Source organism: Pan troglodytes, chromosome 4 (genome assembly GCF_028858775.2).
Source record: "Pan troglodytes isolate AG18354 chromosome 4, NHGRI_mPanTro3-v2.0_pri, whole genome shotgun sequence".
In the NCBI taxonomy this organism is placed as follows: Eukaryota; Metazoa; Chordata; class Mammalia; order Primates; family Hominidae; genus Pan; species Pan troglodytes.
Genome location: NC_072402.2, coordinates 7,652,905 through 7,941,262, shown reverse-complemented (window position 1 = coordinate 7,941,262; position 288,358 = coordinate 7,652,905). Strand labels below are relative to the sequence as shown.

General features: G+C 39.7%; 1 long non-coding RNA gene across 1 annotated transcript; it reads right to left on the bottom strand.

Moving 5' to 3' along the window:
• Positions 1-90,094: 90,094 nt before the first annotated feature.
• LOC107974611 (uncharacterized) lies at positions 90,095-231,833 on the bottom strand. Its single transcript, XR_001717457.3, has 4 exons — positions 231,747-231,833; positions 120,401-120,447; positions 118,188-118,412; positions 90,095-90,199 (listed from the first exon to the last, which is right to left on the bottom strand). It is a non-coding gene; the product is annotated as an uncharacterized LOC107974611 (long non-coding RNA).
• Positions 231,834-288,358: the final 56,525 nt, after the last annotated feature.

Below are 288,358 nucleotides of genomic sequence, written 5' to 3'. Positions count from 1 at the left end.
TATATGTGTGTGTCCACATGTTCTTCTTAGAAGGACATTGGTCATGTTACATTAAGGCCCATTTTAATGGTTCTATTCTTAACTTTATGACAACTGCAAAGAAGTCACATTGACAGGCACTGGGGCTTAGGTCTTTGACACATCTTTTTGAGGGGACATAATTCAATCCGTAACAGAGGGCAACAAAGGGAACTCTGCTTTGCCAAGCAGAACTGTGGGTGATGGACCTGAGACCTTTCATCTTGCTAAGGTACCAATGAGTGACTCCTTTAGCCGATATATTTCCACAATGGAAAGTAAAGCTGTCTCAGGAGAAACCTGCCTCTGTAAGTCTGATAAGTTCTGCAGTCTTTCTTCTGTCTCCTAGTTTGCCATGAAATGGCCTAAGAATCTCCCTTGCTACTTTGCATGATCAATAAATGTGATTTTATGAGGAGAATGTACAAAACTACAGCCTCTTTTCTCCTGGGACTTTTCTTCCTTCCTTCATTATTCTTGTCTAATTGTATCACTAGGATACAGACAAGATCTTTAGCTTTTGACTCAGCTATGACCAGCCAATTCTGTCTGCTGCTACCCCAGCAACTGTGGTCTCTGCCTCTAAATCTGCCAAGTCAAACAGCAGCCAGTGCAGCCTTCATCTGGGCTCGGTGTTTTATGGGTGTGAGAACACCATAAGGAAGCTGAGCCGCAGCCAGAAGAGGAATTATCGCCGGATTGACATTTTATCTGTGGGGCATTGAGTTATTCTAATGGATGTCATTAAATTTCCCTTCTCTTCATGCCTAATTTTTCAGGGAAGAGCACCTTCGGATCTGAGAATTGTTTCTTCAAGCCATGTGGTTGAAAAGAGAGCAGACATATTATTTTTACCGCCCTGACACCCAGCCCCCAACAACTGAAACTGGAAATATGCAAAATGCCTTGGACTCACCCATTGAATTGCTTGGTGGGGCGACGGGGACTTGCTATCCTAGTGCTGGGAGACGGGATGCAGTTGTCATGCCTGATACACTGTACACACATCTTATGGTTCAGGCTTTTGGTGGAAAGCACATCAACTAAGGTAGTCATTTAAATATCAACTAATTTACTTTTTAATATTTCTCTGAGAAAAATCCTCTATAATAATATGAGGAAAACATCTTTGTTTAAAAAAACACCCTCACTAAATTGTTTTGGCAGAAAGAAAAAAAGTACATTATAAAGCATTTAAGCAGTGAACAAAAGTACCAAAATGGCAAAAGAAAATATGACTCTAAACCCCATCATCAGGGAAAACAAATCATTAATATTAAGTAAACATTACTTCATGTTTTTGTGCATATATACAAATGCTAGATAGGGGATGTATGAATAGTTAGACAAACAGGTAGAAATAAATACACTTTTATAATTATTTCTCTATGACTTTACCCATATTATACTTTATTGAATTAATATAATTTTATAGTATGTCTTAACACTTGTTGTCAATTTCATCTCATTGTTTAAATTTTTCAAAATGCCCATTGTTATTCTGGGATGTTTATTCTTCTGTAAGAATTTTATAATTTTACTTTTGGAGTTAATGACTGCATATCATTGAGATTTCCCATTTATTAATGTTACTTGTCCTATGTTCGGTTCTTTTATCCTTTGGCAAAATGTTGTAGTATCATCCATTAAGTGCTTGTACATATTTTGTTTGTTCGGTTCATTCTTAAATATATTATCGTTGCTATTGTGAATATTTGTTCCTAGTATAATTTTAACAAATAATTTATGCTGTTATTGATGTTTATATGTTCATCTTATAAATGCATCTTGCTCTTTAATTTATCTGTTAGCTCTCTCAGTTGTAGACTATTTTCAACAGTCTACAATTATGACACATTGGGTCCTTCTGTTTCACTCCTTACATACTCTTTTTCAGTCATATTATATATTATATCACATATTACTCAAATATTTAATACTAGTGAAGATAGAAAATATAATATTCTTTACTTAATGGGAATTCTCCCATTTACAAATGGTTTTTGCATGTGTTTTGATTAAATACTTCTCATCTTCTACTTTACTAAAGTTCTACATTTGTTAAAAATCAAAAGTGAGTTTTGAATTTTATTCCAATATTTACAATCAATATGTTCATTTGGTTGTTCTTTCGCTCATTGTTGTGGTGAATTATAATTGATAGACTTCCCACTGTTATGCCACTCTTTGTTTTTAGGAGACAAATCCTAGTGTGTCTTGAAGAAATTTTTCATAATTATACTGCTGAATCCAATTTCCCCATTTAAATTTAGACTTTTTGTATCTACTTCATGGTATATACGGTATGTAATTTTCTTACTCAGTTCTTATTCAGAAATGTTATCAAGGTTATATTAGCCTCATAAAGAGAAATTTTACTCTACTTTGTGGAACAGTTAGCATAAGGGAGGACTCATGCAATGAATGATTTACTCCCACACAGCCAGAAGCCTTCTGGCCCTGGTATCATTTTGGGGTGAAAGATAAGGTTAAGATAAAATGTTTTGCTCTCTATTCCAAATGTTTTTTTAACGATGGTTAGGTTATCTAGGTAATCGCATCTTCTGGAATCTATTTAGCTATTTTTTAGCTTTCTAGAAAATTATCCATTTAGTCTGTAGTTATCTATATTGTACGATTCTATTTTCTATGCTTTCAGATGTATTGGCATCATGTTATTAAGTTATGGTTTTCATACTCTCCCCTCCAGGTGCAGCTGTGACCTTCCATGCATTCCTAACATTATTCATTTGTTAATGTAGGAGAAAGCCTAATACCTGGTCTGAATGCCAAAACATGACTCTCATCTTTAAGCTTACTCCACCTTCTACAAAGAAACAGTCTCTTTAAAGTCATCAGGCACCCAAGCAAAGATAAGGAAGTGATAAGTTGAAGGTGGGCGCCTGTGTTCAAAAATGGACTCCCGTAACTGTGCTGCCATGACAACAGCAACAACAATCATTATCCTCTCACAGTTTTTGTCTTTTTCTTGATTACCTTTGTTAGTGTGTGTCCATTTTATAGTATTTTCAAAACACTAGATTTTGGTTTTAAATATTTCTGTTTTCTACTCCTGTTCTTTGTATGTTACTGATTCTGTTTACATCATTTCTTTCCTTCTATCATCTTTGGATTTAATTTGCTGTGCTTTTTCTTATTTCTTCAGTGGGAATGTTGAAGGGAGGTCCCCCGATCCGAGTCACGGCACCAAATTTCATGCGTGTCCGTGTGAAGAGACCACCAAACAGGCTTTGTGTGAGCAATAAAGCTTTTAATCACCTGGGTGCAGGTGGGCTGAGTCCGAAAAGAGAGTCAGCAAAGGGAGATAAGGGTGGGGCCATTTTATAGGATTTGGGTAGGTAAAGGAAAATTACAGTCAAAGGGGGTTTGTTCTCTGGCAAGCAGGAGTGGGGGTCGCAAGGTGCTCAGTGGGGGTGTTTTTGAGCCAGGATGAGCCAGGAAAAGGACTTTCACAAGGTAATATCATCAGTTAAGGCAAGGACTGGCCATTTACACTTCTTTTGTGGTGGAATGTCATCAGTTAAGGTGGGGCAGGGCATATTCACTTCTTTTGTGATTCTTCAGTTACTTCCGGCCATCTGGGAGTATACGTGCAAGTCACAGGGGATGCGATGGCTTGGCTTGGGCTCAGAGGCCTGATATTCCTGCCTTCTTATATTAATAAGAAAAATAAAACAAAATAGTGTTGAAGTGTTGGGGTGGCGAACATTTTTGGGGGGTGGTATGGAGAGAGAATGGGCGATGTTTCTCAGGGCCGCTTCAAGCGGGATTAGGGGCAGCGCGGGAACCTAGAGTGGGAGAGATTAAGCTGAAGGGAGGTCTTGTGGTAAGGGGTGATATTGTGGGGATGTTAGAAGAAACATTTGTCGTATAGAATGATTGGTGATGGCCTGGATACGGTTTTGGATGAATTGAGAAACTAAATGGAATAACAGAAGGAGAAAAACAGGTGTAAAAGGTCTAAGAATTGGGATGACTCAGGATATCTGATTAGAGTGCCTAAGGAGATTCAGCATAGTCCTGCCAGCAAAGATTATTTATTTACTTCAAGAGTTAAGAGTGGCAGTTTGGGGATAGCACCAGGAGATATCAGCTGTGATGGCTTGGAAAAACAGTGTAAACCGGCAGTGTAAACAAGAGCAGGGCGTGTATGAGTAGTTGAGAATGGTGAATAGGAGTATGACTAGACAGAAGATAGTAGGGATGACAAGTTTTTGGGGGCACAGTCTAAGTTGGTCTGGTGTCTGGAATGAGACTGGGGCCTAATAAAAAGAAGCATCTATACAGGAGCTTAAATGGGCTGTACCCTGTAGCATTCTGAGGACAGGCCTGAATTCTGAGAAGGGAAAGTGGTAAAAGTATTGTCCAGTCCTTTTTAAGTTGGTGGCTGAGCTTGGGGAGATGTGTTTTTAAAAGACCTTTAGTCCGTTCTACTTTTCCTGAAGGCGGAGGACCGTAAGGGATATAAAGGTTTCACTGAATACTAAGAGCCTGAAAAACTGCTTGGCTGATTTGACTTATAAAGGCTGGTCTGTTATCAGACTGTATAGAGGTGGGAAGGCTAAACTGAGGAATTATGTCTGACAGAAGGGAAGAAATGACTGTGGTGGCCTTCTCAGACCCTGTAGGAAAGGCCTCTACCTATCCAGTGAAAGTATCTACCTAGACTAAGAGGTATTTTAGTTATCTGACTCAGGGCATGTTGAGTAAAGCTAATTTGCCAGTCCTGGGTGGGGAAAATCTTTGAGCTTGATGTGTAGGGAAGGCAGGGGGCCTGAATAATCCCTGAGGAGTAGTGGAATAGCAGATGGAACACAGAGAAGTTATTTCCTTGAGGATAGATTTCCACGATGGAAAGGAAATGAGAGGTTCTAAGAGGTGAGCTAGTGGCTTGTACTATAGTATAACCTGCCTTTGCTGGTGTGTGGCAATTAGGCCTGGTGGAACGGCCATCAATAAATCAAGCGTGATCAGGGTGAGGAACAGGAAGGAAGGAAATTTGGGGAAATGGGGTGAATATCAGGTGGATCAGAGAGATATAGTCATGGGGGTCAGGTGTGGTATCAGGAATAATGCGGGAGGCCAGATTGAAGTCTGGGCCAGGAACAATGGTAATTGTGGGAGACTCAACAAAGAGTGAGTATAGCTGAAGGAGCCAGGGAGCAGAAAGTATATGCATCAGGTATGAGGAAGAAAATAGATTTTGGAAGTTATGAGAACTGTAGAGAGTTAAGCATAGTTTGTGATTTTGAGGGCCTGTAAAATATTAAAGCAGCGGCAGCTGCTGCATGCAGACATGAGGGCTAGGCTAAAACAGTAAGGTCAAGTTGTTTGGACAGAAAGGCTACAGGGTGTGGTCCTGGCTCTTGTGTAAGAATTCTGACCGCACTAACCATGCCTAGGAAGGAAAGGAGTTGTTTTGTAGAAGGTGTTTGGGTTTGAGAGATCAGTCATACACGATTGGCAGGGAGAGCACGTGTGTTTTTACGAGAATTATGCCGAGATAAGTAACAGATGAGGAAGAAATTTGGGCTTGATTGAAGTAATGGGGGCTGTCTGTGAAGCTTGGCGGCAGTACAGCCTAGGTAATTTGCTGAGCTTGACGGGTGTCAGGGTCAGTCCAAGTGAAAGCAAAGAGAGGCTGGGAATAAGGGTGCAAAGGAATAGTAAATAATGGGTTGTAGAGGCAGGTATTGAGGATAGGAGAGTATATGGGTTTGGCACCACAGGGTGGATAGGCAAAACAATTTGGTTGATAAGGCGCAGATCCTGAACTTAACTTGTAAGGCTTGTCTGGTTTTAAGACAGGTAAAATGGGGGAATTGTAAGGAGAGTTTGTAGGCTTTAAAAGACCATGCTGTAGCAGGCAAGTGATAACAGGCTTTAATCTTTTTAAAGCGTGCTGCGGGATGGGATATTGGCGTTGAGTTGGGTAAGGGTGATTAGGTTTTAATGAGATGGTAAGGGGTGCATGATCGGTCGCCAAGGAGGGAGTAGAGGTATCTTATACTTGTGGGTTAAGGTGGGGGGATACAAGAGGAGGACGCAAAGGAGGCTTTGGATTGGAAAGAAGGGCGGCAATGAGATGCAGCTGTAATCCAGGAATAGTCAGGGAAGCAGATAATTTAGTTAAAGTGTCTCGGCCTAATAAGGGAACTGGGCAGGTGGGGATAACTAAAAAGGAGTGCTTAAAAGAGTATTGTCTAAGTTGGCACAGAGCTGGGGAGTTTTAAGAGGTTTAGAAGCCAGGCCGTCAATACCCACAACAGTTATGGAGGCAAGGGAAACAGGCCCTTGAAAAGAAGGTAATGTGGAGTGGGTAGCCTCCGTATTGATTAAGAAGGGGACGGGCTCACCTTCCACTGTGAGAGTTACCCGAAGCTCGGCGTCCGTGATGGTCTAGGGGGCTTCCGAGGAGATCGGGCAGTGTCAGTCTTCAGCCGCTAAGCCGAGAAGATCTGGGAAGGAGTCAGTCAGAGAGCCTTGGGCCAGAGTTCCAGGGTCTCTGGGAGTGGCTTCCAGGTGAGTTGAACAGTCTGATTTTCAGTGGGGTCCCACACAGATGGGACACGGCTTAGGAGGAATCCTGTGCTGTGGGCATTCGTTGGCCCAGTGGCCAGATTTCCGGCAGGTGTAGCAAGCTCCTGTGGGAGGAGGTTCTGGAGGAACGCCTGGCCGCTGCAGTTCAGGCGTTTGGAAGTTCTTGTGTGCTGGAGATGTGGCTGGGGTTTGTCTCACAGTGGAGGCAAGGAATTGCAACTTTTTTCTGTAATTGTACACCTTGAAGGTGAGGTTAATTAAATCCTGTTGTGGGGTTTGAGGGCCGGAATTTAATTTTTGGAGTTTTATTTAATGTCGGGAGCAGATTGGGAAATAAAATGTATATTGAGAATAAGACGGCCTTTTGACCTTTTAGGGTCTAGGGCTGTAAAGTGTCTCAGGGTTGCTGCCGAACAAGTCATGAACTGGGCTGGATTTTTATATTTGATGAGAAAGAGCCTAAACACTATCTGATTTGGGATAAAGAAAAAGAAGCATTAACGTTGACTATGCCTTTGGCTCCAGCCACCTTTTTAAGAGTAAATTGCTGGGCAGGTGGAGGAGGGCTAGTCATGGAAAGAAACTGTAAGCCCGACCAGGTGTGAGGAGGGGAGGTGATAAAAAGATTATAGGGTGGAGGAGCGGAGGCTGAGGAAGAATTGGGACCTAGCTTGGCCTGGCAAGGGGGGAAGAGGTCAGATGGGTCTGTAGAAAAGGAAGATTAGAAAGACTCAGCGACGCTTGGGGTTGGTACTGAGGGCACAGGCGGGAGGGAAAGAAGGAAGATTTGGGAAGAGTTGCACTGGGCACAGAGACTAGGAAGGGACTGATGTGTAAAAGAATGCCTGGATGTCAGGCAACTCAGACCATTTGCCTATTTTATGACAAGAATTATTTAGATCTTGCAGGATGGAAAAATTCAAAGTGCCATTTTCTGGCTATTTGGAACAACTGTTGAGTTTGTATTGGGGTCAAGTGGCATTGCAGAAGAAAATAAGTCCTGTAGGTTTTAGGTCACGTGTGAGTTGAAGAGGTTTTAAGTTTTTGTGAACACAGGCCAAGGGAGTAGAAGGAGGAATGGAGGGTGGAAGGTTGCCTATAGTGAAGGAAGCAAGCCTAGAGAAAAGAGAGAATAGAGAAACAGAGGGGAGGGGTTCGGGGGTTCTTACCTTCCAGAAAAGTGGGAAAAGGGGTTGGGGTGCAGAGATAAGAGGTCAGGGCATGGAAATAAGGGATTGGGGCGCAGAGATAAGAGGTTGGGGTGTGGAAATTAGGGATTGGGGCACAGAGATAAGAGGTTGGGGCATGGAAATAAGGGATTGGGGGTTCTTGCCCCGTAGAAAAGTGGGACTTGCCGCTAAGGGTGAAGGAGAAGGGGTTGAGGGGTACTTGCCCCTCTCCCAGAAAAGCAAAGAAGGGGTAGAGACAAGGAGAGAAGGGGTTGTGGTACTTGCCCCTTCCCCAGAAAAGCGGGACTTGCCGCTAAGGGTGAAGGACCAAGGCAGGCGTCCCTGCATGGTCTGACACCCTTGAAACATGGGTGTATAATCAGAGAGGCTTCCCTGCAATGATTAAACACCAAGGGGAGGCTGCCTTCCCAGTCCGTGACCGGCGCCGGAGTTTTGGGTCCACGAATAAAACGTGTCTCCTTTGTCTCTCCCAGAAAATGAAAGGAATTGAAATTAAGAGAAGGGAGAGATTGAAGAGTGGAAAGGAGAAAGTGGTTGAGGGACAGTGAGAGAGGTTGGAGAAGAGAGTAAGAAGAGGCCGCTTACCTGATTTAAAATTGGTGAGATGTTCCTTGGGCTGGTTGGTCTGAGGACCTGAGGTCATAGGTGGATCTTTCTCACGGAGCAAAGAACAGGAGTACAGGGGATTGATCTCCCAAGGGAGGTCCCCCGATCTGAGTCACGGTACCAAATTTCACGCACGTCCAGGTGAAGAGACCACCAAACAGGCTTTGTGTGAACAATAAAGCTTTTAATCACCTGGGTGCAGGTGGGCTGAGTCCAAAAAGAGAGTCAGCGAAGGGAGATAAGGGTGGGGCCATTTTATAGGATTTGGGTAGGTAAAGGAAAATTACAGTCAAAGGGGGTTTGTTCTCTGGCAAGCAGGAGTGGGGGTCGCAAGGTGCTCAGTGGGGATGATTTTTGAGCCAGGATGAGCCAGGAAAAGGACTTTCACAAGGTAATATCATCAGTTAAGGCAAGGACTGGCCATTTACACTTCTTTTGTGGTGGAATGTCATCAGTTAAGGTGGGGCAGGGCATGTTCACTTCTTTTGTGATTCTTCAGTTACTTCCGGCCATCTGGGAGTATACGTGCAAGTCACAGGGGATGCGATGGCTTGGCTTGGGCTCAGAGGCCTGACACACTGATTTACAGCCTTTCTTGTTTCATAATCTTGCAATATTTAAGTCTTTAAATTCCCCTCTAACCATGCCTTCAATTTCAAGCCACATTTTGGTATGTACTGGCTTACTGTCATTCAGTTTAAAATGCTTCTTTAACCTTCTATTGTAATTTTGGTGGGGACATTAGATATTTAGAAGTATAGTGCTTAATTTCCAACTGTGAAGATACCCTAGTTATCTTTTTTGTTATATTTAATTTAACTTCAATGGCATTAAATAACATGGTTCTAGATTATTTCACTTAAGTCTGAAAACACGAATTCAATCCTTAAAAATTTACTAATGCTTCCTTTATGGCTCAGCATATGCACAGTTTTGGCAAATCGTTTGCATGCACATGAAAAGGTTATATTCTAAAGTTGTTGAGTAAAAGTCTATATACATTGTCTTCAGATCAAATTTGTTAATCTTGTTCAAAATTTTAATATGTTAATTTTTTCTGCTTATTTGGGTGTGTTAAAAGCATTTTTCTTCTTATTCTATCAGGCGTTTTGCTTATCTTTTTAGTTCTGGTAAATTTTGCTTATGTTTTCGAGATATAAGCCTATACAATTCTTATGTATTCTTAAGTTTTGAACTTTTATTATTGTGAAATATCTCCCTTTATTTCTAGTAAGGCTTGTTGTTTTAAAGTCCATTGTGTTTCACGAGTGGAGCTACACCATCTTGCTGTATGTGAACTGTATCTTTTTTCATCATTTTTCTGAGTTTCTTTTGTTGTGTTTCTATAAATTGCATTTAATTGGCATGCTTTTTTTCTAATGTGTGTATCATATTTTCAAGTTGTAACTTTCATGCGCGTCCGTGTGAAGAGACCATCAAACAGGCTTTGTGTGAGCAATAAAGCTTTTAATCACCTGGGTGCAGGCAGGCTGAGTCCGAAAAGAGTCAGCGAAGGGAGATAGGGGTGGGGCCATTTTATAGGATGTGAGTAGATAAAGGAAAATTATAGTCAAAGGGGGTTGTTCTCTGGCAGGCAGAGTGGGGGTCACAAGGTGCTCAGTAGGGGAGCTTTTGAGCCAGGATGAGCCAGGAGAAGGAATTTCACAAGACAATGTCATCAGTTAAGGCAGGAACAGGCCATTTTCACTTCTTTTGTGGTGGAATGTCATCAGTTAAGGCAGGAACCGGCCATCTGGATGTGTACGTGCAGGTCACAGGGGATATGATGGCTTAGCTTGGGCTCAGAGGCCTGACAGTAACATGTACCACAACTTCATTCTTTTTTACTGTCAAATATTTCATTTTATTTATCCATTCATCAGTTGATTACTATTATTACTATTTGCATAATATATATTTTCCATGATTTTGCTTTCATCCTATTTGTATACTTGAATTAAAATATGGCTACCCTAGACAGCATTAATAGGATCTTACTTTTTTTATCCAATCTGACATAATCCCTGCCTTTTGATTTGCTTATTTTATCCATTCACATTTAATGTTATTATTAATATTGTTGGATTTATGCCTGCCATTTTGCATTTTGTTTTCTATACATCAAGTCTTTTTTTTTCTCTAGTTTACCCTTACTACCGTCTTTTGAATTAAGTGACTATTTTAAGGCAATAATGTAATTCTTTTGACAATCTTTTCACTATATTTTTTGAGTTAATTTCTTCCTGGTTGTTCTAGGGATGATAATATGCATATTAACTTGTCAAAATTAACTTCAGATTTATACTAAATTAATTGCAGGAAAATACATAAATGCTATTTATATGCCTATTTCTTTTCTTTTTCTGTGTTATTATTATAATGTCTATTATATCTATAGGTGTTACAATTGTGACAGAACACTATTACAGCTCCTGCTGCATAATTTTATGTCTTTTAAAGAAGATTAGGGAAGAAAAAAAGAGAAAAGCTGTACTTAAAGAGTTGTTAAATAAATGAGCCAAAGACAGCTCTTGTATGTTGGCCCTGTTGTGTTTACTTCATCATGGCAGCCTGAGACATTTAGTGGAAAATTTCTTTTACACAGGTTTTAATTATAGCCCAAGGAAGCAAAAATGTGGGCATTTAGAGCCTTCCTTTTCTGAATAACCCACAAAACTATGCCCAACACCTACTTGTAATAGGTAAGGTAAGCCCTGGGCAATAAAAACCCCAAGCCACTGCTGCCTTGGATTTCTCTGACCCGGAGACCCTCCCTCTCATCATCCTGCTGAGCAATAGCCTCTAGATAAGTGAGCACTCTCCCCAGTTCCCCCACTCCTGCAGGAATCCCTGTGTACCCCTCCCCTCTTGGGCTGTGGCTCCCTGGCATTGTCTTTAGAAGGTCTCAGGCTCTGAGGAATTTTCCTCTCCCAGGCAATCCTCTCAAAGCGGCACTGAAATAAAGCTTGTTGTGCTTTACTGCCACCTCGTGTTCATATATTTTTCCTTGCTAGGCCCCAAATCCCTCAAACTCTCTGCAAGAGTTTTCATGTTAGACTTTGTATTTACGTTTGTGGCTTTCTCCATTGTTTTCTTTCGATTTCAAGTTACCATTTGGTATCATTTCTTCACCCCAATATAGCTTTGGTCCCAAACACATCCTTGATCAAATATATTTCTATAGGTTATAAGCCCACTAATACAATTACATAAATGTTAGTTTATAGTATTGCTTTTTTATGTTAGTTAAGAGAAGAAAGGAGAAAAAATATGCAATCATGCCACCTTTTATAAGTACATGATGGCCTTTGCTGATGATCTGTGTTTTTATGTTGAGGGGAGGGATTTGAATTGCTAAGGTTACTTACTTTCAGTCTGAAGCTCAAATGCCATAGAATCTCACTATCCTTGGTGAGAATTAATAGATTTTCTTGAATAAGTGTTCCTTCATTTGTTACATGCCCTTAGGACAATTCCCAAGGGCATTCCAAAGAGATATATATATATATATATATATATATATATATACACACACACACACACACACACATACACACATTATATATAAAACTATACATATCAAAATTTTAACCAGTGGTGGTTGGTTGTTTCTACAGATCTCTTTACACTGCCATTCCAGAAGTCATTCTCTCATCTTTGTCTAATTTTAAAGTTAGTCTTATTGTTTTATTTTTTTACCTGATAAACCCTTTGCACCTAAGTGCGGTTTTCGTTGCATTTGTCCTCTGTGAGGTTCATGTATTCCTTTTCTGCTTTTTCCTCCCTGGGCTTTGCATCCACTGTCTCTCCATCTTCAGCCTAGATAATTTATAATTTGTCTTCAAGTTCACTAATTCTCTCCTCAACTAAATCTACTCTTGCTTTAACATTATCTGTTGAGTTCTTTTTAGTCATTCTATTTTTTAACTTTAGAATTTTCATTTTTTTGTATTTCCAAATTATCTCTAATTCTGTTTTGTTTTTAAAAATTCATTTGTTAACACTGTGATTTTAACATCTGCATGTAGCCAAATTAACTGGATTTCTTTTTTTTTTTCTATTTTCTCTCTTTGTCCCTTGGTTTTCATTAATTTTGTTTTTTGGATATCTGATTTTCTGCGATTGAGTGTCACATAATTTTTTTGATTAGTTGTATAGACAATTTTAAGCTTTAGATTATCTTATATTTCTCCAAAGCATTTTGCAACCGGCAGGCAACTAGGCGACTATCATTATCAGTCTCAGAACACTTAACCCCAACTAAATACTGGTATGAAAAAAATGTGAGCTTCAGTCCACACAAGAGCTGACCTTTTCCCATTTAATCCTTGATCCCACACGGCAAACCTCAAGACCCTAAGCCAAAGCTAGTGTGTTTTCTGGGACTTCTACTTCTTGGTAGTCTTACCCCTCTTGTGTGTGTCTTTTCATGGGTCTTGGGCCTGAAATTTCTCTGTACTTGGTAGCTCTTCAGTGCCTTCAGACAGATTTTTGTTTTCTTTTGTTCAATTTTCCCTTTTTCTTTTCCAGTGGAAGAATTAGTCCAAAACCCTTTCTGGTGTGCCATTACTAAAAATTAAACTTCATAAGTGTTTTTGGTGATCACCACTTAAATATATCTTAAGTCCACAGGGATAATACTAAAGTATAACTCATTAAGTATTTTTAGTAAGGTATTATTTAACGAATTCTAGGCATAGTATTTTCAGATTAAATAAATATAGGACTAGAGCCTAAAATTCTAAAGATATTGATATCTCACATTTCTCCTAGATAACCACTCCCTAATAGGTTACTTATACTTTTGTTAAAAGTACTTTTAAGAATCTGCAAAGTGCCAATTCAAAATTTACCACTGTAGTATACTTGGAATACAGATAAATTCTTTGTAGATACCTCAAGATTTTATAGCATGAAGAAATTATTTTGTCTGGAAACTTCATGATTATTTGTTCCTAATCAGAGGCATTAACTTTATAAATTACATGAACAGTTCTCATCATTCTGATAAGTGTACATTACAAATGCAGATATCTGCCCTGCAGAAATGAACTCTGTTATGTGAGTGCAGATAACAAAGAATCATAACCTGGTAGGACAGCATATCAGCAATGACTTATCCAAAGGACAAAATACAGGAATTAAGTGAGCACCAAGCCAAACACATCAGGAGCAATAATGCGTGTGAATGCCTGGTGACATTGAAGACGTGACACATTTTTTGATGAGCTGAATGAAGACCTATGTGGAAGGTACCCAGAGGGAAAGTAATAAGATCTGAGGCTGCAGATGTGTGCAGAGAGTAGATCATCCAGTACTTGTAGGCCATGCTGAAATCCTTGGCTGATACCGCACAACAGCCGTGAGTGAAATATTTGTGTGATTTAAGCAGAGAGATAACATCCCATTTTCATAGGAAAATAATTCTTCTGGTTTTCGTGGGGAGATTTAAATTGGAAGAGAAGCAATAATCATAGGTTATTAACTGCTCTGAAAGACAAAGTGAGAGTAGTATATTCTGTGATTACAGGATATAAAATCCATGCAGATGGAAAAAAACCATTTTGGATATTGTAGTCATACATAAAATTTAGAACCTTTGAAGGTCTTGGTTAGAATACCTCCGTTTCAGGAAACAAGGCTGTTTTAAGGAATTACGGTGATATATATTGGAGATTGTCAATATTTACACATTAAGATCAAAGGCCACAGAAATAAAACATTGTTAAACCTGAATCAGTGTTACAGTTGAAGGAATTTTAACTTTGGTTTTCTACTTCATTTTCATTTTGAGTGTTGTGCTGGATGGGGGCGTGGTCCCCCAACATCTGCTTGGCAAGAGTCCTTCAAGAAGCAATTTTCTCTCAGCCACAGCTTGATAGGCTGCCTATCTTCCTTTTTAGAAATCTACCCTTTGGCATCATATTATTAACTGCCCTCCACTACCACTGGTAGGAATCAGGATAGATTGAACAGGTGAAGAATTCCTAGTAGTTGTGAGCACTCAAGAACAGCACGTGTTGTTAAGTTTCATGTCATTGCAGAGAAGTGAAAAACCCTCTCTAGAAACAGACAAAGTGTAATTCCTAATGACATTTTGAGCCAGATAATTCTTGGTCATGGGGGCTTTCCTGCGCATTGCCCGATGGTTAGCAGCATCCAGAATCCCAGCCTCTAGGTTCAGCAGCACCCTTCTAGTTGTGGCAACCAAAACTGTCTTCAGACACAGCCAAATGCCCCCCCTTAGATCAAAACTGTCCCTCTTATTTAGATTTCAGAGTTAGGGTTTTACTGTTTTGTTTTGATTATTATGATTGTTATTGAAAATTTTTATAATGGAGACTGTTAGTTTTGTGTTTAATTATTTTAAATATACGATTAACTTCCTCCAATCAACAATTTCAGTTTTGGAACTTGAATGGAGGAATATTTGTTTCCATCATAGCAAAAATGAAACTTTCCAAAATAAGAAATTGGTTAAACAAATGTGCTATGTACTTAGGAAAAATTTCAAAATATGTATTATAAATATATAAGAAAAAGACCAATTTACATAGAAAAATACTCCTGATACGTTGCAAAGTGAGTGAAAAAAGCTTCAAAGCAACATGTAGAGTGTGATATTAAACTATATATGTGTCTATATTTGTATACGCTGCAAAGATACATAGCACACTATTGAGATGGCATTTTATATAATTTTTGTCATTTTTATTTCCTTTGAGCATCTCTGCGTTCTTTATCTTTATGCTTTAGAAGCGTATTACATTGGCAGTGGCAAAAAAAGTAAACCACAAATGCTGTTCCATAAAATGATCACATGTGCAGAACTTTGTGTATTTTGTATTTAATATCTACTTACTTCTGAAATAGTATGACTGAAATCAGCATTATATTCCTACAAATCACAACAAACCTGCACACACCTCAAAGGATTTTCATTTTGAGAAAGATATGCGTCAACCTAATCACCCAATAACTCAGAACTACTAATTTAAAGTAACTAATTCTTAGCTTTTGTATTATGAGACTACCAAATTTCCATGTGATTAAGAGAAAAAAAAACACAGTTATTAAATTGACTAGGAAAAAAAAAACCCTGCTACGGTTCCCTCCCTGACTATAAAGGCAACAGATAATTACGAAGAAAATCACATTAAAATACAGAGAGAAAATGGACAAGTTTTAACAGTACTATTTCCTGAAAATGGAACTTTGCAATATATATTATTTTTCTGCTTTGATAATGTTGCTTGAACATTGTTTACAAAGGAAGTTCAATAACAATGACATAATGGACTGTTTGCTACTAAGAAAATAGAGATACAATGATATCTCCAAAACAATATAACTAGAGAGTATTTGAACTATTTGCAGGCTGTTATCATTTTACACCATCCAAGTTGCATCAAAAGATGAATTATTGTTTAATAGCTCTATGCTATTACAATATATGACTAATATGCTAACTCTAGTGACCATAAAATTTATCGTTAATAATTAAAACCTTCTTAGAATTCTGAAGTTCATTTTAGAATTATTTGAATAGTGCTAACCTTAAAAACATGTCCAAAGAAGTATATTTGTTTTCTTTCAATGTATTCCAAAGAATATCCAATAGAGACGTAGTATAATTCTGCTGTCCTTAGACATTTTCTCAAAGTACCATAAAGAAAAACACTAAAGGTTGGTACTATGATTTAAATGTCTGTTTCCTCCAAAATTCATATTAAAGTTTAATTGCCTTTGTTACAGTACTGAGAGGCAGGATTGGTGGGAATGTAAATTAGTGCAACAATTGTGGAAAAGAGTATGGAAATTTCTCAAAAAACTAAAAATAGAACTACCATACAATCCAGCAATCCCACTAACTAGGTATTTATCCAGAGGAAAGGAAATCAGTATGTCAAAGGGATATCTGTACTCCCATGTTTATTGAAGCACTACTCACAATAGCCAACATATAGAATCAACCTACATTTTCATCAACAGATGAATAAAGAAAATGTGACATATACACACAGTGGAACCTAGCATTCTACTTCATTTCAATTAAAAATTTCAAAATTCACCTATCCAACAAATCCAACACTTATACTATTCTATCATCAAAAATAATAGAATCCTGTTATTTGAGGCAACATGGATTAGTCTGGAGGACATTATATTGAGAGAAATAACTCAGGCACAGAAAGATAAATATCACATGTTCTTAGTCATCTGTAGGAGCTAGAAAAAGTAAAGAGTAGAATAGTTGTTAGTAGAGGCTGAGAAGTGCATGGGAGGAGGGGAGAATAAGGAAAGGTTTGTTAATGAACACAAAATTACAGCTAAATGTGAGAAATGTGTTCCAGTGTCCTACAGCACTGTAGGATGAATATAGTTAACAATAATTTATTGTATTTTTTCAAAAAAGTAGAAGAGAGTGTTTTGAATATTCTCAACGTAAAGAAATGATAGATGTTTGAGGTCTAATTATTCTGATTTGACTATTACACATTTGTATACATGTAGTGAAATATCACTCTGTATCCCATAAATATACACAACTATTGTGTGTCAACTAATAATAAAAGAAAATTTTAAAAGGAAGTGAGACCTTTAAGAAGTTATTAAGTCATAAGGGATCTGCCCTTACAGGTGGAATTAATACCATTATTAAATAACAAATTTGGCTTCCTCTTGCTCTCTCACTCTTGTGCTTTTCACTATGTGATGACACAGCAAGAAAGCCCTCACCAGATGCCAGCACTTGATGCTGAACTTCCCAGCCTCTAGAACCGTGAACCAATAAATGTCTGCTCATTATAAATCACCCTATCCTCTGATAGCAGCACAAAACAGACTATGACAGTTGATATTTAGAAGGGATCATCTAATTAATCTGTTCAACTCAGGTATTAGGAAAATAAATGCAAATGTAAGACAGGAGTGTATTTTAGTTTTATACGAAAACAATTTCCATGTTTACTCAGGGATTAGAATAGTGTGGCTGGTTATGTCTTCCATCATGATTAAACGAAAACCATATATATTACAAGCATATAAATATATCTTAAAGACATTTATGTAATTGGAATCCCAGAAAAGAGACTAGAGAGAATGGAGTGGAAGCAGTATTTGAAGACAGAAGGAAATAAATTATGAAAAACTATTAAAAGGACTTTATATATTAAAAATGAATACCAAAAAAATACCCTCACTGAGGTGCATTATAGACAAACATAAAAAAATTGAGAGAAAACCTTAAAAGGAGAAAAAAACCACATCACTCTCAAGGAAACAACAATCAGAGTGATAGATGAATTTTCAACAGAAACTGGAAGTTGGGAAGCATCACTAAAACTTATGAAAGGCATCTACATTTTCTCTTGAGAAAATGTCCTTAGATATGAAAGTAAAATAAAGACATTATCAGATTAATCAAAGCTGAGAGACATTGTCACTGGCAGGCCAACACTCTAAAGAATAATAAAGAAAATCCTACAAACTGAAAGAAACACAGAATCTCAGAAAGGAATGAAGAGCATTGGAAAATGTCCATATGTGTCTCTATAAGAGAAAATGTCTCCTCATGTCCCCTTGTAATTTTTTATAGTCCTTATTATTAACTACTAATTTATTTTTGTTGTCACCAAAGAATGTATTTTGTATGACTTGGATTTTTAAAAATCTATTAAGTCTTGTTTTCTGGTCAAGAATATGGTCTATCCTGGCAAATGTTCATGTTTAACTGAGAAGAATGTACGTTCTATTATTGTTATTGTTCTGTAAATATAAATTAAGTCTACTTGGTTCATAGTGGTGTTCAAAACTATCCTAAGAATACATAAAAAATCTACATATTCCTATATTTACATTGCTTCTATAATTTTAAAAAAATGCTTAGAAAGAAAGCTATAGGCACAGATGGCTTCCCTGCGCATTCTAACAGACACTTAAGGAATAAATCATACCAATTTTAAATAAAAATTTTCAGAAAACAGAAAAATATAAACCATTTCCCATTTTCTTTCTAAATGCAAGGTTAATTTTCATACCAAAATCTGACAAGAATATTACAAGTCAAGAAGATTCTAGACCAATGTCTTATTAACAGATGCAAAAATTCTTAATAAAATATTAGCAAATCAAAGCCTAGGCTATATTAAAAGGATGATATTCTGTCACCCAGTAGTTTATTTCATGAACAGGAGGTTGATCTCACATTTGAAATCCAGTCAATGTAATTCACCCCATGGATAGATAAGGCAGAATACTCATATATTCATCATCTCAACAGATATAGAAAAAGAAGTTGATAAAATTCAGTACGCAACCATAATAAAAGCTCTCAAAATGTAGTAATAGACAATTTGTCAATCTGATAAAGGGCATGTCCAAGAAATCTAGAACTAACATCATAGTTAATGAGGAAATATTCAATAATTTATCTTGAAATTGTGGAAAAGACAAGGATATTCACTATCATCAAGGTTTTAACGAGTACAATTAAACGTGAAAAAATTAATAAAACATATAAATATTTAAAAAGTAATACTCTTTTATTTTCAGATGACATGAGTGTGCTCTCAGAAATCCAAAAACAATCTAAAACCGAGTGGAATTAACAAGTGAATTTAGAAAACTCATAGGATTCAAAGTCAATATGCAAAAATAAGATATATTTTGAGGTTATTGCAGTAAACAGTTGAAAAACTAATAATAGTGTTAAATTTCAAGTATTTTCAATAACATCAAAAACTTAGAAATTAATTTAACAAGGATGTGCCAGATCTCTGGAAACTACAAAATATTATCTAGAGAAATTAAAGGAGACCTAAATAAATGAGTGAATAAATAAAAAGAAAAGGTGCTCAGCTTCCATACTCATTAAGGAAATGCAGATGAAAGGCATGATGGGATATCACACACACCCTCTGGAAGGCCATGATTACAAACACAAGTGTCAGCAAGGTTGTGGTGCACACAAGTTCTTGCCAGTGCCCTGGAAGTGAGAAATACATAAGCACTTTGGAAGACCCTGTTTGACTGTTTCCACTAAAAATAATATTAAAATTAATTGACCCCACAATCTTACCCTTAAATATATAAATGAATGTAAATATATTCTAAAGAAACATTTTCTGGAATGTTTATAGAAGCTCTATCCATAACTGTCAAAAAGTGGAAAAAACTCAGATACAACAGGTGAGTGGATAAAAAATAATACCCAGTGGAATAGTACACATCAATGAAAATACACTATTGGTCAATGCAACAATCGGAAAAGCTCTTGGATATATTAGTTGAGTGAAAAAAGCCTGATGTACAAAATCACATATTCTGTGATTTCATTTCTATAAACTCAAAACAAACAAATTCAACACAAAAACAAACAAAGCTAGAATGAATAGATGCTCACAGAAGTCAGAATCTGTAGTTATTTTGGGGGGCATAGAACTGAAAGGTACCCAAGGAGATCTTAACGAGTTCTGAAAATATATCTTTTTAATATTAAGGGCTTCACACTTAAAATTATTGCAGTTACTTTATATATCTCAATAAAATGTTTAAAAGACCTCTGAAATATTCAATAATTTTTCATTAAACTGTGGAAAAGACAAGGATATTCATTACCATCAAGCTGCTTCAACATTGTATTGAAGCTTTTAATGAGTACAATGAAACATTGTTGAAGTTTATTTTAATCTAGAATTGCATCGGAACAACAAACAATTCATTGAGAAAAGCAGGTGTTCAGATTAAACTACAGTTTACAACTGTAGATAATCTGACATTTTTAACATGGTGAAGAGGTGACTGCAGTATGGCTAGAGGTTGATCTCTCTTCCCTAGATGTCTATTGAGGCTCTTTAACCAGCGCTGTCCTTTAGAAATATAACATGAATTATACATGTCGTTTTAAAATTCCAGTAATCACATTAAGAAATTAAAAAGAAATAGGTGAAATTAATTATAAAAAGATACTTTTATTTAACCTAATATCTTAAAATATTACCATTTCAACATGTAATCAAAAATTTTAACTACATTTTATATTCTGTTGGACTCAGTCTGTGAAATATGGGGTGTATTTTTTACCTGCAGCACATCTCAGTTTGGACCAGCCGTGTTTCAAGTACTCAATTGCCTTATGCAGCTAGTGACAACTGCGTAGAGCAGTTGAATCTTAGACAGGAGGCAAAGGGAAGTCTCCATTCTAGTTTTGTTAATTTTTCCGAGTGGGTTGGAGGAGGTAGCATGGGAGGAGAGTGGTGGCGGGAGGCACAGAACCCAAATGCACGTCTTTTAATTTGCACGTGTTGATCAACAGTCTTTTCTCAGCAGTTTCAGCTCATCTTACATACGTTTTGAACCTGCGTATATTTCTCAATTTTTGTGTATACAACGGAAGACTTTTAAATATATATACCTAATGTATTTTAAAATATAGTATATACCTACATATATATTAAATATATATGTAGTATATATATTTAGTATATATATTTAATATAGTAGGTATATATGATATATGTATTCTATATTTTTTTTCTTTCATTACAAAAAGGGGTGGGGGTCCTGTTTACTCATTTCTAGCACTCTAGGATTTTTCACATTCCCTGTGATTTCTCAGAGATTGTTGAGTTTCTGACTTCATATCTGCAAAACTTGCACTCACAAAGAAGTGAGGTACCTTCTTCCCGTTTTCTCTCTCACTAGGACGTCTTCGCCTCTTGTGTTTCTGTCTGTTATGCTCTTTGAGGGAAAAGTAGAACTTGTTGTTAAATAATTCTACCTCCTTTCTTGCCATCTGTTGAAATTACATAATATTGCACTAACTATGCTGTCATCTCCATTTCCTCTTATTTTACCGCAAATACAGAGAGAAACTAGGCTTATTATCTTAATATGTTTCACCAAGCCTTTTATCATGTTGAGAATTAACCTTCATGGAAGATAAGCTATAATCTTTTATCCTTGTTCTTGCATCTTTGTAGCTTCTTTAATCTTTTCTATTTATTCCATGAAAACTGAAGCTGAACAGAGATCTCCTAGTAAAGTAATGTTTACTCCACAGAATCAGAGAAACAGAAATTAACCAGCAACAATTCTGTGCTCAATAACATGGCAGATTCAACAATGAATACTTTTTAAAATCAAACAGCTGACGTGTAGAGGCAGAATATCATCAGCTCCAGAGTCCTGTCTTTAACTTTTATTATTATCGGTGTTGTTGTTTAAAATATTATGTCTATTAGGTCATATGCTCTGTGGTTTAGCTTTAGCCTATGCTAGAAGTTCTTCCTCAGTCCCTTAAAAATAAATCCTTCCTGTTTTGCAAGATAAATTCTGGGCAGTCAAGGGCAGATCTGTTGATGCAAATCCAGAATGAGAGAAAATTCTAAGCGGCAAAACCATTTAAGGAGACTTTATTTTAAAAGATGTCATCGGGAAATATTATAAGAAGGTAATCCTTTTTTGTATTTAATAACCACAAAAATTCTTTTCTGCCTATAATAATTTTGTAAGATTGTTTGTAAAAGTCCATTTTGGATATTTGGATTTCAGAGATTTAATGTATTTCTTGTGGAATGACTGTATTTAATCTCTTAAGCCTCTTATTCAAATTGGTCACCATAGGTAACAATATTAAATTGGTGTCTTTAACTCTCAAAAGAGGATAAAGGGTCCATTTTTTTTTTGTATATTAGAAAGAAGAGTCTTAGATCACCATGTTCTCTTCTGCCTTATTCTTCAAACTAACTGTATCAAGGACTCTGGTAGGTTTCTCAGCTTAAAATCATGTACACAGAAATTTCATTGTGTCCACTTGGCATCTGCACGCAGTTGGCTGGAGCCAACTGGCAGACAGAAAAAATGGTGGGTGTGTGGCATGACCAGCAGCACTCAGCCCAGAGGAGCTGCTCCTTGGTCTCCATCAGCACATCGCTGTCTCTGTGCAAGTCTCTAAGCCATGGATGAAACTGCAGTGACGAAATACCTGCAGGGTCTGTACCATTGTAGAAATGGAGCTAAGAAAATATAAACATCCATACAAGTATTTTCTTTTGGTGATGTATTCATCACTTTAACAGTAATCTTGCTGAACTTTTATTCTTGTTTTCTTTGGTGCAAATAATTTTTCATGAATTTGAAAATTTGATGAGACACAAGTACCTTTTTTCTTCTTTAAACTGAAGAATACATTTCCCAGTGATGGGAAGAGGTGGTTTTTCAATAACTAATAAGCTAAATAGAATGCTGACGTCTGTAGGACCAAAACCATCACAATCTCAATGTCAAATTATCTCTTCCGACAACTATCTAATCTTTCAGCTCACTACTTTCAGTACCCCAGCAACAGCAATGCTTCTACCTGCCAGGAGTCTCATTCCATTCCATTGTCTATCACCACTGTTGTGGATTTTTTTCCCCTTATCACTTTAAAACTCAGCTTAATCCCACAGTCAGTCATTCGCTCTTAATTTCAATTCCATTTTCTTGCTTTTTTTTCTGTGCTAAGCTAAAATGCAACATAGCTAAAATTCAGTTCTCCCTCTATTTGCGTGTACTTACTCAGCAGTACGTGGCTGGGAAAAAACACACAACAGGCAGGTTCTTCTCATTTCAATTCATGATCACTAATCTCAAGACAGCAGATCAACCTCCAGCCTGGTTGTCTTCTGACATTTTTCAACTTGTGTCTCCTACACTCCTATATTTCCTGACTTTCTCTAGTTATCTTTCCCACGATCTTAGAAGATGGTTTTACTCCTCCCAACCCCAATCTTCTCCAAACTCTAGCAGTTTCTCCCCACATCCATGAGAGTCTTCCCTCTCATATGATCACCTGCTTTCCTGTTACACCAAGAAAATAACCCCTACACATTCCCCTTCACCGCACAGGCCAGCTTCTTGCATCTTTGCCCATATACCACCTTCACCTTGCTGCTAGTGGTGAACTGTCCTTGCTCCTGGCTGAGCCCAGCTCGCAACCTGTGCACTGGCCTCCACCACCACTCACTCCCAAAACACAGTTCTCCAGCTGCCTTCTCCTCTGCCTTTTGCTCATTGATTTACCTGTCTCCTCAATCATTCCCACCAGCACACAAATAGGCTATTTTTCTCCCATGTTAACTAGGCATTGAGCAGACATGGACATAAATATGGGAATAATAGACACTGTGAACTACTGGAAGGTGAGGGGGGCTGGGTTAAAAAACTCACCTCTTGGGCACTATGCTCACTACAAGGGTGATGGGATCCATACTGCAAACCTCTGGATCATGCAATATTCCCATGTAACAAATCTGCACATGTACCCCCATCTCTAAAGGTTGATTTTAAAAAAATTCTCTTTTGTCTTTTCTCTCCAGTTAGTATCCTATTTATTTCCTTCTCCTTAGGCCAAAACTCCTTAGAGAACCATCCATGCTGGTTATTTCCAGTTGTCTCTATGCATCTCCTCTATCCTTTCTCAGACTCACTACAGTCAGGCTTCCCTGCTCCACCGCACTTCCCACCAAACTGGGTCTTGTCTGTCGACCAACGAACTCCATGTTTCTACATCCAGTGGCCGGTTCTCCATCTTAGGCCACATCTGACATATTTATCCACATGTTTTCTTCTTGAAACACTTTTCACTCATTTTCTAGGATGCCATTCCTTTTTCCTCTTACTTGTCTGAACCCTGCTTCTCAGTCTCTTCTTAATGCTCCTGCCTCAACCACCAAATCTCCAAATGGTCGAGTATCTGGGGCTCAGGTCTTGGCCTTCTGCTATTTTTCTGCATATGCTCACTGTCTAGGTCATCTTATCTATTTGTATGACTTCAGATCTGTCCACATGCTGATTATTCACAATAAAGCTTCCAGCCTAGAACCCTCCTTTACTCAAAACCCCTACGCCCAATTGTCTACTTGGCCCCTCCATTTGGACATGTGATAGACATCTAACGCAAACTCCTCATGTACTCTTGCTGACAAACTCCTCCCACATTCTCCCCCATCACAGTTAATGGAAACCCACAACTTGAACCACATTTGTCATTTCTCCCTTCAAGTATTAGGTCTGCTCAAATCTCCATTCACTCTACCTTCAAAATGTACCCAAAACCGACAGCTCCTCATCACTGCTCTCAGCATTGGCCGTTACAATTGCTTTCTAACTGGTGTCCCTGCTCCTAGGCCTGTCTGCCTATCAGCAGCCCAGGATCCACAGTGACCTTTTTTTTTATGGAAGTTGGTGTTGGTCACTGGTCTGCTCACAGTTCTCCTGTGTCTCCCAGTGTCACTGGGCATGAAAGTCAGAGACCCCCACTGTGGCCCCTCCCCAGGCTCATTGTCTTCCTCAAGTTGTCATCGGCTCTACTTCTCCTGTTCACCCTCTCCACCCACCACAGCGTCCTCATTCTCCCTTCTTGGTGTCAGCTGCTTTCCCTTCTTCCTAGATATCTAGGTGGCCGCTCCCTCCACATTCCTCAGATATTTACTCAAAAGCTACCTTATCATGAGGGCTTCCTGGATCATCTTATTTCAAATTCCAATTCCTCCCTGAATGCTTCTACCCCCTCCATACCTTCCATTTTACCCTTAGCACTTAGCACTATCTAGTATAGTACATATTTAACTTATTTACATCATTTCTTGTCTATCTTCTGCAATGGAATATCTGTTTGCTCCCCGTCCAGGGCACGGACAGTGCCTCACAAGGAGTAGGGGCTCCAGGAGAATAGGTTGAATGAATACATGAGAAGCACACAATCAAGATGCAAGCACACGCTGTTCTAAGTGCCATAACCCAGGAAGGAAGTGGTATGAGAAATAAAGAGAAAGACTTATTTATTTGAGAAATCAGGAGGGGTATCCTGGAGCCCAGCCTGTTTACATGGTGGCCTCAAGTGAAACAGATGTTGATGGACAGAAAGAGCATCCTGCCTGGCATGGCGGCTCATGCCTGTAATTCCAGCACACTGAGAGACCTGGGAAGGAGGACTGCTTGAGGCTGGGAGTTGGATACCAGCCCATGCAGACCTCATTTCTACTAAAAATTAATTTTATTATCAGAATTTTCATTTTACATCTTCTCTACCATTTTGAGCTATAGTCAATGTTAGGTTGACTCTAGGGAAGGATTCCAATTCCTTCTCTCAATTGTTTGAAATAAACACTTTTTAATTTCTTTCCTGTTTTTCTCTTTGCCTTTCTTTAGTTGGAGAACAAGGCAGTATCTGACGCTTCTCCAAATAACACAGGGATTTTATTGCTTTGCATCTGTGGCTCTCTCTGCCTTGGCTGGTGGCCCCCTACTCAGCTCTATCTAGCTGAGGCCTCAGCTTCTTTATGGAGCGTCTCTCCATATGAAATGGCTTGTGGCCTTCCTCCTTCTCCTACCCTTCTGATCTCCATTAAGGAACTGGTAAAATGTTATCAAATTGTTTGTTCACATGACCTACCTTCTCCCCCTTCCATGGGGGTCAGGGATCATGTCTTGTTTCTTTGTGTTCTCAACATTTTTCCCAGTGCCAAAGAAATCAATAGACATTATCTGAAGGATCAGATACTTGAGCTGACCCTTCCATTGACAGAATTCAATGATGTAGGTCACACTTTCTCTAACGCCGAAGAATTTTTCTGCATCACCAACCACTTTGCCATGCATGACTGATTCATAGTAGCTCATAGTAGTTGGTGACCCTAAGGTGTAGGTGAGTCTTGTTTAAGGTTCTTGAGCAACCAGTGATTTGCACAATAAAAAGGGCCTCACACTTTCCCCCTTTCAACCATTGAATTTTTTTATTTTCATTTTCATTTTTATTATTTATTTATTTATTTTAATTTTACTTTAAGTTCTGGGATACATGTGCAGAATGTGCAGGTTTGTTACACAGGTATACATGTGCCACGGTGGTTTGCTGCAGCCATCAACCTGTCATCTTTACAAATAAAAATGTCAAATGTCACAGGACTAAAGAATCAGGACAAACACAGTGCTAGTCTGAACAGCCACATGACCCTCTTAGCAGATAGTTTCTCTTCATTTCCTTTCATTCTTCCATTTGAACCATTCCTTCTTTCTCATCCAAGAGATACAGCAATAGAGCACTCCATTGTGAGATGTCATTTTAATTTTATTGGTTTGGGGAAACAATTAAAGCCCTTAGAAAGTTATAGCATGGGTCTGTGCTCATTTTTGAAATAAAAACCCAAGTTTTTGTAACATATGGGAGTCATCATTTATTATATCATAAGCTCATTTTTATACAAAATAAGTAGAAATTTAGAAAATGTCAAAAATTTGCAATAAGGGAAATATGAAATATAAATACTTCTTTTAATTTTAAATTTTAAAACGCAATTGATGGCTGATTCTTCTCATTCCTGTCTTCTTTGGATATTCCGTGGGAGAGTGCCCAGCCGTTGTGGTGTAGGATGGTTGTGTTTCATTTAATTACCAGAGCTGGGGCTTTGAGGAGACTTCCCATGACATCGGAGCAGCTCTGTAGGTGGAAAAGTAGTTACCAGGGAGGAGGCCAACATATCCCTTCCAAACCACCCACTGACACTTTTATAGAAATCATTTCATGTTGGAGAGAGGGCCCCAGGGTAATGTTAAAGCAGTTTTAATCATAGCTTCTAATTATAAACAGTAAGTCACTTCAACAATTTCTTGTGTCTCAAATACAATACAAAGAATAATTAACAGCCAGCAATAATTCTCAGGCTGGCAGAGTTACACAGCAAGGAATTTGAATTTTGTGTCTCAGTAAAGTAAAATGCTTTCTAGAATGTCTATCTACCTGATTTATTACAAGAGACAATTGACCTCTGGCCATACCAACAGCAGGTATTCCTGCAAGCACTCAGGATGTTACCCACCAACTGTGGAGGTAATTAACGCTCCTGTACACTCATGCCATTACTCACAGACAGTTAGGTTTGCAAAGCAGGTTATTGCAAACCACCCCAGGAGAGCTCCCAGTGCTCATGTATGTTTGAAGCAAATACTACCAAATCTTAGTAGTGGCTATTCAGTAATGATCTTATCAATTCTTTCATTTTTCTTCTTTATATCTTTATTGTCTTCCAAATCCTGTGTGATGAATTGGTATTCCTTTTACAATCAGAAAGCAATTAATGTTTCGTACAAAAAAATCCCTGAGAGGCACTTAACCTTTCCCACACCCTTCAAGCTGCAATCCCAGCTGATTTTCCCTCCTCTGAGACTTTCCAACCTGCCCATGCTCTCCAGCCTCTGTCCCTGGATCCCCCAGCCTCCCCCTGCTCCTTGCCTCTGGGCTTGCTGTCCTTAACTTTAACTTTCAGCATTGGCAGAACAGTTAATGAAAAATGCATGATTTTACCTGTTGTAAAAAATAACTGTAACTCAGCCATCCCGCTTCTTGTGCTCCTTTGAAATATTGGACTTCTTGACTTCCAGCTATGCAAATGGGGAGAGGCAAAGAGGATATCTGGGAAATGGGGCCTATGGTCACACCTAAAATTGGCTTCTATTACATCTATTCAGATTCTGTTGTCCAGAAGTCAATCACACAGCCCCAGCAGAGCTGCAGGGGAAACTGAGAATTGCCTTATTTGTCTGCCCGGAGAAGGAAGTGGGGTTGGAAATGGGACATCATCAGGTTTTGTAGCACAAGATCAGAGTCCAGAGATCAGGTCTTGCTGCAGCGCAAGACCACAGGAGGAGTCCACAGCGCAGTGCCCAGTGTTCCCCATGGGCCCATTGACTGTGCTCCGGTCCCCTGACCTCAGCTGATGTGGGATCCACTTCCAGCACACTACATTAGATAGGCCATTATTCCTCCTGGAAACTCAAATAGCCAGGCACTTAATAAACAGCTCAATCCCATTCTTACTTCAAGCCATAAGGATATCTATGTAGAGTCCCCAAAGTAAACACACAAACTAATGACCGTGGGTTGCAATAGACATTTTTTATTCCCAATATTTCAAAAAACATCCTTTCTCCCACACTCTGCTAGAATTCAGCTTATCAGAAATTTATTTATTTTTCTTCTTCTGTGGAAGTAAAGAGAGAGATCTGCTTGGAACCATCCTCAGAAAATATGAAACAGCTTTGAGTGCAAATATATGATGCCTGCTCTCATGCCTCTCACTTATGAAGTAGGGTAAGATGTTCCTTATTGTTGTTTGCTGCAGGTCTTGTCTGAGTTTGTGTTTGTAGAGTGCTCACTTAGTCTGAGATGTTCTTCAGAGCATCTGTGTCATGATTCTTCTGCGGCTTCCACCTGCACTGGGTGACACTAGCCTGGGACTAAAGCTTCCTCCTGCTGCCTCACTCACTGTGCCCCCAGCCAACGGCCTCACCCCTCCATGCTCTGCAGTCCTCAGGCTCCAGCTCGATGATACCCTTGCATCTTCCACTGTCTTTGTGGGAGTGGAGGGGGATCTTGTCTAATCTGCCCTGTCCTTGAACCACCTTCCCTTACTCCCTGTGGATGCGTCTCATCTCTTGTTTCCTTTTCTGCTTGAAAGAAGACACTGTAATATCTGCCTCTTGTACTCAGCTTTCACTCACTCTTCAATAAATGCCTTCTCCTTATACCAGAGATTGCCAATAGTCTGTCTGCAGTGAAGATCACCTTCTGAGCTCCTGGCTCATGTGGAAGGGTCTCATGTTTATGTCTTTCCATGTGCATTTCCCACATGCACCTCAAAGACATTGTTTCCTAAAACAAATTCAGATATCCTGGGTGGCCATCTGGCTGTCCTGCTCGTGTGTGACCTTAGGTCATTTGCCTATCCTCTTTGTCTTCAGTTTTCTCTTTTGCAAAATGGAGATGCTGTGGGGTTGTAGGGAGACAACACATACCAACTGCTCAGAAAAAAAAAAAAAATGCTTCCAGGTAGGTCTTACCTGATTTGCTTGTTATTTCCAGTATTACTGTTATTTTCTTTCCTGCCCCAAACTGCTCCTTTTTCAGCCATCTCTTTTGCAGAGAATGGCACCCCTAGCTGCTCAGGCTCCGTACCCAGAAATCTCTCCCACCCTCTCACGTGCATTGCTAAGATTTACCAATCATCTCCAAAGTCTACCTTCAACATACGAAGTTGCCTCTCTCTCTGGCATTCTCTCATCTTGCCTGGATTGCTGTGAGCATCCTGGGTGCCCCCCTTCCATTCTTGCGCACCCCAGTCCACTGGAGTGACCTGGATCACACCAGCCCTAGCAACAAAGCACTCAGTGGCCCATGTGGCTCAAATGAGACCCCTCACTATCACCTTCTGTGGCCTCTGGCTCTTCTCCTTAATTACCCCTCGCAGATCCTGTCATCTGCCTCAACCACCAAACTACAAGGTTCCGGAAGGCAGAGCAGAAGGGCTCGCTGTCTCTACTCTATCCCAGCGATTAACATGCAATGGGCGCTCAAGAAACATATGTTGGAGTAAAAATTGAAAACTTCTACTTATTGAATTAATGTGGGCCCTCACTTCTCCTTGGAGCTATTCCTCAAAGTGGCTGAATCCAGTGCCTTTTCTTATGGTTCGTTTTCACAGCACAGTTCTCCTGGCTCTCAGCCCGCTAATGGCTTTATCTCTGCTGGAGCTATTATTGAAGATTCCTTCTTCCTTTTTTTTTTTCTTTAAGCGGCCAGGACCTACTGCTTTATCTGCCAAAACACATTCAGAATTGGGTGAACATGCCTCTTCTTCCATTAGACTCTTCCTGCCCCTCCTCAATCACTGGTAGCCTCTGCTTCCCATGAGTGCCCTGCCACGTCGTGCTTGTCCTTTGGAACTTGGCAACTTCTGCCTTGTTTGGTACAGACATTATGCATGTTTGTCTGACCCCAATGGCTACTTGTTCCCACCAATCCAGGATGGCTCTGTGCAAACCATAGGCATTTAATATCTTCTATTATTTGTATTTGTACTCTGGGGGCGAGAAAAGCAAAAGTGATGGCAACATGCTGGCCGTGAGGGACTCACGATGCTAATGCAAAGAAACAGCTCATCCTGCCCAGCTATCCCCGCTGACTTCATTCCAAAACATGTGCTGTGGTGTGGATACAGCTCCAGGCTAAGTTTTCACTGTTTACCTAAAAAGATTCATCCTATATTTAAAATGCTTACTTGATATGTGGTCACAAGTTTTTTCTTAAGATATATAGAAGATTGAGTCTGTCATATCTGAATAATAGTAACTAGTTAATAATCTGTTATAAAAGAATCTGTTTTCAGCCATCTAAATATATGAGTTCTCTAGGAAAACAATGTTCTGTCTGTTTCTCAGCTTAATATAATCTAGCTTTAATATTGTCTAGCTTTTTAATATATTCTAACTTTAAATCTGGAAACACACACACACACACACACACACACACACAGAGTTAATTGTGGCCAATTACATTTTTTCAAAACTCAGTCCATTTCCTAAAGAATCAAGAAGTTTAGGAGAGGTGACTTAGTAACAGAAAATTAACAGTTCACTTATTTTAAACCTTAAAAATCATTTCCTACTTGTATTGCTTACAACAATAGTTATGGGAGCATTTTCTGGAATATTGCATCACTGCAAATTATAAAATGTATGGCATTGGAATAATATGAATGAGAATATATATTTTTTATCCTGGATGATGGAAAATTTACTCAGCAAAAATGTATTTTCAGGCTACTGTATTATGCTTTCTCTTCCTCTCATTTCCACTGGGTTTTAAGGAATACAGATATATATTTATTATACTTTTCTCTATTTCTTTGCAGCTAACTTTCAATTGCTGCATGTGTTATTAATCTTTAGGGTCAAACTTGGTTTCTGTTTCATAAAATCTCTGCCAGGGTGCAAGAGATTATGGTCATCAGGAATAGAATATATAACATGAAAAAGTCCATTTATATTATTTCTAAGTAAGCTTATGTTGCTTAAAATATAGTCTTATCTGAGTGTGTCACTTACTAAATAAAGGTGCTGTGAACAACTAAATATTTGAATTAAAAATGTCATTTCTATCATGTTCAAAATCTTGACTCATAGGAGTCTTCCTATGAATTCAAAGACCCTAAGCATTGACTTAGCTAAGGTCACTGCTGTCAAACTTAGAGGCGAATGCCCTTTAGTTTCCAATTAAGTGAATGTTTTTGAAGAATGTGCACATGAGGTATAAAACAAGGAAGCAAGATAATAGCAGTTACAGAAGACAAAGACATGTAGTGTGAATTACACCCTCATGTATCCTGAGCCACTGATTAAAATGCTTTAGTTAAAAATAGACAGGGCTCACGAGCGATAGATAGACCAACAGATAAATCAATTGATTGTCACACAGGAAGGCAAGGTCCTAGAACAGCTACAACTATTTTGAAAAAGCAAACTGAAGTGAATATTTTACCCGATAACTAGGTAAAATATTATTTAGCCATTCAAAGAATGATATCCTGTCATTTGCAACATGGATGGAACTGAGGGCCATTACGTTAAGTGAAATAAACCAAGCACAGAAAAACAAATATTGCATGTTCTCACTCATACATGGGAGCTAAAACATGGATCTCATGAAGATAGAGAGTAGATTGGTGGTTACCAGAGGCTGGGAAGGGGAGGAGGATGAAAGGGGTAAAACGAATATAAATCTATTTATTACCTACAACTGAACTGTACATTTAAAAATGGTAAAGATGGTAAAACACATGTGCATGTTTTACCTCAATTAAAAAAGAGCTTTTTTTTTTTTTTTTTTTTTGGTGTTCAGATGAAACGGTTCTGAATCTTGACTGGTGGTGGATATGTGAACCTGCACATCTAATAACATTATATACAACTACACACACGCACGTGTGAGCACACACACATGCAGAGAAAACTGGGAGACCTAAGATGGGTGGATCATGTCAATGTCAACATCTTTTTTATTATTACTATTTTTGAGACGGAGTTTCACTCTTGTCCAGGCTGGAGTGCAATGGCGTGAACTTGGCTCATGGCAACCTCCGCCTCCCGGGTTCAAGCAATTCTCCTGCCTCAGCTTCCCGGGTAGCTGGGATTATAGGCGCCTGCCACCACGCCCAGCTAATTTTTGTACTTTCAGTAGAGACGGAGTTTCACCATGTTGGTCAGGCTGGTCTCGAACTCCTGACCTCAAGTGATCCACCCGAATAGCTGGGATTACAGGCGCCTGCCACGACATCCAGCTAATTTTTGTATTTTTAGTAGAGACGGAGTTTCACCATGTTGGTCAGGCTGGTCTCGAACTCCTGACCTCAAGTGATCCACCCGCCTCGGCCTCCCAAAGTGCTGGGATTACAGGCGTGAGACACCACGCCCAGCAATGTTAACATCTTGACCATGAAAGTGTAGTGTAGTTTTTCAAGATGTTCCCATTGGGAGAAGCTGGGTAAAGGATACGTGGGATCTCTGTGTTATTTTCTACAATTGCATGTGGATCTGTAATTACCTCAAAATGTTTAACTAAAAAATAAATGGTAGTTAGGTCCAGTTTTTATAAGCTAACTCCTTCATATATTGTATTGGGGTCAGCTATCTATGAGAGAAAAATCACACACAGAAGGCAAAATTAAAGTGAATCACTCCAGTAAAACAAGTATAAAATGATGTAAAATATGCTGAAGTTCTTTATCATGGCCAGCTCAATAAAACTAAATTAACGAAAAGATACAGTTTAGGTAGCTTGAAAAGCCTCTTGTTTAACAACAAAAAAAAAAACCTCACATCATCTTGATTGTGAACATTTTAGTTGCTGTGATTTTCTAAGTTCCTTTTTAATTCCCTATCATAATGGTTTGGCATTCCTGATCTCTTGCTGAATCACACATAAAATATTCATTCATTGGTTTTGTACTATTCATGTTCTGGCTTAATAAGAATTTATGCAGCAAGACCCTGCATTGAATTGTGAACAATTAATTAATATTTCTGAAGTTTCTGCCACAACTTCCATATTTAGGACTTATTATATAATTCTCATTTTTCCGAAAAACAAGAACATCACACATGCATATTACATATTTAGGAAAAAAATGTAGAATAGGGTGGAACTTGTTAATCTTATGATTGCTATGCATTCCACACGTGGCCCAAGCAATGCTGTTTCTTCAATTTTTAGAGTTTTAGCCAACAAAGGCACAAGGAAGGAGACCAGGAAGACAAAAGACAAGAGATAGGCAAGATATTTAAGTAAGAAAAGCCCCCAGCATTTCTTACCTCCTTCCAATTCCTAAACAGACACCTTGGGCCTTCTGCACTCCCATCCTCCATTCCCCACAGATCAGCCCAGTGTTCCCTTAAAATATACAGCAGGCCGGGCCCAGTGGCTCACGCCTGTAATCCTAGCACTTTGGGAAGCCAAGGCGGGTGGATCACGAGGTCAGGAGATTGAGACCATCCTGGCCAACATGGTGAAACCCTGTCTCTACTAAAAATACAAAAATTAGCCGGGCGTGGTGGCATGTGCCTGTAGTCTCAGCTACTCGGGGGGCTGAGGCAGGAGAATTGCTTGAACCCGGGAGGCAGAGGTTGCAGTGAGCTGAGATCGTGCCACTGCACTCCAGCCTGGGCGACACAGCGAGACTCACTGTCAAAAAAACAAACAAACAAATAAACAAACAAACACCATACAGTAAATTATTTCAGTGTCTCCTTAAAACCCACTGTGATGTTTTATTATGCTTTGAGTAATATCCACCTGCCCTATCAAGGCCAGCCGCTCACCCATCTCTCAGATGCTATCTTGGATGGCTAGACCAGCAGCTGTCTCAGCTTCAGCTGAGAGTCTCTGTTCTCTGCCTGACTGCTCCATCTGCAGGTTTCCATGGCTGTCTCCTTCCTGTTATTAAGTCTTGGATCAGATGCTAGCTTCTCGGAGAGTCCTTCCTTGGCTATTCATTTAAAGGCAGGCCCCCTGGTCCCTTCTCTGTCACACTGCTCTGTGTGTCTGCTGTGTGTTTCCCCATTTTGCCCATTCATCTTTTCTTATGTATAATTTGTTTCCCACCTCTGTGATCTCAATGAATTTAGCCCCCGTGAGAAAGGCCATCTACTTTTTTAGAAATATATTTACAGTAGCTAGAAAAGTGCCTGATATGTGGTGTGGTAATACACAATTGCTGACCATCCAATAAATGAATAGGGCACCCTGGTGGATTTCCATATGCATCTTGAGGTGAATTACTATGAACAGTTAATAAGCAATTTACATGCAAATGATTCCTTATGAAAAGATGCCTTTCCACTTCTGAGGTGCAGCTCCTGGAGAACCAGGGCTCAAGAAGCCAAAGACAAGTCTACGGTTCCAGGTGCAGCAGGGCTCTGACCATTGGTTGGGACAGGGCACAGTGGCTGCTTCCCTGTTCCACTGTCTGGGATTCCAAACTACCCTACCCACTGCACCCAGGGGGTTGAGGCTGGCAGGCAAACACTCTCTGTCTCCCTCCTACACATCTGTGCACAGCTTTGCTCCTGTTTGCACCTCGTTCTCTGCTACTCTGAGGCAGGAGTAGTTCTCTCCATTCCCAAGCCTTCTGGCTTTAGTACAGACAGCATCTCCTCCTCTCTGCTGGGCTCATGAGAGCCATCAGCGATCTTCCTTCTGCCTCTCAGCCCTCCCTTCATCTTGAAATTGTTGAGCTCTCATCGTGAATAAAAAGGTCCCATCACAGCTCTGTTGTCTGAGTTCCAATCTACTTTCCTTCCTTAGTGATTGCTTCACTGCCTCACTTCCTGACGATCGTCTCTTCTCAGCATCCTCATTGCCACTTCCACCCCCTCAAACCTCAACATTCTACCTTCTGTCCGTAAACTCCACTGAAAGGGTTTCAGCAATGTCACCTTTTCATGTCAAGTCCATTGGCTTTCCTTGCAAATTCTGATTGCATTTGAATTCAATGAGCAAGTGGAATTACATAAATGCCTCTTTTATCCACAGATATCCAGGTATTCCAGCATCATTTATTCAAAATCATTAATTCCCCCATTAAGTTGCTATGACACCTTTATGAGAAATCAGTTGATCTTATAAGTGAACGTCTATTTCTGGACTTTTTATTTCTTTTGTTGATCTTTCTTGTCTTATACCAACACCATACTCTCTTGATTACTATAGGTTTTTAGTAACTTTTGAAGTCAACAATTTTAAATCTTTCAACTTTTTTCTTTCTCAAAATTATTTTGGTTATTCTAGATCCTTTACATTTCCATATAACTTTAGAGTCAACTTGCTAATTTCCAAAGAAAATGTTCTGGCAGTTATGATTAAGATCGCCTTGAATGTATGCTCGATTTGGGGAGAACTGACTTCTTTTTTTTTTTTTTTAGGGAACTATAAGAAGTTTTATTTATTTATTTATTTTTTATTTTTTATCTTATTCTTATTATACTTTAAGTTTTAGGATACATGTGCACAATGTGCAGGTAAGTTACATATGTATACATGTGCCATGGTGTGCTGCACCCATTAACTCGTCATTTAGCATTAGGTATATCTCCTAATGCTAGCCCTCCCCCCTCCCCCCACCCCACAACAGTCCCCAGAGTGTGATGTTCCCCTTCCTGTGTCCATGTGTTCTCATTGTTCAATTCCCACCTATGAGTGAGAATATGCGGTGTTTGGTTTTTTGTCTTTGCGATAGTTTACTGAGAATGATGATTTCCAGTTTCATCCATGTGCCTACAAAGGACATGAACCCATCATTTTTTATGGCTGCATAGTATTCCATGGTGTATATGTGCCACATTTTCTTAATCCAGTCTATCATTGTTGGACATTTGGGTTGGTTCCAAGTCTTTGCTATTGTGAATAGTGCCGCAATAAACATATGTGTGCATGTGTCTTTATACCAGCAAGATTTATAGTCCTTTGGGTATATACTCAGTAATGGGATGGCTGGGTCAAATGGTATTTCTAGTTCTAGATCCCTGAGGAATCACCACACTGACTTCCACAATGGTTGAACTAGTTTACAGTCCCAACAACAGTGTGAAAGTGTTCCTATTTCTCCACATCTTCTCCAGCACCTGTTGTTTCCTGACTTTTTAATGATTGCCATTCTAACTGGTGTGAGATGATATCTCATTGTGGTTTTGATTTGGATTTCTCTGATGGCCAGTGATGATGAGCATTTTTTCATGTGTCTTTTGGCTGCATAAATATCTTCTTTTGAGAAGTGTCTGTTCATATCCTTTGCCCACTTTTTGATAGGGTTGTTTCTCTTTTTCTTGTAAATTTGTTTGAGTTCATTGTAGATTCTGGATATTAGCCCTTTGTCAGATGAGTAGGTTGTGAAAATTTTCTCCCATTTTGTAGGTTGCCTTTTCACTCTGATGGTAGTTTCTTTTGCTGTGCAGAAGCTCTGTAGTTTAATTAGATCCCATTTGTCAATTTTGGCTTTTGTTGCCATTGCTTTTGGTGTTTTAGACATGAAGTCCTTGCCATGCTTATGTCCTGAATGGTAATGCCTAGGTTTTCTTCTAGGGTTTTTATGGTTTTAGGTCTAATGTTTAAGTCTTTAATCCATCTTAATTTTTGTATAAGGTGTAAGGAAGGGATCCAGTTTCAGCTTTCTACATATGGCTAGCCAGTTTTCCCAGCACCATTTATTAAATAGGGAATCCTTTCCCCATTGCTTGTTTTTCTCAGGTTTGTCAAAGATCAGATACTTGTAGATATGTGGCGTTATTTCTGAGGGATCTGTTCTATTCCATTGATCTATATCTCTGTTTTGGTACCAGCACCATGCTGTTTTGGTTACTGTAGCCTTGTAGTATAGTTTGAAGTCAGGTAGTGTGATGCCTCCAGCTTTGTTCTTTTGGCTTAGGATTGACTTGGCGATGCGGGCTCTTTTTTCGTTCCATATGAACTTTAAAGTAGTTTTTCCCAATTCCGTGAAGAAAGTCATTGGTAACTTGATGGGGATGGCACTGAATCTATAAATTACCTTGGGCAGTATGGCCATTTTCACGATATTGATTCTTCGCACCCATGAACATGGAATGTTCTTCCATTTGTTTGTATCCTCTTTTATTTCATTGAGCAGTGGTTTGTAGTTCTCCTTGAAGAGGTCCTTCACGTCCCCTGTAAGTTGGATTCCTAAGTATTTTATTCTCTTTGAAGCAATTGTGAATGGGAGTTCACTCATGATTTGGCTGTTTGTCTGTTATTGGTGTATAAGAATGCTTGTGATTTTTGTACATTGATTTTGTATCCTGAGACTTTGCTGAAGTTGCTTATCAGCTTAAGGAGATTTTGGGTTGATACAATGGGGTTTTCTAGATACACAATCATGTTGTCTGCAAACAGGGACAATTTGACTTCCTCTTTTCCTAATTGAATACCCTTTATTTCCTTCTCCTGCCTAATTGCCCTGGCCAGAACTTCCAACACTATGTTGAATAGGAGTGGTGAGAGAGGGCATCCCTGTCTTGTGCCAGTTTTCAAAGGGAATGCTTCCAGTTTTTGCCCATTCAGTATGATATTGGCTGTGGGTTTGTCATAGATAGCTCTTATTATTTTGAGATATGTCCCATCAATACCTAATTTATTGAGAGTTTTTAGCATGAAGGGTTGTTGAATTTTGTCAAAGGCCTTTTCTTCATCTATTGAGATAATCATGTGGTTTTTGTCTTTGGTTCTGTTTATATGCTGGATTACATTTATTGATTTGCGTATATTGAACCAGCCTTGCATCCCAGGGATGAAGCCCACTTGATCATGGTGGATAAGCTTTTTGATGTGCTGCTGGATTCGTTTTGCCAGTATTTTTTTGAGGATTTTTGCATCAATGTTCATCAAGGATATTGGTCTAAAATTGTCTTTTTTGGTTGTGTCTCTGCCCCGCTTTGGTATCAGGATGCTGGCCTCATAAAATGAGTTAGGGAGGATTCCCTCTTTTTCTATTGATTGGAATAGTTTCAGAAGGAATGGTACCAGTTCCTCCTTGTACCTCTGGTAGAATTCGGCTGTGAACCCATCTGGCCCTGGACTCTTTTTTGGTTGGTAAGCTATTGATTATTGCCACAATTTCAGAGCCTGTTATTGGTCTATTCAGAGATTCAACTTCTTCTTGGTTTAGTCTTGGGAGAGTGTATGTGTTGAGGAATTTATTCATTTCTTCTAGATTTTCTAGTTGATTTGTGTAGAGTTGTTTGTAGTATTCTGTGATGGTAGTTTGTATTTCTGTGGGATCGGTGGTGATATCCCCTTTATCATTTTTCATTGCGTCTGTTTGATTCTTCTCTCTCTTTTTCTTTATTAGTCTTGCTAGCGGTCTGTCAATTTTGTTGATCCTTTCAAAAAACCAGCTCCTGGATTCATTAATTTTTTGAAGGGTTTTTTGTGTCTCTATTTCCTTCAGTTCTGCTCTGATTTTAGTTATTTCTTGCCTTCTGCTAGCTTTTGAATGTGTTTGCTCTTGCTTTTCTAATTCTTTTAATTGTGATGTTAGTGTGTCAATTTTGGATCCTTCCTGCTTTCTCTTGTGGGCATTTAGTGCTATAAATCTCCCTCTACACACTGCTTTGAATGTGTCCCAGAGAGTCTGGTATGTTGTGTCTTTGTTCTCGTTGGTTTCAAAGAACATCTTTATTTCTGCTTTCATTTTATTATATACCCAGTAGTCATTCAGGAGCAGGTTGTTCAGTTTCCATGTAGTTGAGCGGTTTTGAGTGAGTTTCTTAATCATGAGTTCTAGTTTGATTGCACTGTGGTCTGAGAGACAGTTTGTTATAATTTCTATTCTTTTACACTTGCTGAGGAGAGCTTTACTTCCAACTATGTGGTCAATTTTGGAATAGGTGTGGTGTGGTGCTAAAAAAATGTATATTCTGTTAATTTGGGGTGCAGAGTTCTGTAGATGTCTATTGGGTCTGCTTGGTGCAGAGCGGAGTTCAATTCCTGGGTATCCTTATTAACTTTCTGTCTTGTTGATCTGTCTAATGTTGACAGTGGGGTGTTAAAGTCTCCCATTATTATTGTGTGGGAGTCTGAGTCTCCTTGTAGGTCACTCAGGACTTGCTTCATGAAACTGGGTGCTCCTGTATTGGGTGCATATATATTTAGGATAGTTAGCTCTTCTTGTTGAATTGATCCCCTTACCATTATGTAATGGACTTCTTTGTCTCTTTTGATCTTTGTTGGTTTAAAGTCTGTTTTATCAGAGAGTAGAATTGCAACCCCTGCCTTTTTTTGTTTTCCATTTGCTTGGTAGATCTTCCTCCATCCTTTTATTTTGAGCCTGTGTGTGTGTGTGCACGTGAGATGGGTTTCCTGAATAGAGCACACTGATGGGTCTTGACTCTTTATCCAATTTGCCAGTCTGTGTCTTTTAATTCCAGCATTTAGTCCATTTACATTTAAAGTTAATATTGTTATGTGTGAATCTGATCCTGTCATTATGATGTTAGCTGGTTATTTTGCTCGTTAGTTGCAGTTTCTTCCTAGTCTCGATGGCCTTTACAATTTGGCATGATTTTGCAGTGGCTGGTACCAGTTGTTCCTTTCCATGTTTAGTGCTTCCTTCAGGAGCTCTTTTAGGGCAGGCCTGGTGGTGACAAAATCTCTCAGCATTTGCTTGTCTGTAAAGTATTTTATTTCTCCTTCACTTATGAAGCTTAGTTTGGCTGGATATGAAATTCTGGGTTGAAAATTCTTTTCTTTAAGAATGTTGAATATTGGCCCCCACTCTCTTCTGGCTTGTAGAGTTTCTGCCGAGAGATCCACTGTTAGTCTGATGGGCTTCCCTTTGTGGGTAACCCAACCTTTCTCTCTGGCTGCCCTTAATATTTTTTCCTTCATTTCAACTTTGGTGAACCTGATAATTATGTGTCTTGGAGTTGCTCTTCTCGAGGAGTATCTTTGTGGCATCCTCTGTATTTCCTGAATCTGAATGTTGGCCTGCCTTGCTAGATTGGGGAAGTTCTCCTGGATAGTATCCTGCAGAGTGTTTTCCAACTTGGTTCCATTATCCTCATCACTTTCAGGTACATCAATCAGACGTAGATTTGGTCTTTTCACATAGTCCCATATTTCTTGGAGGCTTTGTTCATTTCTTTTTATTCTTTTTTCTCTAAACTTCCCTTCTCACTTCATTTCATTCATTTCATTTTCCATCACTGATACCCTTTCTTCCAGTTGATCACATCGGCTCCTGAGGCTTCTACATTCTTCACATAGTTCTTAAGCCCTGGCTTTCAGCTCCATCAGCTCCTTTAAGCACTTCTCTGTATTGGTTATTCTAGTTATACATTCGTCTAAATTTTTTCAAAGTTTTTAACTTCTTTGCCTTTGGTTTGAATTTCCTCCTGTAGCTTGGAGTAGTTTGATCGTCTGAAGCCTTCTTCTCTCAACTTGTCAAAGTCATTCTCAGTCCAGCTTTGTTCTGTTGCTGGTGAGGAACTGTGTTCCTTTGGAGGAGGAGAGGCACTCTGCTTTTTAGAGTTTCCAGTTTTTCTGCTCTGTTTTTTCCCCATCTTTGTGGTTGTATCTACTTTTGGTCTTTGATGATGGTGATGTACAGATGGGTTTTTGGTGTGGATGTCCTTTCTGTTTGTTAGTTTTCCTTCTAACAGACAGGACCCTCAGCTGCAGGTCTGTTGGAGTTTGCTAGAGGTCCATTCCAGACCCTGTTTCCCTGGGTATCAGCAGCGGTGGCTGCAGACCAGCAGATTTTTGTGAACTGCGAATGCCGCTGTCTGATCGTTCCTCTGGAAGTTTTGTCTCAGAGGAGTACCCAGACGTGTGAGGAGTCAGTCTGCCCCTACTGGGGAGTGCCTCCCAGTTAGGCTGCTCAGGGGTCAGGGGTCAGGTACCCACTTGAGGAGGCAGTCTGCCCGTTCTCAGATCTCCAGCTGCATGCTGGGAGAACAGCTGTTCTCTTCAAAGCTGTCAGACAGGGACATTTAAGTCTGCAGAGGTTACTGCTGTCTTTTTGTTTGTTTGTGCCCTGCCCCCAGAGGTGGAGCCTACAGAGGCAGTCAGGCCTCCTTGAGCTGTGGTGGGCTCCACCTAGTTCGAGCTTCCCAGCTGCTTTGTTTACCTAAGCAAGCCTGGGCAATGGTGGGCGCCCCTCCCCCAGCCTCGCTGCCGCCTTGCTGTTCGATCTCAGACTGCTGTGCTAGCAATCAGTGAGACTCTGTGGGCATAGGACCCTCCAAGCCATGTGCAGGATATAATCCCCTGGTGTGCTGTTTTTTAAGCCCATCGGAAAAGCGCAGTATTATGGTGGGAGTGACCCGATTCTCCAGGTGCTGTCACCCCCTTCTCTGACTAGGAAAGGGAACTCCCTGACCCCTTGTGCTTCCCGAGTGAGGTAGTGCCTCAACCTGCTTCGGCTCACGCACGGTGCGCTGCACCCACTGTCCTGCGCCCACTGTCTGGCACTCCCTGGTGAGATGAACCTGGTACCTCAGATGGAAATGCAGAAATCACCCATCTTCTGCATCGCTCATGCTGGGAGCTGTAGACCGGAGCTGTTCCTATTTGGCCATCTTGGCTGCCCTCCCCTGACTTCTTTATAGTACTGAGATTTCTAATACATTAACATGTATCTATTTTCAACTTTGCTTTTCCTAAACTAGAGGTGGTGACAGTTTCCCATTGTTATTACACTCTGGGTTACCGCCCCATCCTGTCTGCCTTTTCACTTCTTCCATCACCACTTGTATAACCAAATACCTATATTAAGATAGATGTGAAAGAATTCTGAATTATTTTGGAATTGTAAGATTCTACATGAGCCACACTGGAGTCTCCTCCGATCCCTTCCTCAGAAACCGTGTGGTACACCTGGTCAGCTTCTTCCAGATTCGTGGTGTCCTTTGTACTTCCCTGCTTACCTACGTGGCAGGTAATGGCAAATTCATACCTGGCTACTGCCTTTGCTCTTGCCCCACCCTCATTTTAGCATGAAAGTATCAGGAAAATTGAAGAAATCATGTCACAATATGTGATATTTAAAACAAATACAAACCAGCAAAGAAGTGTGTGTGAGTTGCCATGAAAGGAAATCCTGAAACGACCTCTGAAGGAAGAGAATGCTAGACGTGTGCTCCAGCTGCTACTTCATCAGCACAATTGCACAATTGCAAGGCCTCCTGCTATCCAGGCCTTGGTGAAATCTCATTATCCCACCTTCCCATAGGGCAACACTTACAGATGCCACTGTCTCCGTACCCCAACTCCAGTGTGATTTTCTACACTCACGAGCAGGTTTTAAAAGGAAACTCCCATTTTCATGTTTCTCCTGGGGAAATGATTTTGATGTTGAAAATATAGCCCTGTTAGAATGTGACAAGGTGATGATTTCTCCAGTCATTCTTCCACTGGAAGCTGCAAACCAAGGTCTCTGTGTCCAACACCAATCAAAATTGATTACGGGGAGTGAAGATGTTACTGTGTGTGGTTGCCAGCCTCTGAGTAAAGCACATGCCACAGTGAGTGCTGAGAATGCAGGGGAGTTGGGAAACCTTCATTAACATAAAAGCCACTAGCAGAAACCACACAGGCATCTGATTTTTAGTTTTCTTTTTTTATGATACAACAGCGAAGCATGCTTACGTCAAAACCTTTTGAATATACACAAAACACAAGCGTACAATGAAAAGTACTTATAATCTCATCACCCAGAAGCAATTGCTACTAACATTTTGGTGTTTTTCTAACCAATATTTTCAGAGAACTTTTTAAAAAGTGGGTGCATATAAAATTTTGTATGTTCATTTTTACCTTTTTGCACTACAGCAGCACCGCTGCTAAAATTCTTCAGCATTTGCGAACGTTACTTGAAGTCTCACGTTTTATCCTATGCTCTCTTCCATCATTGAGCCTCAATAGGCTATTTACAATATTTAACTTTATATATAACACTGTTGGGACCACCTTTGTCAAGACATTGAAGTATTTCCTCAACTGTCTTACATATTATGTCTTCAGGAATTGAAATTACTGTTCAAACAAAAATAATTCTAGAGGTTCTAGCTACATATTTCCAAGTAATTTTCCAAAAAGTAAGTACCAATTTCTGCTGCCACAGTGTGTCCATCTCACTATAGCTCTGCCAGTATAAAGCACCATTAGTCCTGAAGTATGTTAAATGCTGTCTAATTTTACCTTATTATTATTTTGAACTGCGTATCTCTGTTCAGTAGTGTGGATAAAGTTTTTCACCTCTTTTTATAACTACATTTTAATTTTTGTGTTGTCTTTTTATATTCTTTGCTTTCCTGTGCCCCTTAAAATGGGTCCTGAATGAGTTTTTAATTATAATCTGTAAATATTTAGCATGTTAATTTTGTAATCATATTTTCCCAGATATTGCTTAGACTATTTTTTGAAAAATTTATGTTTTAAATTTTTATGAAGGGAAAATAAGTTTCCTTTGTTACTCAGACACTTTAAAAACAAAACTGACACTACATTCTAAAGTACATATTTCTCATGAAAATATTTCAGCTCAATGTTACCATTTTGCTACGTGGGATTTTCTCAAAAATATCTCTTCTGGTAACACAGAGTTTTGACATAAAAATAAAGCAATATGCTTATAGACTATCCAAGGGGTTTTGCTTCCTTTTGTTTTTCTTACTTTCCAGTAGACCTCTGTGGCCCTAAATTCTCTGGGGTCTGGCCCATGAACTCTTATGTGATTTTACCCAGACTTAGGCTTAGAATGATGTGAAAGTGGCATGGTTATTGTGTTTTAAGAATCACTATTAAAAATAAAATTTATAAGATAGATGCAGGTATTCTTAAAAATGCTTTAAACAATATGTACCAAAAAAAAATCCTTTATTTAAGAAGTAGAGCATCCCGTATGAGTTGGCATTATTCCAATATCACTGCCAACACAGGAGACCTGGCTGACCTGCATGCTCTATGCCACCACATCGGGAACTTTGCTGCTGCCTGGACAAGTATAAAATGTTATAGCAGTAATCTAAAGTGTGATCTTTAATACACCCTGCACACACACTCCACGCAAGTCCTGCTCTGTAATCTCTTACCCCCATCAAAGTGAGACTTATGGAAGTTCCAGGGCAGCCCCCTGCCCAGGGCAGAGCTTTCTGGGAGCCCCTTTATTCCCCTCCCTATATCTTGGCTTAGCTACACCCCACCCTATGTGAGGTTTGCAGGACCTGGAGAGCGGAGGGTAGGCATTATTGCAAAAATATATAGAAACTCAGACTAGACAGGAGATCTGGGCTCTCATCCACTTTCTCAGTAACTTCACACTAAGACCTCATGCAGTCCTAAACCTCTCTTGGCTTCTGTTTTCTGGTCAAAAGGGAACATGAGATACTCTTATGAAGCGCATTAAAAATACAGTTAAAAAGAGACTAAGAGTTATTAACTCGTAAGTATTCTTATTCATCAACTTTCAAACTCAAACCTCCTTTCCTTACCTTTTTTCAAGTGTCAGCTTATTTCTAAGTCATTGCCATTTTCAGCCTGTATTCCTTAAACCATGGCTTACATAAGGAAATTGTTTTAATCCTTTCAGAGACAGATGTATCTGTCTGATTTTTCTGTCTGGCTTCCTTATTTATAGATTAGGTGGATGAAAGCCACAGCACTGCACTGATTACCACATAGTAGAGATTTCTTTGCTTTCATATGGGGCCAAATTGAGAAGCAACATTCTCCAAAAGTCACCAGGACAATAGCCATCACATCTCTGCATCATGTGGGAACATGCTGGACATGCCAAGCTGCAGAGCCAAAGCTGCAGGCTACAACATCACAACCTCTTCCTGACAGTGCTGCTCTTCGCACAGGAAGAATATGAAATCTACAGAGGTACTGGCAACTTAAAAATATTTCACACCTAAGCCAAAATACCTCATGCACAAAGCTACATCATTGTCCTGGTTATGAGCCATTCCTGCACCTGGAGAAAGAATCCGAACATCATCCCTGGATAGTGTCGGCTGAGCAGGCAGGACCTTGAGTAGGTCTCAGCAGGGACATACAGACTTGGGCCAACATGATCACTGTCATCCAGGTCCCTGGCGCTACAAAAGGCCAGGGCCAGCGAGCATGAGACTGAGCAGAAGTGGATTTCCTAGTGGGCGAGCGGCCATCTCTGGGATGCCTGGGGAAGCTTCCCTAGGCAGAATACAAAGTTATCGCCAGGCCTCTGAGCATCAGGAGACAGGGTGGCATGCACCCAGAAGGGCAGGCATCCAGTGTCTGGAGAATGAGACACCTAAGCAGGGCCTTGGCTGATGGAGCATCAGTAGGGGTGGGATATGAATGAGGCAGGGAGAATGAGGGAACGTCACATCCAAAATCTGGCTAGGTCAGATATTTCTTAGGGAAGATTTTTAGATCCTAAGAAGCTGAGTAGAGAACCTCAAAGAGAATGGCAGCGAAACATCTCCATCAGGTGTGCAATTGTTTAAGATTTCATCTTTAAGAGGCCAGGAGATGGATGGTTATTCAAGAGATTGAAATGTAACATTTTTATTTAAAACATCACAAAAGTAGATGTCTAGGGGCCAAATGGGCAAGTGCTACTCAGTTGAAGGAATGTAGGAACTCAACATTTCAGAATCGTCCCTGCTGGACTTTGACCATCTGATGGAATTTTTAGACAGCATGATGCGACCGTTCTAGGGTTAAAAAGACGCACTTTAATGTCACCTGAACATAACACTTCAGAAGGTGATAAACTTTTACACCCACCCAGGCTGAAGCTGGAGGGGAGTGGAGTTTCTGAAGCTGTGGCACATGGTGCACAGGTCCAGCAAGTTCTCGGGCATCAGCAGTGCCCACGGTGGAAGACAGGCAGGACAGACGAGGGTAGAGGAAGGAGTTCAGGGCAAAGCCAGGACAAAGCTTGCTGGACAGTGTCACTCATGGAGTGCCCCTAGCTTCACCCCATCTGTGACAAATATTTTCAAGATTTCCATTAAAAAAAAATTTACTGAAATAATGAGTGTGTGCTTTTCTGTCTTTAAGTGAGGTTAAATTTCCAAGAAAGATTTATAGACAGCCAGGCCCAGAAGCAAAGTGGAGCTGAGAGCCAGAGGCACCGTCCTGAGAGGCAGCAGCCACTCTAATGGTGTGTTGCCTGCACAGTGGATGAGCTTGCAGTTCAAAGCCCATGTATAATACTGCAACTCTTAGAGGGCTGCAAAGCCAGAGAAAGAGAGACAGACACGTTCTGCCTCCTCCTAGGACAGGGAACAACTCGGGCCTGCCTTGCCTCTGAGAAAATATCTTCAAGGAGAAATTAAAATTCCAGACCACAATCTCACCTGAGTAGAAAGTTCACATTTATGCTACACAGGTAGCATGGGAAAATCTAATTAGAAGGATTAATATAAAAAGTGGTCCTAGGAGACTGACGATACTGAGTCGTCTCAAATAATTAAACCAAAACCCAAAATTAAATGCAGGAATATTTTATCCATTGAGGCTTTGTGGGATTGAGACACACAAAACAAGCATGACTTGAAAATTATAAAACACATATGGAAAAATCCTATATGAAAATCTTACAGAAAGTACAACTAGGAGTACTAATACCAGAGAAACTTAAAATTGTAAAATACTGAGTTCAAAACCTTTAGCATATATACGCTTTAAATTATGTAAAATACAAATGTAAGTTATATAACCTATTTTTAAAAACACAGTAAAAAAAGAAAAAAAATATGTGATAAGAAAGTTAGCCATAAGGAAAAACAGTAACATCAGATATCTAATTCACACAATATCAACAAAATTCTGGATAATTAAACATCTAATTGTAAACATGAAATGTTAAAAATTTGAGAGTTCTGTTTTCTACTCAGGGATGTGAAGAGTTGGAAGAAATACTGCTCACACTGTTACAGCAAGAACAAAATTAGGCAAATTGCAAGTTCCTGATGATTGAGTTGCACCCATCAGAGAGCTGAGGTCACAGAGCAACTAAAGAACCCAAACTCTAGAGAGGAACCAGTGTCCACAGAAAGAGATGAGACTCCAGCACCTGCTGCCCTGGCTCAGATGCATCTGGACCCAGTTAGTAGAGTTCTGTAGAAATAGTCAATGAATCTTGGTGAAGGCCAAATGCAGGCTGGTGAGAGCCTGTGCTGCTCCTGGGGGATGCAAATAATTGGTGTTGGGGTGGGGAGTTGCATCTTCATGAAGATCTTTCACCACAAACTCCACCAGATGCTCCAGGGAAGACTGTGGAGTCCTGACAAAGATGCTGGGGGGCATAGAAAGGTGATGCAAAAATCAACCTGGATCCCTCTGCCCCATTTTCCCATCACAATAAAGTTGTCATCTGCTGGGAGGTAAGATGGGCAACAGAACTGTCTTGCAGCTGAGGGAAGGGAAGAGAATAAAGACTGTCAGCCCTGGAGGAGGGGTGAGAATACATATCAGATCCAAACCTCCAGCTGGAGAAGAGGCATGGTTCTTGTGGAGGCCATGAGACCCAGGGATACAAGCTGTAAGACCAAAGGATAATCAGGACATCAGAACTCCGTCCATCCCAGGGCAGCAAATAAGCATCAGTTAAAAGTAATATTGAAACATTACTAGGAAGCATGCATGAGACAGGCTCTCCCTGAGGATCAGGGAAAAGGGATACGTAAAGCTGAAGATGGGGCAGACTTTGAGAAGAAACCTCTAGAAACCCAGACTCCATACCAAACCCAAGGTATTGCTAGGAGAGTTTGAAGCCTGCAATACTCTGAAGGTAAACACAGCAACAAGAAACCTCAAGCCCAGCACAATTGCTGACTGGATCAAGGATCAGCAAAACATGGCTCACAAGGCAAATGCCTACCCTGCCTACTTGATAAATAAAGTTTCACTGGGGCACGGCCGTACCCACATTTTATGTATTGTCTGAGGCCACTTTCATGAGACAATGGCAGAGCTGTGGTGATCCGATGGCCCATAACCCTAAAATATTTACTAGTTGTCTCTTTACAAAAAAAAAAAAAAAAAAAAAAAAAAAAATCCCGATCTTTTGACTAGATTAACAAAACCCACCACAGGAATGAATGAGCAAAAGGAAAGGTGTACATAGAACTGTTTACTCAGTGTTGAAGTATTCTAGATGTCTTTCAGGCCAAAAAAAAAAAAAAGCAATAAATTCCCCAAGATACTAAACAGTAAACAAAACCAGACTCAGATATGACAGATAGTAACTGACCAAAAATTTTAAATAACTATTATTAATATGTTGAATTTTCCAATAGAAAAAGTATATACCATGAAAGATCGATGAATAATATTAGCAAAGAGGTGGAAACTGTAAGAAAAACTCAAATAGAAATGTGACAAATGGAAAACACTGTAACAGAGATGCAGAATGCTTTCAATGGGCCCATAACACAGCTAAGAGGTGGATCAGTATAACTGACAATATGTCAATAAAATTACTCAACTGAAACACAGAGAAAAAGACTGAAAAGTAAAAAGAAAGGGGCATCCAAAAGCTATAAAAAATATCATTGGTTATGTGCATCACTGGAAACTCAGAAGGAAAAGAGAAAATAATTGTAAGAAATATTTTAGGAAACAATGTCTGACAATTTTCCTAAGTGATTTTCAGACATCAAACCACAGACCCATGAAACTCAGAAACCTTCTGCAGAATATATGCTAAAATATAAAACAAACACAAAACGTCTAGACACATTTTCAAATTGTTGTAAACAAAAGATAAAGAGAAAGGCATGAAAATGACATATAAAGGAATAAAGATAAGAATTTCAGCAGAATTCTTGTCAGAAACCATGAAAGTAAAAAAAAAAAATGCATTGATGACTTCAAAGTGCTGAAAGAAAATAAGGTTTGTCAATACAGAATTTAATGCTCTGTGAAAATATCCCTCAAAAATGTAAGATAAATACTTTCTTAGACAAAAACTCAAGAGAATTCATTGCCAGCAGACCCACTTTACAAGAAGTGGTAACGTCAGTTCTGCAAGGCAGAAGAAATACAATACTGGGTGAAAACTTGAATCTACAACATAAAAGAATGTGGAAAATGTAATCAATGTGTTATGAAATTCATGTTTTTTTATTTTCTTTTTCCTCTGAATTGCTCTGAATAATAACTGTGTAAAGCAAAAATTGTAGCACTGTATGATGTGTTCATAGTATATGTAAAAGTGAACTGTAAGGCAACAACATCACAAATGGTAAGAAGGAAGGATTTGGAATATACACTTTTATGGTTTTTATACTACACATAAAGACATGTAATATTAATTGAATATAGACTCTTATTATGTAAGGATCTACATTTTAAACCCTAAGCTAACTATCAAAAACATGAAGAGTTATAAATAATAACTCAATAATAGAAATAAAAATGGAACCATAAAAATTGCTCAAAAAACCCAAGAGAGGGCAGGAAAAGATAAAGGAAGTAGGAGATGGAACAAATAGAAAACAGCTAACAATATGGTGTGTTTTAATGAAAATATCAGTAATTACATTAAATGTACGTTGTCTTAACAAGCTAAGTAAAAATACTGTCAGATAGAATAAAAACAAGACTCAATTATGTGCTATACAAGAAACTCACTCTAAGTATAAACACATGGGTAAGTGAAAATTTAAATATAGGAAAAAATACACCACATAAGCACCAATCAAAAGAAACTTGGAGCAGCTATATTGATTTCATACAAAGTTCTCTTCAGAACAAAAGTCTTGTCAGGGATAAAAAGAGACATTACACAATAATAAAGGATTTAATCTTCTAAGAAGGCAGAATGATAATATATGTGTACGCCCGTAACACAAGCACTTCAAAGTAGGTGAAACAAAAACTGATAACACTGAAAGGAAAACAAATCAACAATTAGAATTGGAGTCTTCAATACTTGTCTCCCTATAATTAATAGAATAAGTTAGGACTTAGAATCACTGAAGAACAACTTGATAAACCGGCACTTCATTTGAAAACAGAAGTATATACATTTTTAAAACTGCATATGGAATATGTATCAAGATTAACCATACTCTGGGCCATAAATAAAATTAACAAAGTTAAAAGAATAAAAAATATAAAACATATTTGCTCAAGTCTAGAATTAAAACTAGAAATTAATAACAGAAAGATGTGGAAAAATCTACAAATCTTTGGAAGTTAAACAGTATATAATAACCCATAGGCCAAAGAGGAAGTATACAGGCAATTTAAAAATGTTTTGAACTGAATGAAAATTATGGAGATACCACACATCAAAATTTGTGGCAGCCAACTAAAGAGGTGCTTGGAGGGATAGTTACGTAAAAAAAAAAAATGCTCATTTTAGAAAAGAAGAAAGGGCTCAAATCTGTAATCTAAGCTTCCACCTTAAGAATCTAGGAAAAGAAGAGAAAATTAAATACTTTACTCCGATTAGTACTTTGGTTTCTCACAAGCTATAGATTAGCAATTCTGAACAAAGAAACCCAAATTGAGGGAAATTCTCCAAAAATAAAACTAACCAACGCTCTTCAAGGGTGTCAACTTCATGAAAGGCAAAGAAATACTGAGAACCCGTAAAACACAGAAGCAGATATGACAACCAGATGCAATGTGGGATCCTGCATCAGATTCTGGAACAGAAAAGGGACATAAGTTTTAAAATCTGGTGAAATCCAAAGTCTGTAAATTCAAAGTCTATCATGTCATTTCTGTTGATAAGTGTAGCTGTAGTTTATTCATTTTCTTTACTACTTTGATTCTATTATTTGCAGATTTCATAAATTATCAGGGTGTAGTCACATAGAAAAAGAAAAGTATTTAAAATCATGGGTATCTTTTTTTTTTTTCATCCAGCCCAAAATGTCAATATGGTATATCTTAATGGGAAAATTATTTCAACAAGACACAAAAATCACTATCATGGAAAAGATTGATACATTTGACCATATTATAATTAAAACTAGATATTACAAATAACACTGGACATGCAGGTAAAGGGACATTCCACAGACCAAGAGAAAACACCATTTACGCATTTAACTTTAAAGAAAAAGATTGTCTAGCCTGTTCAATCACTCCTGCTTAGATGTATACAAAAGGGCAAATAGTGTATTTGGGGACCAAAAATAATTGTGAACAAATTAGTTACAGAAAAAGGTACTGAATGACCAAAAAGGAGGAAAGATGCTTATTATGAATCAAGGGACTGCTATTTAAAATGATAGTTCTGTTTCATACCCATCAGATTGACAAAAATCAACTTGACTTGCACACCCCAAAAGGATGTGAGAGACAGGAAATCTATACCTTGCCTAGGTGAGTATGAATTAGGCCAACCACTCTGGGGAGAAGCTTGTCTGTACCTGATGTATTAGTCAGGATTTCCCAGAGAAAGAGAGTCAAATGGATGTGTATATGGAGAAGCAGATATTTTACAAGGAATTGGCTCATGCAATTATTGAGGCTGGCACGTCCAAATCTGACGTGTGGGCTGGCAGGCTGGAGATCCGGGAGAGGCGATAGCACAGTTCCAGTCTGGAGTTCATCTGCTGGAGAATTTCCTTTTGCTAGAGGAAGCTGGTCTTTTGGTTTTATTCAGGCCTTTAACTGATTGGATGAGGCCCAACTGCATTATTAAGGGCAATCTCTTTTACCAAAGTTGACCAATTTAAATGTTAATCTCATCCAAAAACACCCTCCAAATTGACACTTAAAATTAACCATAATACCTAGTGAAAATATCCATAAAATCCACCCATCATATCCATCAAACCTTGTTGCACAAGAAAAAAACTACATGTACACACATACATACATATAAATAAATGCATACATATAAATAAATCTCAAAAAATGCCATGTAAAAACTGAACATCAGAAGTATGTATTCTATGCATTATATATGTATATATAGTCACATGTACATGTCATAGATATAATCAAATACAGACAATCCCTGACTTACAATAGCCCAACTTTTTCAACCCTTATTATAAAATATGCTTTGTGTTAAGAGAATTTTGCCTAACTGTAGGGTAATGTAAGTGTTTTGAGCACAATTTAAGGTATGCTAGGCTAAGCTATGATGTTTGATAGATTAGACATATTAAATGCATTTTTCTTTTTTTTTTCCTTATATTGAAGCAACAATATGTTTATATATATATATTTAAAATTATTATTATACTTTAAGTTTTAGGGTACATGTGCACAATGTGCAGGTTAGTTACATATGTATACATGTTTGTAGGGGCATTTTCAATCTGTAGTATTTTCAACTTAAAATGGGTTTTTCAGCATGGAAACTAATCGTAAGTCAAGGAGTATCTATATATATAACTCATGCAAACATGCATGGAAATGGTGTCTCTTAACCTCAGAAGAACAATTAACTACCTATGGGAAGGAAGGGGGTTAGATTTTAATTGGCTTTTTAACTCTTTACTTCTTTTAAGAAAACTCAGGAATCTAACATTAATTTTCTAAATTTTAAGCCTTATTAAATCTGAGCATCTGAGTTTGTCGGTGATTATTATGTTCTATACTTGAAATATTTCACAATTTAGAAAGAAAAATACAAAGATCAATTTGCAGCAGCTTGGTGAGTACATTGAAGAGAAGTTAAGGTGGATGGGGTATGGTCATTTAGAAAACTACTTAACCAGTTCGAGGGGTGGCTTCAAGGCTTCCATTTGGCATGCTATATTAATTTTTGAGAGTATACCAATTCAGATTTTCAAAATTATTATTTTTTCTTTTTATCAGTCTCTACTTGGTGTAAGGGAACACCAGTATGTGCACAAGGAAATCTCTGGCCCCAGGCAAACACTCAGCTGGCAGTCCAATTTGAGTTGTTATGCTGTAATTACCAGGCAAATAAACAGATAGAACTAGAATCTGAGTTAGACCATTCCTTATTAAATTATTCAATTTTCCATATGAAGGATGTGGCCAGTTCATACCCCATAAGGGAAGTCAACCTCAAGAAGACTGGGTTTTCTTTCCTAGTGCTGGTCCTTTTGCAGCTCCAGACCTGTGTGTCCTTGGATGGTCAGTTACGATGGAGTAGACATTAGAAGGCAGCTGGCCAGCTGTCATCTTTCACAATGAGACAGTATAGTGTCCCCACACTGGAACACCTACAAGTAAGATGACAGAATGATAGCCTGGAACATCCTTCGTCCTTCTTCTAAGAAAATTAGATGTGGACTGGAAAACTGCTTGTCAATATTTCAACGTGAATTTATCCCTTTGATTTTTGCATTTCCACTCAAATAATTTTAAACTTAGCTTTGTACAAGACTCCTACATTCAGGTTAAAAATTCCAGCATAACAACTCAAATTGGACTGCCAGCTGAGCGTTATTTATATCAAAATTCTATAATTAGTAGGAGCAATGACACTTGGTCTTAGTGGTTTGTGTGGCTGTAAAATAGAAGAACCTGGGATGTGTTCACAGAAGCAAAGCACCTTCTGGGTTGTTTTTGTTCTCATGACCTCTGAACCCCTTTCGGTCCTCATGCATCACTGTCCCAGCCACAGTCATTGCCCACATGACTGGTCAAGGGGAACTTTGCTGTACTTGCATCCTAGGAGCACCCACTTTCAGCTGATTTCTCTCCTACTGAGGGGAATAAGCAGAGTGACTCCCTTGAAAGGGATAAATGTATTATAGGATGAATGATGATAGTGATACTCGTCCAGCTAAAGCTGAACTGTGCTTTACTCCCCACTCCTCCATACAATCATCATAATGAGGAACGGGCATAATCATTGAATTCAAAGGCTGTCTTTGTTCATGCATCTGTCCACAGCTCACCGAGTGCTCCTTGTATGTCAGAGGTTTTGGCAGGTGCTGGGGCTCCATGGGGAAACACAGCCCCTGGCCATGAGGAGTTATTCACTCAATTGAGGTCACAGACAACTCAGCAAGAGGATTTCAGGAGCCAGGTCTCAGAGAAGAAGGGCTGTGGGAGCATGAGGAAGGAGGGTCTCTGCCTCAGTGGGGAGGCACCCAGAGATGCTGCAGCCTGGCTTGGTCTCTGAGGCTGTGGAAAAAGCAACAAAAATGGTGAGGAAGGGGGAGAAACAGAGTTCAGACCGAGGAAGCAGCCAAGGTACAGAGGTGGTGAAGAAGAGCCTTGTGCTCAGAGCAGTTTATAACTGGAATGGGAGATTAGAGGCCAGGGATGAAGCCTGGGCGAGGATCCACAGCAGAACTTAGGGGCCAACCCGCTGGAGAGTGATGGATTCTAAGTTGCTGGAGGAGAGATATATCTTTTGCAGTAACCTGTCTCGATGTTTCTGGTTTGTCAGTCTTATTATATCACAATGTCACATGCATCCACCTGAGACCTATTGTACAAAATGTATGAGACACAGCAGTGAACATGGTTCACTGATTCTTGCACTCCTGGATTTTCTGCTATTCATCTCTGGCAGTTACCTAAGCCCTTCAGCAGTCAGGGCATTCATGTGTATGAACGTTGCTTTGGTATTTTCTTCTAGGCATTAGAGCTTGAAAATGTGCTATCATTACATTCTCTCTTTTTAAATTTTATTTATTATTATTATACTTTAAGTTTTAGGGTACATGTGCACAATGTGCAGGTTAGTTACATATGTATACATGTGCCATGCTGGTGCGCTGCACCCACTAACTCGTCATCTAGCATTAGGTATATCTCCCAATGTTATCCCTCCCCCCTCCCCCAACCCCACAACAGTCCCCAGAGTGTGATGTTCCCCTTCCTGTGTCCATGTGTTCTCATTGTTCAATTCCCACCTATGAGTGAGAATATACGGTGTTTGGTTTTTTGTTCTTGCAATAGTTTACTGAGAATGATGATTTCCAATTTCATCCATGTCCCCACAAAGGACATGAACTCATCATTTTTTATGGCTGCATAGTATTCCATGGTGTATATGTGCCACATTTTCTTAATCCAGTCTATCATTGTTGGACATTTGGGTTGGTTCCAAGTCTTTGCTATTGTGAATAATGCCGCAATAAACATACGTGCGCATGTGTCTTTATAGCAGCATGATTTATAGTCCTTTGGGTATATACCCAGTAATGGGATGGCTGGGTCAAATGGTATTTCTAGTTCTAGATCCCTGAGAAATCACCACACTGACTTCCACAATGGTTGAACTAGTTTACAGTCCCAAGAACAGTGTAAAAGTGTTCCTATTTCTCCACATCCTCTCCAGAACCTGTTGTTTCCTGACTTTTTAATGATTGCCATTCTAACTGGTGTGAGATGGTATCTCATTGTGGTTTTGATTTGCATTTCTCTGATGGCCAGTGATGGTGAGCATTTTTTCATGTGTTTTTTGGCTGCATAAATGTCTTCTTTTGAGAAGTGTCTGTTCATGTCCTTCACCCACTTTTTGATGGGGCTGTTTGTTTTTTTCTTGTAAATTTGTTTGAGTTCATTATAGATTCTGGATATTAGCCCTTTGTCAGATGAGTAGGTTGCAAAAATTTTCTCCCATTTTGTAGGTGGCCTGTTCACTCTGATGGTAGTTTCTTTTGCTGTGCAGAAGCTCTGTAGTTTAATTAGATCCCATTTGTCAATTTTGGTTTTTGCTGCCATTGCTTTTGGTGTTTTAGACATGAAGTCCTTGACCATGCCTATGTCCTGAATGGTAATGCCTAGGTTTTCTTCTAGGGTTTTTATGGTTTTAGGTCTAACGTTTAAGTCTTTAATCCATCTTGAATTGATTTTTGTGTAAGGTGTAAGGAAGGGATCCAGTTTCAGCTTTCTACATATGGCTAGCCAGTTTTCCCAGCACCATTTATTAAATAGGGAATCCTTTCCCCATTGCTTGTTTTTCTCAGGTTTGTCAAAGATCAGATAGTTGTAGATATGCAGCGTTATTTCTGAGGGCTCTCTTCTATTCCATTGATCTATATCTCTGTTTTGGTACCAGTACCATGCTGTTTTGGTTACTGTAGCCTTGTAGTATAGTTTGAAGTCAGGTAGTGTGATGCCTCCAGCTTTGTTCTTTTGGCTTAGGATTGACTTGGCGATGTGGGCTCTTTTTTGGTTCCATATGAACTTTAAAGTAGTTTTTTCCAATTCTGTGAAGAAATTCATTGTTGGCTTGATGGGGATGGCATTGAATCTATAAACTACCTTGGGCAGTATGGCCATTTTCATGATATTGATTCTTCCTACCCATGAGCATGGAATGTTCTTCCATTTGTTTGTATCCTCTTTTATTTCCTTGAGCAGTGGTTTGTAGTTCTCCTTGAAGAGGTCCTTCACATCCCTTGTGAGTTGGATTCCTAGGTATTTTATTCTCTTTGAAGCAATTGTGAGTGGGAGTTCACTCATGATTTGGCTCTCTGTCTGTTGCTGGTGTATAAGAATGCTTGTGATTTTTGTACATTGATTTTGTATCCTGAGACTTTGCTGAAGTTGTTTATCAGCTTAAGGAGATTTTGGTCTGAGACAATGGGGTTTTCTAGATATACAATCATGTCATCTGCAAACAGGGACAATTTGACTTCCTCTTTTCCTAATTGAATACCCTTTATTTCCTTCTCCTGCCTAATTGCCCTGGCCAGAACTTTCAACACTATGTTGAATAGGAGTGGTGAGAGAGGGCATCCCTGTCTTGTGCCAGTTTTCAAAGGGAATGCTTCCAGTTTTTGCCCATTCAGTATGATATTGGCTGTGGGTTTGTCATAGATAGCTCTTATTATTTTGAGATATGTCCCATCAATACCTAATTTATTGAGAGTTTTCAGCATGAAGGGTTGTTGAATTTTGTCAAAGGCCTTTTCTGCATCTATTGAGATAATCATGTGGTTTTTGTCTTTGGTGTGTTTATATGCTGGATTACATTTATTGATTTGCGTATATTGAACCAGCCTTGCATCCCAGGGATGAAGCCCACTTGATCATGGTGGATAAGCTTTTTGATGTGCTGCTGGATTCGGTTTGCCAGTATTTTATTGAGGATTTTTGCATCAATGTTCATCAAGGGTATTGGTCTAAAATTCTCTTTTTTGGTTGTGTCTCTGCCCGGCTTTGGTATCAGGATGATGCTGGCCTCATAAAATGAGTTAGGGAGGATTCCCTCTTTTTCTATTGATTGGAATAGTTTCAGAAGGAATGGTACCAGCTCTTCTTTGTACCTGTGGTAGAATTCGGCTGTGAATCTATCTGGTCCTGGACTCTTTTTTGTTGGTAAGCTATTGATTATTGCCACAATTTCAGAGCCTGTTATTGGTCTATTCAGAGATTCAACTTCTTCCTGGTTTAGTCTTGGGAGAGTGTATGTGTCAAGGAATTTATCCATTTCTTCTAGATTTTCTAGTTTATTTGCGTAGAGGTGTTTGTAGTATTCTCTGATGGTAGTTTGTATTTCTGTGGGATCGGTGGTGATATCCCCTTTATCATTTTTTATTGCGTCTATTTGATTCTTCTCTCTTTTTTTCTTTATTAGTCTTGCTAGCGGTCTATCAGTTTTGTTGATCCTTTCAAAAAACCAGCTCCTGGATTCATTAATTTTTTGAAGGGTCATTACATTCTCTTGTAGGAATTTGTTTCGAAGACATAATATTTAAGTGCCTAAATGCAGGAAGATCCTTTCTTCCACAGGAGTTTTAGATAAACTCTTGTTTCTGAACAAAAATGATAAAATTTAAAACAGTACACCAGTAGACTTTATAGGTATGTTCAAGAGCTGGGTAGTTGAAAAAACAGTATCACAACACCTGAGATTATCTAATCAAGAAGAGAGAATACACCCAGAAATGGGGACACATCATCTTGGAGGCTTAGGAGATAGTAAATACTTATTCAAATCATGGTGACCACTGCCAGCGACATCCCCTGCATCACTTTCACCCCCCTTCATTTCCTGTGGCCACCCACCCCTCCAGAACTCATTCCTGATGGAAGTATACTATAAAGATGCATGGTTCCATCCTTGTACTGCTAAAATAAACAGAAGGAAGTTCAGAATATTTTGGGGGAAGGGGAAAATGTGGAGCTTGGAACTTCATGCTGTAACATGGGTCTGTGGACTGGGGCAAGTCCCCTTCCTCATACCTCAGTGTTACTTGCTGTTGTCAAGATTACTAGAAAGACAATTCACAGATCAGTGCTTGGTCTTAAGTCTATATTCCAAACATCAGCAACTTGGAGTGGAAGGGAGAAACACAAGATACCTCCCTCTCCTCCTCTTGTAGGCTGGAGACTAAGAAGGAAAGAGGAACTCTCTTTGTTTCATTTTCTGTTTTTCTGGTTGACCCAGATTGGCATTGGATGCCATCTTTATGGCCAGCATCTGCATGCTTGCTCCCATGTGGCACAGTGTGTTTTGCTTCTGGAGACCATGCAGGAAGCCCCACTGCACATTTTCCTAACCTGGGAGATGGTACCTGACTTGCTTCTTCCAGTGACCCTCGGCTCTGGTTCCCCTGGCTTTCTGCAAATTGTCTTCTTAGGTGTAAAAACAATCTAAGTCAGTTTATTTGCCGCTGGGGCCACTAGACCCAAATGAAACCCAATCACCCCTGTGCCATGAAGTGGTGGGAGTGCAGCCTGATTTACTACCACTGGCCCCTTCCCTGACATCCCCCTCCACCCCATGCCCACTCTTGCTTAAATAAGCAGAGGGGTGAATTGACAAGTCAAACTGCAGACTGAGGAGAAATGAGATGTCAGCCTCCCCTTTCTGAATATACCTCCAGTTTTTACAAAGTAAATCTCTTAACACTGTCTTCAGCAAGTTTGAAGAAGCCTTTCATTGTGGAAAGGAACATAAGCCCTAGACGTCTCCACTAGCCCCATGCGTAAGTCCTGACTCAATTGTTCTTATTGTCTCGTCGCCATTGCATCACCTCCTCAAATGGGCTGAGATGATGGTTGTGCATGGCAGAGATGGCTCTCAAACCTCCTAATAGGACTTCAGGAACTGTCTGTTTCCCTTCCACTAGGACTACTTATATTATGTCTTACATTTCTTAATGAAAATAAATTAATGAAACCGGGTTGAAAATTTTATTTTAGAGAGATAATATTGAAATCAATCTGAAATATGTTCTTGTACATGCAGGCTATCCAAGTTGAATGTCCTATTGACAAGTGGAAAAGATTAGAAATACGTATTCTTAACTAACTAGTTCATAAAAATCTAAGATTGAGGAAATTGTTGAGGGAAAGAGTGGAAAGGAAGAAGAGAATATAAGGTCAAAATGCATTTGTTGAATGACCACTGCTTGAAGTGATGCCAGAGGTGCTTTGGAGGCGTTGAGGATGGGTAGGCAGAAAGGTAGGCATCGTATGGCATTGTTGAAAAAAAGAAGAACATCTTTTTGAGTCAGAAAAAAAATCCTGACAAAGACTAGATGGTGATATGATAGTAGTAATATCCTGAATTAAGACCCAGAAAGAGAAAAAAACTACATGATAATAACAATAATAATGGTGATAATGATGATGATGATGGTGACAATGAAGGTGATGTGATGGTGATTATGGTGGTGTTGGTGGTGTTGGTCATGATATGATCATGATGATGATGATGCTTATGATGATATGATAATGATGTTGATGGTGATGACAAAGGAGATGATGATGGTAACGATGATGATGTTGATAATTATGGTGATGGTGACGATTAAATGATCACGATGGTGATGATGTTTATGATGATAGGATGATAATGATGTTGATGATGATGATGATGATGCTTATGATGGTATGATGATGTTGATGGTGATGACAAAGGAGATGATGATGGTGACGATGATGATGTTGATAATTATGGTGATGGTGACGATTAAATGATCACGATGGTGATGATGTTTATGATGATAGGATGATAATGATGTTGATGGTGATGATGAAGGAGATGATGATGGTGACGATGATGACGATGATGTTGATGGTGATGATGATGATGATAGTGATGGTGATGGTTATGATGCTGATAAGAGAAGCAGCTAATATTTAGGTAGCAGGTGCTCTGAACTAATACATAATCCACATTTATTGAACTTCACAACCACTCAATGAGGTAAGTAGTATTTTTCTCAACATAATACAGACGAGAAAAGTAAGGTAAACTCTACATTTGGATTTTATAAGAGCTACTTTATGGAGAATTGTTGCCTTTTCTGGTCTCAGTATTCTTCAATAATAACTCACGAACATGCTCTGAGCATGTCTGTAAACAGCCCTCCAGAGCCATTCAAGACTTTGAAGCTATGATCAAATGCAAAGGGAAAAGTAATCTCTTTCCCTCAAAGTACTAAAGAACACAGGCCTGATAATCTGAGGCTCCCAGATATAATATGTTTTTGAAGCTGAGAATGCCTCAAACACTACAGTTGAAAGTAACTTTTGCCTTCAGAAAGGTAACTACATTTGTCTTTGCCATCTCTCCAGCTATCAAAGAAATAATAGTAATAGCTAATGTTTATTATGTGGTCATCCCTATGAGCATGGGAACTTCAAGTCTCACAGCCGGGTTATGGTGGCAGGATTTGAGCTCTGGTGCCAGGGTTTATAAATTTAACTTTTTACCACACCTGTTTCATATAAAAGCCAATGTCTATGTTTCATCAGAAATCACTGAAGTGGCTGAGATGCCTAAAAAACATCTTTAGTAGATTCCAATTAGCATCTCCAATAGTTTTTCCCATTCAAGTTGAAGCTGTAAATCTCTCAGAAAAAAATGCTTACATTCAAAACCACCCAGAAATGAGAGGTTTATACCATTTAAATAACATAATGAGCTTGCAGTATCATGATAGAAGTCTTTCTTATACTTAATATCACTGCTGCAGATAATAGAATTTTATTGATGTCAATACAAGTTGGGAGGTCATCTGCCCTTTAGAACAGGACTTCAGGTAATTTTTCAGTTGTCCGTACCAAACGCTACCAAATTTAAAAAGTAATACCTTTCTGGCCGGGCGCGGTGGCTCACACCTGTAATCCCCAGACTTTGGGAAGCCGAGGTGGGCAGATCATGAGGTCAAGAAATCAAGACCATCCTGGCCAACATGGTGAAACCCCATCTCTACTAAAACAAACAAACAAACAAAAAAAACATTAGCTTGGTGTGGTGTCGCACATCTATAGTCCCAGCTACTAGGGAGGCTGAGGCAGGGGAATTGCTTGAATCCTGGAGGTGGAGGTTGAAGTGAGCCAAGATTGCGCCACTGCACTCCAGCATGGTGACAGAGAGAGACTGCGTCTCAAAAAATAAATAAATAAATACATAAATAAATTTCTATATAAGCTGCCAAGTTAGTTGTAATGTATTCAACAGCAATAGGAAACTAATACATTAGTGAATTGGAAAATAGTTTCTTTAACTACTGTCCTTCATTTTAGTTTCATGGCTTAAATTTTTCTCAGGAAAAATTTAAACCTAATGATGTCCCAAAGTCCTACCTCCAAATATTATCACATGGTGGGTTACGGCTTCAACATATGAATTTTTCAGGAAACAAACATTCAGCCCATAACCCCATGACCATGCTTCCTGAAGAAATTATTTTAAATCTTTTTCATCTTTTTTTCCCACAAATATCAGAACACTCATTCTATAGTAGGTACTCAAGAAATACTTAAATATGGTACCAAGTCTCTCTCTCTATGGTACTGTATTAACTTGTGTTGTGGCTACACAGGAACGAACACTAATTATTCCAAATGGTTTCTGGAAATCTTTCATATCCTGGCATATCTGTTAAAAAATGGCACTTAGGAAGCAAGGCACTCGGTCATGTGCCCAGGGAAATGGTACATTTTCTGAGAGACATATATGATTTTATGGTTTGGTTCCTTACAGGTCTAAAAGAAAACTATGATTCTGTAAGTCTATATCACTACTGTTTACCAGTTGTTCAAACTCACAGGAAGATGGGAGTAAACAGGAAACATTTTTAAATGGATTGAATTTAGTTTACAGGTAGATTTCATGCCAACGTCTCTGAATGAATATTGTGGATAACACAAAATTTGATCGAATAATATTATTTAACAAGAAAGTTATAATGTAGGTATGATTTAAGAAATAATTTTCTCCAATCATATTGAATAAGTTAGTGCTAGGGAAAGATTGAGAAGTTTAGCAAAAAAATAGAAAATAAAAGCTTTTTGAGCCTCTTGAGACAATGGCAGTAATTTGAAAGATTCTGTAAAAATCTAATGTACAGGTCAGATATCAGTATGAAGACAGGAGCGGAGGACTGGAGGTTGAATATTAATGTGGTTTCTGCAATTGGCAAGCCCTGTAATCTTGTACAATCACCACTTAACCCTCCAGGGCAACAGTTTTCTCAACTGTAAACCAAGGAGACTAAAGTCAGTATCTTTAAAATTATTTTATTTTCAAGATCCTATAACTCTGATATTAAAGGTATTGTATTGGGAATTTTTATATTTTATAAAGATAGTAATAAACATGAAATCTTGCTTAGTTAATGAAATATTGGTTTAGCTGCTCATTTTTTTTCAAACTCTTATTTTTAAAGAGAATCAACTTATAGTAAAAGAACAAATAAGAAACATTTGATTCTGGCCAGGCGCCGTGGCTCACACCTGTAATCCTAGCACTTTGGGAGGCTGAGGCGGGCGGGTCATGAGGTCAGGAGATCGAGACCATCCTGGCTAACATGGTGAAACCCGGTCTCTCTAAAAATACAAAAAAAAATTAGCCGGGCATAGTGGTGGGCACCTGTAGTCCCAGCTACTCAGGAGGCTGAGGCAGGAGAATGGTGTGAACCCAGAAGGCGGAGCTTACTGTGAGCAGAGATCGCACCACTGCACTCCAGCCTGGGTGACAGAGCGAGACTATCTCAAAAAAAAAAATTTTTTTTTGATTCTTATGATTTGTTCCAAAAACAGTTTGAAAACAAGGTATCTTTTGAAAGTGATGGTAGCGCATCACAGATCCCAGGATTTGAGTTGTCTCGAAACCTCCTCAAGGATCTGAACCTGATAATGACATTCGCACTAAGTAGAAACCTGTCCAGCAAGCCAGGTGGCCTGCAGAGAGGTGTGAAAGAATATTTTGTACTATTAAAGTCACAGCAGTAGGTCATTAACACTTTAATAATGATGAAAATCTAAGTTTTATATTTCTTAAGAAGAAAAAACAAATATTTTAGTAGGTATTTGTAGGCTTTAAATGCATTGAGACTATCTGGGGATTTTAAGCAGGAATAACCCCATGTCCTTCCAAAAATGTTATAGCAACTTAGGGTGTTAGAGTGGATTAAATAGTGTCCCACCAAAATTCATATCAGCCTGGAATCTCAGAATGTGACCTTATTTGGAAATTGGGTCTTTGTAGATGCAATCGGTTACGTTACGATGAGGTCACACTGCTCAGACTGGGTCTTAAATCCCATGAATGGTGTCCTTCTAAGAAGGGAAAAAACACACACAGACATACATAAGGAAGAGGCGATGTGAAGACAGAGGTAGAGACTGGAGAGTTGCAGCCACAAGTCAGGGAAAACAGGATTGCTGCAACACCAGGAGCTAGGAAGAGGCAGGGAAGAATTCTCCCCCATACCTGTCAGAGAGAGCATGGCCCTGCTGACATTTCACTTTGGACTTTTAGCCTCTAGAATATGAGAGAACAAATTTCTCTTGTTTTATGCCACCAAGTTTGTGGTAATTCGTTACAGTAGCTCTAGGGACTCACACAAGCGTTAATTGGATAAAGTGATAGAAAATGGGGGAAGGAGACTACATATGCTGAAGCCTGGGTGTAACTGTGCACTTTTCACACTTTATCCACTTTAATTCTTATAATAACGTTGTAAATATTATTACCCCCGTTTTACAAAATGAATAAATATATGTTCATGATAATATAGCTGGTAACTGGTGGATAAGGATGAAAACCAGATCCAAGTATCAAAGTTGTGCTTTTCCTACTATTGTCATTAAGAGGAGCAGAGGGCTTGGTCAAATATCTCAATATATGGCAAGTGGAGGAAAGCAACCCAGCTTTGGTTATTCAAGAGGAAAAACAGGAAGATGGGTGGTCCTTAGAGGCAAAAGATGCTGAACATGAGTCTTCATTGGAGGGAGGAAGTGTGGACACCCATGTTCATTGGAGGCAGCAGGTGTGAACCACCATGTTCATTGGAGGCAACAGGTGTGGACACGTGCTCATTTGAGGCAGGGGTCACGGACACATGTGTGTTTTCAAGGCAGCAGGTGGCCAATATGAAGCTAGTTGCCCCGGACAGTGGAAGTTGCAGAGGGACAACCTGAAGGCAGCCTGAGCCCCCATTCTCCACAAGGGTTTTCCCAGGCACTGTCCGCTGGAATGATCAATCTGTGTGAAGGAGGCATACATAGAAAATGGAACTGTATGGTCACATAAAAGCAGAAGTGGAAGATTCTGTGTGTCAAACTTGCCTATTCCGATTGCATTATGCCTTCATTATAACTGGCACTGCAGGTATCACAAAGATGGGTACAATTTTTAATCCAGTTCTGTAGTGTAATGGAGGATAAGTCACACATAGACACAGGCAACTCATTCATTATCACCCTCACCGCCGTGCACAATGATGGTGTGCGTGTTGATGCACCCTCCTGGTATGAATATTCAAGGCCCAGCTCTGTGACAATGGTGTGTTTTCTAGATTTACTGGAAATCTATGTCCCTGTGTCAAAAATCAAATGTGGATGGCCCCTGAGTTGCCCTTTTTAATGCATGGCTCACTTTATGAAATAGCCACTCAAAAAATCTGCCAGGGAAGTGTATTATCTATGGATTAAACGATTTTCCCGTTTGATTATCTGATGAAATCAGAATGCTGGAGTACTAAGATTGAAAAAGATTACATTTCAAAATATAAAACCTTGGATCTATTCTTGAAGAGGAAAGAAACATTTTCTGGTCTTGATTATACTGAACATGTGACATCAGAACTGCTAAGGGAAGTTGTTCCCCAGACTCCTACAAGATCTGGCAGGCCCTGTGGTTGCCTCTGCGCTCCAGTCCTTTCTGTCTGTGTTTTCTGTCTTGTGGTTCCTGAACACCATGGATCAGGTCTCTGAATCTCCATAATTCCTGGCACACAGAGAGCACTGAGCAGTATTAATTAACCCTGCCTCACCCAGCCTTATTTCAACATTATCCAAAGCTGGATAATGGCAAAGATGATGAGCATATACCTGGTGATCAAAGGTCAAGTCCACCTACTCAGTCTTAACCATAAATTCTATTATAAAAATACAAACTGCCTACTATTCTAGACAGTCTCCCTGTAAAATTGAGTACCATCACATAAGGGCCAATTTTAGAAACTGTCTGTATTCATAACTTCTAAAATCAACAAAAACCAGGTATATGACCCTGAAAAAAAAAACCTGCCTTCTATATTCAAGAGGAAACTGTTAGTGAAAATGTTTTGAAAATGGTGATAATGTCCAAAGCTTTGTCTGCTGGTGGAGTAACTGAAATTTCAGCCACTTCAGTCTCCACCGCCTGTTAAATGTATTCCCCCATCCCCAACTCAAGTGGCTGATAATGGCCTTAATTATAGTACATTTAGGCTCCAAAAGTGGGGGCAAAGGAGAAGAAAACACTGCTTGGTTCCAGCTTACTGGTCAAAGCCAATTTAAAGTGATTTATTTTGTCTAAGAAATAGCAGTCTCATGCAGTGAGTGAAGATCAAATAACTTCATGTTTGTCAGAGAAAGGAAAGGACACCGAGTTCCAGAAATCTCATCTGGAACAGGAAGCTGAGGGGGCTCCTCTGGGATTTGTCAGCCACTGGCAGACATGGGCGTGCTCAGTGGAGCAGGGACAGGTGCCAGCAGGGGCTAGACCGAGGCTGCTTACCTGGACATGGGCCCTTCAATAAGGCAATCAATCTGAAATCAGGCTGGGAGAGGAACCGGGCTCTGGATGTTTTGTTTTCCATTCTCCTTTCCTGTCTACTGCCATTCAGGCCTTCACTCCTATAAATCTCTCCGTTTTCCTCTAAAAAGCATGCTTCCTCTGCCCTGTGGTCAGAATGACTAGGTGGGAGGGTTTTTGCGGGTGTCTTATGGGACCTCCACCTCTCAGACTGAAGGGCCTGTGGGTCTGTGGGAAGGCTGCTCAGGAGCCCTGGATTGGGGGTACCCACAGGAAGACCCCCACTTCAGAGGGCTATAGAGGATCCAAGTCTGACTGCTTGTGGTGGGCTGGTCCCTCTCTCTCAATCAATGGGATGGGAGTCAACTCTGAGACTGAATATGAAGGAATCAGTACCTCCTGGGCCCATGGGGGTGAGCTGGATCTGCACACACAGGGGTGAGCTGGATCTGCACACACAGGGGTGAGCTGAGTCTGGGCCCACAAGGGTGAGCTGAGTCTGGGCCCACAAGGGTGAGCTGAGTCTGGGCCCACAAGGGTGAGCTGGGTTTGAACCCACGGGGGTGAACTGGGTCTGAACCCACGGGGGTGAACTGGGTCTGAACTGGGTCTGAATCCACAGGGGTGAGCTGGATCTGAACCCACAGGGGTGAAATGGGTTTGAATCCACAGGGGTGAGCTGGGTCTGGGCCTATGAGGGTGAGCTGGGTCTGGGCCTACGAGGGTGAGCTGGTTCTGAAACCACAGGTGTGAGCTGGGTCTGGGCCCACAGGGGTGAGCTGGGTCTGGGCCCACAGGGGTGAGCTAGGTCTGAACCCACAGGGGTGAGCTAGGTCTGAACCCACAGGGGTGAGCTAGGTCTGAACCCACAGGGGTGAGCTAGGTCTGGGCCTATGAGGGTGAGCTGGTTCTGAACCCACAAGTGTGAGCTGGGTCTGGGTCCACAAGTGTGAGCTGGGTCTGGGCCCACAGGGGTGAGCTGGGTCTGGGCCCACAGGGGTGAGCTGGGTCTGGGCCCACAGGGGTGAGCTGGGTCTGGACAGAGGGGTGAGCTGGGTCTGCACACATGGAGGTGAGCTGGATGGGCTGGGTCTGCACACAGCCTGGAGACCTTGGCTGGAGAGGCTAGTGAGGAGCCACAGGCATTTCAACACATTTTTATGTTTGGTTTGGACCAGAGAGACCTGGGTTGAATTACCTGCCACTCAGTAGCTGTGTGACTTGCGGTACCTGAACCACTTGTCACTTCCATTTCCTCATCTATAGAATGAAAGGAAATGGCTCCTATGGCCCATTGCAGTGGCCCTCTGAAGCCACTCCCCTCATACTCATGGTCAGTCCTAGAACTACCATTGCCAGTGATTGGAACACAGCCCATACCTCATCCTAAACCCCTCAATTCTCAGACAGTGGTTTCCAAACTTCACAGCTCACATTCTCTTGGGGTGGATGGTCAAATTAAACACAAGATGCCCAGTTAAATTTGAATTTTATATAAATAATTTCAGATACTTTTTAAAGACTGTGTCCATACAACCCTTGGGGAACACCTATTCCAAAATATTATTCATTTTATCCATAGCATGAATTTCAATGGTGAGAACCTCTGGTCCTATAGTTGGTTGTTAGAGAAAGGCACTGAAGGCTGCGAGCCACCCTGCAGCCCCTTAGATCACGTGACATTTCCAGTTATCTCTGTACAAGGGACTCAGTGGACCAGAAGAAAAAGTGTCATTACCAAAATTAGATACATATAGCACACCACTCGCCGAGGGTTACAGATATCTTGTTCTTGTCATGTACCGATATCCAAAACTTGAGCTTGGTGCTACATCAGGGTAAGAACATGGAGGACTTCGGTCTCTAGGTAGTTATGTATGTGTTATAGTTGTTGAATCCTAAATGCTTTGGTTTAATTACAACCAAGGAGCCAGAAGTGATTATTTGGACCTGAGCTGCTCCTGAGCACCACTGTCTAATGACATTGGGAAAAATGCAGTTGGACTTGCTTAGAACACAAGCCCTGACCATTGTCTACTGACAAGACACAATGTAAGGTAAGGAAGGAAGAAAGGAAGGAAGGAAGGAAGAAAGGAAGAAAGGAAGGAAGGAAGGAAGAAAGGAAGGAAGGGAGGAAGGAAGGAAGGGAAGGAAAAAGAGAAACGAAAGTCTATGGCAAAAAGTATATTATAAAAATTCGATTATTTGTAACTTCCACCTCTAAAGAATAAATAATAAGTAAGTAACTCTTTTTTCATTTATATCTCATAATCATCCTTTCCATTAAAATCTAGGTTGGATTTATTTATGTATTTATTTATTTTTGACATAGGATCTTGTTCTGTCACTCAGTCTGAAGTACAGTGGTGCAATTATAGCTCACTGCAGCCTCAAATTCCTAGGCTCAACGAATCCTCCCACCTCGGCCTCCCAAAGTGCTGGGATTACAGATGTGTGAGCCACTGCACCTGGTCTAGGTTGGAATTTAATAGGCAATGCAATGAGGGCTTTAAGCATGGCATCTAGGATTCCCAGAATTCAACCTGCACCTTCCCCTGGGCTTTGCCCACAGTAGTGGGGGTGTCCAGAGCACCACATATTCTCGGTAAACTTCTCTGCTCACTGCCTTTATGCCCCTGTCCCCCTCTTCCAACAGGATGTCATTCCTCCTAGAACTCACACCACAAACCACCTGAGAGATCAACCCATAAAAAAACAGATTACCTCTGTGTGACTAACGGACCACTGGCAGCAGCCCCCAGCCTTGCATCATCCCCATTTACTTCAGCTGAGATGCCAGCCACCCATCAGCACCACCCCTGCTGCCATCCACACTTGACTTCGACATCCCCAGATTTCCCACCCTTCCCTATTCTCTACCCCACCCCAGCTTCACCATGTGCCTTCATGGCATGTCAACTACAGAGGCATCTGTACTTTTATTTATTCATTTATTTTTTTAATTTTTATTTTTTTTGAGACAGAGTCTCACTCTGTCACCCAGGCTGGAGTGCAATGGTATGATCTCAGCTCACCGCAGTCTTCGTCTCCTGGGTTCAAGCAATTCTCCTGCCTCAGCCTCCCAAGTACCTGCGATTACAGGCTTGCACCACCACACCCAGCTAATTTTTGTAGTTTTAGTAGAGACGGGGTTTCACCATGTTGGCCAGAATGATCTCGAACTCTTGGTCTCAAGTGATCCACCTACCTTGGCTTCCCAAAGTGCTGAGATTACAGGCCTGAGGCACTGAGCCCAGCTCATCAGTACTTTTAAAGGCTTCTCTCAAGTTCAACGCCACGATTAACTGAAACCTATCTTTACTTCAGGACCCTGCTTCTCCTGCCAGCCTCTCAAACGGAGCCCTCATTTTCTCTTTCCCAATCCCACATACATCTGGATGGGAGGAAGGTATCCTCCTTGTTCCTCATTGCATCCAGGTAGCTATGTCTTCTTTGTCCTTCTCTCTTAAAAACCCAGGTTCCATTAACATGGGTGCCATCAGAGTGTCATTGACCACCTCTCCTTGGAGGCTGCCTTTCCATGTGGCAGCTGTATACAATACATCCAGTCTTTTCCCACTATTTGCTGGGGATTTCGGCACATGACTCACTGGCTCACCCTCTTCATCACTATTCTTGTTTTCTTTCTTCACAAATTTAGTATCTGTCAAGAAGAAGATGATCCCTTCACAGCCTTGAATTTTTACCACCTTGGTCACTCCTTCCAGCCCTCTGAAGCCACTCCCCTCATGCTCACGGTCATTCCTAGACCTCCCATTGCCAGCAGTGATGGTTAATATTGAGTGTCAACTTGATTGAATTGAAAGATGCAAAGTATTGTTTCTGAGTGTGTGTGGAAGGGTTTTGCCAAAGGAGATTAACATTTGAGTCAGTGGACTGGGAGAGGCAGACTCATCCTCCATCTGAGTGGGCACAATCTAATCAGCTGCCAGTGCAGCTAGAATAAAGCAGTCAGGAGAAAATGGAAGACCAGATTTGCTGAGTCTTCCGGTCTTCAGCTTTCCCGTGCTGGATGCTTCTTGCCCTCGAACATCAGACTCCAAGTTCTTCAGCTTTTGGACTCTTGAACTTACAACAGTGATCTGCCAGGGGCTCTTAGGGCCCTCAGCCACAGACTGAAGGCTGCTCTGTTGGCTTCCATACTTTTGAGGTTTTGGGATTTTGACTGTCTTTCTTGCTCCTCAGCTTGCATATGACCTATTGTGGGACTTCACCTTGTGATCATGTGAGTCAATACTCCTTAATAAACTTCCCTTAATATACACATCTATCCCATTACTTCTGTCCCTCTAGAGAACCCTAACTAATACACCAGCAATTGGAACACTGCCTATATGTCACCCTAAAGTCCTCAATTCTCAGACAGTGGCCTCTAAACTTCACAGCTCACTTTCTCCAGGGATGGGTGGCCAGATAAAACACAAGATGCCCAGTTAAATTTGAAGTTCAGATAAACAATTTCAGATAATTTTTTTAAGATTAAGCATGTCCATAAAACACTTGAGGCATGCTTATACCAAAATATTCATTTTTATTCTAAAATTAAAACGTAACCGGGATTCCTGTATTATTGGTTAAATCTGGGAATCCTACCCTGCACCTTAATCCCAACAGTCTCTGACTGCACTAGGAGCTTCAAGCCTTTGTCCTGACCTTTTTCTGGGGCCAACTTTTTTAAAATCTCTTCCTCCCATTACTTAGATTCCACAGTCCCTCCTTACTCACTACTTCCATATTTGCGCGGCAAAGCCCCAATGTTGGTTAAATCCAATTCTCTTCCCACTTTGTGACTGCACCTGGATAGCTTCATATGGATTCATAAAAATATGTAATTATGCTCAGTGATCTTTATTTTTAATCTATGACCATGAATCTTAAGTAGATCCTTAACACTGTCCAATAATTCTACTACATTTCTTTTGCAAATTGTGTTTATGTTCCTAGAGAAGCTGGTTCAAATATCCTGATTTTTCTATAACCTCTAAATACCAACTTCCTTGCTTATTCTCATTTAATGAATCTGTTTTCTATTTCACTGAGAAAACAGGGGAAAAATGAGAGTGACTCTATCTTCCATCACAAATGAACCAACTCTCCCTGCAATGAGGCCATGTGTTCTGTCTTCCCTCCTGTTTCTATTTGGGCCCATCCCTCCACTTGTATCCAGGATTCCTTGTCTGTTTTCCCCCTTTAGGTCACTGCTTTTGCTATTACCTAATTTTTTCTATTGTCATTAAATATTTCCATCTTTTTTTAATTTCAATTTTTATTTCAGATACAGGGGATACATGTGCAGGTGTGTTACATAGGTATATTGCATCTGGGTAGTAAGTATAGTACCCAATAGGCAGTTTGTCAACCCATACCCCCTTCCTCCGTCCCCACTGTAGTAGATTGCAGTGTCTATTGTTCCCATATTTATGTCCATGTCTGCTCAATGTTCAGCTCCCACTTATAAGTGAGAACATGCAATGTTTGGTTTTCTGTTTCTGTATTAATTTGCTTAGAATTAAGGCCTTTGGCTCTATCCATGTTGCTACAAAGGACATTATTTTATTCCAAAGGAAAACAGATCCTTATGCCAAAAAAACACATGTTCTCATTTGTTCACCACTGTGCTATTCACAATAGCTAAGATCTAGAATCAACCTAGGTACCCACCATGGTATAACATGGAATACTATGTGGCCATAAAAAATGTTTCCTTCTTTAAGAGATCATCCAAATCAGCATGAATATGCATTGTATTAGGTCCTACTTTAAAAAATAATCCTTTACCCAACATCTCCCTTTGCTATCATGGAGGATGGCCTTGTTTCTCTCTACTCATGTATGCAGCAAAACTCCTCAGTAGAGTTGCTGACCAACACTTCTTGAAAGTGCATACAAATAATCTAGACACTTTTCTGAAATTCAGGCTCTGATTCAGTAAGTCTCCAGCATTCCCATACTCTCAGCTACTTGAGAGGCTGAGGCAGGAGGATCTCTGGAGCCCAGGAGCTTGGGGTTGTAGTGTGCTATGATTGTGCCCTTGAATAGCCACTGCACTCCAGCCTGGGCAACACAGTGAAACCCCATCTCTAAAATAAATAAATAAATAAATAAATAAATAAAGAGAGAGAGAGATTCTGAATACTTAACAAGTTTAATAAGCTCTCAGGTGATGCCAATGGTTCTCCACCAAGGACCACGCCTTGAGGAGCAAAGGTCTGTAGATACTTCCTATTCTCTTTTTGAGCCCCTCCAACCAGGCTTTACCTCTCTCCATTGCCCCCTTGGGTTGCTACAAACTGCTCTGGCCCATTTTAATGTCAGTGCTCAATTCTTCTTGACTGTAGAATTTGACTCTCTTGAGAGGCTTTCTCCTCTTGTCTTCTAGGACCCCTCCTACCTCACTGATTTTGCCTCCTTTGTGGATCCTCTCCATCTTTCCAGAGTCTACACAATGGAGGTTCCAGGGTGGAGATATCCCTTCTCTATCCACAGTCTCTCCTTCTGTCTGTGTGATTGCATCCAGATGCATGACTTCAAATCCTCCGAAAGCTGATAATTCCTGTGTTTGTGCATCCATCTCTAACATCTCCCCTGAGCATCCAAATGTTTCCTTAATATTTCTACTTGGAGATCTCAGGAGTCTCAAACATGTCATGTGCAAAACAGGATTTTTAAATTCTCCCCCATACAATCCCCTCCTCTCAGGAATTAGTACCATAATTTACCCAATTTCCTAGACTAGAAATGCAGGATTCATCTTTGTCTTCACTCTTTCCCTCACCTTCCTCATACGGTTCATTAGCAAATTGGACTCTCAAAATATATCTCAATTCTGAGACAACCTTCCAAGATACTACAACCCTTATCCAATCCTTTATCCTCCCTTTTTGAAATGACTGTACTAATCCCTAACAGGGATTTCTGCCTCTACTGTGATAAGGTATGGGTCCACCATAAAAAACTATTTTCAAAGACATCTTTGACATACAGAAGCTAAAATGCCTTAAAGTATCCTTAAAAATGTTCAGAATGATATTGGTAAATATCCAGCAGGCCCACCTTCAAGTCATTCCTTTTGTATTGTATCTATTAATTTTAGGTGAGCTTGAATAATTATATGTGATACTCCCAAATGAGCTATCAGCAACACCACCCTAAGAAGAAAGAATACTATATTTTCCCTTTTATCCACTGACTAAAAATATTGTGTCTTCACTTCTGAAATATTATCTTCTAGAACAAGGCAATTATTTTCAGTTCCAAGTGTTTTCTGAGAACACAGTCTCATAAACTGTTACATGGAGGAGCATATGAAGGAAAGGTGTAACTTGGGAAGCTGACATTCTCAATACTTCTCAGTCCACTTTAAAAATATCAACTCTGAAACCATAAAGTCAGGGAAAACTAAATTTTGTCCTGAGACCTTTGAGGTCAACAAACTCCAATTCATATCCCTGCCCTTAAAAGTACTTAAGTTAAGCTGTTAAAAATGGAAGTCAGATCCAAGGTACTATATTGATTTTAAGGCTATATTATTGTAAACTTAAATTTCCCCATAGCTAAGTTTTCTTTTTTTGATGTTGCTGTTGTTCTTCTTCTTTTCTTTTTTCTTTTAAGAGAAGATAGATGTCCAATAGCACACCAAACCTGTCATTTGGGGATCAGCAATCTATGGCCTGCTGCCAGTTTTTGCATAGCCCACAGGCCAAGAATGGCTTTTACATTTTTAAAATGGTTTCATATTAAGTGTCTATGTGAGTAGCTATATAATATCCTTGATTGTACCTTTCGGTCCATGAAGGCTAAAATACTTAGTATCTAGACCAGTGTTTTTGTTTTTGTTTTTGTTTAGACAGAGTCTCACTCTGTTGCCCAGGCTGGAGTGCAGTGGTGCAATCTCGGTTAACTGCAACTCCACCAGCCAGGTTCAAGCGATTCTTCTGCCTCAGCCTCCTGAGTAGCTGGGATTACAGGCGTGTGCCACCACGCCTGGCTAATTTTTTTGTATTTTTAGTAGAGACGGAGTTTCACAATGTTGGTCAGGCTGGTCTGAAACTCCTGACCTCGTGATCTGCCCGCCACGGCCTCCCAAAGTGCTGGGATTACAGGCCTGAGCCACCGTGCCCAGTCTACTATCTAGACCTTTAAGGAGAAATTTGGTGAACCTTATACTCTAAGCTCCCCTGAGAGTACTTACTTGAACAGAAAATCAAGTAAGCTTTCTGTATATTTCAGATCTTTCATTCTCCCAAATGTTGTTGCTCTCTTTTTTTTTTTTTTTCAGCTTTTCACTTTTTCTCTGATAAGTTACAATGAGTTGCTGGTCTCCCCAGTGCTTCATCTACAGATGCGGCTTCACCCGCAGCTGGGTGTCTCCTTCTCAGCACTCTGAGGGCTCCCACCCCTTGATCTCCCAAGAAAGAAGCGTATTGACAAGCATCCAGCAAATGTCAGGTTAAAGAACATTTTCTGAATCAGGGCACCTGGAGGTGGAAATTCTGGCATGACAGTTGGGGAAGTTAAAGATGGAGTAGTCCTATTTTCAAATGGCAAATGGCTCTCTACTTCCGGTCATCTGAGGCAGAAGTAATGAGGGAAGTGCCTTCGTGTTTTCCATGTGGGTTTCCATCCATGATGGATGACTCCATCATGGCGTGAGGTGACTCCAACATGGCGTGAGATGGCTTCATCATGGCATGAGATGGCTCCATCATAGCATGACAGGACTCCATCATGGCATGAGATGACTCCTTCATGGCATGAGATGACTCTGTCATGGCATGACATGACTCCATCATGCCATGAGATGGCTCCATCATGGCATGAGATGACTCCTTCATGGCATGAGATGGCTCTATCATGACATGAGATGACTCCATTATGGCATAAGATGGCTCCATCATGGAATGATATGACTCCACCATGGAATCAGATGGCTCCATCATGGCATGAGATGAGTCCATCATGGCACGAGAGGGTTGGTTGGAACCATTTGGATGGTTCTCAGCCAAATACTAACACAGAGGCACAATGCACAAGACAGAGGAGAGTGGGTTCTGCTGAGTAGGAGTGTCTGAGTCTAAGCTGCTCTGCCTGCCACCCTTTCCTCTAGAGTTGCTGGTTAGTAGTTCTTCTTTCCAGGGTTGCTGGTTAGTATTTCTTCTCCTCTGGGGTTGTAGTTAGTACTTCTTCTCTCTAGATTGAACTAATAATAGAGCCCTTTTACACTTATTTGCCACTCCCCAAAATGCTCAGTGATAATATACACCCCCACCTCTTCTTGAATGCACTGTTGATGCCTAAAATGTATTCATTTTTGTTATGGAGCTATGCTGCACCCTTGGTGCCAAGGTTCTTTATAGTTCACATGAGGTTGCTAGACATTATATGATGCCAAGAGCTCTGGAGACAAACATCTTTGATTAGTGATGATTCAAAAGAATGCCCACAGTTATAGTGATGGACAATGGCTGGAATTCAGAAAGAATCATAAAACATTGTAATGAGAGAAGAGTTATTTTATTTCCCTGTAAGTTATATGCTTTTTTTTCAAAATACACCATTGTGAAATAGTTATTCTATCTTCTTGGTCTATGAGTTAAATATTATAACATCAACAAAATTTTCCAAGAAGTTCTAATACAGACAGACCAACCAAAAAGAGATTCTCAGATGGATAATAGAAATACCATCAACTTCTCAAACCTGTGTGGCCTAAGTAGCTAGCAATGCTACTACTAAGTGGCATTGGCTACTAATATTGTACTAATGTTGGCTAAGGACCCATCTGTGTGCAACTCAGAACTTTTAAAAAGAAAGAACTTTTATTGAAGAATATAAATGGTGGTTCTGTATTTCTAAAAGTGCTAAAATTTTCAAGAAAAAATATACTTTAAAATTTTATTTTTATTTAAATATAAATTCAGTCACATTTGTGACATTGGTCTTCTGACATTGGATGCCAGGAAACCTTGTTGTTCAGTATTAGTGCTGTAGACACATGGCTGGGAGAAGGTGAGGCGAATGATATCTACACCCTGACTCTACCTTTTGGAAATAAAACGACAGCAGTAAATTTTCCAGCATCATATACGTGTTCATGATATGCCTGCCCCTCCTCACTTTCTCCTAAAACATAGTTGGGAAACATCATGTAAGGACTGTTTGGGAAATCCAGCAGAGATATAGTAGCACTTGCTTGCTCTGTGCTGGGCACCTCCTCCAACCTTTAACTTATTCAACAACAGTAAAGTCCCTATTCATTCTTTAGCATGTTCTAGGCACTCTCATAAGCATGAAGGATACAGGACAGAATTAGGCAGACAAGGTCTCTGTTCTCATGCATCTTCAATTATATGAGCTGCTCATTTAAGGGGAGTCTCATGGGCTGAATTGTGTCAGCCCTCAATTCATATGTTGAAGCCCTCTCCTCCAATACCTCAGCATGTGGCTGTATTTGGAAACACAGTAGCATCTTTAAAGAGGTAATTAAATTAAAATAAGGTCATTAGGGTGGACCCTAATCCAACATGACTGGTGTCCTTATAGGAAGAGATTAGGGTAGACTCACGGACGGAAGACCATGTGAAGACACAGGGAGAAGATGGCTACTCCACGCATGCCAAATGGAAGTCTCTTTATTCTTCAGAATGCTTCGATAAGCCATCCTGTGCAAATTTGGGATGAGATCTTTGTTCTGAATAAGTGAAAGAATGAAAGAAAGGAATCTTCATAGAGCCTGAAAGGAGATCTGAGGAGCTGGGAGAGGTGGATGAGAAAGAAGCCAGCTGGGCTGAGGAAAGCTGCCCCACTGCACTGTGACCCTCTCCCAAAGTCCAAGACATTTCCCAAGCTCACTAAACTCGAAATCAATGGCATACGTGGATTTCTTATGAAAACTGGTGAAGGGACTGTGGTTATATCTAAACTGATATGGACTAAAACAGAGAGAGTGGACAAAAGCTGGGAGGAGTTGGAATTTTGAGAATCTAGATCTTCTAGCTTTGCAGATGCTGTGGAGAGGATCGTGAAATGTCCAGGCAATGAAATGAGAGTATAAACCCAGTTTAACTAGTTTTTTTGGCCTCTCTTTTCTGCCATATGATTATACTTAGAAGCACATAAAAAGAGCAATATACCATCTTGACAAACATGATGAAACCTCGTCTCTACTAAAAATACAAAAATTAGCCAGGAGTGGTGGCAGGTGCCTGTAATCCCAGCTACTTGGGAGGCTGAGGCAGGAGAATTGCTTGAACCCAGGAGGCGGAGGTTGCAGTGAGCTGAGATCGCACCACTGCACTCCAGCCTGGCGACAGAGTAAGACTCTGTCTCAAAAAAAAAGAAAAAAAAAAAAGCAATATATGTCATTAAATCCAAAATGAGTTTTGGATTTTAGATCATTGAACACGAGTTATGATGTGTGTGTGTGTGTGTGTGCCTGTGTGTGTGTTTACAAAAAGAGTAATGAACACATTCCACACATCATCCCACATCTATAATGGCAGCAGCTGTGATGATGGACTGTCATGGAGGTGAGGCAGAGCAGGTTGAAGAATACCAACACAGTAAGTCTACGTTTTGAGAAAGGAAGACCATGTTCAATCTTGATGGACCCAGCATTATAAAACTAAGCACAACATTTTCTTCCTTTGATCAATAGCAATATTTGGCAAAAATCCAAACATAAAGAGAGTTGAAAAAAAAATCAGGAGTTATGGGATAGTACCTCAAAGGAAACAGAATTCTTAACTCCAGCTGCCATTCAAAAAACATGGGTGAGTGTGATATCTAAAGTATTTTAAAAACGATCAAGATGAGCTTTATAGGAAGTTTCTGGAGCTTGGCATTTCTTGGCACCGAATAAAAGGAAGCCGTTTTAAAATTTCTGGAATGATTATGTGACCTTGAATCTCTCTACTGAATCTCAAGAGAACAAATTTTCTTGTTGTGTTGATGCCAGGTTTCTAATGCACTTGAGTATTAAACAAAAAGCATCTTATTTTACAAGTTTATGACAAACTATTACTGGCTATTAAAAGGCTCATGCTGGTTCTATGTGTGCTGGGCAAATCACAGAAATGTGCTTAAAAGATACTTGCCATGTCACAGCTGAGTCCTCACAGTGAGCAAAACGGCTGGAACGTAGAGAGGGAGGGGCTGCCTTTGCTCACTTGGCCCAAATTCAAAGCCATCCATCTACTGTCTTAATGGTAGTAAGAATTACAACCACTTGTGTCTATGCAAGATTTGCCAATATTAATGGCCTGAAAAAAAAAAAAACAACAGCCAACATTTTACCCTAAGCAAGCAGGACATGGCAAATACAATTTTCTGCATAACAAGCAAATGTGGGTTGGATTTGTAGTTCACACATGGAGAATTTTTATTTTTCAAAGCCTTGAGTTGACCTACTGGCATCTGATCATCTTACATCGGACTTTACAGTGGCTCAGGGAAGAGCTAATTCATGAATGATAAAACACTAAAAGAAGCCTTGTTTATCCTTCACAAATACAGAAAACAACTAAATGCAGAAACTCTGCACAGAGAGTCACCCCGGGGATGGTGAGGGACACACGTGCTCTATGTAAGGCACGTCAATTAGGTTTTCAACTATGATGTCAGAATCTGAGTAGACTCTGGAGCTGCTTTTGTCTCACTGTCTGGCTTCTTAGACTCGGGGCTGGGAGGAAGTATTTATCTCTGTGCTGTGAGATTTCCCAAGAAGCGCTCTCCTGCCCTCAGCTTGTTCCCTTTCATTGGGTGTCCTCTTATCAAGGAATGTGGCTCTGAGAAGGTCAGAAACTCTCAAGTGGTGTCACTACTTACTGACCATGTGACCTTGGGCAAGTCACTTCTCCTGGCCTCATTTCCTTATCCTAAAATGAGAATGGAAGGCTGGGCACAGAGGCTCACACCTGTAATCCTAGCACTTTGGGAGGCCAAGGTGGGTGGATCACCTGAGGTCAGGAGTTCCAGACCAGCCTGGCCAACATGGTGAAACTCCATCTCTACTACAAATACAAAAATTAGCCAGGCGTGGTGGCAGATGCCTATAATCCCAGCTACTCGGGAGGCTGAGGCAGGAGAATCACTTGAACCCGGGAGGCGGAGGTTGTGGTGAGCCAAGATCATGCCATTGCACTCCAGCCTGGGCAACAGAGTGAGACTCCCTCACAAAAAAGAAAGAAAGAAAGAAAGAATGAAAACAGTGGCTGCCACATAGGATTTTTATGGGGATTAAGTAAAACCATGCTTAGAAAGCACTTGGCAGAGGCTGATACGTAGCACATTTTTTCAGCAAGTCGTTGCCTTATCTTTTAATTTATCATCACTGCAGTTGTCTTTTCTCAATTCGGCAACCATTTACTGAAAGGCAGCTTTCTATCATACAGCAGGCTAGCTTTTATTTCTTTAGCACATGTGATACCTGTCTAGTTGGTTTCTTCTCTGAGTCTCACAATTAATCCGCAGAGTCCTGCAAACCTTCAGAACAGGCAGGATATAACGTTTATTAGCACATTATCTTAACATTCATTTCAGCGTTATCCTTACCAACATTCATCCCTGGAGATTTGAAACCCCAAATGCATTATCAGTGCCTAAAAGTTATGAAGAGCTTACAACCAGGGGCCACTGAACGTGGGACTAGGTCTTTCACTTAGTAATTTCCCACTAAAGCACAATAGCATTAAAGGCATTTTATAATAAAAGGGGAAAAAGGCATTAAAAGCCCAGGTGTTATCTTTGGATTGATAATAGCTGTGAAGTATTAATTGATGTTTATTTCTATGCATCTATTATTATCCTAACGCATTTGAAAAGAGAAGGGCCACATCTGCTGTATCCACTTGCTGAAGCTCTATTGGAAATGTGTCTCTATGGAGCCAATTTGCCTCTGTTTTATGTTTTCTGTGGATTCTGAAAGAGTTAATGTAACTTCTTCAGTAAAGCACAGTATGAACATTGGGAAAAATTGGAGCTACTCAATCCATCACTCAGTTCAAACTGTATGTTTCACTGATGAGAAAGCTATGTGTCAAGTGAAAAGCATGAGACAAATACAAATTGAGGCACATTCTGCAAAATACCTGACCAGTATTATGAAGGTCACCAAAACAAGGAAAGTCTGAAAACTTGTCACAACCAAGAAAATCCTGAGTAGCCATGATGACTAAGTGTAATGTGGTACCCTGAAGGGATCCAAGAACAGGAAAAGAAAGTCAGATAAAAAACTAAGGAATATGCATAAAGTGTAGACTCAAGTTAATAATGATGTATCAATATTGTTCCATTAATTGTGGCAAACAGATACCACACTAAAATAAGCTATTAATAATAAGAGAAACTTGGCCAGGTGCGGTGGCTCACGCCTGTAATCCCAGCACTTTGGGAGGCCGAGGCGGGTGGATCCATGAGGTCAGGAGTTTGAGACTAGCCTGGCCAACATAGTGAAACCCTGTCTCTACTAAAAATATGAAAAAAAAAAAAAGGCCAGGTGCGCTGGCTTATGCCTGTAATCCCAGTACTTTGGGAGGCCGAGGCGGGTGGATCACGAGGTCAGGAGATCAAGACCATCCTGGCTAACATGATGAAACCTCGCCTCTACTAAAAATACAAAAAATTAGCCGGGCTCGGTGGCCAGCGCCTGTAGTCCCAGCTACTCGGGAGGCTGAGGCATGAGAATGGCCTGAACCCAGGAGGTGGAGCTTGCAGTGAGCCGAGATGTCACCACTGTACTCCAGCCTGGGCAACAAAGTGAGACTCCGTCCCCCCCTGCCAAAAAAAAAACAAAAATTAGCCAGGCATGGTGGCACATGTTTGTAGTCCCAGCTACTCAGGAGGCTGAGGCAGGAGAATTGCTTGAACCCAGGAGGCAGAGGTTGCAGTGAGCCGAGATCACGCCACTGCACTCCAGCCTGGGCAACAGAGCAAGACTCTGTCTCAAATAATAATGATAATAATAATAGAAACTCTATATCACCTTCGTTATTTTCCTATAAAGCTAAAGCTATTCAGAAATAAAATGTTTATTTAAAAAAAATATATAAAATGTTCATGATGGAAATACCAAAAGCAATGGCAACAAAAGTCAAAATTGACAAATGGGATCTAATTAAACTAAAGAGCTTCTGCACAGAAAAAGAAACTATCATCAGAGTGAACAGACAACCTACAGAATGGAAGAAAATTTTTGCAATCTATCTCTCTGACAATGGTCTAATATCCAGAGTCTACAAAGAACTTAGACAAATTTACAAGAAAAAACAACCCCATTAAAAAGTAGGCAAAGGACATGAGCAGACACTTCTCAAAAGAAGACACTCTTGCAGCCAACAAACATATGAAAAAAACCTCAACATCACTGATCATTAGAGAAATGCAAAGCAAAACCATAATGAGATACCATCTCACTCCAGTCAGAATGACTATTGCAAAGTCAAGAAACAACAGATGCTGGCGAGGTTGTGGAGAAAAAAGGAACGCTTTTACAATGTTGGTGGGGATGTAAATTAGTTCAATCATTGTGGAAGACAGTGTGGCGACTCCTCAAAGATCTAGAAGCAGAAATACCATTTGACCCAGCAATCCCAGTACTGGGTATATACCCAAAGGAATATAAATCATTTTATTATAAAGACACAAGCATGCGTGTGTTCATTGCAGCACTATTCACAATCGCAAAGACATGGAATCAACCCAAATGCCCATCAGTGATAGACTGGATAAAGAAAAGGTGGTAACATACGCACCATGGAATACTATGCAGACATAGAAAAGAATGACACCATATCCTTGCAAAGGATATGAACTTTGCAAATGGATATGCATATGAATCCTTGCAAATGGATAGAACTGTTATCCTTAGTTTGCTAAGCATCCATGTCCTTTGTTATCCTCAGCAAACTAACACAGGAACAGAAGACCAAACATTGCATGTTCTCACTTGCAAGTGAGAGCTGAAAGATGAGAACACATGGACACATGGTAGGCAACAACACACACTGGGGCCTGTCAGGGGCGGGTGAAGGGAGGGAGAGCATCAGGAAGAATAGCTAATGGATGATGGATTTACACCTAGGTGACGGGTTGATTTGTGCAGCAAATCACCATGGCACACGTTCACCTATGCAACAAACCTGAACATCCTGGACATGTACCCCTGAACTTAAAATAAAAGTTGAAGAAAAAAACATCTATGAAATTAAATGCAAACAAGTGAATTAGCTACTGAAATTAAAGAAAAAAATATGTTCATGAACATTTTTGAACTAAAGCTTATACTGTGGCTTTAATGTCAGGGATTCCCACAGGTTATAGTAACAGCACTTGTGGTCTGGACTACTGGAAAGGCTGTGAGCTAATTTCCATAGATGCATGCCTCTCTGCATCTCACTGCACTCAGTAGTCAAACCATAGTAATTATAACTACTTCCTAGATTATATGTGAAGATTCAATTCACCACTGTGAACCTCCATGCATAGTGTCTGACACACAGTAGGTACTCAGTTAATATAAATTATCTTCTCATTCCCTTAACCTTTTTTCCAATATGGGATTAGTTGTGCTCTGGTTTTTATTTCTATCATAAGGACTTGATCAAAAATTACAAATTGTTTTGGCCGTTCTATGCATTGATTGTCCCATAGGAGATAATGCTCAAATGTTGAATCCTTATTGATTTTTAATCATCTGTGTACTGTCTGAAAACAAGCTAGAAACTCTAAAACTAAAATGTTAAAAGGCTTAAAATAATCTGGTTGAGATGTTGCTTTTGCTTCTTGTTTTGGAGAGAAAATATTGAGGTAGAACTTGAAGTAACTATATGTTCCAAAAAAGACAGTGCTGTGTAGAAATAAATTAATCTACCTGCGTTTACAATTTTTCTGAATTAGGAAAGATAGGTAGAGAATGGAGAGAAACATACCTATTCCGATAATCTATAGCTCTCCCTTGAGGGACGTGGATGATTCAAATGGAATTTTACTTACTCGTTTAAGCAACTAACTTTTCTTTTAACTTTTATTTTAGGCTTAGAGGTACATGTGCAGGCTTGTTATATGGGTGCATTGCGTGTCATGGGGGTTTGGTGTGCAGGTTATTTTGTCACCCAGGTAATAAGCACAGTACTCGATAGGTGGTTTTTCGATCCTTACCTTCCTCCCACCCTCCACCCTCAAGTAGGCGTTGGTGTCTGTTGTTCCTTTCTTTGCATCCACGTGTACTCAATGTTTAGCTCCCACTGATAATTGAGAACATGCAGTTAGGTTTTCTGTTCCTATGTTAGCTCATTAAGCAACTAACTTCCAACAACCCACTAGATGTGAAGTTCCTTGCTTGATGCCAAAGATAGAGGCAAAGGTGATCTCAGCTATGGAGCTGCTCACAAGGTGATCTAGTAGATTCTACATGGTAAGACTTGATCCTTGGCCAAGGTTGGGGGTCAGGGAAGTGCTTGACAGTTCGCAGTTCTGCTGGGTTTTAAAGGCTGTCTTGAAGGAAACTGGGCATATGAGGAGGATGCAGGTTTAACCCCAAAGCCCATTCCCCCAATTCCCCCAACTGCAGACTGCTGCTGGCAGAAGTATAGAATGTAAAGGGATGGCTGGCAGATGAAGCCCAAGAGCAGGCAGTGGCCAGGGCTTCAGTTCAGAATCACTCAGTTTGGGAGTTAAGAGAAGAGTCTTATGCCCACGATTCCAGTGTAGACAGAACTCTGTGACTGAAGGGTGGGGGATGAACTGAAGCGGGCTGATTGGAAGCAGGGTGTGAAGACTCTTGATAAATCTCAGGTAATAAGTGATGATAAATTAAATAACATAATGGCCAAAAGAAGAAAACCCAAGCCTGTGTTGGCATTGATGACTTGGTGACCAACTGAATATGGAACCAATTCATCCATATTGAAAGAATGAATTCATATTGAATAATACGGAAAATTAATATTAGATAATAATCTTTCTCAAGAAATTCACATTTCATCAATTATATTAACATATTTCTGACATTCTATTAATGTTTCATGCATTAGAAAGTGCGTGTACATATGTGGCCTTATTCATTTTCAAAACAGCATTTTGAGATAGGATATCTCCCAGGTTTCTGACTCAGGCTACTGAGACAGAGTGAAATTATCAACATAGGAAATGGAACAGGTGTGGAGGGGAGGATGATTATGAGAGCTTCAAATATGAAAATGCTGAGCTTGAAAAACCTGTGAGATGTCTGAGATACAATTGAACATACAGGCAAAAAGAAAGCAGTAACTCTCAAGAAGTTGATAGTGATGGCAATAAATGCCATTTGAATTGGGGGGAAAATATCAGGGAAGGTGCTGATAGTGAAAAACTTATTTATGGTGATTTCTTTCTTAAATAAGAGGAAGTGAAATGAATTTCAATAAAATATTGGCTGTAAGAATGTAGACCAAGAAAGCATTATTTAAGAAACAGTTGAGAAAGAGGAATCTGGGACCACTAGTGGAGAGGTGGTACTTAAAGTGCAGGTGGGAATCTGTTTGTTCACAGGAAGTACAGTAGTTTCATGGGAAAATAATTAGTCTGTATCTTTGGCCTATTTGCCATGCATTTGAAAAATGCATAGGACTGGTTTTAGAGAATTTGCTTCAAACCGAACAGTAAAACTACGATGCAGAAAGCAGATTGAAAATGTTCTGGCCAGGCACGGTGGCTCACACCTGTAATCTCAGCACTTTGGCAGGCCGAGGTGGGTGGATCACCTGAGGTCAGGTGTTCGAGACCAGCCTGGCCAACATGGTGAAATGCCGTCTCTACTAAAAATACAAAAATTAGCTGGGCATGATGGCGCATGCCTGTAATACCAGCTACTCGGGAGGCTGAAGCAGGAGTATCACTTGAACCGGGGAGGCGGAGATTGCAGTAAGCCAATATCATGCCACTGCACTCCAGCCTGGGCGACAAGAGCAAAACTCCATCTGGAAAAAAAAAAAAAAAAAAAAGGAAATGTTCCGAGATGTCAAGATTTATCCTGTTCATCCTCAGTGATCCTCTCCCTGCAAGCTGCCAGGCCTTGTCCACTGACGATGGGCAGCAAGAAACAAGATGTGCAGGAGTTTCCATCTGAGCCTCTACCACACAGGAGAGTTGAAATTAGATTTCTAGGATGAGTCAACATTGATTACAAGCAGAAGCAACACTCCACAAAATTCGTGTTCAATGAAAACAAAAGCAAGAATATAGCAATAAAATAGAATGTTGTGTTCATTCAACTATTAGAAAACTTTATAAAGGTATTATGGAAAAAAGCATGTGACAGAAAACCCAAAATAACAGTGGCTTAACAGTGGCTTATGGGGCTGTGCATCATGATTGTCAGGACCTCAGGCTCCAGCCATGGAATTGCTCCATCATCTTGAACATGTGGCTTCTACCTCCTGGCCTCTGGTGTTCCAGCCATCTCACACACATTTAGGCAGAGGGAAAGAGGCAAGATACCTACTGAACTTGGACAGGAGACGTTCCCCTCCACCTACTGCTCAGATCCTAACCACATGGCAAGGTCTAGCTGCAAGGAAGATTGGGAAATGCAGTCTTTCCTCTAAATGGCCATGCACCCAGCTAAAAATTGAGAGTTTTATCACCAGGAAGGAATGGGGAGAATGTGTATTAGGAGCGTGATCATTGTCTACCACACCATGCTCCTTAAGGTTGGGAGGGTCAGATTTGACAAAGTGTTGAGATATAGACAGACAGACAGACAGACAGGCAGACATATAGACATACACACACATCCGTATATTATATTCCATCCAAATACTACATATTCAGCCTCTATGATGTACCAGGCATGTTTGTAGACAATAAGGAAGCAGCAGTGAACAAAACAGAAAAGAAAACAACTTTGTCCTCATATAACTTGAATTTTAATGAGAGATTGCTCTATTTTTATCCTCAGGATTAGGCCAACATTTATTCACAACCGAGACAAGGGGTGCACAAACCTTGTCTTTTTGTGGTTGAACTAAGAAGAAGATAAGGTTGACAATCCCAAGGTCAGTCAGAATAACTTGCATCTAACACACAACTTCATTGGAGAAGAATAATACTTTCCCAAAACAATGTAAAGGTGAGCCTCCCCAATCCCAGCATGGGATGCCTTCAAATCCTGTATCTGTTGAACTTTAAGCCACAAAACAGAGAGGTAGCAGGGTTCAGAATCTCCCTTGTGTCCTCTGTCATGCTACTAGTTGGTGTGTGCCATTATGGAGTTCTTTGGTCTTGCGTGCCATGAAATTATTTAAGGTGAGAATGGTCCCTTTGGGGCTCGCCATGTAACATGGGGTCATCAGGTGCTGCTTCTTGGCCCACAATGGGTAGAATAGGGTGTAATTTTGAACTACTCTGGAAAGAAGAGGGAGGGGTCAAGCTTTAGATATAATATCAGGAGTTCATCTGTCCCTCTTGTGTCTGTCACTAATTACAGGTCCATGAACTTTCCATTCTTCAGTCTAAGAAATGATGAGAAGCAATGTGGAATAATGGAAACTTTGGTTTGCTATATTTTCGTGAGCCAGTTATATACATTATTTGAAATGTAATTTTATCATCTATAATTTTAAAAAGAAAAAATAATATTTCTTACCTCAAAATGCTGTTTTGAAAATGAATAAAGTCACATATATACACACACTTTCTAATCTGTAAAACATTAATAACATGTCAGGAATATGTTAACATTATTAATGAAATGCAAATGTCTTGAGAAAGATTATTAGACTAAGATTTTATAAGTAATGTTCACCATAATTTATCTTTTTAGAAAAGATAATCATTCAAAGGGTTTTTATTTTTAGTAGGCATTTAGATAAGCTTAGTTGACCTTTTCCCAAATCTTGACAATTAGTGATGAAACAAGATATTCCCTGTGAGGAGAACACAGGGTGTACTTTGCTGCCCTAATAAGACAAACAGGAAAGCCAATACCGGGTAGATTGCTGTGAAGGCAATTAAACTTTGAAAAGGGTGACAGTGCAACCTTTGACCAAGCAAACAGCAATCTCTGTACCAAGTAGTGCTTTGATTTGCCACCAGTCCTTTTATTTTCACCTGTGAAAGAGCTGAAGTTGTTTTTGCTGGATACATTTCCTATTTCTCCAGAATAAAGTTTATTTTTGAGTTAGATATTCCAAAGCCATCAGGTTGGGGTCATCTTTTACATTTGTAGAGTGTTCTGGTGGCTGCCGTGACTAAGCTAGAAATCTTGTTGAGACATGTGTTGTATTTTTACAGATACAACAGGCTGTTACCCCAACATGAGGGGTAGGCTGGAGAAAGGGGATGCAAAGGTTAGTGGATGGCAGCAGACAGAAAATCCCGAAAAGAATGGCTGGGAGAAAATAACAGAGACCTAGCAATGCAAAGTTCTTCAAAGCCAGAGAGACGATGATTCTGACCTGTTTTTAGAAGGAACAGTGTTGGCCTTCTATTGCAATTGTTGGTTGCTTGCTTTGATGTTTTCTTTTAAAAGGGTGACACCATTTCCTTAGAAGACCAGCCCAAAGTTCTGTTGATCTTAGCATATTATACTGATTTTTTTTCAAGAAAAAATAAAAATTGGGTTAGGCAAAATGACAAGACAACAAAATGTCTTGCTGGTTAAAGTATCACCAAGAGATCAGAGAACTAGAAAACTCATTAATAATTCCTGGAAGATGGGAGAGTTATCTGTCAAGAGAGAAAGAATTCAGAAACATCTGCCATGAAAAGGTCCCAGACAGGCCTATATGATTTACTAAACATTCTTGATTCCAGAACCTCAGGAAAGACATACCTCAGGGAGATGAGTGAGGCTGTGAAAGGGAGAAGTCGGGCCCTGGGACATCCTGCAGCTGCCAGGCAATCATCTGAGAGTGATGGTGAGATGGACTCTCCAAGCCCAGGGTGAGGACCCCTCCAAGGATGTCCCTGTTGGCACCCTAGCCCTCTGGAGGACCCTGGGGGCTTCAGGGCCAATGAGCTTCCTGTTATTAAGCGGCCCTCCCATGGAGCGTCTATAGGAACAGCCCCTCAGTCTTCCCCTAATTGGAGTTCCACCTCTCAGCACTCCAGAGACATCCTCAGTAGAAATGGAAAAGGGTTTGGCCCTAGAGCACAACTTGAGGGAGCTAAGTCTTCCCCACTACACAATCAGATTTCCACATTTGGTGGAGATGATTCTGCCTTTTCTTTAGATTATAATGTTCTGAAGTCTAAAGAGCTCGTTGTGCAGGATGCATTATTACAAAGAAAGGAAATGCTGCCCAGAGAGAAATCAATTTAAAAGGAATTATCCTCTCTATGAAATGTGCCAGAAGGCGGCAGTGGGAAGTGGGCAGATAGGAGATTAGAGGGACTTGAACATTAACTTAGCTCTCTAGATGTAATACTTTTTAAATGCGTTTAATACCATTTACAAAGGGAAATACACAATTGTCCTGGGCTTTCCTTTTAAGATTTGGTCCTTAGGATGCCAAGTGTCTCCTATGACTCTCATGACCCCTGCAACATGTCACCGTAGCCCCTCTGTTGTCATCCTCCCATGTGTTGCCATATTTTCTTTTACATTTTACACCAAATATTCCAATGAAACTGTGATCACAGAGCCACCATTTCCTGTCTCAGGAATAGCTGCTGATGGAGTTCTGCCCACCCAAAGGTTATCACACACCACGAGGCAAGCCATTTTCTCTGAAGCTATGGTAAAGTTAAATTAGTTCATAAGATAAGGAGAACATGTATTCAAATAGTTTGGAAAATGTACTCAACATGATTTTTATTAAATGAATCCAGATCTCAAAATTCAAAATTATGAGTAGACTCAAATTAATGTTTTCCCACTAAATACTACTATCAATATTTTATTTTATTTTATATTTTTCATTTATTAACAGACAGGCTCTTGCTCTGTCACCCAGGCTGAAGTACAGTGGTACAATCATTGCTCACTGCAGCCTCAAACTTCTGGGCCCAACTCATCCTTCTGCCTCAGCCCCCTGAGTAGCTGAGATTACAGACTTGCGCCGCCATGCCCAGCTGTTTTTTATTATTATTATTTTTGGTAGAAAGAGGGTCTGGCTCTATTGCCCAGGCTGCTCTCAAACTCCTGGCCTCAAGTGATGCTCCTGCCTCAGCCTTCCAAAGTGCTGGCATTATAAGTGTAAGCCACTGTGCCTGGTCAACTGTGCATACTTTAAAACTAGTTTTTGTACTTTAGTGATTCATATCTCAAGGAAAGGGGCATATTTCATGTGGAGAAGTGAGATAGAGAGGAAGGTGGTATGAAATAACAGTGGAGTTGTGGCTTTACAAGCTACCTCGAGTTTTTAAGATTTCTCTGTGTGACTTTTTTATTGTTTTATCAAGTTAAGCACAGAAGCCTACTAAGTAATCATAATCCTCCAGTTATAGGGTGTCAAAGAGCACAGAGACTCAGTGACTCAGAAGAGAAGACAGAAGCCTGGGGAAGTGCACTTCAGCTGCTTGGAGGACAAGGCACATTTATCCTTTGCTTGTCCTCAACTTGTTGTGCTAATGAACTGTTATCAGTATTGACCTTACGTATTGAGTTTTCCATCTTCTGTTTTTATTAAGCACCCATTGGAAAGTAATTGCTGCAGGCACCCGCCACAGAGGTAACTTATGTGATTCATACCCAGTGGACTTTTTTTCTTTCCTATTCAACATAACAAGAGAGCTTCTAGTTATGTTGTCTTTTCTGACCCTAACATTTTACTTGAGTCTTAGCAAGCTTTAGATTAGTATTACATGTAAACAATATGAAATAATTTTGTGTCCAAGATTTTGACACACATTCTTGTAATTGTCTATTTGTTCTTCCTCTATAGTGGTTACTAATACCAGCAGGGATAAGTCAGGCAAACAGAGGTAGATAACCAAATATTTTACCTTACTAGGCAAACATTCTTCCTCTTCAGGCATAGATATTGATAGAGACCAGCTGTGCAGTCAAACACGATCACATGATATTCTGTTTTCTAGTGACCTGACTCTTCATATCTATGGGAGAGATGAAGGAAATAAAAGAAAATGACGTTCACTTCATTTCCTGGTTGCTTTAGATCCACATAATCATGGTGCAACAACAAGAAAATGGGTAACAACATGAATGTCATTTGTGATCTGCTAATAGGATAATTTTATTAACCAAATTATGTAATGCCATAAGAAAGATAAAAACTTAGACTGGATGTCAGGAAATGTTTCTTGTTAATAGGAAATATTTGATTAATAGAAATGCTCTCTGGAGAATGGATAGAAAGAAGTTCTACCACTCAGGACATTTCAAATTAGATTCTAAGCCAGAAAAAATGGAAGCTGAGCTTTGTTTACATCAAATATCTCTTGGGCTTTCCTCATCCAGACCATCCAATATATGAGTGAGAATATTCTATGTTAATCTGGACAACACTGTACAGTAAGCAGGTTGTTGATGGCAATATTCTTCTAATACTAACTGCACTTTCCAATTTCTGAATGAAGGCCATCTTTGCAACACAATTCAAAAGGAACGTTTTTTTTATTTAAAAATATATATTTTATAATGAAATATTTCAAACATGCAGACAAGTATAGAGAATAATATAATAAAAATCCATGGACCCATAACACAATTTTATCAAATCTTAACATTGCACTTTAGGTGTGTGTGTGTGTATGTGTGCTTTAAAGAAATAAATCTCATAGTTAATGGGTGCAGCACACCAACATGGCACATGTATACATATGTAACAAACCTGCACGTTGTGCACATGTACCCTAAAACTTAAAGTATAATAAAAGGAATGGTTTCACTGAATCTAGGAAAATAAAAGGATTTACAATATACTTTGGCTTAAGACCTGGGCCTTTTCTTATATCCTTTACATATGTCCATCATGGTTTTGAAGTTGACCTGTGAGGCAAGATTTCCTCTTTTCCATAAAGACTTTCAGTCAGCTTCTGAGAGTGTACGGGTAATCTCTTTCAGGATTTAAAAAGCCATCACTTACTGAACACATCAGTGCGCAGCTGTTTTGCTCTTATGTGTTGATGTGCAGCACTCTTTACATAGAAAGGCTCATTGGATGGCAGCGCCCACTCTGTGAGATGCGTAGCAGGCCTATTTGTTTAACTTTCCACTTTAATCCTTATGTGAGTTCTTGAATATATTCTTATGGTTAAATATTTAAACAAGGAAGAAATGCAAAATAAAAAGTTAAAGTCTTTTCTCTCACACACTTACCATCCACACTGCAGATAGGTATATATCGTTTCAGAACCTATTCTTTTAATAACTCACACATACACTTATGTGCACAGGCAACATGCTTTTAACTTAAATAGAATCATTCTATTTTTATTGTTCTGTATCTTTCTATTTTCCATTAACAGTGTATCCTTGAGATTTTTTCCAGACTAAAACATATGGATCTATGTCATTCTTTAAAAATACTACATAGTCTTCAAAATATTGGCACTATTTATATAGTCATTTCTTAAATTAACAGACATTTCTAATTTTTCACTTGTACAAAGAATGTTGTAATGAATATTCTTGTTTCTGTATTTTATGCATGAGCATGAACATTGTATAACACTATATAGCATTTCCTATATGCCAGGCATTGTTCTTTGCATTTTGCAAATATTATCTTATTTATTCCTTACAACATCCTTATGGTGCAGATACTGTTATCATCCCTAGGTGAGTAAACTGACACAGGAAGAGGCTAATTTTACCTTCCCACAATGGTAGCTGGGCTGTAAACCCAAGCATACTAGTACAGAATGTAGGCTTCTCAGGTTCTGCTATATCTCCAGTAAAGCAATATTTTTTAGTATTTGTTGCTCCCACAATTGGGACCCTTTTTCCACTAAATATTCTAATTGGCTATTACTGGTTTATTTGAAAACTATTTTCAAATATCAATATTTTAGTGAATATTTGCATTAAACTTACTCATATGACTTAATCATTTTGGTTGATTGCTATGATTTGTTTTAAAAAGGTTCATTGAGATATAAATTACACATACTGTAAAATTTGCCTGTTTACACAATTGATAACTTTTAGTAAATTTACCAAGGTGTGCAACTAGTAGTATTAACTAATTTTAGAACATTTTTATAACTCTGGTAAGATCTCTCTTGCCTCTTTATATAGTGAATTCATTCCTGTCTTCAACACCAAGCAGCCCCCAGTGTACTTTATGTCTCTATAGATTTGCCTTTTCTGAACATTTCGTTTATATGTAATCATATAATATGTAGCCTTTTCTTTTTTTTTCTTTTTTTAAATTTTATTTTATTATTATAATACTTTAAAGTTTTAGGGTACATGTGCACAATGAGCAGGTTAGTTACATATGTATACATGTGCCATGCTGGTGTGCTGCACCCATTAACTCGTCATTTAGCATTAGGTATATCTCCTAAAATTATCCCTCCCCCCTCCCCCCACCCCACAACAGTCCCCAGAGTGTGATGTTCCCCTTCCTGTGTCCATGTGTTCTCATTGTTCAATTCCCACCTATGAGTGAGAATATGCGGTGTTTGGTTTTTTGTTCTTGTGATAGTTTACTGACAATGATGATTTCCAATTTCATCCATGTCCCTACAAAGGACATGAACTCATCATTTTTTATGGCTGCATAGTATTCCATGGTGTATATGTGCCACATTTTCTTAATCCAGTCTATCATTGTTGGACATTTGGGTTGGATCCAAGTCTTTGCTATTGTGAATAGTGCCGCAATAAACATAGGTGTGCATGTGTCTTTATAGCAGCATGATTTATAGTCCTTTGGGTATATACCCAGTAATGGGATGGCTGGGTCAAATGGTATTTCTAGTTCTAGATCCCTGAGGAATCGCCACACTGACTTCTACAATGGTTGAACTAGTTTACAGTCCCAACAACAGTGTAAAAGTGTTCCTATTTCTCCACATCCTCTCCAGCACCTGTTGTTTCCTGACTTTTTAATGATTGTCATTCTAACTGGTGTGAGATGGTATCTCATTGTGGTTTTGATTTGCATTTCTCTGATGGCCAGTGATGGTGAGCATTTTTTCATGTGTTTTTTGGCTGCATAAATGTCTTCTTTTGAGAAGTATCTGTTCATGTCCTTCGCCCACTTTTTAATGGGGTTGTTTTTTTCTTATAAATTTGTTTGAGTTCATTGTAGATTCTGGATATTAGCCCTTTGTCAGATGAGTAGGTTGTGAAAATTTTCTCCCACTTTGTAGATTGCCTGTTCACTCTGATGGTAGTTTCTTTTGCTGTGCAGAAGCTCTTTAGTTTAATTAGATCCCATTTGTCAATTTTGGCTTTTGTTGCCATTGCTTTTGGTGTTTTAAACATGAAGTCCTTGCTCATGCCTATGTCCTGAATGGTAATGCCTAGGTTTTCTTCTAGGGTTTTTATGGTTTTAGGTCTAACGTTTAAGTCTTTAATCCATCTTGAATTAATTTTTGTATAAGGTGTAAGGAAGGGATCCAGTTTCAGCTTTCTACATATGGCTAGCCAGTTTCCCCAGCACCATTTATTAAATAGGGAATCCTTTCCCCATTGCTTGTTTTTCTCAGGTTTGTCAAAGATCAGATAGTTGTAGATATGCAGCGTTATTTCTGAGGGCTCTGTTCTCTTGCATTGATCTATATCTCTGTTTTGGTACCAGTACCATGCTGTTTTGGTTACTGTAGCCTTGTAGTATAGTTTGAAGTCAGGTAGCGTGATGACTCCAGCTTTGTTCTTTTGGATTAGGATTGAGTTGGCAATGCGGGCTCTTTTTTGGTTCCATATGAACTTTAAAGTAGTTTTTCCCAATTCTGTGAAGAAAGTCATTGGTAGCTTGATGGGGATGGCATTGAATCTATAAATTACCTTGGGCAGTATGGCCATTTTCACGATATTGATTCTTCCTACCCATGAGCATGGAATGTTCTTCCATTTGTTTGTATCCTCTTTTATTTCCTTGAGCAGTGGTTTGTAGTTCTCCTTGAAGAGGTCCTTCACATCCCTTGTAAGTTGGATTCCTAGGTATTTTATTCTCTTTGAAGCAATTGTGAATGGGAGTTCACTCATGATTTGGCTCTCTGTTTGTCTGTTGTTGGTGTATAAGAATGCTTGTGATTTTTGTACGCTGATTTTGTATCCTGAGACTTTGCTGAAGTTGCTTATCAGCTTAAGGAGATTTTGGGCTGAGACAATGGGGTTTTGTAGATATACAGTCATGTCATCTGCAAACAGGGACAATTTGACTTCCTCTTTTCCTAATTGAATACCCTTTATTTCCTTTTCCTGCCTAATTGCCCTGGCCAGAATTTCCAACACTATGTTGAATAGGAGTGGTGAGAGAGGGCATCCCTGTCTTGTGCCAGTTTTCAAAGGGAATGCTTCCAGTTTTTGCCTATTCAGTATGATACTGGCTGTGGGTTTGTCATAGATAGCTCTTATTATTTTGAGATATGTCCCATCAATACCTAATTTATTGAGAGTTTTCAGCATGAAGGGTTGTTGAATTTTGTCAAAGGCCTTTTCTGCATCTGTTGAGATAATCATGTGGTTTTTGTCTTTGGTTCTGTTTATATGCTGGATTACATTTATTGATTTGCATATATTGTACCAGCGTTGCATCCCAGGGATGAAGCCCACTTGATCATGGTGGATAAGCTTTTTGATGTGCTGCTGGATTCGGTTTGCCAGTATTTTATTGAGGATTTTTGCATCAATATTTACCAAGGATATTGGTCTAAAATTCTCTTTTTTGGTTGTGTCTCTGCCCGGCTTTGGTATCAGGATGATGCTGGCCTCATAAAATGAGTTAGGGAGGATTCCCTCTTTTTCTATTGATTGGAATAGTTTCAGAAGGAATGGTACCAGTTCCTCCTTGTACCTCTGGTAGAATTCGGCTGTGAATCCATCTGGTCCTGGACTCTTTTTTGGTTGGTAAGCTCTTGATTATTGCTACAATTTCAGAGCCTGTTATTGGTCTATTCAGAGATTCAACTTCTTCCTGGTTTAGTCTTGGGAGGGCATATGTGTCGAGGAATTTATCCATTTCTTCTAGATTTTGTAGTTTATTTACATAGAGGTGTTTGTAGTATTCTCTGATGATAGATTGTATTTCTGTGGGATCGGTGGTGATATCCCCTTTGTCATTTTTTATTGCGTCTATTTGATTCTTCTCTCTTTTCTTCTTTATCAGTCTTGCTAGCAGTCTATCAATTTTGTTGATCTTTTCAAAAAACCAGCTCCTGGATTCATTAATTTTTTGAAGGGTTTTTTGTGTCTCTATTTCCTTCAGTTCTGCTCTGATTTTAGTTATTTCTTGCCTTCCGCTAGCTTTTGAATGTGTTTGCTCTTGCTTTTCTAGTTCTTTTAATTGTGATGTTAGGGTGTCAATTTTGGATCTTTCCTGCTTTCTCTTGTGGGCATTTAGTGCTATAAATTTCCCTCTACACACTGCTTTGAATGCATCCCAGAGATTCTGGTATGTTGTGTCTTTGTTCTCATTGGTTTCAAAGAACATCTTTATTTCTGCCTTCATTTCGTTATGTACCCAGTAGTGATTCAGGAGCAGGTTGTTCAGTTTCCATGTAGTTGAGTGGTTTTGAGTAAGTTTCTTAATCCTGAGTTCTAGTTTGATTGCACTGTGGTCTGAGAGACAATTTGTTATAATTTCTGATCTTTTACATTTGCTGAGGAGAGCTTTACTTCCAACTATGTGGTCAATTTTGGAATAGGTGTGGTGTGGTGCTGAAAAAAATGTATATTCTGTTGATTTGGGGTGGAGAGTTCTGTAGATGTCTATTAGGTCCACTTGATGCAGAGCTGAGTTCAATTCCTGGGTATCCTTGTTGACTTTCTGTCTTGTTGATCTGTCTAATGTTGACAGTGGGGTGTTAAAGTCTCCCATTATTATTGTGTGGGAGTCTAAGTCTCTTTGTAGATCACTCAGGACTTGCTTTATGAATCTGAGTGCTCCTGTATTGGGTGCATATATATTTAGGATAGTTAGCTCTTCTTGTTGAATTGATCCCTTTACCATTATGTAATGGCCTACTTTGTCTCTTTTGATCTTTGTTGGCTTAAAGTCTGTTTTATCAGAGAGTAGGATTGCAACCCCTGCCTTTTTTTGTTTTCCATCTGCTTGGTAGATCTTCCTCCATCCTTTTATTTTGAGCCTATGTGTGTCTCTGCACGTGAGATGGGTTTCCTGAATACAGCACACTGATGGGTCTTGACTCTTTATCCAATTTGCCAGTCTGTGTCTTTTAAGTGGAGCATTTAGTCAATTTACATTTAAAGTTAATATTGTTATGTGTGAATTTGATCGTGTCATTATGATGTTAGCTGGTTATTTTGCTCGTTAGTTGATGCAGTGTCTTCCTAGTCTTGATGGTCTTTACATTTTGGCATGATTTTGCAGCAGCTGGTACTGGTTGTTCCTTTCCATGTTTAGTGCTTCCTTCAGGAGCTCTTTTAGGGCAGGCCTGGTGGTGACAAAATCTCTCAGCATTTGCTTGTCTGTAAAGTATTTTATTTCTCTTTCACTTATGAAGCTTAGTTTGGCTGGATATGAAATTCTGGGTTGAAAATTCTTTTCTTTAAGAATGTTGAATATTGGCCCCCACTCTCTTCTGGCTTGTAGAGTTTCTGCCGAGAGATCCGCTGTTAGTCTGATGGGCTTCCCTTTGTGGCTAGCCTGACCTTTCTCTCTGGCTGCCCTTAACATTTTTTCCTTCATTTCAACTTTGGTGAGTCTGACAATTATGTGTCTTGGAGTTCCTCTTCTCGAGGAGTATCTTTGTGGCGTTCTCTGTATTTCCTGAATCTGAATGTTGGCCTGCCTTGCTAGATTGGGGAAGTTCTCCTGGATAATATCCTGCAGAGTGTTTTCCAACTTGCTTCTGTTCTCCCCGTCACTTTCAGGTACGCCAATCAGACGTAGATTTGGTCTTTTCACATAGTCCCATATTTCTTGGAGGCTTTGTTCGTTTCTTTTTATTCTTTTTTCTCTAAACTTCCCTTCTCACTTCATTTCATTCATCTTCCATCGCTGATACCCTTTCTTCCAGTTGATCTCATCAGCTCCTGAGGCTTCTGCATTCTTCATGTTGTTCTCGAGTCTTGCTTTCAGCTCCATCAGCTCCTTTAAGCACTTCTCTGTATTAGTTATTCTAGTTATACATTCTTCTAAATTTTTTTCAAAGTTTTCAACTTCTTTGCCTTTGGTTTGAATTTCCTCCTGTAGCTCGGAGTAGTTTGATCATCTGAAGCCTTCTTCTCTCAATTCGTCAAAGTCATTCTCCATCCAGTTTTGTTCCATTGCTGGTGAGGAGCTGCGTTCCTTTGGAGGAGGAGAGGCGCTCTGCTTTTTAGAGTTTCCAGTTTTTCTGCTTTGTTTTTTCCCCATCTTTGTGGTTTTATCTACTTTTGGTCTTTGATGACGGTGATGTACAGATGGGTTTTTGGTGTGGATGTCCTTTCTGTTTGTTAGTTTTCCTTCTAACAGACAGGACCCTCAGCTGCAGGTCTGTTGGAGTTTGCTAGAGGTCCACTCCAGACCCTGTTTGCCTGGGTACCAGCAGCTGCGGCTGCAGACCAGCAGATTTTCCTGAACCGAAAATGCTGCTGTCTGATCGTTCCTCTGGAAGTTTTGTCTCAGAGGAGTACCTGGCCGTGTGAGGTGTCAGTCTGCCCCTACTGGGGGGTGCCTCCCAGTTAGGCTGCCTGGGGGTCAGGGGTCAGAGACCCACTTGAGGAGGCAGTCTGCCCGTTCTCAGATCTCCAGCTTCGTGCTGGGAGAACCACTGCTCTCTTCAAAGCTGTCAGACAGGGACATTTAAGTCTGCAGAGGTTACTGCTGTCTTTTTGTCTGTGCCCTGCCCCCAGAGGTGGAGCCTACAGAGGCAGGCAGGCCTCCTTGAGCTGTGGTGGGCTCCACGCAGTTCGAGCTTCCTGGCTGCTTTGTTTACCTAAGCAAGTCTGGGCAATGGCGGGCGCCCCTCCTCCAGCCTCGCTGCCGCCTTGCAGTTTGATCTCAGACTGCTGTGCTAGCAATCAGCGAGACTCCGTGGGCATAGGACCCCTCCGAGCCAGTTGCGGGATATAATCTCCTGGTGCGCCGTTTTTTAAGCCTGTCGGAAAAGCGCAGTATTCGGGTGGGAGTGACCCGATTTTCCAGGTGCCGTCTGTCACCCCTTTCTTTGACTAGGAAAGGGAACTCCCTGACCCCTTGTGCTTCCCGAGTGAGGCAATGCCTCGCCCTGCTTTGGCTCGTGCATGGTGAGCTGCACCCATTGTCCTGTGCCCACTGTCTGGCACTCCCTGGTGAGATGAACCCGGTACCTCAGATGGAAATGTAGAAATCACCTGTCTTCTGTGTTGCTCACTCTGGGAGCTGTAGACTGGAGCTGTTCCTATTCAGCCATCCTGGCTCCACCCCAATATGTAGCCTTTTCTATCTGGTTTCCTTTATTTGGCATAATGTTTTTGACATTTATTCATGTTATAGAATGTCTAAGTATTTTGTTGCCTTTCATTACTGAACGTTATTCCATTGCATGAATAAATCACATTTTGTTTATCCATTTACCAGTTGATGAACTTTTTGATTTTTCCACATTTTGCTTATTATAACTAATATTGTTATGAAGATTAAGATGATACTTCAATTTGAGTTCGTGTGAATTCGTTTCTGAATGGATCTACCAACTATCCAGTAATAGACATATGTTTTCACTACTCTTGGGTAACTAACTAGAAAATAAGTACTGGGTGATATGATAAGTTTATGTTTAACTTCTTAAGATACAACTAAACTGTTTTCCAAAGAGCTACGTTTTACATTTCCACCAGCAATGCCTAAGGGTTTGATTGCATTAATGTTCTGGATAAATAATTCATTTTCTTTTTATAGACAAGAAAAATCAAGGTTTAAAGAAATCGAGTTACTTTTTTTGGTCCCATTCTGTAAGTGGTAGAGTTAAGAATCAAAGTTGGGTCTTTCTGATTCCAAATTTCACACTCTTAACTATGGTAAAATTATCAGCTTCAAGATAATTGTCAACTATTCTCTTGAGGGCAAATTCAGTGTTTCTAATGATCTGTTTTTCAAAAAAATTTTAAGTCATATACATATAAAATTGTTAGCAGTCTACTTGTACTTAGCGGAAGGAAGATGAGTCATTAGAAGGAAAGAGAAAATGAGGAATGACGTTGGTAGTAAGAACCTATGTAACAAAGACAGGTCAGACACCTCTCCCAAGTAGCTCAGTCTCTGTTCTGGCTGATTCCTCTGTCTGAATCATCACAGCTCCACTTCCCTCCTTTCATTTAGGTGCTCATACTTGTCCTTCAAGACTTAACCTTTGCATAAGAGGATAGCAGGCTAATGGATCACCCATTCATTGTTGATGTGAGTAAGTTTGAACTGAGTGATGTTATATAACCTAAAATTCAGAGACAACATCCTGTCTTTACCTGTAACATCTCTTCTGAGCAACTGCCATCCAGTGGCCACTGGCCCAATGCTGTCCTTCTCAGCGTAGCAACATGTCCTGGCCACAGGGAGCCCAGAGAATGCCCTAGCCCACGCTCTGGATGATGTGATCAGTGCTAAGGCTTACCTAGCTTAGTTGGACTCTTAGAGAAAAAAAAAACAGAGATTTCTACGTATCTTACTGAGTAGGCCTTATTTTATTCAGCATTCTCAATATTGTCCCACTTTTTCCCCTTTCAGGAGCTACTGTATAGTTGATAGATCAATTTAGAAATTGATTCACATGAATTTAAGTTGAAGTATTACCTTATACATTAAATTGAATCGTATGAAATCCCCACTATACAGGGCAAAAGCAGGCAAATAACTGCAGTTTCACATGGTTCAACCAAATAACTGAACTCATCTCAACCCATAGGTAATTCTATCATACTCATAACACAATACTATCCCAAGCCTGTAACATGCTGTGCTGACTTGGATAGTATAATAGAATAGCTAAGTTGAGAATTATAACAAGTCTTTTTTTCAAACAGCCAAAGCGTTGGATCTCTCTGACTATTCTAGACATTAATTTATTAAATCTATGAGTTAAACACCAGCTTCACACAGGGTCTTCACAAGACTTGCTTTATTCTAAACAGTTTCAGGAGAATCTATATGTGCAAATACAAAAAATGGGCAAGTAAGATGATTTTCTAGCACTAACACAGATCATTTACTTAAACTCTGTCAACTGAACAAATAATTTTCAGCATGTTTATTAAAAATATAGATGGATTTTCTCTGAATCCCTTGGAATTTTAGCAGAAATACCAATGATACGCTCAAGGAAAATACGCATCTGGCTCAGAGGAACTAAAAGGAGACAGAATGGTTTTTAATACACACTCTTCCCCATCTCTGTCCCTTAGGGGTTTAAAAAGAAAGCAAATGATGTTAAATAAACCAAATGAACAGCCAGGAAGAAACCAGAGAAGGCCGTTGGGGATACATTTTACATTTTGCTGACAGCTTCCAAATTCCACTGGTGAAATAAGATGTAGTTGTTGGAAGGCAGCTTCCATGAGCTGTTCCTGGTATTATTTCAACAACTCGATCTTTGGCTCTCCCAACAAGTAGCTCATACCTGACATTCCTTGGTGAAATTTTAGGAAATATCTTCTTTTCAGTCACCTGTATGTTATTCATATTTTGGATACCAAACATGTTTGGTTTAAAAACTCTCGCTTTGTTTTCAAACATTTACTTGTGTCCCTCACTTAAAAATGGGCAGAAAAAAAAACCACTTTCATTAGAAAAGAATCCCACAACAAAGATTCTGGCATAACTCTGTAAGCATAGCATAGTTTATTCTTTTTATGGGTTTGAGGTGGATGAAAATATTTATGATAATGGAAATTTTTTAGAAGAAAAAATGTTGAACATGAACCCATAATAAGTAATTAAAAATTTCAAGAGTTATTGGGATTCCATTAACTTCTCCATCAAATGTTGAATTAACTTATGATAATAAATAGAATACAAAGTATTAAAATATTTCAGATATTTAATATATAGTAGTTTTATAGGTAAACATACAGAAGCAGTATCTGTGGTTCGATTATCCTGTGGTCAAAATTTTGTGGGTAAGTTTTAAATGCTATAAAAAGCTCTATGGGCATCTTTTGGAGAGCACACATCCCTCTCTTTCCAAAGACTCCTTCATAAAATTCAATTCATTTGCACAGAAATAGAGCCAAAATCATAGTTTGGGAGAAAATGTCACGTAAGGGGATTAGAAGAAATGTGAGCTTTTAAAAAACCTTCCAGAGGAAAATCAGAAATGGAATGTTGTTGTATCAGCTGTCCTTCTAAAGGTTACCATGTTACTCTTCAAAACCTCAAAAAGGCCAAAATGTATCAGTGCATTTATTGCCATTACCACTGTCAACAGCAAACAATGCACTTGAATAAGAGCACATAATTAAATTGAATGATTTTCTCAGTGGAGTAAAGTAATTTTCTCAATGGAGTATACATGCACATACACACGTATAAAAACTATACATATCAACATATTATTTATGTATACATATAAACATACTAACATTTTAAAACAGGATATTCTCCATTGAGGGTGTTAGAAGTAGACACGAATTTCCTCGTTCTATAAAGTCTTGTCTAAGATGCAAGATACATACCAAATTGGGGAAGCAGCTTCTCTCCCCTTAAAGAAGAATACTATTTAACTATGCATATTCTGTATGTGAATATCTTATAACCCATACACAGTTCTTAAGATGCAGTGAGTTTAGGAAACAGCCACTCTCTGAAACAGTGATTGCAAGGAGCAATGTTGAAAGTGTGAGCCTAGTTATCTGCAGAGCAACCTATTCTAAGATATTATTTCTATGTAGGAGTGAAATCTCTATCAGTAGCCCAAGGGAATATTCTCAGGAAACACAGCTGGCTTGTGATAGTGCCGTCTTCTGTTACCATAAGCCAGTTCTCAATTGATGATGTCTCTGCCAACATCAAGAAGACTGTCTAAGCTTGTGGCCTTCAAAATTCCTTTTAAGTGTCCCCCTCTATGGACAGACAGATGCACTTTTCAAACGGGGTGGCCCATGTAAAAAGTGAGGCGCTCTGGTTGAAGTGTTCAAGTATGTGGGAGGTGGGGCTTGGGGAGCAGAGGGACAGTGACTCACCTAAGCCACCTCCATGTGCGTTGGTACTGCTAAAACATCTTGAAATCCACTCCCTGAGCAATTTGCCCAAGGAGGCAGATGCCCATGGTTGGAGGTCTTAGAAGGACTTTTTTTTTTTTCAGACAGAGTTTCACTCTTGATGCCCAGGCTGGAGTGCAATGGTGTGATCTCGGCTCACTGCAACCTCCACCTCCCGGGTTCAAGCGATTCTCTTGCCTCAGCCTCCTGAGTAGCTGGGATTACAGGTGACCGCCACCACACCCAGAAAATTTTTTGTATTTTTAGTAGAGATGAGTTTTCACTATGTTGGCCAGGATGGTCTCGAACTCCTAACCTCAGGTGATCCACCTGCCTCAGCCTCCCAAAGTGCTGGGATTACAGGTGTGAGCTATCGTGCCGGCCCAGAAGGGTTTGATACATCACAATGTGAGTTTGTCTTTAAGATTCTCTAACTACCCACTTGCCTCATTTTTCAACTCACCAAACATTGTCAGCTTTCTTTTCTTTTTTTTTTTTTTTTTGAGACAGAGTCTCGTTCTGTCACCCAGGCCAAGCTGGAGTGCAATGGCAGGATCTCAGCTCACTGCAAGCTCCACCTCCCAGGTTCACGCCATTCTCTTGGCTCAGCCTCCGGAGTAGCTAGGACTATAGGCTGCTGCCACCATGCCCAGCTAATTTTTGTATTTTTGGTAGAGACGGGGTTTCACCGTGTTAGCCAGGATGGTCTCTATCTCATGACCTCGTGATCTGCCAGCCTCAGCCTCCCAAAGTGCTGGGATTACAGGCGTGAGCCACTGCGCCCGGCCATCAGCTTGATTTTCTTAGGGAGTCATATACTTGAGAGAGAATGTACAGAACTTTTGATAACAATGGTTTGGTCAATAAGTCCTTTTTCTTTTTTCTTTCTTTTTTTTTTTTTTTTTTTTTTTTTGATGAGTCTCGCTCTCTCGCCTAGGCTGGAGTGCAGTGGCGTGATCTCGGCTCACTGCAACCGCTGCCTCCCGGGTTCAAGCGATTCTTCTGCTGCAGCCTCTTGAGTAGCTGGGATTATAGATGTGTGCCACCATGCCTGGCTAATTTTTTATTTTCAGTAGAGATGGGTTTCACCATGTTGGCCAGGTTGGTCTCGAACCCCTGACCTCATGTGATCCAGATCTTCAAGTGAGGCGGATCCTGCCTCAGCCTCCCAAAGTGTTGGAATTACAGACGTGAGCCACGGTGTTTGGCCTGGTCAATATTTCTAATGATAAGTTAACAAATGGGCATTTCGTTTGTCAGGTGGAATCTTTGGATACTGTGAAACAGATGTTTTATGCTGGACCAAACCTTATATGAATTTAAATAAAGTTTTTGAACTTGTAAAGCTGAAATCCAATCCCTAGACAAAAGGTAACAAACTTGCATTCCTACAGGAGCAGGCAGTTGAGTGCATGAATAGTGGGCAGGTTGGTACCTACTGCAAACTGACATGAAATGGACCCACTGTTTGCTTTGAGCCAGTGGTGACCCTCTGGGGATTTAAGACCTCTCTGTGGTCAGATCCTCTGATTTCCAAGAGGAGATAAATATCCAAGTTGTTACGTGAATACTCCTAATATTTAAATGTTAGTACAAACATTCTGTAATCATCAGTTGGGATAAAGAAAACCTAGCTGGAAGCAGGACTTGGCCTGCGGATAAAAAGGAGGTGATTCTGCACTAGCCTTGTTCTAAAAGGAAGCAGTCCTGTTTGGATTTCAGGAAGCCTTCTTCGCTTACCAACATTGTGTCTCTAATCTAAAAATGACCAACAGGTCGCATGTATTCAGAAGAAATTGTACAGTTCAGTTAGTTTCCCATCTTTAATCCTAGATAAGTTAGCAGTAGGTATCAAAATAAATAAATATGAACACAATTACAAATAATACTTTCTGTACACATGTATAATTTTATAATTATATATTCATACTTGCACAATTGGAGAGTCTTTTCATCCCAAGGAACCTACTCATTCTCCCTGTTTTGTTATTTTGAGTTAGTTAGAAATGTTAAGACACAAAGATCTGCAGTGGCTTTTCCAACCATAAAGACTCTCCCATGTGTGCTGTCAGATATAATACTTCTAGACAATCTGCAAGGTCATCGTTCTCTGTTGTAACACATAAAAAGGGAGATGAATTCAACTCTTTTAATAAATGGGATGGATGTTTTCCAAAGAAGATTTCACAGCGATGCCTTTGTAATGATCTCAGTATCTCATTGTGTCTCAATGCCCGTAGAGCTTTTCACTGATTCTATCAATTAACCTCTCCATGGGTATGTGTTCTTGCTCATCTGTTTGATCTGAAATAATAGCGATGTCTTTACAAATTGTCTAGATCAATCATTGCCTCATCTGTGTTTTCTGCCTCATGTGATGCCCAAATATTGTCTTGTTTTACTTTACGTACAATAACAATATAAAGAAATAAAATCAGTCTTATTTGCCAAAAATCTCAAAATGAGGCAGAGTGGGGGGGTTCTTACTTAACTCTTGATTCAGTGATGAATCTTAGAGGGATTGCCTCATTTCACCTTTCCAATGATGAAAGTTAGCTCATGAGGTGCTGTTTGTAAGCCAGGGTGGATATGTTGGGAGAAAGAAGTCAAACTCAAGAGCTTTCACTTCAGTCTCCTGGTCTACATAGGGTGCAGAGTGGAGGTGGGGATGAGAAAGGATGGTCCATAACCTCTCTGCCTCAATTTCTTTCTGTTATAGTTGAGCAAACAAACTACAGATTATATTTTAGACTGTATTTCTCTCTCCATTACCTCCTTATCAATACCTTCTTTTGTTCTTAAGCAGCCAATATGGTGAGGCTCTTTCAACCCTTGTCATAATCTGAAGTATCTGGAAAAAAATTTATGTGGAAATATTAGTAATATAGTGGAATAATTATCACCAAACTTGAACTTTAAGAGTGTGAAATGGAGAATTATATAATTTAGTAAAATTACTGCCTAACAGTTATATCTCTGCCACTATGGTTCTTAGATGAAGTAGAGAAGGAGAGAACAAGAGAGAGTGAGAGAGTGAAAGTATCGTCTTAGGAGTAGCTTTTATCTTGTTGAAAATCAGATCATGGGCCAGGCAGGGTGGCTCATGCCTATAATCCTAGCACTTTACCAGGCCAAAGTGGGAGGATAGCTTGAGCTTAAGAGTTCAAGACCGGTGTGGGCAACATGGTGGAATCTAATCTCTACAAAAAGTAAAAATTAAGAAATTAGCTGGGCATGGTGACATAGCCAGGTGTAGTGACATATGCCTTGATACTTGGGAGGCTGAGGTAGGAGGACTGTTTGAGCCCAGGAGTTCGAGACTGCAGTGAGCCATGATTAGGCCACTGTACTCCAGCCCTGGGGACAGAGTGGGACTCTGTCTCAAAAAGAAATCAGACCATGAAGATAACGACTTCTTAAAAATCCACAGCAAAAAGACAAATAATAAGACTCTTGACCAAATTTTATCAAGTCAGTAAAGCAGCATTTCTGCTAAACTGTGTGCTAACTGACAAGTACAATGGCAGTTAAAGACCTAACATGAAGGAGGGCTGCCAGGATGGCCAAACAGAAACAGCTCTGGTCTGCAGCTCCCAGTGAGACCAACACAGAAGGCGGATGGTTTCTGCATTTCCAACTGAGGTATCCGGTTCATCTCACTGGGAGTGGTTAGACAGATGGCCAACAGAAGCAGGGTGGGGCATCAGCTCACCAGCGACACGCAAGGGGCCAGGGAACTCCCTCCCCTAGCAAAGGGAAGCCATGAGGGACTGTGCCATGAAGGATGGTGCTATTTGCCTAGATACTATGGTTTTCCCACGGTCTTCACAACCTGCAGACCAGGAGATTCCCTCAGGTGCATACACCACCATGGCCCTGGGTTTCAAGCATAAAACTGGGCAGCCATTTGGGCAGACACTGAGCTAGTTGCAGGATTTTTTTTCATACCCCAATAGTGCCTGGAATGCCAGCAAGACAGAACCATTCACTCCCCTGGAAAGGGAGCTGAAGCTAGGGAGACAAGTGGTCTTGCTCAGCAGATCCCACCCCCATGGAGCCCAGCAAGCTAAGATCCACTGGCTTGAAATTCTTGCTGCCAGCACAGCAGTCTGAAGTTGACCTGGGATGCTCAAGCTTGGTGGGGGGAGGGGTGTCCGCCATTACTGAGGCTTGAGTAGGCAGTTTTCCCCTCACGGTGTAAACAAATACACCAGGAAGTTCTAACTGAGCAAAACCCACCGTAGCCTGGCAAAGCCACTATAGCTGAACTCCCTCTCTAGATTCCTCCTCTCAAGCCAGGGCATCTCTGAAAGAAAGGCAGCAGCCCCAGTCAGGGGCTTATAGGTAAAAACTCCCATCTCCCTGGGACAGAGGACCTGGGGGAAGGGGCAGCTGTGAGCACAGCTTCAGCAAACATAAATATTCCTCCCTGTTGGCTCTGAAGAGAGCAGCAGATCTCTCAGCACAGCACTTGAGCTCTGCTAAGGGACAGACTGCCTCCTCAAGTGGGTCCCTGACCCCCGTGCCTCCTGACTTGGAGGCACCTCCCAGCAGGGGTCGACAGACACCTCATACAGGACAGCTCTGGCTGGCATCTGGCAGGTGCCTCTCTGGGATGAAGCTTCCCAAGGAAGAAGCAGGAAGCAATCTTTGCTATTCTGCAGCCTCTGCTGGTGATACCCAGGCAAACAGGGTCTGGAGTGGACCTCCAGCAAATGTGCAACAGAGGGGCCTGTTAGAAGGAAAACTAACAAATAGAAACCAATAACATCAACATGAACAACAAGGACACCAACGCAAAAACCCCATCCAAAGGTCACTGACATCAAAGATCGAAGGTAGATAAATTCACAAAGATGAGGAAAAACCAGCACAAAAATGCTGAAAATTCCAAAAAGCAGAATGCCTCTTCTCCTCCAAAGGATCACAAATCCTCACCAGCAAGGGAAAAAACTGGATGGAGAATGAGTTTGATGAGTTGACAGAAGTAGGCTTCAGAAGATGGGTAATAACAAGCTCCTCTGAGGTAAAGGAGCATGTTCTAACCCAATGCAAGGAAGCTAAGAACCTTGATAAAAGGTTACAGTAACTGCTAACTAGAATAACCAGTTTAGAGAAAAACATAAATGACCGGATAGAGCTGAAAAACACAGCACGAGAACTTCGTGAAGCATACACAAGTATCAATAGCTGAATAAATCAAGTGGAAGAAAGGATATCAGAGATTGAAGATCAACTTAATGAAATAAAGCATGAAGACAAGATTAGAGAAAAAAATGCAAAGGAATGAACAAAGCCTCCAAAAAATATGGAACTATGTGAAAAGACCAAATCTACATTTGATCGGTGTACCTGAAAGTGACAGGAAGAACGTAACTAAGTTGGAAAACACACTTTAGGATATTATTCAGGAGAACTTCCCCAACCTAGCAAGACAGGCCAACGTTCAAATTCAGGAAATACAGAGAACACCACAAAGATACTCCTTGAGAAGAGCAACCCCAAGACACATAATCAACAGGTTCACCAAGGTCAAAATGCAGGAAAAAATGTTAAGGGCACCCACAGAGAAAGGTTACCCACAAAGGGAAGCCCATCAGACTAAGAGCAGATCTCTCTGCAGAAACCCTACAAGCCAGAAGAGAGTGGGGGCCCATATTCAACATTCTTAAAGAAAAGAATCTTCAACCCAGAATTTCATATGCAGCCAAACTAAGCTTCATAAGTGAGAGAAATAAAATCCTTTACAGACAAGCAAATGTTGAGGGATTTTGTCACCACCAGGCCTGCCTTGCAAGAACTCCTGAAGGAAGCACTAAATGTGGAAATGAAAAACCGGTACCAGCCACTGCAAAAACATACCAAAGTGTAAAGACCATAGATGCTACGAAGAAACTGCATCAACTAATGTGCAAAATAACCAGCTAGCATCATAATGACAGGATCAAATTCACACATTAAAATACTAGCCTTAAATGTAAATGGGCTAAATGCCCCAGTTAAAAGACACACAGTGGTAAATTGGATAAAGAGTCAAGACCCATCAGTGTGCTGTATTCAGGAGACCTATCTCACGTGCAAAGACACACATAGGCTCAAAATAAAGGGATGGAGGAATATTTACCAAGCACTGGAAAGCAAAGAAAAGCAGGGGCTACAAGCCTAGTTCTGATAAAACAGACTTTAAACCAACAAGGATGAAAAAAGACAAAGAAGGGCATTACATAATAGTAAAGGGATCAACGCAACAAGAAGAGTTAACTATCCTAAATATATATGCCCCCAATACTGGAGCACCCAGATTAATAAAGCAAGTTCTTAGAGACCTAAAAAGAGATGTAGACTCCCTCACAATAATAGTAGGAGACTTTCACACCCCCCCCTGTCAGTACTGGACAGATCAATGAGACAGAAAATTAACAAGGATATTCAGAACTTGAACTCAGCTCTGGACCAAGTGGACCTAATAGACATCTACAGAACTCTCCACCCCAAATTAACAGAATATACATTCTTCTCAGCACCACATCATACTTATTCTAAAATTGACCATATAATTGGAAATAAAACACTCCTCAGCAAATGCAAAAGAACAGAAATCATAACAAACAGTCTCTCAGAACAAAGTGCAAGCAAATTAGAACTCAAGATTAAGAAACTCACTCAAAACCACACAACTACATGTAAACTGAACAAACTGCTCCTGAATGACTACTGGGTAAGTAACGAAATGAAGGCAGAAATAAATAAGTTCTTTGAAACCAATGAGAACAAAGACAAAACATACCAGAATCACTGGAACACAGATAAAACAGTGTTTACAGGGAAATTTATAGCACTAAATGCCCACATGAGAAAGCGGGAAAGATCTAAAGTCGACACCCTAACATTACAATTAAAAGAACTAGAGAAGCAAGAGCAAACAAATTCAAAAGCTAGCAGAAAACACAAAACAACTAAGAGCAGAACTGAAGGAGATACAGACACGAAAAACCCTTCAAAAAATCAATGAATCCAGGAGCTGGTTTTTTTAAAAGATCAACAAAATAGACCACTAGCCAGACTAATAAAGAAGAAAAGAGAGAAGAATCAAATAGACACAATAAAAAATGATAAAGGGGATATCACCACTGATCCCACAGAAATACAAACTACCATCAGAGAATACTATAAACACCTGTATGCAAACAAACTAGAAAATCTAGGCTGAGCACAATGATTCATGCCTGTAATCCCAGCATTTTGGGAGGCTGAGGCAGGTGGGTCACAAGGTCAGGAGTTCGAGACCAGCCTGACCATCAGGGTGAAATCCCGTCTCTACTAAAAATACAAAAATTAGCTGGGCATGGTGGAACATGCCTGTAATCCCAGCTTCAGGAGGCTGAGGCAGGAGAATCACTTGAACCTGGGAGGCGGAGGTTGTAGTGAGCCAAGATCAGATGGGAAGGACCTCTTCAGGGAGAACTACAAACCACTGCTCAAGGAAATAAGAGAGGACACAAACAAATGGAAAAACATTCCATGCTCATGAATAGGAAGAATCAATATCGTGAAAATGGCCATACTGCCCAAAGTAATTTATAGATTCAATGCTGTTCCCATCAAGCTACCACTGACTTTCTTCACAGAATTAGAAAAAACTACATTAAATTTCATATGGAACCAAAAAGAGCTTGTATTGCCAAGATAATCCTAAGCAAAAAGAACAAAGCTGGAGGCATCGTGGTACCTGACTTCAAACTATACTACAAGGCTACAGTAACCAAAACAGCATGGTGCTGGTACCAAAACAGATATATAGACCAATGGAACAGAACAGAGGCCTCAAAAATAATGCCACACAGCTACAACCATCTGATATTTGACAAACCTGACAAAAACAAGAAATGGGGAAGGAATTCCCTATTTAATAAATGGTGCTGGGAAAACTGGCTAGCCATATGTAGAAAGCTGAAACTGGATCCCTTCCTTACACCTTATACAAAAATTAATTCAGGATGGATTAAAGACTTAAATATAAGACCTAAAACCATAAACACCCTAGAAGAAAAACTAGGCAATACCATTCAAGACATAGGCATGGGCAAAAGACTTCATGACTAAAACACCAAAAGCAACTGCAACCAAAATTAAAATTGACAAATGGGATCTAATTAAACTGCACAGCAAACAAACTATCATCAGGGTGAACAGGCAACCTACAGAATGGGAGAAAATTTTTGTAATCTATCCATCTAACAAAGGGCTAATATCCAGAATAAACAAGGAACCTAAACAAATTTACAAGAAAAAAAATAAACAACCCCATCAAAAAGTGGGAAAAGGGTATAAATCGACACTTTTCAAAAGAAGACATCTATGTGGCCAACAAACATATGAAAAAAAAAAGCTCATCATCACTGGTCATTAGAGAAATGCAAATCAAACCCACAATGAGATACTATCTCACGCCAGTTAGAATGAGCCTGCTTATATGCCCAGTACATTGCTACTTTGAACCAACATTTGAGAAAGCCATCACACAAAGGCTATCTATAACCCAAGGAACTCATACAGAGCCTTGGTCCCTGGGAATACCCAGAATCAAAGCCAAATGACCTACACAACATACATTAACAGTCACATTCTCAAGGAGGAAAGATAAAAATTTTTAAAGTCCAATTCGAACAAAAGTAAATTCAAAAATAAAAAAAGTCAGCTTCTGCAGATAAGAAGGAACCAGTGTAAGAAACCATGAATATGAAAAAAACCCAGTGTTTCAACACTTCCAAAAGATCACACTAGTTCTTCAACAATGGATCCAAACCAAAATGAAAATTCTGAAATGACAGATAAATAATTAAAATATGAATTTTAAGTAAGTTCAATGAGGTCCCAGAGAAATTTGAAAACCAACACAAAGAATTCAGTAAAACAATTAAAGATATGAATGAAAAAATGTATGTAAGAGACACTTTTTAAAAGATCAAGCAGAATTTCTGAAAATAAAAAATTCACTGAAGAATTACAAAATACAGTTGAAAGCTTAACAATAAACTAAACCATTCTGAAGAAAGAATTTCAGAACTTGATGACAATTCTTTCAAATTAACCCAGTCAAACAAAAATGAGGAAAAAAATTTAAAAAACAATAAAAGTCTTTGAGTAATATGCAATTATTTAAAGCAACCAAACCTTTTAGTTTCTGAGGGAGAAGAAGAAAAAGTAAAGAGCTTGGAAAATCTATTTAAGGGACAAATTCAGGAAAAATTCCCTAGTCTTGCTAGAGATTTAGACAGTGAGATAAAAGAACTGCAGAAAACATGTGGAAGACTCTTAGCCATAAAAACCTCACCAAGGCAAATAGTCACTAGACTATTCAAAGTCAACATGAAGGAAAAATAAATCCTAAATCAGCAAGAAAAAAGTATCTAATCATGTGTAAAAGAAATCCCATCAGACTAACAATCAACTTCTTAGTAAAAACCTTATAAGCCAGAAGAGATTGAAGTCTTATTTTCAGTCTTCTGAAAGAAAAAAAAACTGCCAGCCAAGCATTTTATATCTTGCTAAACTAGGTATCATAAATGAAGGGGAAATAAAATCTTTCCCAGACAAGCAAATGCTAAGGAAATTAATCACCACTAAATTTGACCTACAAGGAATGTTCAAAGGAGTTCTAAACATGGAAACAACAGGGCAATACTCATCATCATAAAAGCACATGAAAGTATGAAACTGATCTTACAAAGCAATCACACAATTGAGACCACAGAGCAGCCAAGGAACAATTAACATTATGACAGGAATAAAACCTCATATATCAATATGTAAATATTGAATGTAAATGGACTAAATGGTCCATTTAAAAGATATGGACTGGTGGAATTGATTTAGAAAACAGGATCCAACCATATGCTGCCTGCAAGAAACCCACCTAAAGGGTAAAGACATTTACAGACTCAAAGTAAAAGGGTGGAAAAAGAAATTTCATGCAAATTGAAGCTAAAAGTGAGCAGGGGTACCTACGCTTTATCAGATAAAACAGCCTTTGAATCAACAACCATGGGAAAATACAAAGAAGATAATTATATAATGATAAAGAAATCAATTCCATGAGAAGACATAACAATCCTAAATATAAATGCACCCAACACGAAAGCACCCAGATTCATATAACAAATACTACTAGACCTAAAAAAAGAGATAGACAGCAATACAATAGTAGGAAAAAACTTCGACATCCCACTGGCAGCACTAGACAAATCATTGAGACAAAACATCAACAAAGAAAATCCAGATTTAAATTGTACTCTAGACCAAATGGACCTAACAAATTTTTACAGAACATTCTACAAAACAACCACAGAATATACATTCTTTTCATCTGCACATGGAACTTTCTCCAAAACAGACCATACACTAGACCACAAGGTAAGTCCAAATACATTTTTTTAAAATGAAAATTATATCAAATATCTTCCTGGACCACACTAAAATAAAACTAAAAATCAATACCAAAAGGAACTCTCAAAACTATAGCAATAAATGAAAATTAAACAACCTGTTCCTGAATGATGATTGGGTCAATGATGAAATTAAGACAGAAAGTAAAAAGTGTTTTTAAATGAATAAAAATAGAGACCAAATATACCAAAATCTCTGAGATACAGCAAAAGCAGTGCTAAAAGAATTTTATAGCACTAAATGCTTACATTAAAAAGATAGAAAGATGACAAGTTAACAATCTAATGTTGCACCTAAAGAAACTAGAAAAACAAGAGCAAATCAAACCCAAAGCTAGCAGGAGCAAAGAAATAACAAGGATCAGGGCAGAACTAAATGATATTCATACAAAAGAAAAGGATCAAGAAAATGAAAAGTTACTTCTTTGAAAAGATAAACAAAATTAATAGGCTACTAGCTAGATTAGCCAAGAAAAAAAGAAAAGATTCAAATAAGCACCATCAGCAATGATAAAAATGACATTATAGCTGATGCCACAAAAATACAAAAGATCATCATCAGAAAATACTATGATCATATCTACACACGCAAACTAGAAAACCTAAAGGAAATGCATAAATTCTTAGCAACATACAACTTCCCAAGATTAAACAAGAAAGAAACACAAATCCTTAACTGACCAATAATGAGTAGTGAAAATAAATCAGTAATAAAAGATCTCCCAAGAACAATAAAAAGAGCAAAGGACCAAATGGATTCACAGCCAAATTTTACTAGATGTACAAAGAACTGGTACCAATCCTACTGAAAGTATTCCCAAAAAAATCAAGGAGAAGGGAATCCTCCCTAATTCATTCTGTGAAGCCAGCGTCACCTTGATACCAAAGCTAGACAAGGACACAACAACAACAACCAAAATCTATAGGCCAACATCCCTGATAAATACAGCTGCAAAAATCCTCAAAAAAAAAAAAAAAATACTAGCAAACCAAATCCAACAGCACGTCAAAAAGATACACCATGATTGAGTGGTATTTATTCCAGGAATGCAAATATGGTTCAACATATGGAAATCAATAAATATGATTCAGCAAATAAAAATAATTAAAATTTAAAACCATATGATCCTCTTAATAGACGCAGAAAAGTATTCAATAAAATTCATTATCCCTTCATGATAAAACCCTCAACAAACTAGACATCAAAGGAAAATACCTTAAAGTAATAAAACGTATACATGACAAATCCACAGCCAATATCATATTAAATGGGGAAAAGTTGAAAGCATTCCCCCAAGAACTGGAGCAAGATAAGAATGCTAGCTTTTACCACTCCTATTCAACATAGTACTAGAAGTTTTAACTAGAGCAATCTAGCAAGTGAAAGAAATAAGAGTCACTGTTTGCTCCATGATACAATCTTATACCTAGAAAACTCCAAAGACTCCTCCAACAGACTACTAAGTTTTATAAATGACTTCAGTAAAGTTTCAGTATACAAAATCAATGGTATTTTTATACATCAATAAAGATCATGCTCAGAACCAAAACAAAAGCTCATCCCATTTACAATAGCTACAAAACAATAAAATCACTAGAAATACATTTAACCAAGTAGGTGAAAGATCTCTATGAGAAGAACTACAAAACACTGATGAAAGTAATAGTGGATGACACAAACAAATGGAAAATCATTCCATGCTCATGGATTGAAAGAATCAATATCATTAAAATGACCATATTATCCAAAGCCATCCACAGATTCAATGCAATATCTATCAAATTACTAGTGTCATTTTTCACAGAATTAGAAGAAACAATTCTAAAATTTATATGGAATCATAGAAGAGCCTGAATAGCCAAAGCAATCCTAAGCAAAAAGAACAATACGGAAGGCATTACATTACCTGACTATAAATTATACTACAAGGCTACAGTAATCAAAACAGCATGATACTGTGCATAAAAATAGACACATAAATCAGTGGAACAGAATAGCAAACCCAGAAATAAAGCCACATACCCTCAACCAACTGATATTCAACTAAGTTGAAGGATACCTTGTGCAAAGGACACCCTATTTAATAAACAGTGTTGGGAAAATTGGATAACCATGTGCAGAAGAATGAAACTGGATCCCTATCTCTAACTATATACAAAAATTAACTAAGATGGATTAAATACTTAAATGTAATACCCAAAACTATAAAAATTCCAGAAGAAAACCTAGGAAAAATTCTTCTGGACATTGGCATAGGCAGGTAATTTATGACTAAGACCTCAAAAGCAAGTGCAACAAATGTAAAAATAGGCAAATGAGACTTAGTTAAAATAAAGCTTCTGCAAAGCAAAAGAAATAATCAACAGAGTAAACAGACAACCTACAGAACTGGAGAAAATATTTACAAACTATTCATCCAACAAAACCCTAATATCCAGAATGTACAAGGAACTCAAACTACTCAACAAGAAAAAAAAAACCCTATTAAAAAGCAGGCAAAAGCCATGAAAAGACATTTTTCAAAAGAAGACATTCAAGCAGCTAACAAACATAAGAAAAAATGCTCAACATCACTAATCATCAGAGAAATGCAAATTAAAACTACAATGAGATTTCTCCTTCCACCAGTCAGAATGACTATTATTATAAAGTCTAAAGACAACAGATGGTGGGGAGTGTGCAGAGAAAAGGGAACAACTGTACACCATTGGTGGGAATGTATATTAGTACAATCTTTATAGAAAAGAGTATATCACAGCCCTATTCACAATTGCAAAATCTTGGAATCAACCTAAGTGTCCATCAACAGAGATTTGGTAAAGAAAATATATATATAAATTTTGTCTGAATTATTAAAACTCTTGTCTGAATTCATATTCCATTATATATATATATATGGAACAGTATTCAGCCATAAAATAACAAAATCATGGTTTCTGCAGCATCATGGATGGAACTAGAGGCCATTATTCTAAGTAAAATCACTCAGAAATGGGAAGTCAAATGCCACGTTTTCTTCTGTAAGTGGGAACTAAACAATAGGTACACATGGACATACAGAGTAAAATAATAGACACTGGAACTCTGAAGTTGGGAAGGTAGGAGAGAGGTGAGGGTTGAAAACTACCTATTGAGTACGGTGTTCATTATTTGGGCAATGGGTACAACTAAAAGCCAAGACTTTGCCACTACACAGTATATCCATATAAAAAAACTGCACTTGTATCCCCTAAATGTATAACAACAAAACAATAAAATGGGGAAAATGATACTATACAAACAAGAGGGCTTCAAAAAGTTCATAGAAAATGTGCATTATAAAAAAATCTATGCATGTATTTCAAAATTTTTTGCACCAAAATAAACTCATACTAACTTGTTATTACCTCACTGAATAGGATCTAGTTTGAGGCATTAGGAAGCATAAGGTATCAGTTTGAAAAGATTCCCTATCAAAGCAACATAAATTCTGCTAAAACTGGAGCAAAAACAAACACCAAATTTATAGTGAAGCTGGGGTTGAAGAATGGTAAAATCATTGACACTTTACAAAAAGCTTATGGAGGCAAGAGTCCCAAAGAAATCAGCAGTTTATAAATAGATAGCTTATTTTAAGAAGACACAAGATGATGCTGAAAATGCGGCCCACAGAATCAGACCATTCACATCAATTTGCAAGGAAACAATTTAACTTTTTATGCCTTAATTGAAGAGCACCAATGATTAACAGCAGAAACAATAGCCAACATTATAGACATCTCAATTGGCTCAGTTTACACAATTCTGGTTAAAAAATTAAAGTTAAACCAACTTTCTACTCAATGGGTGCCAGAACCATTATGCCCAGGTCAACTGCAGACAAGAGCAGATCTTTCAATGGAAATTTTAAACAGGTGGTATGAAGATGCTGAAGCTTTTCTTTGAAGAATTGTAAGAAGAGATGAGACAAGGCTTTACTCATATGATCCTGAAGACGAAGCAAAATCAAAGCAATGGCTACCAAGAAGTGGAAGTGGTCCAGTCAAAGCTAAAGCAGACCAGTCAAGAGCAAACATCATGGCAACAGTTTTTTGTGATGCTCAAGGCGTTTTGCTTGTTGGCTTTCTGAAGGGCCAAAGAATGATAGCATCTGCTTATTATGAGAGTGTTTTGAAAAAGCCAAAATGTTAGCAGAAAAACGCCTGGGAAAGCTTCACCATAAAGTTCTTCTCCATGACAACAATGCTCTTGCTCAGTCTTCTCATCAACAAGGGCAATTTAGCAACAGTTTTTCTGGGAAGTCATTAGGAATCTACCTTACAGTTCTGATTTCGCTCCTTCTGACCCTCAGTTCTTTAGGGATGAACTAAATAGCTGGTATTATTGCTTACAAAAGTGTCTTGAGTTTGAGACCGGGCTGAGCAACACAGTGAGACCCCGTTGCTATAAAAATAAAAAAATTAGCTGGATGTGCCTAAGCACACCTGCAGTCTCAGCTACTTGGGAGGCTGAGGTAGGAGAATTGATTGAACCCAGGAGGTTGAGGCTGCAGTGAGCTATGATTGCACCACTGCACTCCAGCCTGGGCAGCAGAGTGAGACCCTGTCTCAAAAAATAATAATCATAATTGTCTTTACCTTGATGGAGCTTATGTTGAATAATAAAGTTTATATTTTTTATTTTTATCTTTTAATTATATTTTCCATTAACTTTTTAAAATCCCCTCATTTAAGAGGGTTCTTTTGAGAATTAAATGAATTAATTAATGTAAATGCTTATAAGAATGCCAGGCATTTATTAAACACTGTATAAACCTCAGCTATTATTATTAAGATCATATATACTTGTAAGACAGGTGATTAACTTGTTAAAAGTAACTTGTGGAAGTTCCAGATTGCTGATAAATTAGCACTGGGAATTACCATATTTTATATACGTGCCTTGCTATTTTTCAGATCTGGGAGAAAGCACAAAATTCGTCTAAGAACAACTTTCTAATAACTTATTATGATTGACAGAATCTTCTTGGAATAATCCAGTGGCTGACTAGTCATCTGACCAACTGATAAATGCAATTTGTAATCAATAACAAGCATCCTCCAGTTGATGTAATTTACAATGTTATTTGTTAGCTGGATGAGTTTGGAAAAGTTACGTAACCTCTCTGAACATCTGTAAAATTGAGATGTGGTATGTGGCATCACAGATGGACAATTATATGAAAACTGTAGAGTCTGGATGTGGTCGTTCACACCTGTAGTCCCAGCCACCCAGGAAGCTGAGGAAAAAAGATTGCTCAAGTCCAGGAGTATGAGTCCAGCCCTGGCAACATAGTGAGACCTCGTATAGTCCATGTAAGCCACTTACCAGCTTCTAGTGGATAGATTCATCACCAGATAGTCCTGATTTGAACTCTCAGTTCTGAAGAAGTCAGGGATCCCTGTTGTATAACTGCCCCAGAGATGGTGAACTGTTACGGGAACTCTTCACATCATAAGTGTCTTCATTGGAGCCAACCCGTCTTCCTCCTTTCCCTTGGGAAATGATTGCTGCTATATTACTCAGAGTCCAGCCAGGGAAACAGAAACCACTCTAAATATGTACAACAACAAAAAGAGGATTTAATTCGGGAGAATGGTAACTTGATAATGAAAGAAGTTGAGAGGCCAACAGGACATTGTGGGGAGACCCAGCTATTGGCAAACACATGAAGTCACTCCCACCGCTAGGCTTGGCTGACCTAGGGAGGAGGCAACACTGTGAGTCCAGAGACAGGAGTGGGGCCACCAAGGCCTCTCTGGTGGGATCTGGTGCTGCAGTCAAGGCTGAGACCACACCTGTTCTCTTCTTTCCACCCTTTTATCTCCTGCCATTGGCTGAACTAGGTCAGGAGCCATCTAAGCTGCCTCCAAGGCAGAGACTGAGGATGTGGAGGAGAACAGGCAATGGGATGGGACTGGGGGGAAACGGATAAGGGCTGGAGGATTGCCTGCTTACACTGTTAAATCAGTACAAACCCCTGTTCACCACAAAAGCCACACTGTGGAAACAGAAAGCTTCATTCAGTAGGTAGAGGTGTACAGGATAGATTTTATGTAGGAAAAAAATGTTATATATGGCAGCAAAGGCCTGATGGGATTTTATGCTTGATCTTTCAGCTCAGATTTGGATTTTTCAAATGTTTAGGGTAAATATAACCTTAAAGAACTACAAAATTGTTCTTTTCTGGCTTCTAAAATGGTGTCAACAAAATATTCAATTAGTCTTTATTTTATAGAGGTGGCTAGCTTCCTGTAGATAAAAGTGTATAGAAATGATTTTCTGGTGGTTTACAGTGCTTTTACAGTGGTTTCTAGAAATGTATTTTCAAGCACTTTAGTTTTTTCCATAAAATATATAGGTTGGTCTAGATGCGTGCAAAGTCGACTCTTTCAAAAAGTTAGTTCCCCCATGCCTTGCAAATTCTTGTAATCTACTATTGCTTTGTAATGATTCATCCCTTTGGTAATTCAATATTTATTCTTTAGCTTTGTTTGATATACAAATATGAATAAGAAATCTGCTGCCATAAAAATGTATAGTTTATTTAGCAAGGAATGTAGGACAAAAGAACAAGAAAATTATGACGTGAAAGTATAGTAAGGTAAAAAAGCAAGAAAATCCTAACATTTTCGACAATGTGGAACAACCAAGAGGACACAGGTTGAGTGAAATAAGCCAGGAATAGAAAGACAAACACCACATGATCCTCATATATGGAATCTTAAAAAAACAAATTCATAGAAGCAGAAAGTAGAATGGTAGTTACCAGAAGCTGGGGGTGGGGAGAGACTGGGGAGAGGTTGGTCAAAGGATACAGAATTTCAGTTAGACACGGCCAACAAGTTACATAATCTCTCTAAGCCTTTCAGCATGATTTGTGGTGATAATTAGAGAATATGAAGCATCTACTGTAGGCCCCAACCTCCATTGTAAATACTTAAACAATGGAATACTTAAAAGATTCTGTAGAGATGGGAATTTTTATGTGTTTGTTGTGTATGGGAGAAATGAAGACCAAGAAAGATTTGGTTTCTCTAAACATATTATAAAATACTAACTGGTTCTTGATGCATAATCAACCAAAAATATTCAAGTGTGGCCACAGAGATTTCTTGGTAACTCCTTCCTAGTGCTGGATAGGGTGTAGGGCTATGAAGAAGGACACTGCACATCTCTCTGCATGAAATGGGAGAATCTCTCATGGGGTCAGAACAGGAAAGCTTCCTTCTGGGGAACTAGGTCCTTTGCACCCGGTGGACCTGACAAATTGACGCCACCATTTAATGGAATAGGCTGGACTCTGCAGGCTACAATCCTGGAAACAAATAATTTTTGCAAATAGGCTTAGCCAGTTCTCCCTGTGCTGTGTATGAAAGATACCTTGGATGGATTCCAAAGATTTTGGGTTCCTTTCGGGTATTAGAACAGTCTCATTATCAGATATCATAACATTAATAAAATCTAAAAAAAACCCTGTTTTTCGTTCACTTTTCTCTACACCAAAGAGAGGAAAATGTTTAGTCTTTTCTAGAATTTACCTTGCTGCTTCTCTTTTTTCATTCGATCCGCCTTCAGGATATAGGGTCTGGGATAAGAGAAAGAAGAAATAGAAAAACATTAATACAAGACATTTTATTCAGCTGGTGCTTTTTAAAAATTATCTTGGCTACCAAAGGCTGTCAGGAGAGACATACCAAGGGTTCCCACCTCCTTGGGTGCTTGTGTCACTCTTTGTAGACACCCCTCTAGGAATCACAAACCTACGCAGTCTCATGAGCCAAGTGACGTCACCTCAGCAGGCCTCTCTCAATGCTCTCTCAGCACCTCCCCGCTGAGGTCCCACCACACAGGCCCCTTGCACAGGCTCTTTCAAGGCTCCTTGGCTGCCCACCTTCCCAAGGCATAGCAGAAAAGGTAGCTTTCGCTGCAGCCCTCTTACCTGGAACCTCCATTGTAACAGCTCCACAGCCAGCTTTCCACCTTCAGTTTCTGGAGGCAAAGGGTAGATCCCAGTGTCTACACCCCCCAAACTTGGAGTGGGGGCACCAGTTCAGCTATTGTGCTACATTTGAATAGCACCGTTTGAACAGGGTGGACTTGGAATAACCCATGGCTCAGCAGGCATCCAGCCAGGATGAGATGCTATCCTTCCTTTTTGCAAGCCCCTCTCCTTCTCCCTCCTACCCCCATGTCCATCTTTTGGCTTGGGAAGCCTGGGAAGACACGAACTTTGGAAGATGAAAGAAACAATGTCAACTTTCTACCTCTTCAAATGAATTTCTTCCACTGAAGCCTTGGTCTTCTCTTAGGTGGTTATTGGGGATGGTGTTCATGAGAACCAAGTTGGCCATCGCTGGGCAATTTGGTAGGAAAGTATCCAGTGCTTCCCTTTAGAATGTGGGCTAACTTATTACCCCACTATTCTCGGCTTCAAGACATCAGACAAAATTCAGGACAGCAAAAAGCTCTCAGTCTATGTTTGATTGCATTAGAAATGTACAAATTTTTCACTGCAGAAGCAAGAAAGCACAAAAATTCTGCAGCTCCCTGGGAGTAATGGTTTCACGCCTGGAGGGCTTTGACTGCTGAAGGCCTCGCCATTTTCTCTTTGCCTTATTTTTCCTGCAGCTCAATGTCATCATTTATTTGTCTTTAATCTGTTGTTTCATGATCCTAAGTTGAAATAAGGTAGGATTTAAATAAGTCCATAAATGTGACCACTAAATTTCAATCATCGGTTTTATAAAGCATAAATGAAGAATACAGCTATTATTATCTCCACTTTACAGGTGAGGACCTGGGGTAAAGTTAGTTTAAGTGAGTTGCTCGAGGTCACCAAGCCAGTGACTGGCATTCCAGATACAAACACTTTCGAGCTCTGGAGTCTGTGCCCCCAACTCTGTAATATAAATACAACTTAAAAGGAAAAATAAATGAGACACGGCCTTGATTATGTGCCTGACTCCATTGGGGCAGGTCTTGCTATGGAATGCTGTCCTTGTAGCATATTTGTTAAAACTTAGGTGCCCATAAAAGCATGAATTTAGCTTGAATCCTATTCCCTCTGTTGAGAACCCTTCCAGAGACTTAACTGAATACATAAAGTCTCCCTGGAAATCCATGGCCCTTTTATCCCTCCTGAGAGAGGTCAGGAGCTCCAGGGCACAGCTTATCAAGTCAAATGCTCCAAGTCGCAGAACTTATGTGGGCTAGCTTCCTGGGCAGGCGGTTGGGATGGGGTGTGGCAAACTGGGAGCAAAATTCTTTGTATTGTCGCAGGCTCAGTAATGAAGAAAGCTTGTTTTTCCACTTTCAGTATGGCTACTTTCATGTGAAATCTGTCTGCTTCTACATATATTTGGGAGAAGTTGAAAAATGGGGTATAATAAAATGTGCTTGGCATCTCCTAATTATTACAGCAAGAAGGTAAGAATAGGTTCTACCTGATCCAGATCTCCTTCCCACTTGCATTCTATTGAACGAATATCTACTTTATAGAAAAAAAAGAAAAACATTAAAAGCCAGCTCCCGGCTATCTGCAATATGACCTGGGTTGTTCAATTAATTTTTTTAAAAAATACACACGTCAGTTTTCTGGGGAAGTGGACAGAACATTTTTGTACGACTCAGGAATCTAGATTTTAGTACAGTTTCTTCCACTGACAGATGATACCTGTAACTTAATTGCTATGAGACTGGAATTCTCAAATGTAAAATAGGAGAGAAGGACCAGGTCCAAGATTTTCAACTTTCTTTAACATCTATTTGAAAAATTTCAATCTTACAGAACAGTTGCAACTATAGTACAACTATATAAGCTCCAGGGTCCCATTTGCCTGGATTCATAGACTATTTATATTGTCACATTTGCTTCTTTCTCCTTATATAATAACAACAATAATAATGGGAGTATATAATTATTAATATTTGACAAACTACGTGAGAGTAAGTTAGAGATCTTTTGCCTTTTAGGCCAAATACCCATACTTCTGTGTACATGAACAAGAGCAACCACTTCCAGAACCATAATGCAATTATCAAATTCAGAAAAATTTACATCAACATCATGGTGAGTGTAAATTAACCATAAGCCCAGCTGTAAAATTCCTCTCTTTGTACTCTTTATTTCTCAGACCAGCCGACACTCAGGGAAAACAGAACCTACATTGAAATATTGGGGGCTTTAATTCACAATCCATATTCAAATTCCACCAAATGTCTTAATAATGTACGTTGCAGCAGTTTTCCCCAGTTCTTAGTGGAGCCCAGGATCTCACTTTGGTATCAGTTGTCTTGCCTCCTTGATCTCCTTTAGTCTGAAGCACTTTCTCCTAATTCTTGGTCTTCCATGACATTGACCTTTTCGAAGAGTGCAGAGCAGAGATTTTATAAAACAGTCCTCAGTTTGAGTCAGTCTGAGGTTTCTTCATGCTCAGGTGGCACTGAGCATTTTGGGTGAGAAGACAGTGGGAGTGAAGATGTCTTTCCTGTACATCTCTTCAGGAGGCGGAAAGGCCAGTTTGTCTTGTTGGTGACATTCACTTTGCTGACTTGGTTAGAGAGGTGTCTACTGTGTTTCTTCACTGCAGAGTTAACATTTTTCCCTTTATATAAGTAGTAATTGATCCATGTGAAGACACCGTAAGGCTGGGTTCATATTCTTTCCTCATGAAACGTGCATCAATGACTTAAGCTTTCTTTGATGAATCATGCAGGTAGCAATCAGTCTCGTGATGGATGTATAGATTTTTTTCATCCTTTCTTCTACATTTAAATATTGGTCTTCTGCTATAGGAAGAAGTTTCTCCTGTCCCATTTAGTGACTTATTGACCTGTCTATTTATTTTTTATCATTATGGACTTATGGTTCAAATTTTGATACAGACATGTTTTTAATTAATTACATAATGGACTGGCTCCCTAGTGAAGAAAAACACACACAGACACTAGCCAAAGTGCATATTTTTCTGGTGCTAATGGATCTTTGAAGTTTATTCATGGCCCAAACCCTCAGGTACCTTGAACTTTGTATAGTGACATTTCTGCCTCTACAATGCAATGATACTTCTGTCCCTGTTGAAATGACTTGAAAGGAAGCAGATAGTTGGCTTCAGTTATAAAAGTTTCTTAGAATTATGGTTTCCAGCTTCATCCATGTCCCTACAAAGGACATGAACTCATCATTTTTTATGGCTGCATAGTATTCCATAGTGTATATGTGCCACATTTTCTTAATCCAGTCTATCATTGTTGGACATTTGGGTTAAAAACCAAATAACGCATGTTCTCACTCATAGGTGGGAATTGAACAATGAGAACACATGGACACAGGAAGGGGAACATCACACACTGGGGCCTGTTGTGGGTTGTGGGGAGGGGGGAGGGATAGCATTAGGAGATATACCTAATGTTAAATGACGAGTTAATCCGTGCAGCACACCAACATGGCACATGTATACATATGTAACTAACCTGCACGTTGTGCACATGTACCCTAAAACTCAAAGTATAATAATAATAATAAAAAAGTTTCTTAGAAAGCAGGCTATTTGGTTTTTTCAGTGAATATTGCTGCAAAAGTGCTTTCATCCGTACCTTAAAAGCTTTGCAGTTTGACTTTAACGCTCAGAAAGTTAGAGAAACCCTCCCTTTGGCTCCTCCTTCAACCTCCTTCAAGCCTCAGCTTTTGGGTCCCTGTTGCTTGGAGAATGGCGTGTGCAGGCTCTGTTGATTCTATCACAGATATGTGAGGCTCCAAGTCATGTTTCATCCTCAGGCTGTCTACTGCAGGAGACGGCAGGAAGAGATCTCCCAAGAGTGACCTCCACAAACTATGTCACATTTATGTGAAAGAAGGAACAATATGGTCAATAGTAGAAGTAATTAGTGTCTCAGGCTCTGCAAATAGACCTTATTTCCAGCCCCAGGTAGAAGTAGAAGTCTCTAGCCTCTGCCAGATAGGCCTAAGCCCTAAGTCTTCATTTGCTCACATGGGTAATGGGGATCATAACTGCGTCCCTGCATTGGGTGGTAGCATGTAGCAGGCACGCCGTGGATGATACCCTTGGAGCCTTGTTTGCCCCATGCCTGGGGCCTCCCCGCTGTACATTGTGTGTGGGCAGCTCAGCCCAGCCCTGTTCATTTTGGAAGGTTCACCTGGACCTCAGCTCCTGGTCCATGTCTCATTTCCACTGCCTGGATTGCTGTGAGGCTTACATCAAATGAGCCAAGTTTTGGTCCTCAGCCCTTCAAATTCAGCTCCTCCTAGCTTTGCTAAGTGGTAAATAGCTAATCTGAAGAAGAAATCTAAATCATCCAACTTCTGCTGCTCCTTTCCTTGTTCAACCCAAAGGAGTGGAGGTGGCCATTGTAGTGTCAGGAGGGCAGGCTTGCAGCCGTGGAGGGGGAAGATTTGGGGACTGGCAGTGACTCAGCCTCATGGGATGCAGGGTCCCCGCCTCATGGGATGCAGGGTCCCCACTTGATCATTCAATCTTTGAATGTCTCTTTCCTTCCTTTCTTCCATCAGCAAACATTTACGCAGAGAAACTATGTGCTGGTAAGTATATGAAGTACCAGTTCTGGCTCCTTATATTAAGGAAAAAATATCAACTATAAATATAGTAATGACTTCTTTGAGAAAAATTAAGCAGGTTCTATGCTCCTTGAAGCTTTATCAATGTCAAGAAATTATGGAATATAATTTCTAGAAATGCCGTATGGTTCTACATTACTATGTATTGTTCAGATCACTTTACTGTTCCTAATTTTTTTCCTATCAAAGATGATTTTGGATAATCATCTCATTATCTTCATTATTATAATATTCTTACTATTTTAGCATAAGGAGCAGAAATTTCCACTGCCCACACTTCCTCTCATTGGCAGAAATTTCCTGCTTCTCTGACAAAGTAAAATGAGAAAAGAAAGGGAAAGACTACGGAGGAAGACTGGCGCTGGGGAGCATCAGTGTGCCTTTGAAAGCAAATGATTCATTTAAGAAGATATCCTCAAGTAATAAGCACTATACTAGGTGTCTAAATTACCCAAAGTGTGAATTCAAGTATCTCTCTCTCTCTCTCTATATATATATATATACACACACACATATATATACACACATATATATACATACCATACACACACACACACACACACACACATATATATACACATACCAATCAAAAGATGAGATTATATTACCTATTTTTTTATTATTATACTTTAAGTTCTGGGGTACATGTGCAGAATGTGCAGGTTTGTTACATAGATATACACAGGCCATGGTGGTTTCCTGCACCCATCAACCCGTTGTCTACATTAGGTATTTCTCCTAATGCTATCCCTTGTCTAGCCTCCCACCCCCCGACAAGCCCTGGTGTGTGATGTTCTTCTCCTTGAATTCAAGTCTTTACTTCCAGATTATTCACTCCTTGATTAAAAAATACATGTTATTATGTCAGAGAAATTCAGAATCAGATAGAGTCCACACCATATTCGCTGAGGATGGACTGTGGTAGTTGGTGGAAAGGAGGAACCTTTTTTGGAAGATGTGGTGGGGTGGGGGTGGGAGTGGAGGAAGGGGTTGGGGGTGGGTGATGAGAGAACTCATGACTTGGAGTTAAATTAACATCTGGCTCAGTCACTTGATAGTATTGCTACCTTAAAATGGGGACAAAATGTCCTATGCCTTTACTACATGGACTACTTGTAAAAATCAAATGAGGCAATGTGGGATGTTTATATAAACGTTAATGTGATGGACAAATATAATAACTTTTAGGAAGGGTTTTTAAATTCCGGAGAAATACCATATGATCGCCATATGGCCATAACATTGTGTGCTTTATGTCCACTCAAGGTGAAGAATTACAAATGACATTCCCTGCAAAAATTTGCACATGAATGAGTTTGTTCTAGAAAACATGCCATATTAAAGTGTTTTAAGACAATTGGATGAAACTGGTGTTCATCCACTAGTGGACTAATCACTCAGCACTGATGGAATTTCTACTATCATCTAAATACCAGGCTAGGATTCAGAAAGCACAGGACAAGTGTCAGATGAGGACAGACAGCAAGAGAGGAAGTGTAATATGGCTTGATTACTAGGGACACGGCCTTAGGGTAGTGGTGGAACTCCAGGAAGATTTCCTGAGGGAGTGAGGCTGGCACAGAGACAGTATTTGAACTGAGAAGGGAAGGAGTGAGAGAGTGCCTGAGAAGAGGAGTGAGAGAGTCAGAGGACATGTGGTGGCCTGAGCTGTGATTCCCGGTAGGAGAAGTACCATGAGCACCAACCAAGGTGAACTTAACAGTCCCCTTAGCTCAACTAAACTGCAGACAGGTTTCTTCCTTACTCTAGACCCCTGGCCTTTCTTTTCTCAGAGCATTTACTTTAGAAATCTTGCCTCTATACATTTTTTTCTACCCCTTTCAAATGCAGACCTTCTCCCAGTCTCTTGCTAGTTTTACAACCCAGAAAATGTCTTCCCGGTGGATCTTGGAGCTAGGCCTTTGAAATGTAATCACTAAGAAAGATAGGGCTCCTATCTCCAGTCTCCTTGCGAGGACAGAACCCTAACTTCAATAAGCACCAATTAGCAAGCACAGATGGCCTCATCACATCAACCAGCCTCTCTCCCTGATAGACACTTTCAATACTTTTCTGCTGACTCACCCCAGAGTTTAAAAACTTTCCCACCTTATGTTGCAATGGAGTTGAATTCAATCTCTCCCATTGCAATAGTCATGAATAGTCTTCCTTGCCCATTTAACTTGACTGGTGCAACTTTTCTTAGACAATGCCCACGGCCCTGGCCTACTCCTTTTGTTCATCACAGGAAGCAGAACATTCTAGATGGCAAATGTTTTATCTGCAAGCTGCCTATTCTTCCAAGTCAGCAGGAGCAATGCCCACTGGTGCCCTGGATCCTTGCTAATTACATTGTTCTGCCAACTGAAGACAGCACTATCTGCTGCACTGCAACACATGGGAACTCAGGCAAGCTTCTGGGCCACAGCACTGGTCGGGGAGAAGCTCATATCCTGCACTCTGGGGCTGAGCCCCTGCAGAAATCCTGGATCATTATTAGCAGAAATCACAACACCACTCTCATTTGAATTGACCACAAGCCAGGAGGCCAATGGTTTACCAACTCCCTGGGCTGGATCTGACATCTAGTTCACTTTGGCATAACATCACTGGCATCGTTTACGGAAAAAAAAAAATGAGGAGAAATTAGAGTTTGTATGAAGTCCTTCCTGAGCTTTAAGGCTTTCAGAATCTAATTCCTATCTACAAGTAAAGAAAGCCCAATGTGTAAACTATTTGCAGGCATGACTTTGAGGTTAATTCAGAAATTGGGTGGCATATAACATCTTGATCAAAAGTGAAAAGTAGGTAAGACTTATGGGTCTGCATTTTTATACTAAGCTTTCCCATTAAGGAAGAAGTCTTAAAAATTCTAGAAGTAATATCAAGGAGAGAAAAAAATGAAAAAGATCTTAAGAAACAGGGTTTTCAAAATTTACTAGAAGAGCTTCTTTATAAATCATATTTATAAGCATATTAGGGAATTTTAATCAACTCAGTCAAATTTCCTCTGTGATCCACATGAGTTTTGTCTTATCAAACAACTCACTAATTCAAACCACTAGATAAAAAGGTCGCAATTGAAATTTCATTAAAATTCAGTTTATGTGTATACACATACACTGTGTATCACTAAAGATTTATGTTGAACATGAATTTAGTGGGATCTCTTAGAAATTCATGTTTAATATTTCCTTCAGTGGTGTAAACAAGATATCAATTCAGAGTGTGAGTGGAAGACACCAATACTAAATAAGAGAATGGCAGAACAGTTTGTCGGCATCACCACATCCTTTTGTAAAATTTTGATGCTGAAATAATCAAAGAGAATGACCTTGAAATCAAAATATCTGATGTTGTCTACCATGAGGAAGGTGACGGCAGAAAGCAGCAAGCTGAAGGGCTGGGGCTGCTTCAGTGTGCACTGCCTCAGTTTCCTCATTTGTTAAAAGTAGATATTAAAAGTCCCTATCACAGTTGTGTTTTGTGAGAATGAACTACATGTGATTACAGTTAGCATGGGTAAGGTGTTTGGAACAATTCCTGGCACATTATAGATGCCCAATAAAGGTTAGCAATTACATGATTTTTGTTAACTACTGAAATCCTGTTATGGGCTACAACACAGACACTTCCAAGTTCCTTCATGAGTCCTCTCACCATTGTACACTTAGATAAGTATATGCCTGGACACTGGAATTATTTGTGTGTGTGTGTATATATATATATATATATATATATATATATATATATATATATATATATATTTGAACAAAGAAGGAAGACACTATCTACGTCTTCACAGACACATAATGTCAGTGTGGTGGGGAGTGCTGGGTCTCCCCAGTATCTGATCTGCCTTTTTACCCTTAGTAAAATAAAGAATTAAGATTTCTGGCTGTGTACACAGCTGCCAAGTTTAAAGACCACATTTCCCAGCCTCTCTTAGGCTAGGGATGACCATATGAGTAAGTTGTGGCCAAAAGGAGGTAGGAGAAATGTTTTGTTCAACTTCCTGGAAGTGTTCTTAAAATCGAGGGCTCACTCTTCTTCACCTGCTTTCTCCTTCCTGTGGAAGGAGCCCCAGCAGTGTGCAAACAAGCCAGGGATGAACAGTCATCAGGGAGGAAAGGTCTGGGTCCCTGATGACCACAGAGAGGCTGGTAGTCTGTGGCTACTTATATTGGGTCTTCGTTATGCAAGATTTTAAAAATCTTGTTTAAGCCACAGTTTTATTATTACTTTTGCTTGACTTTTTAATAATTTGCAGCTGAACCTAATCCTCCTAGCAGACACTGTCTTTTTCAAACTGTAGTAAAGCATTCCATTTCCACCTTGCTTGAATAAATTCCTTGCATTTATGCAGTCATACTACTTGGTAAAGTAATTTTAACCAGTGGGCATAAATAAATATATATCACTTATGATATCTTTCTTAGTTCTGTTGCCAAAGATAGACCCAAGCATGTGAATTCTTACAACTTATGGCTTTATTTGTCATGGAAATATGACATATCACTTTTCTTTTTATTACTCTTATCTTTCCAGGAGATTATGGGAGTGATGGATGACCTTATCTTTGAATAAATGAATATTGGCTTTAAAATTAAATTTTAAGTGGAAAAGGATGATGGTGTGTTATATAGAGAACTTAGTGAAATAAGAAAAAGTTTTTTTGAAAAAAATGATTGAAGTTTAGTTTATCTATAGGTAGACAGTGATTTATAAGTGCGCAAAAATAAAAAAGATACCCAATAACTCAATTTGTAGGTAATAAACATTGACTACAATCTCCAAAAGAAAGAAAAATTCGTAATTAGTGAAGATATATTTAGGTCTATGGTTATTCCAGATGGCAGAAGAAAAAGCAAAATAATTCAAATCAATGTAAAAAAGAAATAGAAAGTGGGTGAGGCCTATGAATCCTGAGGCCAGCTGGCAGGAAATCACTGTGACATAGCACTACCTTGGCCTCACAGCAGAAGCTGATGCTGAAGGGATGATGAGCATGGGTTATTTGGTCCATGGCCAGTGGGTAAGAGCCGTGAGAGGAAGAAAGGTCAGTCCACTGTTACCATAAGAAAAATGGGGAAGAGTGATTAAAACAGCATTACCATTCCCCTCAACTTAACTAAACTTTCGACAGGTTTCCTCTTGACCCTAGGCTTCTTGCCTCCTGATATGATTTGGCTGTGTCCCCACCCAAATCTCATCTTGAATTCCCACATACTGTGGGAGGGACATGGTGGCAGGTAATTGAATCATGGGGGCAGGTCTTTCCCATGCTGTTCTCATGACAGTGAGTAAGTCTCATGAGATCTGATGGTTACTGTAAGAGGAATTTTTCCTGCAAAAGCTCTTTTTGCCTGCTGCTATCCACGTAAGATGGGACTTGCTCCTCCTTGCCTTCCACCATGATTGTGAGGCTTCCCCAGCCATGTGGAACTGTAAGTCCAATTAAACCTCTTTCTTTTATAAATTGCCCAGTCTTGGATATGTCTTTATCAGCAGTGTGAAAATGGACTAATATACCTCCCTTTTCTTTGAGCATTTATTTGAGAAAACTTGCAATTTTAAGTCCTTTCTCTGCCCCTTTGAGATGTAAATCTTCACCCAGCCTCTTGCCAGTTTTGCATCCCATTCTGTCTTTCCCAAGGACATGCAACTCATCCTTTTGAAATGTAATCATCAAGGAAGATATCATCGACCCTATCTCCCAGTCTCTGTGAAAAAGCAGGAGACTAAATTTGATAAGTACCAATTAGCAAACACAAATGGTCAAATTTCACTAATCAACTTATTTCCTCCCAACCTTGAGTACTTCACTAGCCCATCTCAGCACTTAACTCCCTCCTTTGTTTCCAGTGTTGAATTGAAGCTCTCTCCTCTGTTGTAATCATTTTGAATAAAGTATTCCTTGCCTGTTTAACTGGTTCAGCATAATTTTTCTTTTATAAGCCAAACACAGAGGAATGAGGACAGAGAGAGATAAACAGAAAATTATAACAAACATGGATGAGCTGTAGCTCCTGCGGTCGCTGGAGCTGCTTAGATTCTGACATGCTTGTAGTTCTATGTTCCAGGGCCTGGGCTTCCAGGGCTGTCAGGGATGCTGGTTTGTTCAGCTACATCTGCCTTGACAAGAGGAAGCCCCATATGAAAAAAACAACATTTCCCACATCACTGGGCTACTCACAATATATAACTGCCCTGAAATATATAGCCACCACCTACCAGTGCATGATTCAGAAAGCTAGAAGACACTTTCCCAAAGAATGCAGTTGGCATTGGCTTTGAGAAAAAATGCCCCAATTTTTAAACATTGATGGATTGGAACTTTTGTGCTCTGTAACTGGGTTACGGTGCCTCAGTGGCATGGAGAGATAGAGCAGTAATAAGAAGAGAGGAATTGGGAGTTAGAATAGCCGGAGTGGTGTGCACAGGAAAAGAATCACGCCTTGGTCTCTTCATTTGTGCATTCCTTACAGTGTCCATTGGTGCAGTAGTTACAATTCCATCCCCAGTTTGTTCTTCAGTGGTGCACTCAGGTGCTCAGCAGTTAACTTAGTTGACCTGCTGGTGGCTAGTGATCAGCCTGGTCTTTTGAATCACCCTGGATTCCAAGTCACCAGTGCTTTGTAATGGGGTTACCTGACTAGACATAAGAGGGACCTCAACCAGCACTGGTGTTTCTGGGTGACCCTGGTGGATGGTGGCTGTGTGGCCAGAATTGAGTTTTTTTTGACAGGCTTCCTGTGGCAACTTACTATCCTTAGCATATTGATAGCCATCAGCCATTGTTGGTTATATCTGCTCATTGATACGCACCAGCGGTTTAAACCTACATAATCTTTTACCTGTGTTGGAATCTGAAAGACCAGTGTGTATAATCAGAGGCTTATCATAAAGTAATATCCAGCTAGGACTACCGGTACCTTTTCCTTCTAGCTGCTGGGAATTGAAGGAATAATATCTCACAATAATTTCTGCTCAGATTTTCTTTTTCTCAGCTATAGTTTCTAATGCTGTCGATCTTCTGAAACTTTTTTCCCTTTCCTGGCTACCTCGAAAATGAATTTTTGTGTTCACAATCTATAAATCAAAGATTCCCCTAGTCATTACCTGAAAGTGTATGGGTACTTGAGAGGAACAAAAAGTTTCCCAGTGCTGAAAGGGTATCCTTCAGCCCTCAACAGAGCAATAAGGCACTAATTGATTCCTTAATAAGTTCCCTGCACCCTAAATCTACTAAGGAAACTAAGGAGTCTATGCAAAAAAAAGACCTCTATTTAAAGATGGCATTAATGTATCCCCAAATTATTTTTGGAACTTAGCCCCTTTGGAATATCTCTTTTCCTACTAGAAGAAAGGCTTGGTGCTTGTAGGCAAGGCTTAAACAGGTGGTGAGTTTAGGATCAATCCTGCCATTGAATTGTCATGTGATCAAAGGTGAGCTATTTAGACTGTAGGTATCTATGAAGACTTTGGCATGGGGCCCAGTTTGGTTTCTCAATACTCAAGCAATATGGGCAGAAATCAGGTATTTTTAAAATGCCCATCTCTTGGCAAAATTCAACCAAAATTTGTTTCATTGAAAGAATTTGAACACATTGAAGGAGAGTCCACCTCACTGAAAAATGTCCATACATTTTTTTCTGAAATATTAAATCCTGAAATAAAAGGTAGTCATAAATCAATCTCAATAGCTTCATGTAGAAACACTAAATAACAACTTTAAAATTGACATCACCTGATATCCAATTCTGTGAGTAGAAAATAATCATAAGCAATAGGATAGGCAAATCCTTTGCCTGAAAACAGGTGCATGTTTTAACTTCCCCGGAGACCAAGGATCTGGCTGGTTTGTCTCCCCCAACTTCTCCCTTACCTCATGATCTTCGGTAGCTTATTCTAGTATTTTGGCCAACTAATTGTCAGAAAGTTCCTCCTTAAGTTTAATCTGTGTTTCTTCTATTTTAATTTAAACATTATTTGGATTTATTTTAGCTGGTAAATAAATATCTGTCTGAGATTTCTTAGCCCGACATAACGAAGTACAATAGACTTGGTGGCTTAAACAACAGAAATTTACCTTCTCACAGTTCTGGAAGCTGGACTTTCAAGATCAGAGCACCAGTAGGGTTGGTTTCTGGTGAGTGCTGACACAGCCTTTTCTCTGTGCAAGCAGGCGGAGAGCAGGAGATCAAGCTTTCTGGTGTCTCTCTTCACATGGGCCCACTAATTCTGCCAGAGCAGAGCTGTACCCCCATGGCTTCATCTAACTCTAATTACCCTCTAAAGGACCATCTTTAAATATCATCACATTGGGAGTTAGGACTTTAACACATAAATTTACATTTAGTCCATAACATCATCCTATCTCTGTATTTCTTTCCTTTAGGTTTAATAAATCAGAAATTCTAAATATTTCAGAAGACTTACTTTATATTCTTTGAAAAAAAATAATTAATGACTTTCTCTTAGTCCTGTGTATTTCTTTCACCTTTTTAAACATGTGATGCTGCACAACTATATTTAACACATATATACACAAACACATATGCGTGTGTACTGTCTAGCTAGCACCCAAGAAAAAATGATAAATTTGGATTCATATTGTATTGGTTACATCAAAATAACCCCCAGACAAATATAAAAAGACAATTTAAAAAACTAAACCTTAAAGCCAGGCACGGTGGCTCATGCCTGTAATCCCAGCAATTTGGGAGGCCGAGGCAAGTGGAGAATCTGAGGTCAGGAGTTCGAGACCAGCCTGACCAACACGGTGAAAACCCCTCTCTACTAAAAACAAAAAATTAACCAGGCGTGATAGTGCATGCCTGTAATCCCAGCTACTTGGGAGCCTGAGGCAGGAGAATAGCTTGAACCCAGGAGGCAGAGGTTGCAGTGAGCCGAGATTGTGCCATTGCATTCCAGCCTGGGCAACAAGAGCAAAACTCTGTCTCAAAAACACAAAAGCAAAAACAAAAACACAACAACAACAACAAAAACTAAACCTTAAAAAGCACTAAGAGAATACAGAAATTTTTCTAAACTGACAGTTGAGGAGGATTTTAAGCAAAATTAAAAACTCAAATTGACAAAAGTTAGATGACATTTGTCATGAAAAGTTAAATAGACAACATGAAAAGTTAAAATTTACTGCATGACAAAAAAATGCCAGAAATAAAGTACAAAAAAAATTCAACTAAAAAGATATTTATAGCATATATTACACACAAAGAGCTGATATTTTTAAAACACAGAACTTTTACAGATCAGCAAGAACAAGAAACAATCCAATAGAAAAATGGGCAAAAGATGTGAAGAAATACTTTGTAATATACTTTTTAAAATTCAACCTCACTTATTAAAAAATAAAATAAAAACTAAAAGGGACATCATTTTCAATTATTAGATTATTAAAAACATTTGTTTCAATGTGACAAACGTTGGCAAAAGTATAGAGACATCTATTATTAGTATATGTTGCTAGCTGAAGCATTCATTAATGTTGCTTCTTGAAGAGTAATATTACAATACTGTATTATCATACTTTAGAAAGCTGGTATCCTTTGACTTGGTGACTGTCTCACAAGAGGTCATCCTGTGGACATGCTCACACATATGGGAAGGGATGCGGCCCAAGAACCCACGCTGGAGCATTGCCTGGAGTGGCAAAGACTAGAAATCATCACATACTCATCAATGTCTACCTGGTTTAGCAGTTAATTGCGTTTAGTGAAATACCATGCAACCTTTTAACAAATGAGAAAGGCTCGCTTTTTAAAATGTTTTACAGTGTGAAATAGGTTTTGTTCTAGTATTTTACATTAAAAACTAATGCATCAATTACAGCCTTGATGACACTTTCTGTGGAAAAGAATTCTATCCAGGAATATAACCAGCCTGAAACATCCTATACTCCTTGTTTCCAATTAAGCACATCTCAGAGTTATGAGTGTTATTGTCCTTAATTAGCACTTGTTCATGTCCCATCTGCCCAATGGATGAGACTTAGTGTATTGCTGAATGAATAGCAAATATGCATTCATTATTGTCGAGGGTCTATTTTGTATCCATTATTTTGTACTTTCCACAGAAACCTACATTTGCTGAATGCCCACTGCGTGCCAGCCCTTGCTAGATACATAATGCTAACACTAAAACAAAGAAAGGGAAGGCGTCATAAAAGTCCAGTTGGTAGCAATAACTCAATTTGAACAAAACTTCCCCAATAATTAGGTAATAAATAGGACTTCCTTGGGGAAATATTTTTGCACATCTCAATTTCCAAAGTTGGAAATAATAAAGTAATAATTATTTTAATAGCCAAAACAATAATTTTTCTTGTGTAATAATAATGGTATAATTAAAGACAGTTGGAAGTCATGAAACAACAAAACAGAATACTGAATTTTGCTTTGAGGTTCATTATTCACTCAAATTCTTTTTCTAAGGTTCAATTGGGCTTTTTTTTTTTGTTTTACTTCTTTTTCTTTTTTTTCTGAAAACAGCTAAGCTCAACTAGGTCAAGATGGTTAAAAAAAAATCATGTTTAGCCAGTTAGCCAGAATATTTGTTGAAAGTGAATTTTCTACCACCAAAAAATGCTGTGTAATACTGCATTTTTTAAAGTACATGGTATTTGGAATTTTATTTCCTGGAACAAATTCCCGGTGGAGGAAAGTCCCCATGACTTCTTTTTCACATTGCTCTGTTTTGACTCATTTACTTTTAAAAATACTGTCACTCTTACTAATGTAGAAATGTCTAAGTGTGGATTATGTTAATGTGAATTAGAGTAATTCTTGACATAAATTATCAGACAGCAAATAATGCAAAATAATGATTTAAATAATATGTATTATAAACTGGGTTAGCATTCCATTATTTTTATTTAAAAACTTAAATTTCTCAAAAGAATTAAGGAAATAAATTTGTTTTTTTAAAATGACAAAATTTGGAACCTGGAAAACTCCAAATTGTGTAGTGCTCTGTGGCTGTGCCCTTGGAGACGTGAACATCTAGATATATTTTTCAATAAAAAATGTAATTAGGAGACATCATAAAATCATTATATATTTGAGCTGACCGGAAGCAATTCTTTGTTCATTTTCTCGCTTGCACTCTGGGATATTAACCTTCAGAATATTTCCCAGCAGACTAAAGTCATTACTTTTATAGAAAAGGCCAATTCAGCTTAGCTGTGCAGCGTGGTTCTATATTTACCACTCAGTAGATGCAGCTCTGGGTGAAGCTGAGATGTTTAAAGGTGAATCAAACACTGTCAAGTCTGGTTAAAGGAGATGCATCACCCAGCAGGGTGCTTCTTCAAGGAGCAGCAGCAAAGCTCACGTGTCCAACCCTGCACTTTGTCACCCAAAATGTCTAGACAGGAAAGGCAAATACCGGGCTGAGGGGAACTACGTGTGAAGCTTCCTGTGGGACAAAAAGACCATGATGCTTTCAGCAGAGGCCAGGTGGCCTGAAAAGGGGTGCAAGTGGACGAGATTATGGATGTGGGGTAGTGGAGGAGAGAGATCAAGGAAAAGGTAGATTGAGACCCCCAGATCATAGGCCTGGGACTGTTGGATAGGCACTGGTGTTATTAACATCAGATTTCTAAAATACACTTGAAGGTACTAAAAGTCTCCAAATATTAGTAAACAAGTCAGTGGCAAATACAAAAAATCACTCCTACACTGTAGAACTGCCTCGTTGCCATCAGCCACATCTATACCAATCCTCAGGCATTGAAAATTGTCATCATTGAAAAAAGGGTGTAAGGGGAGGAGCCAAGATGGCCGAATAGGAACAGCTCCGGTCTACAGCTCCCAGCGTGAGCGATGCAGAAGACGGGTGATTTCTGCATTTCCATCTGAGGTATCGGGTTCATCTCACTGGGGAGTGCCAGACAGTGGGCACAGGACAGTGGGTGCACGCACCATGCACGAGCCGAAGCAGGGCAAGGCATTGCCTCCAAGGGGTCAGGGAGTTCCCTTTCCTAGTCAAAGAAAGGGGTGACAGACAGCACCTGGAAAATCGGGTCACTCCCACCCAAATACTGCGCTTTTCAGACGGGCTTAAAAAACGGCCCACCAGGAGATTATATCCCGCACATGGCTCGGAGGGTCCTACGCCCACGGAGTCTCGCTGATTGCTAGCACAGCAGTCTGAGATCAAACTGCAAGGCAGCAGCGAGGCTGGGGGAGGGGCACCCGCCATTGCCCAGGCTTGCTTAGGTAAACAAAGCAGCCAGGAAGCTGGAACTGGGTGGAGCCCACCACAGCTCAAGGAGGCCTGCCTGCCTCTGTAGGCTCCACCTCTGGGGACAGGGCACAGACAAACAAAAAGACAGCAGTAACCTCTGCAGACTTAAATGACCCTGTCTGACAGCTTTGAAGAGAGCAGTGGTTCTCCCAGCACGCAGCTGGAGATCTGAGAATGGGCAGACTGCCTCTTCAAGTGGGTCCCTGACCCCTGACCCCCGAGCAGCCTAACTGGGAGGGACCCCCCAGTAGGGGCAGACTGACACCTCACATGCCCGGGTACTCCTCTGAGACAAAACTTCCAGAGGAACGATCAGACAGCAGCATTCGTGGTTCACGAAAATCCACTGTTCTGCAGCCACTGCTGCTGGTACCCAGGCAAACAGGGTCTGCAGTGGACCTCTAGCAAACTCCAACAGACCTGCAGCTGAGGGTCCTGTCTGTTAGAAGGAAAATTAACAAACAGAAAGGACATCCACACCAAAAACCCATCTGTACATCACCATCATCAAAGACCAAAAGTAGATAAAACCACAAAGATGGGGAAAAAACAAAGCAGAAAAACTGGAAACTCTAAAAAGCAGAACGGCTCTCCTCCTCCAAAGGAAAGCAGTTCCTCACCAGCAACGGAACAAAGCTGGAGGGAAAAGGACTTTGAGGAGCTGAGAGAAGAAGGCTTCAGACGATCAAATTACTCCGAGCTACGGGAGGAAATTCAAACCAAAGGCAAAGAAGTTGAAAACTTTGAAAAAAGTTTAGAAAAATGTATAACTAGAATAACCAATACAGAGAAGTGCTTAAAGGAGCTGATGGAGCTGAAAACCAGGGCTCGAGAACTACGTGAAGAATGCAGAAGCCTGAGGAGCCAATGCGATCAACTGGAAGAAAGGATATCAGAGATGGAAGATGAAGTGAATGAAATGAAGCGAGAAGGGAAGTTTAGAGAAAAAAGAATAAAAAGAAATGAGCAAAGCCTCCAAGAAATATGGGACTATGTGAAAAGACCAAATCTACGTCTGAATGGTGTACCTGAAAGTGACGGAGAGAATGGAACCAAGTTGGAAAACACTCTGCAGGATATTATCCAGGAGAACTTCCCCAATCTAGCAAGGCAGGCCAACATTCAGATTCAGGAAATACAGAGAACACCACAAAGATACTCCTCGAGAAGAGGAACTCCAAGACACATAATTGTAAGATTCACCAAAGTTGAAATGAAGGAAAAATTGTTAAGGGCAGCCAGAGAGAAACGTCGGGTTACCCACAAAGGGAAGCCCATCAGACTAACAGCGGATCTCTCGGCAGAAACTCTACAAGCCAGAAGAGATTGGGGGCCATTATTCAACATTCTTAAAGAAAAGAATTTTCAACCCAGAATTTCATATCCAGCCAAAGTAAGCTTCATAAGTGAAGGAGAAATAAAATACTTTACAGACAAGCAAATGCTGAGAGATTTTGCCACCACCAGGCCTGCCCTAAAAGAGCTCCTGAAGGAAGCGCTAAACATGGAAAGGAACAACTGATACCGGCCGCTGCAAAATCATGCCAAAATATAAAGACCATCGAGACTAGGAAGAAACTGCATGAACTAATGATCAAAATAACCAGCTAACATAATGACAGGATCAAATTCACACATAACAATATTAACTTTAAATGTAAATGGACTAAATGCTGGAATTAAAAGACACAGACTGGCAAATTGGATAAAGAGTCAAGAACCATCAGTGTGCTGTATTCAGGAAACCCATCTCACGTGCAGAGACACACATAGGCTCAAAATAAAAGGATGGAGGAAGATCTCCCAAGCAAATGGAAAACAAAAAAAGGCATGGGTTGCAATCCTAGTCTCTGATAAAACGGATTTTAAACCAACAAAGATCAAAAGAGACAAAGAAGGCCATTACATAATGGTAAAGGGATCAATTCAACAAGAAGAGCAAACTATCCTAAATATATATGCACCCAATAAAGGAGCACCCAGATTCATAAAGCAAGTCCTGAGCGACCTACAAAGAGACTTAGACTCCCACACATTAATAATGGGAGACCTTAAAACCCCACTGTCAACATTAGACCGATCAACGAGACAGAAAGTCAACAAGGATACCCAGGAATTGAACTCAGCTCTGCACCAAGTGGACCTAATAAACATCTACAGAACTCTCCACCCCAAATCAACAGAATATCCATTTTTTTCAGCACCACACCACACCTACTCCAAAATTGACCACATAGTTGGAAGTAAAGCTCTCCTCAGCAAATGTAAAAGATCAGAAATTATAACAAACTATCTCTCAGACCACAGTGCAATCAAACTAGAACTCAGGATTAAGAATCTCACTCAAAACTGCTCAACTACACGGGAACTGAACAACCTGCTCCTGAGTGACTACTGGGTACATAACGAAATGAAGGCAGAAATAAAGATGTTCTTTGAAACCAACGAGAACAAAGACACAACATACCAGAATCTCTGGTACACATTCAAAGCAGTGTGTAGAGGGAAATTTATAGCACTAAATGCCCACAAGAGAAAGCAGGAAAGATCCAAAATTGACACCCTAACATCACAATTAAAAGAACTAGACAAGCAAGAGCAAACACATTCAAAAGCTAGCAGAAGGCAAGAAATAACTAAAATCAGAGCAGAACTGAAGGAAATAGAGACACAAAAAACCCTTCAAAAAATTAATGAATCCAGGAGCTGGTTTTTTGAAAGGATCAACAAAATTGATAGACCACTAGCAAGACTAATAAAGAAAAAAAGAGAGAAGAATCAAATAGACACAATAAAAAATGATAAAGGGGATATCACAACCGATCCCACAGAAATACAAACTACCATCAGAGAATACTACAAACACCTCTACGCAAATAAATTAGAAAATCTAGAAGAAATGGATAAATTCCTCGACACATACACTCTCCCAAGACTAAACCAGGAAGAAGTTGAATCTCTGAATAGACCAATAACAGGAGCTGAAATTGTGGCAATAATCAATAGCTTACCAACCAAAAAAGAGTCCAGGACCAGATGGATTCACAGCCGAATTCTACCAGAGGTACAAGGAGGAACTGGTACCATTCCTTCTGAAACTATTCCAATCAATAGAAAAAGAGGGAATCCTCCCTAACTCATTTTATGAGGCCAGCATCATCCTGATACCAAAGCCGGGCAGAGACACAACCAAAAAAGAGAATTTTAGACCAATATCCTTGATGAACATTGATGCAAATATCCTCAATAAAATACTGGCAAACCGAATCCAGCAGCACATCAAAAAGCTTATCCACCATGATCAAGTGGGATTCATCCCTGGGATGCAAGGCTGGTTCAATATACACAAATCAATAAATGTAATCCAGCATATAAACAGAACCAAAGACAAAAACCACATGATTATCTCAATAGATGAAGAAAAGGCCTTTGACAAAATTCAACAACGCTTCATGCTAAAAACTCTCAATAAATTAGGTATTGATGGGACATATCTCAAAATAATAAGAGCTATCTGTGACAAACCCACAGCCAATATCATACTGAATGGGTAAAAACTGGAAGCATTCCCTTTGAAAACTGGCACAAGACAGGGATGCCCTCTCTCACCACTCCTATTCAATATAGTGTTGGAAGTTCTGGCCAGGGCAATTAGGCAGGAGAAGGAAATAAAGGGTATTCAATTAGGAAAAGAGGAAGTCAAATTGTCCCTGTTTGCAGATGACATGACTGTATATCTAGAAAACCCCCATTGTCTCAGCCCCAAATCTCCTTAAGCTGATAAGCAACTTCAGCAAAGTCTGAGGATACAAAATCAATGTACAAAATCAGAAGCATTCTTATACACCAACAACAGACAAACAGAGAGCCAAATCATGAGTGAACTCCCATTCGCAATTGCTTCAAAGAGAATAAAATACCTAGGAATCCAACTTACAAGGGATGTGAAGGACCTCTTCAAGGAGAACTACAAACCACTGCTCAAGGAAATAAAAGAGGATACAAACAAATTAAAGAACATTCCATGCTCATGGGTAGGAAGAATCAATATCGTGAAAATGGCCATACTGCCCAAGGTAATTTATAGATTCAATGCCATCACCATCAAGCTACCATGACTTTCTTCACATAATTGGAAAAAACTAAAGTTCATATGGAACCAAAAAAGAGCCCGCATTGCCAAGTCAATCCTAATCCAAAAGAACAAAGCTGGAGGCATCACACTACTTGACTTCAAACTATACTACAAGGCTACAGTAACCAAAACAGCATGGTACTGGTACCAAAACAGAGATATAGATCAATGGAATAGAACAGATCCCTCAGAAACAACGCCACATATCTACAAGTATCTGATCTTTGACAAACCTGAGAAAAACAAGCAATGGGGAAAGGATTCCCTATTTAATAAATGGTGCTGGGAAAACTGGCTAGCCATATGTAGAAAGCTGAAACTGGATCCCTTCCTTACACCTTATACAAAAATCAATTCAAGTTGGATTAAAGACTTAAACATTAGACCTAAAACCATAAAAACCCTAGAAGAAAACCTAGGCATTACCATTCAGGACATAGGCATGGGCAAGGACTTCATGTCTAAAACACCAAAAGCAATGGCAACAAAAGCCAAAATTGACAAATGGGATCTAATTAAACTAAAGAGCTTCTGCACAGCAAAAGAAACTACTGTCAGAGTGAACAGGCAACCTACAAAATGAGAGAAAATTTTCGCAACCTACTCATCTGACAAAGGGCTAATATCCAGAATCTACAATGAACTCAAACAAATTTACAAGAAAAAAACAAACAACCCCATCAAAAAGTGGGTGAAGGACATAACAGACACTTCTCAAAAGAAGACATTTATGCAGCCAAAAAACACATGAAAAAGTGCTCACCATCACTGGCCATCAGAGAAATGCAAATCAAAACCACAATGAGATACCATCTCACACCAGTTAGAATGGCAATCATTAAAAAGTCAGGAAACAACAGGTTCTGGAGAGGATGTGGAGAAATAGGAACGCTTTTACACTGTTGGTGGGACTCTAAACTAGTTCAACCATTGTGGAAGTCAGTGTGGCGATTCCTCAGGGATCTAGAACTAGAAATACCATTTGACCCAGCCATCCCATTACTGGGTATATACCCAAAGGACTATAAATCATGCTTCTATAAAGACACATGCACACGGATGTTTATTGCGGCATTATTCACAATAGCAAAGACTTGGAACCAACCCAAATGTCCTACAATGATAGACTGGATTAAGAAAAGGTGGCACATATACACCATGGAATACTATGCAGCCATAAAAAATGATGAGTTCATGTCCTTTGTAGGGACATGGATGAAATTGGAAATCATCATTCTCAGTAAACTATCGCAAGAACAAAAAACCAAACACCGCATATTCTCACTCATAGGTGGGAATTGAACAATGAGAACACATGGACACAGGAAGGGGAACATCACACTCTAGGGACTGTTGTGGGGTGGGGGGAGGGGGAAGGTATAGCATTGGGAGATATACCTAATGCTAGATGACGAGTTAGTGGGTGCAGCGCACCAGCATGGCACATGTATACATATGTAACTAACCTACACATTGTGCACATTTACCCTAAAACTTAAAGTATAATAATAATAAATTTAAAAAAAGAAATTATGCTGTGCCAAATTAAAAAAAAATTGATAAATAAACATATCCACTGCTAATGGAAGCCCTAAAAAAAAAAAAAAAAAAGAAAATTGTCATCATTGTTGTCATCAGTAAATAGATTCAGTGATGCCGCTGATGATGTTTGGTTCTGTATCTAAGATTCCTCCTATGTTCTAGGAAGTGCATGACTCCTGCACACAGCAGCCCATGACTGACTAAGCTCAAGATCGCATGGCTAGCATCTCTTCATATGTGCTTAGCAGACCTCTCCACCTTTAGGGATGGTCTGGCTCTAGCTCGCAGGTGTACTCAGGTATGTTTTCAAGGCTGTACCTGGCTGATGATCCTCCCTTCAGTGCACACCTTCATTCAATGGCTTTCAGCCCCAGGCTGGTCAGAACCATTTCACAATTGGAGAAGACCAGGGGCCCTAGGCTACAGCCTCCTCAACAGACTGTGGAGGAGCAAAGGTCAGGGAGCCACAGGCAACTTTACCCTATTGCCTCTATAGCACCACTAAAGGTCTCTACAGGACTCTGAGTTTAATAAAAAATAGGGGTTGTGAAAAGGGAGTTATATCATTGGAAGAGAAAATTATAAACTATGAGTCTCAAATGATTGTTCCCTTAATTCAGTGGAAGAGCCCTGATAGAAGTTAAATTGCATCTGGAGGACCCTGCGTCCTGGCTGTGTGTCAGGCTCTGCTACTGCTATTGTTTCTGCCTCTGGGATAGGACAGTTCCCACCAGACCTGTAAGAGCTGCATTACCTCACCTACCAGGTGGCCCAAAGACAAAGAAATCCCCAGCAGAATCTTTCCCCTTGTAGTCAGTTCAATTGTGTCCCCCAAAATGCTATTTCCAAGTCCTAATACACAGGTAGAGATTGGATTGATGTGGCCACAAGCCAAGGAATGCCAGGAGCTACCAGACCTGGAAGAGCCCAGGAGGTTTTCTTCCCTAGAGCCTCTGGAGGGAATGCAGCCCTACTGGCATCTTGATTTTGAATTTCTGACCTCCAGAACAGTAAGAAAATAAATTTCTGTTGTTTTAAGCCATGAATTTTGTGGCAATTTGTTGTGGCAGCCCCAGAAAACTTGGGAAACACAAGTTTCCTGGGGCTGCCACAACAAATTGCCCCAAATTTGTGTTTTTTAGTCTAGGATAGCTTAACACCATGGCAGGCAGAAAAGAAAAGTGGGCAGAAATTAGTGGAAGGGGCTGAGCCTTAGAAGAACACCAGAGGACACACCATGTAATGACAAATTTAGTCTTACGTCAAGTACTTTTGTGTTGAGCATGAAACATCATTTTTCATATACATTGAACTGGATAAAATTGGACTGAATTGCCACTGAATCGAAGACCACTCAACAATCACAAGCAATGGGGGAGAAGACTCCCTATTCAATAAATAGTGCTGGAATAACTGGCTAGCTATATGCAGAAAAATGGAGCTGGACACCTATCTTTCACCGTATACAAAAATCAACTCAAGATGGATTAAATGTAAAACCCAAAACTGCAAAAATCCTAGAAGAAAACCTAGGAAATACCATTCTGGACATTAGCCTTGGCAAAGAATTTATGACTAAGTAGCCAAAAGCAATTGCAACAAAAACAAAAACTGACAGGGGCCATGTAATTCAACTAAAACCTTCTGCACAGCAAAAGAAACTGTCAACAGTTTAAACAGACAACCTACAGAATGGGAGAAAATATTTGCAAACTATGCATTGATAAAGATCCATTATCCAGAATCTATAAGGAATGCAAACAATTCAATAAGCAAAAATACAAGTAACCCTATTAAAAATGGGCAAAGGACATAAACACACACTTCTCAAAAGAAGACATACATATGGCCAACAAACATAGGAAAACATGCGCAACATCACTAATTAGAAAAATGTGAATCAAAACCGCAATGAGATACCATCTCACACCAGTCAGAATGGCTATTATCGAAAAAGAAGAAAAATAAGTGTCAGTGAGGTTACAGAGAAAATAAAATGCTCATACACTGTTGATGAAAATGTAAATTAGTTCAGCTACTGTGAAATGCAGTTTGGAGATTTCTCGAAGAATTTAAAATAGAGCTACCATTTGACTCAGCAATCCCATTATTGGGTAGATACACAAAGGAAAATAAATCACTCTACAAAAAATACACATGCACTTCTGTGTTCATCACAGCATTATTCACAATAGCAAAGGCATGAAGTCAACCTAGATGCCCATCAACAGTGGACTGGATAAAGAAAATGTGGTACATATACACTATGGCATACTATGCAACCAAAAAAAGAAGAAAATTATGTCCTTTGCAGCAATGTGGATGCAGTTGGAAGCCATGATCCTAAGCAAATTAATGGTGGAATAGAAAACCAAATACTTATAAGTGGGAGCTAAACATTGAGTACACATGGGCATATAGATGGGAACGATAGACACTGCGCATTGGGAACTACTAGAAAGGTGGGGTGGGAGGAGATGTCTGAGGGTTGAAAAACCACCTATTGGGTGCCATGCTTACTACCTGGGTGATGGGATCATTTGTATACCAAACATTAGTGGCAAACAATTTGCCTATGTAACAAATCTGCACATGTGCCCCCCAAACTTAAAAGCTGGAAAAAAACGGTTCACTTACATATCCCAAAGATAAATCCTGAAAGAGGGTGGGGTCTACTTCAACATAAAGGAAGAAAACCCTTTCCCCAGAGGCAGAAAAACCTACTGAACTCATTTTGCAGATAAGAAAGCTGGACATTGAAAGTGACTTGCTCCAAGACAGACTGTGCTAGGAAACAGCAGTGCTTCAGTCTCAACCTATTCCCTTACAGGAGGACTCTTATGAGTTGGACTGAGTCCCCCAAAACAGATATGTTGAAGTCCAAAGCCCCACGACCTGTGAATGTGATCTTGTTTGGAAATAAATAGGGTCTCTGTAGATATAATCAAGTAAACATGAGGTTATTAAAATGGGCCCTCATCCAACGTGATTGGTGTCCTTAAAAGAGGAGGTCAGAACACAGACACACAGAAGAGAAGGTCTTCTGAAGACAGAGGCACAGAGAAAAGATGGCCACAGGATAATGGAGGCAGAAATGGAGGTGACACTACAACAACCCAAAGAACACCTGGCTCATCCAGAAACTGGAAGAAGTGGGGAAGGATCCTCCACTAGAGTCTTCAGAGCAAGCAGAGCCCTGCCAGCACCTTGACATTGGAATTCTGGCCTCCAGAAGTGAGAGACAATAAATTTGTGAGGTTCACAACTCAGGTTGTGATGCCTTGTTACAGAAGCCCTAGGAAACAGTTGTAGAAACCTAGTGAAATTACTAATTCTTTCTCCTATTTGTATTTATATTTTTTATTGTGAAATATGATATTTCAAAAAATAATAAACCGTTAAGTAATGTAGCAAGCACCCTTGTAATCACCTCCCAGGTCCAGAAATACAAAATTTTCCAGGACTTCAGAAGCCTCAGAAGCTCCATGCATGGATAAAACTATTCCAAATTTTACAGTGATCACTTTCTTGCTTTTTGTTTTGAGATGTGTATATATACAACATGGTATCTTTTGTACCTGGCTTCCTTTGCACACTACTACATTGATGAGATTCATCCACACTGTTGCATGGAACTCACTAGTAGACAAAGTTCTCTTACTGCTTCCTTCTTTAAGAGGCCTTGGCTACTATTGGCTGTCTTTCTTTCCATAAAAAATTTAGAATTAGCTTGCTAAATTCCATTTAAAAACAGCTGTTGGGATTTTTATTCCATTTCATTGACTCTATAGATAATAATGGGGAGAACTACATCCTTTGAAACAGAATATTCTAACATAGAAACTTAAACACCTATTGATTTGTTTACTTCTTGTTTCTTTCTCAAATATATTTCACAGATTACTGGGTAGAATTATTGTGCCTACTTTATTAGAATTATTATTAAGTACAATCATTCCTTGGTATCCATGGGGAATGGGTTTCAGGACCCACCTCCCACCCACAGATACCAAAATCCACAGATGCTCAAGGCCCTTATATAAAATGGCGCCGTATTTCCATCTAGCCTATGCATACCCTCCCATATGGTTGATATCATCTCCAGATTGCTTATAATACCTAATAGAGTGCCTACACACCACTTTGTTCTCGTGGATTCAAGGTAGTACTCAGCACATGGCAAATTCAAGTTTTGCTTTTTGGAACTTTGTGGAATATTTTTCTGAATATTTTGAGATTTTGATCCACAGCTGGTTAAATCCACAGATGCAGAACCCATGGATACAAAGCTGACTGCACTTGCTGTTTTCATGATTTTACATATTTTTTTTAATTTCATGTTTTGCTTGTTTCTTACATATGGAAAGAATTTATTTTTTAATTGACCTTGTCTTAATATCAGCCAAACATGTTAAACATACTTATTAACTCTAATAATTTGACTAGATTCTATTTTCTATATATTTATATAATATAACAGTATTTACTTTTTTTTCTTCCTTTCTAAGGATTACACATTGTTTGTTATTTTCCTCACTGCACAGGCTAGGACCTCTAGTACAATGCTAACTAGAAGTGGTAAAGTGAAGATTCTTGTCTTGATCTTAATGACAGAAAGAAATATTGCAATGTTTTGCTATTTCGGTGATATTTTCATTTAAGTAAACAATGTTTACTACAGTTTTTAAAAATATATCTTTATAAGTTTAAGGAAATTTCTTTCTATTACTGGCATGTAAAGATTTTTTAAAAATAGCAAATACTCATTATTATGTACCACATTTCCTGCGTCTATTGAGATGATCATACTATTTTATTATGTCTTCAACTCTATTCATGTGCTGAATTAGAATACTGATTTTTAAATGATCATCAATTTTGCATTTGTAAAATAAATTCAGTTGATGGTGATATATGGTCATCTATATTGTAATGGAAAAGGCAGACATTTTCAGGAGTGCTTCCATCTTCAAGGCAGCACATCTTTCTCACCGTGTGAGTTACAGTATCAGAAAAACATTAAAGGAGGTGATGTATCCTAGGCAAAAGCAAAACCGGTGTGAGAAGAATCTTGTGAAAAGGGAAATTACAATAAAGTAGTGATGATGATTCTCATGACAACAAGGGTAAGGGTGAGGAAAATAAAGAAGGTAAGAAAATTAACTCATGTTGAAGAGAATGAAGAGGAGTGTGAGGAGGACAATGAGACACAGGTGGAGAAAAGGGTGGGGATATTGATTGGGCAAGTGAGTGAGAATGAAGCAGAGATGCAGGTGTGGATCCCAAAAAAGAAGTGGAGCACAAAGACTAAAAAGCTGTCCAGTTGAATTACATAAATTCTGGCTTCCCCAGAGTTCCTGGAGGAAGCTGATCTCTAAAAGTTTGTCAAGGCTCAACCCTGGAAAACCTTCCCAAAGTCAGGCTGTTCTTGCCCCTGGCACACCTAAGGCTGAACTGTGTAAATAGTGGTCCATTTGGCTGTTCATATATTCCACATGGTGGATAGAAAACATGTATACATATAGGTGAACATGGCCAGCCCTCCAAATACAATTTCTAATCTAAACTAGTAAGTATATGCATATCTTATCAAGTAGTTTCATTTTTAATAAATATCCCATGTTTGTTCATCATTCCCATAATGAAATAGGCAATATCATATTACGATTGTTGGAATATAAATTATTATAACTGTTTTGGGAAACAAGTAAGCATCATTTACCAAGACCCTTCCCATTTTTCTTTCCTCTTTCCTCATTAGTGCTAGTCACAGGTAATTATATTAAGGAAATGATCACTTAGAGATGTGCACAAAGACTTGTATTCAAAGATGTTCATCAAATTATTATAGATATAAGCAAATGGACAAAAACAACTTAATTATACAAAAGAGTTGATTGGTGAAGTCAATGGTATGGGTGACCTATTCGTTTTTGCTGCATAACAAACAATTCCAAAGTTTAGTGGCTTAAAACAATAACCATTTATTCTGCAGGCTGATAGTTTGGGCTGGGCTCTGCAGGGCAGTTATTCTGGCATCCTCTGAATTTGGCTCTCTTGGCTGCTTTGCTTGTCATATCTGATGCATCACTGGGAAGAATGGGAGGTCTGGGGCTTCTCTCCACAGGGTCTTCATCCTCCAACAGGTTAGCCTGGCACCAAAATGTGAGTGTGGAAATGTGCAAAGGCTCTGTAGGCCCAACCTCAAAACTCACAAAATATCATTCCAGCCACATTTTATCAGACAAAGCAGTTCACAATCCCGCCAAGATTCAAGAGTGAGAGAATAGACTTCATCATGAGAGATGCCCATTTTTGCCTTCTACCACAGGAACATTCTCCAGCATGGCTTTTGGATCCCAACAACTAAAATACTCTGAAACCATGAAACATAGTGTCTGTACAGTCACACTATGAAAAAGCTTATGGCAATGTTAAATAAGAAAAAAACCAGGTCAAGTGATAGATGTATTAATTATCTTGTTTTCATCATTGTACAATGTATATATGTATCAAAACACAACATTATACCCCATAAATATACACAATTACTATTTATGGATTAAAAATAAAAATTTTAAAAAGTGGATGCAAATTTGAATATACAACATAATAGAAAGTGTATTAAATATAAGCACTTGCTAGAAATATAGGAAATAATATAGTTGAAAGTTAACAGTGATTGTATTTTGGTGGCAGAATTATGGAAGATGTTTCTGTTCCTTTTATACATTCTGTACTGTAAGAGTACTACTATACATGGGAACACCTGTTTCTGTATATGTGTGTGCAGTATTATACACTATCTTGCACTATCTCCAAGTGGATAGACACGTATTTTGTGGCAGAGTAGGGGAAGGGTGGGGACATTTTCAAAATGCATTATAGCTCAGCTGCCTCACTATTTACAAAAGCAGTTCTTTGCTCCTAATAGGGAAGGGAAAAACACTAAATCTACCTAACTGCTTTCAAATAGTGTGTCAGAAAACCTTTAAAAAAAGTTACAAGCATCATTAAAAGAGCACATATAATTAAAACGTAAAGAGGAAAATTGAGAACAGCAGGGACTCGATGCAAGCAGCATGGATGCTTTTCCAGTGGAGCTAATGTTCTAAATATATGTGTGGTTGAATTCTTCCTCCGGGAACACAGAGCTGCAAATAAGAGCCCGCGATACCCAATAACACTGTAATGGGCCAACAGAAGAGCAGAGAGCACGACTTAACGTCTGGGAGGTGAAAACCCGAAAGGGATACTGTACCAGCTGCTCATTCAAGCTCTAAAGGCCTAAATCACAGACAGAGCCTAATGCTGGAAAAACAGATTATTTGTAGAAGAGCAGATCTCCAACCAGTCTTGATGTTTATAATGAAAATGTTCAAACTAAATGTCTTTTAGACAGAAGAAAAACCAGAAGCCCATCATGAATTATTAATTAATTAAGTAATTAAAGAATTGTCTTCTGTGTCCTCAGATAGCAGAAGGAACAAGGGAGTCTCTGGGACCTCTTTTATAAGGACACTAACCTCATTCCTGAGGGCTGCACCCTCACACCCTAATCACCTCCCAAAAGCCCCATCTCCTAATGCCATCACATTGAGGGTTAAGATTTCAACATATGAACTTGTGGGGAGGCACCAACATTCAGTCTATAGCAGAACAGATCATGAAAATGGAGCCAACACACTTAGCTGACAGACTTAAAATGTGGGGTGTCAAAATACTGAGCCAAAGCTTTTGGCCTAAGTAACTGAAGTCCCCTTTCATTGAGATAAGCAATCGTAGCTTCTTGGGAGGAAATCAAAAATTTTTTAAATGCATGTTCAGTTTGAGATGTGTAATAGCCATCCAAGCTGAGATCACAGGTCAGCTGTTGGATCTATAAGCCCAAAGTTCAGACAACAAGGTAGGAGCTGGAGATAAAAATTTGGAAACCATCATTATATAAATGGGGTTGAATGAGACCACCTGAAGAATAGATGTATAGAGAGTAAATCACGAATCACATGGAGATAAATCTTGTCCACAGACAGAAAATTAGTATTGTAATTGTCACTTCTCTTCAAACTTACCTATAAATTTGATGTTACTCCAATCAAAATCCCAAAGGTATTTCTATGGAACATAAGCCACTAATTCTGAAAAGTATATGCTGGTGAGGTTGCAGAGAAAGGGAATACATATACACTGCAGGTGGGAATGTAAATTAGCTCGGCCATTGTGAAAAACTGTTTTCTGATTTCTCAAAGAACTTAAAACAGAAGTGTCATTTGACCCAGCAATCCACATTGTTGGGTGAACTCCCAAAAGAGGATAAATCATTCCACTATAAAGACACATGCATCATATGTTCATTACAGCACTATTCCCAATAGAAAAGACATGGACCCAACCTAAATGCCCATCAATGGTAGACGGGATAAAGAAAATATGGTACATATACACCATGGGATACTATGCAGCCACAAAGGAAGAATGAGATCGTGTTCTTTGCAGCAACATGGATGAATTTGGAGGCCATTATCCTAAATGAACTAATGTAGGAACAGAAAACCAAATACCACATGTTCTTACTTATAAGTGGACGTTAAACATTGAGTACACATGGACACAAAGAAGGGAACAACACACACTGGGGCCTACTTAAGGGTGGAGGGTAGGAAGAGGGTGAAGACTGAAAAACTACCTATTGGACACTATGCTTATTACCTGGGTGATGAAATAATCTGTACGTCCAACACCTGTGACACTCAATTTACCTGTATAACAAACGTGCACATGTACCCCTGAACCTAAAATATAAGTTTTTAAAAAGTATATCCACCTATTTCAAGAGGCTTTGGCTTCAAGTAATAGACAATCCAAAGTAGTTTAGGGGAAAAGGTTATCTTCTGAATCGTTTATCTGAAAGTTCAGTGACGGAACTGCACTAGATTGACTTATTTCATCAGGGCAGGATCGTTTTACTTCAAGTTGCTAGGCTATATTTTCCTCTAAATACTGTCTTCACCTTTGGGCTGGTTTCTTGGAGTGCAAAACTGATGTTGCTGTCCTAGCTTCATGGCATATTGTGAATACATTCCTGAGAAAGAAAGAGCACCTCTTATGTGTCCTTTAGAGATTCCCTTCTAAAGTCAGGGAATCTCCCCTTGGAGCTCCTCCCAGGAAACCTTCTTGCACTCATCCTTGGCCTGCCCAGGGTGATGCACCCACCAATCACCCATTCCTGGGGCACAATCAATATCACATGGGTGCTCTGAACAATCACCTCCTGGAGCGAGGCTGTATCAACCTGTCCTGAGCAACACGGGTTGCCTGGCAGAGGGGAGGCCACTGAATGAAAATTGGCATATATTTGGGGGAGTGAAGAGGGCAATGGGTACTGAGTGGGAAACCAATAATTATATTACTGCCTCACAGAAAAAAATGCATGCAAAGAGCAAATAAATGTTTAGAAAGAAAGACAAGAGAGATTTACATTCCTAAATAACAAAACAACATATAAAACTATAGTGATAAAAATGTTGCCTCTTGCTACAGGATTGGACAGAGACATCAGTGAAAGATAGCAGAGCCCCATACAGACCCCGATACAGTGGACAAGTTTAGTACATGATGGACAGGGCATCTCAAACCAGTAGATAACAAACAGACCATTCAGTGAATGGCATCATCTGATCATATATCCATTCAGGAGAAAATTAAGCTAGTGCCCAGCTTCCCAACAGACACAAAAATAAACTCCAAATACAAATAAAGGGCTTAGGATAAAATATGTGTCTTAATTCGAACAGAAATGAGAAAGTATGTTTACAATGTTTTGGTGAGGAAAAGCATTTCTAAGTAAGTCACAAAGCCCAGCAAGCACAAAAGAAAAGGCTGTCTAAGATATGAAAATTGAAAAAAAAAATTGGATGACAAAGATGACATTCCAGGTTTAAAAGATACCCTTGGAAAAAAATATTGGCACTTACGGGGAAATAAGTTATTAGTTATTTAACTGATACTCAAAATACAGAAAGAGCGTCTATGTACTTTTAAGTCAAAAGCCTTCCAACTAAGAGAAGTCTCTGCTCATAGCTGACCTTTTTTGGGAGGCTTTGGAGAATGTCCTCAGTTGATAGAAGCCCCTCAGAAATCCCCTAGAGACAGCAGGCAAAGGACCAGAATCTGCCTCAAAGAGGACCACTCTGTGGTGTCATTCAGAAACTCCCACCTTCAAACCAGGGCCAGTTGTGGCTGAACACCCCCTGTCGCTTCATCTTGCTCAGCTCCTTCCCTTCCCTGTCCCGCTATTCTCCTTTGCTCGCTGAAGAGCCGGCTCTCAATAGTTCCATGCACCTGCATCCCATGGTTTCCACCCTCAGAACCTCCCTGCCCCTACTGCCTCCTGCATCCTTCCTCCTTCAAATAAAAGTCACTCCAAAGGGCATCCCCCTGACCCTCCAGACTAACACAGCTCCCTCCGTTATGAGCCCCGTAGCTTCCTGAACGTTTTAGGTGAGACACTAGCAGGATAAGCTGAGTAGAGGGCTGCAGAAAATAATGCCCCATGCCAGCAGCTCCCTTCAGAGGGGAGGCAGGGAGGCCAGGGGTTGGGGCAGGAGAGGCATTGGAGAAAGTCCATTTCTCTCTTTATGTCTATATATCTATATAGACACACACACATACATGCACACACACATATATAGATACACACACACATATAGACACACACACATATACTCATATACGTTTTTATATATATTTAACTCAAGCACTTCAAAACTGATTCAGAAATGTCACTGCTTTAAGATATAATGTATTGTTGCTTACTTCTTTCAGTTAAGACTATGTTGCTTCTATAAGATACAAAAATCTTTTATAAAGCCTTGGCTTAATCGTTGAATGTGTTTGAATGAAAAAGGAAATGTCAGATACTGCATATTTGCACTTACAGGTGGAAGCTACATAATGTGCATGCATGGTCCTAGATTCTGAATGAAGCATGGGAGGGTCGAGGGAGGATGAGGGCTGAGAAATCACTCAATGGGTACAGTGAACACTATTCGGGTGATGGCACGGACATAGATTATGAATGAAGCATGGGAAGGTTGAGGGAGGGTGAGGGCTAAGAAATCACTCAATGGGTACAGTGAACACTATTCGGGTGATGGCACGGACATAGATTATGGATGAAGCACAGGAGGGTCGAGGGAAGATGAGGGCTGAGAAATCACTCAATGGGTACAGTAAACACTATTCGGATGATGGCATGGACATAGATTATGGATGAAGCACAGGAGGGTCGAGGGAAGATGAGGGCTGAGAAATCACTCAATGGGTACAGTGAACACTATTCGGGTGATGGCACGGACATAGATTATGGATGAAGCACAGGAGGGTCAAGGGAAGATGAGGGCTGAGAAATCACTCAATGGGTACAGTAAACACTATTCGGATGATGGCATGGACATAGATTATGGATGAAGCACGGGAGGGTCGAGGGAAGATGAGGGCTGAGAAATCACTCAATGGGTACAGTGAACACTATTCCGGTGGGTACAGTGAACACTATTCGAGTGACCGCACAGACATAGATTATGGATGAAGCACAGGAGGATCAAGGGAGGATGAGGGCTGAGAAATCACTCAATGGGTACAGTGAACACTATTCGGGTGACGGCATGGACATAGATTATGAACGAAGCATGGGAGGATAGAGGGAAGATGAGGGCTGAGAAATCACTCAATGGGTACAGTGAACACTATTCATGTGGCTACAGTAAAAGCCCAGACTTTGACACCATGCAATGTATCCATGTAACAGAACTGCACTTGTACCAATTAAATTTATGCAAATTTTAAAAAAGAAAAAAAAAAGGAAATGCAGTTAGACACGCGAGAAGAAAACAGGAATCTTTTCCAACTCTCACTTCATAGGTTAAAACTGAGATCTGGTAAAACTTACATTAAATGTAAATATCACTTAGCCTTGGATCCCAAGCCCACTGTCCCCAGGCTAGAAAGGGAGGGGGCTTCTGAGTGTGGATCCCAGGTATCTGCAAGTGGCTGAGGCAGGATTCACCTCCACTGCCAGGGCACAGGAAAAGGAGAGCCCATATGAAAGACAGGCCCTTCCTCTTCTGGGTCCTTTGGGCTTCTTGAGCCTAAATGTTCACTGATGGATGAATGGATAAAGAAAATGTGGTATGTGTATGCAATGGAATATTACTCAGCCTTAAAAAAAGAAGGAAATGCTGACACGTGCTACAGCATAGGTGAACTCTGAGAACATTATGCTCAGTGAAATAATCCAACCACAGGGGGACGAATACTGCAAGAGCCCACTGATATAACACATCTAATATAGCCAAGCACACAGAAGCAGAGAGTAGAATGGTGGGTGCCAGGGGCTGGCAGGAGGGGAAAATGGGGAGTTGCTTATCAATAAGGATGAAGTTTCAGCTAAGCAAGGTGACTATGTCCTAGAGGTCTGCTGTACATCATCATTCCTATAGTTAACAACACTGTGCCCTGAAAAATTTGTTAAGAGGATAGATCTCATGTCAAGGTTCTTACTGCAATACAATACAATACAATACAGTACAGTACAGTACAGTACAGTACAATACAAATTTTAAAACAGGTTTTTCCTGCACTAATTAATCCCTCCTACATCATTGACTTAGAAAATCATCACAAGCACAGAATCCAAAACTTTTTATAACAAATATGTATATTTTACTTAAGTTTAGGTGGTTTAGTGTGTGTGTGTGTGTGTCCCATGTGTGAAATTACATTGAACAGTTTTTAAATTTTCCTGTCTTCATTCCCATTTTCTTTCCTCCCTCCTTTCCTTTCTTTTCCATCAGTAAAAATGTATGAAGCATTTACTTTATACTAGTCTCTGTTCTATGCCCAAGAAGTGCAGCAGTGAACAAAATACACAGCAATGTCTGCTCTATGACTCTTACAGTCAGGCAAATAAATGAAACATGGAAGAGGTCAGTGGGCCACAAATGCTATGTGGGCACAAAAGGCTAGGGAGGGAGCTTTAGCTTATACAGGTGAAGATGGAAGGATTATTGCTTGTGCATGGTACAAAGAAAAGTCCAACATTTAATTTGTAATGTTGTCAAAGTTGAGTCAGCTGTGTACATATGATTGCTGGTGTCTTAATTCATAACTGAACTGGATAAAAAGAAAGGTACTAATAGAACTTCCCTTAGTAATATTTCCTCATGATAACATCTCTCCTGAAATGATAAAAGAGTAAGAAAAAGGCTAGGAAATAGGGAGAAAAATGGAAAAAACACTGAGAAAGATTGCCACCCAAATGAGTAAAGTCAAGTAAACTCCTCAATTCATTTCTGAGAACAGACTAGATTGAAATCCAACTGTAGTGAGTAGAAACCATTTGACTGGTAAATCGATTTTTTAAAAACAGCCAAATGGACAAATAACAAAGTATGACAGGAATGGTGAAAAAAATATAATGAGTCCTTTGGAAAACAGATCTAACAGCAAAGAGAGATCGATTCCCCACTGTGAGAAGTCACCCTCACTCTTACAGAATTTCCCTTGGGCACTTCACTGGGTCACTAGATCTTAGTGACAGGAAGATGCTATTGGAATGAACAAGAAAAAACATAAGCTTAGGGACTGCTGATGCCTAACATGTATAGCCCATTGGACCAAATATTTTTACCTCTTATATGAGACTCTCTTGACATAACAAAGGCTGAGTTTGCATCTATTTAATAACTTTTCTCCTGCAGTTGTGAATTCACCCTCTCCACACCATCAGTTAATCTTGGTTGTCTTCCACAGTTGGAAGGATGCCGCCATGGATGTGAATTACTCATTAAATTATCACGAACATGGGAGTGAGTTTTTAAAACATATTGCTTGAATTGAAGGGAATTCTCCTGAACTTAATGTCTCAAAATACCTGCATAATTTCTCACAAAGGAAACCTCCAAATCTCCAAAACAGAAGGAAACTAACAGGCAAAAAATCGTAGGCAGGAGGGAGATTAACTGCACAATAAATGTTATGGACATTATATTGCATACACATTGTTGTGAAACTGTGAAACACTTTCCAGACTACCAAAGACAAAAAGAGACTATACACAAATATATAAAGATATATCAGATATATTATATGATATATGTAATGACTTACTATTGTGAATTGCATAGAGATTCAACACAAAAGCAGTACAATGATTAAAATGCATGTTAAAGATAAACATTTCCATTCAGATTCCAATTAATAATTTTTAGATAGTGCTTACAGACTTTATTTTTTAAAGCATCTTCACTTTTACAGTAAAGTTCAGAGGAAGGTACAGAGACTTCCCACAGACTCTTGGTCTCCATACATGCATGGCCTCTCCCATTATCAACATCCCCCACCACAGTGACACATTTGTTACAATGGGTGAACCTACATTGACACATTATTATCTTCTAGTGCCCATGGTTTACATTAGGGTTCATTCTTGGTGCTGTACCTTCTATGAGTTTGTATAAAACTATAATGACATGTATCTGCCATTATGATATCGTACAGAATAGTTTCACTGCCCTAAAAATCCTGTGTGTTTTGCGTAGCAATCCCTCCCTCCCTCCCCACTAACTCGTGGCACCACTGATCTTTTTACAGTCTCCATAGTTTTGCCTTTTCCAGAAGTGCTGTAGTTGGGTGTTAGTCTCTTCAGCCTTCTGTAACAAAATTTCAAACACTAGCTGGCGTATAAACAACAGAAATTTATTTCTCAGAGTTCTGGAGGCTGGGAAGTCCAAGATCAAGAAACCCGCAGACTTGGTGTCTGGTGTGGAACTACGTTTTCATAGATATCTGTCTTATTCTAACCTCATATAGCAAAAGGGTGAGGGGTCTCCCTCAGGCCTCTTTTATAAAGGCACTGATTGCATTTATGGGAGCTCCACCCTCATAATCTAATCACTTCCCAAAGGCCCCACCTTCTAATATGGGGGTTAGAATTTCAACACATGAATTTCAGATCATAGCAAGTTGGAATCATATATGTAGCCTTTTCTGATTGCTGCTTTCACTAGTGATATGCATTTAAGTTTCTTCTATGTCTTTTCATGGCTTGAAAGCCCATTTCTTTTTAGCACTGAATAATATTCTTTTGTCTGGATGTATCCAAATTTATTAATCAATTAACCTACTGAAGGGCATCTTGGGTGCTTCCAAGTTTTGGCAATTATGAATTAAGCTCCTGGAAACATCTGTGTGCAGTTTACATGAAAATACAATTTATTTTCTTGGGATATGGCCATTTTTTAAAATAAAAAATAATAAAAACTGACCTTCCCCACCGGGCTGTTAATGAGCTAATGTATGTCCGTGTGTTAAACTCAGAGCTTGGTTTATGTAGGTGGTGAAGAAATGTTACTTTAATGTGAAGAGTTATCATTCAGTCCTTTGTTAAGAAATGCCGCATTGCCTTCCTTAGGGTCAGTGTCTCTGAGCAGTTGGGCATTCCTATACATGTCTTCATATCCTCCCATGTCTTCCTCGCCATTTCCTTTATTCTCACTTCCCTGCTCTTATACCTTCCAAATGAAATATTAGCACTGTATTTTTTTGTTTCAGGTTTTGTCTTTCTAAAGGAAACTGAAACACCATATGTACCAGACTAGCATTTGACAAGCAAGGCCAGAGGCATGAAGAAAAGTTCCAGTAGAATCTGGATGTTGAAAGACAAGTTGAATAGGATTTGCCTTGGTCATTATCTGGCCTGGATTTTTTTTTAAAACAACTCATGGGCAAGAGGATTGGATGTTTAATACGAAGGCAATATTGTGTATTATTTACAAACTATTGCATAAAGTTGCAATTACATAGGTACTGCTGCAAATAGATAAGTGAATGCCATTTATTAAAGACTCAGGTGCCCAGGTTGGGTACTAAATAGCATAATCTAAAGTAGAGCCCAATTGGGGATTTTTCTTGCCTGGATGAGTTACACATCACAGTAGAAACTTCTAGGAAACATAAAACCAGGCAAGGTAAATCACTCCCATCCTAATTCAGTACACGGAGCCTGTCAGTACCAGGCTGGCACAGTAAATCATCTGGATTTGTGATATAAACTATTAGTGGTCATTTGGCAAATGGCTCTAAAGATGTTTTGTCTTTCTTAGCAAAAGAGAAATATGAGTCTATTGTCTTTGGCATAATAGTCTGACTTTTATAGTTCTACAGAGAAATTCTTTTACAGAAAAGGAAAGCTGTTGTGTAGGTCAAAGATTATTCTCAAGAGATGATGAACTAGCAGTGAGCCGCAGCCTCAGAGGGAGCTAAGTCTTACTTTTCAAAAATGTGACAATGAAATCAAGCATGAACAGGAAGCTGATGATATCAAGTTTTTTACAAAACCCAGAAAAAGATTTTAATTACTTATTTATTAAACTTTCATTTCTACTGTTTACCCACTGTCCCCATTTGCATTCTGAGGGAAATAAACACAAAACCAGACATCATTTCTAAGTTAAAAAAAATAAATAAAAATTGCCATGCAGTTCAAGCATAGTTTTAGCAACTGGTTCACTAAATCTATGTATAGACTGCTAATATATTCTACCAGAAAAAAAAAGTCACAAACAATTGCAGCCATGCTTTCTGCTGAAATGCAGAATGAATCATATGAATCTGTTACAATGCCCTTTTTAAAAATCAAAGTTTTCCTATAGAGAAACTTCTGTTGGAAGAGAAGAGAATGACTTCTTGGTCATTTTACATGTGTCTATAAAGAAGAGAAAAGTGTCAGAAAATTTTCTCTAAATTAACCAGAAGAATGATCCAGAAATTAGAAGACCTTAAATTATGTCTACAGGAGTCTCTGCTTCAAGTTCACACTCTTTGAAATGCCTCACATTTTTTTCCAAGTTCTCTCACATTTGCTGTATCATTGAAGTTGGGGAATTTGGAGGGAATAGGTGATAAGGCAAACTTTTTAATTATTCCCTCCATTTTATTAATATTCTAAAGATCCAGTTCACAATATTTGATTTGAAAAGACCTATTCCGAAACTCTTGGTCGAAAGTAGCAACATGATTCAAGGGTGATGTTAAGAAACAGGACCTTGGAGAGATTTTCTGGTCTAAGATTTTGAATTTTTCTATTGCATTATTTTTATGTCAGTTAAGATCTTTCCAGAGTAAGAAATGTCCAGATTATAACTGGACATCCTAATTCTTCTTTTTTTCTATTCTAATTTACTTTTCTCTCTGGTATAGAAAATGTAACAGACCTTTTAATGATCACCATTCTAACTGGCGTGAGATGGTATCTCATTGTGGTTTTGATTTGCATTTCTCTAATGACCAGTGATGATGAGCTTCTCTTCATATGTTTGTTGGCCACATAAATGTCTTCTTTTGAAAATTATCAGTCCATATCCTTTGCCCACTTTTTGATGGGTTTGTTTTTTTTCTTGTAAATTTAAGTTCCTTGTAGATTCTGGATATTAGCCCTTTGTCAGATGGATAGATTGCAAAAATTTTCTCCAATCTGTAGGTTGCCTGTTCACTGTGATGATAGTTTCTTTTGCTGTGCATAAGCTCTTTAGTTTAATTAGACCCCATTTGTCAATTTTGGCTTTTATTGCAATTGCTTTTGGGTTTTTTTTATTATTATATTTAAAGTTTTAGGGTATATATGCACAACGTGCAGGTTAGTTACATATGTATACATGTGCCATGTTGGTGTGCTGCACCCATTAACTCGTCATTTAACCTTAGGTATATCTCCTAATGCTATCCCTCCCTCCTCCCCCCACTCCACAACAGACCCTGGTGTGTGATGTTCCCCTTCCTGTGTCTGTCTGTTCTCATTGTTCAATTCCCACCTATGAGTGAGAATATGCGGTGTTTGGTTTTTTGTCCTTGCAACAGTTTGCTGAGAATGATGGTTTCCAGCTTCATCCATGTCCCTACAAAGGACATAAACTCATGATTTTTTATGGCTGCATAGTATTCCATGGTGTATATGTGCCACATTTTCTTAATCCAGTCTATCATTGTTGGACATTTGGGTTGGTTCCAAGTCTTTGCTATAAATTTACAAGAAAAAATCAAACAACCCCATCAAAAAGTGGGCAAGGATATGAACAGACATTTCTCAAAAGAAGACATTTATGCAGCCAAAAGACACATGAAAAAATGCTCATCATCACTGGCCATCAGAGAAATGCAAATCAAAACCGCAATGAGATACCATCTCACACCAGTTAGAATGGCGATCATTAAAAAGTCAGGAAACAGCAGGTGCTGGAGAGGATGTGGAGAAACAGGAACACTTTTACACTGTTGGTAGGACTGTAAACTAGTTCAACCATTGTGGAAGTCAGTGTGGTGATTCCTCAGGGATCTAGAACTAGAAATACCATTTGACCCAGCCATCCCATTAATGGGTATACACCCAAAGGATTATAAAACATGCTGCTATAAAGACACCTGCACACATATGTTTATTTCTTTTGGTGTTTTAGTCATGAAGTCTTTGCCCATGCCTATGTCCTGAATGGTATTGCCTAGGTTTTCTTCTAGGGTTTTTATGGTTTTAGGTGTTACATTTAAATCTTTAATCCATCATGAGTTAATTTTTGTATAAGGTGTAAGGAAGGGGTCCAGTTTCAGTTTTCTGCATATGGCTAGTCAGTTTTCCCAACACCATTTATTAAATAGGGTATCCTTTCCCCATTGCTTGTTTTTGTCAGGTTTGTCACAGATCAGATGATTGTAGATGTATGGTGTAATTTCTGAGGCCTCTGTTCTGTTCCATTGGTCTATATATTTGTTTTGGTACCAGTACACAACAGATTCTGGGGAGAGGATGGGAACGCTTTTACACTGTTGGTGGGAATATAAATTAGTTCAACCATTGTGGAAGACAGTGTGGTGATTCCTCAAGGATCTAGAACTAGAAATACCATTTGACCCAGCAATCTCCTTACTGGGTATATACTCAAAGGATTATAAATCATTCTACTATAAAGACACATGCACACGTATGTTTATTGAGACACTATTCACAATACCAAAGACTTGGAACCAACCCAAATGCCCATCATTTTTCAAAATTTTGATGTTATTCATGGCTTACTTCCTCTGTGAGGGTTAGCTGTATTCTTCCACATGCACAGACACCATCTTTCATCTTTTATTATCTGAAACATTTGTGACAGGCAAGGGTCAAAAAGAAGAAGCCAAGACATAGGACATAGTGTCAGACAAAACTACAAATAATATATTGTTGGTCTTGCTTTTCTTGAGTGTAGCATTTTTACTTTGCGCTTAAATCTTTTTAAGATTTAAGCAAACTTAAATCTTAAAAAACTCCTCTTGTAACATTTACAATAAAATTCAGCTGGGCAGAATTTTAGTTCAGTGCCTATAGAATCCCTAATTCATGCTAAATGATGTTTCACTAAGTGATAGCCATGAAAATCAGTGCAACTGAATTAAGAAGTGTGGAGAGGGCTTGTGACAGCAATGATCCAGGCTCACTGATTTATCAAGCACCCATTTATCAATATCCTGGTTTCTATCCTGCTGCTATTTTCAACCCCACTATGAATGGAAGAATCTGTAAGGGTGACTATTTTCTATACTTTAGATCTAATTTCCCTAGAGGAAGGGTCCCCAACCCCCGGCCACAGACCAACTGCAATCGGTGGTCTGTTAGGAACCAGTCAGCACAGCAGGAGTGCAGGACTTGAGTGGCTGGCAAGTGAGCGAAGCTTCATCTGTATTTATAGCCACCCTCTATCATTCACATTACTACCTGAGCTGTGCCTCCTGTCAGATCAGTGGCAGCGTTAGATTCTCATAGGAGCGCAAATCCTATCATGAACGGTGCATGCAAGGGATCTAGGTTGCATGCTCCTTATAAGAATCTAACACCTGATGATCTGTCACTGCCTCCCATCACCCCCAGAGGGGACCGTCCAGTTGCAGGAAAACAAGCTCAGGGCTCTCACTGATTCCACATTATGCTGAGTCGTATAATTATTTCATTGTATACAATGTAATAATAATATAAATAAAGTGCACAATAAATGTAATGCACTTGAATCATCTCAAAACCATTCCCCCACCCCACCCCCACCCTACCGTCCATGGAAAAATTGTCTTCCATGAAACCGGTCCCTGGTGCCAAAAAGGTTGAGGACTGCTGCTCTAGAGGTCAAAAGACATGATACATTTAGTTACCATACACTGCAGGGTTAAAATTAACAAAGAATATAATCAATGACTGAATTTGCTGCAAAGTGGTTTCCAAACTCTTTCAGTACTTTAAATAAAATACTAAGACTCTGTTTTCAGTGAGCCATAGATGTAATAATTTAACTATTATTAGTGTTTACTTTTTTAAAAGTAGTTGCTAAAGTGGCGCTTATAAAACAGAAAAAATAAAATATGCATATAAAGGTAGCATAGTTGAGGTACTATAACGTTACCCTATTAACCAAAAATACTTGACTACTTTAGAGTAGTTTAGAAACATCTGCTGAAAGATCTTCATAAAAATTCGAATATTTGTCTTTAAAAAATGTGCCCCACTAGAATAAAATGTTATTTTATATAATTTTTTAACTATGGGAGTTTATCAGAAAAAAACACGGCATTGATGATACATGCTGTTTTAAATATATATACATATATCCTAATTTTAAAATGCATGTTAAAACAAAAATTATGTACACATCAAAAAAAGTTATTTAGAATCCAAGAGTTTTGAGGAGTTGACAAGAAGCAATACAGCATGGTGAAATAGAAATTAGTAAATCTAAAATAAAATTTATTTTTTAAGCATTGAGAGGTGGTAGAAACAACAGGATAGAAAGATAATTATTAAAAAGGAAACAAATATACATTAAAATATGGTGAAATAAATATATATATGTTTCACATATATTCTTAAATTTATAAATATTACTGGTTACTGCTAACATCAGTACTACACTGTCCACAGAATCCATTCAAGCCAAGTAACTGTTGACATTTCCTGGGCCATGCTTGAGAGAAAATTCAAAGTTCAGAATCCCCAAGCCTACTTGTGTTGTCCTCCCTCAAGATTATCACCAGTGATCTACGTTAGCAGACACATGGTATGTAATAATATTCCAAAAAAAAAAAAGAAAATTTTGACAAAATGCATAAGCATATAGATCTCACAACATCTTACTGTAATGCCTGTAATTCCTACTACATCAAGCAAAATCTGTTCTTTTTTTGCTTGGTGCACTTTAAAAGAGTGTTTAATACAGAAGATAGCCCTGCCCACACTCACTTACAGCTCAAAATCATATTCCTAGAAGTAGATGATCAGGATAGATCCAAAGTCCACCATAGTACCATTCCTACTGCTATTATTTCACTGTTACTTGGTTCTCTCGTAGAGCCATTTAATCCTCACTGTTCTAATAAGCCTGCTCCCTATGATTTTAATATTCATATTTTAAGGGTTAGTGGTTATCACATAATTATACAAAGATTCTCCAAAAGCTATTATAATAATAATGTTTATAATAATATAATCACAAATTTGTTTCTGGAATTAACTTAGTAATTATCAACAGATTTGTAAAACCAAAAGAAAAAAATTGATGATTTAATCTGAAGTCTCATCAGAAACTGTAACATTCTTCCAAGTAATGCTGGAAGATAATGTTTTAACAATTATGTTAGAGGCGACTGAGTCCAGTGTTATGATCAACTGACAAGACCATGGACTGGAAAAGTCTGGAAACCGCTTCCTCAGGAAACTGAGTTATAGCAAACCCCAAGAAACAATTAAAATCTTATTGATCCAAATACTGAGTAGAATAACAGGAGCATAGTGATGTTGAAATTTTAACCTTGTAATCAACTGACAAACAAACAAGTGAAAAAAAGGAAAAGACCCTGAACCAGAGCCCGCCAATTAAGCTGTTCCCAAATTCTTGATCTGTAGAAACTCTGAGATAATAAATGCAAATTGTTCTAAGCCACTAAGTTTTGAAATATTTGTTAACAGCAATAGATAACTAATACAACAAACCTCACAGAGTATATATGAATATTCGGTGTGATAATGTCTATGAAAATCCCTGGGATAGAAATATTTAGTAATTTAAGGCTTTACATAAATCTTCAGTAATCAAGATCAACTATATATGGTGGTAGCTGTAGTGACAGTAGAACAGCTTCAATGCTCTAGGAAATGCGCCTATACCAAGTTTTTTTTTTGTTTGTTTGTTTGTTTTTTTTTTTTCTTTATCAACACTTTAATTTTAATCTTTTTTTTTTTTTCTTTTTTTTTTATTATACTTTAAGTTTTAGGGTACATGTGCACTAACCTGCACAATGTGCACATGTACCCTATACCAAGTTTTTAACCCATGAAGGCAAGGGCTGTATAAATCCTCCCTCAGTTCCTTCAGCACTGATGCCATTTCTGAAACAGAGTAGCTTATTACTAAAGATTTGTTAAGTGAATGAATCAACGAATTCTGAGCAAAGCATTCATATTCTCTGAACTCCTGTTGTAAATTTTAAGGTTGTACTAAATGGTCTCAGATATTTGTCTTGGCTGAAGTTATTCTAAAAGGCAGTAGGCATAGAATCATATAATTACTTTTTTATTTTTTACTTATTTATTTTTTTTAGAGGCAGAGTCTTGTTCTGTTGCCCAGGCTGGAGCACAGTGGCACAATCATAGTTCACTGTAACTTCACCATTCTGGGCTCAGGCGATCTTCCTGCCTTGACTTCTCAAAGTGCAGGGATTACAGATGTGCAACTGTGCCTAGCCTTACCTTTTATTTCAAACATTTATTGAGTTCTTGTTATTTGCTATGTGCCAGGCAGTATATTAAGTGTCATGCAGGTATCTCCTTAACTTATCCCCTCAAACACCCTAGGAGACGAATAATATTATTTTCCTGATTTTACAAATAAGAAATTTGTGGCACAGAGGAGTACCATGTCCTTCCTGAAATTACACAGATGGTAAGTGTGAACTAGAAGACTGACCACGATAACCCAAAGATGAACCTGTTTGAAGTCTTTGACTTCATGGTACGGTCAGCTAGTATGTCTTCATGATAGATGTTAAGTTTCTTAGGACAAGGGCAGTTTCTTATGAATCATTGCATTCTAAATGCCTAACATATAGCAAATTCTCATTAACTGCTTACTGAATAAATGAATGCATGCATGCATGAATGAACAAACACACATGAGGTGTGGATATATCTTTAGCTCACACTAAATGTGGTTGCAGAAGTGATTAAGTAGTTAAATACTTTGAATTTCATAAGTTGTTCACTTGTTTCTCTTTAGTTACTAGGACTCCTAATGAGTGTTATAGAGAAAGCTGACCTTCTAGTCCTCTCCCTAAGCCCACCTAATCATCAGATTGTTGCTATACACTCTGCCAACATAAATGAGCCACAATTTAGAGAAATGTCATTATTACATTTCAATACAGGGAGTGGAGTAGGTACCAATCATGAAGTTATAAAAAGTCCCAAAGTTACCTCTCTCTAAAGTGAAGAGATTCCATCAAATGTGCCCTGATCAAGCCTGCTGTTAGCTTGAGTGTGGAACTGGAGGAACTAAGAATTGATGAGAATCTTTACATAAGAATTTAAAATTTCAAAACTAGCCATAATTTGAATATTATATCCCCCTTTTTAGGAGATGGATCACTAAGTCACTAGAAAGGATGGCTTCCAAATTGCACTAAAACAGCAAATGCACCACGAGGATTTTTTCTCTCTCTTTCAAAACTGTGAGGGAAGATGCACGGCAGTCTTAGATGAAAGACTTTGGGCTGAGAGAGCTGTCGGAGAAGAGGTGAGGTGACAGGCTGCATCCGACATGCCAGCTTGCTTACGAGGGACAGACATGGAGGGCACGATACTGTGGACAGAAGTGGGAATCTTGCAATGGAGGAAACAGATGATAATAAACATGACATTCGACTCTCCATGTGATCAACTGTACTTCCAAAATTGTGTTCTGTGAGAAAATGTCAAGTTGTGTTTTTTTTTTTTTTTAATTTTGGAAATGAAGACAGACCTCACCCTGGCCCCAGACCTATAAGTCATTTTTGCTCAGTTTTATGGATTCTCTGCTTTTCCCATTGCTTCTTTACTCAAGTTATTTATTTTGATTCTTCATTAATTGGGTAGATTCATGATCTAGTCTTTTACTCCATAAGGACTTACCTTATTGTATGTGTCTCTGCGTTTGTATGCATGCATGTGTATGTATACATGTGTGTGCATGTGTATCTCCTAAGCTCTTTTGTGCTTACATGTCTAAATCTGCAATCATGATTTGACAGACACTAATATTCTTTCATTCTTTTGTTTGTTGGGAACATTGCAGATACTGAATCTTGCTCTGGAGTAGTCATGGCCCAAAGCATCTTCCCCCTTAAGATTGACTTACCCTCTTTTCCTTTGCCCTTGACGTCATCCCTGAATTGGCTTTGTGTTAAAGATTGCAAAGCAATTTTTTGACCCCAGTGTGCACATCAAATCTGTGGATTCAGTTCCTTTTCCAGTTCAGGGATTTTTCAAGTAGCTTTGAAGACTACTGTGATTTCAATCTCAAGGACAGCAATTAAGTTAAATAATTTTAGTCTACTTTTCATATCTACTACCTTCTCTTATAATGAAATGCTTGTTTTGATTACTTGCACTTTGGTCATCTCTGATCACCTCAAATCTTCTCAGTGAATAATCTGATTTTAGTGTGGGTTCCATTCTTGTCCTCACAGTCTCTTATTTTATGTATTATTTCAGTAAAAATACTATAATCCTTAAATGTATTTTCTTGGGCATGCCATCTTCCTTTTCATCTCATTGTCTTGTTTATTCATCTTGTCTTTGAGCCGGGATTTCTTCGAATATTTGTGTTACTAACTTGTCACACAGCATGACACAACTGTGATGTATTCTCTAATGAATCTCAGATTTTGTTTTCTTTTTGACTTTTTCATCTGTCTTTTACAGGGCGTGTTCCTCTCTCCTGTGTTTTGTGACAAAGTGTGTCTGTAGAGTTTCCAGATGAATGTCCTTCATCTTGCTTATGATTGGACAGCTGTGCCAACTCACTCTAGACTCTGCTCTGATGTGATGCTGCTGATTTCTTAACTTTCTGACTCTTTCCCTCTTGGATCCAGAATGGTTTGTTTTTCCATGTGAACTTGAGTTTGAGGTCTGGGTATGAGGAGTGCTATTTGCCCTTTCTGTGGCCTAAGGGCATTGACCAGAGAGAAAGAGGGTTTGGCTGATAAGGTGGTATCTCTTCTCTCACCTTTCACCTTGCTTATTCTATTAAATGCCCTGTACTTGACTGGGGCTGAAGTGCAGCCCATTCTCACAGGGCGATGCCCCAAGCCTCAGACCTGGGCCCCATGCCATGGACCATGGAGTCCTCACTTCCCTTGCTCCCTTAGCCCCTCTCACCAGTTTCTCCCCAACAGCTCTTTCCAATGCCTTTCATTGAGGAGGGGAGACACAGGATGCCTCTTGGCTTGAGCAACCACAGATTTGATGAAGTAGAGATAAAAATCTCATAATTTGTGAAATCGCCACATTGCTTTTTCGGGAACACCACAGAGTTCGGAGTGAGCAAAGCTGTACTTTACTCGGAATCATAATCCTCTTTTGGTTTCAAGTTTGGGGTGCTTATGGAATCCCTGTAAGGGGATTATATCCCTCCTTGTTTGCTGTAGGTACTTTGGGGTGGTTGTTGGGTTTCTACTAAGTGTTTGCTCTTCAGATACAAGAGGAGAGATCTTCTAGAATACAATTTAAATTTCTATCTTAATTTGCAAGCTGATCTTTACAGCAAACCTCCAGCATCTCTATTTTAAAACTTTTCTCTTTATTTTGGGTATCTTTTTGTGGATTTATCTTTTGTAAAAAACCAAATGATTCCTTTTTGAGATGATAGCAATATAGCTGCCTTGGTTGACTTAAGGAAAGAACTCCATTTTTTACATTTCTCTTGTTATTAGTATAAATACAATAAATGCTCATTGTAGAGTTGGAAAGGAAATGCAAGTGATTTAGATGCTAAAGTGTATTTTATATACGTTAACAAAATAATTGAGAGGGAAGAGAAGTCAGATTCTTCCTCTGTTCTTTTTGCCAATGTTCTAGCAGAGCAGAGTGACTGTGCTGTTTGTGGATGGATGGACAAAAAAGTACATGAGAAAGTGGACTCTTGCTGCTCCCCTAGCCATCCTTATGAGTCTCAAGAACACTGGAGAGTAATAGTAGTCCCTTACAGAGCAAGTGCAGCCTTAAATTGGCTATGCAGTTCCAAGCCTTGTGTCCGGTGGCCTCTGTGTCATGGCTGACCTTTCATATCCAGGTACACGGGCATCCTCTCTGCTCTTCCAACCTGCTGCAGCCTTTCCTGCCTCTTCTTCCTCCCTGCAATGTCTGTCCCCAGCTCTCCCAGCAGCAGCTTCCTCATCTCTTACGTCACCTCCACAGGACTCCATTCAGTACCCTTGCAGGAGTCACACCCCTCGAGGGAATCCACATCACCTGGCATTTTTCTCTTTGCCATCCCTGTGAACATCTGCAGTCGCTGCTTCATTGAGGCATTTGCTGTGTCCACCAGAATGTGAACTCTGTGATGAGGGAGACCTGATCTGGCTTGTCCAATGCTCCATTTTCAACATGAAGCAGATGTTCCTCATCAGATGAATAAAGTGAATTTCTGAAACATCACTCAAGTCTGCAGAACTGGTCCTGGGCCTCAGCCTCCTACTTGACTTTCAAGTTCTCACCCAGCTTCTGAGCTCTCTAAGCCCGCCCCTCACTTGGGACCTCTCCATTTTCCTGGCTCATGCTTTCCCCTGGGATCCTGCTCAGCCCTGAATACCCATCCCAGCCAGCAGCTGTCCTTACTGAGCCTGGTGAAGACCGTCATCCACATGCATCCCTGTAGCTATGCCTGCATCACAGTGACACTGCCAGATCCCTGGACCTCACCAGGTCAGGTTGGACTCAGTGAACACTTCAAGAAAATGAGGGGAGGGTGACAAGCAAAGGGTCACAGTGGCCCACAGCTCTGATTTTAACTCACATCTAAAACCTTTCCTGGCCACTCTGGGATAGCACTGATGGTCTGAGTTTGACTTTTTGAACATTCTGCAGCCAGAGAGGACAATTCTCTGACCTGCTGCTTAACACCAGCCACTGGGCCTTCTCTGTGCTTCACACCATATTCCCCAGTGCTGAAGTGCTGAAGGATAGAGCTGGCCACTCTCCGACAACACATTTCACTGTAGGGTTAGTACGAGAAAGCTTTAGGAGCAAGGTACCAACTTTGTTTTTGTTCTAGCATGCAGCTCTTTGCAGGAGAATGTTGTTGCAATTCAGAAAAAAAAAAAAAACAACAACAACGTTGATGGTGGCTTTGTCTCTGTCACCGTTTTTAATTGTATCTTTTGTGTTCAAGCCTACGACAAGTCTGCTGGGGCTCACATCCAATTGCCAGGCACAGCACGAGAGCTTTGGTCTCTGAATGTCACAGGTGTTCCTTGGAGTCAGCTGGTGGGGCCTGCTGGAGACAGTGGCCTACTACATAGATAGAATCCAAGAATTCCGTCTAACATAACAGCCGAACCAGAATCCCTGCAGAATCTCCCCTTTTCTCTCTCCTCCAATTGACAGGCAGTTTCCTCCTAGTAGAGTCACGTCCCAGAAAATCACTTTCAAGAGGGCTTTGACTTCACAAGACTCAAATGGGGAGGAAAAGAAAAAAGGGGATTGCCTGGCTTCTCTACTGTCCCCAAGAGATCAGATGAAATTATTTTAAGCTCACATGTGGAAATGTAAGTCAGACTGTTTTCACCTGCCAGCAGGAATAAGCTTCAGAGGGAAGGTTTGGGTGGAAATATAGGATTAGGTACAGAAATAGGAGTCAGCACTGAGTGACACACTCTTTGCTTTTTATACCTGAAGAGCCAGATCGCCTTTGCTCTTTATTCTATTTATAAAACTTGCTCCTGGTGAAGTCACTTTTAGTACCTGCTGTAAATTGGAGGTGGATGATTTCTGGCACTGTCACCTCTCTGAACAATCAGAAAAGTCTCTTTGTTACAGCTTTTAGACAAGGAGAAGGGGCAGTCAGCACAACAAGAGGCATGGCTTGGTGGGGCCTGCAAGTATTACGAGGGTTTGCATGAACAAGTCAGCCAACACGAACCACGGAGCTTGCATCTCGTACCCAGTCCTAGGCTAGAGGCTGATGCTGGGAATTGGAGAAAAATACAGCTGATGGTCTTTAGCCCGAGGGAGTGCACCAGTTCACAGGTGGAGGGGGTTCCAAGGTGACTGTGAGTGACGGACATGGAATTCCAATCAGAGGAGTTCTGTTTACATCTCAGGGGAGCTGAATGTTGAAGTTCTGTTGTACTATACTTATAATATTTTATACTGTTGCTATAAAATCTATTTATTACTAATTAGAATATTATTTTAAACATCTATAACCTGTGGAGATCCTGCATGAGCTATTAAAATTATTAACTCTGTTTTAAAATAGAATTTTTAGTTACTGGGACATCAGTAAACAGCTTCTTAACTGCTGGTAACCTGAGCAATAAAAAGCTAAAATAAATAAATATAATCTAACAATTAAAGAAGATAAAGGAGCCAGAGCACTCGTTTAAGAACACTTTACCTATTTATAATCATTTTCATCAGACAGATTGTCAGATTTTTTGTGGTCAGATTTGTTTTTAAGAAATTGGATTTAAGTGGAGTTTCAGCCTCTACCACCAGTGTTGTCAGGCATGTATTTATGTGTGTACCTGCATGTGTAGGTGTATATGTGTGTATGTGTATCTGTGTATGTGTGCATTGTGTATGTATATGCCTAAGTGGGCATATGTGTGTGCATCTGTGTGATAATGGATATATGTGTCTCTGTGTTGGTATGCATGCATGTGTATGTATGCATGTGTGTGCATGTGTATTTGCATGTGTGTACATGTGTGTCAATGTCTGTGTGCATGTGTGTATGCACATGTGTGATTGTTGTGTGTGTGTCTGTGTGTGGGTATGCATGCATGCATATATGTATGCGTGTATGCCTGGGTACCTGTGTACATTTGCATATGTCTGTGTCAATGTGTGTGTATGTGTGTGTGTATATGTGTCAATGTGTGTGTGTGTGCACATGCAGTTCTTTGCACTGTGATCCCATATGTGACCACCACCACAATCAGAATACAGAACTGTTATGTCACCAAAAAAGGCATTCCTCAGTGCTGTCCTTATAAAGTTGCACCAACCCTCAACTGTGTCCCTGTCCCCTGGCAACCACTAAGTGGTCTCCTAGTTAGTTTAACTATCCTATTTGGCCCACCACACTGGCTTGGTCTTGATAGAAAATCTCAGCTAGAGACTGCTTAGCATCCAGATGAATTAAACATTAAGGAAAAATCAAAGTGAGACAGGGTAACCATCTAGGAAACTAAAAAAGGTAACTCATTTACTTTGCTGTTCTTTTCTTTTCTTTCTGGTAGAATACATTTTGGTTGCTCTTTTCTGTAAGTGCAAAAGGTAAGCTCTTCAAAGAAAATGTAAAAGGAAAAGGTCAATTTATAGAAAAATATAACAGTACAATTTCATTTAAATTACAAACAAATATATTCTTCAATGCTTTAGCAAAACACCTATCTTAAGGATGATAACAAACATTATTCTCATAACTTAACAAGAGTTTCATAATGTCATTATTCTCCCAATTGTTAGAAAAAACTCCAAATTCTGATCTGACCCTCAAGTCATTCTTATCAAAATCACTTCTTACCATTTTCAAATAACTACATAAGAAGTTCCTAAGGGATATTTCAGCATTCGTAAACCAAAGAACCAGCTTGAAACATGTGGATATTTGTAATTAAGTTTATAGTTTTAAAAGTGTTTTCACGCAACTGTTTGGCAAGCTTACATTTCTGAAATATAATTATTCTTATATAATATTTACATGGTGGTTATATGGTTACTATGTATATGTACAATAATAACATAAAACACATTTACGTTAATGTTATATAACACATATATAAATATAACATATTATGTACTACTAATGTGTATATTTTATATATAATACAAATATGTAATATGTCATTATTAAATACAGTACAAGTATATATAGTGCTATGTGTAGCACTTACTTTATATTATTATTTATATATTTTTATATGTAATATGAGCCATTCACAACATACGAATTTGAGAACATTGCTGTATATTTGCATTTTGCATTTGACATGTGAAAGGATATTCAGGTAATCAGCTTTGCAAAGTGACACCAAAGGCATTTAACAGGAGAACAGACCTTGCATTTTCCACAGGGTACTGAGCACCTGAGTGTGCAATTAGTATGCGTTCATTCAGCTTTTTGATTGGCTCTGTTGGGGCCACATCTTACTGCTTTCTGGATTCAAATAATGTCCAATCACAGTGCCTATTAGGTGTGTAATGAATGGACAAGTTGGATAAATGGTGGTTAAAATATTTCTGCTGAAATGAAAAACAATTCAGTCTAAAGATTGGCGGGGTGCTTTCTCCTGTAAAAGCCTTGAGGTTTCCAGTGCAATGTGAAAGGGGTAGTGACACATTTGTCACTTGTCACTGTCCTTGGTGCTGACCATAGCTCATTCTGCGGGTCCCAACACTAACGCCTAGCAAAGATGTTTTATTTGGGCCCATTTTCTAATAGAAACTGTTGCTCCTTGCAACTGTTCTGGACTCGTAACCATGAATTATGTACATCATTGAGGCTAAATATTTAATTCAGTCTGACTACACTAGAAAGTGCCTTCTTACTTGTTTTCTAATATTTCATTTTAAGAATATTGAAACAGAAAGACAAATACCCACACGACTACCACTTACATTCGATTTTTACTGTTTTTTTTTTTTACTATATTTGCCTCACCACATGTCTATCCATCTATCAACCCCTCTATCCATGTATCAATCTATCCTAATTTGTACACATTACAAGCTGTTGGCATCATTACACATTATACCTAAACGCTTCAGCATATGTTTTATAAATTAGAGTTCAATATTTTAATAGTTATTTTTATTAGAACACCTTGTTTATAAAAGCCATTCCTCCCATAGTTTGACATTGTGCTATGAATATTACAGATAAAATCAATCTAATATCACTTTTGTTGATGCATATTGCCTGGTTGAGACATCTGGGTGTAATTTCAGACAAAGTAAGTTGAGATCACCCCAGATGCACAGTCACGGGCATGTTCCTTGCCTTCCTGAGAGGGAACTCTGTAACACTCCTTCCCGGGAGTCTCCTTGCAGGGTCAGCCAGTGTAAGGCTGGCCTGGTGCCATGGCAAGGAGCCATAGCTCCCCTCTCTACCTGAATCAGGGTGGGGTCCCAGTGGGACCCAGGGACCTTCTAGAAGAAGCTACAGCCCTACTCCCTGCCCCAGACATGACTTTCCTCTACTGAGAAAAGGGCTTTGGGGAAAACTACCCTCTAGCCCGCACAGAGCTCATGCGTCTTTACATCTAAGTGATGCGTCCCCCTGTGCTGCTTCCTCTGCCATTAGCGCTCCAAGTTTCCCTGTTACTCATTTTCTATATGGGCTCCCTAGAGCACGTTCTTTAAAATGGGTGATGTAGTTATTTGAGATTACAGTGCACAAATAAAACAATGTGTGATTCCTGTGGTCTGTAACAGAAACTGGCCTTCTGGTGAGCCACATTTTGGATGGCCAAAGGGGCCCATCTCCCAAGGACACACAGGTCCCCAGACCGGATGTCTAGAATTTTCCCAGACTTAATACAAAGGTTTACGAAGTTCTATAGCTTCCTCTTTTTCTAACAGAAAATGAAACAGGTCATTTAATAAAGTTCTTTGCCAATACCTCTACATATTAGCTTTGAGCTACTTCTTTTTATGGGACACATCAAAAAGAGCCTAGAGATTATTTTGTATAAAAAGATTAATAACAGCAATACTGTAGAGTACACATTAAATACTAAAATATGCCAAACCCTATCTAAGTGCCTTAAGTATATTAACCTATTGAATCCTTTCAGCAATGCTATGGACTGGGAACTCTTACCATCAATATCTTACAGCTGTCGAAACCAAGGCCAAGATAAAGAGAGTAATTTATTCATCCAGAGGCACACACCGAGGGAAAGGCCAAGCTGGGGTTTTAAACTGGGTCACTTGTTCCAGTTTAACGCATTCTGCTGCCTCCAAATCTAGGTCCTAAGGAGGACACCTTTCCCAAGAGAAGAGGCTTTAAGTGCACCCTTCTAAAGTGGACTACTCTATCATTTTTCAGAGCACTCAACTAATCCCATTCTCAGCTAGCTTTAATGGAACACAGTCTGACTCTGTTCTTGATGTTTCACCACTGACTTCTCTGTAAGCCTCACCTTCCCTTTCCTCTTCTGCTCCACGTCTCAACAGGCCCCTAAGAACTCCTGCATCGTAGCCTCCTCCATTGGCTCTGGTGGGGAATTGAAGCCTCCTTTTCCCCATTCCCACCTGCAAGCCATTAAACAGGCTACTCGTTTGGTTTTCTCCATGCCAGCCTGGACCTCAGTGTGCTGCCCAGACATCCCAGGAGTAGCTGTGTGACCCGGAAGCTTCCTCTCCAATTCTCTCTTGGTGTGTAAAGTGTCAGAAGCCTCAACATCCCGGCCAAATTTATTTTAGGGAGAATCACTCCAATTCTGCCAAATTCCCACAGATCACTTTTAAAATCTTGGTTTAGCCCAACGTTTAGGTCTTTATTATTCACATCATCTCTTATAATTATACAATATAGAATTAATTAAGATGCATTAAGGTAACGACATAGAATTTTACTCTCCCAAGACTGTTACTACAATTTTCTCCAAACTGCTTTTTATGAGTCTATTGTTTCAAATCATATATTCCTATTAATCTCCTGATCTCTTTATGGCCTCTTTATCTGCTGACTGCCACAGTATCCCTGGTGCAGAGGCAAGGATCACTGAGTAATCAGGGCGTGCCTTGATCTACACAGGTGTCCCTGCCACTAGAAGGCCGAAGTTCATATGTTGATGGACTTGCAGGTGGAGAAGACCTGCAAATGTCTTTATGCTCAAGGGACTCTGCAATGCACAGACAGCAACACTGGTTTCTATCACAAATTGCAAGAAATATGTTGTGGGTAATCTCTAATCTCATAAAATTCCTGTATCTGCAATTTCATTAAGGAAACTGTTTCTCTCCAAACTGAAACTCTCTCAGAACGACAGCCTCATATATACAATTGACTACTCCGCATTTACATTTGGATCCTGAGACAAAGATTGGGGATTGTCCCTCAAAATATCAATTAGATAGACCCCCAAGTTGTAGTTAGGCAGAGGGCCACTCCCTCAGAGAACACATATCCAGCCTCCCTTGCAGGTAGCTGTGGCCATGTGACTGCATGTGGCTGATGAGCTCCAAACAGGTATGGTGAGGTTTCCCCTCTGCTCCCCTTTCCACTCCCATGGCTCCAAAAAAATGCACAGGAGGAGAACCTAACCCCCTAGAAGACGGGGTGGTGGGACAGCAAAAATGGAGGAAACTGGTTCCTAGACTACCCAATGGAACATAGTGCCTGCCTGCATCTCCAAAGCCCAGGGCCACCCAGGCTGCCTCTGGACTATGAATGGTGTTCCACAGGCAGAAATCACTCAAAACTCTTGCTCTTTGGGCTGCCTGCCTTAATAGTATCTACATCCATACAGTGGCTCAAGCCAAAACTGCAACAATCGTCTTTTCCTCATTGCTCACATTTGGCAAAATTCCATACTGTATCTGTGTCACCATTATCTCACATCTTATGGCTTCGGTGGCTTTCCAAAATTATCTCCCTGCCTTTGCTTCCACCCTCCATCCCAAATCAACCCTCCACTTAGCATTCAGAGTAATCTTGCTTAAAAATCTGAATGTAATTGCCATTCCTCTCTGTAAAACCCTCTGATAACAGCATTTTACTTTAAATGAGTCCAAAAACCTTACCCAAGTTTATATTGGTGTGAATTTTTTGATATGCTGGAGATACACAAAGAGAGGATTAATTATAACTAATTGGGTTTTAAATCAATATCCAAATGACTAAGGAGGATAAACTTTACAAATTAGTTTTCCTTAAGCTCTTTAAGTTCCAATTGTAGAGCTGTTTATATTATCAACGCAGCTAACAAAATAAAAACAATCACCTTCTGATAATTATTATTTTATTAATATTAGACTAGCTCAAGCCTTAGCTTGACAAAACTTCCTTAAATTATGTATATCATTTGCAAATTTATTTAATTAAATTTCCTTGGAAGTGTTAGCTACATTTATACAATTAGTGGTCTATATTAACTAAATATTTCCAATAACTGACTGGGCAAGTGTAAGATCATAGTAACTTTCCAAGCATTGACAATTCTGTGCCTAATACTAGGAGGAGAAAACTATGGCACCCAGGTCAGACCCACCTGCTGCCTGTGTTTGTACATAAAGTTTTATTGGAACACCAGCACACTCAATTGTTTACATATTCTCTATGACTGCTTTTGTGTTACAATGCAGAGTTGAGTAGTTGCAACAGAAACCATATAACCAAAAAGTGTTTAATGTCTGACCCTTGAGAGAAAAAGATTGCTAACCTCTGGTCTGAGATTTAAAAAAAAAAAAAAAAAAAAAAAAAAAAATATATATATATATATATATATATATATAAAACAAATCTCAAATTGTCCTAATTATTATATTACTTCATACAAACTAAAATCCCATCTCTATTAAAAATAAAAAAAAAACTAGCCAGGTGTGGTGGTGGGTGCCTGTAATCCCAGCTACTTGGGAGGCTGAGGCAGGAGAATTGCTTGAACCGGGGAGGTGGAAGTTGCAGTGAGCCAAGAGTGCAACATTGCCCTCCAGCCTGGGCAACAAGAGCCAGACTCCATTTCAAACAAAAAAAAGAAAAGAAAAGAAAATCTTCAAACATACAGAAAAGTTAAAGAATTGTACAGTGCTCACCCCCCCGTCTCTACAACGTTCTATCTTGCTATGTTTGTTTTATGGCATTTCTAGCCATCCATCTATTTTTTAATCTGCCCACCAGCTCATCTCTCTTTTTTTTTCCTTGGATGTATTTCAAAGTTACATATCAGTACATTTCACCACTAACAAACCAGGCCCCACCTCTCCAAGCTACCTGCTGTACTTGGAATTCTTTTTCTAGATCCATATTTGCATGGCTGGTTCCTTCCCACTGTTTAGGTCTCAGCTTTAATGTCAGCATTCAGAGAGGACTACCCCGACCTTGCAATCAAAAGAAGCGTTCTAGTTTTGCTGCTGACCATTTTTCTCTTTCCTCCTGAGTTCTGTATTTTGTTGTTTCACAGTTTTCTCTCCTTCTTATGCCTTGCAGTGAGGTCTGTGTCTTTTTCACTGCTGTAGCTGCAGAACCTAGAACAAGGCTGGAGCAGAATGGGTAGACAGGGCACACCCCACGAATAGTGAAGGAGTGAATGAATGAATGAATGAATGACTTGGTGATTTGCTTTTATTTGATAGAACAATGGTCTAACATTGACTAGAGCTAACATTTCTCAGGAAAACAAAACAAAGGCTAACCTAAATAACCCATCTAAATTTCAGATCTGGATAAATCATGTCCATTTAATGACCCCGCAATTCAGGAAAAGTCTCCACATTGGTAATATGATGGTCTCCTTGTCTGAACTGTTCTTTGCAAGGGATTTCATGTCTCTAAGACAGCTGTCACAGGCCAGGTGGCTTCAGCCATCATTGTCTGGGTTCCACTTGCTTGTTTGGTTTGTTTTGAAGACATTCTTTGTCCATGTGGGTAAAAGGTTTTGAAATGGAAATGAAGGTGGACCTGGTAACATTAGCCCTGGGACATTCTATGCAAACCACTGAAACCTGAATGATAATCCATGCCAATCGAAACACTATCAAGCCCTGCCAAAGAAACATTAATAAGATAGACACATCAGAGATGTGCACAACAGGCCATATGTCTGCTGTCCCAGAGCCTGATAGCTTTTGTGCAAAAGAGAAATCAGAATTTTAAAAACTCAAGCAAGTGTGTATACTACAACTGGAAAACAAATATGGGTTAAAAAAGAGAGAGCTGGAAGTCAAAGACACGGATGTTGGGTATTGATTTGGGAGGCATGTGAGTCTGTTGTTTCAAAGAAATCTGAACTCACATCTTCCAAAAGAATCTCAAATCCTAAAACTATTGGAATTTGAAAGTTCTAGCTGTATTACTCATTCCTAATTTCCATTACAAGACATCTTCAGGCCATAATGGCCAGCTGTATCCAGCACTCACATTGGTGAGATAATGCTCCTGCAATTTCAGATGTTAATTAAGCATTAGCTGAGGGTAGACTGTCATCAGCTGCCTACTGAGACTAATGACAGACACGGTGGAACTTGTGAGCAAATGTGGGCCGTTATCTCAAGGGTGTCATGTTGAATTGTAAGGGTAATTACAACTCCCTACTCCAAAAAATACAGCATCTGAAGACTCAGGAAATGGCCTCTTACTCATCAGTATCACAGCATCTCAGGGAAGAATCCAAACACTCCGTGAAGAATGTGAGCATCAAAGACAGAGAAAACCCTGACTACGATATCCCCTGGATCACAAAATTAAAGTAATAAAGTATTAAATTGTTTAATACCACACATTCTCACTTACAGGTGGGAGCTAAACCTTGAGTTCCCATCAACATAAACATGGAAACAATAGGCCGGGCATGGTGGCTCACGCCTGTAATCCCAACACTTTGGGAGGCCAAGACGAGCGGATCACCTGAGATCAGGAGTTCGAGACCAGCCTGGCCAACATGGTGAAACCCTGTCACTACTAAAAATACAAAAATTAGCCTGGCGTGGTGACAGGCACCTATAATCCCAGTTACTTGGGAGGCTGAGGCAGGAGAATCGCTTAAACCTGGGAGGCGGCGGTTGCAGTGAGCTGAGATTGTACCATTGCATTCCAGCCTGGGTGACAAGAGCGAGACTTTGTCTCAAAAAAAGAAAAAAAAAGATGGAAACAATAGACACTGAGGACTCCAAAAGGAGGGAGGGAGGCAGTGGAGTGTAAGGACTGAAAAGCTTCCTATTGGGCACTGTGTTCACTATCTGGGTGATGGGATCCACAGAAGCCCAAACCTCAGCATCATCTGATGTGACATTTTTCTTGGCCCCTTCACCAGACTTGCAGAAGGGGCATCCCATTTACTCGGCCTGCTGCAGTCGGTCCCTTGTGGGAGGGAGCACATGAGTGAGCAAGTGCGGGATCCAGCCATCTGCTCCAGGTGCTGACACAAAAGCAAGCTCCATGCGGGGCCCACGGCCAGACCAGGCATGTCACCTCAAGGGGAATGCAGCAGCACCCAGATGAGGGTGCCTGCAACCCCAAAGCCCCAGAGGGGGTGTTACAGTGCTCTTTTAGTTCCATTGTTAGCAGTCCAATGGATGGCAGTGTGTTAGCAGCTCAGTTGGCCCCTTGCTTCATCAAGTGAGGCAGCTGCCCTCTGCTGGCAAGGGCAAAGGGCCAGTGTGACAGCCTTTCTGGGTACCTGCACTCAGCAGGCCCCAACCTCTTGTCCAGTATCCAAGAAGAATGAGGTCATGTGGAGTGAAGGATTGTGAAAGCAGAGAATTTTATTGAGTGATGAAAACGGCCCTCGGTGGAGAGGGAAATTGGAGAGGGTTGCTGGAGAGGGCACAGGAAGGGCAGGTCATCTTCCCTGAAGCCAGATTGTCTCTTCCACAAAGTCAAGCCATCTCCCCTTTCCACCAACTGAGTCCAGGGTCTTTATAGGCACAGGATGGGGAGTAAGTACTGATTGGTTTGTGAATACGCAAAAATGGTTAAAGTGAAGATATCACTCAAAGGTGGGCATGACAGTGTAGAAAACCAATTAGGAAAGGATAGATATATATAAAATAGGTGAAGGGTGGAGATCAATCAGAGGAAAGTGTGCCAAACGGAGGACAAGCTCTCAATCCAGTCAGAAGATTTAACTTATAGTTTAACTTTCAGGCTTTAAACTATCTTCAGCTTGGAGGTGGAGTTTCGCTGGGTACCCCATCTGCCTAGGCATTTGGCTGCCTTCTGTTGCTATCAATGCAATATACTTTTGTAATAAACCTGCACATGCACCTCTTGAATCTAAAAACAAACAAACAAACAAAAACCCCAAATATTTTCAAAAAGCATTTCATTTTATCAACTAAAAGAAAACCATGACCAGATTATCACCTTTGCCTATTACCAATGGGCCTATTACTAAACTCCTCTTATTAGGAAAATCTTCAGAGTGAAATGAAAAATCACAGCCTTATGTCAAGAATCTCTATGTGCTATACAAGAATTTACTGTAAAGGAAAAGTTTATAAGTCTTTTTAAATTTATCTTATCTATGTCAATTCTCCAAACTTAAACATGAACCCCAAACATATATTGTTGGGCAGCAGAATGGAAAGCTGGCACTTTGCAGATAAAAATGAACATTGGAGTAAGATGTAGGTGTTGAGCTAGGGAGCCTTGACCATCTTAAGCAGAAGGAATAGATGTCCAAGATTTCTCATCTTTTCTGTTCACGGACATCTGTAGGAACTGACCTTGGGTGTGCAACTGTGAGGAAGAGGAACAGGAATATTTTTGTACCAAATCACGAGGGTTAGAACAGGCAGCCCCTAAATCAAGAACAGTAGCATTCAAGTATCAAGCTGAATTGTTCATCCTCTTCCCCCAATTCACCGTTCTCAGGCCTGATTGCAATCATGCGAATCAAATAAGAGGAGTTTTTTTTTGAGTGGGGAATGAAGGAGTCAGAATTAACCAGGCCCACCTTTCCCTCTGTCAGGGAATTTTGTTCCCATTCCGGTACAATCAGTTACCATGCTGAGTTTTACCGAGTGGAACCTGTGCTGCCTTCTCTACTCCCTGAGTTTCACAGAGGCTGGGAGGGGCTGCATTGTCCCCCTACCCTTAGCACAGTGCTCAGCCACCAGTAGATTTTTGTTGAACCAATAAATATGAACAAAGTGCTGATTTTGCAGTGAAATTTTTACTGCTGGATGGTCTTGATTACAAGTATCCCAGGTTCTTGGCATGTCGAGCAAAGAACTGGACAAAATGTACAATCACAGCAATGAAAGAATGAAGCACAGATTTATTGAAATGAAAGTACATCCCACGGAGCAAGTAGCTCAAGAGCCCTGGCTGCAAAATCTTCTGGGGTTTAAGTACCCATTAGAGGTTTCCTATTGTTTAAACCCTATGCAAATGAAGGCTTGGCCAGTGACCAGTTGGAGGCTGAATTCGAGGCTCCCTATCTCCAGACCCTATGCTTCTGCCTCAAAATGGGTTTGTACTACACGGACAAGGAATTTTAAAAGTACAATCACAGCAACAGGAGAAGCAAAAATCTAGACGATCACTTAAAGAACATAAATGTAAGTATATTTGGAGCCTCCTGAGAGCTGGTAAGAGGTATCAGATGCTCTGTGGATGGTAAAGAAGTCACTAGCAGAGCATCTGACTGATATTCATTATTTCTCTGCGGCCTAGAAATCAGGTACCCGCTTCCCTTAGCAGTTCCCTCTTCTGCCCAGAGACCTCCCATAACCAGCAGGGCCATCGAGCAGGCTGGAGGAAGTCAAGCAAATGGGCTGCCACAGGGTGTCATTCTCAAGTGCAATTTTGAGCTTTAAGAAAACATTAAGTCCTTATGATCAAGCATTGGATTTTTCATAAAGGCCAGGGAGCAGGGTTTGAAGGTCTGCCTTCTCTAAACTATCATGCCCACAGTCATGCCAATGACAACACAGTCAATCACCAAAGTCATCAATCCTGACCCAGCTCTTGCAGGGGTTGGGCGTGGGCACAGGGGATGGGGTGTACAGGGCACAGCTGCGCTTCTAGCACAGTCTGGCTGCCGTAAGATTCAGAATCAGGCAAGTGCTCCACGCTACCCCACTCGGAATGCCTACAGCAAAGGTATTGTTCATATCCACAGCTTATCAAATTGTCTTTCAGTGTCACACCCATCTCAGAGAGTCCACAACACACTGTACTCACTCTGCTCCACTAACTCCACTGCACACAGTTCTTTTTAGGTTGCTTATCTGTTTTAATAGAAAACAGCCCTAAATGTTGCAACTATGTTGCATGTGTTAATAAATAGGTCACTGATGATGAGCATTTTTTCATGTGTCTTTTGGCTGCATAAATGTCTTCTTTTGAGAAGTGTCTGTTCATATCCTTTGCCCACTTTTTGATGGGGTTGTTTGTTTTTTTCTTGTAAATTTGTTTGAGTTCATTGCAGATTCTGGATATTAGCCCTTTGTCAGATGAGTAGATTGCAAAAATTTTCTCCCATTCTGTAGGTTGTCTGTTCACTCTGACGGTAGTTTCTTTTGCTGTGCAGAAGCTCTTTAGTTTAATTAGATCCCATTTGTCAATTTTGGCTTTTGTTGCCATTGCTTTTGGTGTTTTAGACATGAAGTCCTTGCCCATGCCTATGTCCTGAATGGTATTGCCTAGGTTTTCTTCTAGGGTTTTTATGGTTTTAGGTCTAACACTCAAGTCTTTAATCCATCTTGAATTAATTTTTGTATAAGGTGTAAGGAAGGGATCCAGTTTCAGCTTTGTCCATATGGCTAGCCAGTTTTCCCAGCACCATTTATTAAATATGGAATTGTTTCCCCATTTCTTGTTTTTGTCAGGTTTGTCAAAGACCAGACGGTTGTAGAAATGCAGCACTGGCCATCAGAGAAATGCAAATCAAAACCACAATGAGATACCATGTCACACCAGTTAGAATGGCAATCATTAAAAAGTCAGGAAACAACAGGTGCTGGAGAGGATGTGGAGAAATAGGAACACTTTTACACTGTTGGTGGGACTGTAAACTAGTTCAACCATTGTGGAAGTCAGTGTGGTGATTCCTCAGGGATCTAGAACTAGAAATACCATTTGACCCAGCAATCCCATTACTGGGTATATACCCAAAGGGTTATAAATCATGCTGCTATAAAGACACATGCACATGTATGTTTATTGCAGCACTATTCACAATAGCAAAGACTTGGAACCAACACAAATGTCCAACAATGATAGACTGGATTAAGAAAATGTGGCACATATACACCATGGACTATGCAGCCATAAAAAACGATGAGTTCATGTCCTTTGTAGGGACATGGATGAAGCTGGAAACCATCATTCTCAGTAAACTATCGCAAGGACAAAAAACCAAACACCGCACGTTCTCACTCATAGGTGGGAATTGAACAATGAGAACACTTGGACACAGGAAGGGGAACATCACACACCGGGGCCTGTTGTTGGGTGGGTGGAGGGGGGAGGGATAGCATTAGGAGATATACCTAATGTTAATGGGTGCAGCACACCAACGTGGCACATGTATACATATGTAACTAACCTGCACGTTGTGCACATGTACCCTAAAACTTAAAAAGTATAATAAAAAATAAAAAATAAAAAAATAACAAATAGATCACATGAGATTCAAGTGACATAGCCATCCTAACAGTTGGGATGAAAGAGAGCAGTGTTTAGAGAACGTACATTAAAGAGAACTGCTTTAACACAAATGGTTTGCAGCAGGGCAAATCTTATCAGCTGCCTCTAACGAAAAAGTGCACAGCTGACCAACTTTGCTTCAAGTAGCAGGTCTATGTTTGTTGTTTCAATCTGGAAGCAGGTGGATTCTTAGAAAGGAAAAAAAGAAAATGCCCCTCCCTTTGTTTTGCATACTGCGCAGAATTTTTGAGACTGTTTATTAAGCTCTTCTCAGTGCCTGTAGAAGGCATCTCACTGCATCCAGATGCAGATCCCACACCTTGCATGTGATTTTTCCAGCTTCCAGACCTTTGACTTGTTATTCCCTTTTGCTCAGATATATTCTCCAGATCTTTACAGAGCTACCTCTTTCTCAAAATTCAGGACTTTCTGCCTATTTCATCTACTCAAAGAGACCCTTCCTAGTCTCTCTAAATAAAACAGCCCTCAACCACTCACCCATCCAGTTACTCTGCTAGGTTTTCTTCAGAGCACTTGTTCACTACTGTGACTACCTATGTCTTCATCTTTTTCCTTCCTGGACAGAAATCTCACTCCTGTGAGGGAAGGAGGTGTCTGTCCTGTTCTGTTTGAATCCTGTGTGCCTGGCATAGAAGAGAATGCTCCACACGTGTTTCGGAAAGATGGGGAAATGATGCCTGCTGCTCCACATCCTCATGCCCCAGAGACACTTTCAGGATGAAGAGTTTGAATGTTTCCCTGAGACCTGCCCTTTCTTCCCCAGTGTCCACACTGCTCTCACATGTGGGGCTGCCTGTTTTTGCTTGTTTCTGGGGAAAATTAAAGTCTAATTTCAGGTAAACGAATGGCAAAAGGAAGGTTAATAGCGTGACAAGTAATGCAAATCGTCTGATTTACTTTTGAAACCCCCCCTCCCACCACAGATGCTCTGAAAAGCCATTTACACATTTAAGGGTCCCATAGAGTTTAACTGAAATTAAAATGACGAAGGGATTTATGAAGCACAGATTCCCCTTTCACTTTGCTTTATTCTTCTAAAACCTTAAAACAAATGGAAGAATTCAAGCATTAATCACACAATAAGTGTTCATCGAGTGATGAGTTCATCTGAATGATGGGAGAACATCTGAAGTGGTTCTTTGCTTCAAGACCAAACTTAATTTATAGGAGCAACGATCAGGAAGGGGAACCAACAGAATCCATAAAAACTGAGTCCTGTTTCCAGTTTGTTCCTCAACAGGTGAACATTTGCACCATTAGCAAAATTAAACAGATATCAAGCCACCAAGGGGGATCTTGGTTTCCATTACCCTAAAACGTAATGGAAATGACCCTAGAGTCTCCTGAATCTGTCTCTAAAGGTAGCTTTATATTGCCATATTAATTAATGCTTCTTATTTTTACTTTCTTTAATTTCTCCTTTGCAATCTCATAAATAAGCATTTGTTTTAGGTGTTGGGAAACCTAAAACAGCAAGGTTTTGTTTCTCTGTTCTAAACTGGGCAGAAACCAAGCTCCCTCTAAGGACTCTGCTCCTCTTCCAAGTTGAATAACCCAGCACACCAGGACTTTCTGCCACCAACATTGTGTGTTTGGCTTATAAGTCATGTTTTTCATTGTTATTGTTAATTTCTATTTTTGAATAATTTTATATTTACAGAAAAGGTGCAAAGATAGTACAGAGTTCCCACAGTGATGAAAATGATTTGGAACTAGATAGAGGTGATGGTTGCCCAACGTTCTCAATGTACTCTATGACACTGCATTGTACACTTTCAAATGATTACTGCTTTTAACATATTTGTTTGTTGTCAACTGCCTTACTAAATTTATACTCACTTAAAATAGGTTTTTAGCTGCCAATCCATTATCTACAGCCAATCCATTATCTTCCTATAATGCTAAGTTTCCTTTTCACATTCACATCTTCTTTTTTTTCCTCCTTGTATTACACTGGTTGGAACTCCAGGATGCCAATAAATAATATCAGTGATGGTGGACTTTCTTTTATTTTTTAATATTTAAAGGAGAATTGTCCTATTGTTCCTGCCACATGGTTCCACAAAGACATTTTTGGAGGTAAATTTTGTTGTTGAATTAATTCCTTCCTTAGTTATTGATCTGTTATCTTCCATCCTGAGTCAGACACTGTTCTCTGTTCTGCTTCTGCCCTCTTTTCACATTCCACTTCACGCTTTGGGGAACAGAAGCAGCCCAGCCTCAGAGTCCCTCATACACTCAAGGACGCTTTTTTTTTTTTGTCATTAACATTTATTTCAATTAAAGAAATGTGAATCCAGGATTAATGTAAGGTGAAATATTAAAGTATCTGGCAAAAGAAATGCTATTAAGAGTTTAAGTAAAATGTTTGCGGTACCAGTGCTATGTATAACAGACAAACATTAACAAAATTAAAAATACATTCTTTTTTTGTTTTAAATTGAGATGGAGTCTTGCTCTGTCGCCCAGGCTAGGAGTGCAGTGGCATGATCTCAGCTCACTGCAACCTCTGCCACCCAGGTTCAAACAATTCTTGTGCCTCAGCCTCCCGAGTAGCTGGGACTACAGGTGTGCACCACCATGCCTGGCTAATCTTTTTGTATTTTTAGTAGAGATAGGGTTTCACCACGTTGGCCAGGCTGGTCTCAAACTCCTGACCTCAGGTGATCTGCCCGCCTCAGCCTCCCAAAGTGCTGGGATTACAAATACATTAGATAGGTGAAAATTTGCATATATTCAAGAAAAATCAAAATAAAATTCTATTTTATAAATCATGTTTAAATTTTTCTAACCAGGCAGAAAGAGTGCTCAGGGAAAATTTGTTCCAAACTATAACCATATAATAAATTATGTGTTTGTAAATTATATGTAGGTCTCTGAAAAACTTTAAGATGCACTGTTTCTATTTTTTTTAAGTCTTAATTTGCCTTATAACTGACATTTCTTCAAGGACGCTTTTAACTCCAAGTGCAAACGTCTGCCTGCAGGCCACTGCTCCAGCCTCCCTCTTACAGCACCGCCAGCCAGGGGACACTCACTGCCTGGCAGTGCTGAGCTTTACTGGTGCTACCCCAATGTCTTCCTCCCCTTCCACCCACTCCCTGTCTTGGAGACCACTGCATGTGCACAGTCTTGTTGGTGTTTGGGTTGGGGCAGTGATCCTGAAGTGCATGCTTTATGCTATAGGTTTCAAGCCACTATTGAAAGTTTTAAAATGCACAGATGAATGAGAAAAGTAGTAGTCGGGGAGAATACATTTTCAGTGGCATGCAGGAGGGTATGTAGAAAGAGATGCCAGCACAAATGCCGAGGGCTATATGGAGAAGATAGAGGAGGATTATGACCTCTGCCCTGATGTAGCTCATAATCTTTATTGGCAGGCAGAACTAGGGCATATAAAATCATTTCTGCTGTTCTCTGAAATTAGCTGGACACTGGCACTCTCTAATAGGGGCTCATTTCATCACATAACCAAAAAAAAAATGAGAGCAATACCTCAGTAAGTTAGTGGAATGAATGGACAAGAATATTCATGTGAATTAGTAAATGCAAGATACCAAGCAATGGGACCTTACTGAACACTTGAATCCTTATCATGGACACCAAATGAAATTGAAAAACAAAAACTCAAGGAAAAAAGGCAATATGGCCTTAGGAGAAGGTTGCCACTCCATTATGGAATAATGGCCCTTTTACAGACCCACCTCTTTGCTGGTGAGCTCCCTGTGCATGTATCGGTTTAGGAGGAAGAAATAGGAAGCAGTTTGAATTTAAGGATACAACATGAAAACAAAGGGTGGATCCACAGAAGCACCCAGGTTACACAGTGCTCAGCTGGCAGTGTTGCTGTCAGAAGGCAAAGATCATCAGGACAGCCGCAGTCACGCCCACAAAGCCTGTAGAGAACAGTGGCCTGAGTTTGTGAATCAATGCTCCGTGTGTGTATAGATCAGTTTCGCCTTGTCTGCTACCTGATTCAGTCTACATTTTACCTACTGGCTGCCATTTTTTAATTTTTTTCAATGTTAAATTATTTATTTTTTAAACTTCTTCATATTCACCCTGAAGGGACCATAAATTACTCCTGTTCCTTTTCCCCTACTCTATTTTTTTTGACTAGCATTTTCTCTTACTGCAATTACCCTAAGGTATTAAATGGATATATTATTTCCTTACAAGAAAGCTAAAGAAGAAAGCAACATAAGAAGAGAAAAGCAGTGTGTGCTTTCATGAAATAAAAGAATGCCAAAAATGGAGAAACATAGACCAAACTTGTCAGCACTGTTTACACAAGAGAATGCATCATATTTTAATGAAAATCCTTTTTTATAAAGGAAATTACTAGGCCAGGACTATTTCCCCAAATATGCAGAAAATGCACTCAATGGAGCTGCCAATAAAATATTATAATGGATGCTTCTCAGATGTAGTCTAGGGTTGTTATAAAAATACGGCATGGTGTTTAAAACAAGACTGGTTAACAGTAAGCACACACACACACACACACACACACACACACACACACACACACACAGCCTCTGAAAACAATACAAAGAGGAGTGAAAGATTTTGACCTTCCCCCTTCTGGGAAGGGAAGGCTTTTGTCAGAATTCTCCCTGTGAGCTCTCTGTGGACGTGCCATTCTCCCTGCTTAACAAGGAAAGACCACCTCAGAATTGAATTAGAAAAATGCCCCCTACGGAAGGTGTGTTCTCCAGTGAGCGAATTCTTTTGAAGGGAAAGGGTATTATTTACTTCTGTAATCAGATATGCAGCCTCTGAGAAAGGTAAATTTTGCTGGCAAAGCACTTTGCGCCTCAGATGGTGGAGCCCCTTGTTCTATGAAGCTGCCAAATCGTCCCACACAGGATGCTGTGGTGAAAGATTCGGGGGAGTCTCCTTTAGGAGAAACTGTACCCTTTGGGGGCATACTCACACCTTTCAGGCTTAAGAGTCCAAGCAAAAATTAAACAATGAATCGGTTGATATGTCAGCATTAATACAAAGTTTTAAAATTTTACACAGCTACAAGCAATTTGGGAGAAAGCCACGGTAAGTGGAAAAAGAACCCAAGAAAGGCTCTCCTGATGGATACTAAGGGTGTCAATGGATAGAGATGTAGAAAAAAGGAACAAAAGAAAATTCAGCAAGACTGTGAAATATGAATCATTGCTATCTCTGGGTTATCGGATTGTAATCAATTCTCATGCTGCTTGGATCCTTTTGTAATTGTCGGCAAGGGGTGTGCATTAATTTATCACAAGGGGGAAATTAAAAACAAGCTACAGATGTTCGTTTTTAGACATGGCAAGGTTTTTTCCTTCCTTTCCGGATCATCCACAGAAAAGCATTTTCAGTTGAGAACTAGGAGCAGCCAGTGAGTGGGGCTTTCTCTGATGGTTGAGAGGGAAGGTTTGACCTCTCCAGGGGAGCTTTATGTGGCCCAGTGGTGCCCTCTGCTGATAACTGGGTCGTGGCTTACTTAATTCATACATTCTTTCACTCCGTCACTAATTTGCAAAAAGCTATTGAGCATCTACCTGTGCTAGAGATGGTGACTCCTACGCTGTGTGTACTAAGAGAACCAGAAATGCTCCCTCTCCGTCCACGGAGCCAACCGGCCACGGCGGGAGGAGATGTGACACACTGGCGTCTGAATCATAAGAAAGCCTGGCCCTGCCAGGCTTTGAAAACCTGCACAATACCTTTGAAATGAACTCCAAATGTGAGTCTATGCTTTCCATTCTTAATACACTGAGAATAAATATTGCCTGTGGGCAAGGTTACTTCATTTTCACTGTTGTCTCCTTCGGAAATGCTGTGTGCCTGTGTTCAACTTTTTAAAATTAATATTCATAAACCTCTTTCATTCAAATGCATAAGGGGAGAAACAGAACAGATATGATGTATTTTTTGACCCCAAAGAGCGTACAATCTGGGAGGAAGGATATCCTTAATTTGAAGGAAACCACTAGAAAAAAATACATGCTAAAGTGGAGCACGAGACATTTATATCAAAGAGCGGTGAGGAGGTGGAAGAAGTGGGCAGTGCATAGGGTGAAGTCAGTCAGGAAAAAACGTCTTGGAGGTGGAACATTGCTCTCTGAAAAGAAATGAACGTGACAGTAGACAAGGCTATGGAAGCTTCAGATCCTGGGAGGGGCTAGTCTCGGAGGTAGCAGAGCCCTGCTCACTGGAAGGGGTGTGCCTGGCTACACAGGCCCCCTTTGGCTCACAGCAGCGCATCTGTGGAAACCCAGGTTACCACTGTCTGTGCCTCATCAAAGTCTGCCTGCTGGTTGGCGACACAGCTCCGGACCTGTCTCTAGGAGCCGTGTGACTGAAGGTCAAGGGTGTCTCCAGGGAGCTCTCACCTGCCTGGTTTGCCCCTGCCCTGCCCTCTGATTGGTTGTCCACACACCCACAAAGTTGTTTCACTCTCTGCTCTAAAACAGTACAGGATTTCTGGTGGCAAGGGATGTAGCCTTCATTACCACCCCCCAACCCGCACCCCAACACAAAGCAGAGGATACAAAACAAATGGAGGCTTCATACGTTTTGGCAGCAAGTCCTCGCCCAGAAATCTGGAGATGCAAATAAAGGCCCCCTCGAACAAAACTCGCTAAACGTGCTGAGTGGCCACGAGCCCATCCAAGATAAAACTAAACTGGAAAACATCTAAAGGCATGGAAGAGGAGAAGGAAGCCAGGCTCTCAGCCCTGGCTGTGGAGGAGCTCCGCTCCGAAGGGCGAGGTCTGTCCACCAGGGAACAGGGGAGCCTGGTCTCTGGAGTGTGGGAACCACACCTGCCACCTTCCCCCGCGCACCATGGTGGATGCTACAGACAACAAAAGACTAGCTTTATTAGAAACGTTTACGTGTCGGTGCCTTATCTCCTGGGAAAACCCCGATTACTTCGCTCTATGACATCCCCACTGAGAACTGCCACCAGCTCTACAGGTGATCAGTTCTCACATTAGGACTCAAATGGAAGAAGGCTTTCCCCAAAACTAGTCAAAATTTAATATTCAAACTCGTATAGCTATCTGCATCCGATTCATCTCACAAAGAATCTTCTCCACAACCCAGGGTCTCTACAAGAAGCCAACAACTTGCATGTGCTTAGAAATCTCTGAGCAACCAGGGGTTCTTGTGTGCATCCCTGGACACCGGGACTGCCTTCGTGATGCTGTAAATGGGCCCCGTGGTCCCAACTGCTAAGGTGCTTGGGAGCAGCCTGCGGAGAGGGAAGCACTGAGAGTGAGCCTGGAGGGAGCCTGGGGTCACTGTCACAGAGTTTGTACCTGAAACCTCCCCTGGGGGGTGCCAAGTCAGTAATCCGGAAACCCTGGCGCAATCAGGAAAGGAGGGTGAAGGGAGGGGCGGTGGGAGCCACTGAGGACAGAGCCGGGTGGGGGGTCCACCTGGCTTCTTGCCTCCCTGAGCAGTTTTTGACTGAATACTGTCTTTCTAGATTTTGATTTCCTCATCCTTCAAATGCAAAAGACCTGAATTAGATATCCCAGCTGTAGCATTCTCTGACTGGGGGAATTTTAAAGAACAGGATGTGCACGCATCCCTTATGGAATTTCTTATTCGACAGAATTCATCCTAGAAACCCTGTTCCTGCACTGGTAATGGATGTTGAGAACATGAGGGGAAAAGGAAACTTATTTTGTTGATTTTGAGTTTATACTTTATAAATGATATTAAATTAATATAACCTAGATAATATATTAATTATATGTAATACATGAATAATATATATTGTACTCTATAAGTCTAATTATCCTATATATGTATATACTTGTATATGAATAGGATATGCCTATACAGTATCTGTATAGACATAGTGTACATACATTATACGTGTCTATTATACAAATATAACTAATATGTACTATATATTATATAGTATATACATACTATATGTTATATTGCATATAATTATAGATATGTTATATAATATTATATAATTAATATATTAATTAATGTAAGATTTTACATGAATATTAAGACATTTTGTCTGTGCTTGTTTCCTTTAAACCTTTTTTTCTGAATGATGAAGCTCCCAACAAATAATATTAATGATGTAATTTGTTTCTCCCTAGCAAATTTATCTGTGAATCTTGTAAAATTTCTCTATAAAGTGATTCTGGCCTGAGTTTCAGCATAGCAAGTAGATGCTGACATATTTCTCCCAGATTGAATTTTTTAACCCAAACAAAAATTCAGATGAACTGGAGAAAGTTCCAAGAATGAACATCTTGCCCATCAAAAAAATACTACACTGATAGGTTTTTTATTTGTTTGTTTTTTACCAATCCAGCCCTAAAAATCATATTGACACCTCACAAAAATAAATGGTTTCTAATCAGTGGCAAAGCCCAAGAGTAGAAAATACATGGTATATATATTTTAACACTTTCCATTTTCTAGGAGGCTGCCTCTACAAAGCAAGAGAGGAATGTACCATCTCACAACAGTCTTACAGTCTTACAAGGTAGACCATTGCTTTTGTCATTCTTAAGGATTTTGATCAATATAGAAAGCCTTGCTGATGATCCGTGACCATACTCTGAAAACCTGCACAATACCTTTGAAATAAACTCCACATATAAATCTATGCTTTCCATCCTTAATACACTAAGAACAAATATTGCTTGCAGGCATGATTACTTCATTATCACTGTTATCTTCTTCAGAAATACTGTGTGCCAGTGTTCAACCTTTTTTAATAAGTGTTCATAAATCTCATTCATTCAACAAACCATTTAGTGAGCATCTACTATGTAGAGGGCATTGTGCTATGTGCTGGGTAAAAAATAAAGAAACACTCCTGGCCATCACTAGCACACAGCAGCTGGGGAGAGGCATTTCAATACACAGCAGGATCTCAGCATCAGGAGGCCTACAGAATAGCATTGCTATTTCTCACTGAGGGAGGCTAAGAGGAACAACAGCTCTGGAGTAAGAGGAGCAGAGTTCTGCTGTACGAAGGGCTGATTTTATGAGTTTATAAATCATACAAATTGAAGATCAATAGAGATGTGGGTTTGGATCTTGGGAGGAGGGGCTACAGAGTGCAGCTAGAATATAGCTGATCTCAGGATGCCCAGGAGTGAGGGCCTGGGGCAGGGGAGGCCTGACATGGACACCAGTTAGCTGAGTGGAACGCCTGGCCCATTGCCTGTCTCAGTGTTCTCAACTAAATTGAAAGTACAGATACAAAAGCTTTCATTTCTATTGAAAAATAAGTGTGAGTGTGTGTGTGTGTGTGTGGTGAGCAAGGAGAAAGACAGGAAGCAGGCAGAATCATTTGGCCTCATTTTAGTTAAAATACCCAGAATGGGCCATTTAGCCACAGCCACCATTTCTCCCTTCTGATGAACAAGTGAAGATTTTAGACAGAATGATTAACTTTCTTTTCCTTGTTTCTCCACTACAACCCATACACTAGGGTTAGACAACCACTGATTTATGAGTTTTTCTTACCTTAGATATCTGTACTCAAAATGAATTCAATTATTTGTGAAAATGCTTTGTTTCATTTTATCTTTGTGAAAATTCAGTCTAAATGTATCCCAATTAAAATTTTTTAAAGGATGGAGAGAAGGAAGTTCTTTTTAAATTGGTATTTTAAAGTATGTATTTTCTACTCAAATCAATTTTAAAACAATAAAAATAATTAAAATGTTATGGTAAACGAAATATAGTAGACGTGTAAAATGAATTTTAACATGGTTTTTATCTTGACATTCCTAATCATTTAATTCCATGAGATTTCCAAATTAAAGATTTGCTATACATATTGTGATTTAAAAAAAATCCACCTAGTATCCACCCGAAGATTTGTATTTTAAGTATTTAACTCCTATGTTCATATGTTTCTTTGAGAAATAATTTGGAGGAGCTCAACCAAAACACCAAAACCTACGGCAAAGGGCTATGAATTTGCAGTTAGGGAAAAGAAGAGGAGAGACCAAGGAAGAATAGAGTTAGGACTGAAATAAAGCTAAGACTGTCCTCTGTGACAGCTGGAAACACAGACCTCACCTCACAGTGGGTAACATCTGCAGACATTTAAAATATCAACAGCAAGGACCCAGACATTTAAAATAACAGTAAGGACCCAGACTACCCAGGGCCCTGAGGGTTTACACCTGCCTGTGGTACTGAGATTGGAAAGAGATTAGATTATCTGAATGGTTGGCAGAGAACATGATCAGTGCCCTTCACAAGTACCTCAGGCATCCTCCAGTGGGCACTGCAGGGGGCATAGGCTGGTTCTTTTTTTCTTTTTCTTTTCATTTATGTATGTATTTATTTATTTATTTATTGAGATGGAGTCTTGCTCTGTCACCCAGGCTAGAGTGCAGTAATCCCGGCTCACTGCAACCCCTGCCTCCTGGGTTCAAGCAATTCTCCTGCCTCAGCTTCCTAACTGGGATTACAGGCATAATTTTTGTATTTTTTAGTAGAGACGGGGTTTTACCATCTTGGCCAGGCTGGTCTTGAACTCCCGACCTCGTGATCCACCCGCCTCGGCCTCCCAATCTCACAACTGGGATTACAGACGTGAGCCACCATGCCCGGCCAGGGCTGGTTCTTATGAAGACCATAGGACAGGATGAGGGCTCTGGTGCTATGTATGCATGTGTGTGGTGTCTATGTGGTGTGTTTGGGGGAGGGGCGGTTGTGTGTCTGTGGGTGGGTGTTTATATGTGTGTGAGTGCATGTATGAGTGTAAATATGTGTGTTGTGTGTGGATATGTGTGTTAATGTGTGGATATGTGTGTGGGGTGTGTGAATGTGTGAGTGTCTGTGCTTAGAAGGAATGTACAGCATGACCCAATAGTGTTATCCTGCTCTCAGCCCATCTGCCTTGATATCAGGATTTATCTGTGAGCATCTGGGTCATTAAGTTAATTTTCTTGGAATACTATATTTTTTCTCAATGGAGGCTTGGATGAAGATCGAACAGAGAGATATTAAAAACACTCTTTTGTACATGGTCAAACAAAAGGTGTCATATGATTTCAGCTGAGCCTAGCCCTCAATATGGAGTCTGGATGGAAGATCACACACCTTCTGCATGCAGAGGGCCTAGGAGCTAGTCCTGCCAGCAAGGCAGGGCTTGTCTTTATAATTTAGTTTGAGTCTGCTCAATTGCACAGTGGAGGATGGCTGATGCCTCACATGGCTGGTCCACCTAGCATTCCCAGAATGGTTGTAGCTAAACAAAGTTTAGAACAGGCTTCATCAGACACCCACCTCTGCGAAAAGGGAACCTCAGTGCAGCATCCCTGAATGTCTGAGCTTTGAGCATTGCTACTTCCCTGTACAGCCTCTATGGTTCACTATTGGAGGACACACCAAAGATCAGCAGATGAAGTACTTTGCCCATTATTATCTATATAGGAGTTACAAGCTAGAAAAGTGAATACCAGATTGACTATGTGGCTCTGTCATCCCTCCTGGCAATAGTAAGATAGTGGCATTCATTGAATTGAACCTTCCAGAGAACTTGGTAAACTCTATTCTTCTCTATGTTCTCAGATACATAATCATCTAAGGGGAGTTTCCAGTGAGGGGTAATGATCTGAGAGGAAAAACGCTGGGTCAGGGAAATGTAGGTGTTTGTCTCAGCTTCATCATTTATTAATTGTGCTCTTGGCTGAGTCATTTGTCCTCTCCATGCTCTCCCTCATGGACGTGGATGGGATGAAAATGTCCCCTTAGTCCCATTTGCATGGGTGTCATAGAGATAACGTGATCTTTACACAGAAAAATTAAAAGTATGATATAAGCGAAACTGCTGGATTTCACTTCATTTCTCTGGCTGCAGAGGCCATCACTTTCTTGTAAGTTAGGTAGTAAAATGCTTGAGATTTTTTTAAAAATTGGGTCACTTTAGAATCCTTAGAATAAATCTGCATTAAAGGACCTCTCAAAAAAATGCTGGTTCTTCATTCAACCTCTGTCACCTTAGCCCACCCACATGTCTCTAAAATTACCTTCAGCTATTCTAGTGATTTATTGGAAAGTAAAGCTAATGGTAAGCAATTTTCAGTGACCACAGGGTGTTATAAAATGCAATTTCCTTGAATTCAGCCTGACCATGGGAGGTAACACAAAATTGTGCTGATTTGTTCAGAGGCATATTTTGAGTAACTTGAAACTTCAGCCCAAGTTGTGCTAGGCCTAATTGGAGAGTGTATGTGTTTGCACATTTAGATTTCACAGCAGTCCACAAAATGAATTTTCAAAGAACTAAGTATGCAGAACTATTTTAGTCTCACATCACTGAAAAAGTCTGTTCCTGCAGATAGGAAGGGTGCTCCGAGTAGCAGGAAGAAGGGTGGGCGTGTTTGTGGGTGAGCTCATTCCTATAGGGACTGGACTGGTTTGTGTAAGGTGAGGGCTTCGATTCCATTTCTTTGCAGGTGAGAACACGATCAAATGATGCTGGAGTAGGAAAATTAATTTTTAAGAGTATCATGTGACCACGTTTTCATTTGAAAGGGTCACATGATAGTTCTCAGAAGACGACTGTGGCAAAGAAAGGGCAAGCCTAGGTAGCAGGCTGCAGCGGAGGAAGGCCAACTTCAACTGCCTGTGCTGTCTCCTTCTCTTTCCAAATTAATCCATGATACAGATGTGAAAAGGTGGCATTTTTAGTCACGAGTACATGACTATTTTATTAATTCTCCTTTTTTTTTTTTTTGTATTTGTTCACTTAGAAAAAGAAAAGGAAAGCCAGATGCACTGACTCATGCCTGTAATCCCAGCACTTTGAGAGGCTGAAGCGGGAGCATGACCTGAGGTCAGGAGTTCAAGACCAACCTGGCCAACATGATGAAACCCCGTCTCTACTAAAAGTACGAAAATTAGCTGGGTGTACAAAATTACAAAATTTAGTACAAAAATTCACCTGCAGGAGAATCACTTGAACCTGGGAGGCAGAGGTTGCAGTGAGCCGAGACCGCGCCATTGCACTCCAGCCTGTGTAAAAAGAGTAAAATTCCACCTCAAAAAAAAAAAAAAAAAGGAAAAAAGGAACAGGAAAAAAAAAAAAGGAAGACAAAGCTAAAGAAGTCCACGATAAAGAAAATAAAGGAGAAGAGATGACTATGATGACCATTCGCACAACTGTCAGATGCAGGTCATGGTGGTTAAATGCAACAAAGCCCAGAGATGTCTTGCCTGCTTTTCCTACCTTTACTAATCATCAAATATATCCACAACCAGTTGCTCTTCATCAGGATTTGCTGGGTGCTACAGACTGAATGCTTATGTCCCCCTCACAATTAAGGGACTGAGTGTTCTTACAAAAGAGACTCCAGAGAGATCCTGTGTCCCTTTCACCAGCATGCTCCTCCACCTGTCTGCATGTCAGTTGCTGCATCCATATAAAGTGCTGCAGGGATATTTTGAGAAGCTAATAAGACAAGTCAATGTGCAAATACCTTGCAAGTATCTAAAATGAAAAATGTGAGCTCTTCTTCCCCAAGCAAAGAAAAGACCCAAATAAAAAATAACACATATGTAGAGGTTATCTATGATATTTTAGATTTTATGAGCTCTCTATAAATGAACATTTGTTTCCTTTGTTCCTGAAATGAAACCATTACCTGTTTTTCTTGTTTGCCTTTTCCAGCCTATCTGCCAAAAGTTATTTTATTTTACAAAATGTCTTCCTAAATTATCCAATCCTTTTCCTTCTGAACATTTAAAACCATCCAAAAAACCCAAAGTACATTTTGATCTAAGCAATTAAGCTTCTTTACATCAGTAATCCCAATGTCATGTTGCGAACATCATTCTAGAAAATGTCCCACGGCAAGTTTCTAATGGCCTGTAAGCAGAGGCTTTAAAATAAGGACATTTTTAAATGCTGGGTCAGGAATAACTTCAGTGAGGCTCCAGCCCCCCGCCGCGACCTTTCTGCTGACATGTCTCCGTTGATGCCAATATGGAAATCCACTTGTTTCCAGGCTTTCTCTCTTCATACCTCATTAGGATTCTGCACTGTTACAAAGTAAAACCACTGCCAGGACCATGAAATATGAGGCAATGGAATACTCTAAAATCCCACACCATTCTTCATTTACTGTCTTTCCATCAAGTCACCAAACCAAAACTATCAAGTTGATTGTACAAGGCAAGAGATATGACAGAGTTAGATGCCCAGAACATTTTTTGCAATCCTTCTTTTCTGGCAGGGTGGAGATCTGAAAATGTGTCCCTTCTAGGTTTCTGTAAGTAATCAGAAGAGCTGCAAATTATACTTTTGTTTTTGCCAAACTTTTAAGCTTGACATGATTGAAACTTCTAGATTTCTCTAGTTTTCTCCTCTAAAAGCAACACTGCCAGCTAGGTTTAGCTGCTTCGCTGGAGAGCATGCTGCAATGTACCCAGCTTACCATGATGTCCCAGACATGCTTTAATATACAGCTAGCATAAGCATGCCTATTTTACTAAGGATTTTCATTTAATTTTGTCCTTCTATAAAACTATCTAACCTTGGACAGTATTACAGATGACTCCTGGTCACGTGAGTAGGCCAGGGATTAGGGATTTGGATATGAGGTGCTCCTTAGGATTTCCCTGCCAAAGCATTCCCTGCTGGTGTGTTCCAATCACAAAAGATAGCAGTGCTGTTGGAAAAGGCGGTGGCATTTTTGCCATCCAGGATCCAGATGCTTTCTTCGCTCCTGGGATGGTAGCAAAAAAACCTCAAATCTTCACAAAGTGAATACCAGCATTGATCTTTAAGTTCAGTGATGGAATTACTCTCAGAGGCTTCCATAACTAAATTGAAATCTCCCCAATTCAAAATTTCAAAATAGAGTTTTCTTCTTACCCTCTGTTTTTGTCTGAATGCAGTTCCGTCTCTCTCTCTGCACCATAACAAATCTCGGAATTGGCTTCCCCAATTTCCACCAATCACCCAGCACTGGAAAGTCTAGTCTGTGCCCCCACCGGACCACAGTGACCACCACCGTGTGGCTAAGCCAGCCTCTGCTCCATGTGGGGGCCCCTCTGGCCACGCCAGGACCTTTCATCTCAACCACCCACCAAAGCAAGTGTCAACATCTCCTTACAGATTTGCATCAGAAATGTTAAGAAATGTTACTACAGGCAGCAGAAGAGCCACTCCTTACCTCCTGTTAAAACATAAAAGAAGGAAATGTGTGAGGAAGAAGAGCATGGGTTTGTGTATTAAATCTCAGAAGAGCAGCTTTTCAAAACTCTGTCAGGCCTGGGAGACAAAGGAAATATATCTTGACCTCACAGAGAGCATTCAGGTGGAAAAAAGTGATTTTTTTAACTTGAAATTTACATTTAACTAAAATGAATTTGTCTCACAATGAAGAAAGACTAAATAAATCATGGTATAGCCTAAGTGGAAAATGGTTCCACTGTTAGAAATCCTCATTGATAAAAGCCATTCACTGACGTGGGTGAGGCAGGAGAACAGTGGCTGGAGGGAGAGAACATAAGGCCGATTCACGCTGATTTCCTAGAACTAAATCAAATGGAAACACTTCAGTGATGACAGGTAATACCTTCTCCATTTACATAGGGCGTACACAGAGTAAATGACTTTGTAACTTAACTTCATGCTCTTCATTACACAGGGCATACACCAATATAAACCAATGGAAGTAACCAATGGAAACCTCTAGAGGTTATTTAAACCCCAGAAAATTCTGTAACTGGGCTCTTGAGCCCCTGTGCTAGGACCACTCCCACCCTGTGGAGTGTACTTTCATTTTCAATAAATCTCTGATTTTGTTGCTTCATTCTTTCCTTGCTTTGTTTATGCATTTTGTCCAATTCTTTGTTCAAGATGCCAAGAAGCTGGACACCCTCCACTGGTAACATGGGGAGATTTGTGCATGAAACAAAGTCAAGCAGGTTAGGACAGGGTGTGCTGTGGGGAAAAACAGCCCTGATCTCAGTGGCTGTGCACGCTCACAGCTTATTTCATGCTCGTAGGAAATCTGACGTCGGGTGGGGCTCTCCAGCCTGGCTCCCCTCCATGCAACTAGGAAGTGCCTGATGTGGAATGAGTGTGGCAGGTTCTGCAGATAGGAAACTGGAGGGGAATGGCATAATGGCCAACAGGGCAAGGCGGGGAGAAGCGCCAGATTGCTAGGGCAGGGCTTCCCACCTCCTGCACTGCAGATATGTGGGCGGAGAAGCGCCAGATTGCTAGGGCAGGGCTTCCCACCTCCTGCACTGCAGATATGTGGGCAAATCCTCCCTTGCGGTGGGGCTGTCCCTTGCCCTGCAGGGTGCTGAGCAGCACCCTTGGCCTCCCTGCACTCAATGCCAGCAACACCGCTCCTTCTAGGTTTGGTGACGAAAAGTGCCTACAGACACTGCCAAGCCTCCCCCTGGCCTGTTTGGGAACCCCCAGGGCAGGGTGGGATGAGCCTGGGAAACGCATTTATATTTGACTGGCACTGCAGTGGGAAGCCAGTGCATGGTAGCAGACAGTATAATGATGTGACCAGATCTACACCTTAGCAACATGATTCCAGGCAGCACAGGAACCAGTGAGAACGCTCACTAAGCTGTTTCTGTTGTTCCATCAAGACACAATGACTGCTTTGCTCAGGAAGGTGGCAGGGTAGGTAGGTGGTGTCATTGGTCAGATTAGATATATATGATGTTGGTGAAAGCTAAGGAGCTTGCTGGTGTTTAACATTACATTTGAAGGAAGGAGAGGAATCAATGATAAGGAATCAATAATCGTGATAGATACCCATGGCTCCTAGAAACTTGTGTTTCAAATTGGACTGAGTTGGTCTTATAAGAAACCCCTAGGGAGCTTGTTAAAATTATAAACTCTTGAGTTGCACAATTGAAAACCTGAATTTATTAAACCTGGCCAGTGGCCCAGGAATCTATTTGTAACATATTTCTTCAGGGATTCTGAAAGGAAGTTGGTTTTAGGGCTCCTGGCAGGCATCCTGTGAGTTTATGTGGGAATATACCACTGGTGGGTCACTATTGTATATTATTATATTTATACAGTTAACATCCCAGAATAATAACTGGAGTTACTTCTGAGATATGGAACTAGGGATGCTTTTTGCCTTATTTTTCACATCTGTCTTAATTTCAGGTTAATAATAAGCAATGGCTAGTTCATAATCAGAAAAGTGTATATTATATATAATAATGTGGCTAGAGTCTACAAAGAAAAAGAAAACCTAAAATAGAGTAAACAAAATGGTGTTTAGCATACTTTCAAACACAGGCTCAATATAGATGGTATGAAATGGTTATTTGGTGTGGGAAATATATTTTTTAAATTCATGTTATGAGCCTTACTAAAACATATATGCTGAGAAATATAAGATCCTTAATCGAATGTGACTGATTCCTGAGGAAAAGTATCTGCCACTGAAAAGTCTGCTCAAAGGGAGATTTACATAGATATTGAAGGTACAGTCTGTGAGCTCTGAAAATACAGCTGGAAACATAGCTGCGTGTCTCTCAGAGAAGTATTCTGTTTCTCAGAGCAAGAGAGATTTACACACTGACTCACATCCTTTCTTCTCTACTTCCAGGAGTAAACTCCCCACCCTCAAAGTGAATGGCAGCCATTTTTCTAGCTACGGAAGAGCAAAGCGCAGTACCACGTGCTCCTCCAGGCTGGAGCTGTCCTTGCTGGCGCTGTCTCTCCATTTCTCTCTTATCCTCCTGTGATGATGGTGGGTGCACATGTTCACATGGAGATGCCCAGGATCCAAGCAAGTGGCCTGAAAGCCTGAGCCACAGCCCGGAGGGCAGGCATCCGGACAGGAACCCAGACCCACAGCAGACTTTGTCCAAGCAATAGCGCTCCTATGTCACGCCACTGAGAGTGTGGTGTCATGTGTCACCGTAGCATAATCCAGTCTAACCTGACTGATACCTCTGTTTTGAAAACAAACTGCTGCAAGAATCGCCTTGGGGGTTCAGTGCATGATCCAGAAATTCACTGGTGACCCTTTGAGTCATCTAGATTGGCATGAACTGTGTCTCAAGGGAAGAGAAGCCACTGGCGTTGAAATGGTTAATACATGTGATAGAAATTAAGGCAGCAGCCTTGAAAGACTGCCATGGATACTGAGAGAACATAAGAGTTTGTAGAACACACCAACATGAAGTTTGAGATATTCAAAGATCACTGAAGACTTCACAAACCCGGTCTATTGGGATGTATACCTACCCTTCCAGAATGCAGAATATTTTCAGGAAGAAGGAATACTCTTAGAAAGTAATTCGTATTTGATTCACCAAGGTGATGTCTAGGATTGTGATCTTAGTTCTCATTCTCTAGAATCATGTACCCTTCCTGTGATACTGAAATGTTGAATTTGTGTTCAATAAAACTTGATCATAATGTGAACAAAAACAAGGATCCTACATTAAAAATCCTCACTATAATGAGAAATGGACGTACTTACACACCTCCACGAGGAAAAACAGGAAGTTGGCCATAATCATAGGAGTGATTTATCAAGAATTCCTATCAATACTTTCAATAGTATGTTTTCACAAGGGCTTCTTCCAAATTCTATTGATGTTGAAATGCATTTTAAAAGATTATAATTGTCCTGTGGCTGATGCTAGGAGAAGCTGAGCTATGAAAAGCAGCTGAAAACGTGCTTCTTGGTGAATGGTGTGATGCTGAATCTCCTGGTCAAGGAGCTGGCTCACCCCGTGGTGACCTCTGCCATCCCAGCCAGGTGCCCGTTCATGAAGACCAGCCCCACAGCAGTGGAGTATCTTGAGATTTTCCCAGGAATGCTAAAAACAGTGGAGCTACTTTAAGGAATCAACCCATAATCATTAGCCTATCCAAATCTAAGCCCCACCAAGTTACTTGGAAGCTATAAATGTGTCTTTGAGTATATACAAATAAAGATGCTGTTTATCCGGTCATCTCTACGTGCATTGTGAGCCTCACAATGCCAGGGCCTCCCAAACACTTGATACGGTCAGGGTACTATCACTGGCGCAGAAATGTAGGAGTGACACCACGTGCCTGGGTCTCTCCTGGGTGCTTTTGCTGAGGGAAGAATTTTTCTAAACTTGACCTTGACTGAAATTACAGTTGATTGTGGATGATGCTTCTGGAGACGCTCAAAATCAGGACTCAGTCTTTCCATGGGACTTTTCTGGGTCTTGTGGAGAAGGGGATAGAGAGGTTATACTCTAGGGCTCTGTTATGGCACGGTAATTCTATTTATTCTGTCATGGAATCACTAGAAAATAAAATTCTGGAAGTCTGCTAGTATTTTGCTACATCAGCTGTCCAAAGGAAAAAGAGACACGAGATATATAATCTGCTTACTTGGCCATATCAACACTTCTGATGTTACTTCCACCCAAGATGAGGTCCACCTGCATGTGAGTCTCACCACCTCCTCCAAAGGACTTCCACCGTGTTCCTCCCACAAAGTGGAGTGTTGTACCAGTCCATTACTGGTTAGAAAATTCATCTCATAGGACTAAACTCTCCAGCTTTGGATGTTATTAACATACCATGGAATCAAATTCGAATTTATTTTGGCAAATTATTAAAATATGTGAAAAATTCCAGTTTTGGCTAACACGGTGAAACCCCGTCTCTACTAAAAATACAAAAAATTAGCCGGGCGTGGTGGCGGGCACCTGTAGTCCAAGCAACTCAGTAGGCTGAGGCAGGAGAATGGCGCAAACCTGGGAGGTGGAGCTTGCAGTGAGCCGAGATCGCGCCACTGCAGTCCAGCCTGGATGACGGAGCAAGACTCCATCTCGAAAAAAAAAAAAAAATTCCAGTTTTGTATCCTTTATGCTTCATCCTTTTTTATTAGAAACACTAGCTAGTATCAAAGTATATTTTTTTCAGAACAATGCCAATTATGAACAAGTAAGAACTTTTTAAAAAGTTTCCACTGGCCAGGCTCGGTGGCTCATGCCTGTAATCCCAGCACTTTGGGAGGCTGAGGCAGGCAGATCACTTGAACTCAGGAGTTCAAGGTCAGCCTGGACAACATGGTGAATCCCCGTCTGTACTAAAAATACAAAAATTAGCCAGGCATGGTGGTGTGCGCCTGTAGTCCCAGGTACTCAGGAGGCTGAGATGGGAGAATTGCTTGAACCTGGGAGACAGAAGTTGCAGTAAGCTGAGACTGCACCACTGCACTCCAGCCTGGGTGACAGAGCAGACTCCATCTCTAAACAACAACAAAAAATTCTACTGTTACCTCAAAGGGCAAGACAGCAAGACAGTTCTTAAGTGCCTCTAAGATGTTTTGAAACGTATCCTAAGTTTGGTTTTGGCTTATTTAAAAGGGTTATTACGATAATATTTTTCAATGCAAGTCACAAATATAATTGAGGATTAAAGCAATGAAAATCACCTGTAGCTTCCCTTTAAGCTACTACCACTTTTACAATTGGGAAGATGGCTCTAAATATATTGTGTGTGTATTTATGCCCTTACGTAAGTTAAATGAGGGTATTCTGTATATATTATTTTATTATTAGCTCTTTTCAGTTGTATTACTCATTTTACATACCTACATTTTCTATACCATTTCTTTACATATCATATATCATCTGTACATATCAAGTACACTTTTCCACACAAAAAATTGGTAAATTGGCAAATTGATAAATTGATAAATATAAAATACATTAGTACGATACTTCAAAATGTAGGATTTTAAAAATGTACAAGTTAAACCTTCTTCCTTCCATCATTAACTGGATAATTATATTTCAATGAGACTTCTAAGATGCAAGAAATTGGCTGAACCTAGTGGGTCTGACTCTTCTCTCTCTTTTGTTCTCTGCATAAGGACAAATTCTTCCTCTGAATTTCCTCATAATTAACGCTGTCAGGCCTCTGAGCCCAAGCTAAGCCATCACATCCCCTGTGATCTGCATGAATACATCCAGATGGCCTGAAGCAAGTGAAGAATCACAAAAGAAATGAAAATGGCCGGTTCCTGCCTTCACTGATGACATTCCAACATTGTGATTTGTTTCTGTCCCACCTTAACTGAGCAATTAACCTTGTAAAATTCCTTCTCCTGGCTCAGAAGCTCCCCCACTGACCACCTTGTGACCCCCGCCCCTGCCCACCAGAGAACAACCCCCTTTGACTGTAATTTTCCACTACTCACCCAAATCCTATAAAACGGCCCCACCCCTATCTCACTTAGCTGACTCTCTTTTCAGACTCAGCCCACCTGCACCCAGGTGATTAAAAAGCCTGTTTGGTGGTCTCTTCACATGGACACGTGTGACATTTGGTGCCGTGACTTGGATCAGGGAACCTCCCTTGGGAGATCAATCCCCTGTCCTCCTGCTCTTTGCTCTGTGAGAAAGATCCATCTACAACCTCGGGTCCTCAGACCAACCAGCCCAAGGAACATCTCACCAATTTTAAATCGGGTAAGAGGCCTCTTTTTACTCTCTTCCCCAACCTCTCTCACTATCCCTCAACTTCTTTCTCCTTTCAATGTTGGTGCCACCCTTCAATCTCTCCCTTCCCTTAATTTCAGTTCCTTTCCTTTTCTGGTAGAGACAGAGGAGACGCATTTTATCCGTGAACCCAAAACTCCAGCACCAGTCACGGACTCGGGAAGACAGTCTTCCCTTGGTGTTTAATCACTGCAGGGACGCCTGCTTGATTATTCACCCACATTTCAGAGGTGTCTGATCACCATGGGGACACCTGCCTTGATCCTCCACCTTAGTGGCAAATACACTTTCCTGGGGGGGCAAACACCCCCCACCCACCCCCTCTCTCTGTGTCTCTACCCTCTCTTTCCTCTGGGCTTGCTCCCTTCACTATGGGCAACCTTCCACCCTCCATTCCTCCCTCTTCCCCCTTAGCCTGTGTTCTCAAGAACTTAAAACCTCCGCAACTCACACCTGACCTAAAACCTAAATGCCTTATTTTCTTCTACGATACCGCTTGACCCCAATACAAACTTGACAACGGTTCTAAATAGCCAAAAAACAGCACTTTCAATTTCTCCATCCTACAAGATCTACATAATTCTTGTCGTAAAATGGGCAAATGGTCTGAGATGCCTGACATCCAGGCATTCTTTTACACATCGGTCCCTCCCTAGTCTCTGTTCCCAATACAACTCATCCCAAATCCTCTTTCTTTCCCTCCTACCTGTCCCCTCAGTCCCAACCCCAAGTGTTGCTAAGTCTTTTCAATCTTCCTTTTGTACCAACCCATCTGACCTTTCCCCTCCTCCCCAGACTGCTCCTCCTCAGGTCACTCCCCAGGAGGCTGAATCAGGCTCCAATTCTTCCTCAGCCTCCTCTCCCCTACCCTATAATCCTTCTATCACTTCCCCTCGTCACACCCGGTCTGGCTTACAGTTTTGTTCTGCGACTAGCCCTCCCCCACCTGCCCAACAATCTCCTCTTAAAGAGGGGGCTGGAGCTAAAGGCATAGTCAAGGTTAATGCTCCTTTTTCTTCATCCAACCTCTCCCAAATCAGTTAGTGTTTAGGCTCTTTTTCATCAAATATAAAAACCCAGCCCACTTCATGGCTCATTTGGCAGCAACCCTGAAACGCTTTACAGCCCTAGACCCTAAAGGGTCAGAAGGCTGTCTTATTCTCAATATGCATTTTATTACCCAATCCACTCCTGACATTAAATAAAGCTCCAAAAATTAGATTCTGGCCCTCAAACCCCACAACAGGACTTAATTAACCTTGCCTTCAAGGTGTACAATCAATAATAGAGAAGAGTTGCAATTACTTGCCTCTGCTGTGAGAGAAACTGCCTAAGCCACAGCAGTCAGCCATTCTTTCAGGACCTCCTCCATCAGGATCTTGCTTCAGGTGCCAGAAATCTGGCCACTGGGCCAAGGAATGCCCGCAGCTTGGGATTCCTCCTAAGCCGTGTCCCATCTGTGCGGGACCCCACTGGAAATTGGACTGTTCAACTCACCCAGCAGCCACTCCCAGAACCCCTGGAACTCTGGCCCAAGGCTCTCTGACTGACTCCTTCCAAGATCTTCTCGGCTTAGTGGCTGAAGACTGATGCTGCCTGATAGCCTCGGGAGCTTCCTGGACCATCACAGATGCTTTTGGTAACTCTTACAGTGGAGGGTAAGTCCATCCCCTTCTTAATCAATACGGAGGCTACCCACTCCACATTATCTTCTTTTCAAGGGCCTGTTTCCCTTGCCTCCATAACTATTGTAGGTATTGACAGCCAGGATTCTAAACTTCTTAAAACTCCCCAACTCTGATGCCAACTTGGACAACATTCTTTTATGCACTCCTTTTTAGTTATCCCCACCTGCCCAGCTCCCTTATTAGATTGAGACATTTTAACTAAATTATCTGCTTCCCTGACTATTCCTAGGCTACAGCCACACCTCATTGCCACCCTTTTCCCCAGTTCAAAGCCTCCTTCGTGTCTTCCTCTCGTATCCCCCGACCTTAACCCACAAGTATGGGACACCTCTACTCCCTCCTTGGCAACTGATCACATCCCCATTACTATCCCATTAAAACCTAATCACCCTTACCTCTCTCAATGCCAGTATCCCATCCCAAAACAGGCTTTAAGGGGATTAAAGCCTGTTATCACTCGCCTGCTACAGCATGGGGTTCTAAAACCTATAAACTCTCCTTACAATTCCACCATTTTACCTGTTCAAAAACCGGACAAGTCTTACGGGTTAGTTCAGGATCTGCGTCTTATCAACCAAATTGTTTTGCCTATCCACCCTGTGGTGCCCAACCCGTACACTGTTTTGTCCTCAATACCTTCCTCCACAACTCACTATTCCATTCTTGATCTTAAGGATGCTTTTTTCACTATTCTCCTGCACCTCTCGTCCCAGCCTCTCTTTGCTTTTACCTGGGCTGACCCTGACACCCATCAGTCTCAGTGACTTACCTGGGCTGTATTGCCACAAGGCTTCATGGACAGCCCTTATTACTTCAGTCAAGCCCTTTCTCATAATTTACTTTCTTTCCATCCATCTGCTTCTCACCTTATTAAATATTTTGATGACCTTCTACTTTATAGCCCCTCCTACAAATCTTCCCAACAGGACACCCTCCTGCTCCTCCAACATCTATTCTCAAAAGGATATCTTGTATCCCCTTCCAAAACCCAAATTTCTTCCTCATCCATTACCTATCTTGGCATAATTCTTCATAAAAACACATGTGCTCTCCCTGCTGATCATGCCTGGCTAATCTCCCAAACCCCAACCCCTTCTACAAAACAACTCCTTTCCTTCCTAGGCATGTTTAGGTACTTGCGCCTTTAAATACCTGGTTTTACCATCCTAACAAAACCGTTATATAAACTCACAAAAGAAAACCTAGCTGACCCCATAGATCCTAAATCCTTTCCCAACTCCTCTTTCCGTTCCTTGAAGACAGCTTTAGAGACTGCTCCCACACTAGCTCTCCCTGACTCATCCCAACCCTTTTCATTACACACAGCTGAAGTGCAGGGCTGTGCAGTTGGAATTCTTACACAAGGACTGGGACTGGGCCCTGTAGCCTTTTTGTCCAAACAACTTGACCTTACTGTTTTAGGCTGGCCATCATGTCTCTGGGCGGTGGCTGCCACCACCCTAATACTTTTAGAGGCCCTCAAAATCACAAACTATGCTCAACTCACTCTCTATAGTTCTTATAACTTCCAAAATCTATTTTCTTCCTCACACCTGACACATATACTTTCTGCTCCCCGGCTCCTTCAGCTATACTCACTCTTTGTTGAGTCTCCCACAATTACCATTGTTCCTGGCCTGGACTTCAATCCAGCCTCCCACATTATTCCTGATACCACACCTGACCCCCATGACTGTATCTCTCTAATCCACCTGGCATTCACTCCATTTCCCCATATTTCCTTTTTTCCTGTCCTCACCCTGATCATACTTGGTTTATTGATGGCAGTTCCACCAGGCCTAATCACCACTCACCAGCAAAGGCAGTCTATGCTGTAGTATCTTCCACATCTATCATTGAGACTACCATTCTGCCCCCCTCCACGATCTCTCAGCATGCCAAACTCATTGCCTTAACTCGGTCCCTCACTCTTAGAAAAGGACTATGTGTCAATATTTATAGTGACTGTAAATATGCCTTCCATATCCTGCACCACGATGCTGTTACATGGGCTAAAAGAGGTTTCCTCACTATGCAAAGGTCCTCCAACATTAATGCCTCTTTAATAAAAACTCTTCTCAAGGCTGTTTTTCTTCCAAAAGAAATGAGTCATTCACTGCAAGGGCCATCAAAAGGCATCAGATCCCATCACTCAGGGCAACGCTTATGCTGATAAGGTAGCTAAAGAAGCAGCTAGCCTTCCTACTTCTGTCCCTCATGGCCAGTTTCTCTCCTTCTCATCAGTTACTCCCACCTACTCTCCCACTGAAACTTCCACCTATCAGTCTCTTCCCATGACAAATGGTTCTTGGACCAAGGAAAATATCTCCTTCCAGCCTCACAGGCCCATTCTATTCTATTGTCTTTTCATAACCTCTTCGATGTAGGTTACAAGCCACTAACCTGCCTCTTAAAACCTCTCTTTTCCTTTCCATCATAAAAATCTATCCTCAAAAAATCACGTCTCAGTGTTCCATCTGCTACTCTACTACTCCTCAGGGATTTCTCAGGCCCCCTCGCTTCCCTACACATCAAGCCCAAAAATTTGCCCCTGCCCAGGACTGGCAAATTAACTTTACTCACATGCCCTGAGTCAGGAAACTAAAATACCTCTTGGTCTGGGTAAATACTTTCACTGGATGGGTAGAGGCCTTTCCCACAGGGTCTGAGAAGGCCACCGTGGTCATTTCTTCCCTTCTGTCAGACATAATTCCTCGGTTTGGCCTTCCCACCTCTATACAGTCCGATAACGGACCAACCGTTACTAGTCAAATCACTCGAGCAGTTTCTCAGGCTCTTGGTATTAGTGGAAGCTTCATACCCCTTACTGTCCTCAATCTTCAGGAAAGGTAGAATGGACTAATGATCTTTTAAAGACACACCTCGCCAAGCTCAGCCTCCAACTTAGAAAGGACTGGACTGTACTTTTACCTCTTGCCCTTCTCAGAATTAGAGCCTGTCCTCCAGATGCTACAGGGTACAGTCCATTTGAACTTTTATATGGACACACTTTCTTGCTCGGCTCCAACCTTGTCCCAGACACGTGACTATCTTCCAGTCCTCCAGCAGGCTAGACAGGAAATTCGCCAAGCTGCTAATCTTCTCTTGCCTACTCCAGATTCCCAGCCATATGAAGACACCCTAGCTGGATGATCAGTTCTTGTTAAGAATCTGACCCCTCAAACTCTACAACCTCGTTGGACCAGACCCTACTTAGTCATCTATAGTACCCCAACTGCCATCTGCCTGCAGGATCCTCCCCACTGGGTTCACCATTCCAGAATAAAGCTATGTCCATCGGACAGCCAGCCTAATCTCTCTTCCTCCTGGAAGTCGCAAGTCCTCTCCCCTACTTCACTTACACTCACTTGCATTTCTGAAGAACAGTAATAACCCTCATGAGTGTAATATATCCCTTCATTCTATTAAGTCTATTCATCCTTACCCTACTTTTTGCAACAGGGCTTTATGCAGTCACCCCCACTATTTGGACTGAGCCCCAAAAACTTGTCATCCTTACTATCTTCTGTCTAGTCATATTCCTATTCACCGTTCTCAACTACTCATAAATGCCCTGCTCTTGTTTACACTGCCAGTTTACACTGTTTCTCCAAGCCATCACAGCTGGTATCTCCTGGTGCTATCCCCAAACCACCACACTTGACTCCCTCTTGGAGTGGATAGATGATCTTTGCTGGCAGGGCACCCTCCAATACTTTCACCCTGATGAGGTTCTATTCTTTACTTTTATACTCACTCTTATTCTCATTCCCATTCTCATGCCACCCTCTGCCTCTCCCCAGCTATCTCCACCACACTATCAATCTCACTCACTCTCTCCTAGCCATTTCTAATCCTTCTTTAACAAACAATTGCTGGCTTTGCATTTCTCTTTCCTCTAAAATCACAGAGGCCCTGACTTACTAACTGCTTAAAAAAAAGGGGGACTCTGTATATTTTTAAATGAAGAGTGTTGTTTTTACCTAAATCAATCTGGCCTGGTACATGAGAATGTAAAAAAACAAAACAAAACAAAAAAAACACTCAAGGATAGAGCCTAAAAACTTGCCAACCAAGCAAGTAAGTAAGCTGAACCCCCTTGGGCACTCTTTAATTAGATGTCCTGGGTCCTCCAATACTTAGTCCTTTAATACCTGTTTTTCTCCTTCTCTTATTTGGACCTTGTGTCTTCTGTTTAGTTTCTCAATTCATCCAAAACTGTATTCAGGCCATCACCAATCAAGCTATATGACAAATGCTCCTTCCAACAACCCCACAATATCACCCCTTACCACAAAATCTTCCTTCAGCTTAATCTCTCCCACTCTAGGTTCCCATGCTTGGACCTTGTGTCTTCTGTTTAGTTTCACAATTCATCCAAAACTGTATCCAGGCCATCACCAATCACGCTATATGACAAATGCTCCTTCCAACAACCCCACAATATCACCCCTTACCACAAAATCTTCCTTCAGCTTAATCTCTCCCACTCTGGGTTCCCATGCCACCCCTAATCCCACTGGAAGCAGCCCTGAGAAACATTGCCCATTATCTCTCCATACCACCCCCTAAAAAAATTTTCACTGCCCCAACACTTCAATACTATTTTATGTTATTTTTCTTATTGATATAAGAAGACAGGAATGTCAGGCCTCTGAGCCCAAGCTAAGCCATCATATCCCTTGTGATCTGTATGAATACATCCAGATGGCCTGAAGTAAGTGAAGAATCACAAAAGAAGTGAAAATAGCCGGTTCCTGCCTTCACTGATGACATTCCACCATTGTGATTTGTTCCTGCCCCACCTTAACTGAGCAATTAACCTTGTGAAATTCCTTCTCCTGGCTCAGAAGCTCCCCCACTGACCACCTTGTGACCCCTGTCCCTGCCCACCAGAGAACAACCCCCTTTGACCGTAATTTTCCACTACCCACCCAAATCCTACAAAACGGCCCCATCCCTATCTCCCTTCACTGACTCTCTTTTTGGACTCAGCCCGCCTGCACCCAAGTGATTAAAAAGCTTTATTGCTCATACAAAGCCTGTTTGGTGGTCTCTTCACATGGACACGCATGACAATACCATGCTGGTTGTGGGCTCTGCAGATTTGAAGATGCATTTGTCTCCAGTCCTGGAAGAGAAAGGACTGGTCCTGATGCCAAGGAGTTGCGGCTGCAGCATGGGTGCTCTAGTGACATTTTCTCCACCATAGGTTTCTATGTTTAAAAAGGCCTCCCCGGCCGGGTGCAGTGGCTCACGCCTGTAATCCCAGCACTTTGGGAGGCCGAGGCGGGCAGATCACAAGGTCAGGAGATTGAGACCATCCTGGCTAACATGGTGAAAACTCGTCTCTACTAAAAATACAAAAAAAAATTAGCCGGATGTGGTGGCGGGCGCCTGTAGTCCCAGCTACTCGGGAGGCTGAGGCAGGAGAATGGCTTGAACCTGGGAGGCAGAGCTTGCAGTGAGCGGAGATTGCCACTGCACTCCAACCTGGGCAACAGAGCGAGACTCCGTCTCAAAAAAAAAAAAAAAAAAAAAAAAAAAGGCCTCCCCTGCCTGGCTCTTCAGGTGACGGAATCACACCCTTACTTAGGGGGTGGGGCACTCAGTGGAGAAATGGCCTCAGAAAACCCAGCCATTTGCACCATTAACAGCAATCTTTCACAGCAAAAGATCCTTCTGGGAAAGGCAACTTGCTGGCTCAGAAATTTACACCTAATTCTCTTGACTACATCTGACACATAGTAGGAATTCAAGAAGTATGGAATTAAATAAAATTAAATGCCTAAATTGTTAAAATACTGGATTAAAATGGTATCTGACTAGTTTTCTATAAAGGTTTCTGAAAAATCACATTAATTTTCAACCGAGATCTAAAGAGAAAAACGCCTGCCTAGGATGTAACTAGGATGTACAGTCAACCAGTCCCCAGAACTTGGATGAATTTCCACTAATTAGATGAACAAATACGTAGGATTGAAAAGCAATAAAAAAAAATAGATTACTTTACTTCTTCCTCTGGCTAAACAAGCATGGCTATCAGAAAGTATGGTGTTTATTGAGGGAAAAGTCAAATTCTGGGCAGTGTTCTAAAAATATCTCTACTGTACTAACCACTCGTCTTTACCTGAAGAGTACAAAGAAGAAAAGGATGGCTTTTCCTAAATCCAGTAGGATATGAACAGGTTTTATTCCAGTCTATTCCACTTACTAGTAAGGTCAGTGAAATAATCAATAGGGTAAATATTGCAAGATTCAACTTTCTGACACAGGATTATAATTATTAACTACAATTTCCAATAACAAACAAGTAAAAAAAAATGAACAACTCAAGGTTAAAAGTTCTGCAGGAATCACTGGAGTTCAAGCAGCAGAGTTTCCTGCAAACAAACACTTATGGTGACAAGACAGAACAATCGTCATTGATAGAAATACTAATAGAAATCTTGTACACTTCCACTTTGCTATTCTTTATATTCTTGTGTTGGTAAATACTTTCCAACTTTATTCTTTGCAATAGGAAGAAGAATAAGCCTCCCTACCCCCCATCCAAAGAGGTTTCCTTTTTAATCCCCAGAATTTGTGGAAACTTTACCCTAGATGGCAAAAGAGACTTTGCAAATTCGATTAAGATTAGGAACCTTGAGACAGAGAAATGGTCCTTAATTATCTAGGTGGATCTAATGTAATCACAGGTGGAGACTTTCCCAACTGTAATGAGAGAAGTGATGACTGAAGAAAGGTCAGAGAGATGTGATGTGAGTCAAACTTGTCATTGCTGGCTTTGAAGATGGAGGAAGAGGCCATGAGCCAAGGAATACACATTTTCTCTATAAGCTGGAAAAGGCAAGAAAAGAAATTCTCCCCTAGAGCCTCCAGAAAGAAATACAACTTCGCTGACTTCTTGATTTTAACCCAGTGATACAAAAGTTGTCAGACTTCTAACTTAAAAAACTAAAAATAATGAATTTGGATTATTTAAAACAGTGTGATAATTTGTTACAGCACAATATAAAAACTAATCACTCTTATCTATAAAAGCAAAGCAATGAATAGCTTGGAGCATTTCACTATCCATGTCTTATGTCAATAATTCTGAGTTTCTCCATATTTCAAGAACATTTTTACTAGAATGTGTGTTCTTTTTTGTTAAAAATTCATTTAGCTTTTCATTGAAATTACAGATGAATTTTTAAATGTGTATTTATCATTTTTAATTTGATAATAAAGAGCACTTTGGGCCATCTGTGCTTTGGAGTTTAGAAATGCAAGCTCTTTACCACTCAGAAAAATGTTCAGTTGTCTCTTTTCATCTTGGCTGCTACTTCTAGAAGCAGCCTTACTTCTGATCTCTACCATTGCCTACACACATCTGGAGGCAGCAGCACTCTAGAAATAGGGAGAAAGTGGAGCAAGACAGACAGGAAGAAGCACATAGCATCTTAGGGATTTCATTCTACAGTGTAGGTAGGAACAAGAGCAGAAAGAACCATGGTGGCACTAAATGCTGGAGATTATAATGGGTTTCAGCTGTTTCAATTTTGGAATGTAAGAAAGTCAGGCAGAATCAAGAAAAACTGAAACCTAAAAAACTGCATGAAATGTGAAAAAGAGATAGATACTACAAAAAAAAAAAAAAAGAAAAAAATGAAGGCATCATGAAAAGTCAAAGAAAAGCATGTCTCTGAAAAAAAATTAGCACTATAAACAGAAGATAATTTAGAAATGTGTTGGGTATAGTTGCTAAAATCCAAGTTGATATGTTCTCTGAAAAGGAGGAGAAAGCCATTAGGGGAAAATAGGCTGAGATGACAAGGCAACCAAGGAGTGACAGAAGAAAAGACTGCAGATAAATTGAATACTCAGTAGTTGATTCAGAGGAACAGTAGAATACTCAATAGTTGATTCAGAAGCAATGAGAAGAAAAATTCAGCACAGAGTATTAAATCAGTGACAGTGGGGTCAATTGATATGTTCTATGTGCATAGAAAGAGAAGAAGAAGGCTCATGCCTGTAATCCCAGCACTTTAGGAGGCCGAGGTGGGTGGATCACCTCAGGCCAGGAATTAAAGACCAGCCTGGACAACATGGTGAAATCCCATCTCTACTAAAAAATATAAGAATTAGCTGGGCGTGGTGGCGGGTGCCTGTAATCCCAGCTACTCGGGAGGCTGAGATGAGAGAATCACTCAAACCTGACAGTTGGAGGTCGCAGTGAGCCGAGACTGTGCTATTCCACTCCAGCCTGGGCAATAAGAGTGAAACTCCATCTAAAAAAACAAAAAAGAAAAGAAAGAGAAGAAGAAAATTTATAAAATGCTGGAGCAAGCAGCAGAGATGGGAGACACAGAAGGCTTATTCTAACTAAGAATTGTAAGTCATTTCCACAGAAGAAACCGAAAAAATCACAACGAAGATAAAAAGCACAGGCATAATCAAAAACATTTTACCAAGTTGAATAAATAAGTTTTTACAGAGATAGAAAGGAGTTACCATCTAGCACTAATCTAACCTTCATGGTTCCACTCATCAATACTCTGTGTACTTTGTTAACTCTTTTAACAATCAGTACATTTATTGTGATCTCCAAAATTTAAAAATGCATAGGATAAACTAAAACTTGATCCTGACTAAACTGGGTTTCACTGAGTAATTTTTGATATATTTTTCTGTGTTTTCCCAGTTTTCGACAACGGGTATATATTATTCATAATAATAAAAAATTACAAGATTAGTAAATTAAAATACACTGATATAGTGTTTAACCAAACAATTGGGCACTGCAACCTAGCCTAGCTGACAAGTAATCACTATCACAATGCTATCTCAGGGCACAACTCTGTCTTCCTCAGCTGTCACTCACACTCTCCACTCTTCATTCAGCTACAGTAAAGACCTAGAATGTGGGGGAAGTGTATGCTACTTAGTCTACTCACAAGTGTTATTTAAACATAAAAGCTTTCACGGAGAAAAAGTAACCTGTCGCTCAGGCCCTTTTGGAGCCATCCATCATCACTGGGCTCCACGATAACTCTTGTATCTTAATAAGGAGGATGCTACACTTCTCCTCTAGCCACCACAAATGACTTGCCATTTCATTTTTTATTAATTCACAAGTAATTAGTGTATATATTACATATTTATGGGGTACAAAGTGAGGTTTTGATATGTGTTTACATTGTAGAACGATTAAGTCAAGCTAGTTAGCAAATATATCACCTCACATCTTATCATTTTTTGTGATGAAACATTTAAAATTCATTCTTTCAGCAACTTTGAAATATACAATCCATTATTACTTATTCTAGTCACCATTCTGTGCAATAGAATACTAAAGCTTATTCCTCCGGTCTAACTGAAATTTTGTACCCTTTGATCAACATATCCCCTTTTTTCGTCCACTCCTTCCCTTAGCCTCTGGCAACCACCATTCTGCCCTCTACTTATGAGAGTTAAACTTTTTTAGATTCCACATATGAGTGGGATCATGCATTATTTGTCTTTCTGTGCCTGAGTTATTCCACTTAGCATAAAGTCCTGCAGGTTCATCCATGTTGTCACAAATGACAGAATTTCCCTTTTATTACGGCTGAATGGTATTGCATTGTGTAGAGACCACATGTCTATATCCATCATGTAACACAGATGTCTCAGCAAAGTTTCGTCAAAGATGTTAGCTAGAAAGAAATCATGTAATGTATCTTATAAATGACGGGATCAACTTTCCCACATATGGAGGGCATTTTAGAAGTTCTAAGACTGCTTCCTGGCCATCATAAATGAGCTGCCGTTTCTTTCTGACATTCGCAGTAGTGAAGAATTTTCTCAATGAGATCAGCTCATCCTTGTTTTGTGTTGTTTTAAATGCTACCTAATACAATACTAACGTATTTACTAATTTTTTACCTCTTGAGTTTCGAATAAGGCATGGAAACTCTCTCTAATCAATTCCAAAACATTTTGTGATGAAACTCAAGATTCATTCATGTTCTAAAGTAGTCTCTCACACTCTGCTATAAATCTGCTCTGTGAAAGTTGCTACTTGGAGAATGTTAGTAAAACCTTTGAGGAAGACTCCAGAAACCCTTAAGCTTCCTTCTCCAAGGAGATCATCTGTATCCTCAGTCAGCAAAACCTGAAACATTAATATCCAGGGAGACTGACTTCTGCAATTTTCAAACTCAGAAACAAGGGCCAGCTTTGAATCTTCTCTCCTTCATTGTTTGAATTTTTTTTCTACCTTAAGGCAGTTGGGACTCAGCCATAAATTTTGATTAGCAAGACATTAAAAGTTACTATCAATGCTTAAGGGAGATTTGTTCTTCCCTTTAAAATCTTATTTTCCTCTTTGGCTTAAAAATAGAATCGAACTTTGTAAACCTGGCCTCTTTTTAGGATTCTGTTGAGACTCATAAATTGTCAATGCCAGTAGGCTAGTTTGCATACCACAAAGATAGTACAAGTTACATTGGTTTTTATTTCAAAAATTTTTATTCTGATTTTGCAAGTTCTAGTGGGATTATGGAATATTCTAATTGGATATGGACACTTTGAGAATTAAAATGCAAATGAGGTTATTTCTTAAAGTATTCTTCATTAAATGTACAGTGCAATGTCTAAAGAAATAACCAAAATACATTCCAGGGAAAGTTTTGATAACACCACTATTAGCCTTAAACATCATTTTTCTAAAGATAATTACTTGACTTGTCAGTTTCACAGAACATATGTAGTTGAAAGATTGGCAGATTGGCTTTGGACACCTGCATGAATACGTGTACTTAGGAAGGAGAGATGGAAACATGAAAGGTATATAAACCTGTTTTCCAGGCAGAAAAAAATCAAGTTAAACATAAATTGGTTCTTATTAAATAGTCACGGAAGCTCAGTGACATTTTTTTTTTCTGGCAAACAAAAGCAGTGGAATGTCCAAATGAAAAAAGTTGGAAGTCTTTAGAAATGTGCACATTAATTTCCTCTTGAGGCATACAATATTGTGGTCTGGAGGAAGTGAACATACTAGGGCATTCACATTTCTGTGTCCCTTCTGACATATTTAAGGAAAGGAATTTTATTCATTGGAGGAACACCTTGGGGAGTATTCTGGCTGTAAGGTTGCACCCACTGGCCTCAAGGAGCTGAAGGGTGCATACAACTGCAGACTCCGTGTGCATCTGTAAGTTGAAACAGGCCTTCCTCAGTGTCCAGAACAGAGAAAACATGGCAGCAAAGTTCTAACCTATGCTATTTCTAAAGGAGTTTCTCAGCAACTGAAATTCCAAAGCTGATGAAACTAACAGCAATAATAATGTAACCTTTCATTTGTTTTCTTCATTACCTTTGGCTTTGCAGATATCAACAGGAGCCAGATTCATTGTTGACATCATTATTATAACTGTTAAGTACCAGTTTTATTGTTTGGTGGGTATGTGTCTCAATGCACTAAAATTGAGTCCAACCAATACTTCAAGTGTTCACTCCTTAAAATTACTTCACATAAATAACCACGATAGTGCAGTGTCTGCTAACACACAAATATTCTGTTTGAAAAAGGGGATTTTTCCCCCTATTACTGTAATACCTTTTTTTCTGATAGACTTGGGAATAATAATCTAACACAAGCAGACATTTATGTAACTTTTCCAATTAGCACATTTCCTGCAAAAATGCTCCCTCTTTTTACGAAGATTAAGATTTGGTGCAGATTGTGTAATTTTCCCTTGAAGACAGAATAGCTAGGGCAAAGGTGCCATACAATAGGGAGAAAGTGGCATTCAATCCTCCTGAATTATGTTGTTATTTTTCATTTAAATTTATTTAAATGAATTGCTTGGCTCTCCTTCAAAACATGTATTTCTCCTGTTGACGTCTATGAGCAGTAAAGTCCCTCTCAGGGGCCAGAGAGTTGGAGACTGACAGTGCCCTGCTGGAAGCCTAGTTTACTTTTCCACACCCCGTCTGGATATTGTCAAATATTAGTCTTGGCAGGATGGCAGGAGCTGTCAGGAACAGCTGGACAACTTGATGGCTGTCCCGGGTACCTTGTCCAGTGATGGCAGAGGTGTAGAACCTGCCCTCATCACTAGGGGAGTGCAAATCAAATAAACTGACTTTCACAATTGTGCCAGACATGAGTGATGTGGCACATTCTGGCCAATATATGCCTGGTGACGATGGCCGAGGGGGCTCAGGGAGGGCAGCTCTGGAGAGTTCCACAGACTCCTGTTACCAAGTGCATCAACTGCAAGAGTAATGTCCTTGGGGCTTTTTTTCCTGCCCAATTTATAATACAAAGTTGTCATATTAGATTATTTTTTTCTACAATAATTCTACCAACTTTCACATCTTGTTTTTGCTCAATAGAAACCAACTCTCACAGTGACCCAAGCCAAATAGAATCTGGAAGCCACTATCCAATGTCTTTCAAAGTCAAAAAGAACTTAGGATTTTAACTAAAATGTGTTTCTCTGCTTCTCTATATCAGCCCAGATAGAACTGATGCATTTGCAGAAATATGCAGCACTAATGTGCTAAAAACAAATCCAGATGTTTAAAAGATTTTTCTAAAAACCAAGATGCAATGAAATGGAAACACACACACTGCTGAAGGAAATGTAAGTTGATGTAATTATTCTAGAAGATAATTTGGCCTTTTAAGCAAAGGCTTTAAACAGATTCCATACCCTTTGATCAGAAATATTATCTCTTTTTTATTTTAAAATTTTAGATTTTATATCAACCCTGCAACACCTGGTATTCCCATGTGGTCTCCCATACCAAGTCCTAACCGGGTCTGACCCTGCTTAGCTTCGAAGATCAAGCACGTTCAAAGTGGTATGGCAGTAGAACAAAAATTTTATTTTTAAGAAGGTATGAAAGCTGCAAATTATTTTTTTTCTTTACATACTGTAAGGTTGAATGTCTTAGGACTTTTATTCCCCCTCAGGACACGAAACTCTCTTAGGGATAAATAATGACATATCAGTGCATCTCCTTAAAAATTGAAGGCCTCCCTAAGTGCTAGTGAAAAAAATCTCGGAAAAATAAGGAGGCAAAAAATTTCCCTTTTTCCTACAGCTCGAAAAAATCTAATATTGTTCTCTGACATATTCTGGTTCGATAAACTAAGAAAAATTGAAAACATGTATGAAAAGTTGAGTCCTCATTCTCTTGCCCAATGTGAAGGCTTATGATAAAATGTAGAATGTTGTTCTGTTGCATATGTGACAATCGTCCTTGAGTGTCTTGTGAATCAGGGACACAAAGACCTCAAACATTTTTGTAGCATCCTGTGGAGCACGACCAATAATTCCAAAGCCTGAAACTCTCACATAAGTGTCCTGAATATAAACTGTAAATTGACACCTCTGTTTTCCAGAAGGGTCAAATACTTTTTGAGTTATCTCTGTGAAGCTACAAAAGACACTTAAAGGCATGTTCTTCCTTTCCCATGTGGCTGGAAGTAAAATTAACTCACAGCTCTGTTGGAGTCTAGGATTAAACTAAAAGTTTCAGAGTTTTTAAAAAAATTCATATTAATAGTATCTAAGGAAATAATTATAAAATTTTATTTAAAAATGTGTGCCCAGAATGCTTTTGAGTGTTATTGATAATACCCTTTGATCCAAAATTTTATTCTTGGGAAGGTATGATAGCTGCAAAGTTTTTTCTTTTTCTTTACTTATTGTAAGTTTGAAATTCTCAGGACGTTTTTTTCCCCTTAGGACATGAAAGTCTCTTGGGGATAAATAACAACCTGTCAGTGCATGTCCTTGAAAATCAAAGGCCTCCCTAAGTGCTAGTGAAATAAATCTCAGAAAAATAACAGGGCAAAATAGCTGTGAAAATCAGCCACAACGTTGATGGCCACAGGAGAAAGGTTTGACCATTTGCCGGGTCAAACATATCATTACACGCATAGATCAGGTGATTGTGTCACACTTTCCAGTTTATTGAAAATGTGGTATATACCAAGGGGAAGATAAAACTCTAAACACAGTCAAAGCTGAAGGTTTAACAATCTATATATGTACTGTGGTTGGCATTAAGTGGAAAAATTATGAGTGATTTGAGGGTTTTTGAAATATTCATCTAAAGTTTTCACTTTGTCTACAGTGAATATGATTTTTATAATTTAAAGGTTATTAAAATATAATGAGAAAACTCAACAAAATAGTCATAAGTGTCCCAATACTTAAGCATGCTGTACAAAAACCCTATCTGATTTTAGCTCCATCTCCATATTTCAGAAAAGTCAAAGTCTAGATGGGAGGTTGATTTAATTGCACGGATACTGTCCTTCAAACACTGACTGACTGTCCTTCTCTATCATGCTCTGCCTCTCTCTGAAGGGAGGGAACTACTGGTAAGAATCTGGATTTTTCTCTGATAGTTTTCTTCTTCTTGTCAATATCTAAGAAATCTGCACTGAACAAAAACAAATGTTATTCTTCAAAGTGTTACTCACTTCTTTTATTGTCAAAATAATCCAAAAATGTATATAACTACTGAAGACTGGAAAAGTATATAGAATTTATGGACCAAACTGTGGACCTCATGAAATCTAAAAATCCGTGGTAATGTCCTAATTTTTGAGAGATTTGAGCAAATCATGGAAACTATACCTAATTTCTGGAGCAATTTATTAGCCCTACCTAGAACCCTATGTAGTAGGTTAAATCAGAAACAGCTTCTTTTTGAAGAGATGAAGCTGTACACATATGGCACCATAGCATTGATCCAGGAATCTATCTACTTGCTTTTATTAACTTGATATCCTTTCTCATATTTTTCATTTGGAGGCAGTTGCCTTTTCCCAAGAGTAGCAAGAATCAAGCAAGACAAGCAATAGAAAAGGTGCATGTTGGCTGGATGTGATGGCTCATGCCTGTAATCCCAGCACTTTGGGGAGGCCGAGCGGGGTGGATCACTTGAGGTCAGGAGTTTGAGACTAGCCTGGCCAACATGGTGAAACCCCATCTCTACTAAAAACACAAAAATCAGCCAGGCGTGATGGCATTTGCCTGTAATCTCAGCTATTCAGGAGGCTGAGGCAGGAGATTTGCTTCAACCCAGGAGGTGAACATTGTAGTGAGCCAAGATCATGCCACTGGACTCCAGCCTGGGTGACAGAGCAAGTCTCTGTCCAAAAAAAAAAAGAAAGAAAGAAGGAAGGAAGGAACGAAGGAAGGAAGGAAGGAAGGAAACACAGAGCAGGGTTCATGACTGTTCCTGGATTTAGGATTAGGAGATATTGGACCTCAGCAAGGAGGCTTTCCCTTAAATATTAAAAAAGATTTGCAAACTGATAGTGTTGGCATGAGTAAAACTCACATGCTCGTTTGCAAATTACTGTAAAATGCTCACAATAGAATGGAGATTTGTTGCCACTCAGCAATCCTTGTCATGTGGTGAAAGAAAGTGGAAACAGAAATATTACATCAATATTCTCACAAGTGTATAAATATGAACAAGTTTACTATGAATAGAGTTTACTATGCTAGGAGACCAATTCTTTTAAAGCATAAGGTTTGTGGAGACAAACTTGGCTATGAAAGAATGTATGATTTTAGCTCAGGAACAAAGAGACGGAAGTGCCTACTGAATTTTTTCTTGATTTTCACAATTTATGGATCCACATCCTTTCATATCCCTGATCTGCTAAGGATGAATGGTGAGAACTGAATGGCCTTCCAAATTTGTTCTTCAGATAGTCACATCTATCTAGATACTATAGCGAGTCCATCACTAAATCAGTTGCCTCTTGCCAAAGTCTGTAAGGATTTGTTGGTGCCTATAGGGGCCCCCAGAAACAAGCATGGACCCAGGAAGGAGGCTTTTAGAAGTGCACAAGGGAAAGAGCAATTGCAGGGTCTATAGAATTACAGAGAGAAACACGCAGAGCAAGAGAAACTGCTGGTGGAGCTTCACGTAAAGCCTGAATTCAGTGACTGCATCTGTGACCTGTTCTCTGTAAGTATAGTTACAATACAACTCTGACCCACAGAATGAAGGAAACATACAGAGAAAATTGTTAGAAACACAAACACACAACCAGGCAAGGGAGAGAAGAGGGAGGCCTAAGCAGATGACTCAGAGCTGCATGTGAAGGGCTCATGAGTGCTCATAACAGATGCGATCAGAGGTCATATGGTAGGCCAAACAAGTCTCCCAAAAGATATAAACATCCTTATCCCAGAACCCTGTGAATGTCACCTCATACAGTGATAAGGGATTCTGCAGACGTAATTAAGTTACGTATCTTCAGACGGGGAGACTATACTGAATTATCCAAGGGACTTTCAATGCAATCCTATATATCCTTATAAGAGGGAGGCAGAGGGAAAATTTATACCCATGTAGAAGAGGAAGAAGCCATGTGACCACAGAAGAGAGACTGGAGTGGCGTGACCATAAGCGAAGGAATGCTGGCAGCCACCGGAAGCTGATGGAAGCCAGCAGGGGATCCTTCCCCAGAGATTCCAGAGCAAGCGCAGCCTGGCCAACACCTTGGTTTTGAACTACTGATACCAATTTCAGACTTCTTGCCTCTAGAACTGTAAGAGAAGAAATCTCTGTTATTTTAAGCCACCAAGTTTGTGGTGCTTTGTGACAGCAGCCACAGGAAACAAGGTCATCTTTGCAGTTGCCTTTCTGAATATTTTGAGTTAGTTATAATTGCCTGCTTAAGTGTGAGTTCACTAATCTGCGAATTATGTTGTCAATATTATAAAGACACACATGTTTACAATTTTTTAAATAAGATCTCGGTGTGATAGCTGGACCAGGTGAGAAGCAGCAACCTCATCCAGAACTCCAGCCCTGAGCTAGGACCCTATAGCAGCAGAGTTCCCTATCCTCGGAAATAAAACACACAAGGAAATAGTGATGCAGCAGATCTTTCGTAAACCCTAGTGTGGGATCTCACTATCACATGCAAGTGGAAGCCATTGAGGGCCGCACGGGTGGAGTGAAATGATTCTGGCTGTTGACTGCAGAAAGGCTAGGAAGGGAACAGAGCAAGAGCAATAGCGCAGGTCGCTCCTTGCTGCAGAAAAGCATTAACAAAACGCAGGCACTCCACAGGCTATTTTTCATACAGTATCCTACACAGTAGTAAGGGAGGAGACCACCCCTCATACTGTCTTATGCCCCATTTCTGCCTCCAAAGAAAGAAAAAGCAAAAACTAAAAGGCAGAAATGAAATCCAGAAGCAGACAGCCCGGCGCCACACCTGGGGCCTGGTAGTTAAAGATCGACACCTGACCTACTCGGTTATGTCATCTATCGATGACAGACATTGTATAGAAAAGCACTGTGAAAATCCCTATCCTGTTTTGTTCTGATCTAATTACCGGTGCATGCAGCCCCCAGTCACATAACCCCTGCTGGCTCATTCGATCACGACCCTCTCACACGCACCTCCTTAGAGTTGTGAGCCCTTAAAAGGGACAGGAATTGCTCACTGGGGAGCTCGGCTCTTGAGACAGGAGTCTCGCCGATGCCCCCGGCCAAATAAACTCCTTCCTTCTTTAACTCGGCGTCTGAGGAGTTTTGTCTGCAGCTTGTCCTGCTATAATACTACTGTTATCCCTATTTTGTACACAGGGAAACTGAGTCTCAAAGAGGCTAAGAAATGAAACCGAGATCACACAGTAGCCTTATACTACAGTAGAAATCTAAGCCAAGCTTGGTCTGACTCCAAAACCAGTGCTTTTCTCTTTGTTTTAGTAGCTCAGCCTTCCATAATCCACCCGCCTCCCAGCATTGGCAACAGTTACAATTGCTTGTTTAGTGCACGAGTTATAACAGCAAAATAGGATTGCTACAATAAAATACAACAAAGAGCAGCACAGAGACTTCATAGATACTCATTTTCTGAAATTATAATTACAGTTGTCCCTCGGCAACCATGGGGCTTCGTTAAAGGACCCCCGCGTATACCAAAAACCGTAAAGACTCAAGTCCTGCCATCGGCCCCACAGAATCCGACATAAGCAGCTCAGTTCTCTGTATATATGGGTTTCACATCCCAGGAACACTGTATTTTCAATCTGCATTTGGTTAAAAAATCCACATAAGTGAATCCACATAGTTCAAACCTGTGTTGTTCAAGGGTCAACTGTAGTTCAAAGCAAAGCAAAGAGAGCAAATACCTACGATCCCAGCGTGCCTACAGCTCAGTTTGCTGCCCTCAGTGGGCTCTACCTGCATGAACTTGGCCACGGAGGTGTCCCACCTCATCACAGTACTGGCACGTTCTCTGTTCAGGTTTTTCTCAGAAGCTCGTCCGCAATGGCACTCAGTGTAGTAGCATGCCTCTGTTGTTTGGGACACTTTATTTTTGAATGCTTTATTTTCTTTAATCCCAGTTTAAAAATCTTTGATCTGAAAACACTGCTCTGGAACTCTTCAGAAGTGGCCTCTCCCGTGGCCCGGCTCAGCATGCAGCCATCTCAGCAGCTTCCCCTCTTCTGCATCATGGAATAGCCTCACACGTGAAGCTCGCCACGCCCCAGGCTTTTGCTTGCCACCTGGAACTTTGCTTAAATGCCCGGGCCTTTGAAACTTTCTACTCATCCCAAATCTTTTTAACCAAACAGAATGCACCCCTCTCCTAACCCTCCTCCTATAAGGAATTATCTTGGCACAACTCAGGCCAATACCTAAGAGTCCTGGGACCACTCCCTTCTCTCTCATCACCCCTCAGTCAATTCTCTCCCAACTGCTCACTCTCCCTCTCTAAGCCATTGTCTCTCTGCTGCCCTGAGGATTCACCAGGGTCAAGACAGACTTATCTTCTGCATGGTTCCTCTATTTGAGCAACTAAGACCTTGCTTGGGGGTCTTTGCTGGTCCCCTAACTTCCTGTAGCCTCGACCCCACCTTTCATTTAGTTCATCTTCCACATTGGTGCCAATGTGATTTTATCAAAACAAAACCTATATAAATTCCTTCAATGAGATTTCATTGTTTCCATAGAATGAGTGCATCCATGAAGCTACTGATGAGGACCTCTCCTGACCTGTCCCCAATTACTGTTCCCATCCTTGACAGTGACAGGTTGCCCCGTGACACAAAACTATCTACAGTCTCCTGGATGAGGTGTGCCCTCTCCTGCCCTCCTGTCTTAGCTCAGGACATTCTTACTTCCTTGGACCAAAGGACTCTTCCCCAGCTACTCTGCCCAATGAATCCCAATTTCCCCCAAGGCTACACTAAAGCAGCCTCTTGAGGAAGCCCTTTCCCACCTCCCCATACTCGGGGAGCTTCAATGCATTGGCCATGACCTTCATTGCAGCATCCAAATCCTGAGCTCTGATGGGTGGTTTCTTTCTCTTTCCACCACTAATACCTGCTTAAGGACTTTTCTGTCCCAATATATCCTCATTCCTGGCCCATAATGGGCATTCTGAAAAGTTCTGTGGAATAAACAAGTGTATAGATGGTTCATATAATTATAGCATCACAGGGAAACCTAATCAGTCTATGTCCTACTTATATTTAGGGAATATGAAGGAATACACCAATTTAAAAAAGATATCAAGGTAAAGAATATAATGTGAGAAGGATGGAGGCAAGAAGAGGGAAGTGTATTGCCCCCCAAAATTGGATTTATTAAAAAGGGATTCTTAGGAAGTAAAGTGAGCTTAATTATGAAGGTAGTTTCTGTCTCTAGTTAGCAATAGAAACAGCATCCTAAATTACTCTGTGTTAAATTAAGTAGACTGGTACTCTGCAAGCAGCAGGTGGTCTAAGAGATGAGCAATTACAGCTCTTAAGTAGCAGAGGTGATATATCCTTGGCTCCTGTATTCTCAATTAAAATCTTCCAGCTTTTCCTCTAATTAAAAAGGGCCCAATCCTCCTCTTTATTGTGCCAGATATGCATTGATTAAAATGAATAAAATATGTGTTATTTCTTGACTTCACCGGAGAATTGGTGTAGAGATGCCTGCATCACCGGCAACAAGTGTGCCCCAGCCCACTTTAGGAACAGAAAATGGTTCACAATGGCTCAGGAAGCATGATTATGCATTCAAACTTCTTTATACTACACTTTTTAGACTCAACGTTGACTCCATGTTTAATGAGGGACAGTTTTAAAAATCCAAGAGTTTGGTTCCCTTGTTTCAACTCTGGCTTCTTAATTGAGTTCTGATTTGCAATGTCTCACTCATCCCACTAATTGGGAGCAACGACTTTCCCCATTACCTTCTTCCATTCCTGTCTAAGAACCAGCAGTTTATTCTCATCATCTTTAAAGAAGTTTGGCCTGGGACAAGCACAGGATATAGATTTACTCCCCAAGTTTTGCCTTAACACATAAGCAGCCCCTTCTCCCCCCACCCCTGCCACGGTAGGTCTTGAGTGAATTTACAGGCAGTCAGAATTGTTCTTCCTCCTCAGTTAGAATTAGAAGGAAGGAAAGCATTGGGCAGAAAACCAGACCTGACAAGCCGCCTATGACTCTGTTTCAGTGGAGTCGCTAGACGATCAATATTCTCCTCTTGGTTTTTATTTCCCGATAATCTTTTTTTTTTTTTTTTTTTTTGCCTGGAAAGGTAATGGTTACCCTCATCAATCCAATATTACTACCACAACGACTAACTCAATTTTTGAAATGGCTCCTTCATTGAAGAGCAGAATCTCTTATTTAAAGATTAATATTGGCAAGCCAATAAATAACTAACACAATTTCTGAAATGGCCGGCCTAAGCAAAACCGTTTACATTTCTGGGCCATTTTTTTTCATATAATGTAAACAACACTTACAGCAACATGGGACACCTCTCCTGAGGCAGCTGACTCACCGAATGTGTAAGAAATGACCGCAAAACAAATATGGAAGACTCCTCTGCCTGCTTTCCACAAAGAAGGGAAATCCAACCCGTTAAGATGAGAACCTGATGTGTATTCTTTGGAGCAGTTTTGATCAACAAATTGTTTAGACGTGTGCTTCATGTGTAAAATGGTGTTAGTGCCTGAGGTTTATTTAAATAACTTATTCCACATAAAACACTCATAGCCATTCTTGGCACATGATAAGTACTGTGTGACAGGTAGTAGATTACGGAAGGGTGCAAAATTTCTGCTGGAAGAAGAGACTTATTAGCAACCTGATGTACCCCAAAACATGGGGATCCATTAAGATCAGGTACAAGCCAAATTGAAAAAGAGGGACTTTTCCAAATACCATAGAAACCCAAATATCATAATGCATCTATTCTTCTTCCCTGATTTCACACCCTCCTATTATCATGTAGCAGTAAGTGTGGTGGCAAAACTTCCTGATGCTTCCTCCTTGCCAGAGAACATTTCAGATTCACACTACCACCTGCAGGATTGAACATACCAGTAGGGTTGGCTTTCGTCTGGGCAATTGTGGAAGAATTATTGGTATTTTAAGGTAATTAACTTTAAAATAATGGAAAGTAGAAAGGGTTGATAAGGAAGTCATCTTATCCAAGTCTTTCCAGTCGAAATTGTTTTACTATCTGCCATGAAGAGCCTGTCAGGAAAAGGAGACAGCCAGAAATTTCAAAAATATCCTAACTAAATTTTTTATTCTCCTTACATTTTAATGTCAGTGTTTCTTATGAGAATGAATGTTTTACTAAACACAAATGCTTTTTTTCTTATTTTGCTACATTAGGTAATTATTTTTAATGTATTGCAAAAACCCTGAAATACTCAGAGATTTGAACCAATAGCTTTTCTTTTGTCATAACTTTTCACTCAAAACAGCTATTCTCATTCAGGTAGACATAAAAATGGGACCACTATGGTACTGGATTTCACCTTCATAAGCTTTAGCACCAATTTTCCTAGCTCTAGCCCACTATGAGAAAAAACATCTCTCAGAATTTTGGACGTGTACTTTCATTAATACCCTTCATAGAAATTGAGATATTTCATCTCTCATGAAGATGGACTAGATTAGTCTAAACTATAAAATAGTCCTGGTGAGCTTGGAAAGGAAGTAATGAGAGTAAACCAGTCACTTTATAATGGGCTCAGTGTAATCACATGGTCCTTATAAATGGAGAAGCTTTCCCAGTCCTGACCAGGGATAGATGTGATGTCACTGATGGCTTTGAGAGTGGAGGCAGGCACCACACACCAAGAGATGCAGGCAGCTTTGAGAAGCCAGAAAGAAGGAAACTGATTCACCCTGAGAGCCTCCATAAAGGAATCCAGCCAGGCTGGAGCCTTGATTTGAGCCCAGGAGGCCTGTGTTGGATTTCTGATCTCCAGAACTGTAAAATAACAAATTATGCTATTTGTAGTAATTTGTAACGGCAGCAAGAGGAAACGAATGTATCAGTCAAAAAGCAGATGAGCTCAGCAAGAATGAACACAAAAAGTAGCAGCAGCCCTGGCTGCTTTTCCCACAGCAATGAGCTGAGCTGGCAGATAAGCAGCAACATCTGTGTGTGTGTGTGTGTGTGTGTGTGTGTGTGTGTGCGCGCGCGTGCACATGTATACACATGGATGTATTCATGCACATGTGTGTGCTACAGAACATGTCTGTGTTACACAAGGGACTGCCCTTTCTCAACATAAATAACAAAATGACTTCTGCTTCACTCCCAACCTCCAAATCTCAAACAACAAGGCCTCTTGTGGCCCATAATAACTGGGAATGTACTGGGAAGAGAACTCTGGGAAATATTTTTTAGTCAAGCCACAGCAACACCTTCAAATCCACCACAGTCCACCCCTTGCCAAATTACCACTCATACAAATCTCTCTAAACCATAACTAATTTTCAAATAAAGAAAATAACAGCATCATGCTTTAGACTAACGTGATAAAACTATCTCATATACAACCCAAAACACACTAACATTTTCCCCAGAAGACCAGGTGCTTATCCCATGCATGTGGATTTGCTGAGGATGCCGTAGAAGCAGCAGAAGGAGGATGACAACCCTAGCTGGTATCATGGGCGGATCAGCTCAGTATGAGCGGATGGGCTCAGTATGAAGGTGTAAGCCAAGAGTAGGTAGCAGCTTGCTGCAGCCTCTCTCAAGTGTGGCCTTGAAAGACAGTGGAAAGGAAAAGCTTTCTAATGGGCAGGGCTTTGAGCAATACACCTAGCCATCCACTGTGTGTAGAGTAAAAAGTGACCAGAGGGTATAGACCTATGGGCAGTTATGAATGGCCTGACCAACTAATTAGAAACACAGAACGTAGAAGATTGGATGATGGGCACAAGGAAGTCTGGGTAGAGGCATGTGGAAGGACATACAAGTGGGTAGACACAAAGTATGATCATCTTCATATCCCATGAGAGCATCCATCATAGTAGAGGCACTAAGCAGCCACATAGGCAAAATGACTCAGCTGACATTAACCATTCTTTGTAACTGGACAAAATCATAATAGATTCCTTCAGACTCTGACCCTCTTGAGGATAAGGACTGTGTCATAGTGATTGATCTTTGCATGTTGGGTGCTTTAAATAAGCTCTGGCACATGTAGGCACTCACCAATGTTCATGGAAAGAATGAATGGCTTCTACTTCATCCTCCTTCTTTGGTTTGTTTGTCTTTGTTTTCCATTTTCTTCTGCCCTCTGCTTGGAAACAAGAGAAAAAAACTAATGCATTGAAAATAACTGTGCAGAGTATAAATCATTTTCACAACCAAGGACAAGGGGGATTTGTCTCCCAGAAAGCATAACAAGACAAGCTTGGTTGTGCTTTTTATAACCTCCATGCGTAGACCTTGAGTTCAGAGGAATAAGTACCTGGCATGCTTCGTGACAATAAGATAACTAAATGCCAAATTTTTCCACACACCATAAACCACGCTCGGGGACTCCAAGATACTGAAAGTGTGGAATAATAAACTCATATTTATGTTTTAGTTAGAAGAAAACCTTAGTCTTTTTTTTTTTTTTTTTTAGATAATAATTACATCAACCAAGTTTGACAGCCTAAGCCTGTTTTTCTCTTTCCCAGACAAGGTCTTTCTTACAGTAAGATATAAATAATGGCACAACATTTTTAGACTCAGTAAGCCCACACATACTGTAAATTTATAGTTGTCTTCCATCTGTGAGGACAATAAGAGCATCTTGATAAAAAAGAAAAAATCTTGAATTGTTTCAACTCTATAAACCTACTCCTTTATTAAAAATAAAAAGGTAAATCCTTTCAGCCCAAAAGTTGTTAATTTTACCTTGAAAAATTGTATAAAAATACATTTGAAATTTACTTTGCATTTTAATTCAGGAGACAAAAAAACAATTTAGTGATAATATATGGTAGTAGCATAAATAATAAAATTAGCTGTTCCTACATATTTTTGTGGTTTGGAAAACAGGAATCTTCAGGTATCAGGAGTCTGGATGATGTGCAGATTTTGAGCAGCTCTCAATTGGCACTTGCAATGAATGCCTTGTGTTGTGTGTTGAGTTTTCTGTCTACAGCTGGCCAAATCCAGCCCAGACTCAACTATGAATTCCCCACAGTACTCAGCCCACTGCCCTAAGCAGGCAACAATACTTATTCCATGAACAAATGGATTCTAAGGGCCACTTGCAACATTCCAATTTCTATGTAAGTCGAGAGAACTGAATCTACAGCCTTCTCAAGTTTTTCAGAAACCAATTTTAATTTAGAAAATCATTCTACTATAAAGATGCATGCACACATATGTCTATTGCAGCACTATTTACAATAGCAAAGACTTGGAACCAACCCAAATACCCATCAATTATAGACTAGATAAAGAAAATGTGGCATATATATACCATGGAATACTATGCAGCCATAAAAAAGTATAAGTTCATGTTCTTTGCAGGGACGTGGATGAAGCTGGAAGCCATCATTCTCAGCAAACTAACACAGGAACAGAGAACCAAACACCACATGTTCTCACTCATGTGTGGGAGGTGAACAATGAGAACACATGGACACAGGGAGGGGAACATCACACACAGGGGCCTGTCAGGGATGGGGGACAATAGGAGGGAGAGCATTAGGACAAATACCTAATACATACAGGGCTTAAAACCTAGATGATGGGTTGATAGGTGCAGCAAACTACCGTGGCACATGTATACCTATGTAATAAACCTGCATGTTCAGCACATGTATCCCAGAACTTAAAGTAAAATAGATAATAAAATAAAATAAAAAGAAAATCAAAGCTATTGAGAACAGATGACAAGTTCATCAGCCACATTTTTATCTACATAGAGTATTGCAATGATGTTCCACATCACATAGACACATGATTTGCTAAGGGTTGCTTTTTGAGCTAGGGTATCATTATTCTAAAAATTGCTGCAAGATGGGAAGACAGAGGCTAAGCTGCTGAAATGGCCCCAACTCCCATAGTCACAAGGCTGGTAAATAGCAGAGTGGAAATTCAAGCTAACTCCTGCCTAATTCTTGGAACTACACTCTCACATGCTCCGGAGACACAATTCCAACACTAAGCTGTCTGATTTCTAAGAACAGAATGGGAGAGGAGCAAACTCCACCATGGCCTCTGGAGGTGGCCAGTGGTGTGGCAGCTACAGTCTTCATCATTGAACACTTCTTCCTGGAGGCCAAACTCAGGACTTCCTGCTGTCCTATTTACTTAGAAATGCTTATTTTCTTATTATGAGTAAAGTTAGACATCTCATGATATGTTGATTGGACATTTCTTATGTTTAACATCTGTCATCTTTATCTTTCTTGTTTATAACCATGATCCATTTTCCTGTTAGGTCTTTGTTCTCCTCCTCCTTGTTGGATCTTCATGGTGTTCAGGTTAATTCCATCTGTTACACATCATAAACACACTCTCCTGGTCTGATACTTGTGGTTAATTCTGCCTATGCTGTATTTTACTCCAACTCTTTCTTTTTGCATGCAGTGAAATGGATCATTTGTAGTATATTCTTTCTTTTGGATTTTATTTTTCAGAGAAAAACATGAGGTCTTAAATTCTTTTATTGAACAAAGATGAAAAATTTAATGCCTCAGTTGCCTTTCATTAAGCAAAAATGCAAATTATTGAATAAGTTATTTATCGCAGTCTATCTCTCCCTTTAGATATAGCAATGTTTCCTTTATATAATTGGGAGCTCCAGTGTTGGGTGCCTAAATATTTATAATTGTTATATCCTCTTGCTGAATGGATCCCTTATCATTATATAGTGACCTGCTTTGTCTCCTTTTACAGTCTTAGGTTGGTAGTCTCTTTGATCTGATATAAATATAACTATGCCTGCTGCTCTTTTTTTGGTTTCCAGTTGCAGGGAATATCTTTGTTTACCCCTTCACTTTCAGTCTCTGTGTGTCTTTGTAGATGAAGTGGGTTTCTTTTAGGCAGCAAATAGTTGAATCTTGTTTCTTCATCCATTCAGCCACTCTATGCCTTATAATTAGATAATTGAATCTATTTGTATTCAGTATTATTATTGATAAATAAGGACTTAATACTGTCATTTTGTCACTAGCTTTCTCATTTTTTTTTGTAACTCCTCTCTTCCTTTCGTTCTGTCTTCTTTTGTGGTTAAGTGGTTTTCTCCGGCACAAGGTTTAATTTTTTGCTTTTTATTTTTAGTGAATCTATTATAGGTTTTTGTGTTGTGGTTACCAAGGGGCTTACAAAAAATCTTATAAATATAACAAGTTATTTTAAAGAGAAGACAACTTATCTTAAATTACAAAGAATAGAAACAAAGGAAAATGGAAAAAGTTCTATGCTTTAACTCCATCCCCCCATATTTTGACTTTTAATTATCTCAATTTACATGTTTTTATATAATCTATCTCTTCCCAGATTGCTGCAGCTATTATTGTTTTTCATAAATTTGTCTTTTGGATTTAATGCTAGACTTATGAGTAGATTGTACACCACAATTACACCAATATAGTATTCTGGGTTTGTCCATGCACTTAATTTTACCAGTGGGATTTGTGAAAGGAAAATAAATCTTGGGGCCCCAAAATCACTAAGCTAAAGGAAAAAGTCAAGCTGGAAACTGCTTAAAAAAGACCCACCTCCCATTCTATTCAGTCATCCCTCTGCTCACTGAGATAAATGCATATCTGATTGTCTCCTTTGGAAAAGCTAATCAGAAACTCAAAAGAATGCAACTGTTTGTCTCTCACCTGTAACCTGGAAGCCCCCTTTATGCTTTGCGTTATACTGCCTTTCTGGACAGAACCAAGGTACATCTTACATACATTGATTGATGTCTCATGTCTCCCTAAAACATATAAAACTATGCTGTGACCCAACCACCTTGGGCACATGTTGCCAGGACCTCATGAGGCTGTGTTACGGGTGTGCATCCTTGGCAAAATAAACTTTCTAAGTTAACTGAGACCAGTCTCAGATATTTGGGGTTCACATTTTGATAACCACAGAGGGATTCTGAATGGAGGTGCCCCTGACCTTTGACAAATCTCCTATAGCTTGGCACCAGCTTGAGGTATCTTTATGGCTCAAACCAACAGGAAAATTTGTTGTGGCCTGGAAGCACCCCCTCCAAAGATTCCCTGATCTCCTAAAATCTGGTTGAGATCTAAAGTTTACTTTGCTGTACAACTCTGTTTTCTTGGAGTTTACTCACTTCCAACACAAAGAAGGCAAGTTTTCCTGCTTCTATGATGTTGGAAGGCAGGTAAGTCCTTTCTGGAGTTTGAGCTTGCTTCCAATAGGGAAGAAGAGTTTGAGTTTTTTCCTGCTTCTAGGATGTAGCAAGCAATCTTCAGCCTGAGGCCCAACCCTAGGTAAGTAACTGAATTAGGGTTTGTCTTGGCTAAAGTTAAGATTAACAACCAGCTGGCCTTAATTTCTCCTTACCATTAGAGTGCTCAGTAATCACCTATGTTGTGTGATCGTTTGTTTGTTTTGCTTAACTGTTTTTTGGTTGTTGTTTGTTTGTTTTTATTGTTGCTTCAGTCCTTTTCCATTGGGTTTGACCAACTCTATCCAACTTGATCAAATCCGAAGGAAGGTTCCAAATTATGGGGAACAAGGCCTCTGAAGTGGCTAAATTCCTACATATCTACATACAAAAAAGGTGGTGTGGTGGGGGAAGAAGCAAGGTTAGCAAAAGAAAAAAATAAACAAGGAAAGATTTTTTATTTTTACTACTAAAGGATTTTATTTACATAACAAGGCAACCTTTTTGCGAGCCAGGACAAACTGAAAGAGCAATGGCTGTCACCCCGTGCTGCAGTTCCATAGCTAACGTTCTGCCTTCTTTTTTCACCACGACAGCCGGGCTTTGGTTCCTAAATCAAGCCCTTTCTGGTTTGATACTTGCTACTTCTAAAATAGCAGCAATTTGTCCCAGCTGAAATATGGTAATGAAATTTTAAACGATTCTTTTAAGGAGCTCTATGGTTAAAAGTCAGCTTCATTAAAAGCTAACATCCAAGATGTGTGTGTGTATGTGTGTGTGTATGTGTGTGTGTGTGTGTGTATGTGTGCATGTGTGTGTATTTTAAAGGCTTTCATGTTTTCGTTTTTGTTTTTTTCTCTCCTAAGACCTTGTCCTTTTTTTTTTTTTTGAGCAAAAGTTTTTTTCTTCTCAGTTGACTGAATTGTTTTCTTCATTTACTTCTGCTGTCTCTCCTTTCTCTTGCACCCTCTGCTGCATGAGGAACCTAAAATAATTTGTAACAGCCTGGGGTTCCTCCCTGGGGTTCCGTAATAGCCTGGGGTTCTGGAGAAGATTCCAGTCTCCCTTTGGGGGAGAAACCTCTGGTTTTTTTTAATGGAACCCCAAGAGTGTAAACAGACAAGATCTTCTCAACTCTTAAACTGATTGCTTTTGTATCATGTTACCTGATTTTTTGACTAGAATAGTTATTGCAGCAGAAGCTACTCTTGGGTTTTTAAGGAAGAATATAGATTAGACACTTAGAAGTGTCTTTGTTTTAAAAAAAATTTTTAAGTGCAGTATAAAAGCATCACATGGTCTAGCCTCGTAATAATTCTCCCTTTTTGGAGACCCAGGATTCAATGTGGGTTCTGCCCAGAGCTCAGAGTTCCATGTAAAAGACAGGTAGTCCCTATCTAAATAAAACTGGTTTCCTTATACAATCCAGTGATAGGTTTCTATAGTTTTATGTTTAATTTGGCATCCATCTTTAATCTCCTTTTAGCACAAGGAGACTTTTTCTCTCTGTACCTTGAGATGTAAATTTTCCAATCTGATTTTTTCATCTAAGAGTTGTTTCCTTATATGCAGATTTAAGGCTATTTAGCTGACAACTGCCACGGTAATGAAACAGGTTATCAAGAGTTTGCAAGTCGAAGAAAGGAAAAAATGAAACAGGAGTTCTTAGGAATCTGTAAGATGTTCTTCTATCAGTATGCCTAATATGTCTACGTATTTATGTGTTGTGTACATAATGTTTTACTATTAAAAATATATAAAAGAGCTCTAATGAATTGGATTAAAAATTAAAGTGCCTAAATAAAATACTTTATCAGAAAAAAAGAACTAGTCATATGCTTTTCAAGTTTATGTGACTTAAGTAAAATCTTTAATAAATTAAAATCTTTAATAAACAATCTTTAATAAAATTATTGGTAAATATTAGAAGTGTCATAAGAATTGCCAGCATACATTTTGTTTGCATTTATTAATCAAGCAACTTCATACTTATCCCTGAATACTATGAAGGTGTCAAAATTTGGCATAGGGGTTACGAAACTATAAACCCAGCTCAAAACAGAATGATATTTTTGCTTGTGTAATTTTCAATAAATAAGACATTGATATTAGTTTAATGAAAATAGCAATCTCCTTAGCATGTACTGATACAATAAATAAGAAAGTAAATATAATTTGTGCATAGTAATTATATTTATATTATTATTAAATAGACATATATTTATATATTATATATTTACATTATAATTATGCAAAGTAAATATACTATGTGCATCCCTAATGCTGGGCATTTTCAGTGTGATTTAGTCTTCACAAAACAAATTTAAAGGCAGCTGTATTCATTCCTATTTAAAAAAAAATAGAAAATGATATTTAGAAAGTAACTTAAATTTGCCAAGACCCAACTAAACCAAGACAGCTATTATATGACAAGGTAGCAACCCAGCCAGTACTGTGTCTGTAAATGGTTACAGTGATGAGAAACAGAACTCATATGTGTAGGTCTATAATCTCAGAATATTAAAAAAATTTATTGTTGCTACACAGAGGAAAAAAAATGAGATAAGTGCATTCTCATTAATAATTTACAATGGCAGCTAAACTCCAGAAAAATAAAGGATTACCAAGTAAAACCATTGTTTCTTTATCAGAGGTTAAAAACGGGAGTAGTAATAGTAGTTAGCCCATGGGATTAAACTAGATAAAGGACTGTGGTTAGCATAGTGCCTTAAACAGAACAAGCACCTTAACTATTAGCTATAAAGATTATGGAGAGGAAGAGGAAGGGAAGACAGAAAAATAGATCCAGAGAAGGATACATGAAGAGAAAAGGGAAAATTGATAATCAAGAAACTTTGAAGTCATCTGATTTTGAGCTGCTCTTCTTAAAATTAAATTCTAGCCACATGTCCTTGATCCTCAAAACAACCCTAAGCTAACTAACATAGATGGTATTTCCATTTTACAGATAAATGTAGATTTTCAAAGAAGTTAATTAACTGGTGTGTACTCATAGCGGTATTAAAATGCAGACTTTGTTGCATTGTCATCAGCAGCAAAAATTTTCCCATTGGAAAGGAATCATTTCATTAGAAGCCCAAACCCTGGCATCACACAATATACCCATGTATCTTCTCAACCTAAAATTAAAAATATAATGAAATTTAAGAAAAAATTTGTTTTTAATTCTGGGATACATGTGCAAGATGTGTAGGTTTGTTACATAAGTAAACATGCGCCATGATGGTTTGCTGCACCTATCAACCCATCACCTAGGCATTAAGCCCAGCATGCATTAGCTATTTTTCCTAATGCTCTCCCTACCCTGACAGGCCCCAGTATATTTTTTTAGAAAATACAGTAGTTATTTCCATCTCCCAGTGGTAATATAACTGCCAGTTTTTGATTAAGTTTACTGCTTAAGTTACATGCAATGGTTCCTCTGACCTCTGCAGCCATTCATTCAACTGTTCAATGACTATTTAATGAAACTTTTTGTTTTTTTGAGACGGAGTCTCGCTCTGTCGCCCAGGCTGGAGTGCAGTGGCGCGATCTCGGCTCACTGCAAGTTCCGCCTCTCGGGTTCACGCCATTCTCCTGCCTCAGCCTCCCGAGTAGCTGGGACTACAGGTGCCCGCCACCACGCCCGGCTAATTTTTTCTATTTTTAGTAGAGGCGGGGTTTCATTGTGTTAGCCAGGATGGTCTCGATCTCCTGACCTATTTAATGAAACTTTCTAAGGGCCAGGTCCTGCGCTTGACACAAGGGACATGGTGGCAAATGCAACAGACACAGACTCTGCCCTCATGAATCTTATAACACTGAAGCAGCAACAGGCGTAAACCAAGTAATGATTAGAGTGATGAGTGGACTTTTAACAGGTGCAAAACTACCCCAACCTGTGAAGGAAAAAAACACTTTCCTGAGAAAGCCATATTTGATCAACCAGGTGAAGAAGCAGCTATTTCAGTGTTTGGGGGAAAGGTGGGATAGAGAAAGAGGGAGACAAAGAGAGAAAATATGATACACAGTAGTATCTGCTAATGTAATCCTTGAGGTGATTATATGCCTCAACCTATTAAAGTTGATTATATTATTTGATTTAGCCAATGGAATGTGAATGAAAATAACATAATTTACTCTTGGATAGAAATTTCTGGAGCCAGTGTGAAGTGTGACATGCTCTTCTTTCTTGTTCCTGTGATCATACAAGCACATGTCCAGATGGAAACTGTCAATCTGAGTACCTGGGTGTCTCATACAAAGGGTACTGTTGCTGACCATAATGAATACAAATGAGAAATGTCTTTGGGCCGAGCATAGTGGCTCACACCTGTAATCCCAGCACTTTGGAAGGCCAAAGCAGGTGGATCACCTGAGGTCAGGAGGTTGAGACTAGCCTGGCCAACGTGGTGAAACCCCATCTCTACTAAAAATACAAAAATTAGCCAGGCATGGTGGCAGGCACCTGTAACCCCAGCTACTCGGGAGGCTGAGACAGGAGAATCGCTTAAACCCAGGAGGTGGAGACTGCAGTGGCAGTGAGCTGACATCGTGAGACTGCACTCCAGCCTGGGTGACAGAGCAAGACTCCACCTAAAAAAAAAAAGAAAAAAAGAAAGAAAGAAAGAAAAAAAATAGAGAGAGAGAGAAATGTGTTCAAACCAGCAAGAATAAATGAAGGGTTATGAAGCTATTACAATAGTCTTGGTTAGACATGCTGGTGGCTTGGCCAAAGACAAGAGTAATAGGGATAGGAAGAAATGGATACATATGTGAGATATGTAGAAGTAATCAGTAAGGTTTGCAGAGGTGAGTGACAATATGGAACTAACCATTGGTAGGAATTAAGGACAATTTACAAGCATCGCCTGTTAGTGGCAATAATGTGTACCTGATAATAAGAAGCTCTATGCAAAAATGCTAATCATGAACTTATTTCCAATTATTTTAATAGAAAAATTATGATGCACTATACCTTAACCAAAACCTTTGACCAATTCCCAAAAGCGTGCATATGACACAGTACAGCAGATAGACATAAGTTGCACCTCTCCTATGACTGAACAATTACTATTGTGACCAACAGTTGCTTTTAATTTAGCAATATGACCTCTCTCATGGCCAGCTACACAGCAGATGTATGACATTTTTGACAAGTGATTTGCCTTTCAAAAAGATCACATGCACACTGGTCTTATGTTCTGCCAATTGATTATATATAACAGATTTATTGAGATATAATTTGTATACCATACAATCTACCACTTCAAGTGTTCAACTCAGTAATTAACATATTCACAATGTTGTATGACCATCACTATAATCAATTTTATAACACTTTTGTCACCCCTCCAAACAATCCTGCACCCATTAGCAGTCACTCCCCATTTCTCCTCAACAACCTTCAGCCTTAGGCAACCACTAACCTATTTTATGTCTCTATGTATTGCCCATTATGGACATTTTATAGAAATGTAATAATACAATATTTGGACTTTTATGACTGGCTTCTTTTACCGAGCATAATGACTTCAAGGTTCATCCATGTTGTAGCAGGCATCAGTACCTCAATCTTTTTTCTTGCTGAATAATATTCCATGGTATAGATATACTACATTTTGTTTATCCATACACAAGTTGGTGGGGATTTGTTTCCACTTTTTGCCTTTTATGAATAATTTGTCTATGAACATTTCTTTATACATTCTTATATGGCTATATGTTTTTATTTCTCTTGGATAAGTATCTAGTAATGAAATTGCTGGGTATATAACCACACTAGTTACCACATAGGCAACTCCATATTTAATCTCTCGAGGAAACGTCAGACTGTTTTCTAATGTAGCTACACTATTTTACATTTCTATCAGCAGCTTATGATAGAAACATCCCAGTCTTGCTATTATAGCTTTCCTTTAATTATAGAGATTTTGGTAGGTATGTAGTGATATCACATAGAGTTGATTTGCATTTCCCAGTTTGCTAATGATGTTGAGTTTATTTTTATGCTTTTAAGGGTCATTTGTAATATCTAATTTGCAGAAATGTCTGTTCAGATGCTTTGCCCATTTCTAAATTTAGCTGTCTTTTATTATTGAACAGTAATAATAGTTCTTTATATCTCCTAGATACAAGAAGATTTATTCCTATGTTTTAGAGTTTCCTAGTTCTAGCTCTTAGATTTAGGTTTATGACCCAATTTCAGTTAATGTTTCTATGTAATATGAAGTTGCTTTCCAACCTCATTATTTTGCATGTGAATATTCAGTTGTTCCAGCAGCATTTGTTGAAAAGGCTATTCTTTCCTCATTCAAAGGTATTGGTACTCTTGTAAAAACAGAAAATTAAATCATGGATGTGGAGATTTGTTTATGGACTCTCAATTCTATTCAACTGTCCTATATGTCAGTATGTCAATTTTACACAAGTAGCACACTGTCCTGATTACTGTAGCTTTGTAGTAAGTTTGGAAATCAAGAAACATGAGGCTTTCTCATTTGTTCTCAGATTTCAAGATTGTTTAGGCTATTCTGGGTTTCCTGAATTTTCAAATAAATTTTACATCAATCTTCTGACTTTTGCAAAGAAAAAAACTGAAATTCCGCTAGGAATTATGTTGAATCTGTAGATCAATTTGAGATGTATCATCATCCAATCCATATATGTGAGATATATTTTTATTTACATAGGATTTTAAAATTTTCGTTCAACAATGCTTTGTAGTTTTCAGAGTACAAGTCTTATACTCCCTTTCCTCATGCTTAAAGTATTTTATTATTGTTGTTGCTATTGTGAGATTATTTTCTTAATTTAGTTTTTGAATTATTTATTGTTAGTGAATAAAAATGCAATTGATTTTACATATTTATCTTGTGTCCTGCAATCTTGCAAGACTCATTCATTAGTTATAAGAACATTTAGTGGATTCCTTAGGATTTTCTATATGCAAGACCACGTAATCTCTAAATAGATAGTTTTAGTTCTTCCTTTAAGTCCAAGTACCTTTTATTTCTTTTTCTTTCTTTTTTGCTTTTTGCCTAATTGCTGTGGCTTGAACATCCACTATAATGTTGACTAGAAGTGCGGAGAGCAGACATCCTTACCTTGTTCGTGATTATAGGTGACATTTTTCAGTCTTTCGCCATTAAGTATGATGTTAGCTGTGAAATTTCATAGATGCTCTTTATCATACTGGAGAAGTTTTCTTCTGTTTCTAGCTGCTTGAGTGGTTTTATCATGGAGAGGTGTTGATATTTTTAATACTTTTTCTGTGTCTACTGAGATCACCATGTTTTTATTTTTAATTCTACTGATATGATGTATTATATTAATTGATCTTCAGATATTAAACCAACCTCACATTCCTGGCATTAATTTTTATTTGGTCATAATGCATGTTTTTAATATTTTGCTGGATTCAGCTTGTTGAATTTCATTTTGTTGAAGATTTTAATATCTACATTTTTAAGAAATATTGGTCTGTGGTGTTCTTTTCATATGATGACTTTCTCTGGTTCTGATGTCAAGGTAATTTTGGTCTCATGGAGTAAGTTGGGAAATTTTCCAGCCACTTCAACTTTTGGAAGATTTTATGAAGAATTGGTGGTATTGTTTAAATATATTTTGATGTTATATTGAATTCACCAATAAAGCTACCTAGGCCTGAACATTTCTTTCAGAGAAGATTTAAATCAAATTTAAATTTAATCTCATTACTTTTATAGGCCTATTCAGATTATCTAATTCTTTCTTTATACTAGCAATAAGCAGAACTAAATGGTATACATAGCCAGAGATAAGTATACACTATCTTAAATCTTTGAATTAAAACAAAATGCTTCATATATACTCCCAAATTATTGTTTCTGAATAGCCTAAATTCTCCCAAGAAATAAACATTTCAATTTGTTATTTCAAATAAGAAGAAAAATATGGAGAAGAAAGAGAACAAGTGAATATGTTATTTATCACTTTGAAATTTGGAATTTTGCTGTATAACATAACCTATCTTCTCAAAGGTCAAAACCTAAATTGGCCTAATGACTAAATAAATGATTTCATTAGAGTCAGAAAAATGTTCTCCACTTATCATTATCAGGTAATGTTGGTTTAAATTAGGCATGAAGTAAAATTCAATAGTTCCATGTTCTTTATCTCACATTTTGATTTTGAGTTGGGAGGAAATATGAAATACCACCTGTATTCCAAAATCCCTCATGTCACATACTCAGTTTTTCTCACCTTTTCTTATTGGTAGAGCTACATTGAGAACTAAGTGTCCTACACAAATGAATAATTTTATCCTCTTCAAGCTAATATTTTAAAGATAAGCAAAAGTGTTGTGAATGAAACCATAAAACATAGGGAAAGGGCTTCTTGACATTTATTAGGGCAATGGATTTTTTTGGATATTACAGCAAAGGTATAGACAACAAAAGCAAAAATAGACAAGTTAGACTGCATCAAACTGAAACTGTGCATCAAACTGTGCTGTTTGCATCATCACAAACTGTGCATCAAACTGTGCTGACTGCATCAAACTGTGCTGTTTCTGCACAGCAAAGGAAACAATCAAGAGAATGAAAAGGCAATGTACAAAGTGGGAGAAAATATTAACAAACCATATATCTCATAAATGGTTAATATTCAAAATATGTAAGGAACTCAACTCAACAGCCAAAAAAATAGCAAATAAATAAATAACCTGATTTTAAAAATGGGCTAAAGAGATGCATAAACATTTTCCCAAAGATATACAAATGGCCAATGAGTATATGAAAAGGTGCTAATCATCAGGAAAATGCAAATTAAAACCACACTGAGACATCAGCTGACACTTGCCAGAATGGCTATTATCAAAATGACAAAATTTAACAAGAATTGGCAAAGATATAAAGAAAGAGGACACTTGTACACTGTTGGTGGGAATGTAAATTGATATAACCATTATGGGAAATATTATGGAGCATCCTCAAAAAATTAAAAATAGAGCTAACATACGATCCAGTAATCCCACTTCTTGTATGCATCCAAAGGAAGTGAAATCAGTATGTCAAAGAGATGTCTGCAGTACCATGTTTATTATAGCACCATTCACAATAGCCAAATTATAGAAACAACCTAAGGGTCCATCAATGAATGAATGAAGAAAATAAGGTATATACATATAATGGAATATTATTCAGCCTCAGAAAAGAAAATCCTGCCATTTGCAACAACATGGATGAACCTGGAGGACATTATTCTACATGAAATAAGCCAGGTACAGAAAGGCAATTACCACGTGATTTCACTTACATGTGTAATCTAAAAAAGTCCAACTCACAAAAGCAAAGAGTCGAATGGTGGTTTCCAGGGGGCAGGAGCATTGAGGAGATGAGCAGATGTTGGCCAAAGAGTACAAAGGTTTAAGTACACAAGATGAATAAGCTCTGGAAATCTACCATACAGCATTGTAACTAAAGGTAACAATACTGTATGGCAGTCATGAAATTTGCTAAAATAATTGCTCTTAGGCAATCTCAACATACAAAAAACTTGTAACTATGTTAAGTAACAGATATATTAATTAGTTTGATTGTGGTAATCCTTTCACAATGTATATCAAAACATCATGTTTCATGCTGACATGGAAAGGGGACAGGGAAGTGCTGGCTAGAGAAATCCGGGTCCCTGGCTAGGGCTCCACCCTCAGGCCTGTGCCCATGGACCTAGGTGAGAGAGGCACTCCTGACTTCATGCCCAAATGTTGCATTTCCCAAGACCACCCTGGCCCACCACGCCCCCATCCTGTGCCTATAAAAATCCCAAGACCCTAGCAGGCAGACACACAGGTGGCTGGACATTGAGAGGAGCAAATTAGCAGAGGAATGCACAGGCAGCTGGACTTCGAGAGGAACGTACTGGTGTAGGAGCACACCGGCATACTGGTAGGCCATCAACTGGTGGAAAGACGCAGAGTTTGGCTGGGGTGGTTGGAGAAGAGTCAGGCTGCCAAGCGGCCTTACTCCAGGGGAAAACTGTCTCCCTTCTGGCTCTGCTGTCTGCTGAGAACTACTTCCACTTGATAAAACTTTGCACTCATTCTCCAAGCCCACGTTTCAGCCGATTCTTCTGGTACACCAAGGGAAGAACTCCAGGATACAGAAAGCCCTCTGTCCTTGTGATAATGCAGGGGTCTAACTGAGCTGACTAACACAAGCTGCCTATGGATGGTTAAACTGAAAGAGCACCCTGTAACACTCACCCACTGGGGCTTCAGCTGCAAACATTCACCCCTAGACACTGCCGTGGGGTCAGAGCCCCATAACCTGCCCATCTGCATGCTCCCCGTGAGGTTTGAACAGCATGGCATTGAAGAAGCAAGCCACACCCCCATCACACACGCTGTGAGGGGGACAAGGAAAGTTTTCTCATTTTTACTGGGGGCTCGTCCAGGATCTCAGAAGGTGAGGGTGAGCAAATGTGAAACTGTCAGGTCTCCCTCTTTCCCAAAACCCTGCCACCTTCTCTCTTTCCTGTGAGTAAGAGGCTCTGTTTCCCTTCACAGAGTTTCAAGCCACCCTAACCAGGATGGTCAAAACCCCCAGACTTTGTCTCTTTTCTCTCTCACAAGGTTTGAAATGGCTCTTATCTCTTACTTTATAATGTTAAGAGTTTTGCTACAGGCTATGGCAATGTTACTAACTAAAATAAGCACTTGGATCAGTCACCAAAGGTGCAAATCAGATGAACTGTTCTTAGAGGTACGGTCTATGACTCCACCACAATAGCTGCAGGCACGCATGGCTCAGGGCACCTCCCATTACCCTCTCCCCTCCCAGCTCAGGTGCCTGGGCATGCCCACAGCAGGCAAAGGTGGCGCCCAACAGCCACAATGTAGGCAGGAGAAAGCCACGGTGGTAACCGTGACCCCACAGGTCTAACAGATGGTTGCTTCTCGCCTGCTGTGCCAATGGAATCTTTCCTCCCCTGGCCAAAGAATTCAACCCGGGCTGAACTGGGGGAAAGTTATAAGGATTAGAAATGCCAAGTTGCACTAAACAAGAGGTTCCTCCCTCTCAATATCCCACTTTTTGCTCTTAAATGGTTTTTCTCTTTTTTCCTTTTCTAAGTGAGAAGACCCCCACCCCCACTCTGTTTCTGATAGGGAAGTTAACAGAGGAGTGGCCCCTGCTGGCTGAGAACTGCAAATTTGGCAGGGCTTATTTGAGACACTAAATGGATACAAACAGCCTCTGAAATACATTTTAAGTCCCAAACTTGATTCCAAGCTTAAGGCTGAGGCCCTAGAAAGAAAAAACCAGGTCTGAGGGATCCAAACCCAGGCAACAGGCACAATGTAAATGGGCAGGACCAATTCCTGCCAACTGAACCCCACCCCATGGAAGGAGGCCATGCTTCATGGCATAAACAGGCCCAGGGAACTCAAAGGTTGTCGACAGCAAGGAGAAAAGGAGGCATAGGTGAGGGCAGTTAATTCCTATTTCCAGATTTTTCCTGCTTCATGGATACATACCGCATTGGTACCTATGGCCAGCACCTGCAAAGGTCACTGGGGCTCAGGGATAAGAAGTGGAGAGTGAAGGGAGGATGCTCACTTTCTCTCTCCATCACACCCTGAATTTTCACTGAAAGAAGGAAGGGAATGAGGGATGTCTCTATTCCCTCTTTCAGAATAGGCAAGCAGTTCTCTTCACCACCCCCAGCTTATACTCCTCTGGAGTGTATCCTGAACCATTGGGACTGCTTTGACTCTCAGAATCTGGAGTAAAAAGCACCTCATAGCCCTCTGCACAAAGGCTTGGCCAAACTATTATTTATGGGAAGGACTGGCTTGGCCTCAGAAAGAGACCATTCATCTCAATAGCATCGGCAATTGGAACTTTTCTGTAGACAGGAGGAGAGATGGTCTGAGGCCCCATATGTGCAGGCTTTCCATACCTTGCAAGACAATCCAGACCTTTGCCGACAATGTAGGATTGATCCAGCCCTCCTGTTTGCAGTCTCAGGAAGGCTGCAACGGGCAAGCCCAGGGAATTAAAGATGCAAGTCCCAGAGGCACTCCCAGCAGAAGAGTCAGCTCCTTCAAGCCCTGTTCCTCTGGGTCCACCCTAATCTCCCTATCCAGCTTCAGCTTCTCACTTGCCCCCTCCTAGAAATCCTCATCCTAAACAAGCCCTGGTCTCACTCTTGCCCCTCCAACAAATGCCCAGTGAATTTGGACCTAGTAAAAGCCAAGTTCTCTTTTCCCTACAGAACTTAAAGCAGTTTAAGGGGTATCTTGGCACGTTTTCAGATGACCTTGATAGATACATAGAGGCTTTTCGAAATTTCACTCAAACATTTGAACTCTCCTGGAGAGACATTATATTATTTTTGAATAAGACACTGAGAAACAGGCCACTCTTCAAGCAGCAAAGAGATATGGGGATGAGCTTTGTATCACATATAGCATCAGGGAAGGGGGTGAACTTTATCCAACTGGGAGAGAAGCAGTACCCGTGAATGATCCTAAATAGGATCCCAGTGACAAGATGGAAGACAGGAAGAGGAGACACTTTCAGGTGTCCATAATGGAGGTCTTATGTAGGACTAACACCAAGCCTCTCAATTACACTAAGTTGTCCATGATCTACCAGGGATTTGATGAAAATCCCACTGCCTTCCTGGAGAGGCTAAGAGAGGCTTTGGTAAAGCACACCTCTCTATCTCCTGATTCAGTCAAGGGACAGCTAATCCTAAAGGATAAATTTATTACTCAGGCAGCTCCTGACATCAGGAGGAACCTGCAGAAACAGGCCCAGGGGTCAGATAGTACATTAGAAGACCTCCTGAAAGTGGCCACCTCGGTCTTCTACAAGAGATAAAGGGAGACACAAGAAAGAGACAGAAGCTTTAATGGCCACTGTGCAAGCCCACAAACCCCGGAATTCCCAGGGTGCACCTGTTAACTGCTGAAGCTATGGCAAGAACAGTTATTGCTCTTCTAAAGTTTAACTGCTCCCATACAATGTTTAATTTATTTCACCAGGATGAAACAGCTCAAGATATGGTATTGTTGTTAGTATATTTCACTTCTTATCTCAGTAATCTTTTGAACTAAATTATTTTCTTGTATAATACACATATCTAACCCATGCATACTTCACTTTATATAACTTTTTTTTCTCTCATGCCTAGAAGCCATCAAACTCCAAATGGTCAGGCAATCAGAGCCTCGGACAATGGCTCCCCTTTGCTAGAAATCCTTAGCTAGACCTCTGGGAGAACTCTGACTGCTGTTTCCCCCAAAACAACACCCACTGTCAGCAGAAGGGTCATCATCCATATTCTAATGGCAATTAGATGTACCTCTTCAGAGGGGGGAAATGATATGGAAGGGGGGCAGGGAAGTGCTGGGTAGAGAAAGGTGGGTCCCTGGCTAGGGCTCCACCCTCTAGGCCTGTGCCCATGGACCTAGGTGAGGACAGGCACTCCTGCCTTCTCACTCAAATGTTGCGTTTTCCAAGACCACTCTGGCCTGCCATGCCTGATCCTGTGCCTATAAAAATCCCAAAACCCTAGCAGGTAGACACACAGGTGGCTGGACGTTGAAAGGAGCACATCAGTACAGGAACACACGGGCAGCTAGATACCGAGAGGAACACAGCAGTGTAGGAGCACACCAGCATGCCAGCAGGCCATGAACTGGTGGAACAACATGCAGTTTGGCCAGGCAGTTGGAGAAGAGTCGGGCTGCCGAGTGGGGGAAATCATCTCCCTTCTGGTGCTCCCATCTGCTGAGAGATACTTCCACTCGATAAAACTTCACACTCACTCTCCAAGCCCACGTGTGATCTGATTCTTCTGGTACAACAAGGCAAGAACCCCAGGAAACAGAAAGCCCTCTGTCTTTGTGTTAAGGCAGGGGGTCTAATTGAGCTGACTAACACAAGCTGTGTATGGAAGGCTAAACTAAAAGAGCACATGCCCACTGGGATTTCAGCTGCAAACATCCACCCCTAGACACTGGAATGGGGTTGGAGCCCCGCAGCCTGCCGGTCTGTATGCTCCCCTAGAGGTCTGAGCAGCAGGGCACTGAAGAAGCAATCCACATTCCCATCACATGCCCTGAGAGGGGGATAAGGGAACTTTTCCCATGTCTATGCTTTAAATAGGTAAAATTTTCATTTGTCAAGTACACCTTAATAAAGCTAGGGGAAAGCAGCGTTGTGAATGCTGATTTGGGGCCATGCACCTTGTGGAGAAAAAGAGAAAGCCAACATCAGGGGCAGTGCTCACTTGCCCCCTAATGCCCTCTTAACCTCATGGCACCCAAAGCTAAGGGCCAGAACCCCCAGGCAATGTCACTCTGGCATGTTCCATGGTGGGCCCAGCCCCCACCTCAAGTAGCTTATTAAAACATTCCTGTCATTTACTTCTAACTGAAAATAGTTTTGGCAAAGCAAGTTCTTCAAGCTGTTATTATTATGAGATATTTCACCACTCTTATGGCAGTCGGCTCTCTCATATTGGCTCTATAAGGCCTTATTAGGTTCCCCCTCAGTGAATATATGCACCATGCATATATAATGAGCTGAATGACGCCGTGAGCCTTACAGATAATCACAACCCACAATGCCAGATAGTTGATGTTCCACATCTGCCTTTGTGGTATCAGAGTGTTAAAAGCTCTTGTTAAAATGCACGTGTGTTATTTGGTGTGACCAGTGCAGGGAGGGATCAGTCATAAAGATGGCATCTCAATTAATATTTAGACTAGTACATCAATCAACAAACATTTGAATAACTACAACCAGCCTTGCTAGAATTGAATACAACGCCAATGTGTTTCAAAAGAGACAAGGGGGAGTAGTGTGAGGAATGCCACGTTGAGATGTTGCAGGGAGTCAGGAGTTGGCATTGACAACACTAGAAATAGTCAAAGAGATCTGGGGAATTATGGATGTGGAAAAAAAGAGGTAGGGGAAATTAAAGTTAGGTGAGGGCTGATGGCAAATTCTGGAGGACTAAATCCAAGGAAGACTGACTGGTAGGATGCATTTACTACTACTCCTTAATAGATCCAAAATAGGCCATCAGGCTTGGTGAATTTCATTTTTCAAATACATTCTCAGTCATGTAGTACTCAATCCCCTTTTGACATGTTCTCCACCTACCTACAATGAAGCAACAAATTTGTATGTGAAAAACAATTTAGTTTATTGTCCACGGATTTTAGATAGCATTTATGAGGACATACTGCACATTTTTTAACAAGAGTTAGAGGGATATAAAAATAATAATTCTAAGATCCAATTCTTCACAACCAGGGCACAGCCTCTACTTTTCAGGGAAAATATTCATCTGTCCACATTGGTCCTTTTCCATTTAAACAACACTGTTTGCTGCCCTCACATTTAAAACAGAGTTGAAGGAATAGAGTTTCCTTAACTCATACTATCAGACATTGGGAAATTGAAATATAAACAGGCTTTCTTGTCTGTGATGTTTTAAGACAACTGTCTATGCGTTTTCCCACTGTTTATTAAGCTGTTTCCGGGAAACGCAGACCTAAGCTGTTCTGGGGCCAATTAGAATGCATGTAGCCATGAAATGTTTAAGTCCAATTCAAGAAAATAATTCATGTTTCTTACTTTTTTTTCCAGTGAGAGGTACTTAATGACTATTTTTTAATCATGTCCTTTAACAGGTAGCTGTGGAGGGATGTGATTCTGAACGTCTTTTTCTTCCCCAGAGTTTTTCTGACTTTTCCTAGGTTATATGAAGAACCAACCTACAAAGACCAGAAAACTAATCACCTTCTAGTGATTCAAATGGCCTGATCTCAGAGAGGTGTTGGCCATCTGGCCACCACACCACGGAAACCCTCCAGTGGCCCAGGTCCAATGTGACAACACAGCCAGATGGCTGGCAGCTGGCTGCACGAGGTGGTCCCTTAGGTCCTGGCTAGGAACATGCTGAGTTCTCCTGAATTTCAATTGCTTGTGAATGCTAACTTTTCCAACCTGGGAGGGGAGATGCAACTCTCCCTTGCAGTGAATGGCAAACAGACTGGCTCCTTTCTTCTGCTACTCAAGCCTCTAAAATTCTTTGGAAAATAGTATCTCAAAATGATACACTTTTTTTTTTTTTTTTGAGACAGTGTTTGTCGCTCTTGTTGCCCAGGCTGGAGTGCAATGGCATGATCTCAGCTCACTGCAACCTTCACCTCCCAGGTTCAAGCTATTCTCCTGCCTCAGCCTCCCAAGTAGCTGGGATTACAGGAGCACGCCACTATGCCGGCAAATTTTTTGTATTTTTAGTAGAGACGGGGTTTCGCCATGTTGGGCAGGCTGGTCTCAAGCTCCTGACCTCAGGTGATCCACCTGCCTCAGCCTCCTAAAGTGCTGGGATTACAGGTGTGAGCCACTGCACCCAGCCATGATATACTTGTTTATATCAGGCAGCCCACTTAGCTATTTGGGCTTAATACAAGGTTTCTGTTTTGTAGCCATGACTGCGCTCAAATGTCAGGTGCAGTCAATTCCCAGTCCCATCCTGGAGATACCAGGGTTTTCCTTTTTCCTATTTTACTCCTTTAACCCCTGCAGACCCTCCAATTCCAAATATTACTCTGTCCCTTTTATTTTCCCATCTCTCCAAAAATAAGAAAAGCTGCTGTTTAAGGCAAGAGAAAGGGGCATGGAGCAAAATATCTCCCATTTCTACTGCTGCTTTTTTCCCACAACCTCAACTTAACCTGATGCACACGCATGCACACACCTCATTGGGAAGAGGAAGAAGAAAAGAAATTAAAGGTGAAGAAGGGAGAGACAAAAACAGCCCAAATGCTGGTTGGTATTAGATAAGAATGCCATGAGCCACGAGAAACAGGATGCTGGAATTTCAGTGGCTTAAACAATTTGGGGTATGTTTTTTCTCCTCTAACAAGGAATCTAAAAGTAGTTAACTGCTCATGTTACTTTAGAAGCTCACTCCTGTTAGAGCCACCTACCGGCGGGAAATACTGCCCAACTCCACTCACAGTTGCCAGAGCTGCCACATTCAAGGCATAAAAACATGGCGGGAAGACAGCCTCAGCCATGGGGTCTCCTTTTCAGATGTCTCCCTTCTGTTTCCCTCCCATAGCTCATGGGCAAATCCTGGGGCATATGGTCCCTCCTAGGTACCAAGGAGGCTGGAAAAGTAACTATCTCACCAGGGGTAGGCACAGTGCTGGTCCAAGCAAAATTAGGTGGTGCTGACAAGGAAGGAGGACAGGCCGGGAACTGGTGCTACAACCTCCCCTGCTTTACCCACCTCCCTGGCTCATCCTCATTCCTCCCACCTTACCCAAGGACTCTGGAATTCCAGATTCCTGGCAAACTATATGCTAGCTGAGCTAGTTTATGTTGACTTGATAAGCAAGTCATTGTAGAAATAAGAAACTCACATTTGAACTCTTGGAGTACAATTCGTTTGCACATTTTGGAGTGTCTGCCTTTTAGTTACAGAAGAGGAGTCCCAGAGTCAATTTGCAAAATAGCAAATTATAAAAACCTGTCTGTAATTATTAATCTATATTTTTGTGAAAGCAATAGTATTCCAATTCCCATGATTCTGAAAAGTTTACCGTCACTGTAAAAATTTATTTTGTAATAAGAAAACTAAGAACATGTAAAATTATATCATTAGAAAAATAGAGAAATTACCCAAATTAGCTTATTTGAAAATATAAATTTTTTTAACCTTTTGACTGTTTTAAATTGTTACTTTGTTACTAAATATATTTATAAATTCTCCTCTTAGTTAAGGGAGTATCAAATATTAAAAGTGGTGTCATAAAACAGCAGAACTATATCGAATGGCTCTGAATTACAAACCTAAGGATAGCATTGTCTTCATCAGCAAAGGAAAAGTTACTGAACCAGAAAAAGGACATGTGGTAATTTTTAGTTCCATCCATTTCTTCAACAAATCAGAAAAACTGAAAAATATAAATAAATAAATGTTCCTATATAGTTTTTTCCTCCAGAAATATGTTCTTAAAGAAAGAACAACTCAAAATTATAAATCATGAAGTGAAGTGTGTCTTCTCTTTTGAGATGTACACATATAACAGCTGAAACTTTAAATAACAGAAAACTGCTTTATCCTTTTTAAAAAACATATTTTGTGTTTCATGACACTTCATTGTATGTGGTAGTTGGATCAGTCCCATATCTCTCTATCGTTAATCAATAGTTAATTCACAGTCAGTAAACAGATTGTTATATTTGGCAATTCCCTCAACTCATACAGATCGTTATATTTGGCAATTCCCTCAACTCACACAGATATCTTAGATATACCAAATAGTGTTTAAAAAGTTCATTTCTTGTGAATTGACTCATTTGCTTCCAAGCTTCTTAACCACATAATGCTTGATATAAACATATTCAGTGTACTGTTCCCCAAATCTAAATAACACTAGTTATATACACTCAATTTATAATCGTACATATCCCTCGATTTCACACTGTGATGAAAAAGTAGCCAAAAAATACATAAAGTCATTAAAGGGAAATCCTTTATGAAGATACCAAGTGGACTGGCAAAACCATTCGCTTCTGTCAGTCAGCCTAATTTTTCTTATTAGAAGGTTGTTACATTTAAATTTAGAATTATTTTAACGTAAGTCATGTTGAGTGTATACCCTAGCCATGATCATTTTCTCTAATCATGTTGTCACTAAGATATTATTCATGATGAGAGTATTGACAATAATAATGACAATAATAACAAAAATAGTAAGAAGTACACAAGGAAATAGAATGAATTCTTCACTATGGAATATTAAGGTATAATTAGCACTTGATAGAATAATTTTGCAGACTAAGTCTTCAAAGCCTTGGTCTATTCAAATTTAAATAATTATATTTATGAATTAGTACATCTTCCCCATTTTCCTCCAACAGTGACAGAAATTGTTTTTTTCTCTTGTGGAAAGTTTGTGTTTTAGATGAATAAAGCATACATAACTATGAAAATGGGAAGTGAAAAATATAAAGACTAATTAAAGTTACCTGTATTCTAACACTCTAAGATTAATATAGGACATTTAAATCCATGAGCTTCATTTTTTCCATCCATAATGTAGGGATAATAATCTCTTCACGTGGTTGTTGGATAATAGAATGAGATAGTACAGAAAATATGTTATTTTCAGTTCCTGACGTTTTATGGTAGGCACGTCTTAGCAGAGGCAGATATCATTGATTGAACCCAGGTTGTTGTTATTGGTAATTTTAATTTTCTTTATGACTTTTTAACATTTGATACATATTACTTTTATAATCATAAAAAATTGGACATACGTTTAATATTTTGAAAAACACATACAAACACACAGACAGAATCATGATTGTTGTTCTTAGTATTAAAAGTTTCTAATCAAAAATAGATCTATAGGCTAATGAAACAGAATACAGAGCCAAGAACAAAAGCATGCATATATGGTAAACTGATCTTTGACAAGGGTATCAAGAATACCCAATTCATAAAGGATAGCCTCTTCAACAAATGGTGCTAAGAGACTGGATATAGCATGCAAATTGTACCCTTATCTTACACCATGCACAGAAACCAATTTAAAATAAATTGAAGTTTTAAATTTAAGATCTAAAACTATAAAACTCCTAGAAGAAAACATAGGGTAAAAACTCCATGGCACTGTCTGAGCAATGATTCCTTGAATATGATAGCAAAAGCACAAACAACAAAACAAAATTAGATAAGTGGAATTTAACTAAAAAGCTCTGCACGGCAAAGGAAACAATCAACAGAATAAAAGCAACCTGCAGATTGGGAACCATACATCAGATAGATTGCATTCTGCAGACTGCAAACCATATATCTGATAAGTGATCAATATCTAATATATGTGGATCTCCTACAGCTCAATAGAATAAAACAAATAATCCTATTCAAAAATGGGCAAAAAATGTAAATAGACATTTCTCCAAAGATGACAAACAAATGGCCAACAGGTGTATAAAAAGATGCTCAACATGACTAATCATCAAGGAAATACAAATCAGAACCACAATTATCACCTCACAATTGTTATAATGGCTACTTTCAAAAAGTAAATAAACAAAATATAATGAGTGTTGGTGAGGATAGAGGAAATTGGAATTCTTGTAGACTGTTGATGGGAATATAAAATGACCACAGCTACTATGGGAAATGGTATGTAGGTTCCTCCAAAAACTAAAAATAAAATCACCATGTGATCCAGCAATCCCACTTATGGGTATATATCCTTTAAAAATGAGACACTACAATATAAAAGAGATATCTGCACTCCCATGTTCACTGCAGCATTATTCATAATAGCCAGTTTATGAATACAACTTAAATATCTATCGACAAATGAGTGGATAAGGAAAATATAGCATATACATGCAATGGAATATTAACCTTTAAAGAGAGGAAATTCCGTTATAACCAACGAACATGGATTAACCTAGAGGATATTATGCCAAGTACAGTAAGTTCATCACAGAGGAACAAATACTGCATGGTTTCACTTATGTGAGGTATCTAAAATAGTCAAACTCATGGAAACAGAGAGTAAAATGACAATTGCCATGGGCTGGCAGGGGGAGGAAGAAATGGAAAGTTGCCCTTCAAGGGGTATAATGTTTCAGTCCAGCAAGATGAATAAGTTCCAGAGATCTACTATACAACATTGTGCCTATAACTAACAACACTGTCTTTCACAATGAAAGATTTGCAGAAAGAGTTTAAGTGTTCTTGCCACAAATAAATAACAAATTTCTAAATCCCTTTTTCTCTCTCCATGGTTCTAAACCAAAACCATTTGTTTATGAGAAGCATAACCTACTCTAAAATGTAACGTTATCAATCAAACCAAATATTTTGATTATAAAATATCTAAAGTACACCTAAGGCACTTAGGATTACGAACTCTATATTAAGAGGGCTGATATGGTCTGGCTTTGTGTCCCAACCCAAATATCATGTTGAATTGTAATCCCCATGTGTTGGGGAGCGACCTCACGGAGGGGCTATTAGATCATGGGGGCAGTCCCTCCATGCCGTTCTCATGATACTGAGTTCTCACAAGATCTGATGCTTTTATAAAAGACTTTCACCCCCTTCACTATGCACGTCTCCTTCCTGCTGCCATGTGCAGGACATGTTTGCTTCCCCTTCTGCCATGACTGTAAGTTTTATGAGGCCTCCCCAGCTATGCTGAACTGCGAGTCAATTAAACCTCTTTCCTTTAAAAATTACCCAGTCTCAGATATCTCTTATCTTAATAGCTGTGTGAGAACAGACTAATACAGAGGGCTACTTTGGTGCCCTCACAGCTGAGGTCTGTGTCCCAAGATGAACATCTCCCATGTCCCTGGAGCTCAAGTCTGAGCGTGGATGATCTCTGGGGCTTATCCTCTTATGAGATATGATCATCATACCAAGGTTTACTTGTCAAGCCTTTTATCTTCTTATGGTAATAATTAATATTGAACTGCACCTTATTTTTCCCTCCACATCAGTTAAAAGAAATTGGATTGTTCTTGTCACACCTCTCAAACTTGTGACACTGTCTGGGGTAACATTAATAATTTTTGTCACTTATTTAAAGGCAATAAATTTTAGTTTTCAAAGAAGAGAGAAAATGGATGTCACAGTTCTACAATATAGGCAAAAGTGAAGTCCTGCTACAATCTAAGTATAGGTAAAAATTAATTAGAAAGTGATCAAGGGTTTTTTCCTCATGGCTTTTTAAGGAAGTCATCTCCAAATATATAAAGACAATAGCAAAAATCCATGGGATCAATGACATTTTCAAAGTCATCAAGAGGGATATGTAAGAAAAAATCTGAGAATCAATTCCGTAACACTCTGCCAGCCTCCTCTTTTACCTTCTTCCCTTTGGATGTCCCTCTGCCTCCTTTCTACTATTCAAAGAAGCCCTGCACCTTCCCATCTCAGAACCCTATATATGCTGTGCCCTCTGCTTGGGATTCTTTTTCCACACCTTCACATCTTCTTATCCTGTCAATCTTGACTTTAATCTCACTTCTGCAGAGCTTTTCCTGTCTACTCTCGTTAAGTAGCTCTCAGCTAACCCGTTGCTCCTTATCATCTCAACTTTGATATTTCCTTCACATCTTTAACCACAAAAGATTAACACCTTATATATTTACTTTTAATTCTACAGCTATGCTTATGTATTGTCTCTCCTCGTCCTGGAGGCAAAGTTTTATTAGGTCTGCTTATTCCCCACTCCCTCACTTCAGCACCTAGAACAGCGCCTGTGCCAAGGTAGTGCTTAATAAATACAAGCGGAATGAAGGAATAAATGAATAACTAAATGAATTTTGTGTTCACTGCCTACTTATTTTCGGAATCAGAAATTCAAGTGCACTTACAGGCGAACATGACGGCATGTCTGGTGCCATTCACATGATATAATATTTAAACAAAGTATGTTGAAGGTGTTAGTTCTTCGTGTGTACACTTCCTGCTTGTTTCTGAACTGCATGTAGGAGCTACAGTTCTTCACTGTCCAAACTCCCCTCAAGAAGAGTAACCTGGTTGGGTCACATGGAGCTTCAGAGGGCTTACAATCTCAAATCTGAAATCCGCCTTCCTGGTCAGAAATCGTACTGAACTTTAATGCGCTGTCAGCAGCTTCTTTTTCTGGCTTTACATCTAAAGAAATTTGAGGGCTGGAATTTCTGAACTTCTCAAAATTTTTGCCCAAAATAAGACAGGACTATAAAGAGCACATTCCACCCACTACATTTCCTCCATGAAAATCAAAATTGGAGCATACTTTGTCTCTCCTTTAGGGACTGTAACCTATGGGTCATCTCAAGTAGGTGTATAACAAAAGGTATTAACCTCAACAGATAACATTCCGTGCCATGAATTTGAGTATAGACAGCATCTCTTCTGCACTTTTGGTGAGAGATTACATTGCACACTTCCTGCATTTGTAGCCAATTGCTTGCCTCAAACCATTCTGGTCAGACAAAACTTACCTTCAAAATTATTATTACATATGTGAAGTGAAAATCATAATTACTGACAAATTCAAATCATGCAAAACTTCAATTTATGCATGCATATGCACATATCACATATGTACATACACACACAAATATGTACAAACAGTATTAGGAAAATATTTTTGCATACCAGTGACAATTTTAAGCTCATTAAATGTGCACTAGTCTAACTATACAGCTTATTTTGCTTTCCAAAGAATATTTTAAAGGTCCCCATAATTTGATGGAGACATTTTAGTTAGGGGTCAGAGTACAGTCCCTGGAGTGCTACTGTCTAGATTTGAATCCCAGGTCTCTCTCTTCTGCACATGTGATCTTGGGCAATCACTTGAGCATCTCTGAGCCTGTTTCCTTTTCTTTAAAATGGGGATAACAGTAGTGTCTACCTAATGTTTGTTTTGAGATTCAAAAAAGTTAACATATTTGTAAATTCAGAGGTTTGTAGCACATTATAAGCATAAACAATAAATTTATTAAATAAAAAATCACATTTCTCAAATTAAAAATATTACCCTGTGTGCTCAGCTATGTGCCTTGGGGAGCTCAGCACCACAGCATGCACACCAGACATCTTCCTGATGTGTCAACTTTAGTCCATGATAGGTAATAAAAAATATCATTTTTATTTTAAAATAAAGATACATTATAGAGTAGACATTTTAAGATAAAATATGAGCTTCCAAGAGATTTATTCCCCACAGCTGGCTCCTCAGGCTACACTGCAAGACACTCATTTCTGTCCATTATATCTTTCATGCCTTCCCTACAATAATCTGAATTCCAATTCGATTTTCAGGTTTCTGGCACCATCCATACTTTCCTATACCTGTAACTTTGTCACCACTGCCTGTGATGGCCACTTCCCCCACAGTGTGGATGTCCATGGAAATCCAGCCCCACTTCAAACACCACAAAACATTTCACTTGCTATGGAACTTTCTCAAGTCTGCCATTATGTGTAATTTCCCTACCCCGAGTGGCCAGAACACTGTGTATTTCATGGCAGTTGTCATATGCTGTATAATAACGTCTGCATGTATGTTAACACTCCCCACTTCCCCTGTCAGGCTGTAGGTTTCTTGAGTTCAAATACTCTTCCCATTACTTAACATTTCCCTCTTCCCACCCCCCAAAGTGCCTAGCACAGTGCTTTTCCATGTATTAAATGTTTCTTGAAGCAACTATACCTCAAGCCTCCTTAAGAATAGCCTGCCACAGGGCAGGTAGAAATCATCCATCTACTATCACAATGACATCAATGAAAAGATGACTACATCCAATGGGTTACTGACTATAGTTCCATAAAAGTACTAAGAAGAAATGCTCTAATTAGTCATTTGACCACAAACTTGTAACGTTCAGGTAAGCCCCGTCTGCTTTTCCCCAGGGAGCCTGTTAGGTTGGCTCAGCATCTGCAAAAAGAAGCGATCCAATGAAGTAAGCAACACCTTTAATGAGCAACCTATTTGCAGCAAGGCCTAATTCATAACAGTATGAAAAGGAAGACTAAACAGTCTTCCTGGAACATATGTTGACTGGTAATTTTATATCTAGCCAGGCCCTTGAATATTCTCCTAACTTCATCTTTATTTTGCTGATTTTCTTTGGAGACAGTGATATCAAGAGTTTATAAGAAACAACATAAAAGCATTAACTGATTATAAAAACATATTTCCTGGATGCTCACTATATACCAGGCACTGAGGTAGACAATAAAGAACCAGAAATGTTCAACATGGAGCTTATTTAAAGTCAACTGTGAAATTAATACCACTACACAGAAAATACACACAGACTGATGTGTGCCATGACAATGGTCATACAGTTTGCCAGAGGAACACATAGGAGCTTGATTCAACAGAATTTGGCTATTGCTTGTAGAGTGTAAGAGAAATCAAGGAGAAATGCTAGCTTTTTGTTTTGATCGCTCAAGGAACATTGGAAAATAAGTAGTTTCATGTGGGGAAAGGGTGAGAATGAAGGCTGAGATGACTTTGATGTTGGGCAGATTCATAATGAAAGGTCACCAGGACATTTAAGTAGAAATGAGCAATAAAAAGCTATCAGCTCAGGAGCTTAGAAGAGAGATCACAATAAAGATATAGATTTCTCTGATACAAAGCAACCAGTGGTAATTAAAACAGCAGAAATGCTTGAGATTGACAAGAGAAAATGCCTTTTGAGCAAGCAGAGTAATGGAGACACTCCCAAGAAGTAGGAGGAAAGCCAGTAGTAATAGGCTAGATGTCAAGGGAGGGGTTTCAAGAAAAGACTGACTAGGCACATCCAACTCTACTGAGGGATCAAGAAAGATGAGGGCTCTACAGGGGCCTGGGATTTAAGCACAAGAAGGCTATGGGAACCTTGAATTGTGTCATGTCAATGAAGTTATAGGGACAATATCCAGTAAGATGTGGTGAGGAGTGACAGAGCATGAGTAAAACAGAGATGCTAAGTGTAGACTGTTGCCCTTCTCAGAGGCTTGACTGTGGAGGAAAGAGATCATTTCAACCTCAGAAGAAGACCTTGGCACAAAGAAGGATTCTTAAATGATATTTGGACCTTAAATATTAATATATTTAAGTATTTATAGAAAATAACCAGTAGGAAGAAAGAGGTTAAAAATTCAAGAGAAAAAGGGAACAGTGTATGGAGTAGAGTACCAGAAGACTGGACACCCCTGGTCTAGAAGAATGGTTCTCAACACGGTAACTAACAAATTGTACCCTTATCACAAATTCTTAGACAGGAATATCAGCCATGGATCTTTAAAAGGCAAATGCCCTACTCTGGTCATGGCCAACAAGGATCTCCAGAGAGCAGCCTAAGGATAGTATAGAATGTGTCTACTCTGCAGCCAGACATATGGACCCTGGCTTAGCCAGCACCTGAGCCCTGTTTCACTAGTGGCCATGTGTTTTTAATATCAGGGAAGATCACCTTTTTCCTAAACTTCTGCTTCATCTTCAGACTTTCTAACAGCCAGCTGAAGGCTTCTGTGTTTTCCCCTTTCAAACTTCAGTTACTTGCATTTTCTATCTTATCCAGACATCACTAACGTCTGCTCATAGTAAAGCATAAGTAATAATTGCACAGGACCAGTTTTTTCAGTTCAATAGCTCATTCTTCCCTCTCCTAAGTTCCTTCTATAATAGGAATTCTTGACCTTTTCTGGTAGTGGACCATCTTAGAGAATATGATGAAAGCCAATAGATACTTCTCCTACACATGTACATACATGTATGTCTACAAATTACATATGGTTTGAGAGGCTGGGGAGGTTATAATTCACCTGAGGCAAAGCTACCAATCTAAGAATTTGTGATCTGCAGCCTTACTACTCAAAGTCTGGTCTTCAGATCAGCAGCATCACCTAAGAGCTTGTTAGTGATGCAGAATTTCAGGCTCCACCCCAGACTTTCTGCATTAGCATGTGGATTTTCACATATGATGTGGTCATATTCACATGAAAGTTTGAAAGACACTGGACAACAAATGAAACAATAACAATTAATTTCTACACATAGTAATAGGCACAGTAAGTTATTCAAATCCTGTTTTGTCTACTACAAACAAGGATGGTAGTTAAGCAGTTCCCACTCTGGGGTCTCTCCAGAAGGAACTGTGAAATGAGAAAAGACGAGGAGAAAAGACTGTCTCAATGATTGTCTGCCAATAAGGCAAGAGTGGGTGAAATTCTTCATCCACTTGCCCCTCCTCACCTGGGCTCCACTGCCCCCTCCATCTTTACCTTATAAATATCCACACTGAGCATCCTTCCTTATTGAAATCTCTCTGACTCTCAAGTAAGAGGAGCAACATTCGAGTTACCAAAATAACTCCTTCTAATGTCCTTTGAACTTCAAATAATAAATCACAATTAAAAATGGTGCTCTCTCAAAACATTTCCATATGTACTGACAATATGATTCCATTGCATCATTTGCAAACTTCACACACCAAATTAAAATCTGTATTTCTTTCATTTCTTTAGTATGAAATGACCCCAAAGAGCCTGACCTTCTCTGAATGTGGCCACTACTGACAAATCAATCTCATTACAATGCACAGTAAGGGAGACACTTCTCTGCTCCTTGAACAGCTGAAATGTACACCTGTCTCTTGTGCATATTTTAATTAGAGAGTTGTATTAATCTATGCCCTGTGGCTTTTGGGAAGGGAACATATTCTAAGTCTCATGATAAAAATAATGATATTTCATGATGCAAATTTATGCAACAGAACACAGGTGTCGAACATTTTCCACCTGGACTTCCATGTCACCGCTGAAGAATGGCAATGTTAGTTCTCAAGGCTGAAAGTTAGAGAGGAGAGAGGACAAAACGAGGTAAAAAGAAAGCAGCATGTACAATTTCAGAAACATTGTTGTGACCTCTAAAGTTCAGCTGTTCTCCTTCTCCCTTCTACACTGTAAAAGAAAGCATGGAAGAGGAGAGTCGAGTACATTTCGAGTTGGCTACCAACTTTTAAAAATAATAAATAACATATTCTATTCTGTTTGATCTGGGTTACTCTTTGAACTTTCAATATCATACAATATGACATTAAAGTACAATGTGTATTACAGACAATTAAAACCAATTCAATAGTAAATAATTATTCAATGTCTCCTTGAATCTGATTAAGCAGATATTTTGGTAAGAATGTTCAAAACTGTTGAATAACTAAGAGGGAATATAAAATCAGAATTCATTTTTCTATACTCTTTTGCTGAAACTGATCATGATATCATGTCCTTATAGTCACTTGGTTTATTCCTAGGATATTTCTTAATGAGATTTATTTTGAATGTGAATTTTGTATTTGAGTGTCGTCTTAGTCCATATGAGTTGCTGTAACAAAATACCTTAGACTGGGTAGTTTATAAACAACATAAACTTATTACTCCCAGTTCTGGGGCCTGGGAAGTTCAAAATGAAGGTGCCAGCAGATTGGGTATCTGATGAGTCTCATTCTCCACAGACTGTGTCTTTGCCATTTGTCATCACAGGGCAGGAGGGGTGAACAAACTCCCTCAAGCCTCTTTTGTAAGGGTACTAATTCCATTTATTATTAGACTGAATTATCTCCCAAGGGCCCTACCTCTTAATACTATTATGTTGGGGACAAGGTGTCAACATATGAATTTGAGGAGACACAAACACTCAGACCATAGCAAGCATCCACTTTAGAAGGTGACAAATTCTTTATTATTTTTAGTTTGAATTACACAGCTCTGTGTTACAGAGGGATTTTTCCACTTATCCAGGGTTAGGAGAATTTTCTTCTACTACATTACTGGCCAGTTGATAATTGATTTGCCTCTACTATATCCCTAGAATATGGCTACACAACTCCTTTTTTTTGCTACTAAATTTTTGTTTCATAGATTTAAATAGGTAAGTTCCATGATTTCATGTCTTGAATTCCCCTGGTCAATAGGCTAGTGCCTCTGTCTTCCTTCTCTCTGTTTCATCTCTCGTTCTTGAAAAGGAGGTACCATGAACACTCCCCTTCCAAGACACATCATCAGTGTATATACAAAAACCTCACCTTCCCACTTAAAACAGAAGGAGCCTTCTCCAAATCATTTTAAGTGCAATCCTCACACCCTGTCAAGCACCACTCCCAAATCCCTTACATACACATGTACACACACGCACACGTTCAGATGCATTCAATAACATTTTCAAATACTGGATAGAAATGCTTAATGCATGTAGAAAGATTCAAAATTGAGTGGAAGGTATAAACATGGCTGAAAATTAGTATCATTTTTTGTACAGAAGACTGGAGAAGGTGAGGAGAGAAGAGACATGTGTCAGAATGTATTCTGACTTTAAACAATTTCTTTCTCTCTCTTTCTTTCTTTTTTCTTTCTTTCTCTTTCCTTCTTCCTTCCTTCTTTCTCTTTTTCTTTTTTCTTTTTTTTTGAGATAGGGTCTCACTCTGTTGCCCAGGTTTGAGTGCAGTGGCACAATCTCAGCTCTGCAACCTCCCATGCACAAGCAATCCTCCCTTTCAGTCTCCCAAGTGTACCTGGGACTAAAGACATGCACCACCACACCCAGCCAAATTTTTGTAATTTTTATAGAGATGAGGACTCACTATGTTACCCAGGCTGGTCTTGAACTCCTGGGCTCAAGTGATTCATTCGCCATGGCCTCCCACAGTGCTGAGATTACAGGCCTAAGCCACCACATCTGGCCCAATAATTACTGTTTCTAATGTAATGAGATGCTGACATTCTCTTTGTCTTTGATTCCTAGTCCAAATCTTCACCTCAGACAGTGTCAGCCCCAAATCATGAATTTCCACTACATACCTGAAATTGTAGTAAACTATGATACATGACTATGGGCAGTTTCATATGACTCAGTTATCGTAGCTTATGCATGAATTTTGAGGATATCCCCCTGCCCTCGTTGTCTATTTTAAATTGTGACTATTTCAAAGATACCATTGGGTTGTATTAGTCAGGGTGGTTGATGCTGAATACTAAAACTAACTTCCTCCAGATCAGGAGATGAGAACAATCACATGTTTATTTCTCTCCCACGTGCACAGTCCAATGACATTTGGGAGACTATCTCTTAGGAATGAGCTCAACAGCCCATGTTCTTTCTGTCTTGTGATGTTATCACCTTCAACATGAACCCTATCAAGACTAGCATGGGCAACACAGCAAGATCCCATCTCTAAAAAATCGTTTTAAAAACATGAGCCCGAGGGGAAGAGAATTCATGGAGAGTTATGTGGGCAGCTTCAAGTCTGGGCTTGCAAGTGGTCTACATCACTACCATCCTCAGCCCAGTGGTGGGACCAAGCTGCAAGGGAAGCTGGGAAATGCAGTCTTCCTGTGTGCCAAGAGAAAGGCATGAAGTAGGACTTCCCTGACCTTCTTTTGGCTCTCTGTGTCACAGTTTATTGTCAAGTGACAGCTAGGTAACACTGCTGAGCTTAACCTCACCTCTCAACGTGACATTGTAGAAAACTGTCTGTAAATTTCATGGAAAGAAAATACATGAATGATTTCCCCAATACACATGCTGTAATTTCAAGTTTCCCCTGCTACTACGCACATGGTTCATTTTTGCTAAAGTAACAGCAAATTGTGTGTATGTCTCATTCTTTGTGTGTGTGTGTATGTGTGTGTTTGTGCCTGTTAGGATGTAACCTCCTCCACCCAGAAGCAAAGTTTTATAAGAATATTTACAAATACATCTTTCTTGAGAATCTTTGGAAGTCTAAAACTGCAAAGTTTGTACTTCATTTTGCATTTTATCTAATTTTGACCAGATTCTATTCATCTCAGCAACTCATCTCAGATTCTCCATGCCCTTCTCCCCACAAGCACATAGACTTTCCCTGAGCCAGAGGCCCTTGTTTGAACTAAAATAATAAAAAATAATTTGATGCTGAAGGATAAAATGTATTCAAATAATTACAAACAAATCAAGTACAGAGTTGACCCAGAATGCATGAAAATTCAGTTCATGGTAAAGGAGTTTTGGGTTTTTTGTTTGTTTGTTTTTTGAGACGAGTCTCGCTCTGTCACCCAGGCAGGAGTACAGTGGCGTGATCTTGGCTCACTGCAACCTCCACCTCCCAGGTTCAAGCAATTCTCTGCCTTAGCCTCCCAAGTACCTGGAATTACAGGCGCCTGCCACCACACCCGGCTAATTTTTGTATTTTTAGTAGAGACGGGGTTTCATCATCTTGGCCAGCTGGTCTTCAACTCCTGGCCTCATGATTCAACTACCTCGGCCTCCCACAATGCTGGGATTACAGGCATGAGCCACTATGCCCGGCCAATAAAGGAGTTTTTTAAGAGCAATTAAAAAAGAATTATTCGATAAATGGTATTAGTACAAGTAGTTTATTGTTTGAGTAAACTACCAGATAGTCTTTTAACCTACCAGATAGTCTTACCAGATAGGCTGCTGTCCTTAACGAAAAGGAGATTAGGATACAGACAAATACAGAGAAAAGCAGTATGAAGACCCAGGGAGAAGACAGCCATCTATAAGCCAAAGGAAAAGGCCTCAGGAAGAACCAATTCTGCTCACAGAGCCATTGCTCTTGGACTCCCAAACTCCAGAATTGTGAGGTAGTAATTTTTTCTTTGCCAAGCCACCCAGCTTGTGGCACTTTGTCATGGCAGCCTGAGCAAACTAACACAGGCTCCTTGGGGTGCTTTTAACTCAGCCCTCATCTCACAGTATTGTAAGCATTTGTAGATGTTCTCATCTCCCCACCCACTAGACAGGGAGATTTCATGGAAGAAATGTTACTGCTTTTTGCTTCTCTAGGACAAAGCAGACCTGGCCTCCATAGCTCTAAAATTGAAGTCTCCAGTCAGACTCTAGCAGCTCCTCCATTCTGTGCTGATATTTATGCATTCATCTTGCACAAAACCACTGTGTTGTTCATTATCATTCCTAGCACTGACTGGTGTCCAGTGTCTGTTATTTGGGCGCCTACAACTCTTCTCCCTGCATTCCCCTCTGATGCCCAGTTCAGCAGTCAGTGCCCAGTGGGCAGTCAACAGTGATTGATGACAGGCTTGACGGGAGAACAGAAGCCTGAGAAAGCAAATCAATAACAATTTCCAAAGTGAAAGAATGGCTGGCATAGTGTTCTCTCTTTGTTCTACAATGAGACTAAGAAATAAATTTACACATCATGGATTCAGTTTAGATAACTGGGAAATGATACAGACCTGGGAGGCACTCTGTCTGGTAGTTTTAACCACATGAGACGGTTTCAATGAATGTGCAAATTAGACTTAATACAGAGCCTAACAAATGCCTTGGCCATCAGGGTAGCATTCCATAAACTCCCTGGCAGCTCACACCTCCTGGTGTTGCTGACCATGCACATCATTGGTCCACACTTGTCTAAGAGTCAAGCACAAAAGAAGACAAAGATAACATTCAATGCTACTACCATGTCTCAGCAACCTGTCAGAGGAATTACCTTCTGGAAGCAAGAGGAAGGAACAAGCCCCAGATGACTGTAAAAAATGTACGGTATAGGTTTTTACTCTTTGGGCTCATGAATATGTTTTAGGAAAGGCAAAAGTAAACATTGAAAATATGAAGTCGTAAATGGTTACAAAGCGAGTAAACGTTCTTCAAAATTTGATGAGAACAGAAACACGTAAGACTAGATACACATGAGATTTTTTTGGAATCTGTGGTAGTCCTGAGAGAGAGAATTTTGAAGACCATTTAAACAGGCAGTCCTATTCCCCTACAAAATCTTTTCTAAACTCCTGCCTGCTTTCATCCCATGCACTCTCATTATGAGTCAGCCCGCATTTCTTTATTCTTGCTTTAGCCTTTTCTTCCCACGTTAACTATTGTTTTTCTTCTCTTACGTGCAGCAAATACACTCCAATTTCTATACATATTCATCCCACACCCACTGTACCTGTCTTCTCTGGGGAGTTACCTGTCATCTCTGAAGTATTGTTATTGTCATTTCCTGTTTCTGTGTAACCCCATATAAGGTATTGTGTATGGTATGTAGTACATCATTACTCAACAATGAAACACCAGGAGAGATGGAAACGAGTTGTATATGCACTTTAGAACAGGAAAAAGCTGATTATGCTCTTGGAAAATGAGAATTATCATTTACTGTATTCTGCTATTCACGAGTGTATTACTTATCAGGAGCTCAAGGCAAGCTTTGGGAAATTAACATAAATTCAGGTTTCTTATATTGTCTGTAGCTTACAAGTAGTACTCTTAGGGAGAGAAAGTCACAAAGCATCATTACCAGATGTTGTTTTTGGAAGCCTTTCATTATTTCCCGACTGCTTCCTGTCTTTTTAAAGATATCTGTCTGAAAGAGCTCCTAATTCATTCTCGTCTGCTTTCTTAGCCACTGGAGGGGCCTCTCCTTGAGACTGGAAGTTCTTCATCTGTATCTGCTGCTCTCCATAGACCTTGAATGACAGAATACCATAAGCACCTCTAGCAAATGAGCTCAGGGTTTGGAAATATAGTGGGCGAAAACATCCCGTGTGGATAACAAAAGGAGAAAATTGTGATGATATTAATCTCAATAGAAACACCAAAAACTAAGAAACAGAATATGGTGGCTGTACACAGGACTGAAGACTCACATTCCTCACATACCATGACTGTTTAGCTAGACTTAAGAAATACTCATAATTCAAAACATGTTTTCTCTCAAATTTACTTTTTATCTGGAAACTCTAGCCTTATGAACCAGGTGATCACAAAGATTGTTTCCCCTTATTGACACTATTCTACAAGATAGAGAAAGAAGGAACCCTCCCTAAATTATTCTATGAAGGCAGTATCACCCTAATACCAAAACCAGAAAAGGACATAACCAAAAAAGAAAACTACAGACCAACATCCCTGATGAACATAGATGCTAAAATCCTTAACAAAATACTAGCTAGCCAAATCTAACAACATATCAAAAAGATAATCCACCGTGATCAAGAGGGTTTCATAGCAAGGATGCAGGGATTAACATAGACAAGTCAATAAATGTGATACACCACATAAACAGAATCAAAAACAAAAATCACATGATCATCTCAATAGATGCAGAAAAAGCATTTGACAAAATCCAGCATTGCTTTATGATTAAAACTCTCAGCAAAATCGGCATACAAGGGACATACCTCAATGTAATAAGAGCCATCTATAACAAACCCACAGCCAACATTATACTGAATAGGGAAAAGTTGAAAGCATTCCCTCTGAGAACTGGAACAAGACAAGAATGCCCACTCTCACAACTCCTCTTCAACATAGTACTGTGTCCGGAATTTATTCCTTCCAGTGGGTTCTTGGTCTCACTGACTTCAAGAATGAAGCCACAGACCTTGTGGTGGGTTCTTAACAATGGTGAGTCCAGAGTTCTTAACGATGGTGAGTCCGTAGTTTGTTCCTTCAGATGTTCAAATGTGTCTGGAGTTTCTTCCTTCTGGTGGCTTCATGGTCTTGCTGACTTCAGGAATGAAGCCGCAGACCCTCGCAGTGAGTATTTCAGATCTTAAAGCTGGCATCCACACTTGTTTCTTCCTTCTGGTGGGTTCGTGATCTTGCTGACTTCAGGAATGAAGCCGCAGACCCTGACAGTGAATGTTACAGCTCATAAAGGTAGTGCCGACCCAAAGAGTGAGCAGCAGCAAGATTTCTGGCAAAGAGCGAAAGAACAAACCTCCCACAGCATAGTAGGGGACCCCAGCGGGTTGCGTCTGCTGGCTCAGGTGGCCAGCTTTTATTCCCTTATTTGGCCTCGCCCACATCCTGTGGATTGGTCCATTTTACAGAGTGCTGATTGGTCCATTTTACAGAGTGCTGATTGGTCCATTTTTACAGAGTGCTGATTGGTGCATTTACAAACCTTTAGCTAGACACAGAGTGCTGATTGGTGCATTTTTACAGAGCGCTGATTGATACGTTTGCAAACCTTTGGCTAGACACAGAGCACTCATTGGTGCATTTTTACAGAGAGCTGAATGGTGCATTTACAAACCTTTAGCTAGACACAGAGCGCTGATTGATGTGTTTTTACCGAGTGCTGAAAGGGACATACCTCAATGTAATAAGAGCCACCTATAACAAACCCACAGCCAACATTATACTGAATAGGGAAAAGTTGAAAGCATTCCCTCTGAGAACTGGAAAAAGACAAAGATGTCCACTCTCACAACTCCTCTTCAACATAGTACTGTGTCCGGAATTTATTCCTTCCAGTGGGTTCTTGGTCTCACTGACTTCAAGAATGAAGCCACGGAATCCTTTTGGTGAGTGTTACAGTTCTTAACGATGGTGAGTCTGGAATTTGTTCCTTCAGATGTTCAAATGTGTCTGGAGTTTCTTCCTTCTGGTGGCTTCATGGTCTTGCTGACTTCAGGAATGAAGCCGCAGACCCTCGCAGTGAGTATTTCAGATCTTAAAGCTGGCATCCACACTTGTTTCTTCCTTCTGGTGGGTTCGTGATCTCACTGACTTCAGGAATGAAGCCACAGACCCTGACAGTGAATGTTACAGCTCATAAAGGTAGTGCTGACCCAAAGAGTGAGCAGCAGCAAGATTTATTGCGAAGAGTGAAAGAACAAACCTCCCACAGCATAGTAGGGGACCCCAGCGGGTTGCCTCTGCTGGCTCGGGTGGCCAGCTTTTATTCCCTTATTTGGCCTCGCCCACATCCTACGGATTGGTCCATTTTACAGAGCGCTGATTGGTCCATTTTACAGAGCGCTGATTGGTCCATTTTACAGAGTGCTGATTGGTCCATTTTTACAGAGTGCTGATTGGTGCATTTACAAACCTTTAGCTAGACACAGAGTGCTGATTGGTGCATTTTTACAGAGCGCTGATTGATACGTTTGCAAACCTTTAGCTAGACACAGAGCACTGATTGGTGCATTTTTACAGAGAGCTGAATGGTGCATTTACAAACCTTTAGCTAGACACAGAGTGCTGATTGGTGTGTTTTTACAGAGTGCTGATTGGTGTGTTTACAAACTTTTAGCTAGACACAGAGCACTGATTGGTGTGTTTACAATCCTCTAGCTAGACATAAAAGTTCTCCAAGTCCCCACCTGACCCAGAAGCCCAGCTGGCTTCCCCTCTCAGTACTAGAAGTCCTAGCAAGAGCAATCAGACAAGAAAAAGAAATAAAGGGCATCCCAATTGGTCAAGAGGAAGCCAAACTGTCATTGTTTGCTGATAATATAACTTTTACCTAGAAAACCCTAAAGACTCCTCCAGAAAGCTCCTAGACCTGATAAATGAATTCAGCAGTTTCTAGATTCAAAATCAATGTACACAATTGAGTAGCTCTTCTATACACCAACAGTGACCAAGCTGAGAATCAAATCAAGAACTCAACCCCTTTTACAATAGCTGCAAAAAAATAAAATACTTAGGAATACACCTAACCAAGGACGTGAAAGACCTCTACAAGGAACACTACAAAACACTGCTGAAAGAAATTATAGATGACACAACAAATGGAAACGCATGCCATGCTCACAGATAGGTAGAATCAATATTGTGAAAATAACCATACTGCCAAAAGCAATCTACAAATTCAACACAATTCTCATCAAAATACCACCATCATTATTCACAGATTTAGGAAAAACAATCCTAAAATTCATATGGAACCAAAAAAGAGCCCACATAGCCAAAGCAAGACTAAGCAAAAAGAACAAACCTGGAGGCATCACATTATCCAACTTCATAGTCACTAAAGGCCATAGTCACTAAAACAGCATAGTACTGGAATAAAAATAGGCACATAGACCAATGGAATAGAATAGAGAACCCAGAAATAAAGCTAAATGCAGCCAACTCATCACTGACAAAGCAAATAAAAACATAAAGTGGGGAAAGGACACCCTATTCAACAAATGGTACTGGGATTATTGGCAAGCCACATGTAGGAGAATGAAACTGGATCCTCATCTCTCACCTTACACAAAAATCAGCTCACGATGGATCAAGGACTTAAATCTAAGACCTGAAACTATAAAAATTCTAGAAGATAACATCAGAAAAACCCTTCTAGACATTGGCTTAGGCAAGGATTTCATGACCAAGAACTCCAAAGCAAACGCAACAAAAAAAAGATAAATAGATGAGACTCAATTAAACTAAAGAGCTTTTGCACAGCAACATGAACAGTCAGCAGAGTAAACAGACAACCCACAGAGTGGAAGAAAATCTTCACAATCTATACATTTGACAAAGGACTAATATCAAAAATCTACAATGAACTCAAACAAATTAGCAAGATAAAACCAAATACTCCCATCAAAATGTGGGCTAAGGACATGAATAAACAATTTTCCCCAAAAGAGGATATACAAAGGGCCACAAACATATGAAAAAATGCTCAACATCACTAATTATCAGGGAAATGCAAATCAAAACCACAATGCAATACCACCTTACTCCTGCAAGAATGGTCATAATCAAAAAAATCAAAAAATAATAAATGTTGGCATGGATGCAGTGAACAGTGAACACTTCTACACTGCTGGTGGGAATGCAAACTAGTACAACTACTATGGAAAACAGTGTGGTGATTCCTTAAAGTACTAAAAGTAGAACTACCATTTGATCCAGCAATTTCATTACTGAGTATCTACCCAGAGGAAGAGAAGTCATTACTACCTGGAAAAGATACTTGCACACACGTTTATAGCAGCACAATTTGCAATTGCAAAACCTGGAACTAACCCAAATGCCCATCAATTAATGAGTGGATAAAGAAACTGTAATATATATATAATGGAATGCTCCTCAACCATAAAAAGGAATGAGTTAATAACATTTGCAGCAACCTGGATGAGACTGGAGACTATTATTCTAAGTGAAGTAACTCAGGAATGGAAAAACAAACATCATATGTTCTCACTCATATGTGGGAGCTAAGCTATGAGGATGCAAAGGCATAAGAAAGACTTTGGGGACTCAGGGGGAAATGGTAGGAAGGGGGTGAGTGATAGAAGACCACAAATTGAGTGCAGCATATACTGCGCAGGTAATGGATGCATCAAAATCTCACAAATCACCACCAACCGAACACCACCTGTTCCCCAATAACCTATGGAAATAAAAAATATAAAAAATTTAATTAAACAAACAAAAAAATAGCAAGGAAAATTAGAACACAGTCTTTATAGATAACTACTGGTAAGAAAATACTAATTATTATTAGAAAAAAATCTTATTTTGATCATGACTTTTCTCTCAGTATAACAGTGTAATAGTAAAATTAGATTAAAAATAGATGTAAGACTATTAAGGTATTTCTCCTAACTGCATGCTAAGAAGCCATACTGGGGCTCCCAAATTTAAAACAGTTTCCTCACATTCTAATCTTTTTGAAAGTTTAGCTTAGGATAATGTATTTTCAAATTCTCAGGTTTCTGCCAGCCCTTTGAAACACAGTTATTTTTAAAAGATTACAGCCTTTCTGTATTTGATTTAATGACTTAAAGTAGAACCAGACTACCAGGAAAGTGGTAGTGGATGCTGTGGATGACATTTCCTTTTTGGATTAACCTGAGAGATTTATTGAGTTTCCAAAGAGGATGGAAAAACTCTCTGAATCAATTTTTATTTTTGTTTTGAAGATTTGTGGCTCTGATTTAGGGTGTGTAAATGAATCCCTCTCCAGAGCTTGAGAACATTTCATTCAATTAAAAAGATTAAATATGCCTTCTGAAGTACTCTTTAAACTGTTGTGTTATTTAGCTAACTTTCTCATTCTTAACAGCATAAGCATCAATATAAACTTTTCTACAAGTGTGCAAAATTCGACATAAGTTGTTCTTAATTAGTGCAAATTTGCTACATATATTCACTTTGACCTTAAAAAACAAAATGATTTATTAAAATTAAGATTTTAAAAAATCTATTAAAATAGATATTAAAATTTATCTAAAAATAAGATGCTTGGAAGCCAAATGTGCTTTAGGAAACTAAGCAAGAGTGTATACTCTTTATTTTTAAAGGGATAAGGATGAGCAAGGGTATAAGATTTTAAATCAGAGACTCACTCTTGACCACAGACAGATAGAAGCAAAATATGCTCAAAGGAGGTGGTGATGGATGAGTCACATTAGGAGGACATTTCGGGCAATGCTGCATGTAGAGGAAACTCAGCTAGTGTTGCCTCTGAGCTGCCAATCACCCCATCAAGCCATTTGCCCTTCCCTCCTCAGCGACCTTCACAACCACATTCAGGCTGACAGGAAAGGTTGACACATGTGAATGGTAATAATTGCAGCTTCAGTTAATTCTAGAGAAAAAAAGGATATCTCACTCATAATTTATAAACAGAGTTTCCTAGTTTAAGCCATTCTAAAGTTTAATCAGGCCATTACTTTCCACTTGTATGGACCTAAAAATGATTGTTAAAAATGTAAATCACCAAGTTACCTAGAATATTTCAGGTTCTTCTCATTATCTACCTTTTTTCCTTACAGAATAAATACTTTACAATGTGCATTTTATACATTAAGCAAAATAATGTAATATGCATCGATCAAGTATAGTGTGATTTTTTTCTGAATGTTCTTGCAGTTACTATAATATGAAGAAATAAAATGGTTTGAAACCACTTATGGTAGAGACATCAATGAAGCCAATGTGTCACCACTTGGAAAAAAAAAAAAGGTTTTGAAATCAATTAAAATAGTTGGTCATGCTTAACATTTATTGAGAAGAAAAAGCCCTCAAATATATTTCAAGTACTAAACCCATATGTATTTCAAGGAACAATTGAGCTTCCACTTGCAAAGATGACAAAGAAGCTTATGGGAGACCAGCATTCCAGACAAGGACCGCTAAAAGCCTAGGTAAAATTAAAAGTACATCTCTTGGAAGGGATCTGCGAGCTAACGAAGCAACAGACAATAGAAAAACCACACAGAAAGTTCAGACAACGCTTTTCCCGGAATGCTTGCCAACCCTGGACACAGGACGAGTGGTAGAAGATGCAGTCCTAGGATCGGTGCAGAAGGCACCACTGAAAGACAGCAAGGCAGCAGAGATTTTCATCATCTCATGAGACTGGAGAGATGGAGAGTAGAAACAAGAAAGGACAGGGTGGCTGTGGGCAGGGAGGGGCAGGAAACTGAGTCCGATCCTACACTGGTTTCACCCTCAAGACCTTTTCAGATATCTTAAATTGCTTTGAGAGTGAGGCCAAGAATTCAAATAGAGCAGCATTTGAAAGTCTTGTGGTGTTAAGGAGATATACAGCAGAGTCCAGAACCAGCTAGGGGGCAGAACCTCACTGAACACCCCAGGCTCTCAAATGGGACTGCTGGAGGGTGACACCCAGAACCAAAGGTGAAGTGCAAGTCAACAAAGACTGGAAAACGACAACTCTCGTTCAGGGCAGCTCACTTCCTGACTTTGGCTGTCAGTCATCAGTCCCCACTCTAGCTCCCTGCTGTATGAATTAAGCCCTCTCTAGGGGAACATGACATTGTCCAGAGGCTCTGTAACTTTTCATGTACAATGTGCAGCAATACCAGCATGCCAAGAGACACGGTTAATGCCCAATGCCAAACCACTGGCAACAGACTCAAGCATTATGAGAGACTGTAGTTATTAGAATCAACTTTAAAATAGCCATGATTGGAGTACTATTCAGACATAAAAAGAATGAAATCATGTCTTTTGCAGCAACTTTAATGCAACTGGAGGCCATTATCTTAAGTGAAGTAACTCAGGAATGGAAAACCAAATATTGCATATTCTCAGTTATAAGTGGGAGCTAAGCTATGGGAATGCAAAGGCATACAGAGTAGTATAGCAGTCACTGGAGACTTAGAAGGGGGCAAAGTGGAAGAGGGGGTAATGGATAAAAAAGTATCTATTGGATACAATGTACACTATTCAGGTGATGGCTCACTAAAAGCCCAGAATTCACCATTATACAATTCATCCATGTATCCAAATACCACTTGTACCCCTCAAGCTATTACAATTTTAAAAAGTAAATAAAATAAAATAGCCATAATTATAATGATGGAAAAAGGAAAAAAATATAAAAAACTTAGCAAAATAATTGACTTTTATAAGAAGTATCAAATTTATATTTTAGAACTGAAAATAAAATAACTAAAATTAAGGACTAGAAGGATAGAATAAATAGTAGACTAGACACAACAGAAAAGAGGATTTGTGAATTAGAAAACAGTAAGTCAATAATATATACTAGTTAGACTGAAACAGAGAAGGAAGGGGAGGGAAATGCAAAAAAAAAAAAGTACAAGAAACATGTGAAACACATTAAAAATATCTAACACAAGAGCAATTGTAGTACCAGAAACAGAAGGGAGAGAGAATGAGGCAGAAGAAAGATCTAGAAAGAAATGGTTGAAGATTTTTTTCAAAACCTATTAAAAAATGCCAACCCACAGACAGATTCAAAGAGCTCTGTGTACATCAAGCAGAATAAATACAAATAAAGCCACACCTTGACAAATCACAGCAAAGTCCATATTTTTTTTTAAAAAGAAGACCAGCCTGACCAATATGGTGAGACCCCATCTCTACTAAAAACACAAAAAAATTAGCCGGGCATGGTGGCGCATACCTGTAGTCCCAGCTACTCCGAGGCTGAGGCAAGAGAATCACTTGAACCCAGGAGGCAGAGGTTGCAGTGAGCCAAGATTGTGCCACTGCAAGCGACAAAGAAGAAGAAGAAAGGAGGGGGGAGGGAGGAGGGGGGAAGGAGAGAAGACGGGGAGGAGGGGATGGGGTTGAGGAAGTGGGGGAGAAGTGGGGAAGGTCGGGGGAGGAGGAGGAGGGGAAGGGGAAGGGGAAGGGGGAGACGGGAGAAGACCAAGAGAATACTCTTAAAGCAGCATGGCTGGAATGGAGGAGAGAGACACGTTATCTTCAAATTGGCAACAATAAATGACTTCTAAGTAAACACAACGGAAGGCAGAGGATAATGGAATGACACTTTTAAAGTGCCAAAAAATGCTTGCCAAACTAGGATTCTATACCTAGCAAAAACATCCTTTTAAAATGAAGGCAAATTGATGCTTTCAGAAGCAAGAAAATGAGACACTTTTTTACCAAGAGAGTTTTTTCACAAGGAAAACGATCATAGTCATATGCACAGAAAAACAAGAAGGGAAAAAGAGCAATGGAAGATGCAAAAGTGTGGGCCATGTAGTAAATACTTTAGGCATATGGGCCACATACTCTGTGTCATAACGATTCAGCTTTGCCACTGTAGCACAAAAGCAGCCAGAGATACTACATGTTAGGCATGGCTGTGTTCTAATAAGGCTTCATTTACAAAAACATGAAGCAGGAAAATGTAAAGCAGGAAAGGTAAAGTCAGGATTGAAGCAGGAAACGTCAAGTCAGGATTTCACTCAAAAATTACTGTCTACCAACCCTGCTATAAACAATGAAAATAATGTCTTGCGTTGTTTAAATCTTTCTGAGCTGTGTGTATGTATATATATGTGTGTATATATACATGCACACACCCCAGAAAGATTTAAACAACACGAGAAATTACACATACATACACACATATATATACATTTATGCACACACATACGTATATATATACACAAGGGTATTACATTTTTTAACATAAGCACTTTAATTGTGATAAATTACTGAAAACATTGCATATAAATGCTTTCCTTAATTGAGCATCTTGAAAGAACAAACTATCTCTACAAGATGATCATAACATATATATAGTTATATATATTTAGTGTATATATGCTATATACACTAAATACATATACATGATTTAAATTAAATTAATAGTATAAAGCAGGGATTGGCAAACTTTTATTAAAAACGACCAGACAGTAAATATTTATATAGTGTATATAGTTATATACATTTAGTATATATAATACACACATATATAATAGTTATATATATATAACTAAAATCTATGATCCTAGCATTATTTAAAAAGTTGTAAAATCAATGAACATATATTCCACACATGTAGGCTAACTTTAATATAGTTGTTAAAGTTCTCCCATGTTCTTTTTCAAATAATGTTCTCATCATTGTGCCTAGTGAGCAAAGTAAGAGAAGCTTTTTGCATGTTCCAGAGAATGGCTTATTTTATTTACTTCAGATTCATGGTTACTGCCCTATGTGCAATTATCTAATGCTATGCTCTGTCTTTGCCTTCTGGCTTTTTAAGGTATTGCATTTTTAATACAAGCACCTTAATGGTGATAAATTACTGAAAACATTGCATATAAATTTTTCCTTTATTGAGCATATTAAAAGAAAGAATAAACTAGCTCTACAAGATAATCATAAGTCTCACACACACACACACACACACACACACACACACACAGAGAGAGAGAGAGAGAGAGAGAGAAACTGAATAACTGAAGACTGAACTGAGTGATCTCCCCAAGTGAGTTCCTCGCCTTAAACTCTTATGAGCATAAAATTCCATGATCATCTGTAAGGTTTTGCTTCAGAGAGACCATCTGGATTCATAGCTAAAGCATGGAAGCAGAACCAGGACACCTGAGCTTCAGACTGACATTTAAGTTCCTTGAATGTCAACTTTCCCTACAGTCTCAAATGGGAGACTAAAATCTGCTGCTCTTTTACTTTCTAACACATTATTTATAGAAAGACACTGAACTCTTAAGAAAAGATCAACTCTTGTAGGCTAGAAGGGTAAGAAAGTATCATTAACACACAGCGTTGCAACTTATAGGTTATTTAAACAGTTGTCCCCAAAAGCATTCAAAATCGGTAAAAAAACAAGAATTGCCTTTTTAAAATTAATATAATTACTTTTAATTGAGAAAATTATATGTATTTATCGTATACAACGTGCTGTCTTAAAATATGTACACATTGTAGAATGAATAAATTGAGCCACTTTTAAAACAACTTGTGAATCCAATGAACCCAATATATTTTCCAAATTAATCCATAGCTTCATAAATACTGATACAGATAACTCAGTGTACTCTAATAAGCAATTAAGATGAGAATTATTTTTTCCTAGTGCTCAGTCCCAACCCTGGTGAGCTAAGCAGTAAACCCAACACCCAATTTAGAGATTTCCAGTTGGAACATTTTATAATTCGCAAAGTTATAATCCCAGAAAATTACTGTCAAAAACATCAAGTATACAACAAAGTAGTTGGCTGAAAACAAGAAGTCTTATTCTCTTTTAAAAATATATATACTTAAAAATTGGTGTTTTAAAAGTTACTGAAATAAAAAATAAAATTGCAAATCCCTTTCCTAAATGGAGCTATGAGTCATTCATTTCAATATAAAATATTTTGGAAAAGAAAGATTTTACAAATGATAAAATTAGCCTCTTTGTTTGAAGAATACTTCGTTGATTGTTTGACCAAAGTTATCACAGCATTTATTCCCTGTAAGTGCCCAGAAAAAACTGAAAATGTAGATTAATAATGTAGCATTTTATACCCAATGATAAATCTCACCTGTTTACCCCTGCTAACCCCAGGCAATAGAAAAAGAGGTAATGATTCTTTTCAATTTCCCTTCATTCTCCTTGGTTCCTTTATTCTAAGTTTTAGCACATTCTCCTGAACGCCCAAAACCCTATATTGTTAATACTGTTATCTAATTTCCATCCTTTTAGTCAATGTGATGCCTGCTTGTCTAGGCTAGCCTTGTCCACATAAAATCTGAATCCTTTGACCCATTCAAAAGGTAGCACATAAACAAAACTCTTAAATTCCTAATAATCCAATCTTTCAGCATAGCACTTAATAACAGGAGTAAATTCCAACAAATCATCAAACTACTTTATGTTAAAGCAATTCTACATAAAGAATCTCACTCTCTGTACAGTGCTTGAAGCTCCTCACCTAAAATTTCTTGGGACCAGGAGACCTCATTCTCATGACTGTTTCTCCTTAACTATATTGAAAACGTCCTAGACATCATCAGTCTCCATTACTCACGATCACGCCTTCCCAATCACCTCTCTGTCTTTCTGACTCACTGTGAGGATTCCGTGAGGGTTTAGCTCATAGTCATTTGTTTCTCTGTAAGTCCAATTCTCTTCCTGAGGAACTTCACTGCCCATATGGGAAGCCCATCCAAGATGCTTGCCTCAAAGTTTTTCCACTTGTTTGGTTTCTACGACCTTCTGTTCCATTTTATTTCAGGGATTCATTCCCTTGGTCACATCCTGGATCATTTTATCACCTGGAAATTCTTCACATGCAAAAAATGAACCTCAAGTTATCACAGTAAATACAACTTCTTCCTCTTGTCCTCTCACTCTCTTTCCCACCATATATGTATTTTAATTTTACGATAGCTAATTATTTAATTTGCTGTCACTAATTAAAGGTCTCACCAGGACCTCACTGGGTGAATGCCCTCAGCTCATTCGTTCTTGCCTTTTGCTGAATCTGCCTAACAAATGCTGCAGCTGGACCAATCCAGCTGTCCTCCCCTGCACATGGAGCTGATTCTTGCTGAAAAAAGTGGCAGAGTCCTATATACCGGTGCCGATACAAATTCATCACGCTTCCTCCAACACGTTGTGTCCGATCAGTCCCTCTGCTTCCTGGGGACAACTACCTCCACCATTTCCTTTGCTGACTCATAAGCTTGAGTCTTCTCCACATTCATCAGTTCATATATCTATTCACAATTAATGTTTTTAAAACTTTTTCTTCCACCTATTCTCCTGTTTACTCAGCCATTTATTCAAAAGTGTTTATTAAGAATCTACAATGTGCTCGATAGTATACTGTATTGGACAATAGCATAAAAAATACATAACATGGAGTGCTTATTCTCAGGAAGCTCGTGGTTCAGCAAAGGAGACAAATATGTCGATAATTGCACTCTGTGTTTCAGGGCTTGTTATTATGTTAATGATCTTTCTGTTAGAAAAGGACCCTGAACATATAAATAATACAGCTTTGAAACAGCCTTTCTTTCCTTTCTTCTTCTTTTTCCTTTTCTTTTTCTTTCTTTCTTCTTCTCTTTCTTTCTTCAATTACAGTTGAGTTTTAGCTTACACTTTGTACTTATTTATATTTAAAGTTTATTAATTGAGTTTTTTTAAGAAAGAGTCTTGCCCTCTTGCCCAGGCTGGATTGTAGTGATGCAGTCTGCAACCTCCACCTCCCAGGCCCACACAGTCCTCCCACATCAGCCTCCCAAGTAGCTGGGACCACAGGCATGCACTACCACACCTGGTTAATTTTTGTATTTTGTGTCGAGATGGGGTTTCACCATGGTGCTCAGGCTGGTCTCAAATTCCTGGGCTCAAGCCATTCACTCAAGTCGGCCTCCTAAAGTGCTGGGATTACAGGCATGAGCCATTGCACCGGGCTTGTATTATTCTTAAAATAAGTGGTAGGTCCAAAGAAACTAATAGACACACACACACGCACACATGTGTGTGTGCGTGTGTGTGTGTATATATGTATATACATATATATGTGTGTATATATATATATATATATATATATATATATTTCTTTTTTAAGGAATTGACTCCTGCAATCATGGGGCTAGCAAGTCCAAAATCTGTAGGGCAGGCCAATGGGATGAAAGCTCAGGTGGGATTTCTATGTCAGTCTTGAGGCAGAATTCCTTCTTCTCCAAGAAACCTCAGTATTTGCTCTTAAGGCTTTCAATGGTTTGGATGAAGCCCACCCACATTACCGAGGGTAATCTCCTTTACTTAAAGTCAACTTATTGTAATTGTTCATCATGCCTACAAAATACCTTCCTAGCAACATCTAGATTCGTGTTTGACCAAACCCAACAACTGAGTGTCATTGCCTCACCAAACTGCCAAATAAAGCATAACCACGACAGGACATTATTATAAAAAGAGAGAGAGAACAAGGAAAAGACAACCTATTAAAGGCAACATTTGGGAAAATACTAATTTTTTAATCTTGGCTGTATATCCGACTTGCCTAGGGAACGTTTAAAAGTCCAGTTTCTAGGCCCTGGGGATTCTCAGGGTAGGGCTCAAGGACATGTATCCCCACAGACCTTTCTGTTCAGAAGTGGTCTAAAAAGCAGCTGCACAGCCCAGAGGGTTTGTGAAATGGGACTGTGGTTTCTTCTAAGAAGAAACCATGAAATTTTTATTTCTATATTATAGAGTTGTATTTTAAAAAAGAGAATTTTGGCCTGAATGATATGTAATATGTGTATTCCACTGGTACCCCTTTCAGCCCAATATCAACTGATCACAGGTCGCATGTGGACAGACATAGGACATTGTGCAAACAGAATGGGACTCCCAGCTGGATGGGTTAACAAGTGATCCTCGCTCCTTCACTCACCCTCAGTAAATGCTGCCATTGCAGTCGTGTAGGCGGCCAACTTACATATCATAGTAAACAGAATTATGGATATAGTCAAGTCTAAGCCAATCCCCACAAAATGGACAGCAGGCATTAAAAGATTCCAGTAAAGAAAGTACTTAGTGAGCACAAAACTTACAGTGCAATCACAAGTGACTAACAGAGGAAGGGCAGGCATTCTGAAAAGTCTCCATTAACCACCACAGGAGGCAAAGAATGATGATCTACCTTCTCATGTATAAGTGGGGAGCTAAATGATGAGAACACATGGACATAAAGAAGGGAACAACAGACACTGGGGCCTACCTGAGGCTAAATGGTTGGAGGAGGGAGAGGATCCGGAAAAATAACTATTGGGTACTAGACTTATTATCTGGGTGATGAAGTAATTTGTACAAGCCCCCGTGACACATGTTTACCTATATAACAAGCCTGCACATGTACCCCTGAACCTAAAATAAAAGTTTTTTTAAAAAGAATGATGGTCTAATCAGGTCTGGCAAAAAGTCAGCCCAAAACATTCAAAATTATCAGAAAACTATTAGCAGTACAGACTTATATTCATCCATACTAACAATGATACTGTGCATTGAGCTATTAGCAAATGATAGTTTGACACTGTGGCAATTAACAGTAGATTTTTAAATTATGTTCACTTTCTCTTTATCGTAAGATGTTTTATCTCTTTTGGGGGATACGTTGTGTGAAACATATAATACATTACATATAATACATATAATACAAATATATAATACATACAGTACATATTAGCACATTAGTACATACACAGAGTTTAGAAATAGATACACTTTTATTGAAGATTCACAATGAGAAGATTTTCATGAATAGAGACACAAAGAAATAAAACAAGCAACAAAGAAAGAAACATGGGGAGCTGTATTAGTCAGCTTGGGTTCCCATAGCAAAATTTCATCAACTGTGTGGCTTAATATCAGAAATTAGGGTTTTTTTTTTTTTACAGTTCTGCAGGCTGGAAATCTGAAAGTCAGATCAAGCTGTCAGCACGGTCAGGTTCTGCTGAGGGCGCCCCTCCTGGTTTGCAGGTGGCTGACTTCTCAATGTCAAAGAGAAGAGACAGAATGAGTTATCCAGTCTCTCTTCTTAGAAGAACTTTCACCCTATTTGATCAGGGTCCTGCCTTTATGACCTTATTTAATCTTAATGACTTCCATGAACGCTCTCTCTCCAAACACAGTCATATTGCATATTGGGAGCTGTTATGGCTTCATCAAATAAATTTTTAACGGACACAATTCAGTCCACAGCCGGGATCATGGAATTAGAGATACATTTTTTTTTTTTTTGAGACAGAGTCTCTCACTTTCACCCAGGCTGGAGTGCAGTGGTGCGATCTCGGCTCACTGCAAGCTCCGCCTCCCAGGTTCACGCCATTCTCCTGCCTCAGCCTCCTGAGTAGCTGGGACTATAGGCGCCTGCCACCACGCCCGGCTAATTTTGTGTATTTTTAGTAGAGACTGGTTTTCACTGTGTTACCCAGGATGGTCTCGATCTCCTGACCTCGTGATCCACCCGCCTCAGCCTCCCAAAGTGCTGGGATTACAGGGGTGAGCCACTGAGCCCGGCCCAAAGTTATTTTTTTTTTAATCTGCCTGGTGGGTACATATCAAATACCTTCAAATTGTCTTGTGTTACATTTGTAACTGTAAAATGTTATTTCAATAACAGCAACTAACTAAATAAGTAAATTTAGTGAAGGCAATGTTTCTAAAGGGTAGTTCTTACCTGTTCTGTCCACTTTAGTTATATGAATCATGACTCAAGAAGTCAGGAACCCTTAGTCACGATTTGTTAATTTATTGATACCTTTATTTTCTTGTTCAACATATGTATTTTGAGCTCCTCTTATGGACTGGTCATTATTTTAAGCACCGAAGATATCATAATAACCAAAGTTGCAGTGCTCCTTGCACATCTGGAGGTTATATTTTAGTGGGAATAAATAAACAAATAAAGTCTGAACACATGCATGTCAGGTAGTGAGAAGTGCATGAAACAGAGCAAAGGTATGGAGAGAGCTTTCTGTGTAGTTGGAACTTAAAGCCCTGCATATGTGTAAAATCACCTGCCAGGTAAACATAGCTAGAAGGCCAGTGATCAGCTCCAAATCCATGCTGATCTTTAGAGGAATAAAAGAAGAAGACTGAGAATGAGAAAGTCCAGCAAAGCCACATGAAACAAGGGTGTGAAGAGTGAGGTCTGAGCACTCTACCAAATGCTGCTGAGGAATGGAATAGACCGTCATACTTGGGGACATGGAGGAAGTTGGTGACCTTGACAATAATGATTTCAGCAGGATTCCTGGGTCAAAGCCTTGCTTGAAATACATTCAAATCAGAATGAGAAGTGCTAAAGTAAAGACAGAAAGAGGCAACTCTTTTTAGGAATTTTGCTCTAAAGACAGCAGTGAAATGGGGTAGTAGCTGGAGGGATAATTCTGTCATGGGAAGGATATTTTAAAGGAAGAAAATATAGAATTTTATATGCTGATGTAAATGACCCACTAAAAATTAAAATTTGATTATATAACAGCTAAAGGAAGTAATTTTAGTCACAAATTTCCAGAATAGTAGAGAAAGAAGGAAATCCGGCACACCAAGGCATGTTGGGTAGCGGGGGCCGGACTTTGCTAGGACAAGGAAAAGTCATTTTCCTTGGAAAGGTGATAAAGTTTATGGATATGGACCCAGACCATCAACATGTTTGGCAGAAGATGATTATGAAGTTCTCTTATGATTGCTTCTCTATAAAATCAGGATCAAAGCTGTCGGGGGAAAAGTCTACGTGTGCCAGTAGCTATCTGTACAAGTTCTTCAACTGGTGACCAAAAGAGGCTTCTTGGTGAATGACAATCTACATCCTAAAATAAGTAAAGTCTGCAGTTTACCCTAATTATCTTGACTATCTTCAAACATGGCACGCTATAAGCAATGGTGCATTGACTTCCAATTTCTCTTTATTATGGAGTTAGTGTAAATCCCTAGTTATCTCTTTCTGGCCCAACCCACTTCATATATTGTCTGGTTCCACTGATTCTCTTTCGTATCTTGCACAGCTCTTGTCCCACTCTGGTCTATACCAATGTCATGTCCTCCCATCTGGAATCTTATTGCCATTTTCACAAAAATCCAGACTTGCTCAAAGTTCTCTTAAAATAGATTCAGCCCAACTGCACTGCTCCATAAAATCGTGTTTGCTCTTCATAACGTTGTCAGATGCCTGTCCTGGCTGAATCCTTCTCTTTGCACAAAGTTGCAGGATCCTTCGATTCTCATCTGTGGGTCCCCACCAGATGCCTCCTGCTTCCTCTGACCAAGAAAAAGAAAAATACTCCTAGATTGGGTGCAATTTGAAAAACAAATGCTTCATTATGCCAACAGCCTATCCATCAAGATAATGATTGCACCCTAGTGTGGAGTAGCCCTCTGACTGCAGAGCCGAGAGTTGATCATGAACCAGCTTGGCTCCCAGTGCCTTGTTGGCATGGGCCAACAGCAGCAGGTTCAAGTTGATAAGGAAGAACGGAAAAAGGCCTTCACGAAACTGACTGCATGCTAAGTGAAGAACCTGACCCCACCCACGGCACTCACGTGAAGTCTTAGAAAGTTCAGTGCCTGCTCCACCTGCTTCCTGTTCATTTAGCAGACTAAATACACCCTCTTCTCATTCAAGCTCCCTCTAGGACTCTTCGCGATGATTTTTTTTACTCTGTGCACAAACACAGGGAATCCTGGTAGTCAAAGCAAGTAAAGGACTCCAACTTGAATCTTCATTTTGAACAGCACTCTCTGGCAGTATTAGAGCTATTAATTGTGGCAGGAAAAAAAGTGGAGTTATGTAACCTGCCTGTTGTCAAACGTTATTATTTTTATTATGACCACTCAACACTACCCGAAAGTAAGCTAAAATCCATAAGAGTCCTTTTCGCAAGACAGAGCATGGCAACTTTAGACAAAATAAATGTGGCAAAACACAGCCCCATAGATGCTCACAAAAAGGAATACGCAATTCAAGGCTGAATCTGATGGGCTTCATTTTGCTAAAACCAATTCTTGGCTAAGGGGCTGGACAGAGACGTGGCCCAGGACAGCATAATGTCACAGGGTTATCAACAGGAGACAAGGGCAGCTATGCTGCACTGGGTCTTCTGGCCTTTACATGAAGTCCAGCATGTTTTCATTTTGTCTCTTTGTACTAACTCACTTCCAGTTTTCTTTTCAGGGAACTTTATCTTGACCAACTTAAAATCGCTGACTTGTCATGTCTTTTTTTATCATGCATCCAAGAGCCAGTTGGTTGTAGGCAAGGAAGGAAGTCCTTGAAAAGCTGTAAATACCTAAGTCCTCTTTTAGTTATTTTTTTCCCCTTTCACACTTAAGTCTTGAGGAAAAAAAATCATAAGATTTTTAACAGAATGTACTTCATTCTTCAGTCCACAGGAGTTGCCAGTGAAATGCATCAAATTAGAGAAACACAAAAATTGCGCGAAGGAGGAGAACAGGTGGCCCAGGGTAACTCCCCAGCAGGAAAGAGCCTGTGAATTTCAAAGAACTAAATATTTCAGTTTTCTGAGAAGCCAAAGAAGTTTTTAGCATTGCTTATGCAAATACTACTAATGATTAATTTCCTACCCAAACCAGGAAAGCCTAACAAGGTTAAAAACGGAAGTTAATATCAAATTCCATAGGCACCTATTTTGCTGGTACCTATAAAGAACAAAGCACTTCAAACAGAATAACAAAAAAGGCCATTAGTCATTTAGCCACAACATTTGTTCATAATCAGTATAAAAAAATTCAGACAAAACAAATATTTAGACATTGGTTTCTTAGGGAAAGCAATTCAATTAGATAAATTTTATTAAAATGCCAAATCAGTTGTTAGATTTGGGCCAACCTGCAAGATTCATGTTTACTTTATTGGTCTTCAACTTGATTTAATCTTGCCATCATTTTTATATTTAGTCACATACCAAAGAGAAGAGTAAAATTTAAAAGATAGCAGCCCTGAACCTTCACCATTTGTTCCGACTAAGGTTTTTCTAGCTGTATTTTAGATAAAGTGAAAAAGTTATTGGTTGTTTGATTGCTTGGTATACTTGATTCATTTGGTGCTGCCCAAAGCTGCCAATAAATACCTGTCTGAGGACAAGCACAGATATATAAATTTTTCTTTTTCTTTCTAGTCCTAGGATTTCAAATCTAGAACATGTTCCCTTGGCAAATAGAAATTCAGAATCAAAGAGTGCATAGCAACAAAGAGAGCCGAGGAGAAACGAAGAGGGACAAAAGTAATACAGAGGAGGATGAAGAAATGTGTATTCTGAATTCAGGGGAGGAAGTGGCTACAGTGGGCTGGAGAACACTGGGAAGAATTTCAGGTTTAAGGAGAATTGAATTGAGTCTGGAGGTCTGCAGCCACACCACCCTGAACACGCCCAGGGAGAATTGAATTGAGCCTTGAGGTCTGCAGCCACACCACC